The 211808-nt window shown below is 49.4% G+C and overlaps 3 protein-coding genes, 1 long non-coding RNA gene and 1 other non-coding gene across 9 annotated transcripts in view; 2 read left to right on the forward strand and 3 right to left on the reverse strand.

The window, feature by feature from the left end:
• The window catches only part of LOC116942568 (cytochrome P450 7A1-like), a 7579-nt gene extending 6460 nt beyond the window's left edge, over positions 1-1119 (forward strand). Inside the window, exon 6 of the mRNA XM_032954630.2 lies at positions 1-1119. This exon is cut by the window's left edge and continues 1054 nt beyond it. The gene's annotated coding sequence lies outside the window, so the exon portion shown is untranslated.
• Positions 1120-9531: 8412 nt separating this feature from the next.
• Positions 9532-180923, reverse strand: PKHD1L1 (PKHD1 like 1). Of its 3 annotated transcripts, XM_032954632.2 has the most exons (82): positions 180694-180923; positions 170705-170845; positions 167611-167697; positions 165627-165771; positions 164322-164430; positions 163140-163197; positions 156771-156864; positions 156032-156085; positions 150077-150150; positions 146247-146289; positions 145702-145772; positions 145040-145150; positions 144023-144112; positions 142400-142665; positions 140731-140822; positions 139830-139989; positions 138663-138801; positions 137496-137633; positions 136344-136501; positions 135862-135975; positions 134394-134546; positions 133492-133616; positions 132325-132497; positions 130461-130612; positions 129925-130072; positions 125480-125643; positions 124570-124689; positions 116426-116531; positions 114720-114839; positions 110607-110768; positions 107584-107705; positions 105776-105908; positions 102158-102350; positions 101402-101544; positions 100105-100209; positions 97521-97706; positions 95830-95997; positions 94943-95181; positions 92567-93578; positions 91601-91849; positions 90175-90324; positions 89291-89465; positions 86935-87085; positions 85487-85646; positions 84170-84249; positions 83336-83465; positions 82779-82908; positions 80531-80772; positions 77535-77671; positions 76097-77126; positions 73546-73740; positions 68240-68391; positions 64441-64603; positions 63565-63724; positions 59944-60032; positions 59126-59262; positions 56932-57061; positions 55415-55533; positions 54523-54652; positions 54042-54209; positions 53109-53212; positions 51986-52115; positions 49213-49337; positions 47001-47091; positions 45404-45552; positions 43922-44044; positions 42845-42956; positions 41608-41724; positions 33313-33478; positions 32189-32424; positions 31402-31569; positions 30041-30198; positions 26013-26148; positions 25170-25532; positions 22736-22893; positions 20270-20413; positions 17505-17658; positions 15809-16006; positions 14475-14501; positions 13297-13383; positions 11933-11998; positions 9532-10586 (listed from the first exon to the last, which is right to left on the reverse strand). In XM_032954632.2, exons 2-81 carry the CDS (start codon positions 170763-170765, stop codon positions 11955-11957), a joined length of 12855 nt encoding a protein of 4284 aa, XP_032810523.2. In that variant the 5' UTR covers positions 170766-170845; positions 180694-180923; the 3' UTR covers positions 9532-10586; positions 11933-11954. The 3 variants fall into 3 exon arrangements, with proteins under 3 accessions (XP_032810523.2, XP_032810524.2, XP_075923313.1); XM_032954633.2 differs by lacking the exon at positions 14475-14501 and having other exon boundaries at positions 180694-180920; XM_076067198.1 differs by lacking the exons at positions 133492-133616; positions 134394-134546; positions 135862-135975; ... (17 more) ...; positions 170705-170845; positions 180694-180923 and adding an exon at positions 133255-133455.
• Positions 69504-69575, reverse strand: TRNAG-UCC (transfer RNA glycine (anticodon UCC)). Its single transcript has one exon. It is a non-coding gene; the product is annotated as a tRNA-Gly (tRNA).
• A 3444-nt stretch (positions 180924-184367) lies between the features above and the next one.
• Positions 184368-189432, reverse strand: LOC116942521 (uncharacterized). Its single transcript, XR_004402800.2, has 2 exons — positions 186085-189432; positions 184368-185605 (listed from the first exon to the last, which is right to left on the reverse strand). It is a non-coding gene; the product is annotated as an uncharacterized LOC116942521 (long non-coding RNA).
• Positions 189433-201165: 11733 nt separating this feature from the next.
• On the forward strand, positions 201166-208616 carry KLHL31 (kelch like family member 31). Of its 3 annotated transcripts, none has more exons than XM_032954636.2 (3): positions 201166-201382; positions 203450-204673; positions 205044-208616. In XM_032954636.2, the coding sequence occupies exons 2-3, from the start codon at positions 203493-203495 to the stop codon at positions 205774-205776; spliced, it is 1914 nt and encodes a 637-aa protein (XP_032810527.2). In that variant the 5' UTR covers positions 201166-201382; positions 203450-203492; the 3' UTR covers positions 205777-208616. The 3 variants fall into 3 exon arrangements, with proteins under 3 accessions (XP_032810527.2, XP_032810528.2, XP_032810529.2); XM_032954637.2 differs by having other exon boundaries at positions 203453-204673; XM_032954638.2 differs by having other exon boundaries at positions 203488-204673.
• The last annotated feature ends 3192 nt before the right edge of the window (positions 208617-211808 follow it).

Consider the following 211808-nt stretch of genomic DNA (forward strand, 5'->3'; position numbering starts at 1 on the left):
TGATATGAATTAGTTAATAAAATACAGCCCTTTGTCAATCTGCTACTGCTGGATGAAAAAAACAACCCCCATGCCATGGCAGTCATGGGGATTGTTTGACCATACTTCACCATGCTGGTCACTTAAAGGTTTCAGATAGTACCCACTGCTGATATTAGCTATGCCCTGGAATGAAACTCAGGTCATGGGGTTCAAAGTGCAGTGCACTAACCACTGCCATTTAACAAAAAAATGATCTTGAAAAAAGTTTTGTTTGACTTTGGTTGTGTATCAAACTGTGCCCATGCTCGACCCCTGCTTTAACTGTGTGCCAGTATCTATTAAGTGTACGGTTCTCTGCTGCGAACATCGGCCACACACTGCTGCGACTGCAGCAGTATGAGAATCACTGATACGATTTTGAGTTTGAAACAATATCTTTTAAACAAATTTTCTTAATTGTATATATGTTATTTATTTTATAAAATCGTGAATTCTTCAATAATAATATAACTGTTGCTTAAAGCGATGGGCCAAGAAACACCCGAGTCTGTGCTGCCTGGGTGAAAAGTGGCCAAACTTCGCTCAGTAAACGCAAGAAAATAAATTTCCATCGTGTTCGGAGCACGAAGTAAGCCACCGATGTGAAGGGGAACCCCGATTTGCGTGCAGCCTGCGGGACCATGGGCCCTCTGGTTAGCACCAACGAGGAAGTGAGAGTGGGTGGCGTTTTTGACGCTCGGGTGTTGAGGACTTGAGAAACATTTGGACTTACGTTTGTCGCCAAACTGGCAAACTTGTCCACATTTTTTTTTAAACAAAATAAGTACAATAGAAATGAGTCTGCATCGATGGTGCGGGGCTTTAGGGAAATATTATAATCCAACATAGGTTTGGCAACATTTGTCGGAATGCGTTTGGAACGGTATAAATGTACGGTTGCCAAGAAAACTTAAGACGATGTCCTGCTAAGTGGCACCTAGCCAGTGGTGTCTTGTTGGCACTTTAGCAGAGTCTGCATCGATGGTGCGGGGCTTTAGGGAAATCATGGATAAGCAAAGCAAAATAGGTATTTAAGTTGGGCATTATACATGTTTGTTCATTATGCATAATTGCTGTAAAATAAAGCAACGTGTTGAATATTTTATCGTAATTCCCTTTCATACGCTCGAAGTGCCTCCCAAAGGCATTGATAAAAATGTGTCACGTGAATTGCACAGAAGCGTAATATTTTCGCTTACACCTTACACAGTACTGTAGTGCATAGAGCAACACACGCCTTTGGTAAAAAAAAATCACGAGCCCTGTATTTGCAAAGAAGCGCCTCAATGAACCTCAAGATCCATGCCCCAAGAGGACGCTGTAATTGGGAATATTTGACCAGTTCCTTTGATGAGGATTTGTTTTTGCTTGGTTCGTGAAGAATGCAATACCCTGGCGAAGACCCAAACAATGAGGTGACACGGGTCCACACAGACGGGTTCATGAACCCACCTGCCGCACGAAACACAACACCTCGCTGATCTCGTCAAGGGGCATTAACTGTCCGCTCATCCTCCCCAGCAGCAGTCACTTTTGGCTGGCCATCGAACAACGACGATCACCGCTTCTGCGGCCGTCTGGAACGCTCTTCATTCCGATATTAGGAAGCCACTCGAGATACGCACTTTTACATCATCTAGACCGGTCGTTCTTCACCTGTTCTGCAGCCTTACACCCCTTTCATTCTCAGTCGTTAAATTGTTTTAATATGCTAATAAAAACGTAGGTTTGATTAAACAAAGTAGTTGTCCTTATACTCTTTGTTTTTTTTCGGTAAAGTCACGTCGGTAAAATATAAGAAAACAATTAAATCACGACGTTTCGGAGGCAACACAAGCTTCCGTCTTCAGGTGGAACAGTCACAGCAAGATCGCTGCATCAAGTGGGGAGGCTCTGAGAGCCTCGAGCTTATATATACAGGTTAAGGAGGGGGGGAGGAGCCAAGTAGGGGACATTGATGGGTTGCGGGGCTAAGTTAATCCGTCTTTTGTTATGTTGAGGGTGCGGGGGATGCGGTGGGTCACGGCACGGGGGCAATGGAAAAATGGAAACAAAAATGGAAAAATTTGATTTTTTCCATTTTTCTAATTTTTCCATTTTTGTTACCATTTTTCCATTGCCCCCGTGCAGTGACCCACCGCATCCCCCGCACCCTCAACATAACAAAAGACGGATTAACTTAGCCCCGCACCCCATCAATGTCCCCTGCTTGGCTCCTCCCCCCCCCCACCTTAACCTGTATATAAGCTCGGGTGTCTCAGAGCTCCCCACTTGATGCAGCGATCTTGCTGTGACTGTTCCACCTGAAGACGGAAACTTGTGTTGCCTCCGAAACGTCGTGATTTAATTGTTTTCTTTTATTTTGTTTTACCTACGTGACTTTACCGAAAAAAACAAAGAGTATGAATCATTGCAGTCACGAAAGCTTCAAATCTATAATAGTTGTCCTTAGGTGCCTATGCTTAATTTGTTTCGATGATTTACCTAGAAAGGGCATCTCGCACTCACAAGGGGTGCTTGCACCCCAGGTAAGGAATCACTGATCTACATTGATTAAACAAACATTTCTTTACAACTGTTTTGTGTGTTTAGTTTGTTGTCCTTCCCCCGCGCCCTCCGACTAGCGCGGTTGGCTATGTACGGTGTGAAAGAAGTTCAACATAGCACTACGGTACATGCACGCGCGCACTGCCAACTGCTCTCCACCTCTTTGGTTCTATTGGGTAAAGTCACGTAGGTAAGAAATAAAACAACAAAAATCACGACGTTTCGGCCACAACACAAGCGGCCTTCATCAGGTGAAGGGACCAGACTGTCTCGAGGACAGCGCTGGAGTGAACACAGCCAAGCTCAGACCGCGACCTTTAAGCTGTGTGAGAGTAATTAAGGTGCCTTGAAAAAGGAATTTAGCATAATAATTTGCATTTTAATAGGCGGACTTAGCATGATGAAAGGTAGGGAGGGGGTCGACCTGTGCAGGCTGGCGAGGGGGCACGGTAGCGTCCACATGCTGGTGGTGTGAAAAGGGATTATAAGAAGCTGCGAAAGTTTGGGGTACCACTACTTGAAAAATATACTGTACCATTGAAAATTAGTTTAATGTTTGGTTCGATTTAGAACATCTTTCCAATGGTTGCTTAATTTGAAACCATCTTCTCGGTTGAAATTGTGTCTGTGTTTGTAAATCTGAATTGCCTCGTGAACAAATCTCTGATAAAAACCCGTGGGTTTGCACCTCGCAGCTCAGCGCGTTTGAGTTTCTCAAACCCTCGCGGTGCACAAGCCCTCACCAACAAAGCGTCCATCACAATAACCACATGAAGCAAGCTCTTCAGCAGTGGCTGGCTGCCTGTTATATCGGAATATAGTTAAATGTACGTACTGTATATCTTGACTTACAGCTTTCGTGACTGCAGAAATTCATATTTTTTCACCGAAAGACGCAAAAAATATGTACGAACTGTACTTTGTTGAACTTATTTCGCACTGCACGCAGCCAACCACCGTGCGAATCGGAGGTGCGCGTAGGAGGACAACAAACTAAACACAGCCAAAATAAACTTCACCTCCGAGAGTTACCAACTCTTCTCTCGGCTGCTTATGACACAGTTGCGTAACTCTGCATGCAACACGCCACGTGAAAGTTTATGCTGACCGTGTTGATGGAGAGTTTCAGTTCTCTAGCCCAGTGATGATTCTTAACCTTGTTTGGCTACTGCTGTTACCCCTCTTATTGCCAGAAAGAGTAAAGATGTATTCTTATTTTTTCACAATTTGATACTGCCAAAAGAAAAGGTCCCATTTTGTACCCCCTTGTTGAATAGCTTTAACCGAGTAACCCCCATGCCTGACACAACATGGTTCTAAGAAATACATTTTAAGAATAATGAACATTAATACTTTAACCAATTTTCATTTTTGTGAGGTATCCTAACTAGCTGCGAACTGCAAGCGATTACAAACTAAAATAAACGGACGCTCTGCACGCGTGAGGTCATCTGTTTGGGCTCGCTGGTTACTCTTGTAAACCACATTGCTTACGATCAATGAGTTTCGAAAATACCTTGTATATACAGTGAGGGAAAAAAGCATTTGATCCCCTGCTGATTTTGTGCGTTTGCCCACTGACAAGGAAATGATCAGTCTATAATTTTAATGGTAGGTTTATTTGAACAATGAGAAACAGAATAACAACAAGAAAATCCAGAAAAACGCATGTCAAAATGTTATAAATTGATTTGCATTTTAATGAGGGAAATAAGTATTTGACCCCCTCTCAATCAGAAAGATTTCTGGCTCCCAGGTGTCTTTTATACAGGTAACGAGCTGAGATTAGGAGCACACTCTTAAAGGGAGTGCTCCTAATCTCAGCTTGTTACCTGTATAAAAGACACCTGTCCACAGAAGCAATCATTCAATAAGATTCCAAACTCTCCACCATGGCCAAGACCAAAGAGCTCTCCAAGGATGTCAGGGACAAGATTGTAGACCTACACAAGGCTGGAATGGGCTACAAGACCATTGCCAAGCAGCTTGGTGAGAAGGTGACAACAGTTGGTGCGATTATTCGCAAATGGAAGAAACACAAAATAACTGTCAATCTCCCTCGGCCTGGGGCTCCATGCAAGATCGCACCTCGTGGATGTTCCAATGATCGTGAGAACGGTGAGGAATCATCTCAGAACTACACGGGAGGAACTTGTCAATGATCTCAAGGCAGCTGGGACCATAGTTGCCAAGAAAAAATTGGTAACACACTACGACGTGAAGGACTGAAATCCTGCAGTGCCCGCAAGGTCCCCCTGCTCAAGTTTACCAATGAACATCTGAATGATTCAGAGCACAACTGGGTGAAAGTGTTGTGGTCAGATGAGACCAAAATGGAGCTCTTTGGCATCAACTCAACTCGCCGTGTTTGGAGGAGGAATGCTGCCTATGACCCCAGGAACACCATCCCCACCGTCAAACATGGAGGTGGAAACATTATGCTTTGGGGGTGTTTTCTGCTAAGGGGACAGGACAACTTCACCGCATCAAAAGGACGATGGACGGGGTAATGTACCGTCAAATCTTGGGTGAGAACCTCCTTCCCTCAGCCAGGGCATTGAAAATGGGTCGTGGATGGGTATTCCAGCATGACAATGACCCAAAACACACGGCCAAGGCAACTAAGGAGTGGCTCAAGAAGAAGCACATTAAGGTCCTGGAGTGGCCTAGCCAGTCTCCAGACCTTAATCCCATAGAAAATCTGTGGAGGGAGCTGAAGGTTCGAGTTGCCAAACGTCAGCCTCGAAACCTTAATGACTTGGAGAAGATCTGCAAATAGGAGTGGGACAAAATCCCTCCTGAGATGTGTGCAAAGCTGGTGGCCAACTACAAGAAACGTCTGACCTCTGTGATTGCCAACAAGGGTTTTGCCACCAAGTACTAAGTCATGTTTTGCAGAGGGGTCAAATACTTATTTCCCTCATTAAAATGCAAATCAATTGATAACATTTTTGACATGCGTTTTCCTGGATTTTCTTGTTGTTATTCTGTCTCTCACTGTTTAAATAAACCTACCAATAAAATTATAGACTGATCATTTCTTTGTCAGTGGGCAAACGTACAAAATCAGCAGGGGATCAAATACTTTTTTCCCTCACTGTAGTTCTAGGTTACCATGTGGATTCATAATTGTATCGTAGTTATATCGCAGCGGTAGATTCACGCACGCGGATTATTCACCAATTGACTCGCGCACAATATAATTTCACACTTATTTAGACAATCACCTAGCGTACCCCCTGGGACATCGCCACGTGCACCCCCGAGGGGTCCACGGGATTAAGAAGCACTGCCCTCCCCCCCCCCCCCAATAACCGTTGCCTGCCACCTCAACCGCGCTCCTTTCGCCGTTCCTCCACCAGCCTCTCGCCACCACCTCGGCTCCGATCCCACGCGTCCGCCCCCCACACTCCTCCCCCCGCCCCCGCATGCCCCACGAATCTTCCGCTGCCGTTTGCCTCTGCAGGAGTCCCCATGCGCAGAGCGCTGCCGTCCTATAAACAATCAACCCCCCCCCCCCCCCCACTGATTCCAGACGTTTGCCAGCGATTCTGTATTATAAAGAGGAGTCAGCTCGTACGGAGGGACTACAATAACACGATGGGATAGTTTTATTTTAACAGGTAAGACCCACTGCGCTATTGGCTATTTTTCAGAAGGGACCTGGCCACACGACGATGAAGCGGCGTATCGTCGTGGTGGAAATGTATGCACAGCCAAGTCGCCTAAACGCGTGGTGATGTTGATTCTAAATGTGGAGGGAAACACCTGAGGACCCGGAGAAAAATCCACGCGACCACGGGGAGAAAGAGAGAGACACGCAAACTCCAAATATACAGGGATCGCATTATTGTGAATGTTAATTGTAATTGAATAAGTCGAGTCAGACTTGTACCCATGCAACTTTAATGCGATCTTGAGAGCAATGATGAATAAGTATCCAATCCACAGTTCAGTGTTATGTGCAGCGCTGTAGATTTAGGCTGCAGTATGGTGATTACACGAAGTGACCTTATTTAACACAGTAGCTTATTCTCTTGTGTAGCTATTCAGTGCTAATGGAGGTGCCTGGTCCATCCAGGACCTATTGTTGAGTTTCATGTTATCTAAGACAACGTTATGATGCTCCTTGTGTTCATTGTATCGATATTGCAAGTATTAACAGATGCCGTATTTTGTGCTGTGTTTTTACCTCGTTCAATTCATTAAATACATCGGAGTCGGATGTTCACCCTGGCTCTGAAAGTGTATTGAATGCGAGGTAAACGACTCGGATAGCGGTGCAACGCAGCGCACAGCGAGGCCAAAACACTGCCAGTATACTCACCCAGATTAATAACCAGGCTACAGTCTACATTATAGACAGCCAGTACACTCACTCAGATTAATAACCAGGCTCCAGTCTACATTATAGACTGTCAGTACACTCACTCAGATTAATAACCAGGCTACAGTCTAAATTATAGACTGTCAGTATACTCACCCAGATTAATAACCAGGCTCCAGTCTACATTATAGACTGTCAGTACTCAGATTAATAACCAGGCTACAGTCTACATTATAGACTGTCAGTACACTCACTCAGATTAATAACCAGGCTACAGTCTAAATTATAGACTGCCAGTACACTCACCCAGCTTAATAACCATGGCTACAGTCTACATTATAGACTGCCAGTACGCTCACCCAGCTTAATAACCATGGCTACAGTCTACATTATAGACTGCCAGTACACTCACTCAGATTAATAACCAGGCTACAGTCTAAATTATAGACTGCCAGTACACTCACTCAGATTAATAACCAGGCTCCAGTTTACATTATAGACTGTCAGTACACTCACTCAGATTAATAACCAGGCTACAGTCTACATTATAGACTGCCAGTATACTCACCCAGATGAATAACCAGGCTCCAGTCTACATTATAGACTGACAGTACTCAGATTAAGAACCAGGCTACAGTCTATGCTAGTGGGTTTTGTTTTATTATTATTTAAATTCAATTTTTATTAACTTTATTTTTATTATTATTTTTCTATCTACGTGACTTTACCAAAAGAACCAAAGAATATGAATTCCTGCAGTCACGAAAGTTTTAAGTCAAAATTTAACCAGGCATATAGTATATTTTATTCATGGTAGAAGCATTAAATGTGGCATTGCATGCACAGTTATCCACTACTGCCAACAGTAGTCCACATGATGTGTGTATATGTGTGTTGTACCCTGCTGTTGTGCTGGACACCCACCCCTTGTGTGCCTGCTCCAACAGTCTGTCTTGTGTACTCTGCTGTTAAACAGCATCAACCCATGAATAATGCATATTACTGGTATGTCGGTGACGATTTACTAACCGACTTCAAGCACTCCTGGTGAAAACACGCACCTGTGATACCCCAACACAGCACATCCACCAACCTCCCATCCGGCAGTTCACCGGCATTGGCTCAAGCAAGCCTGACTGCTGATGAGACACGGAGTGTCGAACCGGTCCCGAGTTTGCTGGTGTTGAATCATTGCTGATGAAATGACTCACTGCGAGAATGCCGCATGGTTGATGAGCTGTGTAAAACACTACAGTACTCTTATATTGTGTGCAGAGGGACAGGAATGTGGGGGCAAATTGCCTGCTTATTGATTTCACCACTCTTGCAGAAACATGTTGGGAACGTTAGAGTCAACCATAGGCATGCTGTTTCCAAATAGAGGCTGCATAATAATATTGCGAGTTGTATTGTGAGTTATAAGAACTTACATGCACAGTCCTCAGGCATCATTTCAGCCGAGTCTGTCAAGTCGGTGACCCGGAAAATGTTTGTAATTGACAAGCCACATTGAGTACACGACTGACTATGGCTGTGGCTACGGTACCTACTGCAGTCTACCAGCGACCCGGAATAAAATTGAGAAATAATTGAATACGTTTATAATTGGTAGCATGCTTTGATTATACAGGGTGCTTAAAAAAATATGTTAACACATACATGGAACTATCGTTTTGAATGGGAAAAGAACGGATAATACCCTATCACATGATAACACATTTATGTTACTAGCTTCAAAAAGTCAAAGAGTATCCACTTGTTCGTCGTAATTGTCAACACGTGCCTGGAATATTCTTGTGGTATTGTGGTATTATTCAAAATATAATACATTGCTAAATGGCAACGTTCAAAAGTCCAAGCATTGTACAAATCCGAACAGCCTGCAGTCCCCAACTCAAACGTTTGACTCTGCTGTTCTGTAGTAATGAATTAACTGCACAGTGCATGGTAAATATAACATCAAGAACGACCAAAGCGAAAATTACATCAACATTAATTTAGGCAAATACAGTACTGACCAAAACTAATCACAGCAAAGGTCGCGTTGTAATTGTAGAGGTGTTAACTACGCACTGTTCGGTAACCTGCATTGCCACCAGGTATCAAAGGGGCAGTGCAGCGTTACCTCTGTGTACATAACGGTTGGGGTCAGAGGAGGTGAAGTGGATCGTAGCCACAGTTTGGTAAGAACCAATCAGACAGATTCACGTGGGACTGTGGGATTGGTTACACCTGGCCACAAACGGCTATAAGAAGGGTGACCACGCAGAGCACCGGGAGTTGTCTCCCTACAGCCTACACGAAGACTGAAGCCTGGGCTGAAGGCTAGCTAGGACCCTGGACCAGCCGTCCAGCCCTTCTGAGGGCTAAGGCTCGGCGTACCCAGTGGTCAGGACTCACCGGGCCAGCGGTGGGTCAGATAGCCTCCCCTAGGTCCCAGCCGGAGGACTCTGGGATAGCGGTAGACGTGTAAGTCCCGCCAAGATAGGAGGCTTTACCTCCTTAGGTATCAAGGAGACCTGTGTGTAGGTTACACTGAGCCCGGAGGCTGTACCTCTTTAGGGTATCGGGTGAGGGGACCGTATACCCCTCCGTGTGTTAAGGACTGTGTAAGAGAAGGATTACAATAAACAGAGTGCCTCATAAGAAGTTTATTCGTCTTTAGAAACACTACATAATTATAGAGTCAGAGTCAAAGCGATGGAGCTGCTGCTCATTTCCTGTTTGTGACCCCGGATTTGATCTCGCAACTTACAGTGAACATATAATTTTAACATTATTTTTACACGTATGCAAAGTATGCGGCTATGTAAAGCTCACTGCTGTGCTGTGTCCGGGTTAGAATATGAAATGGGACTATGCCGGTCGACATTTTCAGCGTTCACACAAAATGTACGAACTCTACGCTTGTGGTGAGAAGCTTCATTTGCAGGGTTGAGATCCACCGGTGAGCCATCTCCCTACTGCTGAATGATCGTTTTGCACACAGAGTGTGTGCAGCAGCAGTGGGAAACCGTGCACCTTGTCTACGCTTAGCCACATGTGTCCGGTTATCCGTCATGTGACCGGGTTATTAACGTTTAATTTCAATAACGTATTGCGAATTCCGTAATGCACTGAAGAGGCTTGAGGAAGAACCAGCTCATCATAGGTCAAAGTAACCAGGACTCTCATAGCTTATGGAAACAAAATCACTTCATTATATTAATATCACGTGATTGTGCATGAAATATATTAAGACTGGAAATTGGCAGGGCAGTGAGCCCAAATGCTTTCAACAGGACCCCGATTTGAGGGCGAATTGCTGCAGACTGTTGTGCTATTGTGAGCTTTGTCTGTTTCCCTCTCGGATGTCTGCGTGGTGTTTTTGTGTCCTTGAATGAAATCAATTTTATAAAAGAATTGGATATTGGCTAATGCTTAATGTCTGATTTCATACCCAGTTGCTATTCCCTACGAATATGTATATTTAAATGTGAGGGCTCACTCGGCACTGAACAACTTTTCATCTTTGGGTTACACTTGAGGCAGACTTTAAATGTCCACCTTATTGAATATTCGGGCTTGAGGGCTCCGGCAGATGCATGAGGATTGAAGACTGATAACGCAGAAGGTGAAGACTGCTCTCTCGATCTGTAAGTTATCTCCACCGTCGCGTCTCACCAATGTCCACCCTCGTGCAGCTACTGGACTGCAGATTAAAGGAAATCAAGGTTAATTTAACACATCATTGGTTGAACACGACGGTTAGTCTAGCAGGTTCTATTTGCAATATCTTGCCATAACAGACTGAACACAAATGAGTGTTAGTGTGCAATGCAGAGGTATTTTGTCTAACACAGATGCTGAGCACAGCACAGGCCCAAAAGCCCAAACCACCAAGTGGCCAGCAACAAACAGCAGTATGGCTTTCACAAAAGTAATATAACATATTTACAATAGGTGCATAATGATGCTAATAATATAATCATCTACAGCTCTTTGTCAATACACTACTGGATGAAGGGGGCTTGTTTTACCATACTTCACCACCCTGGTCTGTCCAAGTTGGTGAAAGGGGGTGTCCCAGTTCCAGTTCAGATTTCACTCAGGAGACTCAAGATAACCGCGACCAGGAAATCGAACTCGGGTTGCTGTGTTCAACGCGCACTACGCTAATCACTGTGCCACCACTCCTCCGAGGGACATCCGTGGAACTCCTTTTATTATCCACAGGGTCATCCGTGATTACTTATCCGTGGGTAAACATTTTTGTTACTGATAATCTGGCACTCAACTCATCTTAACCGTGAACATTTTTCGGATAATTCAAATTATGACGTAACACACGCAGAGACATGAAGACACATGCACAGACAGAGGAAGACAAGAGACACGTACAGAATGAATGGAGACGCACACAAAGAAACATAGACACGGTGACACGCACATGCAATGAACTATTGGAAAACATTCCGATAATTGTCAGTACAGTATTGCTGGAAAGCAGACAATATAAGTTTCTGGGGACACAACGACTTCCGTTGATAATAAGAGGTGTTGGTGATAGGGTCACAGATGACAGGAGTTCTGATGCATAAACATGCTGACTTAAAAGAAATGTAGGATAATAAAACATTTCACAACTTTAGAAACTCATAAAAAGTAAAGAAGAAAACACGTGGCATTTACAAGGCAGGTCAAGCTGCTGACAAGCATGCGCTGCTCTACCGCAATAGCCCTTCACTCAGTGCTCGAGACGCCTCACAAGCTGTGGCTATCCTTTGGACATTTTGTTCACCTCATAGGAATGATGGGCTAAGTAAACCCCCGAGCCAGGATCCGAACTCACAACCTTAATGATTTGCGAGTCCAGCGATGCTACGCACTCGCACATTTTCATTTTGACGAAAATTGCCTGTGCGTGCGATTAATGATCTCGCCGAATAGACTCGCTTACAGGGCAGCTAACCATCGCAGGCAGAGCATACGGGTAGGGGCTCGCATGCACAGTGGGCGAGCAACCGTCATCGCCGACCGCTGAAACCAGCGGCCTACCTGCATTGCGATGTATCCATTGCTACATGCTTGCTGGCTCAGCCAGCATATTCTTCTCCTGTGTCACTGTGAAAAAGGAACAGGATATTATTAACGGCTGGAAGACATGCGAGATTAGCGTGGCAGCACGGTAATTTGGCTCAATATGCAACGCAGCTTTTGGAATTAAATGTAAGTGTTCAGTTTCAGTGTCACAATCTTCCATGTCTTTCAACTATCAGCCTACATGACATTAATAGAGAAACACCAATGCACCCTAAGCAGATATAACGGGTTAACTTTAGTTTCATCTTGGTGCAGACAATTCTGCGATACAATCTTAAAAAATTAGGTGAGATTTAAAAAAAATACTTTTAAGTTCTTTAGTAAATAAAAACGGACGTGTGCAAGATCAAACATAGAAAGTCACAACTCTACACGTATCCCAAATACGCCAGTGTAGTGCTACAATTTACCACCAAACGCCCTCTTCCTGCAGATAACCAGCCACAAGAAATAAAGTACTTATGAACACTATGCGAGTAGTTCATTGCTAATCAAAACATCTAAGTGACTCAGTCCTGCATCGTTAACGTCGCAGACCGGGCAGGAACTACTATTGTAATGCAGATGCAATATCGCTCAACGCACAGGAGGCATCATTTAACGCATTTATAACCGCGCTTTAAATTTACTTCTTAACATGGCGGAGAAATCCTGAAGCACCTCTCTTATTGCAGGGTTTTCTCGACTGAGTGATTATTGTTAAATAACATATGGAGAAAGCCAGAACGAGTATGAAGATCCAGTGAAGGGCACAGCATATGCCCGATCAAGGATTAATTATTTGATGATGCTGCTGCGTCAGCACTGGAGCACAAGCACGATGAACAAAGACAACTTAACACACTCGTCAACAACACTGTGGCCTTAAAAGAAAACTATATATATAATTGGAGACATTTTTGGCAATGGCCTCTCTATGTGCTATGAAGAAGGGACATTTCGCCAACCATATGTTTATGTTCTGTTGTTGAAAAGTCATCATCATCATCATACGGATCAAGAGAATAAAGAGCTGCTGCATGAACTATAAAAGGTATATGAAGAGCACATTGAGTTTCTGTATCAAGGGCGAGCTCACTGCTCTTCAAATGTGCAGCTGTGCCGCCATCTTTGGTCACGTTATACGTGTGCCATCTAACAGCAAAATATGTACACACATTATGCATACGTGTAGCAGGATCACACTAAATCACACGGACACCGTTAAGGGAATTATTAAGAACCCCATTACTGATTATTAGTGAGCCAGGACATCCTAACGTTAAATTGAACGCTCGTCACACTTTGTGAGAATATGCTTTGATAAACAGAAGTATTACCGGCTGGAAGAGAAGTGTTGTCCGGCATGCTGTTGTACACTTGGTTGCTGTGCGTGTAGACCTCAGGGTTAACCTGGGATTTCGAATCTGTGTGAAACAAGTCAAGAGGGGCACATTTCAAAACGGATAATTTATTTATTGCGAATATTTCACTAAAAAAATACTTTTCCAACCATTCATTTGGAATAAAATCTATCAGTCATTGTGAAAATAAATTTCCAGGAGGAGACAATACAGTTGTGTATCTCTTGCGAGGTAAAACACATTTAATACTATTATTTATGCTTCTTTACCTAGGAGAGCCTCACTGAAACTCAAGATGCATTTCAGGAGGGTCCTGCCAATACTTTGGCAGGAGGGGGGCAATATTTCGATGTGTAATCCTAATCGAGTAACTTGCAGGCACTTTTCATCATTGGGATGTTTTGGTCAATAACAGTTGCATCGTGTGTTGTTTTTTTTGCAATAAACATCGATTGTAGCCTAGGGCAATTTGGATGGCGCATTTGACGCACCTTACCCTGTGCACAGACCGTAGCCGGCAGGGCCTCCATTTTTAGTGTCACGGGCCGCAGCATTAATCCACTGACTTAAAGCAGAGAGAGAGAGGGGTTTTGGTTTATGACAGCTTGGCGCTGAAGTACAGGGAATTATAAGAAGAGCAGGGCAGCAGTGGAGGAACGTGGGGTGGATAAAGCTGTGTATTTGAAAGGATAAGCGTCGTGGACATCGTCTGTGACGCCACAGGAGGAGGCACCTTGCGCTAGGGGGCCAGGACACCGTCACGGAAGCATGAGGCAACACAAACAGCGGCACGGAGAAGCTACTCCGTGTAGGTCACCTGCGTGGCTGTCCCTCTTTAAATAAAAACTACTGTTGGGACATCAGAATAATTCAGATGTAATGTAAGACGCTTTGAGATGTAGGGGGGGGGGCATTTAAGCGCCAAATAATTGACAATATTGATAAGAAAAAAAACAATCTCCAAATGCGTGTAATGTGAGTTCACCAAATACAGTTGCAACTGTGTGAAAAACTTTAAACGATGTATGCAGGCCAATCCTGGGAAAGCCGCGTAGGTGAGCCACACGGTGACAAGGGACCAGCGCCACGTTCCCAGAGCCGACTGGGCCTGGGCATGTGCTCATCCCTGCACACTGACTGCGACACAACTGTACCTGATCCCTGTGGAACCACGTAAGCCTCTGTGTACAAGGGAATGAAATGCGCATGGTTACTGCATGTGACGACATCTACACACGTTGTGTCACCTCATCCATGGTATATCCTGAATTTAAAGTAAAGTATTTAAATACCGCTTTGCTGGTTACGTTAAGAGAAGATTGCAAAAGTGTGCAGTTTGTTAATCCTTTTGTACAAAATATCCAGTACATTATGCTATCCTATAACACACTGTAATTATCATGGGACCTCCTTTGCCAGTACCAAAATATGAGAATAGATTTTCCCCTTTTTTTCTGGCAATAAAACAGGTATTAAGATGTTAAAACACCAAACTGAAACCTTTTACAAGGAATCATGTCTGCATTAACCACAATACTTGTAGTCAAAAATCAAACAAAAAACACACTGATATTATGATGCATTGTCCTTGAAACTGATTGGTCCACACCAGAGACAGCTTTCTTTTGAGCATAGTCCCAAACGGTGCTAGACCAGAGGACGCCAAAATGCATACTTACAAAAAGAGCATTTAACCTCAAGTGTTAAAGTGCGACCATTGTTTTTGCAGTGTTTGTGCCAATCGACACCCTGGACACCCTTGCAAATTAGACTTTCCATCTGAAGGGGATTTCCCAGGTGAAATATTGTAACCTGTATGTTAACAATTAACATTTGTGGTGATTGTAAGCAAGATGGCGTCACTCCGGCCGGCTGCCTTCCCTCCTCTGCTCCGCTCCCTGGCTTCAAAATCAACGTGAGTTTCGCCTCGGTTGAGCATCCAGGCACTCGTGCTCATCTCCAGTCTACAGCCCTAAGTCAGTGTCGGAAATTCCAAATCCCTACGGCGGCAGTGAGCCGATCCATAGGATAACCAAAGCTGACTTCCTCACCAGAGTAGTGCCTATTTTATCAACCCTGGAGGGACGATGGGATGAGTCAATTGGCAGACAATACGCCTAATTCCCATATCTGCCTGTCCAGATAAAATGTACGAGTATATTTGTTACATACCCTACGGGCCTCACGACCTCCTGGAAGTTACTTTTTTCAGCAGCATGTGTTCAACACAACCAAACGTCTGCACTGGTGTTGCAAAACAGTGCCTCATCAGCAGAGTCAGGCTCATTGACTTTCTTCTAGGTCTCTTACCGAACAACGCTTCGCCATATCCTCTACCACGACCACTATCAATTCCCAGCACTCGCGTGGCAGGTAGCCAATGCTCACAACGGGGGCTTTGCCACTGCTTATGAACTAGAAACTATTTTATTTCACCAGGTAAGGCCCACTGGCGTATTTAGCGCCCATGGTGGCGAGATGAGCTTACTTGAGGACGCAGAGCGGACGATCATCACGACAATGAGGACGAGCAGAAGCAACGAGAGCGGCACGGCCAGCCCCAAGATGAGCACTGTGCGCTGGGATGCGGTCAGTCCATCAGCAGGGCTCCTGCCCTGCTGCACCATCATCGCCCGGGAGTGGGCACGGAACGACCCCTCCAGCACAAACTCCATTACAAACTCCCCTGCAGACAGAGCAGCAGTAGCAGCAGACAGCATCAACAGCAGGAGACACAGCAGCAGCATATACAGGGGCACACAGGAAAAGAGTTATCACACCTGGTGGACACTGTCATCTACTGAATACCACTTTGAGATATGACATCTGAATATAACATGCGGGTGACACCCTGACGGACCATTCTAGTGCAGGTCACTGGTCCTCCAGACTCATGTTTACATGCATTTAACTTAGAGTCGCTTCAGTAACCCTTAATTGGGCATAGTTGTATTTTAAAGGATGCACTATATATACTTTTTATTACTCTTTGGGTGATGGTAAAATGCCTAGAAAATTCACACAATTTTTTTCATTTTCAGATATACCAAAAAATGTATGGCTCGTGTCATAATAAACATTCAATGAACGAGTTATCTAAAAAAAACTCGTGCTGGATGTCAAAGTGACATAATTGACTGAAGACAACATGAGAAATGTGTGGCCCGAGTCTTTGTGGAATGAAGTCAACGTACGTTCAGACCCGGGGCTTTTCTCGACGTGCCCGCTGTGGTCACGACTCGCTCCAGGCAGTGGCACCGCAGACGTCAGCCGCGTCTCGGGCAATTTGGCGCACCTCATGTCTAACAGCAGCCACCCGTGCACAGCTTTACGCACCGTTGACGTTCAGGCGTTAAACTTATAAATAGCTTTGTGAGTCTCGTGGGTAGCTGAACATGTGTGCACTGTGCTTCGTTGCCTGGTCAAGTTTTCAAAATCTCTGCTAATTTAATCTTGAAAAGCTGAAAATGGCTGCCTCTGATTCTGAAATTCAAACGCCTGTTTGCCTTCATGAGATATATTTTTATCGAATGGCTACAAATGAAATACACACATTTTTCATTCATGGTGTCTCCCACAGGAGGATAACTACTGTCGTGTTTCTCTCCACACCTCAACAGGAGGCTCCACAACCACAGAGCCCACCCACTAGGCCGGGTTTCTGCTGTGAGCTTATGACAGACCGAGCCCTGTTTGTCTTCCTCAACCATCACCACTCTCTTGCCAGCCTTCACACCTCTCTCCTAGTAATCCTCCCGTAATCACGGCACTTCTTTAGGCAGCTGGCAATGAGACCGAGTGATCACTGGAATGTAGCGCCGATTATCGTGCTTTGCTGAAGCGCTGTCGCACAGTGGTTTACTACTAAACTATGTTTTCATCTTACCCAGGTAAGGCCCACTACTGAGATATGTAGCTCTGTTTCAGAAGGAGACCTGGCCACAAATGATAGCTCAACGAAGTGGCTTATCACGTGTACATGCATAGCAGCAGCCAAATACTCTGAACGCGTGACGTTTATTCTAAATGTGAAGGACCTCGAGAAAATATCCACGCAACCACAGGGAGAGAGAGACACGCAAACTCCAGATATACAGGGGGCGTCAGGGTCGGGATCGAACCCACAACCTCCTGCGTACCAGGCGAGGGAGATGACATCTCGCCACCACGGCACCCCTTTTTACCTGTTTGGGTGATGCTCAAATCACTGAAGTTGGCCCAGCAGCCCGAAAATGCGATGGTTTTGGTGCCATTGAGGTACGGCACCATCTCACCCGATGTGTTTTTCAGGAGAGCCAGGACACTCCACGATGTGACCCCAAACTCCATGCAGTTACCCTGCCCACGGAGCAGCGGAGAGAACCATCATGTCAGCAAAGGACCCAGCAGCAGCAGTGACAGCACTTTCTATATTATTCGTAGCCAAAGTTGTACACGTTAAATTGGTACGACACAATAAGCTCGATACTTTGAACCTTAGTGCATTACAACAGCGAACATGTGTTGGAGACCGCACATTGTAAAAAAAGTATTGTAACTATTGTCACAATTCATCCTACTATAATGAATTACTCGTGTAATTAATTACATATGAACATTATGTATGTTGATTAACTGTGAATAACCCAACCAATAACAGATATATTGTCATTTATATGAATACATTAACACTCTGGCCTTCACACATGATTGGTTCACAAGTGACCTCACATTTATCCCCTCTATTTAAGACAGAAACTGGAGGATGTATCCACAACTCTAGCTGTCGCCTGATGAGACTGGTTGTAATTACCAATAAAGCGTTGTACTCGAATTGTAAATGCTGTGGACTTACGTGACAAACCTTACTAATTGACGGTCAGGTGGTAGCGAGTTAAACGACAAATTTATATTTACACGATCTAACCCAAAAAACCTCTACTAAGGAAAATGTACACTTAATTCTGAATCTACAATGACATCTTGGTAGGCAGGAGAAGGTGTGAACTGATGGCCAATGATAAAATCGGGCGATAATATCAAAAGCGCGCTTTAGAGATCATAAAAAATAAAATCAGTTTTAATGATTTTCTCATCAAGGCAAAAACGCAACAAAGCACTCATCACTTGGCAATGATGAAGTAAGCGACAGAGCTGTTGGCAAACGTGAAACAAGTTTGTTGTGTTGCCAAGACACAAATGGGAAAAATACAACTGTGAATACAATTCAGCATCTATATATTGAGCCGTGCGCATTATTTATTTATTTATTGTTAGCTATAATGACTAAAAAACATCACTGATGTTGGTTTCGTCAACGGCAATATAACTATTGTAAAACAAACATGTCTTAAGGATCTATTGCGCCAAACCCATTCCATCGTTGAACATCAGAGGCCATAGGATAACAATGTTAGGTCTAAAGTTCATTTTGCCAACATGTCCAAAATTCCGAGTTTCCCAGAAAAAAAACACTCGGGCCAAACAACAATTCTCCCAATCGCAAGTGCAAAAGTACAACCCGCTCTAATCTCACCTTCACAACCAGGGCGCTATAAGTTTCTCAAAAAGGGGAGCGGCACTGTTTTATCTTCCGAGCTATTGTTGCATCTCTTCCCCCCCACCCTGCGATTCTCAATGCAATCGCTGCATCACGGACGAGTCAAACAGAAAACTAATAAAAAAGACTGACAAGAGGATTTTACTGTCGTTGACAAGGGAAAAAAAATATTTCCACATTTTTGCTGAATGAGTCAGCCAGTGATATGCCTTGAGTCAAGGTCTGCCATGACTTTGTGAGCGAACAAGTCATTATTATTATTACTACAATGCTTTTTCACCAGGAAAGCCTCATCGAGCTTCGAGACTCTTTATCCGGAGAATTTATGCCAAGCTTTTTGCCGCAGGGGGAAATGTTGCCATGAGTGATCTCAATTGAGTAATTTGCAGCTCATTATTCAGCATCGTAATGTTTGGCCAATACCCCTTTTCAAAATGTGTTGGGGGTTTTAGCTATGCGAGTAAATCAGAGAATTCGGAGGAAACCCGTGCAGAACAGGGGGAGAACATACAAACTCCACAGACAGTGGCGCCCGAGTCGGGAATCAAACCAAGGCCCCTTCTGGCTGTGGGGCACGAGCGTCACCACTGTGCTGCCAGCATGCCACGCAGAGTGAGATCAGAGTGTGCGTCGCAACGCCGCTCCCGTGCTCGCCGTGCTCGTCGTGGGAGCCCCGTGACCAATGGCAGCTGCGCCACAAAATAGACGCCTCAACTGTCATCATTATTGTCTCTCAGTCCTTGGGGCATCCGCGGATTGGCAGATAAATTATAATTACTGATAAATAAGACATGTGGGTCTCATGGATTCCACAAATAATGAAAGGGTTCCTCCATAAGAGGTTAATGCACAAGAGAGCATCACGCTGCGGTAGAAATAATAAAATAACATAACAGTGTACGACGTTTCGATTTCAACACAAGCAATCATCATCAGGTACAGAAGAGCTAAATTTACGAGAGAAAGGAGACATAACTGCAGCTATATGTACAGACACAGATACAACAGGGGATATCTGTGTCTGTACATATATCTGCGGTTATGTGTCTCCTCTCTCTCGTAAATGTAGCTCTTCTGTACCTGATGATGATTGCTTGTGTTGCAATCGAAACGTCGTACACTATTATGTTATTTTATTATTTCTACGTGACTTTACCGAAAAAAACAAAGATTAATTACTGCAGTCACGAAAGCTCCAAATTCAAGTTTCTGAGCAGTTATCGCTCTCTTTCTCCACCGTCACACATTGTCCCTAAAGTATTCGTTGAGTTATTCGAGTGCGCTAATACGCTCTAGAGTGACCTAATATGTATTCAGACGGCGCTTTGTATCATTGCAGCTGTAGTTAATGCTTTCATTGATACACAGAGCAGCACGCGCATGACGAGCAAAGGGACAAAGGTGACGTACATCTCGGTCATCGGCTCGGAGGGCGGGCTGCACGAGGAAAGGTTGGCCTAGGGGCCCAGCCATGGGCTCGACTGCCAGCACCAGAGAGCCCAGCTCCGGCACGGGCAGCCAGGGGTCAGACCAGTTCACTGGCACCGAGGCCATCTGCAACGAAAACACCACCAAAAACACGGCCACAACTGCTCACATACGGCTTCTGTGAATCACACGGACGAGTGGCGGGCGAGAAGTTCCGGTAAACGATGGTACGCTGCACTGGCTATTCTCAGAGTACCAGACACGTGTGTACCTGCACTGTTCAGAACCATTCCTATGCTGCGGTGTTTTTTGCAGAGGGGAAACAGCAGTGAGTGTTAGAGTGTGAGTGTCTATGTGTAGTGGGGAGTGGTGGCACAGCATTTAGCACGCTGTACTACAGTGAGGGAAAAAAGTATTAGATCCCCTGCTGATTTTGTACGTTTGCCCACTGACAAAGAAATGATCAGTCTATAATTGTAATGGTGGGTGTATTTGAACAGTGAGAGACAGAATAACAACAACAAAAATCCAGAAAAGCGCATGTCAAAAATATTATAAATTGATTTGCATTTTAATGAGGGAAATAAGTATTTGACCCCCTCTCAATCAGAAAGATTTCTGGCTCCCAGGTGTCTTTTATACAGGTAGCGAGCTGAGATTAGGAGCACACTCTTATAGGGAGTGCTGCTAATCTCAGCTTGTTATTTGTATAAAAGACACCTGTCCACAGAAGCAATCAATCAATCAGATTCCAAACTCTCCACCATGGCCAAGACCAAAGAGCTCTCCAAGGATGTTAGGGACATGAATGTAGACCTACACAAGGCTGGAATGGGCTACAAGACCATTGCCAAGCAGCTTGGTGAGAAGGTGACAACAGTTGGTGCGATTATTCGCAAATGGAAGAAACACAAAAGAACTGTCAATCTCCCTCGGCCTGGGGCTGCATGCAAGATCTCACCTCGTGGAGTTGCAATGATCATGAGAACGGTGAGGAATCAGCCCAGAACTACACGGGATGATCTTGTCAATGATCTCAAGGCAGCTGGGACCATAGTCACCAAGAAAACAATTGGTAACACACTACGCCGTGAAGGACTGAAATCCTGCAGCGCCCACAAAGTCCCCCTGCTCAAGGACATACATGCCCGTCTGAAGTTTACCAATAGACATCTGAATGATTCAGAGGACAACTGGGTGAAAGTGTTGTGGTCAGATGAGACCAAAATGGAGCTCTTTGGCATCAACTCAGCTCGCCGTGTTTGGAGGAGGAGGAATGCTGCCTATGACACCAAGAACACCATCCCCACCGTCAAACATGGAGGTGGAAACCGCATCAAAGGGACGATGGGCGGGGCCATGTACCGTCAAATCTTGGGTGAGAACCTCCTTCCCTCAGCCAGGGCATTGAAAATGGGTCGTGGATGGGTATTGCAGCATGACAATGACCCAAAACACACGGCCAAGGCAACAAAGGAGTGGCTCAAGAAGAAGCACGTTAAGGTCCTGGAGTGGCCTAGCCAGTCTCCAGACCTTAATCCCATAGAAAATCTGTGGAGGGAGCTGAAGGTTCGAGTTGCCAAACGTCAGCCTCGAAACCTTAATGACTTGGAGAAGATCTGCAAATAGGAGTGGTGGCCAACTACAAGAAACATCTGACCTCTGTGATTGCCAACAAGGGTTTTGCCACCAAGTACTAAGTCATGTTTTGCAGAGGGGTCATTAAGAGGGGTCAAATACTTATTTCCCTCATTAAAATGCAAATCAATTTATAACATTTTTGACATGCGTTTTTCTGGATTTTGTTGTTGTTATTCTGTCTCTCACTGTTCAAATAAACCTACCATTAAAATTATAGACTGATCATTCCTTGTCAGTGGGCGAACGTACAAAATCAGCAGGGGATCAAATACTTTTTTCTCTCACTGTATGAACCCGGCGATCTGAGTTCGATTCCTGCTCACGGTAAACACAAGTAACGAATATCTGAACTGGTTCTGGGCCTCCCCTAGGTCGACTCAGCCTTAAATGAGTACCTGGTACGGTGTGTAAATATCTCCACAAGGCAAACAAAGGTGGCCAGGCGTGGTGCTGGCCATCCATCCCCACGTGTGCCGTGTCGGCCTTTGTAGGTGCTCACTAACAGCATGTGCCCCGACAGTCAGTTAATGCTATACCGGAGCTATTTATTTGTCTCTGTGTATCAGTGAACATGGGTTGCAAGCCAAATAGCTTAAATACCATAACTTCTACGTTTACATTGCATATTGCGCCAACCACTGCGCCACCGCTCCCACCCATATCCATATAATCCATTGTCATCTGTAAATATTAACGGAACGGTTTCTACGATGGTAACTCTTTCTTGACACCATAAAATACCCGTGGGAGATAGCCAATGCCTCTAGTAGCTGCGAGCTGGAGGGGAAGAACCGCGGTGGACCTCACCTTATCCCATGCCACACTGCCCGCAGGCGGCATGGGTTTGATGATCTTGGCTCCTGTGATGTTCACTCCCAGGGCAGTGCTAAGATTGCCAAGCTGCAGCGATGCAGAGAGCCGCTTTGTCGCTTCCTGCAGCTCGGCCCACGTCAGGCCAGATGAGGCTGAGCAGACCAAATGGCAATGGGGAAGGCGTTACGTTCGTTACGTCGACTACAGGGCAGGAATGGACAATAACGCTTTGTAATCAACTCATAGACTGGGCAGTGATAATGATGGAGTGTGCAGAGTTAGGACTCCATAAGGAGACTCATAAAGGATGCAATTGGTCAATTGGAGGCAGCTGCCCTCCAGGAACAATGGAGCGTGGAGGAGCGACTCTCACAACAACAAGCAGAGCGCCGGGTGGCCAACACATCTGGATCTGTCCCATGACCTGCCAGCGAGTCTTCCACACTTCGCGTGGTCCAAAGTGCACCTGGCCTGGCACAAGTGCCGTGGTAATGTTACCGATGCTTCATGGCGAATGGAGGCTGTATGAAACCGATGGCCTGATTTCACTGCCTGACCACTGATAACTTCAGTACTATATAATGTCCCATCCGTTTCTGGGCCTCACTGAGGTTGACCAAACCTTAAATAAGTACCCAGTGTGGCGACTAAATATCAGCACTGGTGAGACAAAGGAGGTCAGGCATGTTGCTATCCTCACTCACCCCTTTGTGTTTTGCGCGGTCTACAATGCCGTCAGGGATCTTTGTGTTTGTCTCCGTGTGTGCGAGAGAGAGAAAATGTCACTGTTGCATCCAACTGCTGGTGATTTTTCAGAAAATTTCCCAAAATCTGAATTTCCACAAAAAAAACAGAAAATAAATCATGGATCGAGCTCCGATTCTGCAGACAACCGGAAACACAGGGCAGCAGTCACACTAGGGAGAGGCTACACACACGTCGTCACCTGAGATGTATGTGTTGGCTTAGGGTCGCGACCTTTTTTGCAGACCAAACCCGGACATATTTCTCAGGCAGCCTTAGGCCTACCAAAAATGTGCAGTGCGCTGCGATACATTTTGACATAATACCGGTACAACATCTCAGTCTCAAATCAATTCCTGCCAATTCTCTCAAATTCCTGCCAATTCTCTCAAATTCCTGCCAATTTTCTCAAATCAATTCCTGCCAATTCCCAACTGTGTCTGGGTCAAACCCAGACAGGTGGCGACCCCAATGTTGGTACCAAGGATGGACGACTTCATGAGCAGGGCATTCGCATATTAAAACTAAACTAAACATTTTTTTTTATTTTACCAGGTAAGGCCCACTGAGCTATTTAGCTCTTTTTCATAAGCGTCCTGGCCATAAATGACAGCTCAACGAAGTGGCTTATCATGTGGAAATTTATAGCAGCCAAATACTCTAAACGTGAGTTTCTAAATGTGGAGGGGAAAACCGGAGGACCTGGAGAAAAATTCCACGCGGCCACGGGGAGATAGACAGGCAAATATACAAGCGTCAGGGTCAGGATCGAATGCACGACCTCCTGTGTACAAGGTGAGGCAGTGAACATCTCGCCACAGTGGCGCCCACCTCGCCTCCCATGGCGCAACCTGTGTAGGTCGTGGGTTCCATCCTGATCTTGACGCCTGTATACAGTAAAACCTTGGATTGCGAGTAACTTGGTCTGCGAGTGTTTTGCAAGACGAGCAATTTTTTTAAAATAAATATTAATTTGATAAACGAGCGAGGTCTTGCAATACGAGTAGCACGTATACGCTTTGTCTGCCGAGCGTCACTGGATCACAACTGATATACGAGTGCTTTGGATTACAAACACGTTTCCGGAACGAATAATGCTCGCAATCTAAGGTTTGACTGTATTTGTAAATTGCATGTTCATTGCATGTTCTCCCCGTGGTCGCATGTGCCCCGCAGGCTTTTGCGCATGCTCTCATCTATACAAATAAGCAAGATGGGCAGCACTAAGTTCCCAGGTCCGTAACCACTGCCATGTCCAGCCTTGTCCATACAACGAGCATCTGGAATGCTCCACTGAGGAATCCATCCACCCCAGCCACGTTCAGAATACATCAGCTGATCCGGTGGTAATAAAAAAAAAATCTGGCCGTGACACGAGAATGCATTGACTGTCTATTGCGAACGATGCACTGTTATGCAACCGCACTTTATGCATGTAGTAGTAATAATAATAATAATGCAGTGAATTATCTGCGGGCGTGTTCAGAAAAAAGACTGGAACTAGGTCAACAGCGATCGTTGGTTTGCATGTAAAACCAGCCTCGGCCCGGTATCTATGAAGATATAAAGGTCACATTCCCCTGGCCTCTCAAACGTCACCACCGTTGGCCAAAGGCAGCCGTGAACCTTGCAACCCACGGCCAACGGGCGGCAACGAGAGCACCGCGGCCGCCCCCTCGCGCACCGTCCCCGTCGTCGTCGGCGGGGAGCCTGAGCGGCGGCCGACCGGAGACGGCGATCTCCACGTGCAGCACCGTGGCCGAGCGCCTCCTCCGGCGCCGGCGCGCGCCGCCGTCCTCGCGCACGACGCGCGTCGCGCGCAGCTTGTCGGCCGGCACGCCGAGCAGCAGCGCCAGCTTGGGCACCAGCTCCGACGAGTAGAACGCCTCCAGCGTCATGGCGGGCACGTCGAAGGAGACGAAGAGCATCGGCGAGACGCGCACCTCCACGGGCGCCCCGCCCCGCAGCACCACGTGCAGAGTCTGCTCCCCGCGCTCGAAGTAGTTGGCGCCCACAACGGAGGAGCTCACCGCCGGCACGAATTCGCCTGCGGCGGAGAGACGCCCGCGCCGCATTCGTTCGTTTGCCGTGGTCGCGCGGAACACGACGCCGTCCTAACCACATCGCTCCTTGGTCACCGACATGCCGATTTACCAGTCGTTCATTTTGAGTGCAAAACCAGCGCACGTAAAACGATGATTTCAGGAGCTAAGCAGGGCTTGGGCCTGGACAGTGCTGGAATGGGCAACCACTGTGCACAAGTAGGTTGTTATAGGCTTCGGGGCTAAGTAGTGTGCAGCAGAGAGCAGGGTGCAATAGCAATGACTGCACTGCACCCCTATGCTCCCGTATCTATATATGCACCCTGCCTTCACAAACCCCTTACTGGCGAGGTGTGGTGAAGTGACCGACATGGCACGGCTAGGAGGCATTTATCCTACAGTGGATTGATGAGGGACGTACACCATCGTCAGAGAATGGTCAGTAACCGTCAGGCCAAGCCTGCTGTTTGTACAGCAAGCCCTACCTTCATAGCTGGGGGCCACAAGAGTGTACTCAGTTCGCTCCGCGTTCCACTGAGCATTGCCGGGCGCCACCAGCGCTCCGTCCACGTAGACGTCCAGGCGCTGAGGCGTGGAATAGAACACCCCCACGCGCACCGCCTGCGCGCAGACACACGGCACCACACGCGCACTGCAGCGCGGCCGCACAGCCTGCACGCGGGCGCACGCTGACCGGCTCCCGACACCTACGGCGCGGCCAACGCAAGGTGCACCTGTAAGCTGCAGAGCCCACCGACAGGGGACCGCACGCGCACTGCAGCTTACACGCAGGCCACACACGAGCGCGCACACTGGCCAGCCCCCATCGCACGCAGTCAACGCAGGGTGCACCTACCGCCTGCAAGCTGCAACATGGCAATAGGAAACGAAGGTGCAACCCTGCTGCATATGCTACTGGCGTGAGCAAGACTCTGCATATGGGGCATTGCAGAGAGCCCCCCCTGGAGGGTATTCAGCCTACTCTTCCACACTGGACAGATGCCTTGGAAGAGGTGGGAATGACCACACCCCCCCCCGACCCTCCGGACGTGACCTGCCCCATGCCTGTGGTGAACTAATTTACAACTGCTTAGTGAAGAGAGAAGGTGAAAACGAATGAACGTGCCCCATCGTTTCAGCTGCCGCACAGGGAGATAGAATCGAGATGGCAGGTCCAGTGTGTGAACCGTTTTACCACTGTGGCGAGTGTTGTTTATATAAGCCTTTTTCCAAAAAAATAATATAAAAAATAATTCTGCCATTTTATTTTATAATAATAAGCGATGAAATAAATAAATAAAACGCCCTCAAACCCGCTACCTCCCACAAGCACCAAGCATCTGGAGGTCGTAAAAGGCCATTAAATAATAAACTCCGGGACAAAGGGAGGATAACGACGATCTGCAAAATCTCCAGATTGCCAGAGGACCGCATGTCATGACCTGCTTGGCACTTTGGACAGTTCACAAACAAATATCCAGAATCACAGGCACGGACGCAGAGCACAGGGCAAACGGACATTATAACTGATATATATTTTTTTGTACGGAAAAAGTTGAAGCTTGGCTATAAGAATAAGTCGACATTATAGACTGCAGTATTCCTTATATTATTTCTTATTGTATCTTTCTATCTACGTGACTTTACCAAGAGAACCAAAGTACATGAGTTCCTGCAATCACGAAAACTTAAGTCCAAACTAAGCGATATCTCTGACCTCGAGAATAAAAAGCACGGATCCCTGGATGCAGACAGGGAGCAAAAAGTAATAAAACCCTTGAAATACCGGAGGTAACATCTAATGACATTACAAATCTTGGTTAAACATAAACCAAATAATAATCACAAGAGATTAGACCAAGGGTAACTCATTAGAGGTACAAAAAAATAGGTCAAACACACAAGACCAGATAAATGTATTCCATAAAATCAGAGCCTCCCCGGCTGCCTTTGTCTTCCAACAATTTGACACAAACACATGGTAGCCATGAATACGTATGAAAGGTGCGTCCCCTCCCTTAGCGGACACCGCGAAGAGAGGGGTTGGGAGTGCAAACAAACATCAATTTGATGTTAAGCAGCCCGCCGGGTCACCAAGGGAAGAGGGGGGGGGGCAATCAGGCGCGGCCGCGGGGGGAGAGCATGACGGAGTAAGCATCTGTTTTTTTTTTCTCGCAAGAGACGCGCAGAGGGGAGACATTTTCAGATATAAACAGCAACAGCAACACGACACACAATTTTAAGCTCGCCAAGGGACAGCTCGACACAGCAGCTCGGAAGAGGACAGCAAGCCAGCTCCAGGGCATGGCCTCGAGACATTAGCAATGGGTGCTGCGTCTCGCAGAGAAGAGTTCGGCATGGACCGACAGAGTATCGCTGAAAGTGATTCTACATTCATCCTGATGTTTTGAGTCGCTTGCAAAGTCAAGGATTGCGATAAGTTGTATTGTACTAAGCTATCAGAGTTGTGTAAGAGGTGTGCTAATACAATTTTCAAATTTTTGAGAGTGAGTGATCCAGCCAGCGACGAGCAGCTCACAGCAAGAGCCCTCTTGGAAGAAGGGTGAAGAGCACGAAAGTTGAGCAACGACAAAGCGCAGCCCTGAAGTAAGGGCGGGTGTCCGTGTGAAGCTGGCAGCTGCACGATCAAGGAGAGAGCAAGAGAAATGAGAGAGAAAGAGTGCCGAGCGACGACAAGCAATCAACCTGGAGAAAGGGCGGAAAGCGCCAAGCCTAAACCAAGCCAGCGTCACAGAGAGCCAGCTCCACCGAGCGAGGGTGTCTGCCACCAGCTAACGAGCTGCACGCGCAATCCAGCATCGCCAGAGAGAGAGACGGAGACGGAGAGAGCGCCACCAGCGCCACCAAGCGAAGGGTGACAGCCGCCAGCGGACAAGCGTTGTGCCGACTCTGCTCATCCAGCAGGGGAAAGAGCCCGACCAGCCGCCCGTGAGCAAGAGCGTCGGCGCCAGCGAGCGCGCCGTGGGTTCGACCCACACGCACGCCGACCGGCACCGGCTGGGAACCAAGACGAGAGTGAGGAACTGCAGCCAGCGGACGAGCTGCGGGCGCTATCTGACGACGGATCATCGCGCGCCGACGGCGAGCGTCGTGCCGACTCTTCCAGCCAGCTGCGGCCCGAAACTGTGGCCGCCCCCGAGCAAGAGAGAGAGCGAAGCCGTTTGTACGACCCTCCCCCACACTCACACCCTCACGACGCATCGCCCGGCGTCTGCTTTACGCAAAGAATTGAACAAGTGGCAAAGAAGACACACAACACGCATTTAAGTTTGTTCCAAAAAGTTATCTTTGTGTTTCAAGAAGGGTTGCCATTCCAAGGTGGTGCGTTAAATATCAATTGATCGTGAAGAACATTGCTGCCCATTGAGTTACGTGGATACGGTCATTTAGAAGTATTTTAGTCGTTCGTTTTTTATTTTTAATTACATAATCTTACCAATGAATTAATTGATAACTACTCTTGCCTTCGGGACATGTTTCTTCATTGCCCTTCGTATGAATATCGTTGCATGAATTTTAAGGACTTTTCCTCTCGTCGTGTTTGCTCGCGTACTCTGAGGAATAATCAATTGTACTGTTACCCAGTTAACAAACGTGACCATTGAGGGTTAAATGTATGAATGAATGAGGGGAACATCTCCAGGAGTACTGTGTTGACAATTCCAAGCATAAGAGTTCACATATTAGAGTGTTAAGGTTTGTTTAGAAATTAAAATTGCTTAACACAGAAGTGCATAATAAAATCTTAATAATAAGAACTGTATCCTGCGGTGAGATTTGAATTTGGAGACCTAATATAAACACACTAAGACATAATCAGTAAATGTTAAAGCAAGAATAATTGTATTATACTGATTGATAATACAACCCTAGACAACGAAGCCGAGCTTAATCTAGCATACTTACATCACACTTGCATAACTTCATACAATTAATTGTCTTATCCCGATTGATAATACTACCATCGACAACGAGGTTGAGCCTAATTATCATAACTGCATACATTAGCATAATCAGACACATTTGCATAAGTTGATCTGATTACATCTTAATTAGCATAATCTATGCATATAATTACACCAATTAACATAATTTCGGACAATTAAGGAATATTCCCAAATTACATTTTATGTTTATTATATTCATCAAATTTTCAATACCTGGCTCCCTTTGTATCGCGGCATTCAACTTTAAATAGAGGTCATTGGGCTGCATTGGCCTTTCTTTCATTATTTATTATGATGCTTTTACAACCAGGAAAGCCTCGCTGAGTCTCAAGACTTTCTCAGGAGGGTCCCGCCAAGTTGTTGCCAAGCGTAATCCTAACGAAGCAATTTTCAGGTTCTGCAGGAGATTTAGGATGCTTCACCGATGTCACGAGTACAAACGGAACTACAACCAAAACTATCTGTAACGGCAACACGTTCCCGTTGCGGCAATGGCTTCCGAATAGCGGACACTGCGGGAGGACTGCGCGCACGGCAGCGCTCACCGTCTCGGGCTCCGCGTTGAGCATCATGAGGCGCAGGTGCTGGGGGCTGGTGCTGGTGAAGTGCAGGCTGTACGACATGTTGGCGGCCACCACTCCGTGGAACAGAGAGATGCGGCGCTGGCACGTGTACCCTGTGCACCAGCCGTGGTCCTGTGGGCCTGAGTACCGTGTAGGAGACAACAACAACAACAACCATCATCAGGGGCACAACGAGCTATTTCAACCGGGGCTACGCAACATACGACTGTGGGGCCCCCTCCTCTCTCCCGACTCACTTATACCAAAATAGCTACGGATGTTTCTAACCCGTATACAATAATATGTAGGCTATAACTACATATATTATACTCTTTGGTTCTTTCGGTAAAGTCACGTAGGTAGAAAAAATAACAGATCACGACGTTTCGATCGCAACGCAAGCACTCGTCATCAGGTGGGACAATCACAGCAAGAAACAACGGCTGAAGTAGGCGAGAGATCTGCCGTGGCACGAGGTTATATAGTGTAGGCCTCGGCAGTAGGGGGGGAGAGAAGGGGGTGGGGGGAGAGAGGGGGCGGGGCAGAAAGTGGACCCAGCAGCAGCACCCGGGTCACTGGAGTAGAGAGGACCACCGCGGCAGCACTGGAGAGACCGGCTGCCGGGGGGGAGAGAGAAGGGGGGGGGGAGATGGACCTCCGTGTTCTGGGACTGGCGGGATCCGAGGTAATTTCCAAGTAGTTGTTTAGAAAATATCTCCAGAAGCTTAACAGGGTTGAGCTTGGATGGTGCTTGGATTGGTGACCACCTTGCACACAGGTTGTTATAGGGCTTGCCGAGCTACACGGCGGGCATTGCTGGACTCTACTCCTACGCCCCCACGTCCACGCGGACTAATCTCCACCATCGTGGTGAAGTACGGTCAAAAGAAGCTTCACAGACCGCACGGGATGTGGGCAGGCCCTCATCCAGCAGAATCAGAATCAGGATATTTATTTATACTAGAGGAATCTGATGAGCTATAAAGCTCTTTTTCACAGATGTCCAGTAGGGGTGGGTAAGAACGTTACAACGGCAAACAATACAAAAAAAACGATAGGAGTGCAAAGTATAAAAAAGGTAAACATATCACCCAAACACACAAATAAAACTAAACCATCTCCATCCTACAAGGCAAAAGCCCACTTGAGGTATTAACTTATTTTTTAGAAGCGATCTGGCCACAAATGATAGCTCAACAAAATGACTTATAACGTGGACGTTAATAGCAGCGGGCCGACTCAATGGCTGTGCAGGCGCATGAGGGCCCACAGAGATGAAACTCCCAGGCAAGGTGAAACAGGCCGTGCAATTCACGGGTCATGCCGAGCGTGCGGGCGGGCACCGTTGATGAGGTCGACGTAGCCGTTGGCGAGCAGCGCCACGGGGGAGAGGCGACGCGTCTCCGTGTCGGGGTCCAGGCTCTCGATGACGAGCATCTCGTACTGCAGGCCCGAGCAGCGCCACGCCTGCCACGCGGCCTCCAGCACGCAGGTGGCGTCGCGCACCACGCCTGCGCGCCCCCGCGCCACAAACGCACACTCAACTGGCAACGCGCGCGTCATACTGACAGGCCAACTGCCGTGGTGCTGAAATATCTGACGAAACAAAGTCGGACCTGCGAATCATCGCAGCATGAATATGTACGAAAGAGGCAGAAAGCTGTTCCGTTCTCCTCAAAGTCAAACTGGTCGATACGTCGCGGCTACATTTGGCAGTGTTGCAGGCGTTCCCACATCAACGTAAGTAGTAATAATCGAGCGTCTCTCTGCTCGAATGAGCACGAAGCAGAGCTCATTCTCACTTATGGAGCTGAGCCAGTGTTGAGAATTCCAAACGTCTACGGCAGGTCCAGTTCCATTAAGAGACAACCACCATTCTACGTTTCGCAAAAGCTTCGCTGCTTGTTTTGATCGCTGCTCGGGGGGGCGACCGGGTCCACGGGTGACACAAACGTGCCCAGCGGACGCTGCGTCCCAGTCGGTGTCGCTCTAAAGTTACAACCTTTCTACAATAACATTACCCCCCCCCCGCCCACCCCGTGGCAGCGCCTTCTGCAGACTCCCGGCCACCACCAGGCCCTGAGTGGCTTGCACCGCCCCCCCTAGCCGTCGCTGCTGGCGACCGCGTACCCTTGTTGGGCGCGATGCTGGCGACGGGGATGCGGGAGCCGTCGGCTCTGGTGAGCAGCGTGCGAGGGATGCGATAGTCCCCCAAGCCGTGGCGGGGGTCTCCGTCCCACTCGTACTCGGACTGCGGCACCACGGCGCCGGCGGAGCCTCCGAGCAGCGAGCCGTCGAGGTCCCGCAGCAGGGCCTTCTTCTTGGCGTCGCAGTCCATGTCCACGCAATCCGACGGGTTCACCTTGCTGGTCACCGCACGCCCAGCACGTCGCCCGTCACTCGCACCTCACGCATGCAGCGTTCATGCCTCGCACCTTTTCAGCGCCATTACTATAATCGTCGTCATCATCATCATCATCAAGTGAACGCAACAAATCATCATCAATTTACCCTTAACAAAACAACTACGACACATCCAACTCGGGGGACCATCTTCTCTGCGGTGGTTTACATTCAAATACGGTCAGGACTTGTGTTTTTTTATCCTCGTACATTGTAGTTCTTGTATTTGACACAAGTGTAATGATCATCCTTAGTTCATTAGGTGTTTCTGCAACTTAATGTTATTCTCGTTTTCAAAAGTAATTTGTCATAGTCAATGTTTGTTTCAAAAATGTATTTAATTTAATATTAATGTTTGTTTCCCTTTGGTTGTCTTTGCTGTCCCATTTGGTTGATTTGGCTCTGATTTTTATCGGCTTCAATGCACCACGGTGGCGAGATGTTATCAGGAGGTCGTGGGTTCGATCCCGACCCTGACGCCTGCTGTATATTTAGAGTTTGTGTGTCACTTTCCCCGTGGTTGCGTGGATTTTTCTCTGGGTCCTCCGATTTTTCCCTCCACATTTAGAAACATGTGTTTAGAGTATTTGACTGCTATGAATTTCCACATGATAAGCCACTATCATTTGTGGCCAGGTCGCTTCTGAAAAAGAGCTATATATCTCTATATAAAATAAAAATTATTTTAGTTTATTTTCGTTGTAATTGATTATTGTCATTGTGTCGACTCAGGTCACCCTGGCAAATCGCTCGTCCAGATCTATCAATATTCCGACCTGGTTGAACTTAAAACAAAGCGGGAGGCACGCGACGCGTGGAGAGTAGGGTCGCGAAGCACGCTCGCCGTTTACCTCAGGTCGGGCCTGTGGATGAAGACGCGTGCGCTGGCGGGAGCGTCAAACCAACGGAGGCGCCGTGTGTGGACCGGGTGCTGGAGGTCCTCGTTGAGCGGATTGGTCATGAAGGCCACACTCCTCTTGCCGGAGCATGCCTCTCCGAAGCCCGCAAACACGACATCTGAACACACGGCACAAAACGTCAGCTACCTCCACTCATGGCGAGACGACCTTAGCCTTTTTGGCGTGGTATTTTCTCTTGGGAGAATCGATTCACGCCCACGGTGATTGAAGAATTAAAACTGGAAAATAAAATCCAAAAACGATCGTGATTCAGCATCACGGTTCAAGGATGTCTGTTGCCCCGCTTGTTCTACTCATTGGCGTCGTCGGTCACGCGTCTGGTTTGATCGTCGGTCACATGTCTCATTTGATCTAAATAGTCGCGTGGAAAGGCATGCGTTAAGAGATGAGGAGTTGCACAAAACAACGTTCTAAAGGTGCACCATCGTCATCACCACCCACATGGTCTACGCACTGCTCAATGAAGGTCTCCCAATCGCTCATGGTTCCCGTAATGCCACAATCTATTCACATGAACTGATCTCATTGCTCCATCCCCGCGGAGGTCCTCCTCATCTGTGGTACCTCCCCCTGGCTCTGAGCCGTCTTCTCTCTCTCTAGGAGAGCGAGGAGCAGATACCGTACGACGGTGGTGGCGGCGCGGCGTTAAAAGTTGAACTTACAATTCTTATTATTACTCCAAAAAAGTGGAAGAAGCGGGAGAGAAACATCGAGTTTATAATGGTGCCTAAAGGGGGAACCATGATATAATTAGATTCAATATTTGAAATTAAAAATATTACTTAAAATCAGATAGCAGAGGGTTTCATATATCAGTAGTAATCAAGACTCTGGTTTCATAAAAATGTGACACGGATGGCAGGAAACCAAACAAATTAAGATAGGAGGATGAATCGTTGAGGGTACAGGGATGGGCAGAGCTGAAAGGAGAGCCAATAAAACACAAGGGAGCACAAGGCCAACACGTCCATAAATGGCAATGGGTTTCATAGATCGGAGAATATGACCCTGACAATGGCTCTCCTTTGAATTGGCTGTGTACGGTGCGAAAGAAGTTCAACATACACACATTGATAGTAACATAAAAGATAGTAGTTAAGGTCGAGAAAGGTTTCTCTACGGTAGGACACAAAAACCGTGTTTGGACATCCGGAGAGGACACCAGCGGAGTACAGCGGAGTAAGGAAGACTGGCTAACCACGTGTGTGGCGTGTTGTAGCACAGTATACTCTCGTTTATTGTCTGCAATATTATTGCAACATGCAAACATCGATCTATTATAAAGCAACTTCATTATAGAACCACATTATTTTTTGTTTTATCTATGTGAAATAAAGATCGTTCCCAGTAACCGAAAAAGAGGGGAGACGTCTTGGGAGTGGGTGTAAGGGGCAGTTGAAAGTTGGGGAGAGGAAGGGGGAGTGTGAGAGAGGAATTATGTAACAATCATTTTGAAGATATCGTTCTCAATAAAGTCATAAAAGTGTTTAACAGTGGAAAGAGCACTTGTAAAAGATGCAAGACTTGCAGTGTGTGGCTAGAGGAGCGTGCGGTTTGGGACGAGGATAGAGCACAGGACAGGGAACGGAGAGACACGTAACACATGACACAGAATATTAAAACATTTTTTACCGAGTAAATATATTTTTTTAAGGCCCACTGAGCTATAGAGCTCTTTTTCAGAAGTCACCTGGCCACAAATGATAGCTCAACGAACTGGCTTATCATGTGGAAATGTATAGCAGCCAAATACAGCACTCTAAACGCATGTTGATTCTAAATGTGGAGGGAAAAACTGGAGGACCTCAAGAAAAGTCCACGTGACCACGAGGAGAGAGAGACATGCAAACTCCAAATATACAAGCGTCAGGGTCGGGATCGAAGCCACAACTGCCTGTATACCAGGCGAGGTAGTAAACATCTCACCACCGTGGGGCCAGATATGGAGCTGCCAGGGACACATGTACTTATGTAATTTGTACTGACACACTTTATCTATTTTATTCATTTCGTTTCAGCGACTTGCTTACATTTTCTCTGTTTTTCACTCCTATCGTGTTTTTGTGCTCTTTGTTGTAGCAAATTTCTGACCCGCCCCTAATGGACGTCTGTGAACAAGAGCTTCATAGCTCATCGGATTCGTCTAATCTGAATAAAGATTCTCATTCTGAAGTAAAATAAAGGCACTTGACCTGCGTGCCCGATCTCCACAGCTGCCAAATAACAACCTCGTTATCTTTGGTTCTTTCGGTAAAGTCACGTAGGTATAAAAAATAAAATACATTTAATCACGACGTTTCGGGTGCAACACAAGCGTCCGTCATCAGGTGGGATAACCACAGCAAGAAACAATTGCTGAAGTGGGAAAATGTATTTTATTTTTTATACCTACGTCGTGACTTTACCGAAATAACCAAAGAGTATGGATCCCTGCAGTCACGAAAACTTCAAATCTACATTGAACCTCGTTATCCTTTATCCGCTAAACGCTCCCTTATGCAAATACTGTATATGTACATTTCGTTGTGAGTCATTAACATGATAATATGATGATGTAAAGAGCTAAAGTCCTAGATTTCAACAGGCAGTGGTGCATCCAAGAAAATCGCAACTGCACATAATAATTCACTATGTAACACGATTTTTTGTTCCTGGGTAGTAAGGATTATTTTCTAATTGCTTATGCCTCAAAAAGTATTAAAAACATTATATTATTCGCCACAAACGTTGCTTTTGTGACCAGGACTTTACGTGAAGGAATTACACAAATCCACGCGTTTCTTATTGAAAATAGGTAAATTTCGAAATATCACTGTCCTGGTCACAAAAGCAAAGTTTGTGGGGAATAATAGCAATTTTCTGTACTTTTGAAGCATAAGAAATTAGGAAATAACACTTACTACCCAGGAACAAAAAATACAAAAATTGTTGCACGTAATCCATGATGCACACAATCATTGAAGCTGCATTGCTCCAGAACAATCTCCAGTCAGTAATAATTAACCTGATCTTAAAAAATATATTCAATTGCAAAAATGTAACATTCTATCAAGGTAAAAACTGCGCAAAAAGTGTGATTATTAGCTCATGGAATGAGTTATTTGCAGCCCATGCTGCGGTAAATACAACTGCAATTTCCTGCAACTCTGATGAGCACGGTTGGCTACGTACGGTGCGAAAGAAGTTCAACATAAATTCATACAATTCGTTTCACATAACCATATCGTATTAAGGACCACCAACATGCAGAAAGCTGCCTGCAGAAGGGTGTACAGCAAGTAGGTTGTCGTCACTTCTGTGCATAATTTGTCCTTTCAATACCACAGTTTACCCACACGTGTAAACATACTAAAAACTACAATTACCAAGTGCTACGAACAGGGCCCTGATTGTGTGGTGGCCTGGATGAACAGCTGGGATTTTTGCACACAGCGTTGATATACGGTGTTCTTTTCTGGAAGACTTTGCTGTTTTTTCCTGGATTTTTCTGTTGTGCGTCATCACTTTAAGATGTTTTCTTTGTTCATGTTTTTGTTTGTTGCGGTTGCACCCGAGTCAAGAGCCGCATGGCTCACAGGGCTATACCTAATAAATGAAAACTGAAAACTCAAAAACAGCTATTCTTTCTGCTGATTGCGATGAATCATCTTGCAGTGTCTGGAACAACATTCGTGCCCTGCATTGCGGTGTATTTGTTTCACGACGTACACAAAACTATGCCACGAACACAGCACTGAAAAAAATATTCACAAGTAGATTATACTTTTCATTTAAACATATCTTCTTCTCGTGAAAATATATCACCCTACCAGAGGCGAGTTGCTATCACGGTGGCTAGGAGATGTTAACTACCTCACGTAGTACACAGGAGGTCGTGGGTTCGATCCCAAAACACCAGGGTGTGGTCCCTGTCTCCCTGAGACACCAGGGTGTGTGTCCCTGTCTCCCCGAGACACCAGGGTGTGTGTCCCCCTGTCTCCCTGAGACACCAGGGTGTGTGTCTCTGTCTCCCTGAGACACCAGGGTGTGTGTCCTTGTCTCCCCTGAGACACCACGGTGTGTGTCCCTGTCTCCCTGAGACACCAGGGTGTGTGTCTCTGTCTCCCTGAGACACCAGGGTGTGTGTCTCTGTCTCCCTGAGACACCAGGGTGTGTGTCCCTGTCTCCCCGAGACACCAGGGTGTGTGTCCCCCTGTCTCCCTGAGACACCAGGGTGTGTGTCTCTGTCTCCCTGAGACACCAGGGTGTGTGTCCTTGTCTCCCCTGAGACACCACGGTGTGTGTCCCTGTCTCCCTGAGACACCAGGGTGTGTGTCTCTGTCTCCCTGAGACACCAGGGTGTGTGTCTCTGTCTCCGCTGAGACACCAGGGTGTGTGTCCCTGTCTCCCTGAGACACCAGGGTGTGTCTCCCTGTCTCCCCTGAGACACCAGGGTGTGTGTCCCTGTCTCCCTGAGACACCAGGGTGTGTGTCTCTGTCTCCCTGAGACACCAGGGTGTGTGTCCCTGTCTCCCCTGAGACACCAGGGTGTGTCCCCCTGTCTCCCCTGAGACACCAGGGTGTGTGTCTCTGTCTCCCTGAGACACCAGTGTGTGTGTCTCTGTCTCCCCTGAGACACCAGGGTGTGTGTCCCTGTCTCCCTGAGACACCAGGGTGTGTGTCCTTGTCTCCCCTGAGACACCAGGGTATGTGTCTTTGTCTCCCTGAGACACCAGGGTGTGTGTCTCTGTCTCCCTGAGACACCAGGGTGTGTGTCCCTGTCTCCCCTGAGACACCAGGGTGTGTGTCCCTGTCTCCCCTGAGACACCAGGGTGTGTGTCCCTGTCTCCCCTGAGACACCAGGGTGTGTCCCCCTGTCTCTCTGAGACACCAGGGTGTGTGTCTTTGTCTCCCTGAGACACCAGGGTGTGTGTCCTTGTCTCCCTGAGACACCAGGGTGTGTGTCCCTGTCTCCCCTGAGACACCAGGGTGTGTGTCCCTGTCTCCCTGAGACACCAGGGTATGTGTCCCTGTCTCCCTGAGACACCAGGGTGTGTGTCCCTGTCTCCCTGAGACACCAGGGTGTGTCTCCCTGTCTCCCCTGAGACACCAGGGTGTGTGTCTCTGTCTCCCTGAGACACCAGGGTGTGTGTCTCTGTCTCCCGTGACACCAGGGTGTGTGTCCCTGTCTCCCTGAGACACCAGGGTGTGTGTCCCTGTCTCCCCTGAGACACCAGGGTGTGTCCCCCTGTCTCCCTGAGACACCAGGGTGTGTGTCCCTGTCTCCCGTGACACCAGGGTGTGTGTCTCTGTCTCCCCTGAGACATCAGGGTGTGTGTCCCTGTCTCCCTGAGACACCAGGGTGTGTGTTCCTGTCTCCCTGAGACACCAGGGTGTGTGTCCTTGTCTCCCTGTGACACCAGTCTTTTTAAAATAGATCTCTTCAGAGTTGCTTTCAATGTTTAAGTTCTAACTATATTGCTGGAAGTGAAGTGTGCAACGTTGGCTGACCTGGGGGTGGGAACATAACTTATCTTATTAAAGTATTTCTCTTATTTGGACTGGTGTTTGTAGATATTTTACAAAGTGTGTGGTTTGAAAGACCGTGAGAAGAACTCATGTTGTTGCGCATTCGATTTCTTCATTAGAAGCGCCAGATTTGAACCCCAGACATGTTTTGAGCCTTCGCCTGTGTTTCCGCACGTCCAGAAAGATCGGGAACCACTGCTCCAAGAGGCCATCATCTTGTGGATCTCGTAAAACTGCTCGACAATGAGGTGGCGAACAGATTAGGCTGTGTCACTCCCACTCCGCTCGAATGGCGCAAGTAGAGTGCGTGAAGGTAGACGTGAGCTTTGCCCCCCCCCCAAACTGGACACCTTTTAAAATGTATTTTCAGCAGTTTACAATTAAGATACAGATAAATATATTATATTTACCCGCGATTCCAAATGTGAGGGACAAAGCGAACTCCTGCCCCCCAAAAACTAGAAGTCAAACTCTGCCTATGCTCCTACACGATGTGGATTTCGTCGTCGGCGGTGTTAGCACGGCGCCTGAAACCCTCCGTGTGCATCCACGTAGAACGTGCGGGAGCGATGGTCACCCGCTCCCCGCAGATCATGGGACCTGCGTGAATGTACGTATTTATGTATGTTGAACTTCCTTCGCACTGTACATGGGACACAGCACATGAGTATTTTTGTCTGTAAAATATGAGAGCCAACAATTCGATAATTAAATTTCAGCATACGTGGCCTATCAATAAATAAATAAAACCTGCCATACAAGCATTTTTTTACAATCGGCTACGTAACGACCACGGTGTCATGTGACTTTTACCGTTTTGTAATCAGTGCTGGCATAGAGAGAAGCACATCTGTTGCAACCAATAAAGCAATTCAAAAACGATGTTTTCAGCAAAAAAAAATGTTTTTATGATTACCTCATTCCCAGACGCTCAAAAATTGGCAAATGTAAGAGTTACATTACCCAAGAAATGTCCTATTGGGAGCTACACGCACACATTGCTCGTTATGCACGTGTCACTCTGCTGGCGCTAAGCTACCCGCCGCTGTGTAACGCCCTGGAGATACGGAGACATCTGAATGGCTCCTTCACACTTATTATTAATCACACACTAAACTTCCATTGTCAAGGTCCAGTTCGTCCGAGACCATCTCTCTCCCGGCCAAACTGGCGTCGCGCCCGCCTCTCACCCTTTGTCCTGCGGATGGTGGGCCCACAAGACCGTGCCACGTAGCCATTTCAGGCTTGGCCCGACCGGGTTACGTGGGTCACCCGGCCACCAGGAGCTTGCCGGCGAACACCACCCCCAGGCCTGGCTCCAGGGGAATGTCCCGGTATACCTTGTCCGGTTAAGATTCTCTGATATTTATCATTTAGAACCGTTCATAATGGGATTTTTTTTTAACCGTTATCTGTCTGGAACCTCCCCCCAGACCTCTTCGTCAAGGGAGACCCTACCAGGAGTATAGGACTCCAGGCGACATAGCTCTGAGGGTCATTGGAACACACAAACCCACACCACCATGGTAAGGTTACGATCCTAAAATCCTTCAGGGTTGCGGGGCTCGCTCTCCGTGATCGGGTGAGGAGGTCGGTAATCCGGGAGAGCCTCAGAGTCGAGCCGCTGCTCCTCTGGATTGAGAGGATTCAGTTGAGGTGGTTCGGGCACCTGGTAAGGATGCCCCCCGGTAGGCTTCCCCTGGAATTCTATTGGGCACGTCCCACTGGGTGAAGGCCCCGGGGCAGGCCCAGGAGACGCTGGCAGGACTATGTCACTCAGCTGGCCTGGGAACGCGTGGGAATTCCCCAGGAACAGCTAGAGTCTGTCACTAGAGCAGGGGAGGTCTGGACCACCCGACTCAACAATCTGCTGCCGCGACCCTCACCAGAACAAGCGGATTCAGAAACGAACGAACACTACACTTTGTCAGAGGGTGCCATGGCCTGTCTCCCTGAGACACCAGGGTGTGTGTCCCTGTCTCCCTGAGACACCAGGGTGTGTGTCCCTGTCCCCCTGAGACACCAGGGTGTGTGTCCCTGTCCCCCTGAGACACCAGGGTGTGTGTCCCTGTCTCCCTGAGACACCAGGGTGTGTGTCCCTGTCTCCCTGAGACACCAGGGTGTGTGTCCCTGTCTCCCTGAGACACCAGGGTGTGTGTCCCTGTCTCCCTGAGACACCAGGGTGTGTGTCCCTGTCTCCCTGAGACACCAGGGTGTGTGTCCCTGTCTCCCTGAGACACCAGGGTGTGTGTCCCTGTCCCCCTGAGACACCAGGGTGTGTGTCCCTGTCTCCCTGAGACACCAGGGTGTGTGTCCCTGTCTCCCTGAGACACCAGGGTGTGTGTCCCTGTCCCCCTGAGACACCAGGGTGTGTCCCCCTGTCTCCCTGAGACACCAGGGTGTGTGTCTCTGTCTCCCTGAGACACCAGGGTGTGTGTCCCTGTCTCCCTGAGACACCAGCGTGTGTGTCCTTGGTTGCCCTGTGCCACATGTTGTGCTCCTTGCACTCGGGAGTTATTTCCAAGAATATATTTACATACCAGTACCGTAAACATGCTGTGTGTTAATCTGACCCTTGTAAAATGCAAGTCAAAGTTCATTTCGCCGAATGACCTGTGACTGATGCTGATTACGATGAACGCGAGGTTGGGCGGGGTGATCCTAGAGGCCCAATCGCGGAGCGATGCCGACGGCTGGCGTGCAGAGAAGGCGCCTTACCTTCGACGAGCATCATGCCACTGATGGCGTTGTAGCTCATGATCCCGGCGTGGGGCTTCTCCGGAGCTCTGTTGTGGCCCGAGGCAAAGGTCGGCCAGCAGATGCCACTCCTCCCGTCTGTGGTTAGAACAACGCTTGTGAGCAATGCCTCTAGCACGGCGACCAGGTCGAATGTGCGGTGCGGGGTTTCATAATGATCAGTCCAGGGTGCCTGAATACCATCTGCATGTATCACCTTCCTGTCTAACTTTGGGTGAGACGGTTCCCCTTTTGCCTCCGTCGCTGGCAGCGGTAACGAGATGTGTCTCAGCCGTTCCGTCGTCTTTCTCGTCGCAAGGTGAACGCCGCAGATTGCAGTCGGTTTCACGTTGTCACTCGTGCTTTTACTCAACCGTGACAATATTCCCGTTCACACACGCAATGCTTGCAACAGCACAATACAGCGTGTATGCCGCATTGACGCGACTAGCAGATTATGTTATCTGTCAATCTTACTGGTATCTGTAACCTGGCTCTTATTGCATTGTTTTGGTTGAAGGTTACCCGTGACATCAGTGATAACGAAATTGTCCTGCACGTGACAACACTTTGTTGCCCACGACATGATGGAAAGTGAGAACTCGAGATACAAGGATGATTCTCAATTGCAAAAATGACCTGGGGCAATAGCCTGCCAGTAGGGTAGCGATGATTGCTGCTGTGTGGTAATTTTCGAATTTCGCAAATGTGCACCCTGATGCGGACACGCGATGGCATTACTCTTCCAAATGACGTCAGGGGGATCATGTCCATTTTGAAAGGGACGGCGCGTAGTGTCATCATCATCATAATCAACATGATTAATACAGCCACGGTAATACCCAGGGTGGCCGTCATATTTGAACCGCGAACCTCTGCGTAAAACAACGGCGAACGCGCCACCACTAGACCAGGCCAGCGCCCCCCGAGACCGAAGTCGGCAGCTTCATTGTTCATGGGTCGCTTGTTCTGTGCCTAAGGTGCTCTCTTGTGAGTGGGCGGTGGAGGGATGGACCCAACCATGCACACTCCCCACTCTGCATGGAGAGCGCCGTGTGAGTGGTAAGCAGTGCGTGGTGAGTGCCGTGTGAGTGGTGAGCAGTGCGTGGTGAGTGCCGTGTGAGTATTTAGCAGTGCGTGGTAAGTAGTGAGCGCCGTGTGAGTGGTGAACAGTGTATGGTGTGTGGTGAGCGCCGTATGAGTGGCGAGCGGTATTTACTGGTGGCAGGGCGGGGGCTACGATGCTCCATGGTCAACTGCACGTTGGGGTTGGTGTTCGTCAGCCGATCCGAGCAACTGAAGGACGGGCTGGTGCCCACCACCAGAGAATTCTAAAGGGGCACACGTGCAAAGACAAAGATTTCCCCCCCCCCCCCCATTAGGGCAAGTGCTGTTTACAAGCACCTATGACAGCCGGCACGGCACACAAGGGGGTGGATGGCCAGGACCACGCCCGGTCGCCTTCGTTACCCCAGTGGCGATGTTTTACACACCGCACCAAGTTCTCATTTGAGGCTGAATCGACCAAGGTTGAGGCTCAGGACCAGTTCGGATAATTGTCATTGATGTTGGCCATGAGCAGCAACCGAACTCGGCTCTCAGGACAGACCCAGCAGCCATGAGTTGAACGACTGAGGTGACTGGCAGATGCACCACCTGTGCCCCCTACTGTACCAACTTGCTGTGCTTTAGCCACCCTGCGCTCCGCTCGTTGTTGTGAGCGTCGCTCCTCTACCCTCCGTTGTTGTTAGGGTACGACTGCCTTCCAACTGCCCAGTAGCGTCCTTCACGCGCCTCCTCCATAGCGGCCGATCATGACACCGCTGGTACCAGTCTTCGGCAAGTCCACTCAGCTCCACATCCTCCCGTACCGCATTAGTCCATCTCTTTTCCAGCCCATATTATATCTGTTTAGCCCCCTCTCTCTGGCCAAACAGAAACTGCTTGGGAATATGGCATGTGGGCTACATGACCCAACCAACTCAGCCTTGCTTGCCGGAGGAGCGAACTGATGGGAATGTGTCCAGATCCCGACCCTGACAACTGTATATTTGGAGTTTGCATGCCTCTCTCCCCATGGTTGCGTGGATTTTTTTCCAGGTCCTCCGGTATTTCCCTACACATTTAATGACATGCGTTTAGAGTATTTGGCTGCTGCTATAAATCTCCACACGATGATTGGCCACTTCGTTGAGCTATCATTTGTGGCCAGGTCGCGTCTGAAAAAGAGCTAAATATCTTTATGGGCCTAAATGCTTTATAGAATAAATATATATTTTTTTATAGTTTATAGTACCTGCACGAGCACGGTCTTTTGGGAGTACTTGTGGCTGGTGGCCAGAGGGGAGTAGATGATGGACATGAGCCCCATGCCGTTGTCCACCAGTGAGACGTTGGATACCCGCACGCTCTCCGTCACCTGCACAAGGCGGTGGGGGGGGGGGGCAGGATTGCGCAACGCGCGTGTGCACGTGAGGCGCCGAGTTTATCCTCATTTCAGCAAGGCCTCTCCGAATCTTGTTGATTTTGTTATCGTTATAAGCTGGGACTAAAGAAGTGTATTTTCCAGGGTCAGAATCAGGCTTGTGTACTCTACAACTTAGTATTTGAATTTGCACTGTTGTCTCTGGATTTGAATATGAAATCATTGCGCTTTTTATTTTCCATAAATATATGACCAGAGAGATTAGACTGCAATATCCCTGTGTTGTCACACATGTGCACATTGTTGTGGTGTGTACAGCTATGATATGTTTAATATCAATAGTAGAATAATATTTTTAAACAATTAATACTTTACATACACGTTTCCAACATGTACCATTTTCTCTCGCGAATGAGCTGAAGGAATGACATTTGTATCACCATGTACTGCAATGTTTAAAGATGATTGTAACCACGGGAATCCTCAACAATTCACACTGATGCCGAGCCCTTCCATGTAAAATACTAGGAAAGTGGTGACTGACATCTGAACCGGTAATTAGGACCCACTCCCCATTCACCAAGCCGCACTGACTAGGGTGGCGAAGTATGGTCAAACGAGCCCCATGACCGTCATGGCGTGGGAGAGGCCACCGTTTGGTAGCAGGCTAAAAAAAACACAATCCACCAGGGGGAAATGTGATCAGCGTTGTGTGCAAGGCAGTCGTCCTGTGCTAAGGAAGCGACGTAGTGTCTGTGGAAGGCTCTTGCCTGAAACGTCGGGCAACCCAAAGGCATTTGTTTCACATGCCGCTGTCTGCCGATGAGACTGCAGAAAGCCAAGCGTTTGCCTGGTTTGCTCCACAAGGCCACGGGGTAGATGCATTTTAATTAATTTTCCGGTGGTGAATCAAGACCCTTGTCTCTTTTACACGTTTATGTCAAGTAGCAGGTAGGTGGCATTGTGTGTATAGCCATAGTGTAACGGTTAGCGCGTTGCACTACTAACTCGGCGACCCGAGTTGGATCCCCGCTCATGGCCAACACCAGTGACGATTATCTGAACTGGTCCTCGGCCTCCCCTAGGTCGACTCAGCCCCAAATGAGTACCTGGTGCAATGTGTCAAATCATCACCACTGGGGAGAGACAAAGACGGCCAGGCGGGATGCTGGCTAACCACCCCCTCGTGTGCAATGCCTGCCTTCATAGGTGCTACTCGCTAACAGCAGTTGTCCCAACAGTCTGTTAAGGCTATACGGGGGATCTTTGTCTTTATATGTCTATAGATCCTTTGCTTTATGTTCGAGCCCTGTGCAGCGGAGGTGACTCTGTGTGTGAGTTGGTGCGAGTGACCTGGAAGTAGATGCCGTAGTCCCAGCAGCTCCAGATGAGGAAGCCCTGGATGTGGGAGCAGCCAGGGTAGCCGTCTTTGTTCATGTAGACCCCGAAGAGGCCCCCGTGCACCTCGTTGTCGCTCCACGCCGCCACGGCACTCGACACACCTGTGAGCACAGCACGCCCTTCTCCTCAATATCTCCAACACCTCCTCAACTCCTCCCCAACACCTCCTCAACACCTCCCCAACACCTCAACGCTTTCACAATCCCAACTCAAGCAATTTATCCAAAGTAACAGCCGAGCAAATGTCGTTCCAGCCCGTCGCTCTGCCACCACACCTCAAATCGGGGGCTCGTCAAGGCCACAGCACCCCCCCCTGCTGTCGCTCTCCCCTCGCTGTGTGCAGCTGATACGGAGGCTAGCGTCAATCAGCAACAACTATGGCGTCGTACCTGTTTGGTGGCCCCAACCCGTGGGCCTTATCTGGTAAAATAAAAAATAGTTGAGTAGTTTTAGTATAATATCAAGACTGTTCTTCACTTACTGATTCCTCTACCTAAGTTGAGGAATCGGTCTCCTAGACTATTTCATCTCATTCATTCATCTCATTCATCTCATTCTACATATAGTTTTGGTGATCTGTGCCGAACGCCTGACACTCGGTATGCTGTGTGTAACGCTGCTGGGTAGGCTACGTTCATTTCCATGCAATTATATATATATATATTTGTTGTTTTTCATGCAAGGCTTATTATTAAAATTGTAACTAATTAATTATTAGTTTGTTACAAGAATAATACATTTTCTCCAAAATATACCATTGATAAAAGCCAAGTGCGCTCCTGTTTTTGTATCTTATCTTTGTGTTTATGCACGCCATTACAGAATAATAATAATTCATTCAGTTCATTTGTGTGTGACAATGTTTTTTTTTTTACATCGAATAGAAATTGAAATAAAGAAGAATCGCTTTTAATTTGAACTCAGCGCAGTTTCACTTTGATGACTCTTTACTCGCACTTAGAGTGAAAATTAAAATCCAACCAACACTAAAGTGCTGATTCAACAAAATTCATCTCAACGAAAACTTTTGGGAGATGATCGTCAATTTAGACCAAATGTGCTATATATTGAGACATTTTCGATTAAATTAATTCAATCCAATCGTCACATGTGAGTCTTTTTCATTACATTACACTATTTCATTCAGGTTGAGGACTCGGTCTCTGACTGTTTAATCTCATTCATACTGTGTTCAACCACCACAGGTCACAATAACACATTCACTCACTCAACCATGCACTCACCACTTCACTCACCCACTCAATCAACCACCGCACTGCAGGTCACACTTCTCTTCCTGCTTCTACACTCTCACTGCTCTGCTTAGGAATTCCCTCCCAGTGTCTCCTTCCCCAGGCTCACGTAATAGCCTTGCTCAATTCAAAAAAACGCATTAACTCTTATCGAGTACACAACTTTTTACAGGGCTGATTGCTGTTATATTTTTAGACCTGTGCTCAGCAACTGTGTAAAACAAGTAAAAAAACAATAACCCCATGGAAAGCTGTTCATTTAAAGCATCGTGGTAACCAATGTGGAGGCAACTGACCTGGACAGGGTTCACCATCGATCCGGAATCCTAACCTTTCAAATCCGGCCACCACGTTTCCCTGCAGCACCACATCGGTGGCTTCGTGCACCTGCGGTCCCACAAAAGTACAGCCAACACAACTCACCCATCAGCTGCTGCGAGGACACTAAACATCACCAGGCGATATCAATGAAGGTAGAGAGTACCTGAAGAAGGACAAAGACAAATATCCCCCCTATAGCCTTAACAGATTGTTGGGGCAAGTGCTGTTAGCGGGTGGCCACCACAACGCCAAACCACCTTTGTCTCCCCAGAGGGGATGTTTACACCCCACATCAGGTACTCATTTGAGGCTGAGTCGACCTAGGGAAGACCCAGGACCAGTTCAGATCATTGTCACTGGTGTTGATTGTAAGCGGATGTTCAACTCAGGTCGCCGGGTTCAAAGCACAGAGCGCTCACCATTGCACCACCACTCCACATACACATACGAGTTGTTTAATTCTTGTTGAATTATTATTTAATTGCCAGTGCCGTTCATGAAGAGCATGTGGCTGTATCTGCTCCTCTCACAGGCCCTCCCAGCTGCTGTGTACAATTAACTGCAGGTGCATCGTGTTTTGTGTCACCTGTTGTCATAACGTACACACATACTCCCTCCCCCTGTGATCAACGGGGTGTGAAGAGCTGGCGAGATGTTAACTCCCTCGCCTGGTATGCAGGAAGTCGTGGGTTCGACCCTGACCCTGATGCCTGCATACTTGGCGTTTGCGTGTCTCTCTGCCCACTGTAGTTTCACCCCCACATTTCGAATAAACATACGTTTAGAGTATTTGGCTGCTATAAATTTGAACATAATAAGCCACTTCGGTGAGCTATCATGTGGGGCCAGGTTGCTTCTGAAAAAGAGTTACATATCTCAGTGGGCCTTACCTGGTAATAGAAAACAAAATTGCTAGAGTTTAGTTTGTATGTTGGAATGGAGCGACGTATCGAGTTGTAAACCAGGATAATGAGCAGTGCTCATTTTAATAACCCCATGGGAGATGATGAGCTTAGCACTCGACTAAGCACTGGAATCACAACATTGAGCACCATCCATGAGGACATCATCATGATTACCATCATCCATGATCTATCTACTACTCGATGAATACCTCCCTACGACACTGCCATCCCTTATGATCCTGCTCCTCCACAGGAGATAGTTTCACCGTCTTCCCAGGCGTGCTCCCTTCTTTAGCACACATTCTATCGCCAGTCTCTTACAATGGCCGTGTACCCTTCAGTGCGTGCTTGGCCAATACCATCATCACAGTCAATACGGTGTCTCTGATTTGCGTTTTTTTGTTCTCTACCCCATATGTGTCCCCGTGTTCTCTCTCTCAGTGGTAATTCCAGGCATGCATCTCCCCTCAGTTGAAACGTGTTCAAAGAAGTACGCATGGCGATCCTGGCCAGCATCACCATTAAAATGCACTCCCAATCCTTAGTGTCGGAATTAGTTCCCAACACGTGGTGTTCAGGCAACAAGGGCCTGTAGGGCCTAGGCAGCCTCGTGTAGGCCAGCCCAGGCACAGTGCTTGACCTTGCCTGGCCAACATGGAGAGATGAATTCCGGGAATTACACTGAAGAGAGAGGAATAGGAACACATGCATTAGAGAACACAGGTGTGGGAATCGTATTGACTGTAAGGGATGATGGCCGGCGGTTGAGATGCATCTACAGAGTCGCAGCCAAAGAAGAGGCCATGCCCAAGAGGTGGGGCCACTAAGGAGACAGAACAATATGATGAGCTCGTGTGTAGGACCAAGATGGATTGTTGCATCGTGAGACAGCAAGGCTCTCATCCATCAGCAGATAGATCATGGTTGAATTATGCTGACAAAAATGTCAAGCGTGTTGTTTTTTTATCAGACCCTGCATGAGTGGCAGCCAAGGCTGTGAGACTTTTGCGCCGCGCTGTGATGGTTCCCCCTGTGCAAAATCCCTATGGCGTGGCCGCACAGGCAGCGCAACGCTGCGAGCGGAGGAACTCACGGACGGCTAAACGCACGTCGATGGCGACACCTCACTTGTACGTATGTGTATCGAACTTCCTTTGCGCCGTACACAGCCAAACGTGCCAATCGGAGGTACGGCACGCTTGCACGATTGTCCTCGGCGTATCGGCACTTGACGCGAGAATGGCGGAGCGGAGCTGCAGCGCAGGTGTGCCACCAAAGATACCTGTATGGCTGCAGGCCACAGCAGTAGGTTGTTTGTCTCTAGGCGGTCTTGGTAGGTCCCCGGCCACACGGAGAGGGTGACCAGGTTCCTGCGTATGCGCACGTGTCCCCCTTCCACACGGATGCCTGCAGACATCGGCACCGCCACATTAACACATCCGCCCACTTCCACTTGAACAGCTGTTTTCACTCGTGACGAGCAGTTAACAGAAGTGCGGTCCTGAAATGAGCTTGCTTGTGCCACTGTTGGTGGAAGGACCTCGATTAAGGGCAAACCCTTCCACGGTGACCAGATGTGTTGGAAAAGGTGGGCGCACCCCATACCCCACCAACACGCGACCCGCCGATCAACTATCTGTGGAGTACCCATTTATACCGCTGGCCCAACAGAGGCAAGAGGAGAGATCACAAGAAAAAAAAACCTCCATGAGCCATCGTTTTAACTGCCGCGCCAGCAGATGGAACCGGCGACATTCGGGTCCCAGGTGCAGTGATTCTAACCTTCGCATCACGGCAGCTCACCATGACGAGGGGTGTGACCGTTTAAATCACTTCAGAATCGGAATCTTTGTTTGTATTGGAGGAGTCCAATGAGCTATAAAGGTTTTTTTTCTACGCAGAAACCACAAACCGTCTCGTCTCTCACAGGCAGGCATGCCCAGAACTCAAACCAAGGGACGTGCTTCATCCACCGCACGCTAATTCGATCGAACGTGCTGTAAGCCAGGAGCCCTGTGATGAGTTTCCTGTGCGTCACAAGACCGGAGTCTCAGAGTGGTACTCAACATCCAAGAATCAATTAAAAGTTAGTGATGATGAATTCCCACAAATGTACTTTACACTTATATAATTATTGGGGACAAGAGACCAGCAATTTTTATTCGTAATTGTTTTTAACACTCGTAGTGTTAGTTAGGGGGAAACAAAAATGTGTTTCTTTGTGGAGTGACACTGTAGCTGAGGAGCTATGAGAAGGCCTGCTGCAGGCTTGATTCCAGGCTCGGGTCACAAAACGATCCTTTACTTGGCAAGTTGGGGCACGCCAACCTGGACTGAGACGCTCTGGCTACACCAAGGAGGCTGTGGTTTGAAATGTCACCATAATTACAGCAGGCGCGAGTAGGCACGCAACTCATCATGAGGAGGGCAAGAGCAAAACAGAACGGGCAGTTGTGTACATATATGTGTCATCATAATCAACCATGATCTATCCACTGCTGAAAGAGGTCGTCATTGTCTTGTGATGTAAAAATCATCAAGCACCTCCTGCACGTGACCTGATCTCATCTTTGTGAAGTTCATCTTCTCAGGCGAGTTTCCTCCTGTTGTTGTCATCCCACTGTCAGTCTCTACCATTTGCCATGATCCCTCCTCCTAGCGATGCGTTCCTGCCCACGCCCACTCAATTTTTCAGAGAAATAAATATTATGCCAATAATTAACATGTTCCCCAATTCATGTATTCCCACTTTCTGTGCAATTCCCAGCATGCACACCTCCATTCATCTTTGCGCAATGAGCATACATGCATCCGTCATTTCACCTTGTAATTGCTCATTGCACATTCATTTAATTCCTAATTAGTTGAATATTTACGACGAAAAAAGAATAGGTTTTGGTGATGCTAGATGAGAAAACAGTTTCCCCAGCTGGAAACCATGCACTTCATTTGCAATGTCAAGTGAGGGCCTCTTGTGTCTAATCACTGAGCTGTGACAACAGCCTGTTGCTTTTAACCTCGAGTTTTGCTGAAAAACATTGTTGCCAGTAAATGCTAAGGAGATTGAAAGGGAACATAATCGCTTTTTTAAAATGTTCCTGCTGTGGTTTTCACACCTGATGATGATTGCTTGTGTTGCAGTCGAAACGTCGTGAGAATTTTATCGTTTTATATTATTATTATGTTATTGTTTCCCTTCGACGTGATGACTTTACCGAAAGAACCAAGGAGTATAAGAATCAGCGTTGTTCTCCGCAGAACAACTTTGCACTCTTGGCCAGTGACCTGGCCTAGCGGTAGCACGTTCCCTCATTGGTGCAGAGGACCACAGTTCAAATCCGGCAGGCCGCCCTGGTTAGAAATGCAAACGTAATAACCATATTAATACTACTCGCCGTCCACTTCATGGTGGACGTTAAAGACCCCTTGACGTCATTCGCAAGAGTAGGCCATTGCACGCGGGCGTCTGTCCACATTTTCGAAAAATGACCTCTAATTATATATAGCAATCTTCGCCCCCGACTAATGCCTAATAGCAGGCCAGGTGCTGAGTCAATTTGTGCCGCACAGAGATGGCTGCCACTGGGGGTGCCCTTTAAAATCTGTTGAGATGAGATGAGAAGTGCATATGGGAGGGTGCTGTAATGCAATAAAATCTGACACCCGACGAAATCATCGATCAGCCTATATGTGGAACAAAGTAGGTGTGGCGTTGCCCGTAGGGGCGTGTCTCTGCCCACATGTGGTCTTGAGGATCGTGAACCGAGGTGTCTATTGCACCAATTCTGCTCACAGTTGACCCAAAAGCCACGTTAGAGTAATAGATTAATGGAATGTTAATCACCGAGTCGAATCACTGGCAAGCGATCCGTGGGTCGAATAATTCCATTGGTTAGTACAGCGTCACGAGAAACGCCCAACCCCCCGTTTTTGATTGGCCAACGTTCGCAAACGATGATTCGGTGATTCGCTTGCTGTCTGTTTTTTTAATCGAGCATTCCCAGTCAAAGGCACCTGCCCGCTGCCATCGCCGCGATTGCCGCGCCATCCCTCACCCTCTCCGACGGTGAAGTGCACAACGTTGTCGTCGATGTCAACGCCGTCTGTGCTGAACACGCCGATGGCCGGAGCGAAGCCGTGGTGGAAAGAGCAGCCCCGCACGTAGGACGGGGTCTCACTGTTTGCCTTGAGACAGGGACGAGGAGGAACGGTGGCGAGACATTAACTACCTCGCCTGGTATGCAGGAGGTCGCGAATTCGATTCCGACCCTGACGCCTGTTTTGTATTTGGAGTTTGCGTGTCTCTCTCCACGTAGTCGCGTGGATTTTTCTCCGGGTCCTCCAGTTTTTCCCTCCACATTTAGAATCAACGTCCGCGTTTAAAGTATTTGGCTGCTAAAAAAGAAATAGTGGTAAATAGTAGTTTTTTTTATTTTACCAGGTAAGGCCCATTGAGCTATATAGTTATTTTTAGAAGCGACTTAGCCACAGACTATAAGCTCCACGAAATGGCTTATCACGTGGACATTTATATCAGCAGCCAAATACTCTTAAACGCACGTTTCTAAATGTGGAGGGAAAAATCGGAGGACCCGGAGAAAAATCTACGCGACCACGGGGAGAACATGCAAACTCCAAATCTACAGCCGACATGGTCGGGATTTAACCCACGATCTCCTGCATACCAGGGGAGAGAGATAACATCTCGCCATGGGAGGAACACAGAAAGCGGAGCTGCAAACGGATGGTATTTGACAGAAAAAAGGTTGAAGGAAGCAGGTTGAGAAGTAAAAACCCTAAACGTAGGAGTTCCGATTGCCATGCTGTTACCCCCAAAAGTTTGTATGTGTGCGTGAGTGCGCGTGGGGAGCGGTGGCGCAGTGGTTAGAACTTGGAGAACCGAGTTTGCTTCCCTTTCACAGGCAAAATGAGTGACCAATATCTAAACCGGTTCAGGACCTCCCCTACGTTGACTCAGCCTTCAACGAGTACCTAATGCAGTGTGTGAATATCAGCATTGGGAACACAAAGGCGGCTGGGCATGGTGCTGGCCACACACCCCCCCCCCCCAACCCCTCGTGTGCCATTCTGGCCTTCATAGGGGTGCCCGCAAACAGCACTCGCCCTAAAGGTCTGTTAAAGGGGGAATCTTTGTCTTTGTGGTCGCAAGGCACGGACCTGGCCCAGCCCCAGGAAGGCGACGGAGTAGCGTGGGTCTGTCGGCTCGCGGTATCCCTCCTGGCCGCTGTGGTAGAACTCCACGTTGCTGATGCGTGCGAACCCTGCGGAAGCACATCGCAGGTTGGTGGAAGCAGCAGCTCACATAGCTGCCAGGGCGCGCCGCGTCCAAATAAATTCCCATTTAGTGACGTACATTTAAATTGACCCAAAAAAATACGTACATCCAACGCTCTCAAATACAACTTTCGCCAAAACACGCTGCTCGTTATGTGATCCAGCTGCATTACGTTAATACATTTTATATGAGCGCCTTAATTATATATTTAATACTTCACACCAAGCAATGTGATATCTGCATCACAAGGAATGTCATGGAGATATCTTTACAAGTTTTGTAGAACTGCCTCTGCCTTTCTCTCTGCCTGAATCTTTCTACCTTTGTATTTCTTCCAGGCAAATTCTCTCTGCTTCTGTAACTTCCAGTGAACGTTTTGTTTTCATAAGCCCACATCTCTCCATAGCTGTGTTCCCTGGCTCAAACACTTTGTTTTATACGTGGCTAACTCTGTTACTGTGGCTTCTTGTATTTTCCCCATTTGTAATACTCACGGTTCCTAATTTTCTCCCCCGGATCTGTAATCCTACCCTCGAATTTCTATATTTGCAGAGTGCAGAAGAACAGTGGATTTTATTAATTGCTCTCTACTGCCAACAACGCCTTCAGAAAATGGCGGTTGCACATTATAAGCACTATTCAGGTTCAACCCTGGACATTTGACAAGACCTGGTGCATTGTGGGTGACTTAGTCTCAGGATGAAAAATTCAGTTGCTCTCGCAAAGCTGCTGCTGCTGCTGTATCTTTGCCGTAAGTGTTGCGGCGACGTGTGGCCATGCATGAGCATGCGGTGGGGGCGAGGTACCGGACGTACCTCGGTACTCCGTTTCCCCGGAGGCATAGGCGCTGACCAGCACGCGTGCCCCGAACGACTCGGAGTACCAGGCGGGCTGGTCATGGCCCAGCACCCGCACGTTGCGCGTGAGGAGGCCCACGTCGGTCGCCAGCGTGTAGCGCGCGTCCTGCACGGCGTGCGTCTCTCCTGGCACAGACGGACGCAGCCACGTTGAGGGAGGGGGATGCACGCGATGACGAGGACCACGATGACGACGCTCAACTACAAAATGCACGGCGGGCGACGGAACGATTCGTCGCTCGGAGACAAGCTGCTAGGCTAGCCGGACACGCTCAAGAGACACCTCGACACGTGGACTCTCTCGGCGAATGTTTACGGTGTTGATCTTGTGCGTGTTTGCGGAAGGACTGTGACGTGAGGCTTTAGGAGTAGTCTAAGAGCTAAAACACCGGTGCGTTGGCACCAGACTACGACATAAAGGAGACGATGCCGCACGTACCCTTATGCGAGTGCTGCAGGGTGGCGTTGAGGGACAACGTGCGCCCATCGGCGGATATGGCCGTGACGCGTCGAGTCTCCGTCTGCCAGCTGTCATAGCTGCTGGTGCTGATCACGATGTCACTGCCCACCTACGCTCGTGCACGTGGCGCATCGTCATCAGAAGCTGGCATCATTGACAATGCTTTGTAAAGCTGCCATGGCTTAAATTTTATATAAAACAAGCTTGTGATAATACCATGAGATCCATAAAAACGTGACAGAAACTTCATAAGAGAAAAGCTACGGGTAGAATGATGATGATGATGGATGGTAATGTGTAATGACCACCTATGTGAAAGTTCATTACTTATTCATGATCAGCCCTTTAATGGACGACCAATACAGATGGGTTAATCTACTTCTCACCACATATTGCTTGGTCTCAGTACTCCATTAAGACCATGCTATAATAAATGCTGACATGTGAATATAAAGCGTAAATTAAGCCACACACACAAAAAAATCACAGTCTGGTTACAGCCGATACATTTGCCGTAAGTTGTCATCTAATCCTTTAGCAAACATAAAGACAAATACCCCCAGGTAGCCTTCACAGACTTTTGGGGCAAGTGCTGTTAGCGAGCACCTATGAAGACCGGGATGGCACACAAGGGGGTGGGTGGTCAGCACCACGCCCGACCACCTTTGTCTTCCCAGTGGTGATGTTTACACACTGCACCAGGCACTTGTTTCAGGCTGAGTAGACCTAGAGGAGGCCCAGGACCAGTTCAGATAATTGTCACTGGTGTTGGCCATGAGCGGGAATTGAACTCGGGTCGCCGCGTTCAAAATGCATCACACTAACTGCTACACGCCGCTCAGTGAACACGCGCACACACACTAGATCCCACCTTCCAGTCAACAGGGCTGGCGAGCGTGATGCTGCCGCTCCCGGCTGCAGCCGTTTGGCCCAGTTTTGTTTTGTACACGGAGTGGTTCGTGCCGTGCAGGTCCAAGCCCCCGAATACGCCTGGTCAGCAGCGGCACAGGAGAGAGAGAGAGATGAGAAGCGAAACGCACGGGGATCCTCGCAGCGCCACGTCCAACGCCACACGGGGACGGCCCGATGGCTCAAAACTTTTGATAGTTTTCGATTTCAAATTGTGGAATAGTTCTAAATGGTATTCTTAGCTCTTTCGGTAAAGTCACGTTGAAGGGAAACAATAAAATAATAATATATATAAAACAATAAAAATTCTCACGACGTTTCGACCATAACACAAACGGTCGTCATCAGGTATGAAAAAACCAACGGAAAGAAACATTTGAAAGAAGTGTCGGTTTGCATTAAGTTATTTATTTTTAAACGTTTTTTACTTATTTATAAAAAACGTCAGCGCCACGGGCAGCGATTTGGCAGTTTATTTAGAAGGACTAGTCCATCTATGTTCTGAAAAGAGGAGGGGGGAGACGAAAAATTAATGTATGCTGTCTAAAAGCCACCGTAAGCGTGAACAATCAATTAAGACCTGAAATGGTTTTATCAAATCCTTCCAATGATTGCTAAGCCAGAATCCATCTTCTCGGTTGAAATTGTCTCTGTGCTTGTATATGTGGATAGCCTCATGAACGAATCTCTCATGGTAGCCAGATGTTTCCCTTCAACGTGACTTACCGAAAGAGCTAAGAATATGAATTACTGCAGTCACGAAAGCTTTAAATCAAAGTTCTAAATGGCTTTGCAAAGAGAATCTCAGCACTATTGTGAATAGTATTGTCTCTGTACTCTGCTGGCTCAGCGGTCGAGTGAGTGGCTCGCGATCGTGCTGACTATGGCCACTTGGGCGGACCCTCCCAAAGAAGTCTTGAGACTCGGTGAGGCCTTCCTGGCTAAAGAAGCATCATAATAATAATGATACAACTGTTATCTATATATCGGTTTCATTTATGATTTGCAGCCATAGAAGTGGACGGGTGTACATCTAACCAACCAATGGCGGTAAACATTTGTTCTACAGTATTTGACAAATTGTGCATAATGCCCTGCCCTTGTGAACATTACTGGGTTTCACTAATTGTACAGCTTACACCACACTTGTATAATAGAGTAATCAAGGATTACTTAGATTTCTTTAAATAAAGAATATTCCACACGATTGAGGCATCATTCTAAAAATCACCGCCGGAGGGCTCATCACACTTCTTTGCTCATGTGATCCTTGTACTTCCGGATCTCATCACCCACGCTGATGCTCATCACCCACGCTGGAAAGCGTGGGTGGAAAGCGTGGGTGATGAGCATCTTTTAAAAAAAAAGACACGCACGTTGTTTTTTTTTTACCGATCATTTCCTAACTTTACGTTTCCATCGGTAGCCACGGTCACGGTGGCGATCAGCGAGATCACGGCAGGTGGATGGAGGACGCACCGATCACTTTGGAGCCCTGGTTGGGTCCGTTGGGAAGGGGCCAGTCCGGGGTGAGATGGTCACCGCGCAGCACCACAGAGAAGTCCCCCTCCAGCGGACTATCCTCCCGGCCCGCGATGAAACGCCCGCCCTGCCAGACGCGCGCAGAGACAGAGATTCGCCGTATATAGCTCTAACGGACCGTTGGGGCAAGTGCAGTTCGCGAGCACATATGAAGGCCGGCGGAATGCACGTACAGTAGGGGTCGGTGGCCAGCACCATACACGCCCACCCATGTGTCCTTAGTGGCGAGGTTTAGACATCATACCCAACTACTCATCTGAGGCTCAGTCGACCTAGGGGAGGCCCAGGACCGATTCAGATATTCGCCACCAGTATTGGCCGTGAGCAGGAATCGAACTTGGGTCACCGAGCTCGGAGCGCAGCACGCTAACACTATACTAGCGCTCTCCACACATATACATGCAAGCACGTGTGAACAGAACCGCGCACCAACACATTTCAAATAGATAACCACACGCAATTACTTGCGCGCATGCATTGCAGCAGATATACTGATCTTTAAACATACGCACCAAACTGCAGGCTGGACAGGAGAATACAAATTAATCGAGAAGCGTTTCGGCCTGCGTCAAGTCGTATTAGAACCACAGTGCTGCAACTTTCTTCGCATGCCAACATGTTACAGCATTGATAACAAAATAACTCAATACATTAGTCAATAACGCCGTAGCCTTCAAAAGAAAAAGCATATCATAGGCGGCGTTGTGGGCAACAGTCATTCTTCACAGCACATAGGCCAGAGGGATAGGGTGTGCACACCACTCACATCAAATCCCCACCACTAACATCCCGTGTGAAATCGAGACATCGATTTTGGACACAGGCCTTAGCTCCATAAAATAGTTTTTTTTGGGTTAGATCGCATGAATATAAATGTGTCGCTAAACCCACCACCACCCGACACAGCCAATCAGTAAGTTGTCACTAAACAAAACATGCCAATTCGTCACTTGTTCAGCACACCGGTGTGTGGGAGAGTAAAACCCACAACAGTATCCATTGGAGTACGACGTTTTGGCGATAATTACAACCAGCCTCATTAGGCGACTGGCTGTCGCCAGCGAATTGGCATGTTTTGTTTACGTGATAAGCTTTACTACATTTGCTGTGTCGAATTGCAGGTTTAACGACACATTTATATTTACGCGATCTAACAAAAAAACCCTCTAATATGGATAATATTGGCTGCAAAAGCCTACGTGTTAAACAGGCCTTGACTCCTCTGTGAGCTGAAAACGACCCTCGGTGCCATCCAATGTCTGAGACTTGGGGGAAAACTTATTCTCAAACTATTCAGGCTAAAACTAAGGGAACCTTGCTGAGAATGAATATCAGTCGTAATAGTCCACAGAAACACGCACACTCACCACAAACAAGTACAAGTGTGTGTCCTGCCAGATTCATGTTACTCACCTGACAGCAATCTCTGTTGTTCTGCAAAAAAATATATGCATGGAAGCTTCCTTTTTCCGAAAACACAGCTCGGGCCTACAAGGTTATTGTCAGTTTATTTGAATGTAGTGGAATAAATCTCCTCTGTAAGTGAATGACAGTGCTGGCATGTACTAGGTGCATGACACGGTGGTGCAGTACACTCCCACTTATGAGGGTTCTCTGCAGGGAGAGTGCCACAAGCTCACGACGCTTGCCTCCCGAGACCCGCCAGTCTGCGTGAAACACAACTCGCCTCACAGCGACAAGCGGGCGGAAGTGTGAGATGGGAGACGCAAGTGGCACGAAATAAGCTACATTTTTAATTTTGGCTGCCCAATCTCTCCATCGTACGAACCGTACGTTTAACGTAACACCCAACGCGAGAGCAAACGCGTGGTTTGTGCGTCTGTGTGTCGACCGGCACCTCAAGCACACTGTACATGGTGTGCTTGAGGTGCTGGTCTACAGGAGGTCGTGGGTTCGATCCTGACCCTGACACCTGTATATATGGAGTATGCATGTTCTCCCTGTGGTTGTGTGGATTTTTCTCCAGGTCCTCCGGTTTTTCCCTACACATTTAGAATGACCAATCATTTGTGGGCAGGTCGCTGTTGAAAAAAAATAAGCTATATATAAATATATATTAATATTTTAGTTTCTATTTTTAGTTTAGGAGTTCAACGGGCGGTGCACTCACCTGGATGGATAGATAGGTGACGTTCAGCACCAGCGGTGGGGCACTGCGGTTCCACACGTCGACCGGCACCTCAAGCACCCCGTACACGGTGAGCCGGTGCAGCACGGGCGGGGCCACGTCCAGGACCAGCCAGGAACCTGTTTCAGGCCCAGGGTGCCACAATCAGCGCAGAGAAGGCACTTGTTGAAATGCATTCACAGTTATGTTCAAAAAGAAAAATCAGCGAAAAAAAACACATGATGCAACTGGGATTGGCCAAACATTCCAAGGCTGAAAATTTACCTGCAAATTACTCAATTGGGATCACACAGCCGCCTCCTGTGAACATTTGGCAGGATCCTCCTCAAAAAACAATGTCGAGACTCGGCGATAATTTTTCTTGATCACGCAAGCACAATAATTTCAAATGTATATTCATCACCACTTGCGACTAATGTTCGCCATGACAACTCAAGCAGCCAAGTTCACGGCACGGTGTGCGAACCACTGCACCACCACAACAGCCCTGCTATTTGAGTAGCCCTGGCACTGCAATGTGTACAAGCCCAAGGGAAGATTCAAGTCACCGGACCGCAAAATGCCAAACGCAAATCACAACTCTTAATTACGCTGGTCTGCTTTGCTTTTTTTCCTTTTTTTTCACGCGAGGGGAGATTTTGCGCAACACATCGGCTCGGGGGTCAATATTCCGGTACACGTGGCAGCTTTAACGCTCGCAAAGCGGCCCCAGCTGCGGCGGACGCGTGGTCGTCCAGGGGACGCTCTTGCGGGAGGCAGGCGACGGCAAGAAGAGGGACGTGGAGACGGGGCGCGTGTACCTGGTGGCACGGTGACGTTGCTGCCCTCGGCCGGCACGGAGTGGTCGTTCTCGGGCGACGCGAGCCAGAAGCTGCTGTTTGACCACAGGCTGCAGATACGGCGCAAGACGTTTCACGCCGAGCGTCAGTTCGTTCGTTCATTGTATCATTTTCTCAACGTGCACGAATTGCATTTTAAAAAGAAGACATTCAGAGTCACTCATTGTTTTTTTCGGTAAAGTCACGTATGTAGAAATACAATAAAATTATATTAAAACAAAAAACAATCACGACGTTTCGATCACAACGCAAGCGATCTTCATCAGGTGTCAAGAACAAATCACGGAGGTAAATACAACAAAAAGATGAGAGACGAGAATTCAACAAACCTGAAAAAACATTATGTGAAGCACATCCAGTCAGGCCAACAACACAGTTAGACACTTCCTGGCGGACCACGAATTTCAGAAGAGTGTTAAATTTCGTGTTCAACCTTTGGATTGCACATACCAGCATAGATAGAATGAAAAATACGAGGTACACGGTCAGTAGAAATACATATACAAGTCCACCAAGAGGTAAGGAGGGAGGAAAGACGGACAGGGAGGCAGAGAGAGAGGGGGGGGGCGGAGGGATGAACAGAAGCTTAAATAGGAAATACGGTTGGAGGGGAGGAGGGGCCAGAGCGAGAGCGGCAGCTCAAACACGCACATCTTACACATACAAAACGGCAGCTCAAAAAAGGACCACCTCTTGTAAATACAAAACGGCAGCTCAAAAAATGACCACCTCTTGTAAATACAAAACGTGGTCCGCCAGGAAGTGTCTAACTGTGTTGTTGGCCTGACTGGATGTGCTTCACATAATGTTTTTTCAGGTTTGTTGAATTCTTGTCTCTCATCTTTTTGTTGTATTTACCTCCATGATTTGTTCTTGACACCTGATTAAGATCGCTTGCGTTGTGATCGAAACGTCGTGATTGTTTTTTGTTTTAATATAATTTTATTATATTTCTACATACGTGACTTTACCGAAACAACCAATGAGTAATTTTATGCAGTCACGAAAGCTTTAATACTTTATTACATTCAGAATCGTCGGAGAATAAAAAAAAAATTCTTCAGATCCTGACAGAAGGACGACACCGTCAGCGATGCGCGCAGTCAAAGAGGGCCTCACTTTGTTACCAAGTGCACGCTGTCACGCCACAGCCTGGCACGTGCACGCTACTATCACACCACACCCTGGCACGTGCACGCTACTGTCACACCACACCCTGGTACGTACACGCTACTGTTACACCACAGCCTGGCACAGGCACGCTACTGTCACGCCAGAGATTGGCACACGCACGCTTCTGTTACACAAGTGAAATCAGCAATTCAAATGCTACGGACCTGCTTAATTTCTGTGGACATATGGTTTCGAAATATTCGTTTAATAATGGGACAAGTACTTGATAGGATGACCTGAATTTATGTTTTAATGTTCCCCTAGAAATCTTACTCTTTAAAAAAATGTCTGTTCAGAGGGAACAACCTTCTCTTGTCACGCGTTACAAAAACGTCTCTTGTCACACACTGAAACCCCCTCCATCGCCACTACAACATGTAACATCTTTGCAGGTAATGAGATCCCACAATTTGATAGCCGCTCCATTCTCTATTACCTAGCCATTCCTCAAAACGCACCCCTTTCCGTGGGAGTTGCAATAGTATCATTCTTACAAGTGCCCTGAAGGTGTTCACCCCCTCCCCCTGTCTTCTTGAGTTGTCATTATTTGACGATTTTTGTACTTTTTTTTTGACCAGGTAAGGCCCACTGAGCTATATAGCTCTGCTTGAGAAGTCACAAATTACAACTCAACGAAGTGGCTTATCACATGGAAATGTATAGCAACCGAATACTCTAAACACGTTTTTAAATGTGGAGGGAAAAACCGGAGGACCTGGAAAGAAATTCAAGTGACCACGGGGAGAGCATGGAATCTCCAAATATACAGCAGGCATCAGGGTCAGGATCGAACCCACGCCTCCTGTATACCAGGCGTGGTAGTTAACATCTCCACCCGCGGCGTTCAATTATAAACGTGATGTTGTTCTCTGGACAACTCTACTTTACATTCCTGCTCTCCACTGCTTCATACGGCTTCACTGTTCCGTGCCAAAGCAATCTTCCCCGCCGCCTGCTAATAATCGCTGTGCTGAAACCCACGTGTGTTCTCTCATGTGGGATTTCCCAAGGTGGCTGCGTAGCTCCGAGGTAAGAGTGCTGAGCCAGCTCTGATGAGGTTACGGGGTAAAGTCTGGGTTTCATCGGCCCGTCGTTAAAGAGGCTTCTCAAGTGGAGTGAGTTGATAGCCTCGGCTGGCTCACCAATGATTGCACACCAAAAAAAAATATAACATTATTCATTTGGATAAAATACAGCTCTTATCAGTGTACTGTTATGCAACGATCTCATTGTGCTAAGAAGAATAGCCATAACGTCGCCTGATTGTATGTTGTTCAAGTTTAGCTTTCATCACAGAGTTTATTGGGGGAGCGAAATGCCCCCTGTATAAATGGATAAAAAGGCCGCATTATGTATTTTTTGGGGAGAATTCTTGCAAAACACTCTTCCTCAACAAAATGATTGCACACGGCACACTGCTGGGTGACATTCATGAATGGACCCTTCGTCGCGTGACATTGTGCAAGAGCACGACTGGAACATATAAGGATATAAAAAGTTACAATTACTATGGCATTTCTCAAGCGACGGGATGAAACCCCATGGTTAGTTGTTCAACCTCACAATGCAACCGAGAGACTCGTGAAAGGCCAGGTATTGAGAGAGTGAACTCTGCTTGTGCTGGTGGATTTTTCTGAGGCAGCGGCGTGGCGGCAGCCTCCACCACCACCACCACCGAAAAAACTGACTGCAAATGCGACTCCAAATAATATCTCCCTCTCCTTGCCTGTTACAGCTATTATTTCTCAAGGTTTCACTTTACACAGCTTCGTTGCTGCGAGTGATCTTATTGCTGAATCAATAGTTCTCAACGATCGAATATTTCCACAATTTCCACGATAAAAAAATATATGTATTACCCACTAATTAGTTTTTCTTTAATAATAGGGGTTTTCCCCTTTTTTCTGGCAACAACCCTATTATTACATTTTGGTACTGGCAAAGGAGGTCTAATGATGTAGATGCTCACCCCGAGCCCTCATTACTTTGATAGTGCATTGTCTTTGAGCTGTACGCCTTCTGGGGTCATCTGGTCGAGCACCAATTGGGTCGAGGCTCAAAAGAAAGCCGTCCCTTGGTGTGGACCAATCAGTTTCAAGGACAATGCATATATTATCATAGTATGTTTTTTGTTTGCATTTTGACTGCAGGTATTGTGGTTAATGCAGACATGAATCCTTGTAAAAAGGTTTCAGTTTTGTAGCCAGGAAAAAGGGGAACACCCTATTATTAGTTTTTCTTTATGAACATCCTGCACAAAACTGAAGTCCTATTGCGATTGTTGATCCAAGGCGCCAAAATGATCAGACTTAAACGCCTCTTTCTCTGGGCTTTACAGTTTTAAGTGTTCAGTGCGCCACGCTGAATGAACGCACGTCACGAACGCTCGCAGTGCGGGAGGAGGCTTACTCGTATTTCACGGCATTGGGAGGAACGGGCTTGACTTTCGGAACGATGCATCCCTCGTAGAAGCAGCGCAGCACCTGAAGCATCACGTTCTGGTTCCGCAAGCTCGCGTCCAGCGAGGAGGACGAGGGCCGTCCCGTGGGCCCCGACTCGTTCCCCGACACTGCGACAAAGTGACGCACGCTCAGCGCCGAATAAACGGCCACAACCTCACAATGCAACCCAGACAGTCGTTTGTGCTGTTTGTTACTGGCCGCATGATGCTTTTGGGGACGTTGGGTTTTGTGCTCGGCAACTGTCTTTAAATAGAAATAAGTGTATAAAATAAAAAATACATCCACAGATTTCCCCCTCCCAGAAAATACTGAACGCTCCTGCAGCGGTACAAAAGTACCTGCAGCGATCGACGTTACGCCTTTCTGGGACTGTAAGGAGGTAGTGGATACAGACAAATACTACGTGTCACATATGTATACTACACTGTAAGTATGTCGATATACACATGTGGTATACACACGTGCGGATCAACTCATGCGCTGACACAGGCTGAACACACTCACTATACAGGATTCATTTGGGCTGCCTCACCCATCACCCCCTGCATCATACCTCAAATATTACACAGGAAAAGTGGCACCCCCACAGCCAAGGACGATCGCAGATACATTTTGCTATCTGATGATCCACAGCTATTCTTCACGTGTTTTTATCACGATAAATGCAACCGTTTTAAACTGGCGTACAATACATCCCCGCCACAGTTTATTTTCAAAATTGGTATAGTGGAGAGGTGTCTGGAACACGCCGCCATGACTTGGGATGTGTATTTCTTATCCCGTGCGGAGGAAGCGTGGGAGCGGAGGTCTGCACACTCATTACCCATGTAATAGAGGTCCCGGCTCGTCGCGTTGAAGAACCAGTCCCCGGTGCGGCTGCTGGTTGCGCTGAGCCCCGTCACGGAGTTATTTCTGTCCAGCCCATTGGTGAAAAACTTGTCAGGCGCCTGCATCAGGTTGTGGTTTATGATGACGTAGTCATCCTCCTGTGAGAGCAACGGCATCATTGGCACCACGCAAGGCAACAGCATCGCCACGACAGAGCCTAGAGCGGGAACCGTTACACAACCCCCGCGTGAGTGGGGTTCTCTCTACTTGAGACGGGGGCAGAATCCCCTTAAACGCACACACACACAGAAACTGATAAAGAGAGTGAAAATAAAATAACATGGGATGGAGCTGTGGTGCAGTGGTTACTGCTGAGTTGAATTCCTGGCTATAGCTAACATTTATGTTGAGTGATGTCTAAACCGGTCCTGGGCTCCTCCCGGCACGTACCCACACAGACCACAAAGTTCCGTGTCATGAAAAAAATCCTCATTCAGAAGGAAATTGAGAATGAGCTGCAAATCGTTATGAATAAAATAACTAAATGACAACTTTTAATATACCATCTACACAGGCAAGCATTTCACCTCAAAATAACTGGGTTGGCCCAGTACTCTTGGCAAAAATTACCAATAGCTGGCAAAATCCCCAAAGAGAAGTGTTTTGTCTTTAAGTAACAAGTCTTGCATTTTGGCCACGAGTTCATATTCTGGGGTAATTCTGTTCCAACATTACTATTGAAGCCAACTCGGCTTTATCTAAAGCGTGTTTCGACTCTACACGCTTTACCTCGTGAAATCTGTTTTCCGGAACATGGGGGTGATGTTTCGGCTATACGCGGCTTGAAGCTACTAAAATTCTCATCTCCATGTCTCAAAGTAATGCCATGAGAGCGTTGCATCCATTAGAAGGTGTCAATGAATCGACTGTGAGAACGATTTATATACCGTGTATGTTTTTAGTGTGTGTATGTTTTTGCGTGATAATGTAGCACACTCAACATGCACAATGCACATGCATCTAGCCAGTTTAACAAGTAGGTTTTCACGACCAATATCATCCATAATAGAGGTTATTTTGTACTAACTATGGGTCTTAATGGGACATCAGGTTTGTGAATTTTTGGTAGCCCATAAAGTCTTGGTAGCCCATAAAGTCTTGGTGCCCTTGGTTTGATTAGGTATTGCTCTTCCTGGGGAATTGATGACTTGGAAATGATTGCCGTTGTTTTACGTCCCAAGGTGCCGGTTGGATCTCGTTTAATTTTAAGGTAGGTACCTTCATCGAGTAACTCTTTGATTTTATTATCGTCGTCCTCATGGAGCAGCACAACAGTTGATCAGCCTTTATCAGCAGCAAGAACTTGGATATCTTTATTTGCTGTCAATTCTCTTAAGGCTATTGCTTCACTGAAGTTAATATTTGTTTTTGGCATACAGCTAAATTTTTACAGTAATTTTTGCTGTGCTAGTTACACCTGATGACGGAAGCTTGTGTTGCCTCCGAAACATCGTGATTTGATTAATTGTATTTTTTTTACCTACGTGACTTTACCGAAAGAACCAAAGAGTATGGATCATTGTAGTCACGAAAACTTCAAATCTAGAATTGTTTTTGGCAATTTGCTGTTCTCAATAATGTTGGCAACCTCGTGCCTAGTCATCTCAGCTATTTTAATACACACAATGGACAGCAAGGACAATATCAAAGGGCTCGCATAATGCGCATGCATAATGTACGATGACTCATTAATCACCCCCCCACTTTGCACAAGAGGGCAGAAGTGTGGTCACCACATCTACGCCTCTATATAAGAAACGGGTAGACTTCTCCACAAATCTGGCTGTCACCTGATGAAGCTAGTTGTAATTACTGGCGAAACGTCGTACAGTGTTAGGGGCTAGCGTTAGGCATGAGTACAGTGGTGCGGGAAGAGTAATGGAGCCGGGGGTTTTGTGTTGAGGTTAAATTGAAAAATGAAGAGTATACAATATTCCCTCGTTATTGACAAACGTGCTAAGCCGCGAATCGCATCTGGAACTCGACATGACAGTATCGAGAACGAGAAAGAAATTGACGAGAGAGAAAGTTATGTTAGAGAAAGTGATGAGTTAAAGAGATGAGAGAAGCTTTAGAAGCATCGCAGATGTTTTGCGCGATTTATATTCGTGGACTAAAATCATTATCTGCAAAATTTTCTATTCACAAGCATCTCCGGAACGTATCCCTCGCGAATAACGAGGGAATAATGTGCAACGGGGAGTGACTCGGCATACAATCACAAGGGCATAAATCAAGCAGAATTAGTTCAACAAAGAGGGAGAGGATACAAATTTGAGGCCCAGGAATGCAACCCCATTTTCCCCATGAGGTCTATTATTATTATTATTTGTCGAATGTGGTTTTGTCCAACGCGACATTTTCTGGGAACGTAAACTCCGCGTTCGGCGAGGCCTGCCGGTACTTCGTTCTCCGCAATAAGACGGTAATAGGACGTCCACCTCCGGCTCGTGACCCCCTCCACCTGGAGTTGCACGGGATTGCAGTCTGACTTTCGACGACTTTCCACGACAATTATTTCGTGCATAATGCTGCACTTCAATTGCCGACGAGGACCTCTCCGGGATTAGCACGGTTGGCTACGTATGGTGCGAAAGAAGTTCAACATACATACGTGAAAATGATTGCTACAGCTGATGAAGGAGGGCTTGGGAATGTGGTAGCCAACTGACATTCCTCCAGCTCGCACAGATTAGGGGGCCGTCTTAAATGACGTCACGCGATTTTGGACGATTTTTGACCCCTCCCCGCTCGTCACACGGCGGCACAAAAAGTCAGACCCCCCCCCCAAATATGACGTCACAAATAAAACATGCTTCAAATCGCTTTACACTATTGTTTTATATATATTTTATTATTTATCGTTTCCCTTCAACGTGGCTTTACCGAAAGAACCAAGAATACGAGTCACTGCAGTCACGAAAGCTTTAAATCAAAATTTATTGTCATTGTAGTGCGTATTTAATGTGACGCTGCACTCTGATGTTGTAGGAGAAAACATTTATTAAAAGGTCTATTTAATTAAGTAGAACGTGTTGTCTATATTTATTTAAAGTTGCGCATTTTGATTTGACGTCACATTTCTCAAACCGCCTCCCCCCTCGTCACACATCGTCACAAATGTCTGACCACCCCCCCCCCCCACGAGGTGTTCTACGTCATTTATGGACGGCCCCTTATGTGGACGGACAAATTATTTAAGAATATGAACTGTTGGCGAGAGATGATCAGATGTGCAAAGAATGGCGTATTTTTTTTCCTATTCGGTAAAGTCACGTAGGTAAAAAATAAAACAACAAAAATCACGACGTTTCGGCCACAACACAAGTGGCCTTCTTCAGGTGAAGGAACAGAACTGTCGGGACGACAGCACTTCAATGACCGCTGCTAAGATTCGCAGCGTCTTTCAATCTCGGTGGGAGGAGCAGGACGCCTTGACAAAGGAGTTTACATATAAAAATAGCTGTGTTAAAGTGTTGAAGCAGAACTGTCGTCCCGACAGTTCTGTTCCTTTCACCTGAAGAAGGCCACTTGTGTTGTGGCCGAAACGTCGTGATTTTTGTTGTTTTATTTTTTACCTACGTGACTTTACCGAATAGAACCAAAGAGTATGGATCCTTGCAGTCACGAAAGGTTCAAATCTAGAAATGTCGTATTTCTTTTGATCGATGTAAACATCCCTGCAAGCTGCCTAACTGAGAGAGAGTGCTAAGAGGAAAGAGAAATGTACCCACCGCGAGGCCATAAAAGGTGGCCGTGTAGGAGATGTTGGTGATGTGTTCGGCGTCCTGGAAGGCCCAGCGGTAAGTTTGGCGGCTGGGCAGCAGAGCCATCCAGCCCCGCTGGTGGGTGAGGCGCTTCTTAAGGAAAGGGACCTCACTAGTACCTGCAAATGGGACACACGGGACACCACGTTACGTGACATTGCGGGGCGAAATACACAAAGGTATATCGGAGGCGTTACACGACAGTTTTTTTTTAAATCCTAATGGTTCGTAAGTGATGCGCACCGATGGGGAAAATGGGAATTCAGCAAAAATGGGTTTTTTCACGGTAATTTTTTTTGTATACATTCATTCCTAAACATCTCATTCAAACGACCACGCAAGGAGCTACCGTAAAAAGGGGCCGTCCATAAATGACGTCACGCACTTAAGAGGGGGGTCAGATATTTGTGACGATGTGTGACGAGGGAGGGGGGGTGTTGAGAAATGTGTCGTCACATCAAATGCACAACTTTAAATAAATATAGAATAGTTATAATAACACTAATTGTTATAACAACACTCCTACAACATCAAACTGCAGCGCCACATTAAATACGCACTACAATGACAATAGTTTAAAGCGATTTGAAGCATGTTTTATTTTCAAAATAGAAATATGGTTTTGGTGGGGGGGGGGGGCAGAGCTTTGTGACGTCATATTTGAGGGGTTGTCTGATTTTTTGTGACGCCGTGTGACGAGGGGGGTCAAAAATCGCCCAAAATCTCGTGACGTCATTTATGGACGGTCTCAAAGACGCTGCGCGCGGTGCAGAGCAGCGCCGCTTTAACTCAGCGGTGTTGGTGGCTCCCACCCAGCATCACGCGCTCCGGATCGCGCCCCCTCGTGGCCACCACGCGGTGCGGGCCCTGTAGCGTCCACCTTGCTGCTCGTGCTGCTGCAAGTGCTTCAGCTGCAGTGTTACACTGCTGCATGTTGATCTTCTTCCGCACCGTACGGAGCACACACGTGCTATTTTAACTGCCCACCCCAACTCTGTCGCCAATGCGCACACTGTGATGAGAGCGAATCTGTCTCAGCCGTAACACCCGTCGCACGCGGTGTCTCTAACGCACATGAACTCGACAACGCTTACAACATGATTTACATTTGTACACAACTCTCGATGCGGAGCTAAATCATTATTAATTGCATTGAACGGGTTTATTATTATTCGAATATATAATTTGTAAGTTTTGTGTAAAAATTGTATTTTTAAAAAATACTAAAACATGCGTTGGCCGGGAATCGAACCCGGGTCAACTGCTTGGAAGGCAGCTATGCTCACCACTATACCACCAACGCGGCTGAGTAGGCATGGCTGTCGGGGCTCAGTTAAAGTCGTGCCGGGTGCCCCGTGTAGTCTCTTACGCCCCATGATCTTAAGGGGGTTTTGATCGCGTAAATGTGTCGCTAAAACCCGCCACCTCCCGACACAGACACTTAATAAGGTTTGTCACGTAAACAGAACATGGCCAATTCGTTACTATGACAGCACACCGGTGTGTTGGGAGAGCAAATCCACAACATTTACAATCTTGAATACGACGTTTCGAAATTACAACTAGCACCGTCATAGGTGCTCGCTAACAGCACTTTCCCCCCCCCCCAACAGTCTGTTAAGGCTACACGGGAGGTCTTTGTCTTTGTGGAGACGTTTCCCAATCCCGTGGCGGACAGGGCCGCAAGCCCCGCGCTCGCCTAGTTCCCTCCCCGAGAAGCGACGCCTCCTGCCGGTACCGCCCGCGCCACCCCACCGCCTAGGAACCGCCGAGCGGCGCCCTCTAACAATCGCATCGTTACAATGCGAACTAGAAGGAGCGTGCGTAACTTGTAAATAGTTCATAGTTCAATTTATTTTGGTATAGCCCTGTGAGACATTCGGCCCTTGAATCGGGTGCAACCGCAACAAACAAACTAAAAAAAACACGAACAAGAAAAACATCTTAAAGTGACTATGTGTTGACTGTGCAAAACAGAAAATCCATGGGGAAAAAAAACAGGAAAAATATTCCTGAAAAAATCACCGTCCACCACCAACGCTGTGTGAAAAAAATCTCAGTGGGATGCAAGTCAAACAACAACAACCACAAGAAAACTTAGATTAAGGCCATCAGTCTAACTCCGTACTACAACAAAACAAACATGTCCAAAACCAAAAAACGTGTTCGAAATTACAAAAAAATAAAGCCATAATTGCAACGTAACAGTGATCATAGGGACCGTGACCGAAGTTTTAACAATAAACTACATAAATAATAACATGTAACACCAAATCCTAGAGCCATAGCTGGCTGCATGAGTCACACTCCACAACAACAGGAGCATCAGTATCACATTTACGCAGCACTTTGCTGCCGCCGTTTTATAATGTGAAGATCGAGTTGTATATGATAGCTCAATGGGTGCTTTTTTCCCTCCCGTCCCCCACTTATGAACTTTCTCAATCCTACACCGCTGTGGTTTGGCGTTGTTTGGCCATACTTCACCACGCTGGTCAAGTGCGGGTTGGTAAAAATGGTTTGCCGGTGTCCCGGTTTTCATCTTTCCCCGGCCACTGATCTTATACGAGCCGTGGAGCAGCCAACTCATTGATCCCATAGCTGTCAACCCCTTATCAGAACCTACCTTCTAACACACCAAATTCAGACATTATTGGTCACCCCGTGCCACTTGTTAATCGTCGACGTTCATCCGGCAAAGTCCCATCACAAGGGAGGGAGAAACACAAAGAGACCATCTCTGTTGTTGCCCGTATTGAAACGGGGTAAACCGTATGGGTTGACAGCTATGGTGAGCAATCCACTGCTGGATGGTGGCCTCCTTGAGCTGCCCCAGCTACTGTCATCACTGTTCAGTGCCGTGACATTCGAGGGTAGGCGCGGAGCAAGAGCTGCTTCGGCGTGCTGGTGACAACAGCAGAAGTCTGTATCTTCGTCTGTAATGTCAACACAATTGTCAAATCCCTTCGGCTTTCGTGTGGATGGGTTGGCAGGTCGCCACGGATGAAATAATGTATTAGGTCATAGCAGCTTCGCCCAATTCCTGTTACATTACATTTGTGTTTCTTGCTGTGGGTGGCCATGAACAGCAGTAGCGAGGTCTGGGTGTCCTGCTCTTGACGACTGTTGTAACTTCCAACAAGGATAATAAAACAATGATTATTTTAATCGCCTGGTAATGGATGGGCGACACAGAATCCGAATATTTAGACTGCAGAAAGGAATCCGATGCACTATGAAGCTCTTTTTTTCACAGACGTCCAATTGTGGCGGGTAAGCAAGTAACAACAAACGATACAACGAATCCACTGGTGGTGCAACAACAAGAGATTTGATGTGGATCTCAGGACAAACGGAACACTGACAAAAGCGAACAATTTTAGTTTAGGGCTTATGGCAAAAAAATATAATCGCCGACTAAAAATGTATACTCTGCGAGTCTACGACATTAAAAACATGAACTTCTACCACTAGATGGCGATGGTACTTTATTACAGGGATTTGGATTACATCCATGCGGGGTAATTCACTACAGGTGAGCGACATCACATCTATCCCTCTATTTAATAACGAGGCAAGAGTATTTCTCCACAAATCTGGCTATCGCTTGATTATGCTGATTGTAATTACAGGCGAAACGTTTGTAAATGTTGTGGATTTACTCTCAAACACATTCGGTGTGCTGTACTAGTAACGAATTGGAATGTTCTGTTTACGTGACAAACCTTACATATTTGCTGCCGGGTGGTGGCGGGTCTAGCGGCACATTTCTATTTACACGATCTAACCCAAAAAAAACATGTATAATGGGGTAATTCGTTGTTGGCCACTAGCTCCCTGTTGAATCATTGAGGAGCCCAACAAAGCTCATCGCAGTGCTTGATGTACTGGTCACAGCCGGAGTACGATATACACTGGACATGAAGTACTGTGTATACAGTCTGACCACGAATATCACATGCATGCATACATATACAGTAAACCCTTGTTAATTCGACACATATGGGGCTCTGGCCTTGCCGAATTATCCAATATTCCCCAGTGTCTCCTGCACCAATACATTTTTTCCCCCACATTTGTTTTCCAAACTCTTCACACACCATACGCATTGACACCCCCCCCCCCCCCTGCATCAATTATATCCGAAAGTTTGGATTTGTCTCGCAGACTTTGGGATTTATACTTCAGTCCCTTTCTGTGACTTCTTGATGTAGGTGTAGACGACATTTCTGAGAGGGTTGTCTTGCACAGGGTGCATAAGCAACGTAACGTCCAAGGCAACGGGAAGCCCTGCGCTAACGCTCACCACGTGCGCCGCCACCAGACCGAGAGTCGTCGTTTTGGTCGTGGCGCTCCGGCGTCGCTCCACGTGCTATGCCGAAATTGGACCATTCGGCTCATGGCGAATTACTAATACACCGTATAGGCGCCGAAAGCGCGGCCGTGCCTAATTATATTCCCAGTTACGAATGCTCAACAACTGAAATAACAAGGTTTTACTATATATAATAGTTTCAGACAGTATGCATACATTGCATACTGTGCTCCATATAGTATTTACCATAACTCTCTATATGTAGTGTACCATATAATGCACGACCACAGTAACGTCTATGAATGCTCCATACTATACAGGACTACATGCAGGCCGTGTGTACCATATTGTAAACATAAGTATGCACGTGACGTACATACATGTATACATCATACACGCACACCTATGTTTGTGTGCAGTAAATGTTGAAAACCAGTCCCAGACGCGTGCGTAGAGTGGACATGGCTTCAACCTGTAGCGTTCCAACAATAGCAACCAGATACATTTAGGAATCGTTTTTCCACTGCTGGAACTTTCTGCTGCAGCAATGTCTTCAAGCCGGTCGATGAATCGAGCCCAATTATTTTAGCTGGAAATTACTAAAACAGACCAAAGTGTGAGGACACTGAACGTCCAAGAACAGCAACAAATATTTTCCAGTCTCAGTTTGCAGCTGGGCAACACGGGTTTGAATCCATGAAGGGTATGCCTTAGTTATTATGGAGCTCCCGGAGCTATGCACTTTAAAACCAATATTGAAAATTAATTTCTTTAAAACTGCTTTTAGTGTTTAGTTTGTTGTACTTCCCCGCGCCTCCGTTTAGCACGGTTGGCTACGTAAAATGTAAATGAAGTTCAACATTCACACATAGCTGCAGGATGAACACTTTCAGCCTATTTATTGATTTCGTATCAGTGGCGATGTGAAACGGCACACGAGAGAGGTATGATGGCTCACCGTGTGCGTTGGTGAGCAGTACATTCTTGCCCTCCAGGGAACTGGGGCTAGGCCTGTTGAAGGCGAGTCGGTGGAAGCGCACCGAGGCATCGCACACCATGGCCGGGTAGTCCCCATGATTCCACTCGGGGCCCGGCTTGCAGTGAGCTGGGTCTAGCAGGTCACTCCGGGCAACTACTTTGCTGCCAACATTACCTACATCCGACGTGGACACAGAGACAAGCATGCCACAAAAGGACACAACACTTATTAGTGAGAATTCCGTTTTTCACACAATAGCATGCGCAAATTATTTGTATTGCATGTAACAAGGACAAAGATCCCCCGTATAGCCTGATCAGACTGTTGGGGAAAGTGCTGTTAGTGAGCACCTATGAAGGCCCCCATGGCACATGGAGGGGTGGGTGGCCAACACCGCGCCTGGCCGCCTTTGTCTCCCCAGTGGCGATTTTTGCCCACCTGCACCAGGTACTCATTTGAGGCTAAGTCGACTTAGGGGAGGCCCATGACTGGTTCAGATAATCGTCACCGATGTTGGCCGTGAGCGGGAATCCAACTCGAGTCGCTGGGTTCGTAGTGCAGCGCGCTATCCACGCTGCACTACTGTTGCATATAACACGCACGCACACACACACACGCGTGCGCGATTCAAGAATAATTTTAATTCAAAAAGCAGTTTTTATTAACTTAAAGGTAAATCTTCAAAATTAGTCTTGTGTGAATATATATAATAACCAAAGTGGGAAGGGGGAGACAGGTTGTATAGAGAGCCGGTTTTTGGATATGATTTTTTTATCGAGCGTCATCCATGCACAATGCATATCACAGCACCGCACATATCCGTAACACACAGAGATGCATATATATTAAGATGTTTTCAGCCAATTAAGGAGTGTTTGTACATGTGAGAGGAAACCGGAGCATTAGGAGAAACCCCATCCCACCACGATGGAACAGATGGAGATTATTCCACACTGCTAGACTGCCGTCTCCTGGCCAGCCAGGAGATGGTACCTTGACAGCTACGGGAAAGGGAGTTTCACAACATTTGTGTGATCCACCAACCCTTGCCTCCACAGTGCTGGATTAAAGGTGTGCCACCAAGCTGAAGTGAGCACAGATGAAGTGGCGGACATAGAACGTTGAGAGAGGGTTCATGAGCGAGAAACATTTTTTGGGACTAATGCGGTGTAGAGATAGATACAGAGTGAGTCAAGAAGAGCAGAGCCAATGTGAGATGAGGGTGTACGGAGTCAGATCAAACTGCAGTTTAGGGTGAGATTGATGTATACAAATGCACTGCCCTACAATTAAATGCTTAGCGTCCTCCACATGCACTCAAAGGCCAGAGGTTGGCTTCAAATCATCTGAGTCACAGAAGGTTTCCATTATTGCACACATTGAAAAATAAAACTTTTAAATTAACGAGTGTTATGGAAAATAACAGTACGGGTGCTGCGCAGGACAGCGTTGGGAATGGTATTTATTTAGAAAGTATTCAATTGCTGAGGACTACTAAAAGTTTTAGAATTAATCTAACAATTCCATATTATAGTAATAGGTTTTACCCTTTTAACTGGCGCAAAAACTGACACCATTATTCAAGGCATCATGTTTGCAATAACCACAACACAAGCAGTCAAAATGCAAACAAAAGAGGCAACTCTGATAATAATATGCACTGTCCTTGTGGTTATTGCAAACATGATGCCTTGAATAATGGTGTCAGTTTTTGTGCCAGTTAAAAGGGTAAAACCTATTACTATATCTTGTTACTGGCAAAGGAGGTCTCATCATGTAAATGCTCACCCCGAGCCCTCAATACTCTGATAGTGCGCTGTTTTTTTAGTTGTACGCCTTTTGGTGTCATCTGGTCCAACACCAGTGGAGACTCGGCTCTAAGAAAAGCCGTCTCGGGTGTGGACCAATCAAATTCAAGGACAGTGCATATTATTATCAGAGTTGTCTCTTTTGTTTGCATTGTGACTGCTTGTGTTGTGGTTATTGCAAAGATGATGCCTTGAATAATGGTGTCAGTTTTTGTGCCAGTTAAAAGGGTAAAACCTATTACTATATCTTGTTACTGGCAAAGGAGGTCTCATAATGTAAATTCAATTTATCGCTTTTGGTAATCACAGTCATGTGCTATTTTCCATTTGTAAAGAGTTTATTCTCAAACACTGCTCTCCCACATCACTTAGAGTGCAGGGCTGGTTGTGGAATAGTGCCTTCCCACTTCAACGCCAGAAATCTTGCGTACCTTTCATATCAACATGGGTTGTGTGACTCACTTTTAAAAACACATCCCAATGTAAACCTATACTACCTCCTGTACATTCCGCAGCTTTGAGCTCGAATTTTTGGATGAGTTTATGCAGAGTTTTCAGTAACGTTCGTTACATTTCATTTCAATTATGAGTTTGTAAGTTAATTATTCAGCTATCAGATAATTGTTTTAACTTGATTGAAATATTTATAATTAAACCCTGATTTTGTGTGTTATACAAGTGTGATGTAATGGTCTTGGAAGTAGGTCCTCTTGTCATCTCACCTGTAAGTGAGCCATCCATATCGTGAAGGATGGCCTCATGCTCCCAACGGAATTTGGCCTTGTTAGGGCTGTTGATGAATTTCACACGCTCGAACCGCTCACTCCAGCCTCCACACCGATCGATGCACACTCCCTGGATGGAAGTCACTCCAAAGACCGCACAGCTTCGACGGTCAAAGTTCACAAACTGTGCCCCCGATACTGTCAGCCCTTCGTTGAATGGCAGAATTAACCCATGTACCGTGCAGTGATTTGGACCCAGGCCCAGCTCATCCAGATGTCCGACCACCACCACATCCTTCAGAAGCGCACCGGCATTCTCGCCCCAACCGCCCACGAATTCTGAAATCACGCGTTTACTTTCAACGCCGGCGTTCTCGTTGTTGGCGAGGAGGAAATTGTGGAACTGCAGCGCCCCGCCGTTGACCCACTCTGCGCCCTTTTCACAGTTCCACACGGTGAGCGAGTCGAAGCGCGCCGGCTCCGGCTCCACCGAGCTGCAACCCCCACCGCGCATCGGGAAGTACGCCTCAAAGATCCAGAGGCCAAACCAGCCCTGCGAGTGAACGGTGTTGTTGAAGAACTCCCCCAGCGGCATGCGCTTCTGGCAGACGTTGCGGTCGAAGGAGGGCCCGTCGGGGTGCTCGTGCATGCGGTACCAGAAGCCAAAGTGGGTGCCCCCAGCGGCCGCGTTGTGACGCACCGTGTTGTTGGGGTTGGTGATCCAGTAGCCCGCCGGCGTGACATCATCGTTCAGCAGGCTTGTGCTCTGGCGCACAAACACGGCGAGGTTGTGCTGCAGCACGTTCCCTTGCTCGATGCCGTCCTCGATGAAGTAGGCGCCACCCATCACGTTGTACGCCACGTTGCGCTCCACGAGCAGCTGGTGCGTGTTGTGGATGGTGATCGCTCGGTTGAAGGTGTGGTGCAGGGCGCAGCCTCGGACGTACGAGCGGAACGCCACGTCGCCCATAAGATGCCAGTGGATGGGGTAGCGGCCGAGGCGGAACGCCTGCCCCGCGTGGTAAATCTGCCGGGCGTCACAGAATCGCCAACCGCAGCCACCGTCACAAGACAGCTCCTTTAAATCCCGTTGCTAAACAGATGTCAACGTTAAGCACTGATGATTGCAGCAATGTTAAAGAGCTAACATTGCTTATAGTATTTACATAATTTTCAGACTATATTGGAAGATCCTATTCAGGTAAATTAGGTCACTTTCGATGTGTGGAGGAAATACAATTATTTTGAATCCTTCAATTAGGAAAGAAACACCTATCAGTAAAGTGAAAGAATTTCAGACATTAAGCAATATACGCCGAACATTTACGTAAAACAATTCAGATATTCAAAACCATAAATGTAACAATGTTAAACACAGGTGTGCAGTTTTTGCCCATGAAAGGGACTGTGGAAACGGTGTGAACCGGCCTCTCACCTCTACGTGTTCAATACGGCCAAGGGCCAATCCCTGGCCGGGCCGCGGGGCGTGGAACATAATGCAGCCTCCAAACTGGTCGCTCCCTATCTCCTCTCCGAAGCGGCCCTGGAAGCACGTCTGCGTGGCAAACTCCCCTGTGGCACACACAAGCGCATCCTTTCTCGGCAAACCGCGGCGACACGTTGGAATAATTTGGGCGCGATTCATTCTTTTTTGGCAATGTCCTGCCGCGGAAAGTTCCGATGCGTGGAGGATAATCTGCCGCAACGTCGTTGCCAGTGGCGTGATCACGTGTGTGTGTGTGTGCGCCACTTCGCGGGGCGAAGCGAGCCGAGCGCGCGTTCGCTGCACACACAGCAGCCACGTACAGCCTGTTGTCCTATAACGCGGCGGTAGTAGCGTTCCTGAAGAACACCGCGTCATGCAAAAATCGCGTTATAATAAATGAATAATATAGGGTAATGCAGTCCGCGATAACGCGTGAGATGCGTACGCAGGCTGAACAAAGACCGAGGCGCGTGGGTAGCATCTAGAAGCATCCAGCAGCATCCCAATGCCTCGTGTGTGATGCTATGCCGAGGCAGTCACACAACCTCATATTCCTACTCGTGCGACGTTGTTCCGTTCACCCGATCGCATTATATCCAATTCGCATCCGTGTTATAAAAAATGTGTTCCCTAATACATTAATCGTCGCGTTATATCCAATTCGCGTCATGTATGCCTGATTTATTTTACAGGTAGACAAAGTTCTTCAAGTCAGAAATTATCTTCTTCCTTCCAGATCCGGTGAACCTCTACTTCACGGTGATGAAAAGTAACCCAGTGTAAACTGTACATTAGTGATTTGTGAAGTGTTACTAAGCTTTTGATTTAAAGCTTTCGTGACTGCAGTAATTCATATTCTTAGTTTTTTCGGTAAAGTCACGTTGAAGAGAAACAACAAAATAATAAAATATATATAAAACTAAGAATATGTTACTAAGCTGTTAATATTGTACAAATTGTAATTGTAAATATTGAGTTACCGATTGTTAAGTTGATTATTATGTGCATGGATTATATTAAATTTACGAAATACAACTGCCATATTTAAATAGTGGTACGGGGCAGCTGTTGGAGCAAAATGCGTTGCATATTGTCAAAGCATTTTGTTCTATGATCTGCGTCCCCAGGTTTTGGGCGCCTCTTTGGTCAATTTGATCACTTTTTGGCAGGGTAAGTCCCTACGGCAACGCAACTTTATACTATACAGCTTAGTTCAAATTGGATCATCTCTACACGAGTTGTGACTCCCATTAATAATCATTTTTTAAAAGTTAAAAACTGGATAAATGCATAATCGTTTTGCAGAATCAGTTGCAAAGTGTCTAAAAAAGTGCTCCCAACGGCTGTGTTATACAGAGGCTGGGCATGTTCTAAATAAATGTAAAATTCTATTTTACCAAACTAACAACCTCTATACCTATCAATCGTTTACTGTATATACGTCACAAAACGTGATTAAAAACTCAAAGATGATAGATTGAATGAGATGAGCATCCTTTGGTCTGGTCTGATGAAATAAAAAAAAAGCATGAAGATGAGCACTAACCAGGGCAAATATTTCCCTTAGAAGACAATGCATCGGAAAAGGTCGACCTGTGTGACTCGTGTTCACTGCGAGGAAAACAGGAAATGTTGTGAGTTGGGACGTTCAGCCTCTCCCACATCTGCCGCTTGCATTGATTATGAACTAGTGATTATGAACTCTCTGGATCGCAGGACTCGCGATTCCGCCGTGTGGGACCCTCCTCACACAAACTCGAGGCGGCCGTCCTTAGTGGCGAATGTCCCGTCGGAGCTATTGTTGGGTGGCATGGCAACAATTAAGATGTCACTATTTACTTTCTACTTTTCTAATGTTTGTGTGCTGTGGACACTTTAGCATTGTTGCCTCCCAAGACATCGACGATTTACCATAGCTGTCAACTCATACAGTTTACCCGTATTCTTGTACAGGGAAATAGAGTTTTCGGCGTACAGCTGTTTCAATACGGGAATCATTGTTTTTGTCTATTTGTTTGTGTTTCTCCCTTGTGATGGGACTTTGTAGAATGAACGTTGAGATTTATAAGGGCACGGGGTGACCAATAAAGTCTGAATTGGTCTGTATTAAGGTAGGCACTGATAAGGGGTTTACTTACACAAATGTTTTCTTTGCAGACGAAATAAATGATGTTGCTCTGTTTATCTTATAAATAGAGGAATTGTCTGTAAAACCAGTTTATTACTGCACACTTTACATGAATGTGCACCGTATTTTTTGTATTTAAATTAAAACAACCACACATTATTTAATTTATTTTCTTTCTACGTGACTTTACCGAAAGAACCAAAGAGTAATTCCTGCAGTCACGAAAGCTTCAAATCAAGTTTGAACCACACCTACTTCCTCTCTTTGAAAAATAAAGGCACTGAAAACAGTGAAAAAAATAGAAAGTGATGGGGACAGGATGATGGGGAATAATTTTCTTCCCCATGAGCCCTCTGCTGACACACTGAGGAAGGAAATGTCCGATACTAGTCACAATGACCGTGGCCCCCTCATAAGGAGGGCGCAGCATGGAATCATTCCAACCCCGAGCTCCATGGAGCAGTATTGATATTATGTGGCGAGGCAGTCCACATAAACTCGGCCTCTTCCCCCAGCAGTCTTTTGGAAAGGTTATCTCTCCTTGGCCTATGGGTAGCCTTATAGAAATTCGCATCGACACTCTTGAGAACAATAGGCTCCATCTCAAGGGGCTTTCCAAGTGAAGTACTTTAATGAATAAATATGTTAAACATAAATAAAGGCTGGATAGTCCCCACACGGCGTTATTAAATAACTGCAGAGCCTTCGCACCACCAGCTTCTATTCCTGTGCTTCTCTCACATCGGCCGTTGCCACTGATCCATTCACGGATCACCGTTCAAGTGGCGGCTGGCCCAGAAATGAACACCTCACGTACCGGTGTTGAAGCCTTCCGGACAGGCCTGGATGTGCTCACTCCAGGCCACCTGCTCGGAGCCACGAACCACGACGTTGCGGGTCAGCAGGCCGACCTCGGCCCGGGCCTGCAGCTTCCTCCCGCCCGGCAGCCCCACCGACACCCCCAGGTGCCGGAACGCGAGTGGCTCGCGCAGAGTCACGGTCCGCCCGTCGGCTGACACCACCGCGATGGTGCGCTGCTCGTTCTCCCGCTGGCTGTGCCTGAGGAGACCACCACAGTTCAACAGGCGGTGTGCTCCGCACAGCTATCTGCGTATAGCCGCTTAACTACGGGGATCAGTATCCTTCGTTTAACCAGGAGATGAACTCATTGAGACGCATGGCAACATTGCCTCTTTTTTAAACACAAAGAATATTTGAAAAACATTTACATTCACCGAATCTATATTACAATCCTCAATCCATGCAATTGTGAATAAGGCTAAGAAGGTGAACTGCGTTTTAACAATTTAAACATGCAAGAAATGTAAGAAGGGAAGGAAAGTGACTATATTAGACAAATTGGCTTGAAGCGGCTAGAAAACATTAAAACTGACACAGACTAACCCAACACATTTACATAGGTGTTCGTCAGAGCCTCATCATTAATTGTTCTTCAAACTCAGCTGTGGTTGGAATTAAATTTACATGCAGTTGAGAGGCTCAGTGACTCCAGTATTGTACTCTCTTCATGTGCTTCTACTGAATTTATATCCCCATGCCTGAAATTATTTCTGTTGTGACCATTGTGTTATAATGACCGTTTTCAAACCACATCGTTTACATGTATTTACGCGAGACATCGCTGTCAAGGCACGCTGAGCAGCCTCCTGGAGTTAGCAAATGAGAGCACAGAGGGGATGGCAAGCGGAGATACGATTTGACATGGTTCATTTGCATGAGCTCATAGTGTCGCTCATGGGCATCTCCTGTGGTAATTACACAAGGCGAGTGCCACGTATGTTCTAAAGCTTTGAATAGACCAGATGGAAAGGAGTTCCTGCTTAGAAGTGTAATTCTCACACGGCGTCAAACATGGAGAAACTCATGCAAGCAGCATCCCACGACACTTTACAATTTGTAACGCGTGTAAGTTTTCTAACGGAGGCGCGGAAAATGACAGACAAGGTGAAAGGCTGCATCGCTGCAACATGCTTTCAGATGCATCACGGTGTCGCGCACTTTCAGATTCGCTTTCCACGGCCGTCTCTAAAACTCTTCTTTCCAATGTTAGGAAGCCACCGGAGACATGCACTTTTAAAACTACCGTAGATTGCAAACCCATTTTTGTTAAACTGCTTTTTGTGTGTTTAGTTTGTTGTCCTTCCCCTGCAGCTTCGACTAGCACGGTTGGCTACGTACGGTGCAAAGGAAGTTCAAACACACGGTACATACAAGGCAACCAGAACCGGCACCAAGAATTGCCAAACTTTTTTTTACTGTGAAGAAAGTACGCGGGGCCTGGACAGGACATGTCGCTGGTGGGGTCGAGAGCCACGCCAGAGTGGCAGCCGAGCGAAGGGGAACGTGCTCGTTGCGGGTTCAACGCTCCATCGCGAGACCGTGTAAGCTATATTCTTGGTTCTTTCGGTAAAGTCACGTAGAAGGGAAACAATAAAATAACAAAAATAAGTGTAAGCTGGCGACGACCTGCAGAGGCCTTCCACCAGCAGTGCATTGATCACGGCTAATGATGACGGTGATAATATTGGCAACAATATTTTGTCGTGTGACGTTAATAGAAGAGATGCAAATGTACATTTTAAATCACTTATGGGGCACATGCTGCTTTTATAGACATCCATATTGCATATATTGGGCAGGATGATCAACGTTAATATCCTGGCATTTCCAGTCAAGAGACAACATTTACAACAAATCCATAGATAATTTCCAAAAGGGCATTTCATTTTACATTACCGCTGCTATTTGACTCAAACTTCATGTTTAAACCACATCCAGACACCTTTTTCACATTCAATTGTATTATACATTGAAATGTAAAAGCCAACGTCGTGGCTTAATTCGGTTCCCCAAAGCAGCTTTGCTCTAAATATTTCCACTTTACACAATCTTCTATCACAGTCTGAGCCAGTGGTGGTGCTGTCAAAAAGCAAACCCAAAGGTAAGTACGAGACATCTCTTTCATACGAAAAATGGGATACACTCTCCATTATTCGTCTGCATTAGAATTCCCCTGTGTAGGAGAAACCCTCTGTAGTAGTGACCTGCCGCCGGTCGTTGCTATGACGATGGAGTCTCCGGGCGCCCACGTGACCGCCACCTGCAGACGCAGCGTCGTGCTCCCTGCCTCCGCCGTCTCGGCCAGGCGCGTCCACGGCACCGGCACAGGACGACCTGCACTCCCCAACAAAGACAAAGATCCCCTGTATAGCCTTAACAGACTGTTGAGGCGAGTGCTGTTAGCGAGCACCTGCGATGGCCGGCACGGTACACGAGGGAGTGGGTGGCCAACACCATGCCTGACTGCCTTTGTCTCCCCAGAGGGGATCTTTACACCCCACATCAGGTACTCATTTGAGGCTGAGTCCACCTAAGGAAGGCCCAGGACGAGTTCAGATAATTGTCACTGGTGTTGGCTGCAAGCGGGAATCGAACACGCTAACTGCTCCACTACCCCTCCGTGGGCCTTACCTGGTAAAATAAAAAAAAACAGTTTAGTTTACGAGCTGTCGTGGCAAGCGTCATTAGCGAGTGCCTTTTACGAGGGCCGGCCTACGCAAGTGGGGCTCCGGGGGATCGACACGGCTGTGCGTGTGCCCACCGTGCAGGTCGAGGACGCCGTGGCGCACCCCGAGGGTTTTCGCCCCGTACATGGGCAGCTCGGGCGAGCGGATGTGTCCGTGCAGGGTTATGATGGCCTTGTGCTGGAACGGGGCCTCCTCGGTGCCCACCTGTAAGGGCGGAGAAACCAACACAGGGCTGCTTCGCCGACCCGCACGTTCGCGAGCTTCTCAATTCATCTGATTCCTCCACCCTTAATCAAGATTCTGTTCGTCTGTCTTTTCTGTCTGACCGAGTACTGCAGTGCTCCGCTTCCTATGTTTTTAAAATATACCGTATCATGGTGTGTAATTTAAAATTACTCAGCAATTTAGTCTGTGAGAACTCATTACTCTAACTTATGAATGACAGTCCCTTGTATGTGAAAAGCAAAACCGATGTGATACATTTGAGGAAAATAAACCTTAAAATAAATAATCCGTAAATATGACTCCTTCACATAGTTGTCGTACTACACAGAAAATAACAAATACACTTTTTACACATCCCATCGGTCATATTGCCTTTGTGGGAGTGCATTCATTGAACAAACAATCCATCTTTATTTTACGTGCGAATACCGCCCTCAGTACAGTGGACCTCAGTGCACATTACAGCGGAACGGGAACGGTACAGGAGGCTATGAGCAGCAAAAGGAACGAAAAAATAAACCCGTCACGACCTCAACGGCCGACACCGAGTAAAATGCAACCAAGCTCGTGGAACGGTTTAGAAATGCAGTGTCTCATCAGCAGAGCCAAGCTTGTTTCAACCAGTGTTGGTGAACTGCCACCTTGTTGGCACTGAGCTAGAAACGAGAGTGCATTTTGTGAACCTGTAAGGCCCCTCCATCTGTGATGAGAATGTTCTCAGCTTGCAGCTCCAGGTCCTTCTCCTCAAACACGAGACGCCCTCCTGCCATCAGAACCACACGCGTGGGGTACACAGCGTCATGGGCAGGGCATCGGTGTGTAATAGATACACAAACTGCACACATCAAATGTATACGTGCACAATGCATACTACGGTGGCATTTAGTCGATGTCTCCATGCTCAACTGAAAATGGGCAAGTGTTCATCTCCACTGGCGCCGTGGTGGCGAGATGTTAACCCTCGCCTGACCCTGACGCCTGTTCTATATTTGGAATTTGCATCTTCTCCACATGGTCACGTGGATTTTTTCTCTGGGTCCTCCGGTTTTTCCCTCCACATTTTGAAACATACGTTTAGAGTATTTGGCTGCTATAAATATCCACGTGATAAGCCACCTCGTTGAGCTATAATTTGTGGCCATGTCACTTTGAAAAAGAGCTATGTAGCTCAGTGTGCTTTATCTGGTAAAATAAAAAAAAATGTTTATAGTTTAGTTTTTGGTTTAAAACTTTGATGAAAATTCCACCTCGCTGTGGCAGGGGTCTGGATAATATATACACGTTGCTGTGGTGGGAATTCATATCTCATATGCATGTGACCAATTCACCGAGAATGCGCCCGATCTTGTCAAATGTCAGAAGCTAAGCAGGGTTGAGGTGCTTGGGTAGGTAACCAGGACACGCAAAAGACAAGCGTTGTGGGCACTAGTAGGCAGCGCCAGCGAGATCCATTGTTCTTCGGCACCACCCCACCACCTTCACTGACCAGCTCGGTGAGGTATGGTCAAACGTCAATCTCGTTAATGAAACTAAGAGCGAGTGGGAGATCACCAACAAGCCACATTGCTGTACAAGAAAGAATATGGGCTCAGACGCCGCCACCGCCACCCCCTCATGAACACCTTGTACGTTGAACTTCTTTCGCACCGTACGTAGCCAACCATGCGAATCGGAGGTGCGGGGGGAAGGAAAACAAACTAAACACAAAAAGCCGTTCTAAAGAAATAGGTGCTCAATCTAGATGATGTAAAAGTGCATAGCTCCAGTGGCTTCCTAATATCGGAAGGAAGAGCGTTCCAGATGGCCGCAGAAGCGCATCTGAAAGCGCGCGATGAAGTGACCGTCTTTGTTTGATGGCCAGCCAAAAGCCGCTGCTGCGAGGATGACCGGAGTTCACGTGATGGTTTACATCCTTTGACGAGATCAGCGAGGTGCCGTGGTTCATTTATGGCGAGCACTATTGCGTGTGTAATGAGCGCGACCTTATGCCGCTCATGCACCTTGTATGAGCAGCATCTTGAGCACGGGCGTACTCTGGTCGAGCAGCACCGTCTGGTTGGCCGTGATGACGGCGAAGGAGCCCTCCTCCGGCGGGGAGTCGCCGCCCCACGTGAACCGCGACGACCAAACGTCCACATAGAGGAACTCCGCCGGGCCCTCCTGCGCACGGCACGCGGACGTGGTCGGGGCGAGAACCCATCGGGGACCGCCGCTAAACCGGGGTGCGTTTTGCTGAGTCGGCCGAGGTCTGTTAAACAATGCTGCGCTGCAGACTATCATCGTAAAAAGTATAACGCGGCAATACCGGTGCCGGATCTCTCGTCACCAATCAAATCCTGCCAACCAAACAACGGATGGACGTATTGGCGGTCCACCGGTGCAGTATAACACACCGGTCCTCGTAAAAAAGAGTCTAAAATCTCAATTTGAAGTGACATTCATCTTCCCACTGCTTCGACATCAAGGGAACTGATTTTGACGCACCACCACCACCTCGCAAGATTTTCTGCCCGGGAAAATAAACATAGCAAAAAATGTTGCCTTTTTTTAATTATATACCACGCACCACTGGTGTACCGCCAATACGTTCAGGTGCCAATTCCTGCCCGGGTCAAACCTGATCAGGTGGTGACCCTAGCCGCCACTCTTAAGGTTGTAATGCCATCTGGGCACGATAGCACATTGATATATTCGTTTAATGCAGATGCTCTAAACGGTTGCTTTGAAATACGTACAGGCTGCGCATTGGGAATAGTGAGTGTAAAGGCTCTGAATGTTGTCAATACTGCACACCACCGGACACTCACAACCCAGTGCCGTTTTTCATTCAAGATTGAATGGGATGATGTTATAATCTGGTAGAGGTCACCCCCACAACCAGCGTTTATTCACTCGTGAAATTTGTTAATGAGTCCATTTCAACTATAATTCATTTTTTTCAAAAGAGACCCGGGATAGAAAAAAAACATTTGAACAAAATAACGTAAAGAATGAAATATTTTTCCAAAAGGGTTCACAAGTGCAGGGCAGGAGAACGGTGTAAAGCAATACACACACATACTAAGAAGCGGTGCTTATTTCAAAATGGTATGGGTTACAACCGACAATGTGCTATATCAGAATATTTATTCATACTGGAGGAATCCGATGAGCTAAAAAAGCTCTTTTTCACAGATGTCCAGTAGGGGTGGGTATATTGTAGCCTAATAGGCAAATACCAAAGCGCTAAAGCAGCACATTATCCACAATGAAACATACAAAACTTTCTGCATCGAGCGCACCCTGCCTCATTAACGTGATGTTCACCTCCATACCCTTGATGGTGTTCGCGTTGTGTTCACCGAATGCGGCTCGCGACATTTGGCGTTTTGAGATTCGAACGCGTGTGAACGACGCCACGTGTCGCAACGCCGTCGCCATTGTCACCTCGAACATTCACAGTACTCACAGGCAGGGCATCTCCGGAGCTGCTGTGCACGCGCACGGTCGCCAGCTGGGAGGGCGAGTGTGCCTCTGTCATGCACACGACCTCCGAGTCGGAGACGGACCGCACGATGCACGCGGTGCCACCGACACTCACGCCGATCTCTCCGCCCGCACTGTGTGACACAAAAGACAAACGTCGCCAATATTTCCTGAACAGACCGTCGGGGACAGCAGATGTGCCGGTAGCTTGGGGGGCCCTTTATCTCTCTCGGTGAATTGATCATGGATGGTGATGATATTATGAGGCCTCTGAGTTCTCAACGGAACAATGTGTTGGATTCGTTACGTACGCGCGTTTTAAAGCGTGTTCATTGTTAGCAGTGCAGAGGTTAACGCGCTGCACTGATGAACCCAGCGACGTGAATTCCCAGCCCCGACGAACGTCAGTGGCGAGCGATATCTGAAGAGATCCTCCTGCGTGCCCCCCTCACTAACCCACCACTCACCAGCACGGTGAACTATGGTCAAACGACCTCTATGATTGACTTGGATGCGGTGCGGGAGAGGGGGGCGCTATCATCCAGCAGTGGATTGATAAAGGCCTGAATTCAATTATTATTATTTAAAAAACACACACGGCACATTCGGCGATAACTCTGCAGAATTCGAAGGGAACATTTAAAATCGGTGATTTGTTGGGCAATGTCCTTCTTCTTTGTAGTACAGAGAGAGAGAGAGGCTACAGAGACAGTGGAGAGCACTCGGGGACTTCACTTCACACCATGGTGGTGGGGCAGGGGGGGCGCCTGATGAGGATAATATAACAAATATAGTTTATCATGAGCAGTTACTAAATAGGCATAACAATAGTTACCTAACAGTAGCGTTTGAGTAGCAGACACATTCTAAAAGACGTAAGATTTAATAATAATAATTGTTATTACGACATTGTGATGAAACGAGTACTGTACTGTGGCCACATGCCACGTTCTGTTGGTGTGTTTTTAAGGGACTAAGCACCATTCACGCTGGCATGGTGTGTGGCTCTCCATGGATCTGTCTTTGTATCTCGTTGCATCTGTTCGTGTGTCTCTGTGTTTCTATTTGTGTCTATTTGCATTTTTCTTTCTCCAGGTTTCTTTGCATATGTCTCTGGGCGTGTGACTCCTTCCATGTCTCCCTCTATATCCTGTCTGCCTACACCTTCACTCCTCTCCAACAGATACAATATGCCTTAGCCCGGATATTTTTTTCACATTCCCCACAATTTTGATTTGAAGCTTTCGTGACTGCAGGAATCCGTACTCTTTGGTTCTTTCGGTAAAGTCACGTAGGTAGAAATAATTTGATGGATGGGTGTATGGAATTGATGTGGTTGAGAAATTGGTTCAATGCTGGCAGGCCATGTGGACAAATGACTACGTATCTCTTCCACAAGGAAGGATGTAGGGTGGATGTCTGGATGGCATCTGTTTCAAATTTCTCCATGAAAACATTCGCATCACTGGTGATAAGGGGGAACTCATGGAGTATCTTCATTTTGTTTGTAGAATATACCATTCCAGGTGAAGTAAGTGTTGGTAAGGCAGTGCCTAACCAAAGTTGGTAACAAATGTGTGTAAACCCTCCCCGTAGAGGTGGTTCAATCTTGATTTGAAGCTTTCGTGACTGCAGGAATCAATTCCCCACAATTCCCACACTTGCTCTACTGTCCCAACTCCACTGGCACTATCGCTGTCTGTTTAAACATCTCACTCTAGTCTATAAAGCCCTCCATGGTCTTGCCCCATCCCATCCTCTACACTCCCAGTCTCTACTGTCCCTCTCCGTGCCTCGTCCCGTCATGCTCTCGGTCCTCTTCCCTCCTTGCTCCCCTTCACTGCCGCAAACTCCCACATAAAGCAATCATCTTCACTCTAACCAGATTCCATTCCTCCCATAAACAACCTCCATCTCTTCTCATTTAACCCATCATGCTACTGCTACTCCCTGTCTCCGCACCCTAGGTATGACCAGGCCGACCCCAACCCTTGTCACTACCCCTACACCTATCACTACTCCTACCCCTATCACTAGACCTTTCCCTACCACTACCCCAACCCATATCACTACCCTTACCCCAACCCCTTCTTAACCACTCCTACTTATCCTCCTAACTACCACCATAACTACGCCACCACATTAATAACCCCGCTCTTTATTTCAACCACCATAATCTAATGCACAATTTCATGATCACTGTAAAGCTCCTTGGACAGAAGGCGCTATATATATCAGTATAAGATCAGACATCCGTCTCTATTTGTCGTCATCCAGCAGCTGCCCAGGCAGTAGCAAACGGCGTTCGAGGGGTGAGAGCAAGGGCAGCAGGGGGCTACCTGAAGCGGGCGCCCGCAATGGTGAGCCTCGTGCCGCCTGCAGTGCCACCCCGTGCCGGGCTCACCCCCGATATCACGGGGGTCAATCGGCGCCGGTAGCTGAAGGCGCCCGGCAGCTCGACTCCATCGGCTCCGGTCTCCACGCGTACGGTGCACGACTCCTCCGCGTCTGTGCCTGGCCAACAACAACAACAACCGCTGTTCGCCAACAAGTGGCGGTGACGTCACAACGGTGCTTGTGCCATGCTAGGTGCAACTTTGAGATCGCGTCAAGTGTCGAAGGCCCGCTGGCAGGAGATCACGGAATAGAGACCCGAGTACCATGGGTGGACTGACTGAGATGCACCAGCCAGCCACATGAGAGGGACTCCATTTATTTTATTTTCTATCTGGGCAGTGGTGGCTGTGCATGCTGTAATCGAGCACTGTGGAGGCAGTGAGGGTTGGTGGTCATCAAGGAGCCGTACCCTGACTCCCCAGGAGAATATGGCGCAGCAAAAAATGTGGCCTCCACCTGTTCTGTTTGCACGGAATAGATATTGTTTTCCCCTCACGCGCGTGTGTTTTCTCTAGGAGCTCCAGTTTCCTCCCACATGTAAACACTCATGAATTGGCCAATAACACCTGAATATAACATGACAGTTGCATTTAACGCAAGGGGCTATTCCGTCGCTCGAGTGAACACGAGACACCTCCGCGGTTCCAGCTATGTGCGGTGGTGGGTGCACCCTGCGTGGCGGTGGCGGTGGCGGTGGTGCCTACGGGTTCTGGTCACTGCGTGTGCGGCGGTGGGTGCACCCTGCGTGGGCGGTGGCGGTGGGTGGGTTCTGGTCACTGCGTGCGCGGTGACCGTCGCCATCCGGCCCTCTCCGCGCGCCCGCTACCGTTGTTGGGCGGGACGAGACAGTAGAGGCTGGTGCTGGTGCTGACGTCACGCTGCACCGGGCACTCCCGGCCGCACACCAGCACGCGCGACTTCGCCGGGTCATAGCCCGAGCCACTCACGTTCATCTTCTGCTGTCCCCCGAAGCTGCCTGGCACAGTTGAGTGGATTGCGGTGGGAGAGCACGGGAGCACACCGAGACACCACTCAGCCTCACGTAGACGTGAAATGAAAAACCGACCTGGCCCATGGGAGGCAGTTCCATCCCTCCCCCCAATATCATCAGCAGACAATAGCTGCGTCTCGTGTATTTCCCGCCATGGTGGTGAGATGTTAATTACCTTGCCTGGTGTACAGGATGTCGTGGGTTCGATCCCGACCCCGATGCCTGTTGTATATTTGGAGTTTGTATGTTCTCCCCATAGTCACGTGGATTTTTCTCCAGGTTCTACGACCCATTTAGAATCAACGTGTGTTTAGAGTATTTGGTTGCTGCTATAAGTTTCCACATGATAAACCACTTCGCTGGGCTATAATTTGTGGCCAGGTTGCTTCTGAAAAAAAAGCTACATAGCTCAGTGAGCCTTGTCTGGTAAAATAAAAATAAAAGTTTTGTTTAATAGTTAAATAGTGTGACAGCTTCACATGAACTCTCATCGTATCCCTGCAACCAGCAATTCACTTAGTTGAGTCAGCTACTTCAGTTAAGGCTCATCTTGAACATCTCAAAGTGGGATAATCACCCAGCACTGATCATCTACGTAAAAAAATAAAACATTCTACAATTGAACTTCATATATGTGGGTTTTCTCTCCAACACACCGGTGTGCTAAACTAGCCACTAATTGGCACGTTTTGTTTACCTGATAAACCAGCTGTGGTGGGTGGTGGCGGGTTTAACGACACATTTATATTTACGTGATCTCACCTAAAAAACTTCTACTACGGCTGAGTGGTGTTTGCACCTGACAATTGGCATATTGCTAGTTAAGTTCCTGTGTAGGGGTTGACCAACCCATCGTCACTCCAGGATTGATACGTTTGGTACCACTTTGTTTGAGGTCAACAGTTGTTCCGAGATATGAAAATACTGGTCTCTCCCATAGACATTTGTAAATGTCACCACTGCATTATAGGTGGCAACTCCCCGTGTAACTTGAGCAGAGAGATACTTGGGACTTGTTGAGATAGCTAGGGTGAGACGTGACGGAGACCGGACGAGTAATTTGAGCAGAGAAAAAGTCAGAAAGGTGGCATTAGATCATTCTGTAACAAATCAGAATTAAATTTAATTGCCGTCATTATTATTATTATTTATACAGCAACGAAATAACAACGCGGGCCCCCGCATATTTGGCGGCGCAAGGAACACGCGCGGCGTGCGGGGGTGGGTGGGTGGTGGTGTGCCTCTTGGCGGCCCGGCGTACCTTCGCTTGGCGACACATCCGTCAGGAATTGCTGGTAGTGGAAGGTGGCGCTGCTGCTCGCCGCGCCGTTGGGCGAGCGCTGCAGGAAGACGCCGTAGGTCCCGCCGGGGTGCTCGCCCGCTCGGCACGTCACCCGGGACGGGGCGACAGTCTCCACCGCGCAGGCGGCGCTGCCGATTAGCACAGTTACGGTCCCCGCGTCCGAGCCGAACCCAGCGCCGGCGATGGTCACCAGCCGGCCGGCCGTTCCTTGTTGAGAAAAATGCAGTCAAGCTCCGAGCCAGATCCACGCCAGCATTGCCAACATCGTCAATTGGAGCGAGCCAACGCCGTGCGCGATCGGTCGCCATTGAGTTAAGGTGGCTGAATAACCTAGCGGCGACCACCCTTGTCATCGAGTCCGTCACACGGTGTACAAGGTCAAATGCCTGTAACTGTCCGGGAGTGGCAAAGAGCATTAATCTTCTACACCGACTGCTGCTGCTAGGTCGGCATGATTACGGAGTATTATCATAGTAAACAAGTCAGTGCTGCTACAGGTACAGGCCGTTTGTCAATCCACTGCTGGACGAGGGCCTCCCCATGCCGTGTAGGCCCTGGGGGTTATTCGACCATACTTCACAACTTAAGGGAAGTCAGGTGGAATCTGTGCTTCCTTTAATAAAACCAAATGGTCCCTATCCACTGTCCGTTGTAACTTCCTGCGCTCTCTCTCGAAAAGCACATTGCAATCATCCTTGATGACAATTACTGAGTGCTTCAGAGCAATTATTTACTGCCTCATGAGATGAATTAGCATCTCACGACTGCTTAACAGTATCCTTAGGACAGATTCACCCCTGTCATAGGAATGTGTTATTTCCACCAAAGGCTCAGGGCTGTAAATGGGAGATGGGCATCAACGCCTCAATGCTCATTTGAGCAGGAAACAACTCTGACAACGGCGAGCCAGCGTGACGAACACACCGGTGGCTGGGGCGATGGACGTGATGACAGGCGTGTTGGCAGCCGAGTAGTTGAACTTCAGCATGGGGAAGGGAACTCCCGCAGCCCGCACCACCACACGGGCCAGGCCGGCCGCCCGTGCTGGCGTTCGGCACGTGACGCGCTCGGGGGTCGATGTCAGAATCTCACAGCGGGCGCCACCTATGGACACCGTGGTGTTCCCCGGAGCGAACCCGTTCCCCACGAGGTTCAGCGCGGTGCCCCCGTTCACGCTGCCCGACGTGGGAGACAGGGCGGCCGCAGGCAAGCTGTGGACCGTCACCGTGCTCCGTGCCCTGCCGCGGCTCCACACCTGCACGTCCACGGGGTGGGATCCGGCCCGCACGGAGCCCGACTGGCACACGATCTGCCTGTCCGTGACATTCACGGGAACGCAGTCGCCGCCGTCGCCGCCGCCGCCGCCGCCGCCGATAAAGACGCGGATGGCGCTCGGGTCGGCGCCGAACCGACTTCCGTCGAGAGTCAGGAGCGTGCGCGCGGCCGTCACCTCCGCGGGAGACACGGCGCTCAGCGTGGGGGTGGCCTCGGCCGAGTAGCTGAAGTTGCATCTTCCTCTGCAGGCGGCCGGCCACCCGCGCACCGTCAGGCCGACCTCGACCGCGAGCTCGACGGACGAGGGTGCCGTGTCGCACTCCACGCGGGTGTAGTTGACGGACACCACCGCGCAGGGCCGCCCACCCACCAGCACCAGTGCGTCGCCCGGCGTCGCGCCGAAGCCGGAGCCCTCGAGGGTGAGGCGCGTGCGGCCCGCCAGCGAGCCGGCGCCGGGACTCACGGAGAGCAGCAGGGGCAGCAGCGCGAAGCGGCGGCTCATCTCGGTGCGCGTCTTGACGACGGCGGCGCCCAGGTTGTTTACGATGAGGGAGAGCGGTAGGGCGGTCCCCACATTCATGGTGTCGCGAGGGTTCAATCGACACAGGATTTCGTTGTCGGAGCTCTTGTCCACCTCGCACGGGAACCCACCCACCGTGACCTGTGTGGCAGAAAGTAACGCCGGCGGCTCACGCTCATGCCACACGGATGGCCACGCAAAACATTTTTTTTTTACTTGATTTGAAGCTTTCGTGACTGCAGGAATTACTCTTTGGTTCTTTCGGTAAAGTCACGTAGAAAGAAAATAAATTAAATAATAGAATACGATGTTTTGATTGCAACACAAACGATCGTCATCAGGTAGAACTAAATTTGAGAGAGAAACAAAACACAACACAGAGACACACAACATAGACACGTGTGTTTCTGTCTCTGTGTCTCTGTGTTGTCTCTCTCTGCTTGTGTGTCTGTCTGTTTGTCTCCGTGTCTGTGTTTTGTCTCTCTCTCAAATGTAGTTCTACCTGATGATGGTTGCTTGTGTTGCAATCGAAATGTCGTATTCTATTATTTAATTTACTTTCTTTTGACGTGACTTTACCGAAAGAACCAAACAGAAACTAATTTTATTTTACCAGGTAAGGCCCACTGACCTCTACTGTATAGCTCCTTTTCAGAAGCGACCTGGCCACGAATGATAGCCCAATGAAGTGGCTTATCACATCGGATTTTATCGCAGCCATATTTTCTAAACGCATGTTTCTAAATGTGGAGGGAAACACCAGAGGACCCAGAAAAAATCCACGTGACCACGGGGTGTGAGACATGCAAACTCCAAATATACAGTCATCAGGGTCAGTATTTAACCCACGATCTCACGTTACTGTATACTAGGCGAGGTAGTTAACATATTGTCACCGGAGCACCCCTACAGCGTGGCCCACATTGCCATGGGTTTGCAGCAATAACGGATCGCTCAAATCCAAAACAACCGGGCGGAGTTGTGTCAGACAAAAATTTAAACAGAGCAGAGATAGTCACTGGTTGAGGCAGTGGCTATCTCTAAACCGCCGGCCCCGCACACACCTGTCGTTGACTTCACTGGCCAGGGACCACCTCCAACAAAGAAAGTTTGGTGTCGTTGATGTAGATAGGAATTTAATTGCATTTAATATAAAACAAAAAATACATTCACACTTCAAATTTCATTAGAACTGGCCGAGGATTCCAGAGATACGTTTCATCAGTGGGTGCGGGTATTGAGGCGCTTAAAAATTCCCGCACTGGAGTGAATTCAGTTAATCATCCCTCCAGGGCTGGCAAAAAATTTGTACCACTTGAGGGGTAGTCAAAATTGGTTATGAAATGGAGAGACTGGCCCCTCTGCCATGGGAACGGGTATTTTCCAGCGCCGGCTTATGGCCACCACCGGAGGAGACGAACATGATGACGGAGCTCGCTCGCGACACGGATACGCTTTGCCTCGACTTTATCGTCGACGCTTCTCGACGCGGGGGAGCGGATTACCTCATTGGCACAGGGCACGGCTGCAAATCCGGTGCCCACGATGCGGAGCTGCGTGTCGATGGTCCCCGACTGGGGGGAAATGTCGGTGACGGTCGGGGAAAAGCACTCGTCGTAGCTGAAGGAGAAGCCGGCGAGGGACGAGTCGGGCTCCAGGGAATTGGCGCCGCAGTCACCGCCGGCTTTGCTCGTGACCGCGCAGGGGGACGGCGCCTCTCTCCGGGACACACGGGAGGCCGACGCTGAGGACAAAATGCACGCCCGCACGCTTGCACGACAACGAGCGAGCCTACAGCTTTTCACAGCACCACAGTGGTTCCGACGAATCTACCCGAACATAAATACGCTCGCAGATGACAAGCGTGTCGTGGAACTGTCATTTGTAATGCGCAGCCATGCCAAAGTCTCCTCACCTCCACCATGAAGCTGGAGCTCGGCGATCCCACAATCCCATGATCCCGCAATCTCAAGCGTCGAGTTCTAACTCCATTCCGTACAACCAGTGTGAAAACCCAACTGAGCACAGGTCGTGCAGCGCGGCTAAGACAGCATGTGGTCCTCATGTGGTGACACAGTTTGACTGTCATGCAGCAGAGGGCATATGCCGGACTTGTCTAGGTCACGTCCCTGTGTCACCGCCGGCCACGCAGGGGGTGACCGGAATCATTGAGGACCGTCTTCTTAGTCACGGCTTAGTCCTGGTTCAAGTGAGCCAGCACACAGCCACAGTTAACTTCACCCCCCCCCGGCTCTGAGCCACTGTCCGAGCCACACTCCGGATCTCCACGAGCTGAGCCGGAGCCAAACTGCGAGCGAGAGAACGTGCCCCCCCCCCCCCCCAAGCGCGCGCGACGACGAGCCGAGCCACGCGAGGCCAAGCGGGCGCTGACCTGGCCGGCTCTGGGCGGGGATCCCGGCCAGCGAGAGGGCCAGCACCCCGGTGCGGGCAGGCGCGCGCCGCACGCTCACCGCCCCGCGCAGCTCCAGCTGCTTGGAATTCACGGCGCCGCTCGTGTAGAAGTAGCGGCCCTCGCGCGAGAACGTGTACGAGAAGGAGCCTGCGTGCCGGCAATGCACGTGCACACACAAGCGCTCAGGCAAAGATCCCCCATATAGGCTTAATAGACTGTTGGGGCAAGTGCTGTTCGAGAACACCTATGAAGGCCGGCAAGGCACGCGAGGGGTTGGGTGGCCAACACTACGCCTGGCCACCTTTGTCTCCCCAGTTGTAATGTTTATACACCGCGCCAGGTACTCATTTGAGGTTGAGTCGACCTCGGGGAGGCCCAGGACCGATTCAGATAATCGTCAATGGTGTTAGCCATGAGCGGGAATTGAACTCGGGCCGTTGGGTTCAAAGCGCAGCGTGCTAACCGCACACACACACACGCACACACACATGCACACACCCTCACGCCATTCCATACACCACCACTACCACATCCAGAACAAAACCTCAATGCCATAACGCTCTCCGACTGCTCATGTAAGCGATAAGCTGTGTTGAGAAAAAACGGGTGCATGTAATTGATTCTTGATTCAGTGATTGAAGATTTTACAAAAATATCGACAGGCGGGTCAGTGATGGAAACTGCATCACTTATTTAAATACGCTTAGTTATGCTTGCAGATTTTACAAAAAAATCGACACGCGGTACAGTGATGGAAACTGCATCACTTATTTAAATACGCTTAGTCATGCTTAAGCTGTATTTTAAATTAATTATATTCCTGTAAAAAATATATTTTTGTGTAATGTGTCCCACTTTTGCTTTGTACCACGACTCAGCATGGAACATTCCACCCCACTCAATTAACGCAATGATGTCAAATCGGCCAACATGTCAAGCTACGTATTCAAATTACATGCAGCCGAGAAACTAACGTGACATCCACAATCACAGCTGATCACCGATTCCCATTCATCAGCACGAACATTTTTTTCTGATTCAGCGCCCTTCTATGTTAGCATCTCAGAGCATATACATTGCATCTTATCTCAAATATTTCAAAGGGCACACCCAGTAGCAGCTGCATCCGTGGGCACAAGGCGACTGAAAACGGGCATTTAGTCTGCCAGTAGGGGGTGATGCGCGCTGTGTGTAAACCCAATAATAGTAATTCATGCCCAACAAGTGTGGGTCTAGATCTGCTCACGAGGAAGTGCATCAGGTGGCAGGAAACTCTGGGCCAATTTAAGAGGTGTATTATCAAAAAAGCCTAGAGCGTTATAATAGAGGACCCAGCATTATTTGATTTGATATTTTCATGCACTACGGATGTGCATTACTCATTGAGGCATGCCTTTTACCACATTTATAATTTTGATTGTGTGAAATCTACAAATTCGTTGCTTGACGTGTGTGCATTCAGACTCAGAGTGCAATATGAAATCAATTTTGATTTTAAATGGAAAGAATCTAACTCGTGCACACGGTGCGGAGGATCTCTTTGCCGAATGTTTTGGGGCGGCCACGTGAACAGCAGGGAAGCGTCATCGTCGAGTTTCCGCCGGGATGATATTTTAAGGCGGCATCACAATGGCAGGAAAGCGGGAGGGGCGGTGGGAGCGGCGGGTTACCCGCCGGGGACGCCGCGACGGGGCTGGCGAAGGTCCCATCGGGCTGCGAGGTCGAGGCGTTGGCCACGCTGTAGACGCGGTAGCCGGCGGCCTGCAGGAACGGCGGCGAGGACCATCGCCACACCACCGTGTCCCCCACAAACACGTCCAGCACGGGGGCGCTCCACTCGTAGCCCTCGCCCAGGCCTGGGGCCCACATGGCAACAACACACAGCATGCGTGCGCAACTCAAAGTCCACTCGACAAAGACAGCCGTGCGCAGCTGAGTGAGCTATGGACAGCTCAGTGAGCTATGAACAACTTAGTGAGCTATGGACAGCTGAGTGAGCTATGAACAACTTAGTGAGATATGCACAGCTCAGTGAGCCGCGGAGGAATGCCGCTGCCTACTTCGATCGCTCGCAGGCAACGTTGCACATATTTACCACGAGGCTGCTCATGCAGCCGTCCACTTGTCACCAACCTCGATGAGACAACACGGTCACTGCTGATCGACTCCCCACCCATCGTAGAAAAGAATAAGAGGGCGACGCAGCCCCATGAGCATCATTCCTGCTCATCCCCTTGCATGGACCACTGGCTCAAGGCTGTAAACAGATGAGCACGACCTCAATGCTCTCTCAATTGAGCAGGAATCTAATCTGATTCATCGACTATGCTCGGCTTCCGTGTCACCTAGTTGGAATTTGTGTTGGTGGTGGTGGTGGTGGTAATGGCAATGGGGCATCTCTCTTCTCAGTGTACTGGGAAAGGTTCTGGCAAGGATTATTCAACATCACCTTGTCAGGTATGCTGAGGAGTGCCTTGTGGAGACCTAATGTGGTTTCAGAACAGGGCGGTCCTGCGTGGATGCCATATTCTCTGTCTGCTACAGCAGAAGTGTATGGAGTTCTAGCAAGACCTACATCTCTGCTTTATTTACCTGGTCAAGGTCTATGATACCATCAACAGGCCAGGGCTGTGGGCATTTCTTCATACTTTCAGAGTCCCTGACTCTCTGCCAACAATCATTAAGGACCTTCACGATGGTGGGCAGCCACGGGTAAAGCTACGTGGTCAATAGTATAGTCAGAGCCATTCCCTGTTCACCTTGGGGCGTGGTAGGGATGTTCTCTGGCTCCCACATTATTTAGATCATCTTTGACCACGTAGTTTGAGAAGCTTTCCATGGCTGTATCGGAGAAATTTCCATATGGTACAGATACAATGGGAGACTGATCGATGTCTGGGTGCGGTCAAGGGATGGCTCCCTATTGGTCAACCATGTTTTGTATGCTGATGAACTGGTGATTGCTGCTCACTCAGAGGAGGAGTTGGAGGCGATGCTGCTGAACCTGGAGTGTGCCACTAAGAGGTGGGGCCTTACCATCAGTCCCACCGAAACGAAGCACCTGCCTGGGTATTTTGTGCCATCAAACACTCCACCCCCTCAGATCCCCATTGGTGATGGAGCAGTTGTGGAGAGAGTTTCCCATACCTGGGCAGTGTGCTTATGACCAGCTCCAGTTTGACAGCAGAGGTTTTACTCCAAATACATCGGGCGGCAATATCTTTTCATCGGCTGCATAATTCTGCGTGGAAGCTACTCGGTCTGTCGCTCCGCACGAAGCTTAGGGTCTTCTCGGCCACAGTCATGCCCTCCCTTCTCTACGCTTGTGAAACGTGGACCCCTTTCGTGGAACATCTGCACTGGTTAGAAACACTTAGGCTGGCCTACCTATTATCCATCCTGGGTTTAACCAGGCTGTATTGTGTGAGGAGCTCACAAATCCTTGAAAGATCTGTACACATTCCCATCAGTGAGCTCCTTTTGGCAGGCAAGGCTGCGTTGGCTGGGTCATGTAGCCCGTATGCCAAGCCACTGCATGCCCGAGCAGCTTCTGTTTGGCCGCATAGAGGGGGCTAAATAGGCACGACATGTGCTGGAGAAGAGACAGACTGATGCATTATGGGAGGATGTGGAGCTGAGTTAACTTTCAGAAGACTGGTTCCAGCGGTGTCAAGATCAGCCTTTGTGGAGGAGACTCGTGAAGGATGCTACTGAGCAGTTGGAGGCAGTCACCCTCCAAAAACAACTGAGGGCAGATAACCGACACTCGCAACAATGAGAGGAGTGCCGGGAGGCTAAGATGCAGCAAGTTGGCACAGTAGGGGGTAGAGCTGGTCCATCAGCCAGTCATCTCAGTCAGCCAACCCATGGCACCTGGGTCTGTCAAGTGACCTCCTGTCAGCGAGCCTTTGACACTTCACGTGGCCTCAAGGTACACCTGGCCTGGCACACGCGCCGTGGTGACGTCACCGTCACTTAGTGGCGAATGGCGGGTATTGGTATTGGGGGCAATGGTGATGGTGGTGGCGGTGGGGATGCTAGTGGTGCTATCCACTGTGGTGGCTGCCCTGGTTGGTCACGGTGTGGGTGGTGGTGGTGATGGTGGTGGTGGTGTGGGTGGTGGCAGTGGTGGTGCAACGCACTATGGTGGATGCCCCGGTTGGTGACCGTGTGGGTGGTGGTGGTGGTGACAGTGTGGGTGGTGGTGCTGGTGGTGGTGGTGATGTGGGTGGTGGCAGTGGTGGTGCAACGCACTGCGGTGGATGCCCCGGTTGGTGACCGTGTGGGTGGTGGCGGTGCCCAGGGAGAGGCACTCGAGTCGACTCCACGACGAGCTGAGCACCACGCACGGCACGCCACCTGGCACAGCCGGGCCGGGCACGGAGGGGAGCACCACCGATTGGTTAGTATCGGTGTCCTAGTCTGCATCTGTCTTAGAATCACCCACAGCATAATAAACATTACACCGCTGCGGTGAACTGTCAGATAAAAACGCTGCACGCTGTTCACGAATGCCATTTGTGATTAACATCGACGAAAAAACATGAACTAATCACCACTGCAAATTCAAAATAAAAGCACGTTTGGGAGTAACATGAACTAAACTAAAAACTAACCTATTTTTATTTTACCAAGTAAGCCCCACTGAGCTATATAGCTCTTTTTTAGAAGCGACCTGGCCACAAATGATAGTCCAATGAAGTGGCTCATCACGTGGAAATGGATAGCAGCCAAATACTCTAAACGCGTGGTGATGTTGATTCTTAACGTGAAGGAAAGAACCGGAGGTCCCGGAGAAAAAATTAGCGCGACCACAGGGAGAGAGACACGCAAACTCGAAATATACGGCAGGCGTTGAGATCGAACCCACAACCTCCTGTATACCAGGCGAGGAAGTTAACATCTCACCACCATGGCACCATGGACAACAGCACAGAGTGTTTGACAGCACTGCATTGTGTTGAACTTTATTGTAATATTACTGCAAATAAAAGGGCATTTAATAAAGCCCAGAAACCCTTTTGCGACAATTCTCAATTGGAATTATACATCGTAACCATGACCCCCCGACTTCAGAGACTTGGCAGAACCCTCCTGAGAAAGAGTCATGAGGCATAGTCAGGCTCTCCTGATTAACCAGTGGAATAGCGATAAACAACAATAATAATAACATAAACTCACATGATAATTAAAACATTGCTTTCCCAATTGTAATTATATAAACGACATTGTTATACTCTTGGAAAATCGGTGCACTGTCACCAGCATGTGGCTCAAGAGAGAGGTTCCTGGCCTCTCATGTTTATCATTTGAACTCTTGTCGCCAAAAAAAAAACAATTCAGGTTGCATTTGAGTGTTTAGCCAATCCTGCTCTCCTCACATTTTGCATGTGGGAAGAAGCACCTTTGAAGTTTATTTAGTTCAACCAGGTGAGAACCCGAGAGAGAGAGAGAGTCTTGTGCGCGCGGGAGTGTGCGGTCAGCTGAAGTGCCGTCCGTGCGTCTGCAGCGCCGCTGCCGAGAAGCAGGAGGCGCGCTTGCCGCGCGTTACCGATGGTCACGTTGTTGCTTGTCGCGTTGGAGCTGAAGCCGTCGCCCGTGATGGTCACGCGCGTGCCGCCGTAGAGTGAGCCACCCCGTGGCTGCACGTCCGTGACCCTCAGCACAAACTCCACGGTGGATTTCACGCCAGGGCTGAGGGGGGACAATGCCCAACCCCGTCGTCAAACGTTCAGCCCCGTCTCCGAACGTTCGGCCCCGTCACCGAACGTTCGGCCCCGTCATCAACACATTTTTTTTACTATTTTTTTTTTTTACCAGATAATGCCCATTAAGCTATGTCGCTCTTTTTGCAGAAGCGACCTGGCCACAAATGATAGCTCAACGAAGTGGCTTATCACGTGGAAATTTACAGCAGCCAAATAATTGAAACGCGTGGTGATGTTGATTCTAAATGTGGAGGGAAGAACCGGAGGAGCCGGAGGAAAAAACCACGCGACCACGGGGAGAACACGCAAACTCCAAATATACAGTAGGCGCCAGGGTCGGAATTGAAACCACGACCTCCTGCATACATAGCGAGGGAGATAACATCTCACCACTGCATCACAATGGGTTTTTAAATGGAATGGGTTTTCTCTGGGCACTTCAGTTTCCTCCCAAGCAAAAAACACTCCTCACTAGACAATGGGCAAACATCCCAACGCAGGGCCGTCCTGCATAACGCACCGTCAGAATTGCCGAGGATTTCCCTGGAGAGACAAGTGCACGACGCGATCACATCCACGCGTGGGAAGCCACCCCTCACCTGAAGGGCACAAATCCCCAGGCACCGAGCGACACGTGGATGGGGTACACGGCAGGGGGCAGGCTGGGCAGGAGGCAGTCGATGGCGGTCTCTGTCCAGCGCTGCACCGGGCACGCGGCCTCCCCCACGGTCACCGTGCCGCCCCGGTTGCCGGCACCCAGCCCGACTCCGGTCAGGTTCAGCAGGGATCCTCCTGGGCAGCGCCGTACGGAGGCACGCGAGCACGCTCCCGTCGCGTTCCACTCGCACACGAACCGTCACGGCGCTGCGACAAACGCGCAGGTTCGACTCGATCTCACGGAGCGGCGGTTCGAAAAGATGAGGGTGGCGGGTTTTTCAAATCCACCCCACTACCTCTGTGCACCCAGCAGTATGCATGGGTTCAACCGCGGTTTAGACTATCGGCAGGTCACGTGCGGTGGGGTGAAGTGTGGGTATGCCCTCCTCTTCAAAACATCTGATTATAACGCGGAGGAGTAGACCAAATACCGTCTAGATCTCTCTCTAGTGGAGGCACCCACGCATACGTGCCACACACACACAGACTCGACACGCACACACACTTGACACGCACGCACACACACACACTCGACAAGCACACACAATCTGCACGCACACGCTCCACCCGCACCACAAGCGCACACGCTCCACACACACGCTCTGCACACGCGCTCCACACACACCTGGCACAGCACCAACCCTGCAATCATGCTCACGAACAGACAGATGCACGACCATAACCATACGAATACATTGCAATGTACTGTAGCAAACTATTTGTCACGTGTACAAGCTTTTAACGGCTTGCCAATTTGTTATTGTTTCAGCTCGATCACCGTTAAATTAAAATGCAATCCTTAAAAGCGACTGAAGCAATGAGAAATTAGCAAAATATCCTCCCCATAGCGGTTAGTTAACTTAACATGCAATTTTTTTGCCGCCAATATAATTGCGTACATGGGTTGTGAGGATCGTTCTTCAACTAACCGGTGAGCTGAATCAATAACACTTGTGGCGCACTGTTATACACGCGACAATTTAACCTGATAGACTGCGCCGAGTGGTGGGGGCTTCTCAAGTTTTGGCCAGATCATTATGCGGCCCAACCCGAAATCAGCTGTGAATCGCAATTGTCAGCTGTTGAGAACCTCCGTGCCGGCACACAGGGCAACATTTCAGCTCTCTACTCGCTGACGTCCCGCGACCTACACCGATGTGACCGTACACAGTCGGCGGAGATCGGCAACAGTTCCGAAAATATTGCGACATCGCAGGAGGTTTCCGTGTGAATCGTTTTTTTTGTTTCTTGACATTTCCACTGTGTGCGTGGAGAGGAGGGGGTACGAAGGGGGTGGGGGGGGTAAGGGGGGAGGTGGTTACACAAATGCCCCGGCGCCAGCACCCGAGTCCCGTGGTTGGCACGTGGGTGCCGTGGCACCACGGGACAGACGAACGGTGAGATTTACGGCACTGCGCGGCGACACCTTTGTTTTTGCTTCGAGGTGCGTTCACTGCGAGGCGATGAGCGGCGCTACAGTGCGTGCACCGCATCGCGGGCCATAAAAGAAAAAAAAACGCGTGGGGTCCCACGTTCGCTCCCGTGTGCGTTCATCGCGGACAATTATCTGGGGCGTGATGCGATCTGCCGCTGCTGCCGGCCGCTCCGCACGCAAGCGCGGCAAGTAATCCCGCGTGCAGTCGTAGCGCAGCCGCACTGACCGGGTGTAGCCACCGTCACCGGGCAGTCTGGCACTCGAGCGAACAGCCCCTTGGCTTCATCATTAGACCTCCTTTGCCAGTACCAAAATATAATAGGGGTTTTCCCCCTTTTTTCTGGTAACAAAACTGAAACCTTTTTTTTTACAAGGAATCATATGTGCATTAATCACGATACTTGTGGTCGAAATGCAAACAAAAAACACACTCCGATAATATATGGCATTGTCCTTGAAACTGATTGGTCCACACCAGAGACGGCTTTCGTTTGAGCCTCATCTCAATTGGTGCTAGGCCAGAAGACGCCAAAATTCGTACAGCTCAAAGACAATGCACTATCACCCTCTCTGTCAATAAAACATCTGTTAAGATGTTTAAACACCAAATAGATTTCTTTGGAAAGGAATCAAGTCTATATTAACCACACGTACTTGTGGCAAACATGCCCGTGATACAGCTGCTCAACCCAAGCTGTAAATGCTCTGATACTTCCATTGCCTTTGTAGGTCTAAGACTGGTGGTGAGACAAGGCCATAGAGAAGGCTGTCTCTAGTGTAGGCCGAATCATCTTCAAAGACAATGCATACTTTATCGGAGCATGTGTGTTTGCATGCTTGCCACAAGACGCCTCTAGAGGCATTTGGCCTACTCTTCCACGCTGATCAGACGTCCTACCCACACACTTGTCAGTAAACTACGGGATGAAGGCCTCTCCCCACTGTCTCAGCCATGGGAGTTAAGTGCAAAGTCAGCGCATGGAGGCTCAGGAGCGATGTGGATATCACGTGCCACTCACGATACCCACGGCCGAGAATCTAGTTCGGGTTCACCGATTTCGGCGCGCAGTGCGCCAACCATTGCGTCCCCACTCCCCCCATACTCCAGGTATAAATCTCCTAGGCAATTATAACGGTTACTTTGAAATTAAATGACAGAAGGAAAACGAGTGCCACGCATCGCCGTACCAATCAGATGACCAAACACTCCTCCCGACAGGCGAGTTCAACCTAGCGGGGTTCATTGACAGGCCTGCAGCATCGCACGCATTGCAAACGCATCGCACACACGCTCCAGGTAATGCCGGAACAACCTGACGTGGTCTCCGCTCCGGTACTGCACCACGATCCTCACGCACGACACTTCCCAAGAGCCCACAGTCAACCTGCACACAACGCCGTGGCCTGGCGCTGTGCGGCAAGGTGTTGCGCCGATGCCATGGACAGATTAACGACACGCGCCTACAACAGCACTCAGAAGCCTAATCCATACTGCCAGCTCTCAGGGATTCAAGCGCGTGACGAATTGTCACGCTCAGCCGATTCGCTATGGATCAACAAGAAATGAAGATGTAACAAAATTTACAAATTGCGCATCTGTGACATGCTTCACTACCTGACCTGCCAGGTATGCAGCAGCCTGATTCAGCGAGATTCCACCTGGCGTGTGAGAGAGAGGCTCTGCGCCCGCCCCCCTCCCCGTTAGATCTGTGACCTGTGTGTGTGTTACGTCACACCCCAATAAGTTCACCCTTAACACCTGGATCTATCTCACGACCTGCCAGTGAGCGTTTGACGCTACACGTGGCCTCAAGGTGCACCCAGCCTGACACAAACGCTGTGGTGACGTCACCGCCACTCAGTGGTGAACGGTGGCAGCTGCTGCTGCTGTTATTGTACATGCGGGTGTGCGCACGTGCGTCCGCACAAACCGCGCGTCACCGGCCCTTCCGCTGCGCGCATGCCCTCTGCTCCGGAGCATTCTTCTCCGCGCGTGCGGTCTGAAGCCATCCGCTCTGCGCTCACCTGTCGCGTGTCCCCGCGTTTTACGACGACGCGCACGTTCTAACCTGTACGTTCCACCCGCATAAATGCGCTTGTGTGGACGTGTTTGCGAGTGTCGTACCGGCTACACCGCTGACGGAAGGGGAAACGGCCGTGATGGCGGCGCCGCTTGCCCCCACGTAAGTGAACGTCCCTGTCCACGCGGCCTCCACTCCGCCGCTCCGTACCATCACGTTCACCTCGCCCGGCGAGCCCTGAGAGACGGCCGCATGGGGGGGAGGTCATAAGCACGTACATATGTCGAACTTCTTTTGCACCTTACACAGCCAACCGTGATAATCGGAGGTGCGGGGGAAGGACAACAGACACGCAAAACGCAGTTCTAAAGAAATTAAGTTTTTAAACGAGATGATTTGAAGCGCATCACTCCAGTAGCGTCCTAATATCGGAAGGAAGAGCGTTCCAGATGGCCATTGAAGCTCAGCTGAAAGCGCGCGATGCAGTGACCGTTTTTGTTCAATGGCCAGCCAAAAGCCGCTGCTCCTGCGAGCGGACAGTGCGGGCTGTGTGGTGTTCGCGCTGTGCTAGATGGCGCAAACACCACACGCACGCGTATGAGCGGGGAGGCGCACGTGCGTGTGGTGTTCACGCCACGGAGGGTGCCGCAGGGCACTTTGAGCGTCTGGTTTGTGTAGCCGTAGGGAACGTTCTGCCTTTCTGAGTCCAGTGCAGAACTGGCCAACGGTTGGTGACTAAATACATTTAGATCCTTTTAGCGCAAACGTTGGGCTCTCATTGTTTGTAATCTAGTACAGGTGCTTTATTCCCTTAAATAAATGCCAACGTAAAAAACACGTTTTGTATCATGAACACATGTACATCGCATAAAACTTGATTGTTAAGATGCTAGTAGTTTAATAACCAGTGTCAGTGCTGAGCAGTGTTTCCAGGATTTAAGCTGAGTTCTCTTGAGCCACTGGGCAGTGCCCCATGCGATAGCGTCTGCACGGGCATGGTGGGTGAGCATGATTGGTAGTGCTAGTGCTGTTGGCGGTGTGATAAGTGTTGGTGGTGCAAATGCTTGTGTTGGTGATACTGTTGGTGATGCTTGTGTAGCGGTTGTGTAGCGGTGAGCACGCTGCGCTACGCACCCAGCGAACCGAGTTCGATTTTCGCTCATGGCCAACACCAACAACGATGATCTGGATCGGTTCTGGGCCTCCCCTAGCTCAACTCAGCCTCAAATGAGTACTTTGTGCAGTGTGTAAACATCGCCACTGAAGACACAAAGGCGGCTGGACATGGTGCTGGCCACCCATCCCCTCGTGTGCCACGGTGCCGGCCTTCACCGGTGCTGCTCGCTAATAGCACTTGCCCCAACAGTTTGTTAAGGCGAAACGAGGGATCTTTGTATTTTGGTGATGCTGGTACTGGTGGTGCTTGTGGTACTGCTGGTGCTGGTACTGATGGCACTGGTGGTGCTCGTGGTACTGCTGGTGCTGGTACTGATGGCACTGGTGGTGCTCGTGGTACTGCTGGTGCTGGTACTGATGGCACTGGTGGTGCTCGTGGTACTGCCGGTGCTGGTACTGATGGCACTGGTGGTGCTCGTGGTACTGCTGGTGCTGGTACTGATGGCACTGGTGGTGCTCGTGGTACTGCTGGTGCTGGTACTGATGGCACTGGTGGTGCTCGTGGTACTGCTGGTGCTGGTACTGATGGCACTGGTGGTGCTCGTGGTACTGCTGGTACTGATGGCACTGGTGGTGCTCGTGGTACTGCTGGTGCTGGTACTGATGGCACTGGTGGTGCTCGTGGTACTGCTGGTGCTGGTACTGATGGCACTGGTGGTGCTCGTGGTACTGCTGGTGCTGGTACTGATGGCACTGGTGGTGCTCGTGGTGTGGCGGTACTGGAGGCGTCGCTCACCGGGGGGCTGAGGCAGGAGATGTGGTTTGGTGTCACGGTGACAACTTCGCAAGGGACGCCTCCCATGTCCACGCGCGCATCCGTGCCGAAACCGGCGCCCGACACCGATACGCCGGTGCCCCCTTTCAGCCGGCGGCACACCAGACACGTTCACACGTTCACACGACGCCCGCGGCAGCCACGGCGAGCGGACGCCCCTGGCCAGCCTCCTTTGTCTTCCCAATGCGTTGCCGCAACACATCTCCGACCCCCAGCTTTCAGCCACCGCCAGCTACGACGAGGTCTACCGCAAACACCTCCTTAACCACTCCCGCATGTGCTACTGTCACCAAAACTACACCACCACTCTCTCAATAACCCCATTCTTTTTTTCTCAAACCACTGTCGTCTTGCGTACAATTTTTAAAATTGCTGTAAAGTGCCTCCGAATAATTTGCTTTAGAAATCTAGATAAGACACCGTTGAGGCTGCCTTCGCCCAAGCACTGGTGGTGCTCACCTTCCGTTTACAGCCCTGGGCCAGTGGTGGGAACTCCACATTCCTATGGCAGGGACAAGTTTATCCACAGGACAAGAGCTGCTTACTTGCAATGTGCTAGCAACTGTTGCTATTTTTTACTATTGATACAAATATTTTTTTTCCTGCACGGATTCTGTTACTCGATATCTACTCATGGGTAACTGTTTTAACATGACGATTTAAGATGGTTCCTCTGGAAACGTTCATTAAAATGTTTTTTCAGCGCCACGTGGTATTATTTGTTGTACAGTGCAGTCTCCATCTCTCACTCACTCTGCCTCGCAGGCCTCTCTATGTGCTATGAAAAAGGGCCCTTGCCCAACACATCATCACCTGTGATAATGTGTAGTGACATTGAATGAGTCACTGTAGCGCGTGGCGCTGGGATTTTGGTAGACAATGGAATTAGGGGTAGCAGCTCGCTCTACCAGTTGGACACGTGGGCCAAGCCCGGAGCCTTCTGGGGGATCCAGAAGGGTGCGTGGTCGAGGGCGGGAGGGCGGAGCCTGGCCACGCTGGGGAGAATAAAAGGCGAGCTCCGACTCACAGTCGAGGCGGCTGCCATCGGGAATGGAACTCGTCATTCTGCTGTCATCGTGGTCTTTGCCTCTTCAAGCTGTGGGTCTGGAAGCATGTTGGCTGTCCCGACCCGGTATAGAGTTATCCCCTATGGCTGTGAGAGCCGGAATGAACAAGAGGGATAACGCCTCCTACTAGTGTTTTTGAATTAGTACACTACACATGTTTCCCTGCAAAGCCCATGGTGTTATTGCCACACGTGCGGAGTTAGTTTCATTAACAACCTCAAAGCCACACACGCACAGACATGCACTATAAAAACTATAAACTATTTTTTTTATTTTACCAGGTAAGGCCCACCGAGCTACATAGCTCTTTTACAGAAGCGACCTGGCCACAAATGATAGCTCAACGAAGTGGCTTATCGTGTGGAAATTTATAGGAGCAGCCAGCCAAATAATCAAAACTCATGTTTCTAAATGTGGAGGGAAAAACCGGAGGACCTGGAGAAAAATCCATGCGACCACGGGAAGAACGTGCAAACTCCCAATATACAGCAGCAGGCGTCAGGCTCGGGATCGAACCCACGACCTCCTGTATACCAGGAAAGCGAAATACAATTTCGCCACTGTGGCACTTTGACGTGACTGAGTTCAAATCCCAGTCATATCAGCCCATCATCCATAGCGGTACATAAAGTATGTATCGCTATGTGGAAAGTCAATAGCTGTTGTCCTATGGAAGAGACTGGTCTCTGCCATAGCAATCTAGAATTTTTGCTACTAGTTCAGGACTGCCTGAACAAGGGGGACACATTTGCCCAGCGGAGCGGCGAGAGTTAACAACACCTATCATCCTTGGTTTTAGTCGTGTCTAATCCTGGGGGTCATTTGTCAGATTTGGAAGACAAGAAGCTTTAGACAGCCGTGTCAAGCGTACTTATTGGCTCTAGAGGCGGGCGGCTTTCAGTAGTCTTTTAGAGGATGTTTGCAACATTGCAACTTCTGCAAAACTGACACACGTCACGTTTACTATATCAGCATGGTTCTGGGCTTTTTTTTTTATTTCGCCTCAGAATTATCCACTTCCTTAAATACTGAGAAGTTTCCTATCAGCATCAGCCACTGACAGCAGTCTGCAACTTAAATTATGAATGAAAACATCTGCCAACAATTTTGTGGTTTTCTTGTTACTTGTTAAAGACTGAATAAATGTTACAAACAAAGAACTGAAATGCCCCACTTGTGCAGCACAGGTTACATTGAACTCTATGCGCCAGTCGCCACGGTTGCCTGATACTATGGAGCAACTTGAATAACCACCATCGTTGTGTTAGACTGGAGGCGTTGGGGGTACAGAGCGGTTGAAGCAGGTGAATCTGGTGGCGATAGCCGAGGCAGCGTGTGGCAAGTGTGACATCGAGCAGCAGTTCCAAATCGCCCTGTCAACCCCCGAATATTTTATTACAAGAATAAACTCGGTTTTCCATTTAAAAAATTCAATTTGCACAAGGCCTCAAAGCGAATTTACACAGAGGTTAAGTTGTGGAGATGTAAGTTTTTGCGGCAGAATATAGAACTTGAGCAGATACGGTGAGATATTTAGGAGCCAACTCATTCGAGGCCTTAAAACGCGAGAAGAATAAAACATCTTCAAGTCGATTCTGTACTTAACAGGAAGCCAGTGCAGGGAGGAGAGAATAGGAGTGATATAGTCACACGATTTCATCATCATCATGATCCATAGGTGCCCACTGCACATTTCTTGATTTGTTTCCACCTTCATCTGTCTTTTGCCAAGATGCTCAAATCATGCAAAATCTTTCTATCACCAATATCTTATGTCATCGTGAAGCCACACGATTTAGCTCTGGTTAACCCCCCCTCCCCCGCGCAGTAACAGACTCCAACGGGGCCTCGCGGAGCCCCAGCATGAGAAGCCGCCGGGGCTAGACAGAGGACGCGCGGCGTCGGCCCCCGTCGTACCGGCGGCGCTGCCGCTGGCAGGGTTCACGTGCAGAAGGTTGAGGGCGTAGCTGAACACGTGGGTCCCGCCGGCGTGTCGCGCCAGCCCGTGGCCGGCCACGTACACCGCCACGACGTGCCGGCCCGCCGTACCGTTGCGCACCCGGCATTCCAGCACTGACTCTACACACGCGTGCGCACAAAAGACGCACAAAAGACAAAGGTTCCCCGTCCTGACCTCTAACGGAATGCTGGGGCGAGTGCTGTTGGTGAGCGGCGATGAAGGCCGGTGTGGTGAACGAAGAGGGCGTTGTGACCTGCACCACGCTCGGGCGCCTTCTGTTTCCCCAGCTCTATCATGTTTTTTTGTGTTGTTTGTTGTTGTGACGTTCTTACCCGCCCCCACTGGAAATCTGTGAAAAAGAGCTTTATATCTCATCGGATTCCTCCAGTATAAATAAATATTCTGATTCTGAAATGAACATTCTGATTCTGCTGATGTTTTCCACACCACATTAAGTACCCATTTGAGGCCGAGTCGACCTCGGGTAGGTTCAGAACCAGTTCAAATATTCGCCACTGTTATTGTTTGTGAATGGGAATCAAACTCGGGTGTGCAGAGCGGTGCACTAACCACTGCGCCAGCGCTCCCCAAACAGAGGCATAAACGGATGCACCAGGTTTTTGCCGAGAGTTTTGCATCAAACTAGGGCCCATTTATTTCCAGGCAGAGACCGTGCCAATAAACATTGGGTAGTTTGCCAGCATTGGTTCCAGCAAGATAAAACATGCATTGAACCGACGCTGTTGATAAGGTACACTGCCAGAAGGCTGTGCCGCTGATGCGTTGTGTAAAAATAACTTGTATTCTTTATGCAGAGATACGGATAACAGAAGGAGACGTTAATACATTGTCTATAACAAAAACATTTCCAGCAACGCCTCTTCAGGATTACCGTAAAATGACATGTCAATGTGAGAAAGATTGACATGTCAATGTAAGAGATTGACATGTCAATGTAAGAGAGATTGACATGTCAATGTAAGAGATTGACATGTCAATGTAAGAGATTGACATGTTAATGTGAGAGATTGACATGTCAATGTAAGAGATATTGACATGTTAATGTGAGATGGTCCCAGACACCGGAGGTGGCGGGGATCCTCCCGTGGCTAAGCCGCCTCACAGATATTTCACCTGGTGATGTATTCAGAGAGTCGGAAATAACAGCTGACATACGCAGGTAGGATGGAAACATGACAGTCAGTTAAGACTTTACTTGGTTAATAACGTCCTTCCAATGATTGCTAAGTTTGTACCCATCTTCTCGGTTGTAGTTGTGTCTGATGGCTTCATGAACAAATCTCTGAAAGTAGCCAGTAGGTTTGCAAAGTACCTCCGTCTTGGAAAAATCAATTTCGTGTGAGCCCACAGCTTTAAAACAACGATCAGCAACTGCAGAGGTATTGGTCCTGCCATGTTTCACATCTGCCTTGTGTTCACGAACGCGGTCCGAGACATGCCGTTTCGTTTCCCCAATGTAACTGCTGCCGCAACCACAACTCAGTTTGTAGACACCGGGGTATTGCATGTCAGGAAACACATCCTTTACAGATGGGATTAAATCATGGATTTTGTGTACTGTGTTGAAACGAACCTGGATCTTGTGTTTGTTTAAGATTTTGGAAATCTTTTTGGTAACCCCTGCTATGTGCGGTAAAGTGATGGTATTGGTTGGATCCTCAGAAGGTTGTCTTCCCATGGCTGGGGAGGCAGCTTTGCAGATTGTACGGTCCGAGTATCCGTTCATCCTGAGGGCTTGGTGTATGTGCTCCAGCTCACTGGCTAGGTGATGCTGGTCGGAGATTCAGCGGGCTCTATGGTGTGGTGTTTTGATGAGGGAATTCTTCTGGGCTGGATGTGGAAAAGGATGGAAAGCTACCATTCCTGGATGTTTTGATCGAGAAGAGACCTGATGGCTCGTTGGGACATTCGGTCTACAGGAAAGCCACCCACACAGATGCCTATCTAAAGCCTGACTCCCACCACATTGACATGCTAATCTCTCTTACATCCACCCATGCTGAGGACTCGGGCTGGTAGACCGAGTCCTCAGCACGGGTGGATGTGTCTTGAACTTCTTTCGCACCATACGTAGCCAACCGTGATAATCGGAGGTGCGTGGGAAGGACAACAATCTAAAAAAAAAGCAGTTCTAAAGAAATTAGTTTATCAATCTTGATTGAAAATCGCGCAGCTCCAATGGCTTTTAATGTCGGAAGGAAGAGCAGTCCAGATGGCTGCAGAAGTGCATCTGAAAGGCGCGCGATGCGGTGACCGTCTTTGTTCGATGGCCAGCCAAAGGCCACTGCGAGAATGAGTATTTTGCACGTGGTGATCAGACGACTACCAGGGCAGTAGTAGCGATAGAAGAGCTATGAGGAGGTGACTGACAGCCGGCAAGCGAGCGGATCGTACGCCTCTCAGTGCGATCACGCTCGGCGTGGGCCTTACTCCACAAGCACTCTGGGGTACCCTCTGCCACCGTGCCCTCCTCCCTCTCTGCCCTGCCTGGTCCTGGGCGAGCTGGGCCTCGACACCCCCCCCCCTCCCCCGAGCTTCCCCGACCCGGTGGTCGCGTCCCCAGCCGTGCCGTCGCAGCTGACGAGCCCGCTCCATGGTCGTGACGATGCCTGAAGGTTTCCTCTTCTGCACATGTTATATTTATAGACAACATCCATTGTTTTGCCCATTTCCCCGTTTTTCCAGGCACGGGTTTGAGTGACTCTCCCGGGACAATATCTGTCCCCTCTTGCTTTTCCACTTCCTGAATGTTTTTATTACGATTTGGGCGTTGCCTTTTAGGGTTCGGTTTTCTGCTGATGGTTATGTAACAAAAGCGATAAGCACAAGATATGCCTTGTTTATTTAATCTGGCTCTCTGCAACTAAAACACGTGTCCTTTCACAGGCCGCCAGCCGCACCACGGCATTCTGCGCATGCGTAATTTCAGCAGCATTGATTGAGTACAAGCAAACTCTGGACCTGTTTCGACATTCGGTGCTCCATCAGCTTCAAAGTTATATTAAACCAATATTTGCTGAATAAATTCACGCCCAGAACGCCGTGCGCCATGGCATGAGAAAAGTGAAGAGGTAAAAATATGAGAAGGAGGCGTATTGATTTTGTGGCATATACACTGCACAATGACGGTGGTTATGCATTGCGGCGGAACTCAGGGGAATCCAGTCCTCCTCGACACGGCCGCAGAACGAGGCATTTGTGTACCCTCAAACTAAAGTGAAACTGAACTATTTTTGTTTATTTTACCGGGGTAAGGCCTCACTGAGCTGCATAACTCTTCTTGAGAAGCGACCTGGCCACAAATAATATCTCATCAAAGTGGCTCATCACGTGGAAATTTATAGCAGACAAATATTCTAATATTCTAAAATGTCAGGGTCGTGATCAAACCCACGAACTCCTGCATACAAAGCGAGGGAGATAACATCTCGCCACCGCGGCGCCCTTCCACTCCACTGACAGCAGCGCCGCCGTGCAACGGGCCGGTGCCACAGCCCCGGCAGCGAGAGGCCTCCCGCCCCTGCGCAGTGCCGTGACGGAGCGCCGCACTGCTCTTCGGGATGCTCTGCGGCCTGCTCCTCACGTGCCCTCACCCGACTGCGTCGGCCGCGGGTACTACGTTGCGCGCACGACGTCGGGGCCTGTGTTGTGTGCTCAGGTCCTCTGTTGGCTGAGCCGAAGCCGCGTCGCTCGTTCGTGGAACGTAACATTTTCTATAATGGGTCGCGCTCTTTAAAGCGCCTTGAAATTGTATGAGAGGGAGCTATATAAGCTGTAATTATTATTATTGTTGTTTGGGTTATGTCCGCACTTGTGAGGACGACGTAGTTATCCCCCGTGAAGCCATGCTTTATTTCACCCAAGCCAGGGCTATGTGCCAGGTATGATGATGACAATGACGGGAATAACAAAGATGATGACGATGATATTGTTGATGATGATGATGATGACGACGATGCTCTGGTGCGTTGAACCCAATCGGTGCTCCCCACTGCGCGACGACGGCGGTGCGAGGTGCAGGCGGACGTGCAAGGGTCCTCGCTCGATACCGTTGAGGGAGAGGATGAGGCAGGAGCTGCCCCCGATCGACACCATGGTGCGGTCAGCATCCGTGTCGGCGGAGAAGCCCGAGCCCGAGACGGTCACCACGGTGCCGGCCTCGTGGGAGCCTGCCGGGACGGAGCGTAGCCCATCATACAGGGGGCACGCGCTGGCGTCGCTAGCTCGTGTTCACGAGCGTCGCAGATCGTTCACTCACCCTCTTAGCTCGCGTGTGCCGCATGCAGGCTGTACGCCAGGTTGTTAACAAGCCCTAGTGCACTTAGACAGATGTGGACCGGGCATTCACATCTCGTGTTATAATAATGTTTTACTTTTTATCTGCGTCAGCATCGTTAATTCATGTAAATGGCATTTATCACAGTCGGCAAGGACCCACAGACCAAGCTGGCAGCCAGCAGCAGCCAGGTGATGAACTGGCGCTACCAACAATTGTGGAAGCTCTGCGGGCCTCTATATATGAAAATATTTAAACCAATTAATGAACGTTTATACATGCCCATGGGTTTAGTTGCATCTGCCTGGCCTAAGTGACACTGTGCCGAGACCACTTGAAATGCAAGGGAAAGTTTGCAAGTCCAAGTCCTGCTCACACGTCAACTCAGCCCGTCATTCGCTTATTATCAAATACAACGAGCATGGCATGGGAGTGGAAGACGGCAGCCTTCACGCGGCCCACTCTGTTAAGTGAGAAAATCACGATGAATGCCGTCAATGCGGCAACCCAACATCGATCATCGATCTCCTGCTCTTAAGGGCAACAACACAAGCCACGCCACTGAGCCTGCTCACATTGCCGCCTGGCTCCAAGTACCCAGTGTCACCTCCCCCACCCCCCACCCCTCCACGCTAGGGCGGGGAGGTGCGGTGACTCCACCGGAGGGAGTGGGCATCTATCCCGTGTCAGACAAACCAGAAGGGATGGAGGCCTCGGTCAACCTCCCAGTTGGGATTTTTTCTTACAGCCTTCCAATAAGGAAGCTGTGACCACCCGGGAGGCGTTTCAATTTACAAGGCAGAAGCAAAATTAGCACATTTTCAAGGTGACCCATAATTGTTTCCCGTTAGGGGATGCAGGGTTAATGATGATAATTTTTGGTGTAAAACCACCACGTGGCCAAACCAAGAGACAGATTCGCGTCATTCTATCGGCTATCAACACCCACGCTCTAAGTGAAATTGTCAGGGTGTTTTACTTTGCGTAACGAACGCGAGAAGCTTGAGTTGACTTCCCACCAACAGCATTCCCCCACGGTTATTCAGATTCCAACGCATTTTAATTCTAACATTGCTACACACGCCGAAGTTCACTCCTCTTACAGAGAGAGAGAGACCGGTAAACATTTGGCGTTTGCGCTCATAAACCCACAGTCTCCGTATTTAACTCGGCAGGAACCCTCTGGAAAAAGAAATCGCGTATAAAAAATAACAATAATGTGCACCGAGCAAGAACGTTGAATCACATTGCCTCCAACCGGACACAGCACCGACACGAGCGGACAAGTGCCGACAATGAGACAAAATGCTCCGCGTGCCACTCACTCTCTCGCTCACGCTCATCGCCACTGCTAATTTGATGCAATTGCTTCTACGGCTGGCAAGACGCCAGATCCCATCCACAGGTAAACGTCGAAGGTCCCGGCATGGCACGAGACCCCGGCGTGGCGGCAAATGCGGCCTGACCAAACTTGCTCACCCGCGTCCGGCTGGACGGCCGTGACAACCGGCGTGAGATCGGCCCTCCACGCGTAGCCGCATTCGCGCACGCACTTGGAGGGGACATTGTTCACGAAGACCTCCACCTGCAAAATGGCACGGGCAAATAAGTTCAGCATACATACATACCTGTGGAGTGCTGTGGATGGAGCACAGGCTGTAAGTGAATGGTAAGTAAGTGGTGAGTAAGTGAGTGGTGGAGTGAGTGGTGAGTAGTGAGTGGTGAGTGAGTGGTGAGTAGTGAGTGGTGAGTGTACCTGTGGAGTGCTGTGGATGGTGCGCAGGCTGTGAGTGGTGAGTAGTGAGTGGTGAGTGAGTGGTGAGTAGTGAGTGGTGAGTGAATGGTGAGTAATCAGTGGTGAGTGAATGGTGAGTAGTGAGTGGTGGAGTGAGTGGTGAGTGTACCTGTGGAGTGCTGTGGATGGTGCGCAGGCTGTGAGTGGTGAGTAGTGAGTGGTGGAGTGAGTGGTCAGTAGTGAGTGGTCAGTAGTGAGTGGTGAGTGAATGGTGAGTAGTGAGTGGTGAGTGAGTGGTGAGTGTACCTGTGGAGTGCTGTGGATGGTGCGCAGGCTGTGAGTGGTGAGTAGTGAGTGGTGAGTGAGTGGTGAGTGAGTGGTGAGTAGTGAGTGGTGAGTGAGTGGTGAGTGTACCTGTGGAGTGCTGTGGATGGTGCGCAGGCTGTGAGTGGTGAGTAGTGAGTGGTGAGTGAGTGGTGAGTAGTGAGTGGTGAGTGAGTGGTGAGTGTACCTGTGGAGTGTTGTGGATGGTGCGCAGGCTGTGAGTGGTGAGTAGTGAGTGGTGAGTAGTGAGTGGTGAGTGAGTGGTGAGTGAGTGGGGAGTAGTGAGTGGTGAGTGAGTGGTGAGTGTACCTGTGGAGTGCTGTGGATGGTGCGCAGGCTGTGAGTGGTGAGTAGTGAGTGGTGAGTGAGTGGTGAGTGAGTGGTGAGTAGTGAGTGGTGAGTGAGTGGTGAGTGTACCTGTGGAGTGTTGTGGATGGTGCGCAGGCTGTGTGGTGAGTAGTGAGTGGTGGAGTGAGTGGTGAGTAGTGAGTGGTCAGTAGTGAGTGGTGAGTGAATGGTGAGTAGTGAGTGGTGGGTGAGTGTACCTGTGGAGTGCTGTGGATGGTGCGCAGGCTGTGAGTGGTGAGTAGTGAGTGGTGGAGTGAGTAGTGAGTAGTGAGTGGTCAGTAGTGAGTGGTGAGTGAATGGTGAGTAGTGAGTGGTGAGTGAGTGTACCTGTGGAGTGTTGTGGATGGTGCGCAGGCTGTGAGTGGTGAGTAGTGAGTGGTGAGTGAGTGGTGAGTAGTGAGTGGTGAGTGAGTGGTGAGTGTACCTGTGGAGTGCTGTGGATGGTGCGCAGGCTGTGAGTGGTGAGTAGTGAGTGGTGAGTGAGTGGTGAGTAGTGAGTGGTGAGTGAGTGGTGAGTGTACCTGTGGAGTGCTGTGGATGGTGCGCAGGCTGTGAGTGGTGAGTAGTGAGTGGTGAGTGAGTGGTGAGTAGTGAGTGGTGAGTGAGTGGTGAGTGTACCTGTGGAGTGTTGTGGATGGTGCGCAGGCTGTGAGTGGTGAGTAGTGAGTGGTGAGTAGTGAGTGGTGAGTGAGTGGTGAGTGAGTGGTGAGTAGTGAGTGGTGAGTGAGTGGTGAGTGTACCTGTGGAGTGCTGTGGATGGTGCGCAGGCTGTGAGTGGTGAGTAGTGAGTGGTGAGTGAGTGGTGAGTAGTGAGTGGTGAGTGAGTGGTGAGTGTACCTGTGGAGTGTTGTGGATGGTGCGCAGGCTGTGAGTGGTGAGTAGTGAGTGGTGAGTAGTGAGTGGTGAGTGAGTGGTGAGTGAGTGGTGAGTAGTGAGTGGTGAGTGAGTGGTGAGTGTACCTGTGGAGTGTTGTGGATGGTGCGCAGGCTGTGTGGTGAGTAGTGAGTGGTGAGTGAGTGGTGAGTAGTGAGTGGTGAGTGAGTGGTGAGTGTACCTGTGGAGTGCTGTGGATGGTGCGCAGGCTGTGAGTGGTGAGTAGTGAGTGGTGGAGTGAGTAGTGAGTAGTGAGTGGTGAGTAGTGAGTGGTGAGTGAATGGTGAGTAGTGAGTGGTGAGTGAGTGTACCTGTGGAGTGTTGTGGATGGTGCGCAGGCTGTGAGTGGTGAGTAGTGAGTGGTGAGTGAGTGGTGAGTAGTGAGTGGTGAGTGAGTGGTGAGTGTACCTGTGGAGTGTTGTGGATGGTGCGCAGGCTGTGAGTGGTGAGTAGTGAGTGGTGAGTGAGTGGTGAGTAGTGAGTGGTGAGTGAGTGGTGAGTGTACCTGTGGAGTGTTGTGGATGGTGCGCAGGCTGTGAGTGGTGAGTAGTGAGTGGTGAGTGAGTGGTGAGTGAGTGGTGAGTAGTGAGTGGTGAGTGAGTGGTGAGTGTACCTGTGGAGTGCTGTGGATGGTGCGCAGGCTGTGAGTGGTGAGTAGTGAGTGGTGAGTGAGTGGTGAGTAGTGAGTGGTGAGTGAGTGGTGAGTGTACCTGTGGAGTGCTGTGGATGGTGCGCAGGCTGTGAGTGGTGAGTAGTGAGTGGAGAGTAGTGAGTGGTGAGTGAGTGGTGAGTGAGTGGTGAGTAGTGAGTGGTGAGTGAGTGGTGAGTGTACCTGTGGAGTGCTGTGGATGGTGCGCAGGCTGTGAGTGGTGAGTAGTGAGTGGTGAGTGAGTGGTGAGTGAGTGGTGAGTAGTGAGTGGTGAGTGAGTGGTGAGTGTACCTGTGGAGTGTTGTGGATGGTGCGCAGGCTGTGTGGTGAGTAGTGAGTGGTGGAGTGAGTGGTGAGTAGTGAGTGGTCAGTAGTGAGTGGTGAGTGAATGGTGAGTAGTGAGTGGTGAGTGAGTGTACCTGTGGAGTGCTGTGGATGGTGCGCAGGCTGTGAGTGGTGAGTAGTGAGTGGTGGAGTGAGTAGTGAGTAGTGAGTGGTCAGTAGTGAGTGGTGAGTGAATGGTGAGTAGTGAGTGGTGAGTGAGTGTACCTGTGGAGTGTTGTGGATGGTGCGCAGGCTGTGAGTGGTGAGTAGTGAGTGGTGAGTGAGTGGTGAGTAGTGAGTGGTGAGTAGTGAGTGGTGAGTGAGTGGTGAGTGAGTGGTGAGTAGTGAGTGGTGAGTGAGTGGTGAGTGTACCTGTGGAGTGCTGTGGATGGTGCGCAGGCTGTGAGTGGTGAGTAGTGAGTGGTGAGTGAGTGGTGAGTGAGTGGTGAGTAGTGAGTGGTGAGTGAGTGGTGAGTGTACCTGTGGAGTGTTGTGGATGGTGCGCAGGCTGTGTGGTGAGTAGTGAGTGGTGAGTGAGTGGTGAGTAGTGAGTGGTGAGTGAGTGGTGAGTGTACCTGTGGAGTGCTGTGGATGGTGCGCAGGCTGTGAGTGGTGAGTAGTGAGTGGTGGAGTGAGTAGTGAGTGGTGAGTAGTGAGTGGTGAGTGAGTGGTGAGTAGTGAGTGGTGAGTGAGTGGTGAGTGTACCTGTGGAGTGTTGTGGATGGTGCGCAGGCTGTGAGTGGTGAGTAGTGAGTGGTGAGTGAGTGGTGAGTAGTGAGTGGTGAGTGAGTGGTGAGTGTACCTGTGGAGTGTTGTGGATGGTGCGCAGGCTGTGAGTGGTGAGTAGTGAGTGGTGAGTGAGTGGTGAGTGAGTGGTGAGTAGTGAGTGGTGGAGTGAGTGGTGAGTGAGTGGTGAGTAGTGAGTGGTGAGTGAGTGGTGAGTGTACCTGTGGAGTGTTGTGGATGGTGCGCAGGCTGTGAGTGGTGAGTAGTGAGTGGTGAGTGAGTGGTGAGTGAGTGGTGAGTAGTGAGTGGTGAGTGAGTGGTGAGTGTACCTGTGGAGTGCTGTGGATGGTGCGCAGGCTGTGAGTGGTGAGTAGTGAGTGGTGAGTGAGTGGTGAGTAGTGAGTGGTGAGTGAGTGGTGAGTGTACCTGTGGAGTGTTGTGGATGGTGCGCAGGCTGTGTGGTGAGTAGTGAGTGGTGGAGTGAGTGGTGAGTAGTGAGTGGTCAGTAGTGAGTGGTGAGTGAATGGTGAGTAGTGAGTGGTGAGTGAGTGTACCTGTGGAGTGCTGTGGATGGTGCGCAGGCTGTGAGTGGTGAGTAGTGAGTGGTGGAGTGAGTAGTGAGTAGTGAGTGGTCAGTAGTGAGTGGTGAGTGAATGGTGAGTAGTGAGTGGTGAGTGAGTGTACCTGTGGAGTGTTGTGGATGGTGCGCAGGCTGTGAGTGGTGAGTAGTGAGTGGTGAGTGAGTGGTGAGTAGTGAGTGGTGAGTGAGTGGTGAGTGTACCTGTGGAGTGCTGTGGATGGTGCGCAGGCTGTGAGTGGTGAGTAGTGAGTGGTGAGTGAGTGGTGAGTAGTGAGTGGTGAGTGAGTGGTGAGTGTACCTGTGGAGTGCTGTGGATGGTGCGCAGGCTGTGAGTGGTGAGTAGTGAGTGGTGAGTGAGTGGTGAGTAGTGAGTGGTGAGTGAGTGGTGAGTGTACCTGTGGAGTGTTGTGGATGGTGCGCAGGCTGTGAGTGGTGAGTAGTGAGTGGTGAGTGAGTGGTGAGTGGTGAGTAGTGAGTGGTGAGTGAGTGGTGAGTGTACCTGTGGAGTGCTGTGGATGGTGCGCAGGCTGTGAGTGGTGAGTAGTGAGTGGTGAGTGAGTGGTGAGTGAGTGGTGAGTAGTGAGTGGTGAGTGAGTGGTGAGTGTACCTGTGGAGTGTTGTGGATGGTGCGCAGGCTGTGTGGTGAGTAGTGAGTGGTGAGTGAGTGGTGAGTAGTGAGTGGTGAGTGAGTGGTGAGTGTACCTGTGGAGTGCTGTGGATGGTGCGCAGGCTGTGAGTGGTGAGTAGTGAGTGGTGGAGTGAGTAGTGAGTAGTGAGTGGTGAGTAGTGAGTGGTGAGTGAATGGTGAGTAGTGAGTGGTGAGTGAGTGTACCTGTGGAGTGTTGTGGATGGTGCGCAGGCTGTGAGTGGTGAGTAGTGAGTGGTGAGTGAGTGGTGAGTAGTGAGTGGTGAGTGAGTGGTGAGTGTACCTGTGGAGTGTTGTGGATGGTGCGCAGGCTGTGAGTGGTGAGTAGTGAGTGGTGAGTGAGTGGTGAGTAGTGAGTGGTGAGTGAGTGGTGAGTGTACCTGTGGAGTGTTGTGGATGGTGCGCAGGCTGTGAGTGGTGAGTAGTGAGTGGTGAGTGAGTGGTGAGTGAGTGGTGAGTAGTGAGTGGTGGAGTGAGTGGTGAGTGAGTGGTGAGTAGTGAGTGGTGAGTGAGTGGTGAGTGTACCTGTGGAGTGTTGTGGATGGTGCGCAGGCTGTGAGTGGTGAGTAGTGAGTGGTGAGTGAGTGGTGAGTGAGTGGTGAGTAGTGAGTGGTGAGTGAGTGGTGAGTGTACCTGTGGAGTGCTGTGGATGGTGCGCAGGCTGTGAGTGGTGAGTAGTGAGTGGTGAGTGAGTGGTGAGTGTACCTGTGGAGTGTTGTGGATGGTGCGCAGGCTGTGAGTGGTGAGTAGTGAGTGGTGAGTGAGTGGTGAGTGTACCTGTGGAGTGTTGTGGATGGTGCGCAGGCTGTGAGTGGTGAGTAGTGAGTGGTGAGTGAGTGGTGAGTAGTGAGTGGTGAGTGAGTGGTGAGTGTACCTGTGGAGTGTTGTGGATGGTGCGCAGGCTGTGAGTGGTGAGTAGTGAGTGGTGAGTGAGTGGTGAGTAGTGAGTGGTGAGTGAGTGGTGAGTGTACCTGTGGAGTGTTGTGGATGGTGCGCAGGCTGTGAGTGGTGAGTAGTGAGTGGTGAGTGAGTGGTGAGTGAGTGGTGAGTAGTGAGTGGTGGAGTGAGTGGTGAGTGAGTGGTGAGTAGTGAGTGGTGAGTGAGTGGTGAGTGTACCTGTGGAGTGTTGTGGATGGTGCGCAGGCTGTGAGTGGTGAGTAGTGAGTGGTGAGTGAGTGGTGAGTGAGTGGTGAGTAGTGAGTGGTGAGTGAGTGGTGAGTGTACCTGTGGAGTGCTGTGGATGGTGCGCAGGCTGTGAGTGGTGATTAGTGAGTGGTGAGTGAGTGGTGAGTGTACCTGTGGAGTGTTGTGGATGGTGCGCAGGCTGTGAGTGGTGAGTAGTGAGTGGTGAGTGAGTGGTGAGTGTACCTGTGGAGTGTTGTGGATGGTGCGCAGGCTGTGAGTGGTGAGTAGTGAGTGGTGAGTGAGTGGTGAGTAGTGAGTGGTGAGTGAGTGGTGAGTGTACCTGTGGAGTGTTGTGGATGGTGCGCAGGCTGTGAGTGGTGAGTAGTGAGTGGTGAGTGAGTGGTGAGTAGTGAGTGGTGAGTGAGTGGTGAGTGTACCTGTGGAGTGTTGTGGATGGTGCGCAGGCTGTGAGTGGTGAGTAGTGAGTGGTGAGTGAGTGGTGAGTGAGTGGTGAGTAGTGAGTGGTGGAGTGAGTGGTGAGTGAGTGGTGAGTGGTGAGTGAGTGGTGAGTGTACCTGTGGAGTGTTGTGGATGGTGCGCAGGCTGTGAGTGGTGAGTAGTGAGTGGTGAGTGAGTGGTGAGTGAGTGGTGAGTAGTGAGTGGTGAGTGAGTGGTGAGTGTACCTGTGGAGTGCTGTGGATGGTGCGCAGGCTGTGAGTGGTGAGTAGTGAGTGGTGAGTGAGTGGTGAGTGTACCTGTGGAGTGTTGTGGATGGTGCGCAGGCTGTGAGTGGTGAGTAGTGAGTGGTGAGTGAGTGGTGAGTGTACCTGTGGAGTGTTGTGGATGGTGCGCAGGCTGTGAGTGGTGAGTAGTGAGTGGTGAGTGAGTGGTGAGTGTACCTGTGGAGTGTTGTGGATGGTGCGCAGGCTGTGTGGTGAGTAGTGAGTGGTGGAGTGAGTGGTGAGTAGTGAGTGGTCAGTAGTGAGTGGTGAGTGAATGGTGAGTAGTGAGTGGTGAGTGAGTGTACCTGTGGAGTGCTGTGGATGGTGCGCAGGCTGTGAGTGGTGAGTAGTGAGTGGTGGAGTGAGTAGTGAGTAGTGAGTGGTGAGTAGTGAGTGGTGAGTGAATGGTGAGTAGTGAGTGGTGAGTGAGTGTACCTGTGGAGTGTTGTGGATGGTGCGCAGGCTGTGAGTGGTGAGTAGTGAGTGGTGAGTGAGTGGTGAGTAGTGAGTGGTGAGTGAGTGGTGAGTGTACCTGTGGAGTGCTGTGGATGGTGCGCAGGCTGTGAGTGGTGAGTAGTGAGTGGTGAGTGAGTGGTGAGTGAGTGGTGAGTAGTGAGTGGTGGAGTGAGTGGTGAGTGAGTGGTGAGTAGTGAGTGGTGAGTGAGTGGTGAGTGTACCTGTGGAGTGTTGTGGATGGTGCGCAGGCTGTGAGTGGTGAGTAGTGAGTGGTGAGTGAGTGGTGAGTGAGTGGTGAGTAGTGAGTGGTGAGTGAGTGGTGAGTGTACCTGTGGAGTGCTGTGGATGGTGCGCAGGCTGTGAGTGGTGAGTAGTGAGTGGTGAGTGAGTGGTGAGTGTACCTGTGGAGTGTTGTGGATGGTGCGCAGGCTGTGAGTGGTGAGTAGTGAGTGGTGAGTGAGTGGTGAGTGTACCTGTGGAGTGTTGTGGATGGTGCGCAGGCTGTGAGTGGTGAGTAGTGAGTGGTGAGTGAGTGGTGAGTAGTGAGTGGTGAGTGAGTGGTGAGTGTACCTGTGGAGTGTTGTGGATGGTGCGCAGGCTGTGAGTGGTGAGTAGTGAGTGGTGAGTGAGTGGTGAGTGAGTGGTGAGTAGTGAGTGGTGGAGTGAGTGGTGAGTGAGTGGTGAGTAGTGAGTGGTGAGTGAGTGGTGAGTGTACCTGTGGAGTGTTGTGGATGGTGCGCAGGCTGTGAGTGGTGAGTAGTGAGTGGTGAGTGAGTGGTGAGTGAGTGGTGAGTAGTGAGTGGTGAGTGAGTGGTGAGTGTACCTGTGGAGTGCTGTGGATGGTGCGCAGGCTGTGAGTGGTGAGTAGTGAGTGGTGAGTGAGTGGTGAGTGAGTGGTGAGTAGTGAGTGGTGAGTGAGTGGTGAGTGAGTGGTGAGTGTACCTGTGGAGTGTTGTGGATGGTGCGCAGGCTGTGAGTGGTGAGTAGTGAGTGGTGAGTGAGTGGTGAGTAGTGAGTGGTGAGTGAGTGGTGAGTGTACCTGTGGAGTGCTGTGGATGGTGCGCAGGCTGTGAGTGGTGAGTAGTGAGTGGTGAGTGAGTGGTGAGTGAGTGTACCTGTGGAGTGCTGTGGATGGTGCGCAGGCTGTCCCCCTGGATGGGCTGCAGGAGTCCCCCGCGCTGCACCGTGGTCACGCTGACGCTGGCGTTGATGCCCCTCAGACCTGCACCGTCCACCTGCACAGAGCGCGCATGGCACCCACCGCTCACCCATCGCTCACCCACCAAACATCCACCACTCACCCACCAAACATCCACCGTGCGCCCACCGCTCACCCACCAAACATCCACCGTGCGCCCACCGCTCACCCATCGCTCACCCACCAAACATCCACCGTGCACCCACCGCTCACCCACCAAACATCCACCGTGCGCCCACCGCTCACCCACCAAACATCCACCGTGCGCCCACTGCTCACCCACCGCTCACCCACCAAACATCCACCGTGCGCCCACCGCTCACCCATCGCTCACCCACCACTCACCCACTACTCACCCACCACCAAACCAAAGCTCAACCACCAAACCTCCACCTCCCCTCTCCCACTCATCCACCGTACATCCACCATTAATCCACTGCCTATCGGCTGTTAATCCACCACACACAAACTGCTCATCCAGCACTCCCATAGAGCCACACGGCAACACAATGCATCGGCACACAGAGTCGCAGTGCCAGAGAAGAGGTAGGATTTGAAGGTAAATTAACCACGCGCTCGTGGATTACCCTGTACGTGTCCAACAGCCTCGTAACGTAGTGATGCCACGTTGACAAGTCAAGGCTCCGAGGGTCTGGGGGTGGGGGGGGGTTTCTGCATCATCTACGTGGGGAATTACCCCACGAGCACAACGAGCAGGTAGAGATTGTGCTACGGGTGAGGGCAGCCATTGCTGCCCCGAGACGGTCCAGTTTTGCCATGGGTGGTGGGGATGAGAACGAGGGGGGGTGGGTGAGTGCGGAGGGAACCTGCAGGAGCGGCTGGGCCCCTGGCGCCGTGAGCCACTTGATGGTCCAGCTGTGCCCGGAGCAGCTGCCGCTGGCGTCGCGCGTCACCGCCAGCTGCCCGGCCTCGCCGGCGGCGCTCTGCAGCGCGGCCTGCAACTCCTCGGCCGACACGTCATGCGGCAGTCCTGTGGGGGGGGGGCGGCAGCCGCCGGTGCACCGCTCACTCCCCGGGCGCCACCGCCGCCATCCACGCAGCGGCCCGAGGTCAAAGCCACGGAAGGCATGACCCCCGCCACCGCCACCGCCACCGCACCTGGTTGCCAACCCCTCCTATGATGCTGCACAGTCGACACGTGGCGATAGCCGCGGCCTGCCCTGACAGTCTCCCACCATCTGCCTCCAGGGCTTTCTCTTCCCCTTGGTGGCCGGACTCGTGGACACCGCTCCAATCCCGGCAACCGGCCCTCCCCAGTCCCGCACGAGCGACCCACCTGGGGCAGCCGTCCTTGCCTTGTCGCATCCACGTTGACATGCCCCACCTTCTCATCTGGACTTTTGCAACGCTCAAAAGTCCTGCTTGACCACTAAATTCCCAGAATCCGTCTCAGCTATCTGATCCGCAGAGTGACGAAGATGTAATTCCGGTCCACACGGTAACACCTAGGTTAGTGTTAAATATACAGCAACGAGTGAGCAACACCTAAGGTTAGTGTTAAATATACAGCAACGAGTGAGTAACACCTAAGGTGAGTGTTAAATATACAGCAACGAGTGAGTAACACCTAAGGTTAGTGTTAAATATACAGCAACGACTAAGTAACACCTAAGGTTAGTGTTAAATATACAGCAACGAGTGAGTAACACCTAAGGTTAGTGTTAAATATACAGCAACGAGTGAGAAGAGATGGCTTTAAGGTGTCTCACGAGAGACACCTCCAATCCTCCACAGACCACATGCGTCAATTCGCGGATGCATATCAGACTGATCGTTTGGAACACCCGTCTACCGATAGGGGCAGCGGAGCGTTGGTCCGTCACTAAAACAAAACACAACTCAATAACCCAGTCACCATCACTCAATAACCAGCAGCCCAAAACACAAAAACAAGAGTGCGGTAATTCACACAACGATCCCCACCCACATTGACTCATGCTGCGATGTTTTTGAAGCTGCTGCCAATCTTAAATAAATGTTACATCGCAGATAGCGACCTCTTACCGAGAGTCGCAATTGTGCGTAACTAAAGCATGGGACGTTGGCTTCACGCCATTCGTGTTTGCCGCTTTGAGTTCTCACAGACGATGACAATTCCACACAATCATGTGCCCTGCTAATGGCGGCCGCAGTCCATTGCCTCTGAATGGGAACTGCAAACCATGGTGGTGCTGGTGAGGCACTGCTTGCATACGTTCGTGTGTTAACCTAACCAAGCCTCACCGAGTCTCAAGACTCGTTTTCAGGAGGGTCCTGCCTACCGAGTGTTAGCAGTTGTGGGGCTGACAATCGCAACGCGTCAATCACAATTCGGCAATTTCCGAGTCTTTATTTTATTTTTTTATTTAAACAAGTTTGAAAGACTCCCCATAAGAATTGTGCTTGAAAAGCGATTTTTGAACTTTCACAAGAGCCACACAGGGCGGCCAGACAGCAGCAGTAGGAGCAGCAGGCCCTGTGGCTGGCGGGAGTGGAAGTGTAGTGACATCACGGATGTCACTGTGTAATGCCGGGTCTACAGAGGCACGGCGTGCGATGCATTGACATCGCGGGCACCACGTGGGTGCACTACCGGCCCTAGAGGGGCTCGGTGAGTACTGACTGGCAGTGCTGGATGGCACCACGCTGTGCGTGCAGTGCCGACCCCTACAGGATAGGGTGTGAGAGTGCCCGCCATGGGAATGGGGTTACTAAGGGCTATGGCACTCTGGTTGACCCTGAAGGACACGTGACCGGTTAAGTCTACACAGGGCCCCCAGGCGGGGGCTAGGGGTGGTCACGTGTCAGGGTCGAGATCCTGCTAGAGGATTCTCGAAGGTAATTGTGGCCTAGGGTGGAGCTAGCCCCACCACGGAGGATATAAGCCGGGTCCCCGAGAGGGACCGGCTGCTGTGGTTATCCTGAAGAATCTACGTTCTACGTTCTACGTCCGAGAAGAGTCACCAACACGTGGACCTGGACCCAAGCTGGGGTCCTGTCCGTTGTAGCTACTCCCAGTGTAGTTAGCCTGGCGGTTACGTAGCTAGTTACGGTGTAACTAGTGTAGTTAGCATGGTGGTCACGTAGCTAGTTACGGTGTAATTAGTGTAGTTACCTGGTGGTCACGTAGCAAGTTACGGTGTAATTAGTGTAGTTAGCCTGGTGGTGACGTAGCTAGTTACGGTGTAATTAGTGTAGTTAGCCTGGTGGTTACGTAGCTAGTTACGGTGTAATTAGTGCAGTTAGCCTGGTGGTTATGTAGCTAGTTACGGTGTAATTAGTGTAGTTAGCCTGGTGGTCACGTAGCTAGTTACGGTGTAATTAGTGTAGTTAGCCTGATGGTCACGTAGCTAGTTACGGTGTATCTAGTGTAGTTAGGCTGGTGGTCACGTAGCTAGTTACGGTGTAATTAGTGTAGTTAGGCTGGTGGTCACGTAGCTAGTTACGGTGTAGTTAGTGTAGTTAGCCTGGTGGTTAGGTAGCTAGTTACGGTGTAATTAGTGTAGTCAGCCTGGTAGTGACGTAGCTAGTTACGGTGTAATAAGTGTTGTTAGCCTGGTGGTTATGTAGCTAGTTACGGTGTGATTAGTGTAGTTAGTCTGGTGGTTAAGTAGCTAGTTACGGTGTGATTAGTGCAGTTAGCCTGGTGGTCACGTAGCTAGTTACGGTGTAATTAGTGTGGTCAGCCTGGTGGTGACGTAGCTAGTTACGGTGTAATAAGTGTTGTTAGCCTGGTGGTTACGTAGCTAGTTACGGTGTGATTAGTGTAGTTAGCCTGGTGGTTACGTAGCTAGTTACGATGTAATTAGTGTAGTTAGCCTGGTGGTCATGTAGCTAGTTACGGTGTAATTAGTGCAGTTAGCCTGGTGGTCACGTAGCTAGTTATGGTGTGATTAGTGTAGTTAGCCCGGTGGTCACGTATCTGGTTACGGTGTAATTAGTGTAGTTAGCCTGGTGGTCACGTAGCTAGTTACGGTGTAATTAGTGTAGTTAGCCTGGTGGTTACCTAGCTAGTTACGGTGTAATTAGTGTAGTTAGCCTGGTGGTCACGTAACAAGTTACGGTGTAACTAGTGTAGTTAGCCTGGTGGTCATGTAGCTAGTTACGGTGTAACTAGTGTAGTTAGCCTGGTGGTTACGTAGCTAGTTACAGTGTGATTAGTGTAGTTAGCCTGGTGGTGACGTAGCTAGTTACGGTGTAATTAGTGTAGCTAGCCCGGTGGTCACGTAGCAAGTTACGGTGTAATTAGTGTAGTTAGCCTGGTGGTCACATAGCTAGTTACGGTGTAACTAGTATAGTTAGCCTGGTGGTGACGTAGCTAGTTGCGGTGTAATTAGTGTAGTTAGCCTGGTGGTCACGTAGCTAGTTACGGTGTAATTAGTGTAGTTAGCCTGGTGGTCACGTGGCTAGTTACGATGTAATTAGTGTAGTTAGCCTGGTGGTCACGTAGCAAGTTACGGTGTAATTAGTGTAGTTAGCCTGGTGGTTACGTAGCAAGTTACGGTGTAATTAGTGTAGTTAGCCTGGTGGTCCACCACCATAGGTTGTTATCTGGTGAAAGGGCAGTTACCCCGTGTGGTGGTGTTAATAAATGTGTTGCCTCCAAGGAGTAGGTCTGCAACTCAGTTGAACTCACTACAGAAGGGTGGCATGAAGACCACACAACATCCTGGGCAAGCCCGTAGATGGATACCTCTTCCGCACGTCAAATGACGTTGTTACCTTACGCCTTATTTAAAATGTTTCTGATGGTGGAAACTGTGTTGAGATGCTGTATACTTCTTACGCACGCATGCCTGGTGGTATTGCACGAGGGCACCACCGGCTGGTGACACATTTTTGTGAGTGGGTGAGTCAGTGAGTGGGTGAGTGTGTGAGTGAGTTAATGAGTGGGTGAGTGAGTGGGTAAGTGAGTGAGCGAATGGGTGAATGAGCGGGTGAATGGGTGAGTAGGTGAGAGAGTGAGTGGGTGGGTGCAGCAAGAGCCAGTACTGCTCACTATGTGGAGGTGATATCACGCTGCTGCAGGGCTTGTGTTAGGCTTGACAAAGACAAAGATTCCCCGTATAGCCTTCCAGGACTGTTGGAGCAACTGCTGCTAGCCAGCATCGCACACGAGGGGGTGGGTGTCCAGCACCACGGCCGGCCACCTTTGTGAAAAAGTGTACTTATTGCACAAGGTACTCAAGGTCCAGTTCAGAGCATAACTCTGGTTACAAAGACACACACAGCAATTCACGCACGTTTGCGGTTGTGTCGGATGCTCGGGTACCGGGGAGCGTGGTGTTGTAGGCCGTGATGGAGAAGGAGCCGGAGATGGGCGGGGAGGCGGCCTGTACTCGCTCCACGCGCACCGCGGCCCCCGGCGGCCAGTCCTCGCCACGGAACTCCACCACGCCGGCTTCGACCTGCTCGCTCCTCTGCTCGCACAGCACAGCAGAGATCGCTCCGCAAGTCCACGCACGGCGCCGTGATGGTGAAATGTTGTTACCCTCGCCTGGTATGTAGGAGACCGCGGGTTCGAGCTTGACCCTGACGCCTGTATATTTGGAGTTTGCATGTTCTCCCCATGGTCTCGTTGATTTTTCTGTGCGTGCTCCCGTCTTTCCCCTCCACATTAAAAAAAAACATGCATTTCGAGTATCTGGCTGCTTTATATTTGCGCGCAACAAGCCACTTCGTTGAGTTATCATTTGTGGCAGCCAGGTCGCTTCCGACAAACACCTAACAGTCTCAGTGGGCTTTACCTGGTAAAATAAAAAAGAAGTGAGTCGGCCTGCGAGCGGCCCTTGCGCGTGCCGCACGTACCGTGGCAAAGGCGGCCTCGAGCACCGGCAGGCCGTGCCCGCAGGGCAGGGGCGTGAAAGTCACGGTGAAGGTGCCCGGAGTCGCCGGCTCGGACTGCACGAGCACCGAGGAGAGGGGCGGGGCCGCTCCGCTCACCCGGCGAGCCAGCACGTCTACACAGAGCGGGCCGCTCGCAGGTTGAGCTCACGCAGGGGTGAGGATGCTCAGGGGTGAGGTTTACGAAGGGGTGAGGATGCACATGAGTGAGGGCAAGCAGGGGTGAGAATACGCAGGGGTGAGGATGCGCAGGGGTGAGGATGCGCAGGGGTGAGGTTGCACATGAGTGAGGATCCGCAGGGGTGAGGATGCGCAGGGGTGAGGATGCGCAGGGGTGAGGATGCGCAGGGGTGAGGATGCTCAGGGGTGAGGATGCTCAGGGGTGAGGATCCGCAGGGGTGAGGATGCGCAGGGGTGAGGATGCGCAGGGGTGAGGATGCGCAGGGGTGACGATGCGCAGGGGTGAGGATGTGCAGGGGTGAGGATGCGCAGGGGTGAGCTCGCATAGGGTGAGGGCACGCAGGGGTGAGGACGTGCAGGGGTGAGGAATCGCAGGAGTGAGGAAGCCCAGGTGTGAGGACGCGCAGGGGTAAGATAGCAGACAGCCTCACTCGCACAAAATTCCATGAACACGTGGAGTCCACGTGTATGGGGCCGCGCATATTGTGCCGCACCCACGGATCACATTGGGAATATAAAGTGATGTCACATCCGGTATCAATGCTGTCAGTGATGACAGATGAGAGTTGATATCCGTAAGCAACTACAAAAATAATATAATGTAATAAGCTGAGTTTTCTCTAATAGCGCAATTTGCACGGGCGCTCAAAGAGCTTTACGTGAAGATTAAGTTATGGAGAGAGCCTGCTGTAGAAACGGGTGAGTTTTAAGACGCGATTCAAAAAGTGTAACAGACACAGATTCCCTGACGGACTGAGAAGGAAGGAAATTCCACAATCACGGGACCTGGCAGCAAAAAGCTCTGTCTCCCACAGAACACAGTCCCGGTCTCTGGAATTATAATGAGTACGACACGGATATGGTGATGCTTGAAGGTTTTAAAAAATTGCCTACCGAGTGCTTCAGCGAAACTTTTGCAGCTAAACCTGCAAGCACAGCAGTCGTCTCTCGGTGTCAAAGAGTCCATGAGCCCAGAGCAAACATCTCGCTTTGTCGGTGCCAACTTGAAGTTGGCGTAACTTTAGAGGTTTCAGATTATCTGTGTCGCCGAAAAGGAGCTAATTCTGCAAAAACCGCTTGAAAGGAGCTGGATTATCGAATCGTTCGCTCACAATAGCCACAAAGATACACGTGTTGATGTATGTGTATGTATGTTGAACTTATTTAGCACCGTACGTAGCCAATCATACTAATCGGAGGTGTGGGGGGGAAGGACAACAAACTAAACACAAAAAGCGGTGTTGAAGAAATGAGTCTTCAATCTAGACGATTTAAATGTGCATAGCTCCAGCAGCTTTCTAATATCGGAAGAACATTCCAGACTGCTGCAGAAGTGCATGCGAAAGCACGCGATGCAGTGACCGTCTTTGTTCGATGGCCCAGCCAAAAGGCGCTGCAAGGATGACCGGAGTTCACGTGACGGTTTATGTCCCTTGACGTCTCGTCGTCCGTCACAGAAACGGACGAGTTTTCAATCGAGATTTCAGTCTTACCGATGCGTCGGTAAGACTGAGGTTTTGCTACCTTAGGCGGTACACCGATTGCCGCTTGTGATGGAGAGAGTCTCGACGAGGTGGCACGCGCACTACGCGAGCCGAGCGACGGCGTCGGGTGTCTGCGTCGTTGTCTTTGTCGCAGCGAACCTCACCGGCCGGGCTGCCCGTGGTGGCCACCTGGCCGACATAAACGGCGTCGACGGCGAAGTCGCCCACGCCGCCGCCCTTCTGCAGGCCGAGGCGCCAGACAAGGAACCGGCTCCCCGTAGCGAACCGCTGGTCGGAGCGCAGAAGCGAGAGGAGGTCTACGCACACATACTGCCACCTGCAACGCACGCACACAAAGGCATTGATTCCCCCGTATGGCCTTAACAGACTGTTGGGGCAAGTGCTGTTACCGAGCAACGCCTATGAAGACTGGCACGGTAGGCGAGGGGGTGGGTGACCAGCACCATGCCCGGCCACCTTTGTCTCTCTAATGGCGATGTTTACTACACATCCCACCTAGGGGAGGACACGGACTAGTTCAGATAATTGTCACTGGTGTTGGCCATAAGCGGGAATCGAACTCCAACCGCCGGATTCGTAGCGCAGTTCGCTAACCATTGCACTACCGCTCCCCACACACGCACACACAGACGCACAGACGCACCATAACTGGGGTTACACAATCTCCTGCAGTGGAGTCGCCATCTTCTCCACAATTCTCAGTCAGCTGAGGTCTATCAAAACTGTGCAGTGTGCTGTGGCAAGGTTCAGCATGATACCGGTAGCCAGATCTCGGTACAAATCACTTCCTGCCAGCCGAACACAGTTAAAAGACAATTTCCGGACTATCCTGGTCAACCCGGGACAGATGGCAACCCTAGCTGCAGGCATGTGGCCTGCCCTGCATCGTTCCACAGCCACCATCAGCGTGGCAGGCAGGCCGCATCCTGGGCTTACACCTGACGAGTGGTCCAAGGCCTGTGCCCAACACGGAGGTTCTCCACCCCCTGCTCCCTGCTGCTGCTGCTGCACCAACAGCACCACTGCTCAGAATTAGAATCAGAACATCAGAACCTCAACCGCATGACGCTTACAGCACTGTTCCACGTGCACTTCGTGTGACAAGCACATTTGGGCGCATGCTCCCGTCAGTGTCCCTCGGCTGCGCCCTGCAAGTAGCGGGTATAATGCAAGCAACACGTGGCTGCGGAGACTCTGCTGGCGTCGTTCTGCTGGCGTCGTGACGTCACGGCAACCGGTAAGACCCTGTAACGCGGAGCAAAAACGTCGGACATCGTGTGGAACAAGAGCGCGCCGGACGGACCCCGTACCCGGGGAGCGATGGGAGCGCGAAGTCAAACCACTCGTCGCTGCTCCGGCTCGCGCCGTCCTTGCTCCGCCACGTGAAGGCGAGGCCCAGCTTCGGGGCGATGTTCCCCCACATGGCGACACACAGCTGTATGTGCACATGGTGGCACGCGGCCGCACAGCAGCACACGGCATCACACAGCGGGACAGCGGCACACGGCATCACACAGTGGCACACAGTGGCACGCAGGCGCGACACATAGCAATGCTTTGGTATTCGTTACTGACATGCTCCCATGTGTTAGCAGCGCTGGGCATATTATGTTCTGGTGAGGTTTCAAATCGTTCTATCAGAACTAGAATCATAATCTTTAATTAACTGGAAGAACCCGATAAGCTCTGAAGCTCTATTTAAACGAAACTGTTTTATTCACCAAGTAAAGCCGACTCAGCTATATAGCTCTTTTTCAGAAGCGACCTGGCGACAAATGTATAGCTCAATGAAGTGGCTTATCGTGCGGACATTTATAACACCCCAAATAATCTAAACGTGTGGAGGGAGAAACCGGAGCACCCGGAGAAAAATCTAAGTGACCGAGGGGAGAACAAGCAAACTCCAAATATACAGGCATCATGGTCAGGACCGAACCCATGACCTCCAGCAAACTAGTCGAGGGAGATCACGTCTCGCCACATTTCACAGCTGTCGCAGTGCGGGATCGCTTCTACTTAAATTGAGGCTGGAATCGCGTGACCTCGACAAGAGCCGGCGCGCCGAGTGCGGTGCGACCCTATCCGATGTGTGGGTAGTGTGAGAAAGGTGGAGAGGGAACCAGGGGTCGAGAGGGATCGAGTGAAGAGTCTGGGGTGAAGCCGGTGGTAGCCGTAGGAGGTGCTGCTCTTCCCGGCCGGTGTGATGCGGCACCTGTCTGTGTATGCTGAGCGAGATGTTGCCGTACGGAGTCCCGTCCGGTCTCGCGTCCCCCGCGTTGTAGAGCACCGCCGGGTTCTTGAGGCTGTAGCGCCCGCAGAAGGCCTCCATGTGCAGCGTGCGCTGCCCTCTGTTCTCGCCAGGGACCTGTGGGCAGGGGCAATCAGCTCCCGGTGACAGCACCGCTCACGGGGTTACGCAATCCGCTAATTGTGCTCTCCATGCAAAAACGACCATCAGTGCGGGGGGTTTTTTCCCGCTCAAATGAGCATCATTGAGATGTTGGTGTTCTTTTCCTGACGTTGTGTTCGATCGCGTGAATATAAATGCGTCGTTAAACCCACCACCACAGCCAATTAGTAAGGTTGGTCACATAAAGAAAATTTGCCAATTAGTCACTAGTTCAGTTACTACTTCAGCACACCGGTTGTTGGGGAATGAACCCACAACAATTGTAAATGTTGTGAATCTGTGCTCCACCTGATCTGTGTAATCCAAATTGAGCAATTTCGCTGCTAATTTGCCAAATTGATAAGTGGTGGGCGAATGTTTTGTAATCCTAGCGTAAATGCAGATATCACTGGAGCACATTCTACCGCACGAGGACCCCACGCGCACGACCAGAAAACAAAGAGAAGCCCCATTGCGAAACGTGGATCACGTGCAGCAGCGATACATGGCCTCACAAATGCCTCTCATTGTTAGGAAGGAACAGATTCCTTGTGGACGACCCCACCATCCGGCCACCTGGGTTCGATCGTCGGCACCGTGACCAGGCCCCGTTCAACATGGTCCCGGACCCGCCAAGACATCCTGTGCGTGGCGGAGCCTGCACGGGCGAAGCTTACGGCGATGACCCGAACCTGTGGCCGTAGTGGCACGACGCACGATGTTGTGTGAAAAATAAGAATAGGTTTAAGCCTTTCTGGCAATAAAACAGGTGTTCAAACACTAAATAGATAACTTTTGCAAGGACTAAAGTCTGCATTAACTACACATACTTCTGGTGAACATGGAAACAAACATTCTCTGATAATATATGCATTGTCTTTGAACTGATTGGCCACAACCAGAGAAAGCCTTCTTTATGCCCTAGTCTCACCAGTGTCAGACCAGAGAACATCAAAAGGCAAACAGTACAAAGACAATGCACGTATCAGAGCATTTGGTGTTTGGATATCTTGACACGTGTTCTATTGCCAGAAAGGGTAAAACCTATTTTATTTTTTCATACTTTGATCCTGCCAAAAAAGGTCCCTTGACACGACGCCGTGTCCGTTGACCAAGCCTGACTGGCGCGTGAGGATGACGGGGCCACGCACCGCAAACGATCAAGACGTTTACCTAGCTCGGTGTGAACGCGCACACGCTAAAGCGAAAATGTCCCCAAATAGCCTTTGGACGTTTTGCGCATTGTTGGGAGGCACGCGGCAGAAAGGAACGGCGGCGTGCGGGCGCCTACCGTGGGGCTGGCGGTCTCGTAGTCGCGGAAGAACTTCACCGCGAATGTCTCCGATATCCCGGACACCTCCTGGGGACAGCGGCTGCTGATCACGCCCTCCAGAGCCGCTTGAACCTGCGCACGTGCCGATAAGATGAACCTTGCCTATAAAATCTGTCAGTTCGGCAGCATTGGTACAAGTAGGGCCTGCCTCTGCTGATGAGAAAATTAATGTCAAAGCCCGTCCAGAGCTTGCTTGGGATGAAACAATGCTGCTGAAATTATGCACTTCCAGATGGCCGTGCGATTGATATGTCTGTATGTGGAGAGACAAGCGCATGACGGAGGCGTGGTGTTGACTTAAATATTTTGAAATGTGTCCGTGTCACCTTCTCCGTGCCCCTTTCCCTAATGGGCAACACGTGGTGTGAGCACCGTTAGTCCTTTGTTAGTGCGCGCGTTTGTGCACGTGTGCTGGCACGGGGCGGGTGTAGGCAGGGGACCTGCTCAGGAGTGGCATTGGCGGAGATGGGGGCGGAGAGGCGGCCGTCCCAGCGCAGGGAGAAGGAGGCCATCGAGGCACTGCCCGTTGCTCGCTCCCGCACGCTCACGTTCACCTGGCTGCCCGGCGTCACCTCCCACTGCAGCAGCTCAAAGTCACCTGCCCTCACACCACGCGCATTTCATAATAATCATCATCATCATATTACATCACATCTCAATCACATCACATCTCAACCTTTCAAAGGGGACCCCGAGTGGCAGCTGTCCCTGTGTGGCAAGAGGTGACTCAGCACTGGCCTGCGAATAGGCCTGAGTCTGCCAGTAGGAGGGCGATGGTGGTTGCCGTGCATGATCCCAATTGAGTAGTTTTAGGGTAATCGTTCAAACTTGGCAAATTTGCACGATAAAGTCAGCACACGATGGCCTGCTCTCATTCAAATGACGTCAGGGGATCTAATATGGTGGCTGCACAGAGTGTGGTAGACCGAGTCCTCATCACAGGTGAAGTCATGTTTGTGGGAACAGTGACCATGGTAGTAGTAGTAGTAGCAACAGAAGTGTGATACGGAGGCGAATGACCGCCAGTGAGTGAGTGACTGTAACTGTAGTCACGTGTTCGTTGGGATCATGACAATTCGGCCAGCTAGCTACAGCTTTGGTTTCTCCGGACATGGTTGACATGGCCGGGTACTTGCAAGGGACATAACAAGGACGCAGCTTCCGGTGGGACCAGGGGGTGTGTGTCGCTTCCCAACATCGATGGGGCATGCTACGTGATAGCCCGCTGTGCAAATGCGGGGAGCAAGAGGCCATTGCGCACATCGTCTCTGGCTGTGAAGTCCATCAAGACATCCCGGGCGGACTGGTTTGCCCTGCACGTGCTGGAGGAGGAGGCTGTCACGTGGCTCTGTGGCCATGTGGGCTGACGTCCACGCACACATGTAACATTGACGAACATGTCTTTTTACTTTTTCTTCTATACCTGGCGCTCTAACTATATGACGGTCACGTGTAAAAGCATTCACTAAATAGATAAATACAAATAGTGAGTGACAGGAGAGGATCAGTGAGCAGTGGGTGGTGGTGGTGGTGGTGGGGGGGGTTGGGGGGTGAAGGGTGGATTGGGGTGAGTGGAACCGGGTTGGGCCGACCTCGCTCAGAGGCGAAGGTGACGGTGAAGCGGAGGCCCTCGGGGACATCGGCTCGCTCCACGCTCACGTCGTCGGGCCGCAGCACGGCCGCCAGCGCCGCTCGCACGTCCTCGGCGCGTGCGTCCGCTTGCAGAGCCACTGACGCGCGCCCACAACACGCACATAGAGGTCCCCCGCGTAGCCCACGCAGATTCTGGGGGCAAGTGCCGCTGGCGAACACCTAGGCGGGCCGGCGTGTCGCACGAGGGGAGTTGGTGTGGACGACCACCTTGGTCTCCCCTGAGCCGATGCTTACGCACCGTACCAGGCGGAGTCAACCTCGGGGAAGCCCAGCACCAGTTCAGATACCACCTGCCACTGATGTTGGCCGTGAATGGGAATCAAACTCATAGCCCAGCGCTCTAACCACTACTCTGCCGATTCAAGGTTAATAGTAATAATAATTTCATGTGTGTCTCGCTTTCACCAAGGATCTCAAAGCGCTGCACAGCACACAGCGCTGTACAAGCGCAGCAGACACCCAGCATAAAAAAAATATTATATTTTAATCCATTTACTAAATGAACTAAAAGTTTAATAAGCGGAAGCGTACAAATAGGTTTTAGAGGCAGAGCCACGAGTGTAAATTCCACATTACCATGTGGAGCACTTTGAGATCCTCTTGTTTGAAAGTGAGACGCTATTGAAGATGTATGCAATGTAGCTGATGTTTCGTCTGTGTAATGATGAACTCTGAAAATACTTATTCTGGACTAACGCTGCCAAGCCAGGGACAAAGACAAAGATCCCCATTGAAGCATTAACAAACTTGGGGGGCAAGTGCTGTAAGTGAGCACCTATGAAGGCCGGCACGGCACACGAGATGGTGGGTGGCCAGCACCACGCCCTACCACCTTTGTCTCTTCAGCGGTGATGTTTATACACACCAGGTACTCATTTGAGGTTGAGTCGACTTCTGCAAGGCCCATGACCGGTTCAAACGCTCATCGCCGATGTTGGCCGCGAGTGGAAATCGAACTCAGGTCGCCGAGTACGCTAACCACTGCGCCACCACCCCTCACACGCACGCACACACACAATGGGTAACTGCGCAGCGTGTCTCCCGTGCGCCGCCCCGTGCGACGTGCGGATTCCCGTGTGGCCGTGGCGGCGCCGGCGCTCACTCACCCGTGCGGACCCGGGCGAACGCCAGTCGGAACGTCTGATCCGAGCAGTCGCCCGCCGAGCCCAGGCAGGGGCTGCTCACCGTCAGCTCCTGCACCTCGGCGGACGGCACGCCGGCCCGCCAGCCCACCAGGCTCACCACCTGCACGCGGCGCACAACAACGTAGCTCCGCCTCATTCCTTCCCGTCACGTAACTCCCCACTAGGGCAGCCACCTGTCCGAGTGTGTGCGTGGATGTGTGTGGATGTGTGGGGAGCGGTAGTGTGGCGATTAGCGCGATGCGCTACGAACCCGGCGACCCGAGTTCGATTCCTGCTCACGGCCACCGACACCGGTGACGGTTATCTGAACTGGTCCTGGGCCTCTCCTCGGTCGACTCAGCGTCAAATGAGTACCTGGTCAGGTCTGTCAATCTTGCCACTTGGGAGACAAAGGCGGGCGGGTGTGGTGCTGGCCACCCACCTCCTCGTGTGCCGTGCCAGCCTTCATAGGTGCACACTAACAGCACTTGCCGCTACAGTCTGTCAAGGCTCTGTCTTGTGCCAGTCATTTCCTTCAGTCAACCCATGGCACCTCGGTCTTTCCCGTGATCTCCTGCCAGCAGCGAGACTTCCACACTTCACGTGATGGCCTCAAGGTGCACCTAACCTGGCACGAGCGCTGTGGTGACGTTACCACCACTCGGTGGCGAACGGCGGCTATCGTTGTTGTCGTTGCGTAGTGTCGTGGTTAAATGAGCACCTGTTGCAGTGTGCAAATATCAACACCGGGGAGACAAAGGTAGCTGGACGTGGTGTTGGCCCCCCACCGCCTCGTGGACCATGCCAGCCTTCACATCGGTGCTCGCTAGCGGCACTTGCCCCAAGAGCGAGTTAAAGGCTATACGGGGGATGTTTGTCTTTCAAGTTCCATTTATTAGGTATAGCCCTGTGAGCCATGCGGCTCTTGAGTCGGGTGCAACCGCAACAAACTAAATATGAACAGAGAAACATCTTAAAGCGACGACACGCAACAGAAGCATCCTGGATAAACCAGCAAATATTCCAGAAAAAAAACACCGCATTACAACGCTGTGTGCAAAAATACCAGTGTGATGCAGGGCAAACAATAACAACCATAGGGCAATTTAGATTAAAGTTATCAGGCCAACTCCGCTTTGTGGGACACACCTGTATCTCGGGCTGCACCACGGAGGATGTTCGCAGCAGCTGGATGTGGTTGATGGCGCTGGCGGTTTGTTGCTCCGTGTAGATGGTCTTCTCGCGGAACGTCGCCACCTCCACCACCGCCAAGCCGTTGAACTGTTGGAAGTCCAGCTCCAAGTAGCAGCTGCGCTCACGTGGATGGAAAGCGGAGCGCCGCTATGCATACATGACACTGCGCGAGGGGCTCAAGTATGTATATTCAACTTCTTCTTTCGCACCGTAAGTAACCAACCGTGCTAATCGGAGGTGCAAGGGAAGGACAACAAAGTAAACACAAAAAGCTGTTTTCAAGAAATGAGTTTGTCAATCTAGATTTAAAAGTGCAAAGCTCCAGTGGCCTCCTAATATCAGAAGAGCATTCTCGACGCCCGCAGATGAGCATCTGAAAGCGCATTATGCGGTGACTGTCTTTGTTCGATGGATGACCAGAGTTCACGTGATGGTTTATGTTTCATGACGTCTCGTCATCCGTCACAGAAACGGACGAATCAACGACTCTCTGGACAGCGCAGCACGACAAGCAATGTTGGAGGCCATTGTGTGGCAGCCCCTGCCTCCCAGTTGCCGGTGATGAAGCGCCACGCCGCAGACCCCCCCCGCGGTTAGGGTGGTCCGCCGAAGAATACGCCCACCTCAGACAACGATGCCGATTTTCGCAGAGGGCATTCACGGCTATTAAGCCGGAGCGTCAGGGCGACGGCGCTGTGCGGCGTCCACCCCGTGCATAACTGTCGAAAGGCACCTCAACGTGCACTGCTCGCCGCTCGTGTGGGAATCGAACCCAGGTTGTCGGAAAAAGGCCGCTCACCCGTGCGGGCGCGTAGGCTCACGCGTGCGTGTACCGGTGAGCAGCGAGCATACTCACGGCTGGCCGGCCACGAGCTGAACGGGGGGTGACCTCTGGGACGCGTCTTTAAAGTAGCTGTGGGTCACCCTGTTGCTGTAGGCAACCTTCACCTGCGGCGGGGGTGACGCACCGGAAAGAACGCGTGAGCGGGGCGGCGAGAGGAGCGGACGCGCGGCCACCGTCGCTCTCCAGCAAACGGCGCCTCCCCGACCGCGGCGACGTGAGCCGGGGGCGGCGGCGCCAACACGCAGGACGCGTGGCGACGTGAACGCGACGCGTCTGCGATGGGAGCGCGTGTGTCACGATGTCGTCTCTTATCGGTCACCGTCCTCGGGGTCGCTCGCAATCACAATCAGGTGTGTGCCGTACGATTGATTGACCCTCAGTTATTAAATACGCAACGCCTTTGTCGAATTAAAGGAGTGTTCAAAAGAAGGTATATTGTTTAAAAACGTAATTGTTTTATTTGCCAGGTTAAGTCCACTGAGCTGTTAGCTCTGTTTGGGAGCTGACCTGGCCACACATGATAGCTCATTGCAGTGGCTTTATCACTACATGCAGGGATTTATAGCAACAGCCAAATCATCGAAATGCATGTTTCTAATGTGGAGGGCAAAACCAGAGGACCCGTAGAAAAATACACGTGACCACAGGGAGAGAGAAGATGCACACTCCAAATATACAAGCGTCAGGGTCGGGATCAGACCGGCGACCTCCTGCGTATCAAGCGACGGTTATGATATCTCCCTACCGCCTAATGTATTGCACTATTTTCCATGTGGATCGTTAAATAGTATGTTAGGATCATAAAATAAATACTCTATTGGAAGTGTCCAGTACCAAGTGTGATTCTGTGCCATATCAATTATCAAAGAACACGCAATTAAAGGCAATACTCTGTGACCATGCCACCAGCAGGCTGCCATGATGGTCCACAGGCCACACAAATGCCAGCTTGTCCTTGCTGTGCCTGGCGCGTTCTCTTGAAGCTGACGCACTCTCTGCCCACCATAAAAGCCTCCTAATCGCTGCCACTGGCTTTTTAAAAACAACATTTTAATCTGTATGATAGTGTGCTGTTTTTGAGTTGTACACCTTTTGGCGTCTTCTGGTCCAACACCAGTGGAGACTAGGCTCTAAGAAAAGCCGTCTCGGGTGTGGACCAATCAAATTCAAGGACAGTGCATATTATTATCAGAGTTGTCTTTTTGTTTGCATTTTGACTGCTTGTGTTGTGGTTATTGCAGACATGATGCCTTGAATAAAGGTGTCAGTTTTTTGTGCCAGTCAAAAGGGTAAAACCTATTACTATTACTGTATAACTGTGTCATATACACTATAGAGCACCAAGGTGGTGAAATGTTAATGACCTCACCTGGTATACAGAAGGTCGTGGGGTCGATCCCGACCTCACACCTGTTGTATATTCGAAGTCTGCATATCCTCTCCTGTGGTTGCGTGCATTTTTTCTCCGAGTCCTCCAGTTTTTCCCTCCACATTTAGAATCAACATCACGCGTTTAAGAGCATTTTGCTGCTCTACATTTCAACGTGATAAGCTATCCTTCTGCGATAACCAGGTCACTTCTGAAGAAGAGCTATATAGCTCAGTGGGCCTTCCCTGGTTTAGTTTATAGTTTACATAACTCAATTCCCAGAGCTGGCGGTGTGCTTAGCATTGCGCGTGCCTTGTCTGCCGGATCGCCGGATGGGCTGAGGAACAGCGCGCATTTGTCGTCCCCGCGCACGTAGAACTCGTAGCTGCCATTCTCGGGCGGCACGAAGAAGCCGGAGAAGCGCGCCGTGAAGTAGTTCCAGCCGGTGGCCCAGCGCTTCCACGTGGCGTCCACGGTGTCGAGCGCGTACCCCGGCGAGCTTGCGTTGAGCAGCGCGATCTTCTCGAAGCTCTGCGGTTGTGAACCGTTCCAGGTCTCCAGGCGCAGCCCTCGCCCGCCTGCGTCGTCGCGCACAAGAGACACGGGGACGGTTGATCGTCGGCCGCCACGGTTTTAATGGGGAGCGGGTGATAATTCCTCAGGGGGAAGGAAACCATAAAACTAAAAACTTGTTTTTATTTTACCACGTCCAAGTCCCGCCGAGCTGTGTGGCTCTTTTTCAGAAGCGACACGGCCACAAATTATAGCTCAACAAAGCGGCTCATCGCGTGGAAATGTATAGTGGATAAATACTCCGAACGCACAATGATTCTAAATGTGGAGGGAAAAAACAGGGGACTCGGATAAAAATCCACGCAACCACGGGGAGAGAGGCATGCAAACTTCAAATATACAGCAGGCGTTGGGGTCGGGATCAAACGCACGAACTCCTGCATACCAGGCGAGGTAGTTAAGGAGGCAAATAGTAGTTTGCTTTGTTTAGTAACTTGAGTACTCCGCGCACGGCGAGGCTCGCGGTGATGTTGTGCGAAGCGTTCGGCAGCCCTCACGACGTTTGGGGCTGTGGCCGAACTTGGCGACGGGAAAAACCGCGACAAATAAGGAGACAAGCCACGGTGAGAACGGACGCCTCCGGAAACTGAACCGTGCTCCATCACAAAAACATGTTGCGTTATCATAAAACCAGCATGAATAACTTGTTCTTGACAAACTCCGAATTAGATTGTATTACGTGTCAGCTTTATTTACTTTGCTAGGTAAGAGCCGAGTGAGGCGGCGTTGGGCTGTGTGTTACCTGTGCGGCGAGTTGTGGTGTTAACTGCGTGTGTGTGAGTTAGCGCGTGTGGCGGAGGGTCGTGAAGGACGCTACTACTGGGCAGTTGGAGGCAGTCACCCTCCAGCAACAACAAAGGGCAGAGGAGCGATGCTCGCAACAATGAGCGGAGCCTAAAACACAGCAAGTTGGCACAGTAGAGGGCACAGGTGGTGCATCTGCCGGTCATCTCAGTCAGTCAACCCATGGCACCTGGGTCTGTCACGTGACCTCCTGCCAGCAGGTCTTCAACACGTCACATGGCCTTGAAGTGCACATAGCCTGGCACAAGCGCTGTGGTGACGTCACCGCCACTTTGTGGCGAATGCCAGTTGTTGTTGTTCTGTGTGGGTAGTTGTAGTGTAGTGGTTAGCACTGCACTGCGCTCCAAACATCGCGACCCAAGTTCGATTCCCGCTCACGCCCAACATCAGTGATGAATATCTAAATCGGTGAACCTCCCAGGGTCGACTCAGCCTTAAATGAGTACCTGGTGCATTGAGTCAACACCCAACACCTCGAGCTCTGTGTTGGCCTTCACAGCACTTTCACCAGCCATCTGTCAAGGCTATATGGGGATGTTTGTCTTTGTTTGGTGTTACCTGTATAGAAGGTCGCGTTGGAGGGCACGAAGCGTTGTGTCCGACATGTGATCTGTGTGTCCGTAACAGCCGTCACCAGACACTTGCGCCCTGCACACGACATGGAAACAAAATGAATAAACTCTAGGAGGCCACAGCTAACGTCACGACAAGGAATCCCGACCTGGGGATCCTGCGCTCGGTTATTTTGGCGCAGCTAGGCTTGCTATGGCACCAGGAAGCTAGTGGCAAGGTGTGAGCGCCCACTTCTCAGGGAGGAGTGACACACCAAGGGGGAGTGGCACCGCCACCCTCCTGCCCCAGAGAAGACTCCGCTGATCCAAGCTCCACATATGGCACCAAGTCACCATTGTTTCGGCTGGGGTTGTCGCCTGTCTGGGTTTCATCTGGACATGTCAGGAATTGACATGGTCTGTGTCCGGGTGGCATGAACTGGTTTGTGCCGTGATCCGGTAGCGGCATTGCTGTGTTGAACTTTACCACAGGAGACTGCAGAGTGTTCAATGTAGACCTAGGCCGACTGAAAACTGTGTCCGGGTTGTTCTGTGGAGAAGGTGGTCACTCTCGACCTAGCTCAGGCTTCGTGAGGGGCACCTTAGAGGAGCTGAGCTCCGCGGGGAAGATGCCACTTGAGTGACCGTGCACCACAACATGGAATTCCGTGTTGTTGGACATTGCAACACAGTGAGGGGGGGGGGGGGGTGTTTGTGGCAAAAAAACACCATGACAACGGGAGCTTAAGCAACCATTGCTACTTTACATTTTAGAGGAAAAGTGCGGTCAAACTTAGAAACTGCCTTTGCATCCAATGAGTACACAATGCATCTGCTTCGTGTGACGGCACCGGGCCACAGGTCAATCCGCACGGACGGCCTGGGGTCCGCTGCATTGACACGGGGATGACCCCCGCATTACGGCCTCAACCCGAACTCGTCGACAGCAGCGGGTACGGAGACATTGGCGGCTCGATGGGTCCAGGACAGGAGCGGCTCAGTGAGGGCCGGAACAACACCCTACCTCCGACGAGGACGCGGACAGGAGCGTCCGTCTGGTCAAAGAATCGCCCGGTGACCGTGAGCAGAGTTCCGCCCTCCAGGCTCCCTGCCGCCGGAGACACGGCAGCCACCTCTACCGGGACACACGAGGCTCGGGGTGGGACACTGGACGCGGCACAGCGGGTGCGGCACAATTGGCGCCCCGCACGTCAATTCTAGTCAAGGCGCATCCGCCAACTAGTGAAATCATACCCATGCATCGGTCACGACTGCTGCACTCCCCTTCTAAGACAGCAAAGGCATCTTCGAGCAACTAATTATCATGCATCTGATTATGACATCTAATTATCATCTAATTATCACCCATTTAATGATTACGCATCTAATTTCACACATCTAATTATCGGGCTTATAATTATCAGGCGTCAAATCATCTAATTATCACGCATCTAATTATCATATAATCGTCACAGATATAATTATCGCACGTATAATTTATTGCACAGGTTTGAGTTTGAGCTGGAGTATGCAGTCAAAGTACTTTGCGACATGATTGGCGATACTTTACTCTCGCGTGCAGCCACAGTGCTGCCCAATGGCGAGGTGCAGGCGACCCAACCCCACGCCGATCCCCTGCAGTGCGATCACCACGCGCCCTTCGCTCACGCAAAGAGCCACACTCACCCGCGTATGACTGGAACATTGACAGCTTATTAAGGGCCGACACAAGGAACGTGCTTTTGTCCGGCAAGGATCTGCGTACACGCACACGCGCACACAAAGATCCCCCGTGTAGCCTTTAACAGACTGCTGGTGCAAGTGCTGTTACTGTAGCAAGCACCTATAAAGGCGGAACAATATACAGGGGGTGGGTGGCCAGGGCCGCGCCTGGCCGCCTTTGTCACCCCAATGCTGACGTTTACACGCTGTACCAGGTACTCATTCAAGGCTGAGTCATCCTAGGGGAGGCCCCAGCACTGGTTCAGATATTCATCACCGATGTTGGCTGTGAGCAGGAATCGAACTCACGTTAACAAAGTTTGTGGCGCAGTGTGCAAACCACTACACTGCCGTTCCCCACACACACACAAAGATACACGCTCGTGCTCCAATGCACATACCCTCCAGCACGCGATATTGTGTACGTACGCGTATACGCACATAACACCGCGAAGCTAAGGTGCTACGACCATCAATGATTTGGTCGGAAAATCAAAAGTAGTTTTTACCTTCCAAAGTCATCACTGAGAATGAAGCTCACGTTCAAGTGCCCTAGAAAAAGACAACCCAAACGCTCCGGTTAGCACCATGGCCAAGCGTCCAGGACACGTTCCAACTTCTCCGTTGCCGTGGGCAAGGCAACAATTCCGTTACACTTTTATTAAAATTCATGTACCAGGGAAGAAAAAATATTTAAAAAATACGGTCACGGTGGCCGGCAGTGAAGGAGGAATCTATTCTGGTGTGGTTCGACAGACACTTGATTAAAATTTGAGATTTTTTGTGATGACTGTGACCTCCGGGACAAAATCACAGCCTTACAAATGTGCAATATAATATTTTACATTATTACACCAGTGCCAAGAAAAAGTTTGTGAACCCCAATGGTGATTATGGAAATATTTGAATAAAACCCGGTCTTTTCCTAAATATCCAATAAGGTTTATATTAAGCAATTCCATGTATTTTTTTTTAACAAAACGATGTATAAATTAAACAAACAGTGAGTTGACAATAGGTTTTCCCCTTTTTTCTGGCAAAAACACCAAACTGAAACCTTTTACAAGGAATCATATCTGCATTAACCATGGTTAATGTAAAAGGTTTCAGTTTGGTGTTTTAACATATTAACACCTGTTTGTTGCCAGAAAAAAGGGGAAACCCTATTCTCATATTTTGGTACTGGCAAAGGAGGTCCAATGATGAAACAATGAATTCTTAAGGTTCAGGGTATGTGCAAAAGTAAGTGAACCCCTGATTTCATTATCTCAATGAAAGCAATGATTATAATCAGGTGTTTAAATAATTATGCATATCTTCAGGGGTGAGTTTGAGAGGCCCCACCCTATACAAAGATCAGAAACTTTGTCAGTTTAGTCTTCACCATACAGGTGTGTAGAAACAAGTCATGCCACGATCAAAACACATCTCTGAAGACCTCAGAAAAAGAGTTATTGATGCTCATCAGCCTGGAAAGGGTTACAAAACCATTTCTAAGGATTTGGGGCTCCAACGATCTACTGTTAGACAGACAGTCTACAAATGGAGAAAGTTCAAGACCAGAGTCACTCTACCCAGGAGCAGTCGTCCTTCCAAAGTCTCTCCAAGAACAACCGTAAAATCATCAAGGATGTCACAAAGAACCCCAGAGAAACATCCAAGGATCTGCAGGCCACTCTCGCCGTGGCTAATGTGAGTGTTCATGGCTCAACTATCAGAAAAAGACTGAACACGAATGGGTGTTCATGAAAGGATAGCAAGGAGAAAACTACTGCTCCCTAAAAATAACATTGCTGCCTGTCTGAAGTTCATCGAAGAGCACAGTGTTGATCCACAAGACTTCTGGAATTCATAATAAAGGTTTTTGGGTTAGATCGCGTTATTTATAAATGTGTCGTAACCCTCCACCACCCGACACGGCCAATCAGCAAAAAAAAGTGTCACGTTGACAAAAGACAAATAGTTCACTACTTTAGCCCACCGGTGTGTTGAAGAGTGAATCCGCAACATTTACAGTTTGAGTACGACGTTTCGCTGGTAATTACATCCAGCATCATCGGGCAATTCGCCAAAATGGTAAAGCCCTCACTTGCTCCCGGTCTTAAATAGAGCAGCAGGGTGACGTCATCATTTAACTCACTTCAGGTGCAGTGATTTGTCTTTTGTCAACGTGACACTTTTTTTTGCTGATTGGCCGTGTCGGGTGGTGGAGGGTTACGACACATTTATAAATAACGCGATCTAACCCAAAAACCTTTATTATGAATAATATTGGTCGCGAAAGCCTAAGTGTTAAACTGACTTCTGGAACAATGCTCTCTGGACAGACGAGTAAAAGGTAGAATGTTTTGGCCTCAGTGAGAAACGTTATCTTTGGCGAAAACCAAACACCGCTCTCGAATAGAAGAACCTCATCCCAACCGTCAAGCGTGGTGGTGGGAATGTGATGGTTTGGGGCTGCTCTTGCTGCATTAGGACCTGGACGGCTTGCCATTATCGACACAACCATGAATTCTGCATTGTATCAGAAGTTTCAAGAGGAGAATCTCAGGCCATCCGTCCGTGAGCTGAAGCTGAACCGAAAGTGGGTCTTTCAGCAGGACAATGATCCTAAACATACAAGCAAATCTACAAAAGAATGGCTGCAAAAGAATAAATTATGTGTGTTACAATGGCCTAGTCAAAGTCCAGACATAAACCCCATCGAAATGTTGTGGCAGGACCTGAAGCATGCTGTCCATGCAAGGCAACCCTCAAAATGTCACCGAGTTTAAGGAGTTCTGAAAGGAGGAATTGACCAATATTCCTCAAATCCGATGCGAGAGATTGACCAACGGTTGCAGGAAGTGCTTAGTTGCAGTCATTGCTACTCAAGGGGGTATCACCAGTTACTGAGTGTAAAAGTTCTCATACTTTTTCACACGTGGTGATTGAATGTAGAATCATTTAAGAATGAACAAATGTTGAAAGTGTATCACCTTTTCGTGTAATTTGTTTCATCAGGTTATCTGTATCTATTATTAGGACTTAGAAAAAAACTTGATTTGGAGCTTTCGTGACTGCAGGAATTAATCTTTGGTTCTTTAGGTAAAGTCACGTTATTATTTCATTTATTATTTTCTTTCTACGTGACTTTACCGAAAGAACCAGAGATTATTAGTACTTAGATTAAGAACTAATAACATTTTAGAATTGAAATATGTAAAAAATGTGAAAATCCTAAGGGGTTCACAAACAATTCCTCGGCGAGTAGTGATACAGGGCGTTCTGTGTGTGCTGTGTGTTCTGTGTGTACTGTGTGCACTGTGTGTACTGTGTGCACTGTGTGTACTGTGTACTGTGTGTACTGTGTGTTGTGTGTACTGTGTGCACTGTGCGTACTGTGTGCACTGTGTGTACTGTGTGCACTGTGTGTACTGTGTGTTGTGTGTACTGTGTGCACTGTGTGTACTGTGTGCACTGTGTGCACTGTGTGATCTGTGCGTTCTGTGTGTTCTGTGTGTTGTGTGTACTGTGTGCACTGTGTGTACTGTGTGCACTGTGTGTTGTGTGTACTGTGTGCACTGTGTGTACTGTGTGTACTGTGCGTACTGTGTTCACTGTGCGTACTGTGTGTTGTGTGTACTGTGTGCACTGTGCGTACTGTGTGCACTGTGTGTACTGTGTGTACTGCAATGAGACTTGTTGCACTGTGTGTACTGTGTGTTGTGTGTACTGTGTGCACTGTGTGTACTGCGTACTGTGTGTACTGCGTACTGTGTGCACTGTGTGTACTGTGTGTACTGTGTGCACTGTGCGCACTGTGTACTGTGTGCACTGTGTGTACTGTGCGTACTGTGTGCACTGTGTGTACTGTGTGTTGTGTGTACTGTGTGTACTGCGTGCACTGTGCGTACTGTGTGCACTGTGTGTACAGTGTGTACTGTGTGCACTGTGCATACTGTGTGTACTGTGTGCACTGTGTGTACTGTGTGTACTGTGCGTACTGTGTGCACTGTGTGTACTGTGTGTTGTGTGTACTGTGTGTACTGCAATGGGACTTGTTGCACTGTGTGTACTGTGTGTACTGTGCGTTGTGTGTACTGTGTGCACTGTGTGCACTGTGCGCACTGTGTGTTGTGTGCACTGTGTGCACTGTGTGTACTGTGTGCACTGTGTGTACTGTGTGCATTGTGTGTACTGTGTGTACTGTGCGTTGTGTGCACTGTGTGTACTGTGTGTACTGCAATGGGACTTGTTGCACTGTTGCACTGTGTGTACTGTGTGTACTGCAATGGGACTTGTTGCACTGTTGCACTGTGTGTACTGTGTGTACTGCAATGAGACTTGTTGCACTTGCCAATGTAGGTGCTGGTGATATTGCAGGACAAGTAACCCTTGTCGCTTTTTTCATTGTCCAGCTCCAGGCGGTACCTGTGCACATCACACAGCTCATCAGGTGGTGCATCACGTGGTACACAATACGGTAACACAGCGCATCAGGTGGTGCATCACGTGGTACACCATACGGTAACACAGCGCATCAGGTGGTGCATCACGTGGTACACCATACGGTAACACAGCGCATCAGGTGGTGCATCACGTGGTACACCATACGGTAACACAGCGCATCAGGTGGTGCATCACGTGGTACACCATACGGTAACAACACAGAGCGCATCAGGTGGTGCATCACGTGGTACACCATACGGTAATAACACACGGCGCATCAGGTGGTGCATCACGTGGTACACCATACGGTAACAACACACAGCTCATCAGGTGGTGCATCACGTGGTACACCATACGGTAACAACACAGCTCATCAGGTGGTGCATCACGTGGTACACCATACGGTAACATCACACAGCTCATCAGGTGGTGCATCACGTGGTACACCATACGGTAACAACACACAACGCATCGCACAGCACAAACCGTTACTGCCCTGTGCGTCGTGCACAGCAATACCAGGCACGCGGAGCAACATCATGCACCACAGCAAGCATGAGAGACTCGCCACAGTGGCTAGGAGACGTTAACTACCTCGCCTGGTATGCAGGAGGTCGTGGGTTCCATCTCAACCCTGACGCCTGCTGCTGTGTATTTGGAGTTTGCGTGCCTCTCTCCTCGTGGTCACGTGGATTTTTCTCCAGGTCCTTCGGTTTTTCACGCCACATTTAGAATCAACGTGCGTTTAGAGTATTTGGCTGCTATAAATGTCCACGTGATAAGCCACTTCCTTGAGCTATCGTGTTTGGCCAGGTCGCATCTAAAAAAAGAGCTATGTAGCTCAGCGGGGCGTTACATGGTAAAATAAAAAATAGTTCAGTAATAGTAGTAGACTCATTGCCTGACGACAACACCAGCGAACGGCGGGCAACCACAGCAAATGCCAGCGCACTTAGTGGCACTGCCTATGGCCGTAACCGAATTAAGTGACAAAGCAATCTGAACAAGTGGATGCAAGTGGGGGTTCTCCCATCACCACGTTCTTGAGTGATATCAAGCATGGAGCCACATGTAAAAAAAAAAGTCCACGATAGCCAATGTCTGTGAAAAAGAGCCTTATAGCTCATTCCATTTCTCCAGTATGAACACATTCCTGCGGAGGGAGCTGGTAGGAACGTTGGGTTGCTCGGTCAATGGCCATGGTCAACGGCGGCACCACGTGGTGTATTCCGCACAATATGCCCGACTGTGAGGGGGGGCACAAGCCGGCGTGAGTAGGTTAAACGTTGAGTTTTATAAGGGCACCACGGGGTGACCAGCCCCTCCCCACCCAGCCCCACCCCTCCCACCCCCCACCCAGCCCCACCCTCCCCACCCAGCCCCTCCCCACCCTCCCCACCCAGCCCCTCCCCACCCTCCCCTCCCCACCCAGCCCCTCCCCACCCACCCTCCCCACCCTCCCCACCCAGCCCCTCTCCACCCAGCCCCACCCCTCCCATCTTTGTATGCACGACGGACGGACGGACACAATAATCCCCTGTGGGCTGCTGGTGTAGTAACCAGGAGGTTCCTACCAGTAATAAATATTATCATTATTCCGAGAGAGAAAGCAGCACAGTGAGACTGCGGACGGCTTCTCTGCACGTGTCGCTCACGGGAGTTCCCTCCCGTGAGCGACTACCAGGGTGAAACAGCATGTCCTGAAACATTTCACAAGCCAGGAGGAAACGGATTGTGGCAGCATTACGATTCTCATCAGCCGGATATCCCAGCAATCTGCTAAAAGCCTAGATGTTTACGTATGATAAATGATAACGATGCAGCTTGACATTGCAATTACACGGGAACAGCATCAGCTTGGTGAGCAGAGCATCATTAGTCAAAGTGGTTAAACTAAACCACACCAATTATTATTTTGTGTTGCGCATTACAGAGATTTGCGTCAAACTATACATCTGGCAGTGCATCAGCAGCTGTTCAAGGGAGCCCAGACTCTTGCTGACGAGCAAACCGGTCCAGGGTTATCCTGATGGGATGCCTGAAAAACACTGAAGGTTTAATTTTTAATGAAGGTGACGGATACGGGGAAGGAGGCGAACTGTCCGCTGATTGAATGTGCGTGTTGAGCATTTGCATTTCGAGCGAGCGACGTGATTCGACGGCACATCCGAGGAGGCGGTCTCCCACGTGCACACAAACAACCGTGGCGCGCACTCGAGACTCGGGACATCCGCGCGCCGTCATCGCGCAAGAACCTGCTACCCCCGCTCAAGATTCACTTGAGAGGTTGCGACACAAGCGCGGTGGTCGCGGTGCCGCGTCGCAGATATGTCGCTCAGGCAAGAAGTTGCAGGTTGCGCCGTCAGCCCCCGCCGGGCCGAGTGGAAGTGGGGTGCGCACTAGGGAGCTCACCGCAGCGGCACACGGCGACGTCTTGAGAAATATTATGCGAGTCACTGGCCCGCCGATGTATATTTAGGTTCGTCACGATTAACTTCTCTGGGTAAACACAAACGCTTGTCCCCCCGGCGCACGGGGGGCACCTCTCTCTCCATGCGCCCTTCGCTGTGCTTTTGTCTCAGGCACGCGGCCAGGTGCAACGCGGCGTACCCGATGGGTTTGCAGGAAATAATCACGTAAACTACATGCCCTTTGGTTGTTTCGGTAAAGTCACGTAGGTAAAAATAAAAAAATATAAAGTTAATCAAAGCACGACGTTTCGGAGGCAGCACAAGCTTCCGTCATCAGGTGTAACTAGCACAGCGAAATTACTGTAAAGAGAGCTATTTTGTAAGAAGAGAAATAGCTCTCATTTGTGCTAGTTACACCTGATGACGGAGGCTTGTGTTGCCTCCGAAACGTCGTGATTTGATTAACTTCATTTTTTATTTTTACCCACGTGACTTTACCGAAAGAACCAAAGAGTATGGATCACTGCAGTCACGAAAACTTTAAATCATGGAAACTACATGCCCTGACAATGCACCCCACGTGATATTATCAATTTATTGTTTAGTCCTCATCACATTATTTTTTAAATTAAATTACATTTTACAGATTTTATTCCCAAACGTATTCATAATGAAAGGCATTACATTGCAAGTGACTGAGTGCTTTACATTTGAAAATCATAATTTCCTGAATCGGAAGGGATATTTTTCGGGACAGGATACAGTGTTGGTGAAAGTTCCAACATGAATTGCAATACCGTAGGGGTAAACCAGCCCGTCTGTTATCCGTGGATACACAATGAGGCTCCACGCAGGCGTGCTGCAGTGACTATGGTGGGGATGTCGTGCACCAACGTTACAACACTCTCACGCGCGTCGACTTCGCAAGCAGAGGAAAGCCGGTGTCAGTTGAGGATATAGCAAGAAATAAGTTGACGCTCGTGTTATGCAACCACGGGCGAGAGCTCAAGAGAGCAGGATAGGCATCTCATTTGCAAGAGTGACCCTGGGTCACCACAATGACAAATACAAAAATATATATCTACATCGGTCAAGAAATTAGAAATCGGAACGAAAACAACCAGAAGTGCACAGGAGGATTGCGGCGCTGTCCGTGATTACATTTTTTTTCGGTACAATTCCCCGCGTAGCATGAACTCGTGATTTCCAGCAAAATGACAGCGAGCTTCACGTCGCACGTATGACACAGAAGGCAGCAGGGCTTTCGAGAGAACAATAATCTCACAGCTGTTGTTGCCAGTGTGTGTGCATGTGTGGATACAGGCAGAATGCTTCTGCTGTCCGTGCTGTCTTTCACGAGAGAACGCAAGTGGAGATGTTGTGACTAAATGAACACCGAGACGTGTGCGCATGTAACTCAAACTAAACAAAAAAAAATAAACTCTTTTTCATTCTACCAGGTAAGGCCCACTAAGCTATAAAGCTCTTTTTCAGAAGCAACCTGGCCACAAATAATATGTCAACAAAGTGGCTCATCGTATGGATATTTAAAGCAGCCAAATACTCCCAACGAATGTTTGTAAATGTGGAGGGAAAAACCGGAGGACCAAGATACAAATCCATACGACCACGGTGAGAGAGACATGCAAACTCCCAATATAGAGGCGTTAAGATCGAGATTGAAACCCACGACCTCCTTGTATGCCAGGCGAGGTAGTTAACATCTCGCCAACATGGCGCCCTGCCACGGCCGTGCACATGGATCGCACGCCACGCGGCTCAGCGGCAGTGCGAGTGGCTCGCAAAGCGAAAATCCGCAAGTTCTAATCCCCGTCGAGGGGCTGACTCATCATCCCTGCGGGGCCGATACAACAACAAAAAAGGTTACAACTTTGCGTGGAAATCATCAACGTTTGGTGCCATGGAGAGCCTCGCCTGCACCCATGGGAAGAACAGAAGGTGAGCACCAAATGCCTCTGTGCACATTCGAAGAAGCAGGAGATGGCTCAGAATGAGCGTGAGGTATCCGCGCAGTGAGTGTTGCGCTCCACCGCCCCCCGTCTACCCACCCCGGTGCTGGAAAGCGGTGAACACGTGTCCGTGAAAATTATGATCACGTGAAGTATAAGTGTCGTGCCAAAGTAAGGGTAGCCTGGGCGTGCGCCTGCCCTTCATAAGGAGTTGCGGAAGAGAAATCGAGAGAAAAGGCAGTGATTCCAATTCCAATGCTCAACCCAATGCTGGACCCCATGCTTAAACCCACGCTTAAAGCAACGCAACGATTAACGTACAGCGATTACGGAATCCACGCTCTCCATCGGTTGGTCATTGTTGTGACATTGCTTCTTCCCGTTGGGTATATTAGGCTCGTGCGTGCATAATCCCTCCGTTAGAAACTGTGCATCGCAGACATTCATTCTGTCGCACACCGCACCGCCAGCTCGCCGTGCCCATGCAGCATCGCGTGCGGTGGGCGCGAGCTCAGGAGCAGGTGTCGAGGACAATTGTGGGATTTGCGACGGAGCAATTAGGCTGATAGAAAAAATTAAATCGGACTGGTACAATGAATTCATTATTTTACGTTTAGTGACTTGCTTACCATTTTCACTATTTTGCACTCCTATCGTGTTTTGTTGTATTGTTTGTTGCTGTAACTTTCTGGGCCCCGTGCTCATGCTGGACATCTTCAAAAAAGAGCTTCATAGCTCATCGGATTCCTCCTACAGTCTAAACAAAGATTGTCATTCTGACGCACGATGCAAGCGGGGTGTGGGGCCTTACTGCAGAAACAAACACGAAAACACACGCAGCGTGGACCAAGTGATCCCATGATGCAGGTTTTTTTGGGGTAGATCGCGTAAATATATACGTGTCGTTAAACCTGCCACCACCCGACACAGCCAATTGGTAAGGTGTGTCATGTCAACAGAACGTGCCAATTCGTTACTGGTACAGCACACCGATGTGTTGGAGAGCAAAGCCCCCAAAAAAATATATTATGGATAATATTGGTCACGAAATACTCCGTGTTAAATCAAAGCAATCCCAGCGGCTTGGAGTAGCAGCTGCTGAAGAGGAGTCACACGCATGCACAGATAGAGTCTCTGTGTACGTACAAGTGAAGTGCAGGCAATGGTGGAGTCACAGGGTCATAGGTGTGACGGGTGAAATGCGTGGTCGTAAGAGTAGTGAAGAGCGAGTGACCTTTGTCTTTAATGGGGAGCAGTGATGTCGTGGTTAGCGGGCTGCCCTACGAACCTGGCTACCCGAGTTCGATTCCCGCTCATGGCAAACATCGGTGATGATTATCTGGGGGATCTTTGCATTTGTCTCTGGAGTGAGTAGTAAGTGATGAGTAGTGAGGAGTAGTGGAGAGTGGGGGGGTGAGGAGCATGCTCTCTGTACTCGGCGTGTGAGCGAACGAGCGAGTGAGTGCTGTGTGGCTCACTCACAGGGAGTCGGAGTTGGGCAGCAGCAGCTCGCAGGGCATGCCTCCCGCATATGCCCTGTGGGGCACACACACACACAGAGTCCCCACAGCCCCGCTCACTCTCGCCGCACCATCATGAACGCAGCACCCACCAGGGAGTGAATTAGGTTCTGCCGTGGCTGCAGGAGATTTTATAACACAGCATTTGCTCGCTCTCGTAAAGAGAAGCAACCAGACAAATAGGAAGGCAGCCGGTGGAAACAATTGCCCAAGCTCTGTAGTCTTATATAGTAAAAGTGTTATCAACCAATAAATGAGTGTTTACATGTGGGAGAAAACCAGAGTACCCAGAGAAAGCCCACGCGTGCGAGGGGGAAACACTCTATCCCACACAGAAAGAACAGGTGGAGTCAACATTTTCGCTGTACTGCCTTCTGGCAAGCCAGGGGTACGAATCCTCCTCGATGACCACGGGAAGGGAGTTTCACAGTGACCCTCGCTGCCTCCGCAGTGCTGGATTACAGGCCAGGTGCAAAGCCACCACCACCCGGCTAACACACACACATAAAGGTGTGCAGCATTGTTGCGTAGAAAAGCTCTCCAGACTACCGTCACAAAAAAGACTGAATGTATGGCGATAATGTCGTTTACGCCGCCATGTGTCTGTCCCAACGGGCAGCGGTGGGACAGAGACGCAACTATTTGACCAGCAGTGCAGAGCGAGGTGAACGCGAGATGGAGGAAGAGGAGCAGGTGGGCACCTCTGAACCCGAGTGGACTTCCCATTGGTGCTCAAGGCCACGTTGTTGCCGTACACGCTCGTGAACACGTTTCCTCGCAGCGTCACCACGGTGCCTGCTCACCACCGTCAACATAACCGTCGCCAACATCATCAACATAGTCACCGTCAAAATCACCATCATGTACACGCGCCCTCTCACCATCAACCATGTTACTCGCTCACCACCATCAACATCTCCCCGGTGAAACTGAAGTTAAACTTATATTTAAATAAACGCCAATGCCACAAACGAATTATTTGCAGATCGCTTCAGCTCATACGTCCACCGTGGATAACAAAGCAATTTAATTCAGATCGCGCTCAGACAAATGAGGGAACACTTTACACGAGGAACTGGAAAGTAGCAAATAATGATGTGTCCGTTCGTCCCAAACAAATATAAACATTAAATACCGGAGACGCATACTCTTTGGTTCTTTCGGTAAAGTCACGTAGGTGAAAAATAAATAATAAATACATATAAAAATTATATAACTAAACACATCACGACGTTTCGATTGCAACACAAGCAATCATCATCAGGTGTGACAACCACAGCAAGGATTTTTTTTTACTGAAGTGGGAGAGAGACCAGGGTTAGGGCAGTTAAATAAGTCAGAGAGGGGAGGAGGGTAGGGGGGGGTGCGAGGGGTGCGTGAACTGCAGGTACAATAGAGACGCTGGGAGTAAAAGGGCAACATGATTGTTGCCAAGATAGAGAGACCAGGGTTAGGGCAACAATCATGTTGCCCTTTTACTCCCAGCGTCTCTATTGTACCTGCAGTTTACGCACCCCTCGAACCATTCACCCCCCCTACCTCCCCCCCTCTCTGACTTATTTAACTGCCCTAACCCTGGTCTCTCCCACTTCAGTAAAAAAAAAAATTGCCTTGCTGTGATTGTCACACCTGATGACGGTTGCTTGTGTTGCAATCTAAACATCGTGATTTATTTCTATTATTTTTTATGTTTTTCTTATTATTTATTTTTCCACCTACGTGACTTTACCGAAAGAACCAAACAGTATGGATCTTTGCAGTCACGAAAACTTCAAATCTAGAATACAGGAGACACACTCAGAAACACAGCGATTAGAACGCCAATAAAGCATGCTAGTGTAGATGAGTAGTGGAGGACGTCATGTCACTCAGGGGGGTGAGAATGGATGATGTTAGAGGTTACGGGGGATATAACGGGGAACCCGTGACATAGAGGGGGTCATCGCGGAGGGCCAGGAACGGAGAGCGTTAGGGAGTTAGGATCCAGGGTAGGGGGAATCAGCGCCAGGTTAGAGTGATACTTCACCCGGCCGACCGAGTTGGATGATCCCTCGGTCGGTGCTGGGGGAAGATCACGTCTAGCCTGGGTGGAGCTAGGGACCTCCCAGTACCCTTCCCCTGGGGAGATATTAGGGTTGTCACCTGTTAGGTGTAAGCCTTTAATAAGTTACTGGCAGCAGCCCTTAATAAGCCTTGGCTTCCGCCCCTACTCAAGAACCGTATCAGCGTCGTCAGTTGCACCTCAACAACTGGTGCCAGAAGTGGTTTAGTTACGCGCCGCAATGTCTAAATCCGGCGCGAAACGAAAGTCTACGCCTGAGGTGCATCTGGGCGACAAGGACGTCAGCGAGGAAGAGCTGGTGATGATCCCGGAGACTGGGGCCCCGGTGATATTCCCCGCGGAGATGGTCCAGTCGGAGCTGGAGGAGGCGGCGGTCGGAGGAGCTGCCGCGCCGCCGTCGGACGAGTGGCGCGCCATCGTGGCCAGGCTGGAGACGCTGCAGCTCACGATGGCGCAGCTCGCCGTCGCGTTGGCAGAGGTGGGGGACCGCGTACACTCGGCGGGTGGTGATTTTCGCCGAAATTGCCGACATCGCGGCTCCAGCCGAAATTATGATTCCCGCCAACGCGCCGCCGGACGCGCCGCGGCAATCAGGCGCCATTTTTTATGCGCCGCCGGGTCCGGCCGCCATTGTTGGCGCGACGCCGGGACCAGCCACCATTGTTGCTGCAACGTGGGGACTGGCCGCCATGACACCTGTAATGGCCGCGCCCATGGGCGCTGCCGCTCCGGACGTCGCCGCCGGCATGAACGCGGGTGCGTTGCACGCCGCGATGGCAGCAGACATTATCTCTCCATCCACTAGCCCGTGGGGGGGCCCCATTGTGCTAGTCAAGAAACGGGACGGGAGACTCCGTTTCTGCATTGACTTCCGTAAGTTAAACAAGATTTCGGTGGCCGATGCATATCCATTGCCTCGCATGGATGATTCCCTCAACACCCTCTCGGGTGCACGGTTCTTTTCGACCCTAGATTTGCTCTCGGGGTTTTGGCAGTTGCCACTCGATGAGGTCTCTAGGCCCAAGACTGCATTCCGCACACCCCAGGGGCTGTTCCAATTCAATCAGCTTCCCATGGGTCTCCATTCGGCCCCGGCCACTTTCCAGCGTCTCATGGAGATGGTTCTGGTGGGGCTGCAGTGGGAATCTTGCTTAATCTATTTGGACGACGTGATTGTTTTTGGATGTACGTTTGACGAGCACTTGCAACGTCTTGAGGCAGTGTTCGTCAACGTGCGAGCCGCGGGCTTGAAGTTCAAACCACAAAAATGCCACCTTTTGCAACCATCGGTGAAATATTTGGGACATATTGCGAGTGCGTCAGGTGTTGCCATGGATATGGAGAAGACAGCTTGTTTCCGGACGTGGCCGACTCCCACATCTGTAGCTGGGGTGCGTAGTTTCATTGGCTTCGCATCGTACTATCGTCGGTTTGTCCACGATTTTGTGACTATTGCGAAGCCACTGCACGCACTCTCGGCCAAAGGTACAAAATTTCGCTGGGGGGTGGAGGAGGAAAACGCCTTTGTGGCGCTTCACACGGCCCTGACGGATGCGCCGCCCTTGGGGTATCCCGATTTCTCTAAACCCTTCCTCCTCGACACCGACGCCAGTGACACGGGCATTGGAGCCGTCTTGGCGCAGGTGATCGATGGGGTGGAACAGGTGGTGGCCTATGGCAGCCGCGTTTTGTCTCCCACTGAGCAGCGGTACTGCGTCACCAGGAGGGAGCTGCTGGTTATTGTTTTTTTTGTCCAGCTGTACCGGCCGTATTTGTATGGTCGCCGGTTCACCGTCCGGACTGACCATGCGGCCCTGCAGTATTCCCTGCGAATTGACCAACCCTCGGGTCAGCTGTCCCGCTGGCTCGAGGTGCTCCAGGAGTACCCCTTCGATGTCATCCGCAGGAAGGGGACTCGGCATGGGAATGCGGACGGCCTTTCCAGGCTGCCCCCGGACGGAGGGTGCATTTGTGCCCTGGATTCCAGCCGCTGTAAGGCCCCAGTGGACACCGCGGCCCAGTTGGTCGCATCGGCTGAAGCAGCACCCCCTCCAGGTGTGGCATCGCCTGTTGATTTCGGCCTGGGACTCCCCCGGGTGGTATGGTCTAAGTTGCAGATGAAGGATTCCTCTCTGCTGAGGCTGCGATGCCGTGTTGGGTCAAATGCCTGGAGCTCGGCTCTGTCGGCTGCCCCGGTGATCGCCGTACATCCTCCTCATGCGTTGGGATGCCCAGTTGGAACGCGTGTGGTGGTGCCTATTGGCTTACAGGGAAAATTGACCCGGGTCATTCATGAGAAACTTATGCACCTCGGCTACCATAAGACCTTGTTGACCCTTAAAGGGGATTACTATTGGCCGGGTGTGGAAGATGATGTGGCCCTGATTTTGAAAGGTTGCCACGACTGTGCGCGGAGGAAGGCCCCTGTTGGTCAGGATCGGGCCCCGCTGCAGTCCATCCGGGTTTCTCGTGTCAATGAGCTCGTGGCACTCGACATTCTGGAGCCATTCCCTGCATCCCAACGGGGCCATAGGTACCTCTTGGTGGGCGTGGAGTACCTCACACGTTGGCCTATGGCGTGGCCTTTGGTGGACCAATCGGCCACGTCCATCACTGAGGCGTTCGTTCAGGGGTACGTCTTTGACAAAGGGGCGCCAGAACAGCTCTTGACAGATCAAGGGCAGAATTTTTCTTCCTGTTTGCTCAAGGAGGTCTGTGACCTCCTTGGGATGAAGAAGGTCCACACCTCACCCTACCACCCCCAATCCGACAGGATGGTAGAACGATTAAACCGCACGCTCAAGTCCATGCTGTGTCATCACGTGAGCACGTCCCAATCGGACTGGGACCTGTTCATCCCCAGGGTGCTGGCCGCGTACAGGTTGGCTCCTCATGCCTCCATGGGGTTCTCACCATTTTATCCTCACGTACGGGAGAGAACCCGAACCCCCGATGCACGTCCAACTGGACCTCGGGCCAGCCAAAAAGGGTTCGCCTGTTCCCGTCCAGATGAGGATCGCGCTCGATCGGCTGCGCGAGGCGCGGCAGGCGGCGTTAGGTAATTCGGCCAGCCGGCAGGCGGCCACCGAGCGTCTGCCCAAACACCAGGCTGTCGGCCGCCCGTGGGAAAAGGGCCAGTTGGCGTGGCTGCACTGCCCCCAAGTGCCGGTGGGTACGTCTCCTAAATTACATCGCCCGTGGCAGGGCCCTGTCGAGGTCGTGGAGGTCCGCCGTCCGCAACGTGTCCGCATCCGGTGGGGCCGTCGTCACTGCATCGTGCGCCCGTCGCGGCTCAAGCGGGTGGTGCCGCCGGGGCTCCTTGATTCATCCCCATTTCCGGAGCGGTCGGCGATTGCTGCGTCCGACGAGCCGGGCCGCGGGGGTCGTGGTAACGCGAGCGATGCCCGTGTGTGTGTATGCCCGCAGAGCCACCGACAGTGACGCCGTCAACGGCGGGCCGTCCGGTGGGTGTCCCGGCGGCGACCCTGCCTCCCTCCAGGCCACCGCAAGCAATCGTCATCCGCCTGATGACGATTGCTTGCGTTTCGATCGAAACGTCGTGATATTTTTTATTTGTATTTCTATCTACGTGACTTTACCGATAGACCCAAAGAATGTGAATTCCTGCAGTCACAAAAGCTTTAAGTCAAGATTTAAACTGAACGATGTTTTATCTTACCCCACTGAGCTATATCACTCTTTATGCAGAAGCGACCTGGTCACAAATGATGGCTCAATTAAGGGGCTCATTATATGGAGATTTATAACGAAAACAGATTTTTCTAAATGTGGAGAGAGAAACTGGATGACCCGGAGGAAAATCCTCGCGACCAAGGGGAGAAAGTGCAAACTCCAAATATACAGGGTCGGGATCGAACCCACAACCCTCCTGCATCCCAGGTGAGGTAGTTAACATCTCGCCACTGTACATTCAGAAGAAGAAGGCCGAGCAATAAAACCCACACCGCCTTTTCTCCTCTCCACCGAGAACATGCAACAGAGTTTTGGAAACGCTGGTGGCTTGTGCGACCGAAAATGAGGGCAACTGGTGATTGCTGGAGGCGGGGGCTATGTGTACGTTTAGGTCACGCCCAGGAAATTTAGTGCTACAAAGATAAAGATGACATTTTTACTTTCAACTTTCGTGACTGCAGGAATTCTCATTAACATAGCCACTTCCGTGCCCTCTTTTAGGAAGCTGCTCTTCTATCTTACAGTTACATGCTAATTTCTCATATTAGCATCACTAGCCCCGGCCACTTCTTTATGACCCTTGAGCTACACCCATTTCAAACCATTTTAAAACAGTCTGCCTCAGCAGCAGACCATGCTTTCTCACCTGATGATGGACGCTTGTGTTGCGCCCGAAACGTCGTGATTTATTTTATTTTATTTTCCACCTACGTGACTTTACCAAAAGAACCAAAGAGTATGGATTCCTGCAGTCACGAAAGCTTCAAATCAAGAAGGAATTCATATTCTTTGGTTCTTTCAGTAAAGTCACGGAGATATAAAAATAATATTAATTTTATTTTATTTTTATTCACTTTCTTTTTTATTATTATTTATCTATCTACGTGACTTTACCGAAAGAACCAAATAATATAAAGATAAATATCCTCCGTATAGCTTTAACAGACTGTTGGGGCAAGTCCTGTTAGAGAGCACATATGATGGCCGGCACAACACATGAGGGGGTGGGTGGCCAGCACTACGCCTGGCCACCTTTGTCTCCCTATTAGCGATGTTTGCACACCGCACCAGGTATTAATTCGATGCCGAGTTGACCTAGGGGAGGCCCAGGATCGGCTCCAGACAATCGTCACTGGTGTTGGCCATGAGCGGGAATCTAACTTGGGTTGCCGGGTTCATAGCGCAGCTTGCCAACCGCTACACCACCGCCGCACAGAACGGACACGCGCACCACGTACAAGCTGACGTTTTACTTTACGGTGACAACGAGGTTCGGGGACGGGGAGTGGGGGGGGGGCGTTAGACGCACGCTCACCTGGGGGGCCGGACGTGGGGCTGATCGATTCGATGTACGGCGTTTTCCACATTTTGGTCTGCAGGGACAGAGGCGCCGTCAATCCCCCCCCGCCCCGCGGGTTCGCGTGTGCACAACGAGCACAATCCCCCTCAAGCACAACTCCCGTCTCTCACCACACGCAACTCGCTCTGTCGCATAGGAGCCAAAAGCGCGGTTGATTGTTGCCGATAACGGCATTGGCAGCGGCAGTACATTTGGAAAGAGCGGTTGCGTTTCGTCAGAGCGAGCCGACGTGTTAAACTGAGCGATGACCATTCACTCGAGACTGAATTTTATAGAATTAGCAGGGAGAAGTTTCCTCTTTGGTCGTGCCAACGACCCAAACTCTCTCCCACCGCCACTATTTCAATTAAGACGCGAGAAGAATGGCTTCTTCCAAAGCGTGAAACGGGCTCATCGTGCTAAGAGACCACCAGAAAATGCGCGCGCTCGTTATGATTTTGTTTTGGTGTAGGGCATGAGGAACGGCTGTTTCCACCAGATTCTACTCGACTATTCTCGTGTATGATGGCAGCGGCAACGCGTTCAGGAGCTGAAAGGCAATGCCAAGGTCTGCTGGCCACGAGAGGGCTTCAGAAGAGAGAGAGAGTTCGTGTAGTTTTTGTATGCCTCCTCCTCAGCTGTAGGAGCCCAGACCACAGTTATTTAGTTTGGGCTGTGTGGCCACAGCCGCACTCTGGCTGTGTCTTTAAATTTCCATCGATGAAGGAGACATGCACATTGGTCTGCTGATTGGATGCGGTTGATGGTCCCACCGGTGTCTTCGAGGAGGAGGAATGTCAAAGCCAAGATGTGTAATGTTTGGGTTTCAAATGAGGTGTTGATTCTGGACTTCCACGTTGTTACGCTCTGTTTGCCGGCGTTTTACCAGATCTAGGTGAGATTGTAGGACGGCGACAGTGCAATTCCAGAAGAGGCATCGCAACAAATGTCAAACTAAATAGTTCATGAATTACTTTTCGCAGATGCTGGGTACGAGTAGGGGCAAAGCTTTAGATGAGCCTAAAGTGAACTTCTTGAAAATACCAGTTCAACAAAATGAGAAGCTTATTTTAAATTCAAACAAAGATTACATTACATTATGATCTGGTGCATGTCAGTCAGGATCCAGGCTTTGGAGACAGCCGGGGGTAAACTCACGTTGAAGGTGCACTCCCATTTCTTATGAACGCCCTTGCAGATGTCCTGCTTGCGGATAGGCACCGAGTCCACGGTCACTCGCACGCTGTACTGGTCTTCCAGTAGCGGCCTACAGCAGCGGGCACGACAGGCAAGCAAGCCCCCTCTTTAGCATGTGCCCTGCACAACGCAGCGTCGCGCGGATGATCGCGCGGCCAACGTTACGATTCGCAGTAAAATGTTGGCCTCGGGCACAATGACCCGACCGAATCTGTGTCGTTAAGACCCCTCCACCACCTGACACAGCCCAACAATTCGTTCTTGCTGTGAGGTCACGACACCCATTTAAGAAGCTGGGCTCGATGATGTCGCTCACTCGGACTTCCCGCATCTTGTCGTTTGCCATGGTCTCAAGTGAAACGTCGCACATCCCAATCGCTGATAAACCCGGGTTGTGAGAATCATTCAACTCTCCGGCGTGAGCTGAAATGACGACAATCTGCGCATCGAGACGCACGCGGGCGCGACAGTTCATTTTTGCGTGGCAGTGTTCTGTTCTTTTCACGTGGTTTAGTGGTAAACCACACAAAGACAAAGATCCCCCGTAAAGCCTGAACAGACTGTAGGGGCAAGTGCTGTTAGTGAGCACCTATAAAGGCTGGCACGGCAAATAAGGGGGTGAGTGGCCAACACCACGCCCGGCCGCTTTTGTCTCCCCAGTGGCGATGTTTACACACCGCACCAGGTACTCATTTGAGGCTGAGTCGACCTAGGGGAGGCCCAGGATCACTTCGGATCATCGTCACTGGTGTTGGCTGTGAGCGGGAATCGAACCCGGGTCGCCAGGTTTGTAGCGCAGCGCGCTAACCGCTACACACCGTTCCCCACAAACCATACACACACACTCTCACACTCACTCACTCTCACACTCACACACACACTCTCACCACACACACTCTCACACTCACACACTCTCACCACACTCACTCATACACTCACTCATACACTCACTCACTCTCACACTCACACACACACACCCTCACCACACACACTTTCACACATACTCACTCTCACACACACCCTCACACCCTAACACTCACACACACACTCTCACCACACCCTCACACCCTCACACACACACACACTCTCACCACACACACTCTCTCACACACACACTCTCACCACACACACTCTCACACTCACTCACACTCACTCACTCAGACTGCCACTAAACACCGTGGCGTACCAGCGCACACCGCCGCCCATCACGGAGCAACAACGCAGGGGGTGAGGCTGGCATAAGCAGCGCGATTGAGGCCGACAGACCGTGTGTAGCAGATGATGATGTTCTCGTGGCTCGAGTCCTTCTCCACGTCACATGGCACCGCGTGCCTCCATGACACCAGGAACACGGCGTTGCCCAGCTGGGAGTCCCCGTCGCCGAAGCTCACCTGGCTCTCCTGGGCAAAACCTGTGCACTCCCGTGCCAGCCAAACGCCGTCACACTCATTGAATCTAACGACTAAAACTAAACTAATTTTATTTTACCAGGTAAGGTCCACGGAGCTATGTGGGCTCTTTTTCAGACTCGACCCTGGTCACATACGATAGCCCGCCGAAGTGGCTTGTCACGTGGGAATTTACAGTAGCCAAACAATCTAAACGCATGTTTCTAAATGTGGATGGACAGACTTGAGCTCCTGGAGCAAAATCCACGCTACCACGGGGAGAGAGAGAGGGAGAGACATGCAAACTCCAAATATTCAGGTGTCAGGGTCGGGATCGAACTCAAGACCTCCTGCATACCAGGCGAGGGAGTTAACATCTCCCAGCCACCGTGGCACGTCACGCCTTCACCCGGTATGTTCTGGAGCTCGGCGCGTTGACTTGATGCGCGAGGCCAGCTTGTGCAGTGTAAGCGCTTGTGCAGGTGACATAGCTGAGCGGGGTGATGATCTATGTGTGTTAAACTTCTTTCGCACAGTACGTAGCTAACCATGTTAATCGGAGGTATTGGGACAGGACAACAAACTAAACACTTATAATAAAGTTTTTGGGGTGAGATCGCGTTATTTATAAATGTGTCGTAACCCTCCACCACCCGACACGGCCAATCAGCAGAAAAAAGGCGTCACGTTGACAAAAGACAAAATAGTTCACTACTTTAGCCCCACACCGGTGTGTTGAAGAGTGAATCCACAATATTTACAATTTTTGAATACGACGTTTCGCTGGTAATTACATCCAGCATCATCGGTCAATTTGCCAGAATGGTGAAGCCCTCAATTGCTCCCGGTCTTAAATAGAGCAGCAGCAGCAGGGTGACGTCATCATTACCAGCAAAACGTCGTACTCAAATATTGTAAATGTTGTGGATTCACTCTTCAACACACCGGTGGGCTAAAGTAGTGAACTAATTGTCTTTTGTCAACGTGACACATTTTTTGCTGATTGGCCGTGTCGGGTAGTGGAGGGTTATGACACATTTATAAATAACGCGATCTAACCCAAAAACGTTTTTTGTGAATAATATTGGTCGCGAAAGCCTACGTGTTAAACAAACTAAACACTGAAAGCAGTTCTAAATAAATTCGTTTTCACCTATATTTTAAAAGTGAACAGCTCCAGTGGCTTTCTAATATCGGAAGGAAGATCGTTCCAGACGGCCGTAGGAGCGCAACTTAAAGCGTGCAATGCGGTGACCGTCTTTGTTCAATGGCCAGCCAAAAGCCGCTGCTGCTGTGAGGAAGACCGGTGTTTGCGTGGTGGTTCATGATACAGGGAGGTGGGTGAGCTTTGTGCATTTGCCGCTCGTTCCAAAGATTCCCGCGGTTCCAATTGTAGGCGAGGCTGCCCTGGCTAATGCTGCGGGCGACTCGACCGTGAAGTACCAAGGGCCATTCCGCTTCACTCGCAGTGGAAGTGAATGTCTCCGTGACGTCATTCCAAGAAGAGGAGGCCAATGTATGCCAAAGCCATGATCCACATTTTGCAGGTTTTGAAAAATTACATCGGAAAATTTTAATCAGAAACGTACGGCGATCGTCTCTCCCTTGTGAGAAAACTTAGCAGGACCCTCCTTAAAAAAGTTTTGAGACTCCTTCAGGCTTTACTGGGTAAACAAGCATAACAATGTAATAACGTGCACTGATTACGCACCCTTCACAATGTCTCCAGGCACCATGATGACACGCAATGAAAACGATACATTACCCGGTATACTTTACCAGGGGCATGAGCAAGAGGCAGCCATTCCAGAAAGTCTGAGCATCATAACCACGCCGACCACCTCCCACCAGAAGCCACTCACCGGTGCCAGAGATGGTGAGTCGCGTGGCTCCGTTCAAACTTCCATAGCGCGGCTCTACGTCGAAGACCTGGGGCCAGGCCTGCACCACTGTGCACAGCAGCAGGTGAAACGGACACGGCATTGTGATATCGTTCCCTCTAGGATGCGAATAAAGCGTCTTGTTCAGAAGAGTTAATTTGATATCTAGCTGTGGAATCTGGCATTGACGATGTCTTGTGGCAATGGTGGCCATGGTTGATTGATGAACTCATTCACTGCAGTCACTCGCTCACCGGCGATCAGCCACCTCCTTATCACTCTTCTATCGCAACTACCATGGCGGTTACTGTTCTCGTGAACGTCACTCAGTGATCCTTCCATCCATATTGGGGACTCGGTCTACCGGACACTCACTGTTTCGTCTCATTAACCACACTGTATGGAAGCAGCTACAATGCAGGTCACAAAACAATACACTTACTCACCCACCCACCCACTCAACCACCCACTCACCGCACTGCAGAAAACTCACCCACCCACTCAACCACAAACTCACCACACTGCAGGTAACTCACTCACCCACCCACTCACCCACCCACTCACCACACTACAGGTAACTCACTCACCCACCCACTCAACCACCCACTCACCACACTGCAGGTAACTCACTCACCCACCCACTCAACCACCCACTCACCACACTACAGGTAACTCACTCACCCACCCACTCAACCACCCACTCACCACACTACAGGTAACTCACTCACCCACCCACTCAACCACCAACTCACCACACTGCAGGTAACTCACTCACCCACCCACTCAACCACCCACTCACCACACTGCAGGTAACTCATTCACCCACCCACTCAACCACCCACTCACCACACTACAGGTAACTCACTCACCCACCCACTCAACCACCCACTCACCACACTGCAGGTAACTCACTCACCCACCCACTCAACCACCCACTCACCACACTACAGGTAACTCACTCACCCACCCACTCAACCACCCACTCACCACACTGCAGGTAACTCACCAACCCACCCACTCAACCACCCACTCACCACACTGCAGGTAACTCACTCACCCACCCACTCACCAATTCAACCACCAAAAACGCAGGTCACACGACACTTCTCTGCTTCTTCCCTCACTTCCTCGTCTCTATTCCCTAAGTTCTTACATGAAAAATATTCTTGCTCAATTCAAGTAACGTGTTGACTCTTCTCCGTTACAACTTTAAGAGTGCTGTTTGTTTACAATGTTCAAAGTGCTGTTTTGCCACTTGACATTTTGGGCATTTGGGCCTGCGCCCAGAAAAAATAAGCACGATGATATGATACTTTTTGGTTCTATTCAGTAAAGTCACGTAGGTAAAAAATAAAACAACAAAAATCACGACGTTTCGGCCACAACACAAGTGGCCTTCATCAGGTGAAGGGACCAGACTGTCCAGAGGACAGCGCTGGAGTGAACACAGCCAAGCTCCTTTGTCAAGGCGCTCTGTTTCCTCTCACACAGCTTAAAGGTCGCGGTCTGAGCTTGGCTGTGTTCACTCCAGCGCTGTCCTCTGGACAGTCTGGTCCCTTCACCTGATGAAGGCCACTTGTGTTGTGGCCGAAACGTCGTGATTTTTTTTTTTTACCTACGTGACTTTACCGAATAGAACCAAAGAGTATGGATCCTTGCAGTCACGAAAGCTTTAAATCTAGAAACGATGATATGAACCGTATGGCGGGATCCCGGGATCCCATAAACCCCTGGCTCTCGCATAAACATTATATTATAATGTAAACATTACTGTATATTATATATAGTATATATAATGTAAACATTATATTATAATGTAAACAAAAACTTTGCTCTTTTTCACCAATGGGTTTGAAGGATGGCGGCAAGTGTTGTCCTGTTAAACTATGGCTTTTAAAACTACTTGCCTGCAGTACATATATTTAAATACACTATCGAAAAAATAATTTACACCCCTCTGTCAATCATCGTGTTTCTAAGAGTGTGGATTTGTGAACACACTTTGTAAACAGTACATGAAATAGTACGCGCTTTCAATGCGCTGTTCATATTACTGTTCATATTGTAACAAGCGCTTGTACCAATGTTACTCTACAGAGTAGTGGGTCGCCGCTCCTCTTATCCGCATTGATACGAGCGGTATGTGGGGACTATGGCTTAACCGAAAAAAAACTATCTGCACAGATGCATACGGACAAGAGAAGTATTATTAAAGAGGAGGAATTAACGGTGCAACACATCTCATCTGTTAAATATCTGCAGGTAATAGGATTGTCATCGATTGATCCTGGCTGCAGACATTGGTAGGTCACAAATAATAATTAAGATAAGAGAGCAGTTTCACTGTATATTTGAGCAGCTTCGGATAAGACATGATCCTGCCCATACCCGAGCATGGAGTGCATTCGCTTGTTCAGCTATTCTGCTCATTCGTCCTCGCTGCGCTAGGGCACGACACGACAACAGAATGATCCGCGCCAGGTGGGTCGCGGCGTTTATGTGCGCGGTGGGACGGAGTCACCAAAAAAATGAATTAATTGCGATTTTGACCTCCGTTTATTCGGGATCCCACCATAAGGTTCATATCTTGCTCTTTGATATCTGATCCATGGTAAAGGTGATTCCATTGTTATGAAATACGACTTAACTTGCCGTATCGTGTGCAGCATGTAATGAGCAGAGGGAAAAGGCCGATGCCGTAATGTCGAGCGCGATATGTAATCGGCGATGTTTCGGGCTATGCCCCTTCTTATGTTTATATATTTTCAGGCCACAGTCTTGTTCGCGTTTTTGTTTTTTATTTGTTGTGGTTGCACCCGATTCAAGAGCCGAATGGCTCACAGGGCTATACCAAAATAAAAAAAATAAATTGAAAATAAACTAAAATTGTTGACGAGTGCTCCGATTGGCTTTGGTAACTGTGCCCGTGCACCGCTGCCGATGCGGCAGCATCACCAAACAATACATTTTGAAGAATAAATCAAGAGTGGCTTTCAAATCTGGAAACTTTGCCCCGGCAACTCCACACGAGGATGGATGGACGAGGCCTCCCCGGAGGGCCGTGTGGGTGGCTCACGGGCGGCGTGCAGGAGCAGACACAGGGCCCACGTGGCCACGCACTGCACGTTCGGGCCCATTGTGTGCTTCCTGGGGCAGCTGCCGCCCTCCTCGCGGGACGACTTCCTCGAACGTCACGGACGTATTGCGCTTGGCGTTTCTGAGAAAAAAAAACATGTTTTCGGCATTATTCTGAGTTTGCCCAACGTGCTAGGCCACGGGTTCACTGCAGCTGTGTGGCAATCGTAACCACACTCGCTGCGGTGAAGCCAACGTTAACAAGATCTATAACTCAACGAATTGCCCAAGCAGTTTTAGACGTAAAAAAGGGCCCTTTTTCTTGCTTCTCTGTCCGTCTTTCCTCACTCTGTCTGTACTGGTATGTTCAAACCAGAGGATGAACACGAAATTTAGCAATCTTCTGAAATTCGTGGTCCGCCAGGCAAGTGTCTAACTGTGTCGTTGGCCGACTGGTTTTGCATCACGTAATTTTTTCTTAGGTTTGTTGAATTCTCGTCTCTCATCTTCTTGTTGTATTTACCTCCGTGCAGTCTAACGCTCTCGATGTGTTGCGTTGATGTCACCGCCTGATGAAGATCGCTTGTGTTACGGTCGAAACGTCGTGATTGATTTATTTTAATATGGTATTTCTACATACGTGACTTTACCGAAAAAAAACAATGAGTAATTTTATGCAGTCACGAAAGCTTTAATTCTTTATTAGTTTTAGACACTGCAAACGGTCGCATTTTGCAATTCCATTAGCGGCGTGTCTGTCCAGACGTGAAGACCACAATGTATGCAATCGATACGAGCCCCTTCCTGTTGGTGCTCATCTCATATTTACAGCCCTGCAGAGCCAATGGTGGAGATTCCCCATTCCTATGGCAGGGGTTAGTTTATCCACAGGACACCGTTGTTGACGTGCCGAAAAGGGACTGTAGGAGATTTCTGTCGGCAAAACTCTCCACTAACCGAACCGCGCTCTCTCCACGCATCGGGGGCCCCCTCCGTGCCACGACTCTTGATGATGTGAACTCCTCTTATCTGTAGACCTTTTACTCTTGATGATGTGAACTCCTCTTATCTGTAGACCTTTTACTCTTGATGATGTGAACTCCTCTTATCTGTAGACCTATTACTCTTGATGATGTGAACTCCTCTTATCTGTAGATCTATTACTCTTGATGATGTGAACTCCTCTTATCTGTAGATCTATTACTCTTCATGATGTGAAATCCTCTTATCTGTAGACCTATTACTCTTGGTGATGTGAACTCCTCTTATCTGTACACCTATTACTCTTGATGATGTGAACTCCTCTTATCTGTAGACCTATTACTCTTGATGATGTGAACTCCTACTTATCTGTAGACCTATTACTCTTCATGATGTGAACTCCTCTTATCTGTAGACCTATTACTCTTGGTGATGTGAACTCCTCTTATCTGTAGACCTATTACTCTTGATGATGTGAACTCCTCTTATCTATAGATCTATTACTCTTGGTGATGTGAACTCCTCTTATCTGTAGACCTTTTACTCTTGATGATGTGAACTCCTCTTATCTGTAGATCTATTACTCTTGGTGATATGAACTCCTCTTATCTGTAGACCTATTACTCTTGATGATGTGAACTCCTACTTATCTGTAGACCTATTACTCTTGATGATGTGAACTCCTCTTATCTGTAGACCTATTACTCTTGATGATGTGAACTCCTCTTATCTGTAGACCTATTACTCTTGGTGATGTGAACTCCTACTTATCTGTAGACCTATTACTCTTGATGATGTGAACTCCTCTTATCTGTGACCTATTACTCTTGATGATGTGAACTCCTACTTATCTGTAGACCTATTACTCTTGATGATGTGAACGCCTACGTATCTGTAGACCTATTACTCTTGATGATGTGAACTCCTCTTATCTGTAGACCTATTACTCTTGATGATGTGAACTCCTCTTATCTGTAGACCTATTACTCTTGATGATGTGAACTCCTCTTATCTGTAGACATATTACTCTTGATGATGTGAACTCCTCTTATCTGTAGACCTATTACTCTTGATGATGTGAACTCCTCTTATCTGTAGACCTATTACTCTTGATGATGTGAACTCCTATTATCTGTAGACGTATTACTCTTGATGATGTGAACTCCTCTTATCTGTAAAACTATTACTCTTGATGATGTGAACTCCTCTTATCTGTACACCTTTTACTCTTGATGATGTGAACTCCTCTTATCTGTAGACCTATTACTCTTGATGATGTGAACTCCTCTTATCTGTAGACCTATTACTCTTGATGATGTGAACTCCTCTTATCTGTAGACCTATTACTCTTGATGATGTGAACTCCTCTTATCTGTAGACCTATTAATCTTGATGATGTGAACTCCTACTTATCTGTAGACCTATTACTCTTGATGATGTGAACTCCTACTTATCTGTAGACCTATTACTCTTGATGATGTGAACTCCTCTTATCTGTAGACCTATTACTCTTGATGATGTGAACTCCTCATATTTGTAGACCTATTACTCTTGATGATGTGAACTCCTCTTATCTATAGATCTATTACTCTTGGTGATGTGAACTCCTCTTATCTGTAGACCTATTACTCTTGATGATGTGAACTCCTACTTATCTGTAGACCTATTACTCTTGATGATGTGAACTCCTCTTATCTGTAGACCTATTACTCTTGATGATGTGAACTCCTCTTATCTGTAGACCTATTACTCTTGATGATGTGAACTCCTCTTACCTGTAGACCTATTACTCTTGATGATGTGAACTTCTCTTATCTGTAGACCTATTACTCTTGATGATGTGAGCTCCTCTTATCTGTAGATCTATTACTCTTGATGATGTGAACTCCTACTTATCTGTAAACCTATTACTCTTGATGTTAACTCCTACTTATCTGTAGACCTATTACTCTTGATGATGTGAACTCCTCTTATCTGTAGACCTATTAATCTTGATGATGTGAACTCCTCTTATCTGTAGACCTATTACTCTTGATTATGTGAATTCCTCTTATCTGTAGACCTATTGCTTTTGATGATGTGAACTCCTCTTATCTGTAGACCTATTACTCTTGGTGATGTGAACTCCTCTTATCTGTAGACCTATTACTCTTGATGATGTGAACTCCTACTTATCTGTAGACCTATTACTCTTGATGATGTGAACTCCTACTTATCTGTAGACCTATTACTCTTGATGATGTGAACTCCTCTTATCTGTAGACCTATTACTCTTGATGAAGTGAACTCCTACTTATCTGTAGACCTATTACTCTTGATGATGTGAACTCCTCTTATCTGTAGACCTATTACTCTTGATGATGTGAACTCCTCTTATCTGTAGACCTAAAACTCTTGATGATGTGAACTCCTCTTATCTGTAGACCTATTACTCTTGATGATGTGAACTCCTCTTATCTGTAGACCTATGACCTTCGACTGCTCTTATCTGTAGACCTATGACCTTCGACTCCTCTTATCTGTAGACCTATTTACCTTCGACTCTTCTTATCTGTAGACCTATTTACCTTCGACTCCTATTATCTGTGGGAGCTGTCGGGTCCATGGTTGTTTGCGGCCCCTATCCTCAAATTCACCAATATTCCGTAGCGTTTCCTGTCCTGTCTCTCTCTCTCTTTCTCTAACACCTAGCGTGGCAACAAACGTCGCGGTGACGTCGCCGCCACTTACGCCGCTGTTGTGTTATTTGTGGGGTTTTTTTTCATTTCGATGTCTGCTCAGCGCTTGCGAGGAGGCGCTGGGCTCAGGCGTGCGCGTGCCTGGACGAGCCACGTGGCTGCGAGGCACACAGCGCTCTGCTGCGGCTAAATCGCACGAGTGAACGCGGAATAGTGCGACCAGCACAGGCTGGTCGATTCATCACCCGGGACATTTTGTTGTTTACAAACTTCCACCTTGTCGTTATTGCACGTGGAGGGGGGTGGGGGGGGGGGTTTCGTAGAGGGGGTTTTTGTTGTTATTTTTTGTTCTTGTTGTTGTGTGGGAGCGTAGTTACGCACACTTCTTCAGCACCGCTTGAGCTCTTTGTTAGCACAACGCACTCGTAATCTGCAGTATTTGACGTTTGCATTTTTTTCATTCATGTCCAAGGCAGCTCGATGCGATCTCGTCAACTGTTATGAAACATGCAAAGTGGCGTTTATACAGTCGGCTATCTGTATTTCTTAGGCAGTAAGGGGCCGTCCATGAATGATGTCACACGGCGTCACAAAAGTAAGACCCCCCCTCTCAAACATGACGTCACAAAGCTCTGCCCCCCCCCCCCAAAAAAATATAAAACATGCTTCAAATCGCTTTAAACTATTGTCATTGTAGTACACATTTAATGTGGCGCTGCACTCTGATATTGTAGGAGAAAACATTTATTTTAAAAAGTCTATTTAATTAAGTAGAACGTGTTGTCTATATTTATTTAAAGTTGCGCATTTTGATGTGACGTCACATTTCTCACCCCCCCCCTCGTCACACATCGTCACAAACGTCTGACCACCCCCCCCCCCCCCAGGTGCGTGACGTCATTTATGGACGGCCCCTAATGACAGGCAGGATGCCTACTGTTTGGCTATATCCAATGAGGTACCGTGGAAGATGTTATGCTTTGGCTGTTCCTACTCTAACTAAACCTTTTATTTTAGCAGCTAATGCCCACGGAGCTTCGAGCTCTTTTGCGGAGGTGATCTCGCCGCACATTATAGCTCATCGATGTGGCTTATTACGTGTTGGGAATTTAAAGCGGACAAATATACTTAACGAAATACACGTTTTCAAATGTGGAGGGAAAACCCGGAGGACCCGGAGAAAAATCCACGCGACTACGGGAAGAACGTACAAACTCCAAGTATACAGGTACTACTGTACCAGGGTCGGAATCGAGCCCACGCCCTCCTATAGACTTAGCGAGGAAGATCAACATCTCATCACCGTGGCCCTCCTCTCTGTCTGAGAAGCCCGCGCGCGAGTTTGCTTCGGACAGCCCTGATGGGAGCCACCGGCCTGGCTCTGCTCACGAAACTCACCGCAGTTACGCAAATCGGGGCGTGAGAGCAACCACCGCCACTGAAGCAGCTCACGTGCAGCTGGCAAAGGATTGACATTCCTCCACCTTATGGCTGCTGCTGCTGCTGCTTAAAGCCCACGTAACGTTACATGCAGGGTGAGCGCTTTCACTTCCTTTTATCAACATTCACAGTGAACCTCACAAACAGCACGTTGTGAAAGACCCAAAGTAGAATATGCCTGGGTTTGATCTTCCGCGAAGATCAAGCTCCACCCTAAACCGCATCCGCTGCAAAAAAACAATGGCAGATGCAGATAGCTAATGTACACATGGAAAATTAAAAACTCTCCAGTAGTGTGCGACTGTGGTCATTCAGCACAGACCGTACAACGTGTAATGACGCAATGCCCGATCCACAAATACGAATGGAGACATCGCAGCGATACACTCCGCTACTGGCTCCTGGCTACGTGAATGTGATATTGTAGTTGTTGCTCTTCATCTACATCAGCCGTACAAAAGAAGAGCCGCGAACCCCCCTGTTGATGGCAATTCATATATTGAGGCCGAGCCAATAAATACACCAGATGCTGTGGCTCCTCAAAGCAAGTGGAGTGATGATGTCCTGGACCACGCAGGTCAAACTACAAATTAATAAATTTTTATTTAAAGCTTTAAAGCTTTCGCGACTGCAGGGATTCGTATTCTTGGTTCTTTCGGTAAAGTCACGTAGAAGGGAAACAATAAAATAATAAAAATATAAAACAATAAAATTCGTGGTGCTAACGTTAAAAATAACCGCCACTTTTTTCAATTTTTCTTGTTGTGGTTTTCACACCTGATGGTGATTGCTTGTGTTGCAGTCGAAACGTCATGAGAATTTCATTATTTTATATCTTTATTATTTTATTGTTTCCCTTCTACGTGACTTTACTGAAAGAACCAAGAATATAACACAAATTAATAATAATAACAAAGCAACTGTCACACGGGTATGGGAGAGAATCGCCCTTTGTTGTGTCCACTCATCCTCAACATAACATTGGCAATTTTTATGTTTTTGCTTAGGGTGCACATAATGGAGTACCAACACGAACGATCCCGAGGCATGTAACGGGAGCCTTGAGATTCTACATTATCGGTGTAATGCCCCTGCTGCCGACTGGCGTGGTGTCGTCTGTGGCGCGTGGCACGTGTGACACGATGTCTCACATCCTGGAGCATCTTGCTCCTTCGCGCTGCAGATTTGTATGTATAAACACTCATCATTCATTGGCTGAAAACACCCTAATATGTAGAGGACTGCAGAGCTTAGGCAATTGTGCAAAACGCAGCGCTGTGAGCTGCTGGTGGCTTTGCGCTTCTTACAAAGAGTGGTGACGGAGAGAGAACGACAATGAAGTTGACGACGATAGGTTAAGATGATCACGGTGATGATCACCACATTGCTTAGTTGAAATCTACATAGCGATTACCTGGACATCTGTAAAAACTACTGGACATCTGTATAAAAAAGAGCTTCATAGCTCATCGGATTCCTCTTGGATGAATACAGATTCGGAATCATCGCCCACTGCTGCGAAAACATAACTGGACCCTCCTGAATAAGTCGAGGCGCTGTCAGGGCTTCCTGGTTAAACAATTGTCATCATTTCGATTTAAAGCTTTCGTGACTGCAGGGATTCATATTCTTGGTTCTTTCGGTAAAGTTACGTAGAAGGGAAATAACAAAATAATACAAATGAAACAATTAAATTCTCACGACGTTTCGATTGCAACACAAGCAATCATCATCAGGTGTGAAAACCACAGCAAGAAATTATGAAATTTTTCAAATTTTCTTGCTGTTGTTTTTCAAAATTTTCATCATACTAATGATGATGCTGAATCAAGATGATCACGATTTATGATGATGGTAATGATTACACAGCCTGCAACTACAAATCATCCGCCAATCCACCAACCCCCTGTCCCATAGCGATCAACCAACCATTCCCTCCAAGGTGCACACCGCACCAGATAGCGCATTTAAGGCTGAGTCGCACTCGTTGAGGCTCAGACCAGGCGCCACGTGACCAAAACAAGAAAGGTCACGTGAATGGAGCAACTCGACGTTTGATTGGCAGTAGCACACTCGACTGCGATTTACTCTCGCATCGACGACAAGAACATGAGTGGGCAAATTGTGGAGATCCATGCTGACTTATGTAGACACCACGGCCTGCGTCCCACCGCACACCGCACAGCAGTAGCCTAACGAACGGGGGGGCAGGGGGCGCCTTGGCCCCCCACTGGTGGCCAAAGCTACGAGTTGGGGCCCCCTTGACACCCAAACATGAGGGGGTATGCTTTCAACAACAGTATAAAAGAACAACACTTATTTAAAACGCGGTTTCAATTTGTTTTTATGGAAAAAAAATATTTACTATCCACGCTTTAATTTCATTTGATTCGAGCAGTGACGCAATATTGCAAAGAGGCACTACTACGGAGCGGCAGTGGCTGCATTTTGCGAAGACGGAGCGCCCCTACAGCGTTAAATGTACGAGGCCGTGAGCGTAACGATGATGTGATTAAGCAAGAAGAGCCCGCGATATGTAATAGCCTAGTTTGCGACGGTGAGAGACAAATCAAATATTGGGGCCCCGCCTGACCGACTGCCGTACCCCTGAGTTGACAAATGTCATCGTCGTTATTTCGCCACTGCAAGCACGGTTTATATTCCCACACGTGATGGCAGGCAGCAGCAGCAGCAGTACCAGCGGTGTTGTTCAGGAGCTCGATGCCAATGTGGAGGTTTGCTGCTGTTGCTCCTGGCCACGACGAGAGGGCTAAAGGTGAGAGAGTTCGCGTGGTGTTGCTATCGCAATGCGGTGGCGTAAGAGAATTTGCCATCTGCAGGAATTCCTTTGTTTGACTAAATGGGCGCACAGCCACGGAATTGCTTGGATTTTTTTTTATATCGTCTACCATAAAACGTGAAAAAAATCTCAACACATTCGTCAATAATAACACTTAACAGGGGGAAAAAAATGTTACAGACGACGTTTTGGGCAATGGCCCTTCTTCGTGGCACATTCGATCAGAGAGATGCCAGGGGTGGAAATGTACGTATGCACGTGTGTTGAACTTCTTTCACAGCGTACGTAGCCAACCGTGTGAATCTAAGACGTGAATAAACGTGCGCGATTACCTTCAGAACATTAGGGCGATGGGGTGACACGAGTCTGTGCATGAATCACAGAGCAGCGCGTCTCGAGCGGGTGCAGATGACAAGCGGCATTAACTTTGCATCAAATTAGAGGGCCTTTGCACGGCGACGGAACAACAGCGCTCCCTTGTTCGCGTGCGGCCAGCGACAGGCTCGCAATGAATGGGCTAGCTTGTTCCGATGAGCAAGGTGCGCGAGTGAGCATTGTTCCCATGGAGATTATCAAACAGCGCCGAGTGGCGGAGGAACTCGCGCGCGCGCGCGCGGCGCGCTCTGATGAGACCCCCCGACGGCACGGCGAGGCTCTCGAGTCGAGGCGAAACCTCGCGGAGTGAATGATGCGACGGTGAGGCCGCTGCCGCCGCCGCTACCGCCGCTGCGTTGGCAGTGGTGCACGGATAACAAGCCGCTGTACACGTTCTCCAATAATAACACTGTGGCCTTAAGGAGGATGTATATCATGGATGATGTTCCGACCGATCGCCCTTTATAGCACATACACGAGGGCCATTTTCCGAAACGTCGCCTATTATTTGTTTTGTTAATTTTTAAGCCCACGGTGATGTGTGGAGTTTCGGTAAATGCGTGTATTGAGTGGCCGTGTGGAACCCCACACTGCACGGAGTGTGGGTGACGGGGGGGAGGGTAGTCGCCCGGGGGCCGGGTGGACACGCACCATCAACACGGCCGGGTGGACACGCGCCATCAACACGGCGGGGTGGACACGCACCATCAACACGGCGGGGTGGACACGCACCATCAACACGGCGGGGTGGACACGCACCATCAACACGGCCGGGTGGACACGCACCATCAACGCGGCGGGGTGGACACGCGGCGCTCGGACTCACAGAGGTGGACACTGCGCTGAGAGCGAGAGGGCGGCTTTCATCCAGCAGTGGAGTGACGTCGGGATGTATACGATCACTTCGCATAGATCGATACGGTACCGAACACCATCGTAAAATGTAACACTCCACCAAGCACCGGTCCATTCACACCACTGTGATCCCCGGAGACTTACATATATCCACTGACTCGCAATACAGAGACGACTCACAGACTTCACAACTATACATACAGTACACTATATATTCCCATACAAACACATAGACTCACACAGAGACCTGCAGACTGTTACAGAGACATGTAGACTCAAATAAAGACCCACAGGCTCACTCAGACCCTCACGCAATGCCATGGAGAATAACAGCGTGATGCGAGCTGTGTAAACTGAACTTTAAAAAAAATGTTACCAGGTGAGGCCCCACTGAGCTACGTAGTTGTCTTTCTGAAGCGACCTGGCCACAAACGATAGCTCAACCAAAGTGGCTTCCATCACCACGTGGACATTCATAGTAGCCGGATGCTCCAAACCAGGAGTCGGCAATCAAAACGACAAGACGCGTCATTGTTTTTTCGAATTCGGTAAAAACAAACTCAAAGATATCCAAAATCCGCAAAGCACGCGGCCGATACGAGACGGAGGTCCTAAATAAATAACGAGTCACGAAGCAGTCCTTGAAGAGCCGCATGCGGCTGCGGAGTCGCGGATTGCCCAAACCCCGCTCGAGACGCAAGTTTCTAAGCGTGGAGGGACAAACCAGAGGAGCAAATACACAGCAGGCGTCAGGGTCGGGACCGAACCCACAACGTCCTGCATACCACGCGAGGTAGATAACATCTCGTCATCGCTGGAGGTGTTTCCCCATTGCTTGTGAGGGGCAGCGCTGCCTCATACCTCCCTCGCTCCCTCGTCCCGCACCTGGTCCGCTCTGCGCTCCGTCTCCACGCGGCTCTGCATGGGGGTCCCCACTTATGCCCACAGGCGCCCTCCCCTCCCCCTGGGCCAGGGGGCCGAGGGGGTTGGTCGTTCCGTGCCGGGGACACCCTCCCCCGTGTTGCGATAGAATGTCACGGGGCGAGTCCCCTCCTCTTTCTCGCGGCATCAGAGCTGTACGTGAGTTCACAAATAGGACACGGACAAACTCCCCCCATGTAGCCTTTAGCAGACTGTTTGGGGAAAGTAATGTTAATAAGTGCCGATGAGGACCGGCACGGCACGCGAGGGGGTGGGTGACCAACACCACGCCCGGCCGCCTTCGTTTCTCCGGTGCTGTTGTGTACGCACGGCACCAGACATTCATTTAAGGCTGAGTCGACCTCGGGGAGGCCCAGGACGGGTTCAAATATTCGCCACCGTTATCGATCGTGAGTGGGACTGGAACTGAGATCGCCGTGTTTCGTCTCGCAGTGCTGCGCCACCGCTCCCCACAGCTGAGACAGAGCGCATGGAGAGACGCAGCCGTGCTCCTGGAGCTCACTACGCCTGTGAAGCCTCCCCCCACTCCCCCCCCCCGAGTTCGATTCCCAGCCACGGCTAACATCAGTGGTCTTGCGCGTCCCCCCCCCCCCACTCCATCCACACTCTTTACCAAACCGCGCTGAGCTGCGTGGTGAGGTATTGGTGCAACAACCGCGGTTGCTGACGACACCTCGTGTGGAGGCGTTCATCCAGCTGCGAACTGATTAATAAGAAAAATGGTTTTCTGTGCAATGAGCATTGAGTAATTGGTGCTCATTTCCTGTTTACTCTACGGAGCCATGGAGGAAATGAATCATTCCTATGGTAGAGGCGAGTCTATCATAGAACCACTGTTGACTTCCCCTCCGAAGTGATACTCGTTTTATCGACCCCAGAGCGGTGATGGGCTGAGTCAACCCCCAACCAGAATTTGAACTCTCAACTTTCCGCTTATGTTTAACTCGCTGTACCGCTGAGCTACCTGGTTCGATAAACGGTTCTACTATATGGTTATCGCTACTATTCTAGATCACTTTGCTCGCACCCGAAGAGCATTTCAAGGAAGTGCGTTTTATGAAATCTATAATAATGAGAACACGCAACCATCATGGAAACATTGCGCGGGCCAGACCAGTCGGAGACGTCCGTGGCATCATCCGCTCGAGCCGCATCCGGCTGCGTGGCCTCCCCCGCACGCCTTGGCCTGCTTCTGGGTCACCTGACAACGCAGGGCAGCTCTCCCCCAGCGGCACCATCCCGGCGTCGTGCAGTCGGCCGAACGAAGGGGCTCGGTCACTTACTCGCCGGCCTCACCTTGCGGGGGGCCTCCTCCTACAACGCCGTGACGCGCGGCGGGCCATCCCAGTGGCGCGTTTCTGATGATGATGATGACAATGATGATGATGGAACACCATGAGATTCAAACGACACACAGACACGTGCACACACAAAAAAACATCATAAGTTCCTGAAGAACTGCACTGTGGTCTTCTTGTCCTTAGGTGGCCATCAAAATACATGTAAGCACCAGTACAAGCAGCAGTGTGATTTGTGTTGCTTAGACACCCATTCGTAATAAATTATTCACGAATTACTCGATTGGGATTGCACATAAGCAATCGTCGCCCCTACTGGCAGGCTCATGCCCCATGCCACTCGTGAAAATGAAATCCTCTGCTCTTGAGTTCTCACCACTTGCTTAAAACATACACTTTCTAAACTTGAGCTCGCACATCGTTTCACCCACTCAATCACCCACCATTTCACTCACCCATTAATTCACTCATCCACTCGTTCATTCGCTCAGCCACTCACTCATTCACTCACTGTTGCAAATAGTCTCTAGAGTTCTCCCCTTGAAACTTGAGATCTGAACGCCGCGGATGAAGTTGTTTTCTACCATCAGTGGCGAGTGTCAGCTAAACTACCCCTGCGACCGACAGCGTGGGGAGGCATTCATCCAGCAGTGCACTGACGTGTCAAGGGCCCTGTGAAATGCCTCACGTAATTATTCATTAAAATCATTAAGTTATCGCCTCAAAGGAGATGTCCAAGTGGAATGACTTGTCAAGGCTGCAGTCCTCGTTGTTGCATCGTGTGCTGTATCAAGCGACGCACTCGAGTGTCGATGCGCTCTTGTGATGTGAAAGGGTATTTGTTCATGCCCTCCCGACAGCGCGAGGACTCTTCTGCAGCCCCCACTCGCCACAGCTGCCGCTGAATGGCCCCCATAGACTCACTATACAGCTGCCTCTGAAAATCCCATTCAGGTTCTGGCCCCGTCAGGCAAAGAAATCTCGAAATCGTGTTCCAGGGGATTATGCTAATTATCTTTTGAATACAATTTTCAATAAAGACGTTCCCTTTTTCCCGGACTTTCACTCAAGAAAGCAAGCAATACTAATGTAATATTCACTTACTCTCATTAAGAATTGGACGAGTTAACACGAATAGGTTGTAATGTGATATGCACACTCGCACTATTAAATTCCCAGTTTAATTTGGCACACAGTGGCATAAATAGTAATTCTGTACTCTCTATAAATGGTTTCATCCGGGAGCTAAGCAACCACATTCTGGGGTGCCATGGTGGCGAGATGTTAACTCCCTCACCTGGTATGCAGGAGGTCGTGGGTTTGATCCTGAACCTGTCGCCTGTATATTTGGAGGTCGAATGTCTCTCTCCCCGTGGCCACGTGAATTTTTCTCTGGGTCCTCCTAAAAAATATTTGGCTGCTATAAATTTTCCACACGATAAGACACTTCGTTGAACTATCATTTGTGGTCAGGTCGCTTCTGCAAAACAGCTACATATAGCTCAGTGAGCCTTATCTGGTCAAATAAAATAGAAAATATACTTTATTAGTATAGTTTTTTATGCAGGGAATCGCTTCATGTCCTCGGAAACAGCCGTGATCCGCTGAGCTGCCCTTTCATCTTTTCTGGCACTGCTTTCACGCTGTTGCCAGCTTGAACAGAATTGCTAATTACAGTGGAAACTTTTTACAAAATATTTCTCGTGGTTCAAACGCACATGTGTGACCAGTGACTAAATTGGCGTTAATTAAAAATGTGTGTCAGTTTATTGAATGCCTGGAGTAAGCGCTTGCACAGATGGCGTGTTGTGGAGACTGGGTCACCTCATTCGCACGACACCTTACATCCCCTACATTAGGGGTGGAGGAACCTTTTTTTCTGCCAAGGGCCATTTGGATATTTATAACATCATTCGCGAGCCATACAAAATTATCAACTAAAAAATTTGGCTGTTATATTTGGTCAAACATTTAATTAACTCACCCCTAATGCGATGGCTGGAACTGCTTCCCTTTGGCGAGGCGTGTGATGATGTTAGCTGGTATTGATGATGTTGCTACTCGCAACTGCTTGTGCAGGTTTGCTCCTAGATTGATTGAATTTCGAGTCCCGCCTGCGATTGCCTTGGCAGGGCCACACCAAATTATTTCGCGGACCTTGGACGGCCCGCGGGCCGGACGTTCCGCACCCCTGCCCTACATGATGCCGCCTACCAACAGTGCCATACGTGCGCCGAGTCTTCTGTCGTTCATTACGAAGACAATCAAATACTCGAGTATAGAACACCACAGGAATATAGATGGATGGTTTACTTGAAAACAATGTAACAGAATAGAACAGCCTATATAACCGTACTGCTGCTGCTACTCGCCTTCTACATTCAGGCACCGAATACTGAAACCAGTAGCAGAGTTTTTCTTCGTGTTGAACCAATGCTGCACTCATCACGCCTTCTCAGAAGGCCGTGTGGCCGACAATATCGCGGGACGGTGCTGGGGTCTGTGCTCGTCAAGTGTGGAGCCGGGGCTGTACCAGAAGCACGCGTCAACCGAGGAGACTCAAACAATGCCGAGAGGCTTTCTGGATGGTTATCGCGCGGTTTCGGATGCGCTTCTGTGGCCGTCTGGAACGCGCTTCCTTATGATATTAGGAAGCCACTGGAGCTACGCACTTTTAAATCATATATATTGAACACTCATTTTTTTTAACTGCGTTTTGTGTTTCGGATGTTGTCCTTTCCCCGCAACTCCGGTTAGCAGGGATGGCTAGTACGGTGCGAACCTTCAACATGCATTCATAATATACCAGCAATTGGTGTGTTCAAACAGCAACACACGACAGGAATCCCATCATGATTGCAAAGCAAGATGACATCGCCGTTCTTAGACCACTTCTGTACACGGCCGTAGGATGACCACCAGCGGACAGAGTCGAGGTTGTGGAAGTGTGAATGTAGTTCAAGTTGGTTTTGTGAAACGCATGTGAGCGCTGCAGAGACCAGGATGATGAGGCTCATTTGCAAGAGCGATCTCGGTCACCACTGACAAAAGTAAAGCAAACGAGGCAAGGAACAGCAATGAAGTAAATAGAAATCAGAAAAAAACACTGCATTGCATGGGAAATCGAAAGAATTACACCAACATAAATCGATATGAAATCAAAGTTAAATATCAAATTGTTTCGAACCACGGTTGATTTTTTTCCCCTGATATCAATTTGCTTCACGGTGCCGCTTTGTTCCGTAACAATCACTTTTGACATTGCATTAACCCAGACCAGTCACCATCCTCGGCTCTCGCGATGTCTCACCCGGTCGCTCAAAAACAAATCGGCCCTCACTGGCGCCGCGCCTGCCCCCTGGCCAGGGTTGGTGCCGCCGGCGGCAGAGCGCTCCCTGGCGGTAGGCGGCGGTAACGCGCGCGGGGGGACGGATGCCACCGCGGGCGCCAGGAACGCGCGTGGGTCTGGCGGGCCGAAAACGACTCCCGGGGGCGCGAGACGTGGGCTGGGCTGGGTTGGGTGGTGGGGGGCCCTGTAATAGAGCGATAAAATCGTGCACCCGACGAAATCAACGGTCAGAGATTTGCCCCCCCCCCCCGTATATGGAAGTGGTCGTGGAGTTTTGTGGAAGGGGCGTGTCTTTTGCCCAAATATGGTGTTGCCGTATCGAATTATTGGCAATCGATCGGATCGAGTAATTAATTATTTGACACGCCGCCTTCATTTGATTGGATAATGTCAGCCACTTTGGTCCGTCGCTTGTATTGTACCACAGCGCAACGACTTATTTGGGGGCTATGCAAGATACGACTGTTAGCCCCCCTCCTTTCTCCCGACTCACTTTTACTGAAATAGCCACGGAATGTTTCTTGTTAATAATCCGGTATAGAGTACAATAATATGTAGGCTATAACTATATTTATTATGTTAGTAACACCGCACATTGGGTTAAGAGGAAGACAGCCTCAGTGACAATATTAATATAAATATATCCCAAGATACAATACTCACAATTAAGTTGCCATGCGTCTTGCTTCCATGCGCAAGTCAGCGAGCAAAGCATCCTGGTGATCAGTGACAAAGAGCAGTAACGCGACGAGATGTTAAGCTGTGTATGGTGGGACAAGCGGACTCCTCCACTGATACCACCCTGGATGTCGTGGGATGGCTTCATAACGTAACTAAAGAAGACGCGTACACGTGTTCGGACACATTAGCTGAGCACATGCACAAAAAATCAAGATATCACTCCAACCATGAAGAAGGACCCTCTTGAGGAGCCATTCAAAACCATCACTTTACCCTACATTGCGGGGATCACAAAAAAGATCTCCAAAATCTTGCATAAACACAAGATCCAGGTCCGATTGAACACATTACATAAAATCCGTGATCTGGTTCCGTCTGTAAAAGATGTGATTCCGGACATACAGTACCCTGGCGTCTACAAAGTAAGTTGCCTCTGTGGTAGTAGTTACATTGGAGAAACCAAACGCCATGTCTCGGACCGCATTCGTGAGCACAAAGCAGACCTTAAACACGGTAGGACGAACACCTCGGCAGTGGCAGATCATTGTTATAATTCAGTAGGCTCACATGACATTGACTTCTCCAAGACAGAGGTTCTTTGCAAGCCATCTGGCTACCATGAGAGATTCGTTCATGAGGCTATCCACAAATACAAACACAGAGACAATTTTAACCGAGAAGATGGATTCTGGCTTTGCAATCATTGGAAGGATTTGATCAACCATTTCGGGTCTTAATTGATTGTTCACGCTTACGGTGGCTTTCAGACGGCATCCATTATTTTCATCTCCCCCCTCCTCTTTTCCGAACATAGATGGACTCGTCCATCTGAATAACTGACAAATCGCTCTCCGTGGTGCTAACTTTTTAAAAAAACGCCACTTTTTTCAAAATTTTCTTGCTTTTGTTTTTTACACCTGACGATGATTGCTTGTGTTGCAGTCGAAATGTCGTGATAATTTTATTGTTTTATATTTTTATTATTTTATTTTTTCCCTTCTACGTGACTTTACCAAAAGAACCAAAAATATGAATATAAAGATCAAGATGTCAAGCGGCCAGCGACAAACGAGCACTCTCTTATTTATATAGATGAGAGGTCGAGCAGAACATTGAAGCTATTATCCCTGCAATTCCACTCACCTGCTAAAGAAGTGTCGCAGTGTGGTTACTGTGCAGCTGTTTCAAATCAATTTGCAAAGTGAGATCCTGCTCAAATGAATATTGGGGCATTGTGGCTCATCTGTTTACTTCACATTCCTGTGGTCGGGTCGAACCACCGTTTTCTTCCCGACAAGGTTGTACTGATTTTAGCTACCCTACAGCGATGATGGGCTGAGTCAACCCCCCCTAGGATTTGAACTCGCCACCTTGGGATTGCGAGCAGCTAGCTCACGCGGAGCCACGTGTTCGGTTCTCGTTGTGCTCATGCCGCCGATCTAAAGAGACATAACGGGGTCATTGCTTTCACAGCTGCGTATCAGGCGAATAGTTTTGTACACATTTTGTTTAAACCAGGGTTTCGTTTGTCCGTCACTCTCAAATGAAACTAAAAACTATTTAATTTTACCAGGTCAAGCCCACGAAGCTATTGGCTGTTTTTTTCAGAAGCGACCTTGCCACAAATGATAGCTCAACTAAGTGGCTTGTTATGTGGAAATGATATCAGCCAAGTGCTCTAATCGCATGTTTCAAAATGTGGAGGAAAAAACCGAAAGACTTGGAGGAAAATCCACGCGACCACGCTGAGACCATGTAAACTCCAAATATATAGGCGTCATGGTCGGGACCGAACCCACGATCTTTCTGCATCACCAGGCGAGGGAGATGATATGAAGCCACTGGATTCTGGATAGTAGTTTAAAGACGTGTTCACGCATCTGCTGTAGGAGCTTTGTCAGTCGGAATTAACAAATTAACTAATATTCTTGGTTCTTTCGGTAAAGTCACGTAGAAGGGAAATAATACAATAATAATAAGTATTTTCTTGCTGTGGTTTTCACACCTGATGATGATTGCTTGTGTTGCAATCTACACGTCGTGAGAATTTAATTGTTCTATTTTTATTATTTCATTATTTCCCTTCTACGTGACTTTACCGAAAGAACCAATAATATGAATCGCTGCAGTCACGAAAGCTTTAAATCGACAATTAACTCATCTTCCTGTGTGGCCACGAATTCCAAAACTCTCTCTCTCTCTCTGCGTCTTCACCACAGAACCGAGCCACGTCTCTTACTGCACGTGACTGATCGAAAAACCTTCCTTAACATCTGTGTTAAATACATGGCAAGTCGCTCTGCATACAGTGTTTCCATTAACCGCGTATTGAAATCTACTATGCATTCTAAAAATGAGACAAGCCTGGCTGAAGGTTATCATCGCGGTTATTGTGTCACTTTGCACCGAAAAACAAAACGTGTTCTCACTACAGAATATATTTATAACCAGGACTCCATACAGCAGATGAACACTCTGTGTGTGTGAGCTCTCCCCGCGTGTTTACTTTGTACAAGAGTGGCAGAGCAATGGGTTGTTCTCTCACAATAGTGATAAAGGATATCTGGGGCACTCCAGCTTCTGTTGAGAGCCATTGAAATGTTCTGTTGTTCAGAGAGTAGAGGTTTTCTACCCCGGCACATGAGTGACTGAACGTTAATTAACAGCGGCAGCAGGAGCAGCAGGCGAAACGACTCCATGGATACACAGCAACAACAACAACACGGCACAGCGCATCGTGCCCTGGCTCACTTATTAAAGGGAGTTTTTTTTTAAGTCATAGCGTGCTCCCTACATGGCTTAGATCATACAGCGAAGCGCGGCTCGCCAATAAAGCGAACAGCCGTGTGGAGCGGTGGCGCAGTGGTTAGTGCACCACCCCCCCCCCCAGACATGAACTCGGCGACCTGATGTTCATTGACGGTCACGGCTGACATCAGTGACATCATAACCGGACCGGTTCTGAACCCCCCTCAACACCGCCCTCATGACCCACCCGCACTGACCAGCGTGGTGAAGTATGGTTGAGAAACCTCCTCACAACCAACAGAGCGTGTGTAGGAGGCCTTCACACAGTCGTGGATTAACAGTCAACTGGAGTGTATATTCGAGGTTATTGTGAATTACATGGTAACCAGTTCCCGTCCAGGTTGTAATCACGCTACCGCACTGTCTGAATTTTAGACATGGACAATATGTTCGGGTGAGTGATGTCATTTACAATCAAATATCTTAGCCCCAAGGAAAAGTCCGTGTTACTATATGGGCCAGAGCTCGCCTTTAACAAATAATCGTTTATATTCTTAGCTCTTTCGGTAAAGTCACGTTGAAGGGAAACAATAAAATAATAAATAACATAATAAATATATTATATATATTATCATTTTATTGTTTCCCTTCAACGTGATTTTACCGAAAGGGCTAAGAATATGAATTACTGCAGTCACGAAAGCTTTAAATCAAAATTTAAAGAATCGTTTAGATGAAGCTCATGCATGGCGTTTGGTTTGGAGATGCATGCGGATGATGTTCGTAGTGTCATTACGGCATTGGCTGAGCAACTGAGATGAGTCACGCACGAACGCAGCGCAAATGCAGCGTGACCAGGAAGAGCAAGCCACCCCCTCGTTTGAAATGAGCCACACATCGCACGAAAAGCATCACACGGTCGAAGAGCAAGAAGAAGGGCGAGTGGCCGAGAGGGGGGATTGAGGTGGACACGGAGAGGTCAGCGACGGAGGAGAATACATACGAGACAGAGAGTACCGAACTTGGAGTCGAACTTTGACGTCAGGTTGTCACGTGTAAAACGACTGCGATGCCTGGCGAAAGGTAGCCGTGGCGAGGAGCAGTGAGTATCGGCGCCATCGGCTGGGATGATCTATTGACCTTCATTTGTGTTATGTAAACCTAGTTTTCAATTTTATTTGTGTTTAACCAGGTGAGAACAGGATGAGCCTAGGGGGCGATGATTGCTGCTGTGTGTATGTGTGATCTCAATTTAGTAATCTGAATCGGGATTTTGTAGTTTGGTAAATGTGGATACTGACGCCAGCACACAATGGTCTACTCTTGCGAATTACGTCAGGTGATTTTAAGTTTGTGCTGTTCTGTGGTACGATGTTTGTGGTGCGACCACAGACATCGCACCACACATAGAACCCTTGACGTCATTCTCACGAGTTGGGCCCATTGTGTGCTGTGGGTGGTGCCACCACCACAGACATCGCTGGGCGTGGTGTTGGCCAACCACCGCTTCGTTTGAAATAACACCAAACATCGCACTACCAAGCATCACACAGTCGGGGCCGGGCACACAGCGACATCCTGACATGGCGAAGTCAATCCTGCCGCAGCCTAACAATATCATCATCGTTACACAGGACTGGGTTGTTGCTTGGGACCGATGCTAAACACGACTGTGATTTTTGATTTAAAGCTTTCGTGACTGCAGTAATTCATATTCTTAGCTCTTTCGGTAAAGTCACGTTAAAGGGAAACAATAAAATAATACAATATATAAAAAATAAAAATTCTCACGACGTTTCGACCATAACACAAACGGTCGTCATCACAGGTGTGAAAAGCACCTGATGATGACCGTTTGTGTTATGGTCGAAACGTCGTGAGAATTTTTATTGTTTTATATATTGTATTATTTTATTGTTTCCCTTTAACGTGACTTTACCGAAAGAGCTAAGAATATGAACGACTGTGATTGACAACCCGCTACCATGCTGTGTTCAGTTACCACTGTGAGCTGGTGTTTCCCCTAAACACCCCGCCCTGCCGTCCCTGCGTCACACCACTGGGGTTGCCGCGTTGACACAAGTGCGCATTGTTCATCAGTAACCCGTGGATTTGATCGGATTACATCGCCACTGGATGAACACAATCTGGCATACAGTGCATCTTCCGTGAGAATTCTGTGTGGATGGAGACCATATTGCGGAGCACGATGAAATGTTGCTTTATTTTGAAGAATAAAAGTCCAATGTTAGATTCGCCACATGTGCCCGCCTGTTGTAAAAGTGAACCCACACTCCAGTGCAGTGGGCGCTATACGTTTTGTCTGTGTTTTAGGGTTCTGGAATAGCTCAGTTTGTAAAGTCAAAACGTCCCCCGTGAGATCAAGGGCCCAATGTATGAAGTGTGTGTGTGTTTGGTCATCTCCTAGCAACCTTGCAGCCCAGCAGTAGTTTCACCACCAAACCGCGTGACACTGCGGCACCACCGCTGCCCGCTGCCGCAGCCTGCAGCTCCTGGTGATGCGGGTATGGAACATAGCGGGTGCATGAGGGTGCGGATTTGCCCCAACAGGCGCTGTTAAAGGCTGCATGGGGGATCTTTGTATGTGTGGAGTGGGCGAGCGGTAGTGCAGAGGTTAGTGCACTGCTCTGCGAACCCGGCCACCAGAGTTTGATTCCCGCTCACGGCCAGCATCGGTGGTAAATAAATTAACTGGTCATGTGGTCTCCCCTAGGTCGACTCAGCCTTGAAATTAGTACCTTGTGCGGTATGAAAAACATCAGCAATGGGGAGTCAAAGACAGTCGGGCATGGTGTTGGATAGCCACCCTTCATAAGTGCTCGCTAACAGCACTTTTATTTGAAAGCCACTGGAGCTATATGCACTTTTAAATCTAAATTAAAAAGTAATTTATTTAGAACTGCTTTTTTGTGTTTAGTTTGTTGTCCTTCCCCCGCAACTTCGATTAGCACGGTTGGCTACGTACGGTGCGAAGGAAGTTCAACATACATATATACACATACTTACCCAAGCAGTCTGCAGTGGCTTAGCCAGTCAACACCTGGGGTTGTCCCATGACCTCCTGCCAGCAGAGAGCCTTTTGCACTTTCGTGGTGAACGGCCGCTGTTTTTATTTGTACGTGTATTTATGTACAGCATGTGTCTGTGCTTTACACCGTTGCCAGTACCGGATTAAGCTAGTGCGGGGCCTGTAGCATTTGTCATAAAGGGGCCCTAAATAAAAAAAAACACGTAACTATTAAAACACCCAATTTTTTACTTGCATAGTAAAGTAATTGTATTTTTTCATTTGCTATACAGCCAGATAATACGACAAATCCCTGACCTTAAACAACCATTCGTTCATAAAAGTTGAAGGCAGTCTAGAACTATAGTAATAGAGCAAGTGCAGAATCACTGAAACGGAATTGATAGCTTGAAAGCATTTAGCGCGGGGCCCGTAGCTACATATGTAGCTACTTTTGCTACGAGGATAATCCGGCACTGTCCGTTGCTGTCCAAATGCCCAAAACGCCAAATGCCCAGCAACGCCAGAGCCGGATAAGAGTTAACACGTTACATGAAATGAGCAAGGTTTTTGTTATAAGAGCCGAGGGAAACAGACGATGGGAGAGAATTCCAAAGCGGAACAGTGCGAGGAAAGAATCAGAAAGAGAAGCGCTGTGATTTGTGGTGTGGACAGTGAGTGAATGAGTGAGTTTGTGAATGAGCTTGTTGAGTAGGTGTGTGTGTGTGTGAGTGAGCTGGTGAGTGACTGAGTGGATCTGTACGTGAGTGGGTTATTCGGTGTGTGGTGAGCGGTGGGTGTAGTGGTTAGCGCACTCACGGCCAACACGAGTGATGATTATCTGAACCAGTCGTGGTCTTCCCCTAGGTCGACTCAGCCTCAAATGACTACCTGGCGCGGTGTGTAAAATCGTCGCCACGAGGGAGACAAAGGCGGTCGAGCGTGGAATTGGCCACCCACCCCCTAGTGTCACGTGCAGGCCTTCATAGGTGCTGCTCGCGAACAGCACTTGCCCCAACAGTCTGTTAAGGCTATACGGGGGATATTTGTCTGTGTGTGTATACTGTATATTTGAGTGTGAGTGTATTATTGCGACCTGCAGTGTGGTGGTTGAACACAGTGTATGACAGAGCTAGTCCTCAACATGGTTGGAGGAATGAATGAGTGATATTCACGGGAACATTAACCATAGCAATAGCGACAGAAGAGGGATGAGAAGGCTCCTGATAGTTGGTGAGTAGGTGACTGGCACCTGGCTCTGTTCAGCGGGACTTTTGACACTTCACCTGGCCTCAAAGTGAACCTATCATGGCACACTCGCCTTGGTGACATCATCGCCACTTAGTGGTGAACGGTGGTTATTGTGAATGAGTCGGCTGAATGACGTGAGCTGTCATGTGCACAGCGGTGATTTGTGTCGAAATGGGGGAAGGGAAATTCCGATTGATGATGAGCAACACTGACTGATAACAGAATAATACATAGGCTAACGTTCCGTAAGGGATTACACTGGCACTGCTGACAACGCAACCATTAATAAAGGCCGTCGTGTGTAATACTCAGCCTTGCGATTGTAACTCCATGGGTGCGCACAGCTCCAAGGGGCCGTCCATAAATGACGTCACGCACCTAGGGTGGGGGGGGGGGGTCAGACATTTGTGACGATGTGTGACGAGGGGGAGGGGGGGTTGAGAAATGTGACGTCACATCAAAATGCGCAACTTTAAATAAATATAGACAACACGTTCTACTTAATTAAATAGTCTTTTTAATAAATGTTTTCTCCTACAACATCAGAGTGCAGCGCCACATTAAATGCGCACCACAATGACAATAGTTTAAAGCGATTTGAAGCATGTTTTATTTTCAAAATGGAAATATGGTTTTGGGGGGGGGGGCAGAGCTTTGTGACGTCATATTTGAAGGGGGGGTCTGACTTTTTGTGACGCCGTGTGACGAGGGGCGGGGGTCAAAAATCGTCCAAAATCGCGTGACGTCATTTATGGACGGCCCCCCAATCAGTGTCCACCAGCCCCGCACCCTTCCCTCCGCCCCCTCCGCCCCGCCATTCTATTTTGCTCCGCGCAGCCGCCCTAAGCAGACGACGTCACGACAGCATCACGCAACATCACATCTCCCTGGTCTTCGTGGGCAAAATCATCATCGTCACATCTCCCTCGTCTCTGTGAGCAAAATCATCATCACCATCACCACATCTCCCTCGTCTCTGTGAGCAACATCACCATCATCATCATCACATCCCCCCTCGTCTCTGTGAGCAAAATCATCATCACCATCACCACATCTCTCTCGTCTCTGTGAGCAACATCACCATCATCATCACATCCCCCCTCGTCTCTGTGAGCAAAATCATCATCACCATCACCACATCTCCCTCGTCTCTGTGAGCAACATCACCATCATCACATCTCCCCTCGTCTCTGTGAGCAACATCATCACCATCATCACATCTCCCCTCGTCTCTGTGAGCAACATCATCACCATCATCACATCTCCCCTCGTCTCTGTGAGCAACATCATCATCACCATCACCACATCTCCATCGTCTCTGTGAGCAACATCACCATCATCACATCTCCCCTCGTCTCTGTGAGCAACATCATCACCATCATCACATCTCCCCTCGTCTCTGTGAGCAACATCATCACCATCATCACATCTCCCCTCGTCTCTGTGAGCAACATCATCACCATCATCACATCTCCCCTCGTCTCTGTGAGCAACATCATCACCATCATCACATCTCCCCTCGTCTCTGTGAGCAACATCATCACCATCATCACATCTCTCCTCGTCTCTGTGAGCATCATCATCATCACATCTCCCTAGTCGCAGCGCGCCTCGTTGTCATCACACCCCGCGGCGCAAGAGCTCGGGATCAGCCCCTCTGCTGCTGCTGCACGATGGTAACGAGATGATGCGCAGGGCTGCGACAGTATCTACGCGCGTGTGTGTCTTTGTCTTTGCGCGCGTGTGTGTGTCTCCCATGGAGGAGGCTCGTGAAAGACGCTGCTACTGGGCAGTTGGAGGCAGTCGCCCTCCAACAACAACGAAAGGGCAGAGGAGCGACGCTCGCAACGACGAGCAGAGCGCCGGGTGGCTAAATCCGAGAGTTGGCACGGTGGGGAGCACAGGTGGTGCGTCTACCAGTCATCTCAGTCAGTCAATGAAGACCACCTGTGTCTGTTCCGTGACCTCTTCCCAGCGAGCCTTCGACCCTTCACGTGGTCTTAAAGTGCACCTGGCCTGGCACAAGCGCCGTGGTGACGTCACCACTACTTCGTGGCGAATGACGGCTGTTGTGTCTTCCAATGTATGTGAGTGGGGAGCGGTGGCACATTCGTTAGCACGCTGTGCTCCGAACCCCGGTGGACCGAGTTCGATTCCCGGTCGTGACCGATAACAGTGACGAATGTCTAAATCGGTAAACTCAGCGTTAATGTAGTGCTAATATCGTGTGTAAATATCAGCATTGATGAGACAAAAGGCCTCCGGGCGCTGTGCTGGCCACCCACCACCCTTTGTGTACCGTGTCGGCCTTCAGCCCGTATGGGCTATAGGCGGGATCTTTATTATATTTTTGTGTGTGTCAGACCACACACTGCACGACACTCCCAACTAACCCTGATTTTCTTCCCATCCATTACTGTCTAACGGACATAGGTCCGCTCAGCCTTAAATGCCTTCCGTGAAGACAAAGGCGGCCGGGCGTGGTGCTGCCTAAACCACTCCCTGGTGTGTCGCGCGGAGCTTAATAGGCGCTCGCTGACAGCGCTTGCCCCAGCAGCGTGGCCTGGATGCACGGGGTGGTGTGCGAGATGGCATGATGGTGCAGAGTGCGGCACATTGATTTACACACGTGCATTGTGTGTGTGCAAATTATGAATGTGCGTGTATGCTCTTGTATACGTGTATGCGAGGAAGTACGCGTGTATGTAAGATAGTGTTAGTATTTGCTGCAATTGTGAATGTGTGTATGCTGTAGTTACTAGTCGTGTCCTGTATGTCCGTTTGCATATTATGTATCACGGTGTGTGTTTATGCATCACACTGTTAATGTGGTTATACACGTGTATACGTAGTGTGAGTAGATTAAAGGTAATATTTCTGAAGAGGAAATGCTGTGTCCGTTATTGGCTGAAGGACTGGCCAGAGACTGTTTTTGTAATCTCTGGTTTAGAGATCACATCCAACACTGCTCCGTGAGGCTAGGATTGCATGGTCCAAGGGAAGATATTGAATATTCCAGTCTTAGGTGTCTTCATGAATTAGTTTTAAAAGACATAAACATGCTTTTTACACCCATCATCACTATCGTCGTTATCTCGAGCCACACAATTGTCAACACAGTATCATCATTATCATCAAAGCCACCACTATCATCTCCATTCATCATCTCAAATATCATCACCGCCATCTCCATTCTCATCCACAAACACTATTCTCATCATCACTACGATGTTTCCATTATTATCATCACCACTATCATAATCATCTCCATTCTCATCACCATCAACATTATTCTGATCACATAATAACCATCATCGTCATCATTAGTATCACGATCCTCAACAGCATTATCGTTACCATCATCATAGCCACCGTCGGAAGGAACCCTTTGCACCGTAGCTTGTGGATACGATGCCCTACGTTCAATTACATTAGAGCGCCACATTTCCAGTTGTCAACAAATTATGGCATATATTTACAAAGGCGAGCTTTAACTGATCAGAGAATCGGCCCATCATCCCTCTGGCATGAATAAAATAGGCACCACTTTGTGTAGAAGTCAGTGGTTGTCCTATGGATAGACTGAACCCGCCATATAAATGTGGAATTTCCACCGCTGGCTCAAGGCTGTATACAGCATATGAGCACCATTGGCTCAATGCTAATTTGAACAGCCAATCCCATTTGTCGAATAAACAATATTATCACGTTGAAGTATCCTCCACGCAGAAATAAACATTGCCCGTTTGTGTTTTTTTGTCATAAGGACAGTGACGCCAACGACTTGAAGGCGCCAGGGCACGTGTCTACACAGGATGACGACCGAGAGGAACAGGACAGCAATTGCAACTACAACTACGTGCCCTCGTCACAGTGCGACGCCAACTCAAACAACCAGAACATCTATGTGGGCCTCGCAAACTACCATAATGTGAAGGCGAACATCAACAAAGAGAAACACATGGCTCAGTACTCTAAAATTTCAAGCGAGAATGTGTCACGTGGTCAGAGCACTCAGAATGTCGGCAAGATTTTGGACCTAACCAATGCGCGTTGCTTTGTGCCGGACAATGGCTTTGGAGATATTGATAATAGTGATGATGATGACGATGCAAATGATAACATTAAGCGGGGCACCACCCTGCGAGGAATTGGCCCACAACTCAAATCACTTCGTGGATGCCAGACAGCCTTTGCCGAGGTTTTGAACAGTGAATTAAATCACTCCTTTGATGCGAAATTAAAGGAAACGAACAAATACGACGTCGACAAAATGAAACACATCCCGAAAGGACATTCACAAGCTTCCTCCTGTAAACTTCAACCCGGTGGGAACACGTTAATTCTTGATTCCGTGGAGTCTCGTGGCTCGTTGGAAATTCCAAGAAGCAAAGAGAAGAACTCCGTTACCAGGGATTTCCTAAAGGATTCAAAGAAAGTGAACGTGGATTCAGAGAATGAAGAGGGAAGAAATGAAATGGACAAGGAAACAAGTACACAGGCCTCAATATGTTTGGATTCTAAGGACTTGTACACAACACGTGGGGAAGATTCTCAAACCTGTTTTGAAAATACAGATTCCAAAACTGATTGCAAAAATTTGCATGGACAGGATCCAAGCTCTGAGTTTGTTGGGGCGAGTGAAGGGAAATATTCTACATACAATGACGGGCAATCTGAACACAGTTCACAAGACCTCAACTCTGTGAACATTAAAGAACATGAACATAATGATTCAGCGGATAATGATAAAAACCTCACGAAGTTAAACGATGTAAACTCTTTAAAAAATGTGTTCCATTGCAAAAACGACATTTCAAACGCCACAGCTGATAGTTGCGCGTATGTCGAACGTCCGCATGACAATTTCGGTCAAATTTCAGACAGAAAATCTGAGGATCCCCGGCGCTCCCCACCACCGCCACCACCACCACCACCACGTACCGGCGGCTTCCCCCGTACCGCGGCGTCGCGAGACGGCGGAGAAGGCGGCGATCGCTCCCGCGTGTTCCCCTCGCGGTCGCGTTCCGGCGCCCGCGCCACCGCCCGGGAGAGTTCCGCACCGTGCCGTGACCCCGAGGCGCTGAGGCGGGCCCGCGACGCCTGCGCGGAGCACAGGCAGCTGAGGGAGGAGAGCAGAGCCCGCATGCGGGCCCACCTCATCATGTACCGCCGCCTCATGCTGCTGCGCCTTATCCGCGCGCTGCGCCTCAAGACGCTCGAGCAGCAGAGCCGGCTCCAGTGCTGCTACGACGTGATCCTCGACACGCGCAAGGAAGTCCTCAAAACGGGCGTCATTGACCAGTGTCAAACCTCTGTGTGACGTTGTTGCCCGTGCGGGCCCAGAAGCAATTATCTCTCGCCTACTGTTAAGGGGAAAAAAAATGGCTTTGTGCTGTAATGTTGTGTTGTTGACAGATTTTAATCGTAACATCAGCGTTATCAATGTTCCCACTAACTTTTCCCGAATGCGACGTTGAGCTCGTGTCTGTAATGCAGTCTCTTGCTGTGACCCCCCCCCCTCCCCCTCTGTGCAGTAGAAGATGGCTTACTCATTCACACTCTCTACAAGGCTGAAAGGTCATCCTCCCCCCCAAGCGGGACACACAAACAACAAATATTGCAGCTCAAAAAATCATCATGTCCTCGCTTCAGTCTGCACTCCAAGATCACCTACGCGTATTCATGGGACGAGACCGAAAATGACACGTGGTGCATGTGACAATCACTTGAGTTGTATCCCTCTTAAACTAAACAAGAGAGTGACGAAAAAAATCACAAGTGTGTATTTTTAGATAATCTCATCAAGCTCGTTATAGCGTGTCCTCCAGGCTGACGAGCAGACTGTAGTAGCCTACTTCTATTGTGATCATAGAGCACAGTGTATAGACCAATAATCCTGTCTTTGTTACATTAGCCACAATTGTGTCCAAGTATTAGTGTTATTATTTTAAATATAGCAAATATGTGCACAGTCTGCTAAGTGGCTATATTTAAGTCGATGTTTGTGGCATGCTAGTTAAAGAGAAAAGGAAACATTTACCAATACATTATATGGATTATTTCATGCTGTACTAAACCGACGAAAAACACGGGAGAATGTGGACTGGATTTGAATGGTGCAGTGAACAAAAAATACAGCCCGTCCTCCTATAACGAGGTAGTTGCGTTCTTGAAGAACACTGCGTTATGGAAAAATCACGTTATAATAAATAATGTAGGGTAAAGCACAGTCCGCAATAACACGTGAAATGCGTACGCAGGCTGAACAAAGACTGAGGAGCGTGCGTAGCATCTAGAAGCATCCAGCAGCATCCCAATGTCTCGTGTGATGCTACGCCGACGCCGCCGTACAACCGCTCATTCCTACTCGCGCGATGTTATTCCGTTCACTGAATTGGCATCTGAGTTGTACAAAAATGTGTTCCCCCATAAGTTAATCGCGTTATATTCAAGTTCGCGTTATGAACACCACACGCCGTTGTAGAACGGACTGCAATGATAATGAATTTCATAGGCAGGTGACACGGACCAGCGGCAACGCGATCGTTACTTTGTTGCAGAGGTTCGGGGTTGAAATCCTGCGGCCGACCTGGTTATCACTGCAGGGTGTAATAACCATAACAATTCCAACCTGCCCTCTGCCTCACAGAGGACGTTCAAGATCCCCTGATGTAATTCCCAAGAGTAGGCCATCGTGTGCCAGAGTCAGGGTCCACATTTTCCAAATTCGATTACACCGCAAATTACTCCGTTGAGATTGAGCAGATCGATCAATTTGGCCACTGATCGAACAAAGACGTTCACGGCATCGCGCGCTTTCATGATGTGCTTCTGCGGCCGTCTGGAACGCTCTTCTTTCCTCTATAAGGAGCGATCCGCTTTTAAATATAGATTGAAAACTCGTTTCTTTAGGACTGCTTTTTGTGTTTAGTTTGTTGTCATTTCCCCCCCCCAACACCTCCGATTAGCACGGTTGGCTACGTATGGTGTGAAAGAAATTCAACATACATCGCAGCAAAATCATCAGCACCTACTGGCAGATTAATGCCCCCGGGTCACTCTTGCAAATGAGACTATCCTCTGGTCTCTTGAGGACTCCCCTGATTAAACAAAATACAATGAAACGAAACTTAATGTTAAAAAAAAACTAAATTTTTCCCAACGTTGGCCCATCGTTCCCGCCGTACCTATGATGCACGGGCTGGCGTGATACGTTTGCCATGTGCATGATTTGGCATTGGAGAAATGAGGGCCTGAGTTGATAAGCAATGTTTTATGCAATTGCTGAATTCATACGTGGCATAAGGATTCAAAAGTCCAAAATGTAAAATCTTGGGATCCCTCAGCAAATTGAGGGGCAAATGTCTCGCCTGGTTTTGAGTCTCAGCCCACGCGGATTTAAGTTTGGAGGTTTTTGCAAGGGCATGAGATTCAAACTTGACATCAAGATTTGAAGCTTCAAAAAAAAAAGATAACTTTTCGATTTTTTTTGGGCCCTCATATTTCTGAGGCTAATCATTGTTAACGATTTTTTTGTTTCGTTAATCCAGTCTCACGAGGGGATTGTGTGTTTCGCAACGGTGTTGACATTAAATACATTTTATCCCTCATGATTTATCATCGGACACCGTCGTCACCAGAGCAGCAGCACTCAGATCTCGTGAACGCGGTCTCAGTCGTCATTCTTATTCATCAAACACAATAAACGTGAAAATTTTTATTTAAAGCTAAGAATACAATAAACGTGATCAACGGGGGGAGTTTTCCCTCACAATTGTAATCCCTGCGCAAGATGAAATTGTCCTTCGCTGCATTCCCCCTCCCCCCTCCGTTCGAGTTTGTTATTAAAGGCAACAGCCGAGCCGTCGACTTTCCCGCCATTACCCCCCCCCACCTCACGGACAGACGCGCACAGCTGACAGCCGCATCACTGGCGGAGTGATACTCCCCCCCACCCCCCACCACCACCCCCCACCACCACCCCCACCCCCCATGCCGAGTCCGCGCGTGCTCCGTCGTGATTCGCCCCGGCCGTGTCCCCCTGCGCGGAGACAACGAGTGCCGGTGGCTTCATAAGCGCGTGCCCGTGAGCGCGTACCCCCGCGCCCAGCACCTGGCTCCCAGCTCCAGGCTACTACAGATTCCCAACCTACGGGCTCCAGGCTCTGCTGCTGGCACCCAGAGTCTGTCGGATCGCAAGCTCCCGGAGTCCACGGTCTCCCAAGCTCCAGGCTCTGCCGAGCGCGGCCGGTAAGAGACCCGCTCCACTCCCAACGAGGCCACGGGGTCCCCACAGACTGCGGGAAGTCGCCCAAAACAGCAAAAAGTTGCCCAGATGACGCTGGACAATGTACGGAGTATTTCCGTGCCGCGCTCCATTCGGTTCATCGGAATCCCTTGTTGGAGACTCTGGAGGAATCCGACCAAGCCGTAAAGCTCTTTTACACGGATGTCCAGCTAACGGACACTTGGCGGCTGCTTAATCTTTATTTACACTCCGGAGGAATCCGATGAGCTGCGAAGCTCTTTTTGTTCCCTCACAGATGACCAGTAGTGGCGGGTAGACATTGGAATAGCTCGTTAACTGTAGCAGGCCGGCGGGATGCGTCGTTCGCGCAGTCGCTTCGACAGGAACCTGCGGACAAGGTCGGCCGAGTCGAGGCGCTAAGGGCGGCGAGAGAGAGCGCACAGGGGTCAAGGTCACGGGGATGAGGAGGAGGATGATGATGATGAGGAGGAGGAGGGGGGCGAGGAGGAGGTGGTGGAGGAGGAGGCGAGGGCAGGGCTCGGCATCCCAGCGGGGTGTCGAGCCGTGACCCCGCAGGCGCCAGGCGCCCAGCTCTAGGGGATTTGGCCCCCTGGTCTCGGGGACACTTGCCCGACACTACGGGACACTTGCCCGACTCTACGGGACACTTGCCAGGCTCTACGGGACACTTGCCCGACACTACGGGACACTTGCCCGACTCTACGGGACACTTGCCAGGCTCTACGGGACACTTGCCCGACACTACGGGACACTTGCCCGACTCTGCGGGACACTTGCCAGGCTCTACGGGACACTTGCCCGACACTACGGGACACTTGCCCGACTCTGCGGGACACTTGCTAGGCTCTACGGGACACTTGCCCGACACTACGGGACACTTGCCCGACTCTACGGGACACTTGCCCGACTCTGCGGGACACTTGCCCGACTCTACGGGACACTTGCCCGACACTACGGGACACTTGCCCGACCCTGCGGGACACTTGCCCGACGCTGTGGGACACTTGCCCGACGCTGTAGGACACTTGCCCGACACTGTAGGACACTTGCCCGACTCTACGGGACACTTACCAGGCTCTACGGGACACTTGCCCGACACTGTAGGACACTTGCCCGACGCTGTAGGACACTTGCCCGACTCTGCGGGACACTTGCCCGACTCTGCGGGACACTTGCCCGACTCTACGGGACACTTGCCCGACACTACGGGACACTTGCCCGACTCTGCGGGACACTTGCCCGACGCTACGGGACACTTGCCCGACGCTGTGGGACACTTGCCCGACACTGTAGGACACTTGCCCGTCACTGCAGGACACTTGCCCGACTCTACGGGACACTTGCCCGACTCTACGGGACACTTGCCCGACGCTGTAGGACACTTACTCGACTCTGCGGGACACTTGCCCGACTTTGCGGGACACTTGCCCGACGCTGTAGGACACGTGCAGTGAGAGTCGCCGCGGGTCGGGAATGCGCTGAGCGCTGTAATCGGCGTTGTTGTCGAGCGCTATTCATAGCGCAGCGCGCGCGTATTGATAGCGCGGGGCACTTGCGCCTTGTAGGGTCGCCCGCCTTACAAGGCGATGGCGCTGCCCTACAGTGCCGGCTGCTCGCCGTCCTGCTCCTATTTAAAGATTTGATGTCATTCGCCCTTGTGCGTCCGCGTAAAAGCCAGAGCCCGTACAATGCGCTTAATTTCAGGTGTATGATGAATCACAAAGTGTGTTATATTTTTGCCGCGAACTATGATGTTTTTGGGAAGAGGGTTGATTAGTTTCCATGTATCTCTTTGCGTCTGATGTAGTTTAAATCTCATGGTTTTATCTACCCAGGTCACTCTGCACGTGCGACTGACTACCTCCGCCCCCCCATCTCTTGATTTCTCACTTGAGTTAAGCGATATAAATTTGGAAACTTGAAGCTTCTCTGTCAGCAGCCGAATCGGCTGCTACGACGGCTGGCTGGCAATGTTTTGGAAAACTGTCCCGTGGTGAATTTAATGTTGACCGCTGCGATCTCGCCAATGCTCCCCTCTCCGCTTGCAGCAGGCTCGTAACCTTGAACGGTGGTGTCTCGGGCGCAGATCCAATGGCACCCAAAAAGAAGAGCAACAAAAAGGTAAACAAGGATGAGGTTACCGACATGTCCATCATGCAAATGCTCGCCGAAAAGGAGATCAACAAAGCCAACATCTGGAATAACCACCTGGACGAATGGAACGGACTACCCAAGGCTGTCTCCGACGTCGGCAATCCTGCGCACAGCGAGAAGCTTCTGGAAGGGCTCAAGTTTATGCAAAATGAAAAATTCCTCTGCGATTTCACACTGGTCACCAAGGCAAAGTCGTTCGAGGTGCACAAAGTGGTGGTCGCATCCTGCAGCGAGTACATCAGGAGTGTGCTGCGCAAGGACCCCATGCTTCAGAAGGTTGAGGTGAACGATGTATCCGCCGTGGGCTTGGCTGGGGTGGTCACGTACGCTTACACGGGCAGGCTCGGCCTGTCCCTCGCCACGGTGGGCAGCGTCCTCTCCTCGGCAACCCGCCTGCAGGTCTCTTCCCTGCTCAAGATGTGCTGCGACTATTTGATGAAGGAGTTGAACGTGGAGAATTGCCTCCACGTGGCCAACATCGCCCGTGCTTTTGACCTGCACAACACCAAAGATATGGCCGAAAAGTTTCTCAGAGAGAATTTTGTCGATTTCTCAGAAACGGAGGGATTCCTTAAGCTGAGTTTCGATCAAATTAACCAGTTTCTCCAAGATGACACGCTCGAGATTAATTCGGAGCTCACCGCTTTTCACATAGCTCTCAAGTGGCTCGAGCACGATGATAAACGCCTCAAGTTTTCCGGAGATCTGCTCAGCAACATTCGCTTCAGTACCATTTCAGCTCACGATTTGGTGACGTACGTGCAGACGGTGCCCAGAATGATGCAGGACCACGACTGCCACAAGCTGCTAGTGGACGCCATGAATTACCACCTGCTGCCCTACCAACAGAACACGCTGCAGTCTCGGCGGACCAAGCTGCGTGGCGGCCTCAAGGTGCTCGTGACGGTCGGCGGGCGCTCGGCGCTCACGGAGAAGTCTCTGAACAGAGACGTGCTGTACCGAGACCCCGAGATGGGCTGGGGAAAGCTCACGGAGATGGTGGCCAAAAGCTTTAACCAGTGCGTGGCGGTCATGGACGGGTTCCTTTACGTGGCGGGAGGCGAGGACCAGAATGACGCAAGGAACCAAGCCAAACATGCCGTGAGCACCGTCTGCAGGTAACACACTCCCACAGTGGTTAGGAGATGTTAACTACCTCGCCTGGTATGCAGGATAGTCGTGGGTTCGATTCCGACCATGATGCCTGCTGTATATTTGGAGTTTGGATGTGTCTCTCCCCGTGGTCACCTGCATTTTTTCAGTTTTTTTCTCCCCACATTTATAAACATGCGTTCTAGAATAATTGGCTGCTATAAATTTCCACATGATAAGCCACTTTGTTGAGCTATCATATGTGGCGAGGTCCACATCTGAAAAAAGAGCTACACAGCACATCAGTCGTAACTCTGACATCATGCATGGTGATGACGATGCGCTTCAATCGTGCGGTCTTTGACATTAAATCATCACTGCCGTTTCCCTGCGCAGGTACGATCCTCGTTTTAACAACTGGATTCAACTCGCGAGCATGAGCCAACGGCGAACGCACTTCAGCATTAGCGCCTTAAACGGGCAGCTCTACGCCATCGGTGGTCGCAACCTGGAGGGCCCCCTGCTGGCCGTCGAGTCCTACGTTCCGGCCATCAACCAGTGGCAGCCCAAGGCCGCCCTGGATGTGGCGCGCTGCTGCCACGCCAGCGCGGTCTCCGACGGCAATATCCTCGTCACGGGCGGATACATAAGCAACGCGTACTCGCGCACGGTGTGCGGCTACGACCCCTCAACGGACCGGTGGCAGGAGCGCGCCAGCCTGAGCACCCCGCGCGGCTGGCACTGCTCGGTGTCTCTGGGCGAGCGCGTGTTCGTGGTCGGCGGCAGCCAGCTGGGCCCGCGCGGGGAGCGCGTCGACGTGCTGACGGTGGAGGCGTTCAACCCGTTTTCGAGCCAGTGGAGCTACATGGCCCCCCTGACCATCGGTGTGAGCACGGCGGGAGCGACACTGCTCAACCACAGGCTGTACGTGTGCGGCGGCTGGAACGAGGGGGAGAAGAAGTACAAGAAGTGCATCCAGGTGTTCGACGCGGAGAACAACGAGTGGGCGGAAGAGGACGAGCTGTGCGACGCCGTGGTGGGCGTCTCGTGCTGCGCGCTGCTCATGCCCCGCCGTGGCCTCCGCGAGTCACGCGCCAGCTCCGCGTCTTCTGTGCCGCTCAGCATCTGACGCCCGTGGGCGCCGTTGGGGATGGGCATGGGTGGGGGGATCCACAGCTCCGTCACCGTTATTGTACCTGCGTGGTAGAACTCCCCGTCCCCCCTTATCTGCAAATCGTCTTGCTTGTGAGGGCATTAGTAGACCCGCCATTCTGCCCCTTTGTCTATAGAGGGAGGATTTGCAGATAAGATGGCTGATAGATTTCAACAAAAAAATTAGCGGCACTCACAATATTGCGACCCTGGTGAAGATTCCATGGCATGGTACAGCATTTCCCCGGGTTTAATGGATTTGCACCTGCACCGCGTCGTGTGGTGGGATGTGGTGCATCCCCACGATTAGCACAACCCCCAGAGATATCGTGACTGTGTACAAAGGCTTATTTAACCCCACATCTCTTGTTTACCTATGCAGAAGAGAGAATTATTAACAATAAAAAAATACGCCACTTTTGCTCGGTCTATATTTGCGTGGATATGTCGTGAAAAAATAAAGCAAACAAGGTCCTAGGTTTTGGCAGCACTGCCCCCGTCTGGATGATTATGTCCCCCCATGTGGCGTGGCGCTGACGTTGCCATGAGGAACCAGGCAAGCGCAGCCCGTAGGGTTTCTGGGATTTACCCGTATTCACATATATTTTTCACGTGTGACGTCCTCCTCCATTCGTCCATCTAAGCGGAGTTCTTTGATAGCGTATGCAATAATGCTGTGCACACATTTAGGAAAATGGTATGCGATTATAAATAAAATGCCTGACTTGAAGTATTCTGGCAGTCCTATGCCCATCCTCCCCCGTCTTCCTTCTGTATACTAAAAAAAAACAACTACCTGATATATTGTTTTATCTTTTTGTTATGAAAATGTGTTTCAGTTTTAGAATCTTTTTGGAGTTGTGCTTTGAGTTTTCTAAAATGACACCAAACTTTTCCTTTTGTCAGTTAATACTGCCGTGCAGACTTAATTAATCGTTTTAACAAGTTTGTTTTTTCAAATTTTCTCACTTTTATTCATCACAATGTGAAATGACGCAAGCGATGTTCAAACCTCGTGCCCTGTGCTTGAGCTGCAGGCAATTGTGAGAGCAATGCCCATGCGAGAACCTCCAGCCATGCCCCCTTCATGTCCCTTGTCGTCACCACCACCGCCAGCATCAGCACAAGAGCAACACGGTCACCACAGCCATTGCCTATTGACGTTACCACACCTCACCGTCACTTCTGCCAAACCCCGGTAGCCATTGCACATCGAGTTGCCAAACTCTAAGCACCTCCGATTAGCACGGTTGGCTACGTACGGTGCGAAAGAAGTTTAGCACGCATACATACATCATATAGTCGCCACTCCATTGTCCATCTCTGTAAAGTGTTTTCGTCCATCTGGACTGTGGACCACAACGGAAGGCAACCGGTACTTGTCCATGAGATGGTACATTCGCCCATGGCCCACGACTCGGTGTGGCTCTGTGGTTGTGACCTGCACATACATTACACATTTGGCCCCCCACCATATTGATTAATGCCTCTGTCCCAGCAGGAAAACTGGAATCTGGAATGTTGGTACGAGGGGGCGATTTTGGGGGTGGTGGATGGTTTACATGTACGCTTTCATGGTGGAGATTTTGTGAAACAGGTGGCCTGTTGCCATGCACAAGGACCAGGATAGTTCTGATAACTGAAGCAATGCTAATTTAAGTTAATTATCTAACTTGAACGGATGAGTAAATGGTATATGCCTGGGCATGTTAACTTCTGAAGTAATAATATATTGTCTGCTTTGAACAGCTTCTTAAACCAATTCACGTTTTATATCCATTCTGTATAAAGGTGATGCCTTTAACCCGGTGAAATTATCTCTTTTACAAAGGAGATCTTATACAAAGATAAGTGGTCTCACCTCTCTCTGCGGCCCGAGCTTAATCCAGTATGGCTACATTTCTTATGGAATATTTAATGTAGAGTTTAATGATGGAATATTTTCTTGAACTTGCTCCTATCGACTCCAGGACAACTCCAGCAGATATTAAGCCCTGGCCATGGCTATGTATGGACGCATGTGATCTCGTTTTTGGGTACAATTTAAACATTCGGGATTTGGATTGGCGTTGTGCACATTGTGGTGTCAGACAATTGAAATAATTTTTGAAAGCCATTGTCCGTCCCACAGTGATTTCCCACACAATGTATGTGCATTTGGTTGACACGAAAACCCCGGCGCCGAGGTGAGTGAAGCGAGCTCCTCGGCTGGCTATCTGCCCCGGTACCCGCATTCGCTGTTCTTCTACCATTTCAATGGTCGAACCTTGCTTTCGATGCTTCCCGAACGTCAGGTTTCTCCGAACATTTCCCACCCCCATACCATTCGCTGATTAATGTGACGAGCAAGTGGCCAAAAATAGTTTTAGAAAGGCATTTGACATTGCGTTTGCACCCCGTTCCCGATGCTACGCTGTGTTGTACTGGAGTTGTACTTTCTAATTTTTACAGCTACCCACAACCACGAGCGGCCTCGCGTGTATGTACTCCTCGATCGCGAGGAGCCTTGCCGTACCGCTTGTCAAATCGAATCACAAACGCACCGTGGCGTTACGGGCAGACCTGACGACCCCATGGCAGTGGCTTTTCTCGTCTCTGACCCCCCCACCCCGTCCCCTCCTCGACCGTGCCCCTCTGCACGCCGGTCACAGCCAGGCCGCACGTGGCCTGGCCCTCTGGTCTCCAGTGACCGGGCGCTGGGCACGTCTCAGCATCGTCCCTCGTGCTGTGCTCCTTAACAAATGCGTGTTTCTGTGATTGTTGAGTTAATTTATTGTGTTAGGTTTTCCTTGAGAATAAAACGACGTTTCATTTTAAGACGAATTCGTACGGAAAATCATTGGCATGGAACATCGGTGGCGTTCACTTCCAAACGAGTCGTGTAAAATCTTGATTTGAAGCTTTCGTGACTGCAGGAATCCATTCTCTTTGGTTCTTTCGGTAAAGTCACGTAGTTAGAAAATTATTAATAGATCACGACGTTTCGATCGCACCTGAAGACGGTCGCTTGTGTTGCGATCGTAACGTCGTGATCTATTAATAATTTTCTATCTACGTGACTTTAACGAAAGAATCAAAGAGTATGGAGTCCTGTAAAACTATCACGGAATTGCTTTGGTTATTTTACACCCACGTAAGTGGAAACTTATCACAGTTTGCTGCACCTGCGATTTATACGTTTTATGTTGGGTAAGGCGATTTACGATGTCCCTTGCAGCTGACATGCCAGTTAACTAGATTGATATGTTCGTGTTGATGCTTTGACCGATTTATCACCACGATGAGTAGGTGTTTTATATCTATATATAAACTGCAGAGCAGAAGCCACGAGGCCAGGGCTAGGATTGTGTCTCGTAAAATCAAAGCGAGGGTCGTGACCACTGAAGCCAATGCCAAGGAAAGTATCCAACGCAAACTCGATCGCCGCGTTATTCGCTCTCACGTTGTTTACAGAGTGAGGGTGACTTGTACGCAGGAAAGAGTCTCGCTGGGTCCCACATTCTATAGGAAGGTGCTGCACTACTATGGTTGACCAGTTAATGAACGAGTATTTAATGTTGTGCTTTTTCTTTTAACATATCAATTGTAGGTTAACCCCGAACACGTTTTAAAAGAAGACCTTTATAATCGCATTTATTTTATCTGCAATAACTGAAAAAAAACCAAAGCGGAACTCGCCAACATGTGAATGCCGCAATGTGTACGGCGGCAGGCATCGACAGCGAGACGGCAACACGCGTAGGCAACTGTGGCACTGTCGTGAAAGCCTCAGCGACGCCTCGTGTACACAATTATCGGTCGTCTCTCTCGTCGCGAGGCTGGCCAGGATCAGTGTGGCGGATACCGTCGCCTGTAGTGTAGTTTGGAGTCTCTCTCTCTCTCCTCGTGGTCGCGTGGATTTTTCGCCGGGTCCTCCGGTGTTTCACTCCACATTTAGAATCAACATCACCACGCGTTTAGAGTATTTGGCTGCTATTAATTTCTACGTGATAAGCCACTTCGTTGAGATGTCATTATCGAAAAAGAGCTACATAGCTCAGTGGGCCGTACCTAGTAACTAAACATAGTTTAACCTGTAGCCTCGTTACATGGTTCGACATCCTCATGACCCATCCCGCTGTACGTAGTCACATTGGCCCGGTCAGATGGTCCGATGCAGAGGCTCACGGTTCAATACCAGCGGCCACCCTGGTTATTATCTGCTTCCCAGTCAACGTTCCAGATCCCTTGACTTCATTTGCAAGAGTAGGCCATTGCGTGTCGGCGTCAGGGTCCACATATTCCAAACGAGAAAATCGCACCGCACATTGCTCAATTGGGCATGATACACAGTCATATCAGCCCCTCATTTGGCAGACTAGTGCACAGGGACAGCTGCCACTGGGAGTGCCCCTAGGTTAGACCACAAAGCCGCAATCATCACCCCCTACTGACACACTAATGACCCAGATTATTTTCGCAAATGAGAATCATCCTGACCTCTTGAATCTCACCTGGTTTTGCAGCATAATCAGTTTCCAAGGGCGAATGTGAGTGAGTATTGCCCTTCAATACTCACATTCACCACCTTCCAGTGATGGCCCATACGAATCCACCTGCTGCCCGACCTCGAAGACAGACCGCATGTCGCCAGGGACCAAACCTAGTCCCTCAAAATGCTACGCACCGCCATGCACTATTATCAACATTCACAATTCATATCAGCATGTTCATCATCCCCTCAACGTGCGTGTGGCCACAATGAACTGTGAATTATGGGGAGAGAGAGAGAGTTGTGGGTCGGGGGGGGGGGATTGTACGGACAGCGAGAGAGAGAGAGACTGGGAGCTGTTTGTGAGAGATTGGGGGGCAGGGTGCGTCGAAAAGAGAGATGATGAAGCGCCCACTAAAATAGCGGGGTGCTCGTTGGGGAGTTGTGAGCTCTGCTATTTATTCCTGGGCCGGCAGAGTCAGCACCCAGCACAGCCCAGCTGAAACTGGTCAAGGAAACAGTCACAGACGACTCCGCATATATCCTGGCGTGGGGTTGGCAAACTTTGTAAAGGTTGATACTTGCAGATGTCCTCGCGAAGACTTTTAAAAATAGATGTTTACGTAAATGCCGTGAAACACATCAATTGGTAAATTCGGAGTTTTATGTTTTAAACTGTGAAGCCGAGCTTCTGTCAAAACGCCGAGTTTCAACCTCGGCTCAATGGGGAGGTTGCTCCTTCTGCTCTGTTGCTCTCCTCATATTCGTGAACTCTCTTCCCCGAACCATCCGTGCTGTGGACTCGCTGTCCCTGTTTAAGGGTAGACTCAAGATTACCTTTTTTTGTCTTCTGCCTATGATTACTTCGTTCTCTCTATATACAATGGATATGCCCGCTGTATCTATACAGCATCTTCAGATTCTACAGCTGCTGTATATACCCCTGTGATATTGTAAGGACACTTATTTGTTCTGTCTCAATTGCCATTGCAATTTTAGACTCGTGTCTTGAATGGGACGAGAGACTCACGCTATCTTTTTCTCCAGATTTTGCCGCTAGGAGGCAGACACATCACGTTGTTTCATATCGGCGGCACCATTGCACTTTCCAAGAGCAGCGAGCTGCGGTTACCTCGTTGGCCTGCGGGATGCTCAAATCAAAAGGAGCTTCCCGGCCCAGAGAAGAATCGTGGCGCAAATACCTCCTGCAAAATAAAGGTGTTTGCTGAATAATTATGCAAGGACTTCGAGCGAAACTGCGGATATCACATACTTGTCAACCCCTTATCGGTGCCTACCATATTACAGACCAATTCTAACCTTATTGGTCACCCCGTGCCCTTATAAATCTCAACGTCCATCCTAGAAAGTCCCATCACAAGGGAGAAAACAAACTAGACAATGTTTTTGTCCGTATTGAAACGGCTGTACGCCGCATGGACCTGAACACTCAATTTCCCTGGACAAGAATCAGCAGGTTCCTTCAACATCCTGTCCTGGACACTGCTACGTACCAATTGCGACTGCAGCCAAGACAC

Source organism: Petromyzon marinus, chromosome 15, assembly GCF_048934315.1.
Source record: "Petromyzon marinus isolate PM22_M1 ecotype Great Lakes invasive population chromosome 15, UKy_Petmar_22M1.pri1.0, whole genome shotgun sequence".
NCBI lineage: Eukaryota > Metazoa > Chordata > Hyperoartia > Petromyzontiformes > Petromyzontidae > Petromyzon > Petromyzon marinus.

Bases quoted from the DNA above. Each gene is read 5' to 3' on its own strand.
- KLHL31 (XM_032954636.2), top strand. From the start codon at position 203,493: ATGGCACCCAAAAAGAAGAGCAACAAAAAGGTAAACAAGGATGAGGTT. The intron at 204,674-205,043 runs GTAACACACTCC...TTCCCTGCGCAG, and splicing joins GCCGTGAGCACCGTCTGCAG to GTACGATCCTCGTTTTAACA.
- PKHD1L1 (XM_032954632.2), bottom strand. From the start codon at position 170,765: ATGGGCCCGAACGTGCAGTGCGTGGCCACGTGGGCCCTGTGTCTGCTC. The intron at 135,976-136,343 runs GTCCCCTGCCTA...GCACGTGCGCAG, and splicing joins CCAATGCCACTCCTGAGCAG to GTTCAAGCGGCTCTGGAGGG. The intron at 32,425-33,312 runs GTAAACGGCGAG...TGCGGTGACCAG, and splicing joins ATCCACAGGCCCGACCTGAG to CAAGGTGAACCCGTCGGATT.